The sequence below is a fragment of the Urocampus carinirostris genome, chromosome 19, assembly GCF_059441175.1.
Source record: "Urocampus carinirostris isolate Australia breed hairy pipefish chromosome 19, RoL_Ucar_1.0, whole genome shotgun sequence".
Lineage (NCBI taxonomy): Eukaryota > Metazoa > Chordata > Actinopteri > Syngnathiformes > Syngnathidae > Urocampus > Urocampus carinirostris.
Window position 1 is genome coordinate 19,277,901 of NC_142367.1, and position 264,215 is coordinate 19,542,115.

General features: G+C 40.6%; 9 protein-coding genes and 1 long non-coding RNA gene across 17 annotated transcripts; 3 read left to right on the forward strand and 7 right to left on the reverse strand.

Annotated features, from left to right (window-relative positions):
* Positions 1–24,852: 24,852 nt before the first annotated feature.
* LOC148347617 (uncharacterized) lies at positions 24,853–28,060 on the reverse strand. Its single transcript, XR_015848177.1, has 3 exons — positions 27,977–28,060; positions 27,772–27,856; positions 24,853–26,035 (listed from the first exon to the last, which is right to left on the reverse strand). It is a non-coding gene; the product is annotated as an uncharacterized LOC148347617 (long non-coding RNA).
* A 160-nt stretch (positions 28,061–28,220) lies between these two features.
* On the reverse strand, positions 28,221–67,956 carry mpripa (myosin phosphatase Rho interacting protein a). Of its 5 annotated transcripts, XM_088324312.1 has the most exons (24): positions 67,312–67,956; positions 60,263–60,340; positions 57,458–57,523; positions 48,053–48,204; positions 47,667–47,751; positions 47,045–47,089; positions 46,283–46,517; positions 44,621–45,134; positions 43,332–43,473; positions 43,140–43,259; positions 41,087–41,143; positions 40,910–40,978; positions 40,747–40,836; positions 37,352–37,461; positions 37,154–37,192; positions 35,586–36,306; positions 35,343–35,459; positions 31,029–34,652; positions 30,349–30,496; positions 30,127–30,232; positions 29,892–30,051; positions 29,712–29,819; positions 29,544–29,630; positions 28,221–28,407 (listed from the first exon to the last, which is right to left on the reverse strand). In XM_088324312.1, exons 1-24 carry the CDS (start codon positions 67,429–67,431, stop codon positions 28,237–28,239), a joined length of 7,164 nt encoding a protein of 2,387 aa, XP_088180438.1. In that variant the 5' UTR covers positions 67,432–67,956; the 3' UTR covers positions 28,221–28,236. The 5 variants fall into 5 exon arrangements, with proteins under 5 accessions (XP_088180438.1, XP_088180440.1, XP_088180441.1 ...); XM_088324314.1 differs by lacking the exon at positions 47,045–47,089; XM_088324315.1 differs by lacking the exon at positions 47,045–47,089 and having other exon boundaries at positions 44,972–45,134; positions 46,283–46,592.
* A 3,770-nt stretch (positions 67,957–71,726) lies between these two features.
* On the reverse strand, positions 71,727–106,442 carry LOC148347619 (actin-binding LIM protein 1-like). 4 transcript variants are annotated; one of them, XM_088323223.1, is made up of 20 exons: positions 105,763–106,439; positions 93,612–93,737; positions 86,600–86,783; positions 86,406–86,515; positions 82,543–82,669; positions 82,378–82,471; positions 82,209–82,296; positions 82,081–82,139; positions 80,211–80,288; positions 79,218–79,379; positions 77,498–77,527; positions 77,317–77,437; positions 77,106–77,177; positions 75,558–75,605; positions 75,373–75,431; positions 74,124–74,169; positions 74,036–74,043; positions 73,797–73,871; positions 73,574–73,654; positions 71,727–72,740 (listed from the first exon to the last, which is right to left on the reverse strand). In XM_088323223.1, the coding sequence occupies exons 1-20, from the start codon at positions 106,049–106,051 to the stop codon at positions 72,627–72,629; spliced, it is 1,971 nt and encodes a 656-aa protein (XP_088179349.1). In that variant the 5' UTR covers positions 106,052–106,439; the 3' UTR covers positions 71,727–72,626. The 4 variants fall into 4 exon arrangements, 1 of the variants encoding a protein (XP_088179349.1); XR_015847907.1 differs by lacking the exons at positions 71,727–72,740; positions 105,763–106,439 and adding an exon at positions 100,433–100,592 and having other exon boundaries at positions 73,797–74,043; XR_015847908.1 differs by lacking the exons at positions 71,727–72,740; positions 79,218–79,379 and having other exon boundaries at positions 73,797–74,043; positions 105,763–106,442.
* Positions 106,443–109,515: 3,073 nt separating this feature from the next.
* Positions 109,516–126,648, reverse strand: mfsd1l (major facilitator superfamily domain containing 1-like). Its single transcript, XM_088323224.1, has 13 exons — positions 126,505–126,648; positions 123,670–123,770; positions 123,485–123,594; positions 123,336–123,391; positions 119,358–119,501; positions 116,928–117,086; positions 116,746–116,861; positions 113,599–113,699; positions 113,428–113,539; positions 113,231–113,368; positions 111,353–111,492; positions 111,170–111,281; positions 109,516–111,108 (listed from the first exon to the last, which is right to left on the reverse strand). The coding sequence occupies exons 1-13, from the start codon at positions 126,524–126,526 to the stop codon at positions 110,992–110,994; spliced, it is 1,428 nt and encodes a 475-aa protein (XP_088179350.1). The 5' UTR covers positions 126,527–126,648; the 3' UTR covers positions 109,516–110,991.
* An 839-nt stretch (positions 126,649–127,487) lies between these two features.
* eme2 (essential meiotic structure-specific endonuclease subunit 2) lies at positions 127,488–133,052 on the forward strand. Its single transcript, XM_088323998.1, has 8 exons — positions 127,488–127,922; positions 128,665–128,786; positions 128,861–128,956; positions 129,034–129,152; positions 130,411–130,474; positions 130,553–130,668; positions 132,454–132,643; positions 132,716–133,052. The coding sequence occupies exons 1-8, from the start codon at positions 127,556–127,558 to the stop codon at positions 132,869–132,871; spliced, it is 1,230 nt and encodes a 409-aa protein (XP_088180124.1). The 5' UTR covers positions 127,488–127,555; the 3' UTR covers positions 132,872–133,052.
* A 36-nt stretch (positions 133,053–133,088) lies between these two features.
* On the reverse strand, positions 133,089–143,520 carry LOC148347622 (SPRY domain-containing SOCS box protein 3-like). The gene is made up of 7 exons (XM_088323999.1): positions 143,376–143,520; positions 139,475–139,703; positions 139,235–139,415; positions 136,622–136,809; positions 136,442–136,544; positions 134,895–135,020; positions 133,089–134,275 (listed from the first exon to the last, which is right to left on the reverse strand). The coding sequence occupies exons 2-7, from the start codon at positions 139,586–139,588 to the stop codon at positions 133,854–133,856; spliced, it is 1,134 nt and encodes a 377-aa protein (XP_088180125.1). The 5' UTR covers positions 139,589–139,703; positions 143,376–143,520; the 3' UTR covers positions 133,089–133,853.
* A 418-nt stretch (positions 143,521–143,938) lies between these two features.
* Positions 143,939–147,754, forward strand: nubp2 (nucleotide binding protein 2 (MinD homolog, E. coli)). The gene is made up of 7 exons (XM_088323287.1): positions 143,939–144,014; positions 145,243–145,361; positions 146,690–146,888; positions 146,967–147,124; positions 147,199–147,309; positions 147,381–147,450; positions 147,517–147,754. Exons 1-7 carry the CDS (start codon positions 143,999–144,001, stop codon positions 147,654–147,656), a joined length of 813 nt encoding a protein of 270 aa, XP_088179413.1. The 5' UTR covers positions 143,939–143,998; the 3' UTR covers positions 147,657–147,754.
* Positions 147,755–148,348: 594 nt separating this feature from the next.
* atp6v0cb (ATPase H+ transporting V0 subunit cb) lies at positions 148,349–154,710 on the reverse strand. The gene is made up of 3 exons (XM_088323288.1): positions 154,451–154,710; positions 149,413–149,596; positions 148,349–149,289 (listed from the first exon to the last, which is right to left on the reverse strand). Exons 1-3 carry the CDS (start codon positions 154,521–154,523, stop codon positions 149,085–149,087), a joined length of 462 nt encoding a protein of 153 aa, XP_088179414.1. The 5' UTR covers positions 154,524–154,710; the 3' UTR covers positions 148,349–149,084.
* A 6,736-nt stretch (positions 154,711–161,446) lies between these two features.
* tbc1d24 (TBC1 domain family, member 24) lies at positions 161,447–174,981 on the reverse strand. Its single transcript, XM_088324055.1, has 7 exons — positions 174,815–174,981; positions 172,303–173,369; positions 168,856–169,014; positions 168,732–168,795; positions 168,555–168,650; positions 167,014–167,260; positions 161,447–162,559 (listed from the first exon to the last, which is right to left on the reverse strand). The coding sequence occupies exons 2-7, from the start codon at positions 173,289–173,291 to the stop codon at positions 162,405–162,407; spliced, it is 1,710 nt and encodes a 569-aa protein (XP_088180181.1). The 5' UTR covers positions 173,292–173,369; positions 174,815–174,981; the 3' UTR covers positions 161,447–162,404.
* Positions 174,982–179,781: 4,800 nt separating this feature from the next.
* On the forward strand, positions 179,782–207,748 carry LOC148347626 (alpha-1,6-mannosylglycoprotein 6-beta-N-acetylglucosaminyltransferase B-like; the record flags this gene model as incomplete). Its single annotated transcript, XM_088324276.1, has 17 exons — positions 179,782–179,917; positions 180,052–180,088; positions 181,363–181,481; positions 181,552–181,678; positions 181,739–181,863; positions 187,321–187,559; positions 188,808–188,975; positions 189,038–189,207; positions 189,286–189,417; positions 190,529–190,662; positions 199,933–200,057; positions 200,134–200,289; positions 203,420–203,566; positions 203,628–203,744; positions 203,826–203,900; positions 205,483–205,640; positions 207,559–207,748. Coding segments are annotated over 17 exons (2,355 nt in total), but the record flags the coding sequence as incomplete, so codon positions are not given.
* Between the last annotated feature and the right edge of the window lie 56,467 nt (positions 207,749–264,215).

Sequence of the window (264,215 nt, forward strand, 5' to 3'; positions counted from 1 at the left end):
TCTTTCTCTTATTTCTTTATCTCTCTTTTTCTTTCTCTTTAATCTACTAGTCCGGCCCCCGACAGAATGTTTGTTCTATCGTGTGGCCCCCGAGTTAAAATGAGTTTGACACCCCTGCTCTAAGGAATATTTTATGATTGTTGTTTTTGTAATAAGTGGTATTTTTTTATTCTATTTACAATTTTCTGTCCCCGAAAATTGATACCCAAGCTAAATATCAGTAACTGCTGCCTCAATTTCTAATTTAAAACATTTTCCAAATTTAGTAAAAAAAAAAAATTATATGAGTATATATGTTATTAAAATTATAAATATAAAAACTATTATAATCAAAGATTTAATAACTCGTTTTCTTTACATTTAAATTATTTATAATCTGTGACAATTTTTTTAACCAAAGTTCTTGAAATATAAACAATTCCAAAAATAATCACAGTTTTAATGAGTTTTTAATTGTATTTAAATTATGGTTTATTTGATTAGACAATTGTTTTAGAAAAAGATATCAAATTAAAACAATAAGAAAAGATTCACAATTTTAATATTTTCTATTTTGTCAAAATTATTTATAATTTAACTACAAAATTATTTTAAATGAGGTTTTTGAAATTAATATTTAAAAAAAAAAGAAAAAAAAAATCACAATAGTAATTTAATGTCGAGTGTCTTATTTTGTAACAACTATAATTAGTTAATCATAAAATTATTCCAAAATGTTTATTCATCAAAATTATAAAAATAAAATACAGTCACAAAATTGTAATAAAGAACTCTTTTTAATTTTGAATTGTTTTTTTAATTAGAAAATTGTTTTAAATTATGTTTTAATTTAAATTGTAAAAATGAAAAATAAAAAATGATTATAATCACCATTTTAATGGAATATTTTTTTAAACTGTTTATTGTTTTAATAAGAAAATTTTTAAAAATCAAGCCCCTTCAAAATGAGTCACTAATGTGAACGCAATGCTGATTAATTAATCAGTACAGTAAAGAGTTAAAATATTATAAAATTAAGTTTAATATTTAATGTCCTGCGACCCTAGTGAGGATAAGCGATTCAGAAAGGATGGATAGATAATACACAATAAATATATCTTGGCTTTATTTGAAACTCTAAACATTCAGTTTCAGATCTTAAGCTCGAACCCACCGCTCCTCCTCCCGAGTCCTCACAAATAAAATATAAACATTTGGGTTTGTTTATGACTCGGTCAAGTTAATTAGTCGAGGTCGGCCGGATCAGGCTTTAATACCTTCGTGGTCGTATCAGATCTGGGAGAAAAAGTTAAGGCCTGGAGATAAAGGATGGTTTGAAAATGACTGGAACCGAAGGCGCCGACGATCCTGGCAGACTAAGCGAGCCGATCGGGGTGAAACAAAGTTCGAGCCCCAATTGGGTCCACCGCAAAACCATCAAACTCGACGTTCCGCTCCTAGTTGGATTTAGAGTACTGTTATGTTTCTCTTCTGCTGTCTTTGAGGTTGTGACTCCTCAGCGAGGTCGGGCTTCCTTTTCTTTCTTTTTTTCTCAACTTTTCACTACTTTTTCATTTTGGTATTTTTGTCTTTTTTGTTCTATTCCCCCCTTCTTTTAAGTCATGTTGTGCATAGTTTTACATAATATTTGGCCATGTTGGGATTAAAGAAGCAAAAACAACCTGAAGAGCCGTTTAGGACCCGGTTCCTTTTAGTGAGCCGAGCCTAAGAAGCCGGTTGTCGACCAACTCTACTAACTTTACTCAACTTCGTTCTACTCTGACTCGACTTCAAAATACCGCATTTAGGACACAACGTCAGGGGAACCCGTGTATTTTGACCTTCATGCACTGTAACTTTGACTTAATTCGCTTCCTAATTAGTAATTTTGAGCCCTCATTCTTGTGCGCCGGCTTGATTTTCTTGTGCGCTGAGAATGTGCGAGCAGTGCGCAATTGCTTAGAGGGAACACTGCTCACAGTTCCTCAGAATTTTCGCCACAGTCCCAAACCAGCTTTGACTTTTTTGTTTTAGCTAGCCGTTTACGTCCCCATGACGACCGTCCAGCATCGCCAGGAAGTAAATTGCGGCCGACATCTTTATGCGCCGCCGTCCTTCAACGACATGAGTGAACTTTTCTGAACTTTTGCCTCGAATTTCCAATACGGAGCTCTTGGTCGTGCCGCCATTGTTCTCCATCGCTCGGTGAAGACCGAAATCGTTTCTGTTCAAATTTACAACAAGGCACGAAGGACCACCAAGCGTCGCTGGCTTTCAAAATAAAGGTCGTGAGGAAATGCTTGGCCGGGGCTCGCTTGGTTGTCATCGGGACGGTTGCAGAAGCCGATCTAATGATAATTCGCTGTGTATCATTTATTTTACATTCGTTCATATATTTTTAAAGGGACGGTGAGCAATGTTCCCTGTAATTTTCCACGGGTCTGAGCGTTCACACAAAGTCGGTGAGCAACGCTTGAAACAACAGTGAGCAACCATAATCCCAAGCGTGGCAAGATAATTAATTATCAAACATCTCCAAAACTTGACATCACATTACATTTTGCTGAGTTTCCGGTAATGCTAAATTATTTTTCTCTTTTGAATGAATTGACTCATGTACTATTGCAAACTTGTACGGCCTACAAACGTCGTTTGTTCTTACAATTCTTTCACAAGATATCCATTTCTTTTTCTTTTTCCTGAAATATTTTGTCGCATAATATTAACATTTTTGGGGGCTTATTTAGTCAATTGTAAGATACGTAAGATACAGAACTGTACTTAATCACATTTTTTAGTGGAAGTACAATGTTGGAAACATGATTCACTTGATATAATTGGAAATTATTTGACTGCAACACAAACTTTTTCTTCTTTTTTTCCCGTTTTTTTCCTACTTTTTTAAAATTCCTTTAAAAAAAATCTCATTGTGGTTATTTTTTCCGAGCTGTTTATTTTTTCTTTTTGTTATCTATTTACTTTTTTTTCCTAGATTTCCTTCTTTTCTTTTTTTCTGGCTATTTTCTAAATTTTTCCTTCTTTTTTTCTTTTCCTTTTGTTTCTTTTTTTCTCAGCTTTTCACTACTTTTTCATTTTGGTATTTTTTTCTTTTTTGTTCTATTTTCCCCTTCTTTTAAGTCATTTTGTGCATAATTTTACATAATATTTGGTCATGTCGGGAGTAAAGAAGCAAAAACAACCTAAAGAGCCGTTTAGGACCCGAAAGAGCCGGTTCCTTTTAGTGAGCCGAGCCAAAAAAGCCGGTTCTCTACTAGCTATACTAACTTTACTCAACTTCGTTCTACTTCGACTCGACTTCAAAATACCGCATTTAGGACACAACGTCAGGGGAACCCTTGTATTTTTACCTTCAGGCACTGTAACTTTGACTTAAGTCGCTTCTTAATTAGTCATTTTGAGCCCTGATTTTTGTGCGCTGGCTCGATTTTCTTGTGCGCTGAGAATATGCAAGCAGTGCGCAATTGCGCACAGCTTAGAGGGAACACTGCTTCCTGGTGAATGATACAATGATATGTCAAGATTATCTTGATAAAACCTTGACTTTGATATACGAGCTCTGGGTAAATTTTATAATATGTAAAAAACATTATAATAATAATCCAAGATTGACAGTACCAAAAGTGACCAAACAACAACATTTTCATTCAAATATTTTTCCCAGGCTTTTCCGAGTTTTTTGTTTTTATGCGTACCAGGTAGCAACAAGATGCCTGACAATAATGCCAGCGACTATATTATAAGTATTTTGTTTTAAACGGATGTTTTTATCATAGCGCGTGTGTTTTTGCTTATGATACCACGGTAACAACGGCGATCAGCAAGTTCATTGAAAGTCAATGCATCGGTAACGGGCCGGGCGGGCGGGCGTCATTGTGATTTACTCGGATAGTCGATGACCGAAAGCGCATTAACGAGGTGTTTGCGGCTCCCCGCCGTGTGCCGGATAAGACATGCTAATAACCTCGTTAGCATGCTTGTTAGGGGCCATTCTTGCAAAAAAGCAAGAGCTGAGAGTTGTTTGTTTGTTGACAAGTGGGCCGGGTCGGCTGAAAGTCAGCCCCCCGGGGTTTGGGACCGGAGGGGTTCCCATCGCCACGTCTTTGTCATGCTATGTGTCCTACAAATCTTCGAAAGTGAGCGAGATGGCCGAGTGGTTAGGAGAGCTTGGAACCGATTTCACCGCATGTTTCTTTTAAAATTTCACATGAATGTTGATTCTTTTTTAAAATGGGGGCGGCAGTAGCTCAGGAGGTAGAGCGCTCGTCTTGGGATCAAGAGATCCCAGTTCGAATCCCGGCTCGTCCGTGTTACATGTTGAAGTGTCCTTGGGTAAGACACTGAACCCCTAATACCCCCAATAAGCAGGTTAGCGCCTTAAATGGCTGCAAGGCTGCTATTGGGAAATGTGAAGTCTTGACTTAAAAAGCGCTATATAAATGCAGATCATTTCATTTAATTTCAAAATACAGCGATACTTCAGTACTCAACCATAATCCCATCGGTGTTCCACTATCGAATTGTTCAAGTGCCGAAACATTTCTTTGCCATTGGAAGTAAACATGGACCTAAACAACCATATACAGTGGAACCTCGGTTCGCGACCATAATCCGTTCCAGAACCCTGTTCGAAAACCGATTTGTTCGATCACCGAAATCATTTTTCCCATTAAAAATAATGTAAATCGTTTTAATCTGTTCCAACACCTTGAATGTTTAACGTAAACATGAAGCTAACCCAGGCTAATCGTACGTTCCCGTTATCGTAATCTTCAGTACGAAAGATCACGCTAACATGAACGTGTAAAAATAAAAAAATCAGGTCGTTTACAAGTCATTTAGCAACCGGGTCTCCACAACGAGTGGTGAGCGGTTCATTGGAAAGGGGGCTGCGTCCCAACACCCTGAATGCTTAACGTAAACATGAAGTTACCCCAGCTAATCGTACGTTCGCGTTATCGTAATCTTCAGTACGAAAGATTACGCTAACATGAACGTGTAAAAATAGTAAAAAAGGATAAAGAAAATAATTATGAATAGGATTTCTTACCTTTGTGGTAGTCAGCAGAAGGCGCTCCTTCATATTTGGCTACTCTTTCTTTCTTAAATGCAATAGTTGTACGCACTACTTTTCTTTTTTCACCTGTAGTAACTTTCCTGCTTGCACTGACTTTCTTCGGAGGCATAATAAAGGGCTAAAACACCAGTACGCCGCTCAGCATCGCACCCTAGCGTACGCACTCACGCATTACCGGCGTTCGAACTCCGATTTTTTGACCGAGCGGCGAAGCAAGAATTTCTCAAAATTTTTGGTCGGACTCCGATTTGTTCGAACTGAGAGGCGTTCGAAAACCGAGGTTCCACTGTATAACCAAACTATTCTCAAGATAGTGTACCTAAACAACGACAAATATTTCAAGACATGAACTGACAATCTCTCTCGAAATCATGCTAACCCACCGGGCAAGAGTAGCCAAGATGGCCGCTCATATCACTTAGCCTCACTATCATCTTGTGTTCGGGTGTGTTCAAGTTCCAATTTTGGCTGTCAAAATTTTTCAAGTTAAAGTGATACCTAGATCACGGTGCACCTTCACGGATCCTTTAACCACCTGGGTCGTAGAGGCAGTACTTCCTGTGGTGTGTCTTGGGCAAGTCGTGCCTCACGACGCCCATCCTTTTCCAGGCCAGTTTGATGAAGGTGCTTCTCCTGCTACTGGTAACCATGGAAACCAGTACTTTCTGTTACATGTAGGGGAAAAACCTCGGCTTTGATCTATCTATCTATCTACCCTGGTCATATCGCTTGAGAGGGGTGACCGACATTAACACATACAAAAATAAAGAAAAAAAAAAAACACACCCAAATTTTTTGGGACCATGGCCAACCAAAATGCCCCAAACACCCAAACAAGTTAAGCACCTCGGCACCCAAGTTGGTCATGCTTTCGTCCCGCCAGATGAAACGGGACACGGCCATGTCACTCGGGTCAGGGTGACACAAAACACTCTTCTGTTCAACAGCAGGGCCCGACAGCTTTCACTGGTTTACCCCTACCGCATCATACGGGTGCCCTGATGCTTTGATACATCAGTTGGGTTCAAATGGACCCATGAAAATCTCATTGTAAGAATTTGGTACCATTAAACTAAAACTGAAACTGAATGTATATATCTTAAAGCTGTCATGTCAGAAGAGGGTCCAGAACCAGTAATCATGGCCAGGATAGCTCAAACCACAGAGGCACTTGCCAGACTTCAACCCATCTGCAGGAACAAGAACATAGCAGTGAAATCAAAAATCTGACTCATGGAAGCTGGTTACTTCCATTTCCTCTATGTTTGCAAGACATGGACTCTCACAGCAAAACTGGATAAGCGATGCTACAGGAACCTGGTGCACACTGCCATTAGAGGGTACATTGGACCCTACCAAGAACTATAGTCAACTGTGCGCAGATGGAAGCTTCAGTGGTATAGTCACGTCACAAGATCATCAGACCTGACCAAGATAATTCTCCAGGGCTCATCTCAAGGGGGCTGAAGGAGAAGAATACCGAAAAAGAACTGACATTATTAAGGACTGGTGCCAACTTTGCCACAACCCAAAACAGGCCAGGACCCGTCAGCAGTGGAGAAAGCTGTCCAGAGTTGCGTCCTCATTGGTGCGGTTGGAACCGCGATAACTAAATCTCAATCAGCCATGATTTGTTTGAAGAAAGTGTCTTTCTACTACCAAGGTACCGTCGTACAGTACGTGTTTCCAGGTAAACTTATGCTCCGTATGTAACGGGTGTAATAATAACTTTTGTTTTATTGAAATTCCTGCTGAAATATGTTGTATAGTTTCTGTAGAAGTGTCTTGCAATGATGAGTCCAACAGTGCCACCTGCTGGTACGTGGTAAGGTTTGGTTTGGCTTTAGACTTTGCGACAGGAAGGTGGGGGGTTTTGGCAGTCTACAACGAGCTGCCAACTGTAAGACACGATCTTTTGGTGCTCCGCAAAAAAAGTTAATTTTAAACATTAAAACCACAGCTGACAAATCTCTCAACATGCACAGTCATGCGATTGATGTTGTCAAGCTGTTTGCATTTATTTTCGTTTTGTTTCTGTCGCCTTTTATGTTAGTTTTGCCGGACGTTGCATGTTGTGCTAAAATGCTAATCCCCCTTATAGAGATCCAAGCCAGCCGAGAAGCTTACCACGTGTTGTGTTGAGACTCATTCATTTGCAGGTAAATTGTACCCGTTTTTATACTCATTGTTGTTATTTTTTCTATTATCTCATATATATATATATAATAAAGGATGATGTCGGTTAAAATTCAGACTAAAGAAAAATATGTTGCATTCGTTGTAAACGATCTCTTGTTAAAAGTATCTTGTCAAAATGGATGTAAAAATGTATTGTGGTGGTTGATATTCTAAAATATATTTTATTAAAACTGAAAAGAAAGCTCTTTGATATGTTTTTGGAGAGTCTACAACGAGCTGCCAACGAGATCAAAGCCAGCAGAGGAGCTTACCACGTGTTGTGACTCATTCATTTGCAGCAACTGTAATAAAAACATCATCATAATAATAATAATAATTTCCTTTGTATTGTCATTCTTTGTAACAATGTACACAGAACGAAATGTCGATACACCTGACCCGTTGTAGCGAGCCGATGCAGCCGCAGCCAACAGAGGGCGCCGCCATTTTACCAATGTTATAAGTCTTAGGTATGACTCGGCCGAGGCGCGAACCAGCGACCTCCCATCCAGTCCAGCGTGAATGTGGATCTTTGGTGGGACAGGTACACCGCGGTTACACGTAGACTGCAATTCACATGCCGAACCAGCAGTGGGCAGTGTCAAAGTGGGCATTCTCATCCACCGAGTCTTTCAAAACCCGTGTTAGCCTCTCGCCAGCGTCGACAACTCTGCGCCTTTTCAAACGTCATTTCGGAGGTGGCGGCGGTCGCAAAGTTCTCGTCAAACATCTAAAAGACGATCAAAGGAAGAAGACACGGGCAACAATTGCCGCCATTAACTCCCCGTCAACGCCATTTACATCCCAATGTCGTTCCTTCCTCAGAAACGGTGTCGAGTTTCGTTAATTTCGACCGGAAGCTTCTCTTATGACCCCTTGATTTCTCATTCCCCCTTTTTTGGGTCAATTCCATTTATTTTGGCCGCTAGTTACCTGCCCCTGTGTTGCGAGGCCGCGGAGAGGGCAAAGGATCTAACAAGTCGGCGTCGCATTTGGCCTCTTTGATGGCCACAAAAGAGAAAAGAAAAAAGCTCTTTGTCTTCCAGTTTAACAGTCTGACGGCCTCAGACAAGCAAGGACTAAATCAATCAACAAAGAGGAAACGAGCACAAGATATACTGAAAAGCGGTAACGATCGTTGGGCCCTCGGGGGCGTTGTAAACGGCATAATGAGACAAAGAGGCGCCGCCATGTGGCGTGGTGCCGCACTACATGTCACTATAAGGCGCACCAGGTTATAGGGCGCACCCCCAAAAAATAGTTTTTGGTCCTATATTTTCCATACATAAGGCGCACCGGATTATAAGGCGCTACAATGAGAACGTCGACAAAACAGTCAGATGGTTCAGTCCAACTTATTACCCCCTTAACATTCCCAAAGCTTGAAAAGAAGCAAATACGTGTCTCAGACATGTACGGAAACAGTGTCTGTAGGATGTCACCAATCACTCAAAGGCATCGTTCCAAATATCATTCGGAAGGTTAAAGTCTTGGGATTCAAGAAATGCCAAACATTCCTTAGTTTCTATTTTATTTTTTGCTGTCAACTGCGTGGACAGCAAAGTAAGAATTTGATTGTGCAGGGAAACGGGGTTCTTTACTGTGCAGATGACAATAAACACTTTGAATTGAATTGAGTTTAAAAATAGACTCATCACAGAGAAACATCAAGATCGTTCTAAAACAAGATATAAAGCCGCATAGCTCACCTAAGTTCTCTTGCAGCCATCACGTTCAATAATGATACGTAACCATGGTCTTCTTACAACCGTGAGTGTAGTAAACCCAGGAGAGTCAAATATTTACAAATACAGAATAGTAAAAAATGTTTTCTCTATGCCGTAGTGCAACCCAACGTGTGATTCACATTCATCTTTTTCGGCCAATTGCAGGCTTTGTTTCGCCCCTTTAGCCTATGCCAGCCTGTAAATGATAAAAAGGATCCGCCCCCTTTACCTCCGAATAACTTTAGCCAATAGTGACTGATTCGAATGACGATTGACACATTGGTTAGGAAATGAAACGCCGGTATACAAATCCCAGCATACACCGCGGACGACTTCGCCTTCGGGGGAAAATCTAGTCGGCGGCTGCTTGCCTTAGTTGCAAGACTTTGCGACTTTATATTGATCCATATATAAGGCGCACTGTATTATAAGGCGTATGGTACGCTTTTGAAAAAAATAAAAGCTTTTAGGTGCGCCTTATAGTGCGGAAAATACGGTAGTTATTTTTATTCTTTATTGCCTTAATGGAACATTTACATTGAAACCATAGTTGGGTAGGGTTACTTTAACTGGATTACTTTCAATGAGTTTTGGATTACTCCAATACCAAATATGCTGTTGAAAGACAAAAGAAACTAAATATGAATAAAATGATGACTCACAACACGTGGTAAGCTTTCTCTCCTGGCTTTGATCTCTTTGATTCATAGTTAGTTTCTTTTGTCTGTTATTAGCATATTTGGTATTGGAGTAATCCAAAAGTAATCGAAAGTAATCCAGTTAAAGTAACCCTACCCAACCTTGATTGAAACTATACTTGTTTTTGAAACCCAGGACGCAAATTCTTCTCTTCAGGTACTTTTTGCGTACAGTTTATCACTTTTAATAGTTTAATTCGTGAAAAACCAATTTAGTGGGAATTCTTCCTCTACGGATGCTGTCGACACCATACGCTACAGGCCAGGCATGAAATTTGTAAGTCTGCTAAGAAATCTCCATTAGTTTTAATACTTTTCAGTTTACTTTAGTACGTTATTAGTATTTTTTCGTACTTTTTATACTTAACAGTATTATAATGTGCTTTTCAGTAATTGGTTGTGCCTTTGAGTACATTTGAGGGGGGTTTTTTCTCAGTACTTTGAGTACACTTGAGTAGTTTTATGAACTTTTGTGTATTTTGGATTAATATTTTTAGTTTCAACAACTTTAGAGGTTTTCAGAACCTTAATAGTTTTTAGAACATACTTTGAGTACTTTTGTTTGGTGTTTTGTAGCTTTTACTACTTTTCTTTATTTTGGAGTATTATCTATATGTTTTACTATTATTAGTTATTTGCAGTACGTTTTATACCTTGAAGTACTCTTTTGTCTTTTTTGGTACAATGAATACTTTTGAGTAGTTTTCTAGACTCTTAAACACGTATCTGTTTTTTTGGAGTATTATAACACATTTTTTTTATTTTAAGTGCTTTTCATTACTTTTTGCACTGTGTAGTATTTTACTGTGTTTTTTTTAGTACTTTAAGTACCTTTGATTCGTTTTCTGTACTTTTCGGTACTTTCTTTATTTTGTAGTATTGTTTGTACGTTTTAGTACTTTAAGAACTTTCTGGTCATTTTTGAGTACCTTACAGTACTTCTTAGTTATTTTTTTCAGTACTTTGGGTACATTTGAGTAGTTTTTTTTGTACTTTTTTAGTATTTTATTATTATTTGGGGGAATTATTTATTCAATGTATTCATTTTTAGTGGTTTTCAGATCTTTTTTATAGTATTTGTTTTTTTAGTACTTTATGCAGCTTTCTGTACTATTCAAGTACTTTTCAGTATTTTAGAAAAATATTCATTGTGTTTGTTTTTTAGTACTTTTATGCTTGTTTTTGGTACCTTTTAGCACTTTGAGTACTTTTCAGTCATATGAAAAATACAAATCATTATTGTTGTCATATATTCTTTACATTTTTAACCTTTATGGAATGTTTAAATTCTAAACATTATTGAACATGAATTAAGTAATTAATTCCTACCTATGAGTTTGTCACTGTTGCCATGGCGCCCAATTCCTTTTATTTTAAGCTCAGTCCCCTCAGTCTCCCTTTGTCAGTCCGTCAACAAACCCCTGCCCCGCAAGACGTGGGTTCTGACTCGGTCCTGTTTCCTGTTGGTATTTCCTGTCCGTTATTGTTCTCGTTTATTTTGTCCTGTTTGATATCGGTTTCCAGTTTTGTTCCCGTCTATTTTTGTCCTGTTTATTATTCTCTCCTGTTTTCGTTCCTGTCTAGTTTGATTTAGATGCAATGGAAGTAGAAAATGACTGAAAAAAAAAACGCGTACATGGCCTAGCTTTAAGATCAATTCAAAAGATGATGAGGTTGGCTTTTACCTTCCATTCCCCGCAGAAGTTCCTCCATGGGCTTAGTGGGTCAGCCTGCAAGGAGAGCATGCAGGAAAAAAAACAAGCGTGGGTGTGAGAAAATGCCCAGGCAGGCCTGGAATGCATTTGCTGTGTACCTTCCACTCGGGCTTTAGTGGGCAACCACCGATTGGATGGATGGAAAACAAATCTGCTACACTTAAAAAAAAGCTAAAGGAAAATAAAAAGAGTCTCAAAATATTCACAGTAAAATGTTTACAGTATACATGAAGTCTGCTTGAAAATCAATATACTCTCACAACCAAAATGAGTTCACTCCTTATAGGAAGGGTAGGCCTATCCAATTTTTCCTCATTTGCATTTGTTAACAAATAAATATATGTAAATATAGATAGAGATATATAGAGAGAGAGATATAGAGGGAGATATATAGGAGAGAGAGATAGAGCTATAGAGAAAGAGAGAGAAAGAGAGAGAAAGAGAGAGAGAAAGAGAGAGAAAGAGAGAGAAAGAGAGAGAAAGAGAAAGAGAGAGAAAGGGAAAGAGATAAAGAGAAAGAGAGAGAGATAGAGAGATAAAGAGAAATAAAGAGAAAGAGAAATAAAGAGAAAGAGAAAGAGATAAAGAAAGAGAGAGAGAAAGAGAAAGAGATCAAGAAAGAGAGAGAAAGAGAGAGAAAGAGAAAAAGAGATAAAGAATAAGAAAGAAAGAGGAAGAAAGAGAGATAAAGAACGAGAAAGAAAGAGAAAGAGAGATAAAGAAAGAGAAAGAGGTAAAGAGAAAGAGAGATAGAGAGAGATAAAGAGAAAGAGAGAGAGAGAGAGAGAGAAAGAAAGAAAGAGAAAGAGAAAGAAAGATAAAGAGAAAGAGAGAGAATGAGAAAGAAATAAAGATAAAGAAAGAGAGAGAGAAAGAGAAAGAGAGAGAAAGAGAAAGAAAGAGAGATAAAGAAAGAGAAAGAAAGAGAGATAAAGAACGAGAAAGAAAGAGAAAGAGAGATAAAGAAAGAGAAAGAGGTAAAGAGAAAGAGAGATAAAGAGAAAGAGAGATAGATTAAGAGAAAGAGAAAGAGAGAAAGAGAGAGAGAAAGAAAGAGAAAGAGAGAGAAAGAGAAAGAAAGAGAAAGAGGTAAACAGAAGAGATAAAGAGAAAGAGAGATAGATAAAGAGAAAGAGAAAGAGAAAGTGAGAAAGAGAGAGAGAAAGAAAGAGAAAGAGAGAGAAAGAGAAAGAGAAAAAAAGAGAGAGAGAAAGAGAGAGAGAAAGTGAGACATGTACATGCTATATTTCTTTTCATATTTGTGTATAAATAGAAACATATCATCACATTTGTTTTGAAACATTCACATTTAAAGCAAAACAATGTATTAGGTCCTTCCAAGCAATAGTATTGTAGTATTTTGAGGTATTTTTTGTAGTATTACTATTTTTTTTAGTATTTCTTATTTTTAACTTTATATTTCTCACACACAATTCAACAGAGTTGGGTCACCCACCATTGCTTTTGTAGTATTTCTGTAGAACATTTGTAGCATTACCATTGTAGTATTTTTGTAGTATCTCTAGACTAGTATTGTTGTAGTATTTCAGTAGTGCTATTTTTTGTAATATTTTGGTAGTATAACTGTAGTTTTATTTGGGAGTATTTCTGTTTTTTAGTATTTCTGTAGTATTTGTTAATATTATTGTGGTAATAATTTTGTAGTGTTTCCTTAATAGTATTTTCTAATATTTCTGCAAAAGCATTTTTGTAGTATAACGGTAATTGTATTTTTGCAGTCAAATTATTTTGTATTTCTGTAGTACTATTTTTGTTGTATTTATTTTGTGGTATTTTCGTCAAATATTTGAATCATTATTGTAGTATTTCCGTGGTAGGTTTGTAGTATTTCTATACTAGTATTTTAAAGTATTTATATCATGCTTTTTTGTGGTATTTCGGTAGTATAAGTTTAGATGCATTTTGTATTATTTCTTTTTAGTATTTTTGAAGAACTGTTTTATATTTCTCTGGGCGTATTTCTGTAATAGTATTTTGTAATTTTGTTGCGTTTCTTCATAGTATTTTTGTATAGTTGTAATATTTCTGGAGCATTATTTTAGTTTATTGCATTATTGTAGCAGTATATTAGTAGCATTTTTTTAAGTACTTATGTTGTCGTATATTTGTAGTAGACACAAAGGGACAATGGGGACATGGACGACAACAAAAAAACACCAAATTTTTTCTTTGAAGTACTACTTTAATAATTATTATATATATTTTGTCATATTTTTATCGTTTTTATTTGGTAGGCCAATTTTAAAAAGCTTACCGGGTTGCAAGCGGCCCTTGTGCCCTTGGGAAAAAGCAGGTTTGATTCAAGACACAGCCAAATATGTTTTTTCCTTTTACGGAAGCAGTACACTAGCATAAAACGTCAGTTGGAAATGTAGAAAACAACAACAAAAACCTTTTTTGTGGTATTTCGGTAGTATAAGTTTAGATGCATTTGGTATTATTTCTTTAGTATGTCTTAGTATTTCTGTAGAACTGTTTAATATTTCTCTGGGCGTATTTCTGTAACAGTATTTTGTAATTTTGTTGCGTTTCTTCGTCGTATTTTTGTATGGTTGTAGTAGTATTATTTTGTTTTATTGCATTATTGTAGCAGCATATTAGTAGCCTTTTTTAAGTACTTCTGTTGTCGTATATTTCTAGAAGAGACACAAAGGGACAATGGGGACATGGACGACAACAAGAAAACAACTTTTTTTTTCTTTTAAGTAGTACTTTAATAATTATTATATATATTTTGTCATTTTTTCTTTTAAGTACCGTAGTACTTTTTTTTTTTTTTTTTTTTTTTTTAAATAACTTTTTATTTCTCACACAAATTTTGACAGAGGTTTGATTCCACCATCATACAACACGAACACAAAAGTAGTACTTTAATAATTATTATATATATTTTGTCATATTTTTATCGTTTTCATTTGGTAGGCCGATTTTAAAAAGCTTACCGGGCTGCAAGCGGCCCTTGTGCCCTAGGGAAAAAGCAGGTTTGATTCAAGACACAGCCAAATATGTTTTTTCCTTTTACGGAAGCAGTACACGAGCATAAAACGTCAGTTGGAAATGTAGAAAACAACAACAAAAACCTGCGGTCCAGACATCGGGGGCGTCCGGTGCTGGCCCGAAAAACTGTTTTCTTCTTCTGCAGTAAGCAGAATGCTGCATCTTTTGGCCACGCCCCCTCAAACATCATGCAACAGTGGAAAAAGGGAAACCCAAGCACCAGAAAGAATTCCGTGCAGACAAATAACGCTTCCAGGTGCCACCAGGCCGAGTCAGCCTCTCACATACACGTGCAAAACCACCCGCCCACTTCCCCAAAATTGCCATTTGCGCAAACATATTTCTCACCTCTACGGTTAGCGCCGTAAAATTGAATTTACGAGCGGGACCGTGTCCACGTAGAACAGGGGTTCTCAACCGGTCCGACTTTGAGGACCCACCGTCTCACCCTAATTACAAGTCACGAAGCAAATCAAGTTAAAATGTCCATTTCCGAAATGTATTCAATGAGGTGGTACGATATATTCTGAATGGAATGGTCTTTGTGGTCATTTATATCAACGTTGTGAAATGTTGTTTGCAATGAGCAGGGTTGGGTAGAGTTACTTTAACTTGATTACTTTCAATTATTTTTGGATTACTCCAATACCAAATATGCTCATAAAAGACAAAAGAAAGTAAATATGAATAAAATGATGACTCACAACACGTGGTAAGCTTTCTCTCCTGGCTTTGATCTTTTTGATCTCCGGCAGAAACAAAATGAAAATGAATCCAAACAGCTTGCCAACATCATTTTTGCCATTCCAAGTATTCCGTTACTCCCCAAGCCTGCACAAAATTTAGTCATTTTATTCATATTTAGTTTCTTTTATTAGCATATTTGGTATTGGAGTAATCCAAAAGTAATTGAAAGTAATCCAGTTAAAGTAACCCTACCCAACCCTGCTCACAAGTTTATTGGAATATAGAGGAAAGTCAGCGCCAGCAATCCGGTGCTCGAAGCAAGTTGGTAAGTGGATCTTCCTGAACGGGAGATCGCAGCGGAAAAACAGGTTGCTTGTTAGCCGGGACGGGAGATCAGTACGTGGTCGGATTCAAAAACGGGTCGTTAGCCGGGACGGTAGATCAAAACGTGGTCGGGGTCAAAAAACAGGTCGTAACAGGAGACAAACGGGGAAATCAGGAACGGACAAGTGGAAAACGGGTGACAAAACAGCACCGAGGGGAGTCAGAGTCAAAAATGCTTGCCTTGTGAAAACAGAGGTTTGCTGACGGACTGACAACAGGCAAGTGAAAGGACTGAGCTTAAATAGGACGGAGAACCAATCAGGTAAACAGCAGCAGGTGACGCCAAACAAGCGGGCACAGGTGAATGTAAAAAAATTATGACTCACAACACGTGGTAAGCTTTCTCTCCTGGATTTGATCTCCGGCAAAACTAACATCAAATGCGACAGAAACAAAATGAAAATAAATCCAAACAGCTTGCCAACATCATTTTTGACGTTCCATGTGTTCCGTTACTCCCCAAGCCCGCACAAAATTTTGTCATTTTATTCATATTTAGTTTCTTTTGTCTTTTATTAGCATATTTGGTATTGGAGTAATCCAAAAGTAATTGAAAGTAATCCAGTTAAAGTAACCCTACCCAACCCTGGCAATGAGATAGGACATGTCACTCAAGGGTAAAGATGGAATAAAGATTTAAATAAGAAAAAAAAGATAAGGAGACAATCAAGACAGATAGGGATACTTGTCATGGTTTTTATTATTATCGCCATCTACTGTTAAGAAGTTGAATTGACCCTCATTTCTGTTTTCCTTTGCTTAGCATTATTTCACCACTCAAAAGCGACCCACGTTTGGGTCCGACCCACCAGTTGAAAAATACAGACATAAGAGACATGGTGTGATTGACAGCACAGCGGAAAAAGGTTTGTCCGCAACTACAGTGACCAGATCCACCTTTTTGAAGCTGAGATTTTTTGGGGGGTAACTGATTAGCGCGAAAGACTTCTAGTTTAATTTGCATTTCTAAGAAAAACGCAACATGTTATTACTATGTCGTTACTATGTCGTTAATATGTTATTACCATGTCAACTCTCTCTAGGCGGGGCTAGTCTCAAATCAAATCACATTGTATTTGTGTAGCACCTTTCAGGCAACTCCAAGTTCTGTATAAAAACATTCATTGTAAAATAAGAAAACTAAAAGCCCTTATGTATTTAAGTATGAATATTCTTACCCACTAGCAACGTTATTATATTGCTAGTGTTCCCATGGGCGCGCCAATGAAGCCCAACGTGAGCTTCACAATCTCAGAGACGAGCGTCCCGATGTCTGTGGTTCCTCAAAACAACGGAGAGCGTTTCTCAAAACAATGCCTGCCGTCCTCCGTCAGAGTCCTGTTATCAACAGAACTAGACAAAATATTCTGCATTCGGAACAGCGTGACCTGTCGTTGAACTTAAGTCTACTCGGTGAAAATCTTCTTTGCACTCAATAATTGTAACTTGTATTCAATCGTGTAAAATCCTTCACTAGTTATAGATAATGGTATCAATCCGATCCAAATCCTCGCTCTGTATCGATCCACCCACCCTCATTGAGTAAGGTTTGATTTTTCCTTAACTTTTGTCTTTGTATCTGAAACATATTTTAGTCATACACATATTTTACACTTGCCATGTTAAATAAATTCAAATTTCTTGACCAACGAATATTTAGAAAAATCCACGCTGATATGATAGTTTATGTATTTTTTCTTATTTACTTTATTGGAGATGTTACAACAGTACTGTCTCCGATTTACATCTATTTCCTGTCATTCAGTTTGTATAAACTGACATGAATTCTGTCAGGAACAGAACGGAGACAGGACCCACTTGCGTTACGTTTCTCACAAGTTTTATTGGAAGAAAGGGAAAGGGTTGCGCCCACGATCCGGTGATTGCTGGCCGCGGAAAGCAGGTCGCTCTGAACTCGGAAGTGGAATCAGTAGCAGGCGATGGCGGTGTCAGGGATGGAAAAACAGGTCGATAGCCGGGACAGGAGAGCAAATACGTGGTCGGGATCGGAAACAAGTCGTAAGTCAGACGTAGTCGGGATCAAAAACGGGTCGTAACCCGTGACGGGAGAGCAGGCGTGGTCAGGATCAAAACAGGTCATGGCCGGAGACTAACGGGAGCAAAAACAGGACAGGTAGGAGTCAGGGTCCAAAAAGGCTAGCCTTGTATAAACAGAGGTCCGCAGACGGACTGAAAACAGGGGACAGAACGGACTGGGTTCAAATAGTGACAGGGAGCCAATCAGAACCCGCGGCAGTTGGCGCTAAATGAGCGGGCACAGCTGATTCCAATCGGTAATCATGACAAATTCTGCCTTTCTGCCTTAACAATACGCGCGCAGCTTGGTTACATCACTCTTGTTCACAAACACGGAAAGAGGTGAATAAAAATAATGTTTCAGAATTTGAACAATTCGCTGGTTGAAGCATGGGCGTAACCAGATGGTTTTTGTGGGTGCTCAAGCACCCCCAAAATTGTAGGATTTTCAAAACTCTCTTTCCCCCAATAAAGGACAGTATGGACTTAAATATGCTGGGAAAAGGGTGAAAAATTAAAACAAAATGGTTGAATAGAATACATACTAATAAAACCTGGGTTGAAGACCAATTATGAACGGATCACTGTACAGTGTATTAAGCTTTACTTTCCCCGCCAATTAACAAGCTAGAATACAGTCACATTTCTACTTCCGGTTAGTCTCGTCAAAGTAAAGCGTGCGAGTGCGGGTTAACGCTACGAAAATAAAACACAATTAAACGAAAAAAGAAGAGGTTGGATTCGTACCGGAAAATGAAAGCCTTTCGAGATTGGATCAGAACTGAAACTACAAAAATCTCTATGGGTTCGTTCAGGACCAGCCTAAGCCTTTATGGGGCCCTAGGCAAAATTTGATTTGGGCCCCCTATTACTTGATCATTTCTATACTTACTTGAACTTTCCATGTTCTACTCCGAGGGTGGGCAATTATTTGGAGTCGGGGGCCGCATGTGACACGTTATATTTATTTTAAAATGGATCAGTTTCATCAAATTGGTTTTGAAACGACCAAAATTAGAATAAAATAGTATATTCTGTCCCGGTTTTAAGCGCTTCATTTGTTATTTAGTTTTGAAGTATTACTGTAGGGTGTTATTCTTTTGTTTTTGTTTTCAGTATTTCTGAAGTCAGATTTTTATTGAAGTTCTGTAGTTTTTTTGTAGTGTTATTGTAGTTTTATTTTTGCACTATTTCTGAAATACTACTATTGGAAATACCACATAAAAAGTATTTTTTGTTATTTCTCTAGTATTTTTGTTGTATTTCAAAAGTAGATTTTTTGTATATCTGTAGTATTTTCGTATTATTACAGTAGTTTTATAATTATAGTATTTTTGTAGTATTATTTTTTTTAGTATATTCTTACCGTCTCAGGTGTATGTTGTAGTATTGCTATAGTAGAATGTTTGTTGAATATCTGTATTATTTCTGTAGTATGGTGTATTTTTTGTGATATTTCCATAGGAGTTTTTTGTAGTATCACTATAGGTGTAATTTGCAGTATTTCTGTTGTAAACCTCTTGTAGTATTTTGTAGTCATGTTTCGCTAATAGTTTTTTTTATTATTGTACAGTATTATGGATGGGTACTTTTTATATTTCAATAAAAGTATAACTGATGCATTTACAAAGCAGTATTTGAGTAGTATTTTTGTAGAATTATTGTAGTATTTTCATCGTAGTATTTTGTCATAAATTTACTGTAGTCGTCTTTTTGTAGTATTTTTGGAGTGAATGATTCTGTAGTAGTATTTTGTAATATAGTATTAATGTAGTAGTATTTTTGTAGTAATTCTATACCATTTTTTTGTTTCCAGAATGAAAGCAAAATACTATATAAGGTCCCTGTTTTTAAGCATTATATTTTACATTTACTTTTGTAGTCATTGTGTAGTATTTTTGTAGTATTTTGGAGTGGACACACAAAGTGATAGTAGGGACTCGAAAATTTAACCACTCTCGGGGGCCCCCTAGTGGTTGCGGGGACCTAAGCAGCCGCTTATGGTTTCGCTGATGAATATCAAGGCTCCTTCCAGTGACGTCACGGATAGGAAAAAAAAAAGAATCGGACTCGATGCGTTTTTCCTTCGCTCTCTCGCACGCTCCCACATATCACATGCCCCGCAAACGAGTGCGTTGCATTCATGTGTGGAAGTGGGGGGTCACGCAAAGGACAGAAACACGCAGGCCGGCCTTAACTTAAGGCAGCTCCCCCACCCAAACATACACATCTCCTCTCCTCTTGTTCCCCTCTGCCCTCAACTTAAACCCTCACCCCGATCTTACCCCAGCTATCGTGACATCACATGATAGATGCCATACGGATGCCAGTTTTAGCCACGGGATGCTGCGTCCTGTCCTTTTTGTTAGCCTTTAGCTAAGATTTGGAGATAGAAACGTGCAGAAAGTTGTTTTTTTAATGAAAAGGCTAAAAAATATATATGTATAGGAAGGGAAAGGGCCGCAGTTGGCCCCTGGAACATAAGCAACCTCTTGTAATGGCTCGATTGGGAAGAAATTCAGGTACAGTGGAACCTCGGTTCTCGACCATAATCCGTTCTAGAACCCTGTTCGAAAACAGATTTGTTCCATCACCGAAATCATTTTTCCCATTGAAAATAATGTAAATCGTTTTAATCCGTTCCAACACCCTGAATGTTTACCATGAACGTAAACATGAAGCTAACCCAGGCTTATCGTACGTTCGCGTTATCGTAATCTTCCGTACGAAAGATTACGCTAACATGAACGTGTAAAAATTAAAAAAAAATCAGGTCGTTTACAAGTCATTTAGCACCCGGGTCTCCACAATAAGTGGTGAGCGGTTCATTGGAAAGGGGGCTCTGTTTCAACACCCTCAATGTTGGGCTCCGTTCCAACACCCTGAATGTTCAACATAAACATAATGCTAACCCAGGCTAATCGTACGTTCGCGTTATCGTAATCTTCTGCACGAAAGATTACGCTAACATGAACGTGTAAAATAAAAAAAAGGATAAAGAAAATAATTATGGATAGGATTTCTTACCTTTGTGGTGGTCAACAGAAGGCGCAGGTGGACGGCCGTTGCTTGCTCATAGCACTCACTCCCTTAGCCACATCACTAGATTTCACAGCCTCCTTATTCTTTAGTATCGTACTGATCGTAGATTTAGCCATGCTGTATTCCCTAGCAAGATCCGAAACTCGCACACCTCCTTCATATTTTGCTATAATTTCTTTCTTAAATGCAATAGTTGTACGCACTACTTTTCTTTTTTCACCTGTAACAACTTTGCCGCTTGCACTGACTTTCTTTGGAGGCATAATTAGGGGCTAAAACACCCGTATGCCGCTCAGCATCGCACCCTAGCGTACGCACTCACGCATTACCGGCGTTCGAACTTCGAATTTTTGACCGAATGGCGAAGCAAGAATTTCTCGAATTTTTTGGTCGGACTCCGATTTGTTCGACCTGAGAGGCATTCGAAAACCGAGGTTCCACTGTATATGATGATAAGTGAACAGTAAACACCTTACTATTTCAATTTAAAGACAAGTTATATAAAGATATAAATGAAAACATATTTACCTCTGTATAGCATCGGTCATTTGAAATCAAAATTGAAATTGCCTTCCTAAGAGATAGTTGGCCTTCAAACTAACCTCTTAAGAAGTAGCTTCACGTCTCATTGTCATGATTACTGATTGGAATCACCTGTCTCTTTTGGCGCCAACTGCCTCGGACTCTGATTGGCTCCCTGTCCTTATTTAAACCCACTCCTATCCATCCCATTGTCAGTCCGTCTGCAAACCTCAGTGTATACTAGGCAAGCCTTTTTCGACCCTGACTCCCACCTGTCCTGTTTTTGCTCTTGTCTGTCTCCGACTACGACCCGTTCCTGATCCCGCCCACGTCTGCTCTCCCGTCCCAGCTTACAACCCGTTTCTTACCCCGACCACGTTTTTGCTCTCCTGTCCCAGCTATCGACCTGTTTTTCCGTCCTTGACACCGCCATCGCTCGCTACAGAAGATCCATTTCCGTATTCGGATCACAATCAGAGTACGAGGGCGACTTGCTTCCCGCGCCTAGCAAACGCCGGAACGTGGGCGCAGCCCTTCCTCTTTACTTTAATAAAACTTTTGAGAAACGTAACGCAATTGGGTCCTGTTTCCGTTCTAGTCCTGACACTCACATCTTAAGTAGACTACTTTGTTGATGAAGTCATTATCTATAGACATAAAAATTTCCCTTTCAGTGTACGTCAGCATGAAGAAAGTCAGCTTCTTAGCCCAGTTTTCACACATTTTAAAGTAGAGAAGCTCCGCTCACATGCAACATGAGTACAGGAAAGGCTCAACAGGAATTTGTATGACAGCCCAATGACATGGTAGGCGTCTGTGAGGAAGTTATCAAATTATATTTATTTGTAAAGCATTTAGCATGCAACAAGACAGTAAACCAACCCAATTACAATAATCTAGTTATATTGTGAGAGGACCTGCTTTTTCTTTTTTAAAGCATTTTTCCTGGTTTAGTTATTTTTTTGTTTTTGTTTTTTTTGTTTTCCTTGTCTTCTGAGTCTTCTAGCCTTTAACATCTTTACTCTTCCTTTATTAATGTTTCTTTTTTTCTTCTGTTGTTTCTTTTTGATGGTTGTATTTTTGTCTTTTTTAGCTTCATTTGTCCCCCAAAAGTATTTTTTTTTTTTTTTTGCATAATGTTATATAATAATTTGTAATATATGGATAGAAGCAACAACAACAATGTGAAGAGGCTTTTGGCCACCCATCCACCCAAATAATGGTGCAGACCCTACTTAAACTTGAAAGAGAAATATTGCTGAAACCCCGGGCCAGTGGAGTGGATTTTTGTCAGGCTTGGCAACCAAAATCCAGTATCTCCTATAACATATTGCTGTGAGTGGGGTCCAGGAGAACGCACTTTTGTCGGGCAAGGAAATTATTTTTTGTCATTCAATTCAGCGTTAAATTAACTGCAATCTTATGGCTGCGATCCATTATCCCCAATCAAATATTACAGTTTTGGCCAATCTAAAATGAAAGGCAGGGTTATGGCTGCGATCAATTATCTTATGTAAATTATTTATACACAGTAATACCTCTACTTACAAATGTCTCAACATACGAAAGTTTCAGGTTATAAATTACCTTAACGGGAAAATATTGTCTCTTGTTACAAAGGCGTTTCAGGACACAAAGTCAAAAATACAGTATGCGCTGCCACTCGCCGCTGCGTGAATTAAATGCATTTTGGAAAAATTCCATAAAGTCTCAGAATTTGTGAAAAGTAATCACCCATAAAAAGTGTGGAAAAGTCGGGCTATCGCTCATTATGATTTCTGCCTCGCATATTTCCGACAGATTGTCGAAAGCTGGCCAAAGCAGACATCATTGGATCAGTCTTTCAAGAAACGGGAGTCAAAAAATACTGCAGAGGACCAGTAAACAAAGAGGCCAGTTAAAATGCAAATGAAAATTTGTATTATTTCCTTTATTCTTTGTCTTTATACATCATGTGTCTATCTTTTGATGTTTATTGTGCAGGAATCTCATTTTGATATGTATTTATTTCATGTTCTGATGTTCTTTCATGATTTATTAGAAAAAATACTTTTGCGGCGTTTGAAACGGAATAACCCATTTACATTAAAAAGGCGTCTCTACTTACAAATGTTTCAGGTTACAAAGCTACTCCCAAAATGAATACAAGTAAGTACAAGTACCACTGTATATATGTATATATATATTATATTACAGTATATATTGTATCAGTTGACAATTGTCAAGAGCGAGTCTTCTTCCGGAGTCTCACAATAAGACACATCACACTTTCTTCAAAATAATTCCCTTTTCTCTTCTTCACTCCCTTAAATTGTACTGTTTTTAGAAAGGAGAAAAATAGTTAAATAAAAAATAACACAGAAACTGTAAAATCCACATTGTGATGAATAACAATTTGATCATTTCTAAATCGACTAACAAATGATTGTTTTAATGATGTAAGACATGATCATTTGTTTAAATCGTTGAAAGGGCGGCATGGTGGATGAGTGGTTAGCGCACAGTTCTGAGGTCATGGGATCAAATCCAGCTAGCAGCCTTCCTGGGCAGAGTTTGCATATTCTCCCCATACTTGCGTGGGATTCCTCTGGGCACTCCAGTTTCCTCCCACATTCCAAAAAACATGCATGTCAGGTTAAGTGGCCAGTCTGTCTCTGTGTGCCCTGCGACTGGCTGGCAACCAGTTCAGGATGTCCCCTGCCCACTGCCCGAAAATAGCTGGGATGGGCTCCGGCACCCCCGCGACCCTACTGTAGATAAGCGGTGCAGATAATGGAAGGATGGTTGATAGAGAAAATGGCCCAAGTTATTTTGGGGACAGGTCTCTTACAGGCTTTGGCTTTAACCTGTCATCAATTTTTATTTTTGGGGTGTTTTGTTCATTTTTTATGTGATATTTGTTGCAACATGAATGAAAAGAATAACAAAGAAATGCAAACATAGTAAAGGCCAATAAAGCACATTTTTTCCGAGTTCGGGCCGCTTAAGCGTGCAATTGTGGCACGCCTAAAATAGTCCATTATCCCCAGTCAACCTAAGGTGAGAACAGGGACAAGAGCAGCAAAATTTCTCATCCTCGGTGGCAAGATGAACAGTACCAGTGCGGCTGCGATCCATTATCCTTGGTAGACTATTGCTGTGAGGGTGGCTGGCAGAGTGCATGTTAAAAATGGGGGCGTTTACTCTATTCTTGCTAATTGCGGCGTGTTTTTGTGACCATCAACAACGATAAAGCATAACAGTATAATAGGTTAGGTTGAACAAATGACATGAATATTAATCACGCAAAACAGTATAAATACAGAATTATGAAGTTGATTTCCTCATCCACTCAACAGAAGATTTTCACTGGGTGCTGGAAGCAAACCACCAAGCGGACCAATGATTGTCAAATGGCAATTAGAAAGTAACAGATACTGGTATCCATCAAGAGGTCCGATACAGGTGTTGGTAGTCGGCCATCCCAAAATGTTTAAATAGGTCACCATCAAGAGATTGAAATATAAATATGGACACAAAAAAAATCAGGGGATTGCTCAGTTCTCAACCCTTTTCATCAGTTTTAATCATTTATCCCTGTTAAAGTAAGTGAAAATACGTCTTTCCCCATTTTGTGTATGTCAAGGTATTTCACATTCAGTATGTAAATGGAGAGAAAGGGTGGGATGGGGTTCTTCCTGCACAATTAATGTGTTATAAAAACCTTAAAGTTGCATTTCCCTGTCTGAAGTGTATATACACATCGACTTTGAAGCTGGAAAGTAGCGCCGTCTTGTGGACTATCTGTTTATTGTCACACACAGTGCAACCATCAATACTCAAAACAAGTGACATGATTCAGACATTACGTTCTGAACATTTATTTTGTAGGATACATTCAAAATAAAAAATATTCATAGATATTTCATATGGAGCAAATGAGCAAAGTTTAAAACGAGCACGAGTTCCATGTGGCACATATATACATTTTCAATACTATACAGTGTTTCAATAGCTGCACAGGTATTTTTTTTCTCTTTTTAAATATATATACTTTCGATTTCATTATAAGTGGTTTGTGTTCTTCACTGGGTTGAGGCACAGGATGGGAAGCGACGGGACAAGTGCTTTTAGGGAAATCGGAGCTTAAAGTAGGACTCACAAAACCGTAGTTCCACACTAAAGTGGCCGAACGGGAAGTTTTAATCCATATACACGCGACAGAGCAGAGTCCTATTGCGAATATATCACGAAATTGAAATGATAAAAGTCGGCTTGCACTCAAACGACTGAAAAAGATACCGACCGAAAAAAAAAATCTTGCTCAAGTAGTCAAGTTTTAAGTGCGCACCGAACCTTTCCCTTACCGACAACAGAGCATTAAAAAAATCCGACATAAGCATTTCAAATTCCAAACCGGAGTTTCGAATACAGCAGACTCCTCAACGCCCGACAATAAACCCTATTGGATGCCCAGTAGTTATGTACATAAAACACATTAAAATAATTCCCATACAGAAATTGAAACAATAAAATACAGCAGATAAATCATTCAGATAAGGAAATATATATTATCTTAAACTTGAGTGTGTTTGCTATTTTGGCATATGGGAAGATGATTTAAGAAGGTTGATACGTCACCCCTCGCGTACGAACATATTAAATATGTTTAGATTTCTAAAGAAAAAAACTTTATTCGGTCTAGGAAGAGTAAATAGAACATGCAAAAAAAAAATGGATGCTCTATGGAAGCTGTACTACGGTAGGTTGAACAATCACTTCACCTTGTTCCGCATTGATTAGGTTTCATGGCATTAAAAAAACAAAATAAATGGATTTTATTTATGCTCACCATAAAACTTTAAAATACTGTTCGTAAAGAAGCTTTGGGGTTGCTGGCCTTTAGATCCTTTAGGATTCTTTTGTTTCAAAAAGCTTCAAGCGCTCTTGGACGGTAAGTCCCTCTTTCAGGCTCTGTAGAGGACAAAAGAACAGAATAAGGTGAGGACTGGAAGAAGAAGAGGACAAAACTAGGGTATGGTTTGGCAGGGGCGTGCAGGGCCAATTGGGTGATAGCCCCCCGCGTCCACCCTGGGTTGAGGGTTACAAAACAAGAAAAAGTCATGTGAGGCAAAGGCAAAACGATGGAATCTGAGTTTTTAGTATTTTTAGAAGAGTTAAAAGTAGAAACGATGTCATAACCTTACATTTTTTTCTCCAAGTGGATCGTTTATAAAGGAGAAAAATAAGGGTACATGTGTGAACGTTGGTCTCCGAGGGACAGTACAGAAATTACTTGACATAAAAAGCTTTACACACATAAGCAGGGGACCCCTGGGATACGGCGACATCACCTGGCGACTTTTTCACTTTATTGTGTGAAATATTATGTATTTTCATCACTTCTTTGCAGCAAATTATTTCCCGGAAACAAAAACTTCGTATGCAATTACGTCTCTAAGATGCCTGTCTGCTATTGGTCGACGTCATATAAAATGCTGGTCTGCTATTGGTTTGTGTCATAGCATCACAAAAACACTGATACGCAGTTTGCTGAACTACATCCCACAATGCCTCTCTTTTTTCATTCTGTTCAGAATCTCGTGGGCTTCACATAGACTTTGCATGTCAGCAATACTATACTGTATTTCAGTGATGCTAAAGGGGATACAAAAACGTGATAAGCATGGAAACGAAACTATTATTAAGAAATACAAAGAAGGCAAATGTTTGACTACCCTCACTAGGGTTGCATGGCTGTAACCAATTGTAGATTGGGACCATCATTGAAAATAAGGAGGTAATTAAAGCAAGTAAATATTCTAAGGGAATTTTTAAAATGTATTTTTAATGTGTTTCAGGAGAAATTTTAAGGTGCTTTTGATATTTTTAAAAATGTCTTAATAGTCTCGGGCCATCCTATTTGTCTGATTTGCTTTTATTACATCAGCCCTCCCGGTCCTATGGCAGTGGCTTGTTGACTAGTCCCAGAGTAAGGACCATAACCTACGGTGAACCAGCATTCAGCCACTTAGGTCCTCACCTATGGAACAGTCTGCTGGAGGACATCAGGTCTGCAGGAACCCATAATATTTTTAAGACGAAGCTCAAGACCCACTTTTTTAATGTGGTCTTTAACGGACTCTAGTTTTGATTTGTTTAACTCCTAATCTTTTCCTTTAACACGTTTCACTTTTTATTTCCATTTTTATCTTTCTGTGTTTCCTCATTTGGGGGGCCCACACTGGAAGGATGTGGTTAAATGGCTGAAAATCCTGAAGTCTTCTGTTGCCTTCCCCATCAGTGTGGATAAGCCCCCTTTGGGTCCCTTTCCTCACATGGTTAGTCTGTGCCGTGCCATAATCATATTTTATTTCTATTACTCATTATTTTGTTTATATTGTATTTTAACAATTGTGTGTGTCTGTGTATTAGGTGATTTAGGGTTTTAGGGTGGAAATAAAAGAGGCGATTTCATTGTCTTATTGGATGCTGAATATTTTTTGACTGAAATCTATTGGCTGAAGGGTGCTCGACACATAAATTAGATTTGATAAAACACCGCAGTACCCCGGCTTGGTTCTCATGTTTGGTGCAAGTCAATTCTTTTCATACTTTTGTATTTAAAATTAAAAAAAAAGGTAGAAAGGAGGTGAGGACATGCAAAAGATTATCTGCACTACGTCATGCTCAGACTGGAACGTACGTACGACGGATCTCGGGCGGGTTTGGGGAGAGGGCTTAAAACCCGCGTGGGGAGTGTCAGCTGTCCCATGAGACCTGTTCAGTGACAGACTGGTGCACAAAAAACAACACATGACAAACACGCCGACCGGATTTTGACGCTTGTGGAGGTTCGGTATAAAAATAAACACAACGTGTGGTGAGGTGAAAGAAACGGAGGTTAACACTTGCCTTTGACCTGACGCCTCGTGCTGGCTTGGAGGTGGGTTTTTCTTTTTTCGTGAAGTCAGGGTTGCTTTTGGATTTCATGATGTCTATGGAAAGCAAAGGATTCAAATATTCGTTACCATCATCTATTTTTCATCATCTATTTTAACCATCTGTGACGTCTATAGATGTCAGACCTCAGATTTTCCATTGAGAATTTCTCACGAAAATGTATATACGAATTTCCACCCTAATAAGGTGAGTTGAAGCAAACATAATTCATATTAATCACCGTATCCTGTTGTGACAGTCCCGTCGACGGCCCTCTCGCCTAACGCTTCGGTGGCCACGAGCAGCTTCTCCTTCAGTTTTCCGATGTCACAGTCGGCCTTTGCTTTTACAATGCTCAACTCGGTGTAGATGTCTTTGTATTTGTCCGTGGCGTATTTCTTGTCCTGTTTGCACAGAGTAGGAAGGATACGGTTAACATAGACTGGAGGAAAAACAGATGAAATATCGCCAAACGTATTTATTGTTGCTAGGTAGCAGTAGTATTGTAACTACAACAAATGAAAGGAATAGAAATTGATATTTTTTTAAAGAGTGGTGGGCAGCACGGCGGCGCAGTGGTTAGCGCGTGTGCGGCACAGTTCTGAGGCCATGAGATCAAACTTTCCTGTGTGGAGTTTGCATGTTCTCCCCGTGCTTGCGTGGGTTTCCTCCGTGCACTCCGGTTTCCTCCCATGTTCCAAAAACATGCATGTCAGGTTAATTGGCCGGTCCAAAATGTCCCTAGGTATGAATGAACGAGCAAATTGCCTGTCCCTGTGCGCCCTTGCAACCAGTTCAGGGTGTCCCCTGCCCACTGCCCGAAGATAGTTGGGATGGGCTCCAGCACCCCCGCGACCCTACTGAGGATAAGCGGTGCAGATAATGGATGGATGGATTGATTAAAGAGTGGTTGGATGTTATTGAGGCCACAGTTTGCCCCTTAAAGTCACTCAAACAAAAATAAAAAAGTGATAATCATTTTTCAGCACAGCAAAATGTTTTTGGTCACAATAACAGATGATTTCAGTTTTTTTGAGCATTATTTGGTCAAATATACACCTTGCAACTTATTTAGTTTTCTTTTGTAGCCGCTAAATGTTATTGCACTTCCTTTTCATCGCACTATTGTTACGATGTAATATTCTTTCTCATTCACAAATATTGCATTTTATTACACCCTAAGCCAGTCTCCAAGCACTACGTTCTAAATATTTTTTCCAGCTTTTATCCTTATTCAACCATTTTTTTCCCTTCGAAATCATTAGATAGATAGATACTTTATTCATCCCCGCAGGGAAATTCACATTTCCAGTTATGTGATTACCCTGGGGTTAAGCCCAATCTCGTTGCATACAATGATTCACAATGATGATATTAATGACAATAAAGACAAATCAATTATTTACGTTATTTGACTAAAAATACTGAAAATAAAGATGAAAATGTAACCCGTCTTTTAAACCATTCAATAATTTTACCCACTTGAAGAATTGCTTTCACATTCCTTACAAAATAAGTCATACCAATTGTGGGAACTCACCCTCAAAGCCGACTGCAGCTCATCCTTCAAGGAGTGAATTTCCTGTTTCAGATACTGAATCTCCGACTCTTTGACTCGAAGTAGCACCTTTACCATGGAAAGCGAAGAAAACAAATATTTATGACGAGGTAACAAAGTTGTGTCGCCCCGTGCGAGGCTCCTACATACCTCCAGCTCGTAGACATCTTTCCCTTGCGTGACGGGCGAGAGCGGCAACTCGCCGCTGAAACAGGAGCGCATCCGAGTGATTTCCGCACTCAGGCGGTTGTTTAAATCCTATTGGACAGCAGCACGTTAACGCCAAGCCACCGCTTTGGCACATCGATGTGCAGGCGAGAGGGTTCCAACCTGGTTGTGAGTGTTGAGGTCCTGGTTCTCTCGCTGACACTGTTTAAGGGCCTGCCTCTCAGCCTCAAGTGCTTGGGCTAAGTGGGCGTTCTCCAGGCATTTTTGAGAGTACTGCTCTGACAAGACCTCCAGCTCCCTCTGGATGGACACCAGCTCCTCCCTGGACAGTCAAAGAAGTCCTACTCAAACTTTGAGACCGAACATGTATTGCCTTTGTGCGTGAAAGGGAACATACTCGTATTGTACGCGAAGTTCGTCGATATCGGAGTTCAGTCCGCTGAACTGGGAGCGCTGGCTCTTCTCCAGTTCCTCCTTGTGTGCATTCTTCATAGCTTCAATAGCTGTAGTCCACAAGTCAGATAGCTTAATGCCATGAATGAAAGTCTGTTGTCGTGCTGATGAAACTAGCATAGTATCAAGTCTCATTTTGAGGTAAAAAAAACAAAAACAAACGTACCAGCAATCGTGGCAGCAGTCTCCTCAGCCAGAAGCCTTTCGCGCTCCTCCATAAGTTTGGAAATCTCCCTCTGGTGCTGCCTTTGGAGGTCTTCCACCACCTTGTGGTGGGTTTCTTCCATCGCCGCAAAGCCACGCTCGCATGTGGCCTGGACAGTGAGAGAGGAAACTTAGATTTTTGGGACAAGATTTTACCAAATTGTGTTTCAGTTTACTACAAGTACATGATTAGGCTAAATGCAGTCATGCAAGAGCAGAGCTAGCGAAACACACCTCATGCTAGTTTTAAGAGTTAAAATTAGGTTAGGGCAAGTCAGTGAAATGGGAGGAATGAATAGTCTGCTACTGATTGTGGGAAATGGTGAAACAACTTTATTTTAAAAGCTATGTTATTAACATTTTAGATAGTAGGCCATAAAAATCTCTAAATCTAAAGTCGCCTACTTACGTATTTGTGTCCGATGTTACCAATAAAGGAATGTATAAAAAGTCTGTTTAAAAACTAAGTAGCACTATTATCATGTCACTGATTGCAGTGTTCAATACAAAAGAAACCTGCTGTGTTTTGTTAAATGTTTACCTCAAGTCACACCATTTCCCAATAATGATAACACGCCATCTATTGTCTCCAAGTATTTCTAAGCACATGAGCCAGGTAGGGTAAAAGTCAAAAAGAAAAACCTTAAGACTTTCAAAGTCTCTCTGGTATTTCTCCCTCAGGCCGGCCACGTCGCCTTCGAGTTGCTTGTTTTCCAGCTCATCCTTCATGCTGGTCATCTGAGTCTCCAGCTCCTGGACGCGGTCCTTCAGGAGCACCATGGTGTCCTCTGACGCGATCCGCTGGCCTTGGTCCTCCTCTTCCATCGGCGCGGGAGCAGCCTCTGAGGTGCTCTCGCTCGCCCGGATGTTTTCCTCGTGCCGCGAACGCAACCTGGCGATCTCAACTTCGTAGATGCCTTGGAGCCTCACAATCCTCTGCGCAAACTGCTCCTCGAGTTTCTCCACGTGACTCTGGTGCTGCACCTTCATGGCGTCTGCATCAGCCCGCAGTTCCTTAATCTTTTGATTGCTGTCCCTGGCGGTCTCGAGTAAAACCCGTTCCGCAGAGGCGCGGTCTTTCTCAGCGCGGCACAACTCTTCCTGATGTTTTCGCTTCAGCTCTTCCGTTTGTGTCTGAAAGCGTTCCTCCAGGAGGGCCAGCTGCTCTTTGAGTGTGGAGACTCGGCCGTAATGTTGGCCCGCCTCGCTTTTGAGGACCACGTTCTCTTTCTGGAGCTGAGTCAGAGTCTGCTCAAATTGCCGCCGCTCCTCCTGTAGGGACGTTTCATACTTTTCCTGAATGGCTGTGATGCTGCCGGCATGCTGCTGCATGAGCACATCCATGTTCTTTTGAGCCTGATTGCACCAGCCCAAGTTGCGTTCGTGCGTGGCACGTAATCTACACGCCACGTAAGCCACCTGAGCCTGAATTAGGGCTTCCCGCATACAAAGGGACGTGCTGGTGAAAATGTGGGCAGTCCTGGGCCCTAAAAGAGCTTTGATCACTTTGGCCAGTTCAGGTTGGTTCCCGGAGCTTTGTATTTCTTGAGCATACTGGTGGAGCTTTGCCGCCTGCTGCTGAAGCTCAGCGGCCAGCCCGTCATGTGCATTACGAAGGGACTCGAGAGAGTTGATGCCACAGCAAAACAATTTCTCCGACAATTGCCGTTCCAGGATTTTTTCAGCGAGGTCTCGGGCTTCTTCCATTTCGATCTGCTCCGCGTACGGCGCCAGCTCTGGTGGGTAGATGTCAGCGAGCTTTTGATTGGTGAGGCCAAAGTTGGCTTTTACTTCTTTTATCACACTTTTCAAATCAGACCTCTTGGACGCTTCAATAATCGCTTTCAGGGCCACCTCCCTTTGATAGAGTTTGTGTTGGGCTTCAGCCAACTCTACTTTAAGATGTCTGAATTTATCTTCATAGCCAAGCTTAATGCTTTGAATTGAGTAGAGGAGTTCTGCTTTCAGTAGGGAATTAGAAATCGCTGACGAATTTATGTCAGCTGTAACAGTGCCCTCTTGGGATTTACCGTTTGAATCATCACTGGGCATCACTTGCGATTCCAGTTCTTTCCAGAAGGCGGTCTCAAGCATCAACTTTCTGGTTAAAAGGTCTGCGTAAACGATCCCTAAACAATCTTCGTCTCTGCCTTTAATGTGCTCAATATCTTCCCAAATCACAGAAAGCGTCTGGAAGAGGTCTGACTCTGACGTCTGCACGAGCAAAGCCATTTTGTTCAAAACGAGCGCCTCAAACGAGAGGATTTTGGCAAAGAGGAGGATGGCCTCTTGATCTAAAACTTCTGATGTTTGAATTTGAGATTGATCAGGCGATTGTTCCTCCAAGGTCCTTTGTCCAAGGCGGATGTGCACTGACGCGCTGAACAACTCACTTTCGACCTCTCCCAATGTGCGAAGCTGTGAATCGGCATTATCATGATTAGCAGACAAGAAAGCCTTGACTTTCTCATGACTTGTTTCCACACAAAAGAGGGCCCTGGCAAACGGATTGCTTGCATCGGTCATCTGAGGTCTGTGGTCACATTCTAAAGGTCGGTTTTCATTTGTCCTAACATCCTCCTGTGTGGTGTTTTGTTCATGTGTGGCATGTTGTTCCTGGAGATTTCGGGTGAGGTTTTTTAGTTTTTCCTCAGTAGCGAGGAGCTTGGTTTCTAAGGCATGTACAATAGAGATAAACTTCTCAGAGTCACTCGCATGTGGGAATGCAGTATCAGGGGAGGAAAGTGCTTCGGATAAATCAAAGTCTTTCTGTTTGACATCATGTACTTCACCACTCAGCTCATCAAGGTTATTATATTTTTGGCACTGAATATTGGAAAAACGGATTCTTGGTTTCTTAGATAGAGACTCCTTCTCATCTGTGGGGTTTTCTGCTTTTGATGTGGTGTTGAATGACAACTGGGGTTCTAAAGTGGTCTTTTGTTTGTTCTTTTCTTGTGCCTGCTTCCTCTGTAAGTGCAGATCGGCATATCCCAGCTGGAGTGCGTTGAGGTGCTGCTCAAGTTCGACAATACGGTTCTCCGCGGCCGCAAGCTTTGCTTTCAGATGTTGTTCTGGGCTGCCAGGCTCAACCTGATATAACAGATTCTGACTCATTTGACACAGAAGTTCCTCCTTAGCTTGTAGCTTCTGTTCAGTTTCCTCCAAGCTGTTGCCAAGTACTGTCATTTTAACAAGAGCCTCTTTCAAGTCCTCCTCTTTGCGTGCCATCAGCCGTTCATACATTTCCTTAGTCTGATGAATCTCTTCCTCTTTTTCTTTGAGGAATTGGCTCATTCTCTGAAACTCCTGGGTGGCCCTCTTATACGAGTTTTCCAGAGAGCAGAAGTCTGCCTCTTCTGTCTCAAGGCGGCTGCACAGCTTATTGACTTCACGGTCAGCCTCTGCTATCTGGTTGAGGAGCTCCTGACAACGGCATGTGAGCAGACCCCTCTCTTCTTCTAGTCGCCGAACACTCTCCCTCAACGACTCTAGTATATTGGTCTTTTGGGTGAGTTCGTCTTGCAAATTTAGCAATTCCTCACTGTGTTCTATTCCGGTCGAGTTCTGTCGCCCTCTTAACAGGGCTTCTACCTGCTGCTCTGCTTCCTGGAGTCTGACCTCCATTTCCTTTTGTGTGTTCTCAGCTTCAGCTATCCTCCTACAAAGATTTTGTCTCTCCCTCTCGTGACTTTCTTGAATGCTATGCTGCTCTTTTCTCAGGCGCTCTTCCTTCAGCACCTGGGCTTCTTCTGTCGCAACCAGTCGCGCTGTCACCTCTTGAAGCCTCTCCTGCAACCTCTGGATCTCTCTCATGTGGTCCCGTTGAAGGGCCTGCTGGTGCTCAAGATGCCGAAGCACCTGGTTCCTCTCTAAAAGGCGGGCCTCAACCTCACGAAGTCTACTTTCCATGTCTTTAAGCTGGGCTCGTAAAGTAGCTTCACTGCGTCCATATTCCTCCTCTTGCTCCCTTGATCGATCTTGCTCCAGCTTGAGTTCATTGCGCATACGGGCTACAGCTTGTTCACTCGCAAAGATTTCAGCCAATGCAGACGCCAGCTTGGACTGTAAAGCCTGAATATCGGCTTCATGGTGGTCCACGGCACTCTGGGCTTGGGTGTAGCTTCTTTTTAGGGTTTTAATTTGCTGCTGTGCGAGGTCTTGCTTGCGCTTTTGGGACTCCAATTCACCCTGCAAATCTTGGTTCAGCTTGTGCAAGTGTTGCCACGGCACTCTATGTGGTGAGGAGGAAGGGGGTGTTGCGTTCTTTAAAAAGATTGATCAAATAAGGTTGATTAGTTGCATTGCCTCACGCTCCCGGTTTGATACGGAGAACCACATCTCCTATTTCTTGATGAAAGTTTTGTCTGTTTTGTGTGTTCTGAACTTCTACTGTGCTTTTTCAGATGTGAAATGGAAAAAAAACAAAGAACACACTACACCTGCCGAAAATATGATAAGAAGAACGTAATGAAATTAACTGTGAAAACAAAGGCGAAACTTGTGTCATGTAGCTAAAAAGGGGAAACATGTGCTTGCCATGCATAGGCAAAAAACATTTAATTCAAAAAGTGCCATCGGGTCAGGAATTCAAATGGCTAGACCAAGAAAATACGTGCAAAAAAATCCTTCACCTTCCCCCAAAAATGGTTGAGACACACAGGACACAAAATGCATGAAGAAAAAGCACAGTGCAAGAACTCTAATTTAGAGCATTACATTTAGAATTAGTTATGTTTTCCAGGGCAGTTGTGAACCTCCGTACCAAAACAAAACATACATGCTAAACACCACAAACATGCATATCAGTTCTGGATACAAACCCCCACCAGTTAGTAAAATTCCAGAAATTTAACAATAAAACAACTTCATTAGTAAGTTGACTGGAACACCAAACCCCAACATTTGTTTCCCAAAATTTAACTGTGACAATTTGGAGCCAGGAATTTGACTTACCTGCAGGACATACCCATCTCTGGCACTTTGTTCTCTTCCTAGGGCATCTTCCAGCTGCTCCTTCAACATACTATTCTGTCTCTGGAGTTGGTCCAGCTCTTTCTGCTTCTGTCCCAACTACAACAATAATTTATCTTTTCTACTGACTCATCAAAATTGAGTATACGAGAATAGTGAAGGACATTTTGCACCAAGGTAAAAATGCTGTGTAATGTGAAAAGCTATAAAAGTATCAATGTCTACCTCTTTGTCAAGCAGTGCAGCGAGCTCATGTGGAGGCAGTCGATCAACGTTGGGGTTTTCTGCAGCTGTGCTGATGGGCACTTGCTTCTCTTCCCTTAGTGGTGTCGTTTCTACCTGGTGCCAGCGCTGCTCAATCTCCTCTTTCACGCCTGACGTCAAGCGGAACGTATCGTTCTCTGTGTTATGTGAAGCGGTCGGGTGGTCTATCTCCATTCTTCCTTGCTCTTGAGGAAAAGATCGCTGCACAGGTGATATCGTGTTTAACGTTGAAGTTACCATAATGGTATTTGGCACGTGGCTGGGGTCGCCTCTTCTAATGTTATCTTCTGGCGAAGCGGGGCAGGCATCTGACACACGAGGGGTTTGCAGGCCCGAGGTTGTAACAGATGACAATGAGGCAGGTGAGGAGGATATCGGGCAACAGGATGTGGCTGTGGGAATCGACGAGCCATAATCAACTGTGTCCGCTCGCTCTTTCGCCGGCTTGTCTTTCTTTTCGATTTTGAACTCAGACCAGTCCAAAGTCTTTGATCGACCCTCTCGTCTGCGCTCACGGACTCTGCTTTTGCGGGGTTCAGAAGGAGGGGTGGGGGCAGAATTGCCTGTGGGCTGCTGGTGGCCATCGGCATCGGAGGAATCAGGACAGGGGCTTGGCTCAGGAAAGACCTGTTGACATGGCTCGAGTAGAACTTGTGATTTTATCTTTTCATCAGTGATAGATCTGAAAGAAAACAAACAACACACACATAAAAAGGCATATTAATTGTTTTCCCATGTAATATTTGAACATTATTTGTCTTTAAAAGGAACACTCAAGCCTGTGAGCATCATTCATTCTTTGAAAACAAACACATGGTTGGACACATGAAAATCCAAACCCTAGTGAAGCAGAGTTTGTTTTGCTGAAACCAGATTTAGTCTTTACACACACTGGCTAAAATAAGCTCAACGGCAGACGCCCTCGCTCAGCCGCTATGTTAATGCTGGTTATATGGCGGCTCAGCGTGAAGAATCTCTTTGCAGTAAAGTGGACGGATGGCCGCACTTAGTTGATAGGCGAGACAGTATTTAAAAAGTGACACAATCGACAATTATAATCCTGACCGGTCGGATTGAGGTGTTCGGGTAAGTCAGGCAGGGCCAGGGCTCAAAAATAATGAGAGTATCGAGGGTGAGCATGTGCCGATTCAGAAATGCCCAAAATATCACACCTTGGAGAGCTCAACCGAGGCACATGAGTAGCCTGTGACTCAGTTTATGCCCGTCAGAGAATTTATATTATCATGTTATCTGACGCAATACGAGCATTCTTAACATTACATGCATGTGAGGTTTATGTCGTTTTTTTCCCCACAAGTTGCTGTTGTTTAAGGTGATCAAGTAAGGTTTTGGGATTTGAAGACTTGACTGCAGCTAAGTTAGACTGACATGGAGACATGACTCAAAGTCACATGACATAGAGCAGGGCGGCAAACACGCCAGGGCAGACATTGTGGGCTGATGACATCACATTTTGAAGAAGAAGGCAAGTAGAGGGGAGGCGATATTCAACACACAAGTTTCCCAACCTTGGCTTCAGAACGGATAGTTTCAGTGAGATGTTTTTCCTGGAAGCAGGTTGTAAACACCGGTTGTGGGAGGACAAGGAAAAGGAAGAGGAGGAGACAGAAGGGTAAGGTGGAAAGAGGGATTAGGTTCAAGTAGGTGAGAAAAGCCTCATTTGTATCTGCCAGCGGTCAGGTGTGGGTCCTTTTCTCTGTATTTACCGGGTGACATCAGGGGCGATAGCGGGTCGAACATTCTTCATGATGGCCTGGATCCAGTTGCGGCGAATTCCAGAGGTCATGGCCGACAAGGTGCACGCGCCCTCTTTGCACTGGTAACAGAATTGACGTAGTTTGCAAATCAGCAACCCGGAAGAAGCAACAAGTATACGACTGCAATTACAACCACATTTTAACGTCAGCGAGCCCACTAAATCATTCATTTATACTTTGTGCAAATTCCCTTCAGTGTATTTCAGTATGTAATGCAAACTGACACCACAAGAAAACTAAAGCAGGGCTTCGCAACCGTTTTGGTTTTGGGGACCCCCGACAGTGGAGAACTTTGCCAAGGACCACTTCATAGTCCCATTATTAATAAACATACTATATATACACACCATGTGTGCTTCTAAAAGGAGTATTGTGCTTTTGTATCAAGTCTTTTTTAGCAATATAAAAAAATATTTCAGCCCGTTAATAAGAAAATGATTGTGATGCATCACATTAATTTGATTCATGTGTACCAGTTCCTACATACGAGTACATCATGCACTAGAGAGAAAATAAATAGCAGTCCAGACATGCTAGTGAGAACCTACACCACGCCTATTCCATTTATCTGACACTTATTCAAATGAAATGCATTAGACCATGCAGGGCATTAAAGACAATCACCAGTATTTTGATTACTGTTCACAATGTGTGTCAAACAGCTGCTATGGGAGTAACAGTGCAGAGCCATTATCACCTAGGGTGTGCATGGGACAAATCTCTTATGTCCCCCACAGGACATCACACTATGTTGAGCAACTGGAGACTATCATGTCACCAGGGAAACCTCCAACAAATTTAAAGGTGGACAAGGAGACAATAAACAATCGTGACATCATCACACACCAACGCCGCACAGTCCCATGATTACTTATGATTTTAAGGACTATGATCAAACCCATCATCACAACCTCAACTGTACCAGACAAGCTTTAGTCGACCTCAAGTATTGGTAGCTGGCTATTTTTAACAGTGCTAAATACCTTAATGGCAAGATTTTGAATTGATTGACTGCTTTAAATGTATGTACAGTACGTCTGCTTCATATAAATCATATACAGAGGTGTTCAAGCCTGCTTATGCATTAAAAATAATTTAAATGAATCATACAACTATTTTCCAAGGAGGACCAACTGGTCATGTGGTGGCTCAAGATAAAGATAGGCAGCAATGAGCAGATTGTCGTAATAAACATTGGGCATGATCAAATAATCTAACAAAGAGGCATACTTTTTTATTGTTAATAATGACAACAATAAAATGATGTATCGACTACATTTAGGGCAAAACAATAATAAAGGGAAATCTGATTTTAACCAATTAGTGTTCTGAGGTTTCAGCAAATTAAAATCCTTGAGTCCCATTTGACTAATCGTTATTTAAACTGAGTTAACTACAGTCCTTGTAATTGTCTCTGACCACCATTGATTAATGAAATAACAATTGTATGTTCAAGCATTCAATGTATTTGTTCATTTTAAGGTAATGCCACAGATATGCAAAACTATTTACTCTCTTAACTTCTAATCCTCAGTCACTCCAAGTGGTCGATGAACAAGGTTAAAGAAGACACGCTGCTATGCATGTTATTCCCCAAAACGGGTCCCGAAAGTTCAAAAAGGTGGTGCAATCTTTGGAGCTTAAAAACTATTTTTGTTGTTGTGCTCTGCACAGCCCTTTGAGACTTTTTGTGATAAAGGGCTACACAAATAAATATGACTTCACTCCTCAATGATAAACAAAACATTAGGCTGCACTCTACAGTAGAGCCTCTTCCATCTTCACTGTGGTGATAGGGAATTGTGGATAAAAATACCGGAGTTATTAATTTGTTGACATGAAACCCCTGTTCTTGTATGCCAAAGAAATAATGATCCCCTTGACTACTCTATTTCTGACATCCACTAGAATATAGCCATGAGAGATCATTAAAGCTAATTTAAACAAAAGATAAATATGATATTAACGGCATGACAACAGTAGCAGTTATGAGGGGCAGCATTAGCTCAGGAGGTAGACCGCCCGTTTTGGGATCAAGAGATCGTAAGTTCGATTCCCGGTAAGTGTGAAGCACATTGTAAAGCGCTTTGGGGGGTCTTCATTGACTTGAAAAGCGCTATAGAAATGCAGACCATTTACCATTTACATGAGTTAAAATACACTGATAAAAAACAAAAATTCCAAAACTGGAATATTATTTAGTAGGGGTGCTATATTAATTACTAATGAAGGAGCGTAGAGAAATGTGGCTGGTTAACAAAATATCTGAACAAAATAACTGATTAACCAATTCAACTGAAAAATGAGTTGACTCTTTTTAAACTCGCCTTGCCTTGTTGGAGCACAACATTTGTTTCAGATAATTATATCAGGGAAACAGAATGAAAACCCTGTCCAGTCTAATAATTAAATGAATTGCTTCACACAACTTAAGGTGAATTCTTTTTACCGTTTTAAATGGTTCAATTTACTTTAATCCAGACACATACTCTCTTGGATTTATGGAGTTTTCTTTTACTAATTATCATATAACACAAAACAAAAATAAAAAAAACAAAGAAAGACAGATGTTGAGATCTCAAATTGGCACCATTAAGATAAAAAACAACGTTGGCTTATTTATTATGTTATTGTAACTTGATAGAATTCCCCCTTAACATCACACCAATACCTAGCACCATGAAATGGACGGTGGTTCTGGTGTTAAAATGGGATTAGGTTGCGTGCAGGCCAGGATTCGGTCCTGTGCTGCTTGCTTGACTGGACCTCTTGCCAGCTCGCTGGCTTCTTTCTAACTAGATTTCAGATTTTCGGGCATCCTGTCTCACGGCTCCAGTCTGGCCGGCCCCCTGGGGGGTGGGAGTTGTCACGGCGACCTTTGATAAGCATATGCAACATAACACCCCACCAACCCACATTCACCCAGTATCGGCCAGATAATTAAACCAATCTAATTGAATTAAAACACAGTATTGAATTCAAATGCTTTGAGATTTTTTAATCATTTTTTTAAATTGCAAAACGGAATCTTGACCAACGTTGAATGCACTACAGGAGAGTATGTGGGTTCACATTGGCAAGTGAGGCTAGTAACGACAGAGGTAGATTTAGACCGTGATGTCACAGTGAAATGACAAGTCAAGTGACAGCCTTCATGACAGACAAAGAATCACTTCAAAAAGAGAAACAGCAAAACCTGATACCTTAGGTTACCCCACATGCCGTCTAAAGTTGTTTATAGACTGGCAACAGACAGCCCAGCCAACAGAGTCAACAATGAGTTGGTTCGATCCTTGCTAACGATAAATGACGCAACACAATTGATGGCACAAATTGACACTTACCAGGATTTGGAAGCCATAATTCCTCTGAACGGGGAACTCTTTGACATCATAACATGTGGTGAGATCAATCTCCCCGTCCGCTTCTGAAGCCTGGAAAGAGTTAAAACTTAATTTGCAACATGTACAATTACAACAGTATGGGGCTCATTCAAAGACTTCTTACCTCTTCAGCTATTGAATCCTTATAGTAACGCAGACTCTGATCTGTGAGAACAAACCAATGTTTCTTCCACTATAAATGGGAGGAGAGGGGAAACAGTTATGTGACATCAGCAGCTAACTTTGCATAATAAATGATGTAGTGGAAAGGACACAGAGGTTATGACAAAATGATGATTACCATTCCATCTTCATACAGCTTGGTCATCCATCCTTTTTTGAAGTTAAGCAGATCAGGCTGGAGTAAAAACAAAACAATTGCTTGATAAATACCATCTGGATAAAATCCCAACTGGCTATTAATTCTGTTGAGGGTTTGGGTCAGTGCAACAAGATCCCTTGTGTGACACTGGCAAATGTAATCGACTTTTCACTGAACTGCTTAAGGGGTGTGGGAATTTCAGTTCTCACAGAGCTGCTGAAAGTGAAGGCAGTTAAATAAACCGACTGCTGCCTCAGATAATAACCAAACCACGGTGTAAAGAACCTACCCGAACCTGCCCCATGCGCACGCTACGGTACCTTGTTTTTGTTTAGCTTCGTCTGGTGCGGAGTCACCGTCTGGCAGAGAGTCATTGTGACGCCAATCTGCCTTTGCTTTGTGTGTTGACAATCCACTCCTCTCCACTACCCCGGGGGGCACACGGCGCTTGAGTGCAACTGCCACCGCGTTTGGCTATTTATAAATCGTCAGTAGCGGTGCTGTTAAGTGTGTGGGAGTGAGCGGGTGGCTAAGTGGGTGGAGTTGCTGGCAGCTGTGGCTCAATCTCAGGGACCAAACACTGCGATTACCAGGAGTCTCGGAGCAGGTCTTGAGTCAGTAGCTGACACGCAAGAGTCGGGCCTTTGGAGGACACCTTTGCAGCCTTAAACAGCTTGGTGTTAAACACGTTAATCCCGCTTGTAGGAGTAAAGAATACTTTTGAACTAGTTTTAATGAGTGAACCTCTACAGTAATGCACTACAGAAGGATTAAAAAATGTTTAAAATGTGCAGAAAACCCTTATTGGCTAAGTTTTAAAAATAACTTTTTATATCATTAAAAAAAGTTCTTGTATGAGACTTACGTATTTAATCATGGATTCAAACAATGCAACATCTGGCATTTTGAATGACATTTTAACAGAAAATTCATCAAAGAAAGTGAATTTAAAAAATGTGATTCAAAAGTTACACCTACTATCCTCGAATAGAAAAAATAATTTAATAATTTGATGAAAGTATTTCATTCTTTAAAATAAACCGATGTTCACACAGCATCATCATAAGTATGTAATACAGTTGTGAAACATAATGTCGCGGCTCTCTTGAGTTTCCAGTTAATTCTACAACTCTGTTTTTTCTTTGATAGTGATTGGAACAGATAGTTCTTTGTCACAAAAACATTTATTATGGGTTAACAGAAAAAGAGATCAAATCTGCTGGGTCAAAAATATACATACAGCAGCGCTACTATTTGGTAACATGTCCCTTGGCCATTTTCACTTCAATTTGGCGCTTTTGGTAGCCATCCACAAGCTTCTGGTTGAATCTTTGACCACTCCTCTTGACAGAATTGGCACAGTTCAGTTAAATTTGATGGCTTTCTGACACAGACTTGTTTCTTCAGCATTTTCCACTTGTTCTCAATGGGATTTAAGTCAGGACTTTAGGAAGGCCATTCTAAAACCTTAATTTCTAGCCTGATTTAGACATTCCATTACCATTTTTGATGCGTGTTTGGGGTCATTGTCCTCTATCAGAGAAAAACCAGAATTGTAGAAATAACTGGAAACTCATGAGAGCCATGACATAATGTTCTTCAGAAGTGTATGTAAACTTTTGACCACAACTCTATGTATTTTTTCCCCATTTGGACTTGTTATGGCCACCTTCAGAAAATTATGCTTTGTAATATTTTTACATAGAAAGGGCGCTGTTTGATGACATCATTGTTGATAATGATCTCATTAATGTCATCCCAATTACCCTGTTCTTTCACATTTGAGACTCCCCAGGCATAAACAAATAATGCCAACATGGCCATTTATCAGTTTTGCCAGCAATAAATACACACTACTAATGAATGTTTCCATTATCTTACTTGATTTAAACAAAGGTAAGACTGTAATCACAACCACATTCCACTGCAACGGTAGCTCTGGATATACAACTAACCTTTTCTTAATTCCCATTAATAAGCTGTATATAACTACTTCAAGCTTGTACAAGTTAAAATCGTTGTAAGAACTTACAGTCATTGAGGATTCTGTGACTCTGCGGTCAAGGGACTTGGCTCTTCTGAAGTTTGCAAGCGTGGAGCTGGAGACATCTGGGACAGACCATTCCTTTGCTGAATCCAATGACGACATGTCCTGCAACATCACATAAATCTTAGAATGAACCCTTACTGAGTTTAGTGATCGTAACTTCAGAGATATACATACATGTTTGTCCGTCAGATAGCGTCTTTCGCTGCGTCCCTGTCGCTGCACATTGCTGACCTTCGATGAATGCTCACCGGGGTGGCTTGTTTCCATTAGCTCTGCATTTGGACTCTCCTCAAATCTGTCAAATACTTGTGAACGTCTGAGACAAGAGAGAAGATTGTTTCGTTGGTCAGAAAAATGAAATTAAAAAAATCCCACCACAGCACACATGTGTTACAAATTGTTTCATATTTCTATCTAGATTTGAATACCATGCTTGCAGTAATAGTACTACAAAATGAACTCAATTTTGAAGCACACCAAGGAAGTTTGAGCCAAAACGCAAACCCACAATAGAAAAATCAGCGTTTTAGATAGAAAATCTGAAAATTATTTGACTCAAAGCCCCTTCGGTGAAAAAACAATGCTGAGCAGAATTATGTCAAAACATAAAAGGAACTTGAAGATACATCATATCTTAAATTCTAAAATGCAGCACAGTTCTCAAGAGAATGGAATGTCTTGGATGCTTGCTTTGCAGGAGTGGCAGCAATGACAACTTAAGTGCATTTACCTTAGCCCCTGGAAATCAGTTACATTCTGAATAGTGCGTCAGAAAAGACAGGAAACCAATGTACCACCCAATGTGTTGACGGTTACATTGAGCATGTATATTAAAATGACAGCATTTGTGTGTGCTTCCAGGCAGAGAAGAGATGAAATGAGAGAAAGTTGGAATCAACGATGACCAGCAGGGAACAGCAGAGGGACAGAGTTGGAAGGGTAGCTAGAGCATGAGCTCATCGGAGCGTTATTCAGAAGCCCCTGGAAAAGATAAAGAAAAAAAAAACTTCGAGCTAAGCCAGCAAGAGTGAGAGAAGAGCCCATTGCAACCTAACACATGCACTTAAAATTCAAAGTCATTAACAAAACAACAACCCCTTCGAAGTGTTGCTTAAATTTTGGCATTCTATTTCAAATCAGTGATTACAACCATTGAGCCCATGAGAGATGAAATCCCACAGTGCATTTAGGAGCAAATTAAGGTCAGACCATCTGAGCTTTTTTCAAATAAATATATAGCACTCAACCTCCTAATATACATGAAACCCAAAATTGTGATATACAGCGATAGTTAACATTATATTTCCCCACTACAATGTTTAAAGTTTTAACCAGTAATTGTCAAACAAGTATTCAAATACACTGAAATAAATTTATGCAAGGTTTTCAATTATTTACTGCCATCCCTGTGTCGTTTTTGAGATGTAAGATGCCATACGAGACAGGCACCTGTCTGCTCTCACCTGCGCTCCTCCCCAAACAGCCGGGCCACCTCTTCCCGTCCAGGACTCCGCGTGCGTGCTCTTATCTCTTGTCGCTTTTTCTCACAATGAAAGGCCTCACGGTAGGACATCCTTCGCGCTCGCGGGACGTCTGAAAGTGCTGCATACTGCCTGCCTGAACGACCTGTTCTAACTCCGCCGCTACTGGCGCCTACTCCACAGCTGCTTTGGCCCTCCCAGTTGGCTGTCACACAGCTGAGTTCAGAATCTAGTGAGCTCTGGGAGGAACTGATGGTGGAGTGGCAGGGGGATGCGAGGGCTCCTGGGGAGGGGGTAAGGGGGGAAATTTTAGGTTCGAGTTCAGAAGAGTACCTGGGACTGGGTGCTCCTGCAGAACAGGAGGATGTTGCCGAGGACAGGGGGAGATTCTGGGGTGGCTGTGCAGGTTTTGGAGAAGGCTCCGACTTGGTTTTCTCCAGGGAAAAGTAACCACTCTCCACCCGTACTTTGCGACCGGTACTCATGGGGCCGCCATCTGTAATTTAATATACATTGAGAGTTTTAAGGGTATTTTAATTTTTTTTGTCCCAATTAGGCATAGGACATGTTCCACCCCAAAATTATGCAAATACATTAGAAAATTCCACATGCAGAGAAATTTAGTCTAAAAGTTGACCCAAAATGGCGAATCCCATTACCTCAACATGTAAGACAGCTCTAAAAAAGACTGTACTGATTGTACTGAACAGCGATTGATGTACATGTATAAGGATGCAAAATGCTGACGATCTATGAAGAAGTCAGTAAAAACATAATTAAAATGAAAAACTTTGAAACAAATTTTATTTTTCTATTTTTTTTATTTTTCTCTCGACAGATACATTTGCAAGCATTTCTGCTTGAATAAATGGAACTTCGCTTACCCTGTCACTAGGGGCCATATGACCGTTTTGTCGGAGTTTGGTACTTCAACCACCCTATATTATTTATATATATATATATATATATATATATATATATATATATATTGGCTTTTACGTTGGCTTCACACCACCTGTTGTTTGGCCAGCTAGCTCAGTGTTAGCATCGGTTTTACCGTGTCCCTGTTTATTCCTGGCCGGCTTCGCGTTTTTTCAAAGTAGCTGTTGCCGCTTTACGTTGTTGGTTCCAGGTTAGCCTGGTTGATCACCGCACGTCTTTTTGTAGGCCAGCTTTGCATTTTTCCGCCCAGGCTTCAGCCGCTTTTTGTTGATCAGTCCCGGTTAGCCTCCCATTGGCGGCTCTCCATGTTTTATTTTTGCCAGTTTGCTCCTATTTCGATGCCCGCCCTTTGTTTTTCCCATAACAGCATCCACCTGCAACAGAACACCTCTGCCTTCTCTACAAAAACTACCAAAACTTTGTTTTGTACCCTCGTACCTCTTCAACTAATTTACACGTAAAATAATATAGCAACGTTTCTCTGTTGACGACACAGCTCAGGACAACAAAGACAAGACATGCATTCAAAATGCTTCATCTTGGAAAATAATTGGAATACACAGATAAAATATGTATAGATTTTATGCAAAAAAACGTGTACTATTAGCGAATACCTCAAACAACAGAAAATTAAGGCAACTGCAGATTTTCACTTTTACAGATATAATGTTTGAGACACTTTGAAACGGCAAAAGTCCTCACCATCTTGAGTAGTGATAGTAGAGTCTGGTTGGCTCTGGCCCAACTGGCTAAGACATGAAGCACTGCGGCTACAGGGGATGGTGGCCCGACTCCAGCGGTTTTCCTCCTGCCACAGAGTGGCACGACTCATGGGGACGCGCTCAGCACTGGCGATGCTGTTGAGGAGACATGGGATGCTGCTGCCACTGATGCTGCTACTGCTGCTAGTCACTGTCACCTTGGCTGGACCTGGTTCCTGGTCAAGTGTTTGGGACGGAAGGAGTGGGAGGGAGGAGGAGAGGAGAAAATGGGAGGAAAGGTCACAACGAGACTTGGAAAAAAAAAAACATAGAAAAATGTCAATAATACTTGTAGAAATGCATTTCATCCATATGAATTACACAAAAAATTAAAAAAATGTAACTTGGTTTGATTGATGAAAGAAATATACACAATGAAAAAGACAAAAATTACTGTGAGACGTTGCACTAAAATTGTCATGTTGGCCAGATATTTTTCAGAAGGGATCTGAAATCACAGGTAAATACTGGTGACGTTCCTGTTTATTTGAAGTACTGTATATCAAAGATTCAAAGTGACCAAACAACTTTGTAACCCAAACGTCGGAAATTACCACCAACATGGAACTCAAATTGTATGTTTCATTTGATGAGAAAAAAAAGCACACCCATTGGCTTTGATTAAATGAGTATCACACGTATTGAATGTGTTAGCATTATACCAGATTAAGCAACATAAAATTTTTATCTGAACTAAACTCACAGGATATCCATTCATGGCCATAGCGGAAACTGTTGTTACTCCACCCTGCCAATCACAGAAGGCTTTCATGTCATAATAGTCTGTAGTTTACAATAATCTGTGGTCTGTGCATCCCTTTGAGACTCTTTGTGATTAATGGCTATACAAATAAACATGACTTGATTTCAATTCAACAGTATCAAAGTGCAAATGATGTTTACCTTTGTATTCTCTCTGTAACAATTCTGCACCTATTTATTTACATTACAGATTCGGCTGTACTGTAAAAAAAAAAATTCAGCTGTGATTTTTCCTTATAAAGTCCTTACATCAAAAAAAGATTCTGACTTTTTGGGGCCAAAACAATCCACAAACTGTCCTGCGAAATCCTAGAAGACTGCTGTGTCACCACACTCCCTCTGCAAATGAGTTACGTAATGTCTGTCGACCCAGCCTAATGTATGGCATCATTAGGGGAGCCAGACAATGGACCCTAGAGGGAACTTTGTGGGGCACACACAACAGACAGAAGACGACTGTATAGACTGACAAACCAGCGTTAGACCATTTTTTTACTGCAATATATGCTACTTTTTTGGGGGCGATGAAGAATGATATATCGAAGACATTTAAAGGACACTACCTGCTGAGTGGGAGGTTCGACCTTGCGCTTCTTCTTTTGATTCTGCTTGTTTGTCCTGGGGTACACGGTCAGAGCTTCCTGCCATCTGGTAAATGTGAAGGGCATACATTTTTGAAAATTAAATTGAGACTCAACTCTGATGTCTAAAACTCATTTCTGTCGTGAAATGTTTGGCAAATATAATGTAATACACTAAAAACAGAATTACTAAATAGCAAATTGTGAGTCTTAACAGAAAATGACAAAAGAAGCCAGCAGAGGGCAGAGTAGTTTTTATAGCAAAGGGCTCATCTTTTACACACAGCCCATCACGCTAAACTGGACTGCTCACCTGACCCAAATCTTTCAAACATTCTATCAGGTCGACAAGCCACAAGCTTACTTACCCGTTAATAATTTCTTTACACTCAGCCCGAATGAAGTGCTCCCTTTCCGGAGTCAGGATGCACAAGGAGTTCTTTTGACCTGTCCTGGACTCTCCGTCTGTGACATCCGAGCAGTGGTTCATATTGATTGTACCCTGAGGAAGAGTACTGGGCTGGAAGACACAACAGAAGGACGTGTGGGAATGGCAAGAGCGGGCGGAAAAAGAAATGAACAGACGCGCTTGCATATCCCGGCGTATGATTCTCTCACATAATCCGCCCAAAAGTCAACATGGTGCCAGAATTTGCACAGGCATCAACAGTCTGCAAAACAACATTCGCCGGGGACAAGATTTGCAAGCCTGTCACCTGAAGATCTGTAAATATGATTTTTGATGAAGAATAACCCAACATCACATTCAACTTAACAGTACATGATAGAGGAAAATGAAAATTATTTTGTATACTTAATTTTAAGTATTTTTCAGTATTTTTTTTTCAAGAGTAAAATGAGTAATGTAGAGTCGAACAACTGTTCTTTGAAAAACCTTAGGGTCCTGCAATGATTGTAGACCACGTACGGGAAAAATTACAACACACAACCGCTGTGGTGTTCGTGCCTATAAGTGCCAGGCGCAAACAATAAATTATAGCCCTCTGAACATCGGCGTATAGGAGCAAGACAAGATTAAAAGGCATCACACTTAACTTGCCGGTGACCCGATAAATCAGATTCAGGAAAACCTATTTGTACAGCAATGCCATGGTATGAAACTACCAGAGCAATTAAATCCTGTGGATAGCCTCTGATGTGGATGCAGAAGTCAATACTGGATGGTAATCCACCCTGAGGGCGGTTGACTCGAAGCGGGGACTGTATGCCTGTGAAATGTCACTTTAAATGCTGACCTCTTTAACATTATGGACTGGCTCAAAACGCTGATGTTGTTGCAGTAGAGTATATCATTAGCAAATCAAACAAATTTTCCTAGGTCGTAAGCCTTGTTCTTATTGGGACCATTATAAAGTCCACTTACATATTATTTGTTACTTGATGACTCACTTATAAATGGCTTTCTTACGTTTTTTTTTTGTACTTTTGCAATAACATGGTGTGCTTGTGATTTGGTTTACGAAACAAACTTAGATTATGAGCAAAAAAAAGCAATTTTATTAGGAGTCAACTATTTGTATTTTTTGGCTATTCGTGACAGGTGTCAAATCAAACATTCCTAGAACATTGTCTAGCGTGAATGCCCAATCCAGGAGTGCCACGGTGGTAGCCGATTGTTGAGTGAGTTTGGGCAACCGCTTGTGGCCCCGAAATATAAATCAATGAAGGACCCTCGACCGGGTGAGAGGTCGGCATGGCAGCTGTGCTTGACAGGTATACTGACAAAAAGACCCTGGGACAGCTGGGCGAGGGCCTAGTGGGCCTGCTTCAGATCGCAAAAGGGACACTGGCGTCAGCTTGACCTGAGAGCCCTGTCATTCTCAGACTAGGCAAGAGGAGGGAGCTTTGGCGGCTGAGAGAAGGAAAAGTGGCGAGGTGATTAAGGGATCTAGTGGTCAATGGGATTGCTGTGAAAGAAATGGTTGAGCGAACGGACTTGTTGACTGAATGGTACGTCTCTGAGTGTAAAATAATATAAGAGTTTGCTGCTCACCTGAGTCTTGTTGATGAATTGAAATCAAAAGAGGACTTAAAAAAACTGGGGTTGTGGGGAGAAAAAGTTTTAATTCACATCTAAATTAAAATCTGATTATCGTACATTCAAATCTATTTGCCAGTAATCCTCTTGCATTAATAAGATGGCCGTGCAGCAGCACAGTTAATATTTGTAAGCAGGGTTTGTGATGAAAGGAGCATGGGGCTCAACTCACACATGTTGACCTTTCCCAATGGTGGTCCCGTGTCAGCTGACTTCCACACATACACAGACTATTTCAGTCCAGCCAGGACTACAGTAGCCCCCAGACCAGGCCCCCTTGAACTCGCACCCCTGTCACCTATCCCAGACCCTGTCCCTTCTCTCTGCGCCATGTCTGACTACAATGAGGCCCTTTGTGGAGCAGTACCAGTTAGAACAAAGTGGGATTGTCAGCTATAGATGCATTCCCCCCGCCACCCTCTCCGGAGAAAATAATACAGGGAGACAGCAGATTTAGGGATGAGTGTATGGTAATTAGGAAGACATCACACACATTTCTGTAAAATAATACTGTAAAATACTGACTGATGAATCACTACACAAATGTGAATAAACATTCTCCTTTACCCTTGTGACACGACAGGAGAATTAAACTATCAACTTGCAAAGGTGGCCGGCTCAACATTTCGTTCAGTTTATCGGCTGGAAAGAACATTTTCATCTTGTGCATCAACATTTTAGGTTGACAGATCCATTTAGAGTACGGGAAACCATATGCGGCTAATCCCATTTAATTAAACGGAACAGCGCAGTACAACTAAATGGAATGTGACCTGCAATTGAGTCACAGTCAGCACATCTTTTCACAACATTCCTTCAAAAACAGACCCATGCATCTGTGAAAAATATTTATGATCACATTAGTTTTTTAGCTACAAACACCTGTAAAATGATTATATTTGTCTGGTATCAGAAGTCAAATAGTCTCAAGAGTGAGCTTGACTAATTAAAATGCTATGCCTTAACTGCAGATTACTTTTTTTCCAGACCTGTAACGACAGGAACCCTCAAACGGGTTCCAAGGTCAGCTACCCTGCACCCAGAGTTATTCGTTTTATTGTTCTTCAAGGAGCCAAGTGTGAAGGAACGATGATGAGCTGGCACGACATCATCCTGACTCACAATTATGGCAGGCAGTTGCAGCTCCGACATCCTGCTCATTACCGATAACAGAAAATGTGTAGTAAAACTTTCCTTAGCAACCTGGGACAATAGATGCAAACATTTTTGGATACAAGTGATTCTATGAGCAATTGTGGGGGGTTATGTCCTCGGGTGCCAAATGAATGGAGTCCCTGTTGTATGGCCAAGTCCAAACAGACGCATAAAAAACGTAACTAAGGAAATTGAGTTAACCTGCGGTGAAGGGGGTTATTTATTTTGACGGCATCATTATGACAAATTTTAACGGGTTTCCGCTGTAATATTCGGGGTGACAACTTGCGGTTTACCAAACATTCGCTGTCAAAATTACTCAATGCAAGTTGAAATAATCTTTTCTTATTGGAATAAATGAGTATTCCATTACATTACATCTAAACTTGTGCAAACAAGCAGGTATTTCAGAGAACGTGGGCAGCAAGGGAGATTGTCTTCATATGGACACCTGTGAAGAGGAGCGTAGGCGTTTTCATGCGGCCTGTTTGCAGGCTGGCATCATCTGAAGTGGGGATGCAGAGGAGGAAGAGGAGGAAAGTGTTGGAGTATGAAGAAGAATTTTGTGCATCATTATTTCCAAACTGTAGTATGTATGAACAAATGGAAGATGAACACTAGTTGAACATATGTATAGCTAATTGTGTGTGGGTCGATCACACCCTTTTAAAGGTACAAGCTTCAGCCATATTGTTTGTGTAATGTCTATGAATGGCACATTTGTCATCAATTGTGAGAAGATGGTTACTGAGCAGCTGGGAAAAGGATCAAAACAGGTGCTACACTGAACTTGTGTCATGTGGCCTCAACAGAATTAGTCTGAGGTGGTGTTTGCTTTCCCAGACTGATAACATTTCTCTGGTGTTATTAATCTTTTTCTTCATAAAACCATCTTTTTTGCAGACTTGTTTATCAGGTCACCCCTTCTTATAAGCATTGACTGCAAATCCAAAATTAAGCCCAGTCAAACGCAGGAGATCACTCAATTTGGCATTTGTGAACCAGATGAGCACATTACTTGATATGGGAAAGAGCAGCAACAAACAGACAACTTTTCATGTGTTTATCTTTAAAAAAGTCCTGCCTTTATCTTTCGCTTTGAATAAACAGACCAACACCTAAATGCTCTCTGTCCAGAGAAGGGCTGAGAGGTTCTCATGAAGCCATTTCCAGTATTTAGTCATTATGCTGTGACTCACACACAAAGCAGTAAATATTCAAACCATAACCCTGAAACCACCATCAGAATGAAAGCAAAACCACCACACACCACATTGCTCTTTCACACACTACAAGAAAGCCAACGTTTTAAACAACCAATTTAACAATGAGGCTTCCCATTTGTCAATCTCTAATATTTAATACTCTTTCTACATTGCTTCATGTCAAAGTTGGGGATCAAAACCAACATTGATCTTTCTGATATGTCTGTAACCCTGTGGGCTGAACAGATGTTTGGATGGACTGAGGTGAAGGGTTGAAGGTCACTTGACGCACCTGTTGCAACTTGAAAAGATATTTCACCACAGCTGCTATGCCTCCAACCAGTCATTTGGTAGCTCAATCAGGCTGGGTTACAAATGGACTTCATTCAACTAATACATCTTAGGGATGACACGAGTAACCAAAAGGTAGCAGCAGTACAGTCTGGTGCTGGAGTGTCGAGATTTTTTTTCATCATGAGACACGTTGCGGTAACAGCTCCCCCTGAGGGGGCCTCATGATGAAAGCATAGAAATGTATAATAATTAGCAGTGAAACAGTAATCCATGTTTCGGGTTCATACTTGAAGCTGAAGGCTTCTTTCTAGGAAATGGGAAGAGTATGGTTAAAAAAAAAAAAAGTGAATTATAATGGTACTTTTTTTAGACCGTTTGGCGGGTGCTATTACAGCACACCTCTCATTCACATATACACACACCTACCAATTTACCCCACTATTTTATGACTTCCTTTCTCAACGCTGACTCGCCCTTCACCGTGACACTTTCAATAAAACCTTTTGTCAGCGCCTTGGTCCACTTTTCAACCAAATTGAGCAAAGCGGGCAAAGCAGAGGCTCTGGAGAATGAGAGAGGGAGAAGTTGCACAACATTGCTGGCTGCTTTCTTTAACACCAATGATTTATTGGCCAGAGCAAAATGGAATGAAAGACGGATGTACAAGAATTTGGCAGGGTGAAAGAGAGAGAGAGAGAGAGAGAGAGAGGGGGACTGAGCAGACAACGATGGGAAAGCAAAGGTAAAGGCTATGTCTGGAAGAGTAGACCGCTGTCTTTGGCCAATGCCTTGTGGGGCTTGCACTCCTTTGCATGATGGATGGCTCAAGAAAGAGAAAAACAAATCTGGGAAATCTGCGTAAAGATTCAAAAACAAGTAAACTAAACATAATTAAGGATTCACATCCACAAAATGATTTGATATATTGTCTGCATCTATCCACTCTCATTGTCAAGTACACCTTTGCCACATTGCATTTGTGACTGACTGGCCAGTTGGGAGCATTTGTAACTTGGGCCTATCATTAGTTTGACAGGCAGCCGCATTGAGCTGAGGATTACGAGCTATTTGAGAGACCATTCCCATGGTTTTGCTGCCTTGTGCAACATGAAGTGTTATTACACTGCAGCCCGTGGTTGTTTACATTCCAACTGATTGGTTACTACTGGATTCACTGGGAAGGAAGGGCACGTGTTAAAGAAGAAACACAACATTCTCTTTAGAAGCCAGCAAATACTTTACCCAAAGGATCCACACACAAACGTTGACAGTAGTAGGAGTCTTGAATGCAATCCAGTATTATCAATGCAACATAATAAACAAAATTCTACTCAAAAACTTCCACATATGACATACTCTTTACGGTTTGATACTGGAGTCTTAATTGCTAGCTCAGAAAGCCTAGAGAACACTGTATGAATTAAAATTCTTCTCTCAAAATTCAATCGTCAGTCACTATCCATAAAACAAAAGCCCATCAACAGGGGTATGAATAATCATATAATAATATGCAAATCTGAATACTAACACAGGTTAGGGCAATCGAAGCTTGTATCCACAAGATTTGTTGAAGAGAAAGCAGGATGGTGTGTCTCAGATTAACAAAGAATGCACAAAATGGGAATAGGAAGTGTCTCAAAACTCCAGTTTTGGACAGTGCAAGAGGGCAGAGATCCACACTTTCGAATTCCAGTAAACACAGGAAATTAATTGAGCGTACATAAGATTCTAATGACTTCAAGGGCTAAAAACGTGATGAGAACATCATGTTCTTGTAGAGAATAATGAGGGATGTGGTCAATACACAAACTTTTTTGATTTAGGACTCTTTGAATACATGTTTACAAAGTTACTTCTAAGAATGCGGGTATGAATTTTGATTAGAGGGAGAACAATTTAAGATTTTTTTTAAAATGATACCCATGAATGGCCAATTTCATATGAAGTCAATTACTGACATCATTGACTTATTAAAATGAAAACATAATTCAAATAACACAAAGTGATGTCCATAAGTGCGTGCGTCAACTGGATGAAAGTGTGGTAGGTTGCAACTAAGCGTTGCATAAGCAATGCAGCACAGTTGTTAAGAGTGTGGGAGTTGATTTTTGACGCTCATCCTGGTGTGATTGAAGGAGCACTGGAGGGTTCTTTACACCCACCTAAAAAGTCCCAAGTATCGAATAATGGAATTGTGCATCTATTTTACATGCATCTCACTGGCTTTAAATAATTTTTATGTGCAGGAAAATCATTTGAAATATGGTAGAAATTACAGATTTAATGAAAAGCCAAAGTAACATTCACTACAAAAAAACTATCAATTGCTGTGGCATCTTAGTAATTAGTGGTGGAAAGCAGCGGTTAACATGCTGCCAATTAGCTGCTATTTTTGATGCTCGGCAAACAGACACCAGTTTACTATTCTATTGTTCAGATGTACTGGTTTAATTTTCATTTCTGTTAACATCAAATTGACTTAGAGAAGCATTGCATAATGTTAGTCAAAAAGTGAAGTTTCTGATCCCTGTTTAGAACACCTGCTCCTGACACAACTTTGGCTTTTAAGCGCTTTTGATTGCAGGTGCACCACACACAAGGAAACCTGCAGGAGAGCATACAACCACCCCTTTTCAAAGTATCATTCTTAGCATAAAAGACAAATTACAACTTTCTGAGAATTTCCTTTCAACAAAAGGACAATTTACATGAACAAAAAGGTTGTGAGCAAACCTAAGTAACAGACACAGATCCAGAACCTGCTACATGTACCATTGGTTGAAGATACAAACCGCTGCTAAACTTCAATCCCAGTGTGTCAAGTGTGAATAAATTGTGTAAAATCGCCATTAAAAGTTAGGAAACAACACAGAAAACTGCAATGCAGCTGCAGTGCACATGAAGTGCTGTTTCTTGTCAGCTGCCTAAGAACAGACAGCAAGTTCTAGTGATGCTTCAGCAGTATTTTGTTCTGTTTTCCTTCAGTCACGACCTGAAGAGGAAAGGAGCTTCCAATAAAAAAGATAACTCAGCCCATTGTTTGACAGTAAATGGGGTAGACATTTGTTGCTGAAGTAAACGACAAAACATGTCGCCCTTGGTAACTTAGTCCCTCTGAAATAACTGCGCCAGTTGCCCAGGGAAACCAGCCTTTACAGCTTACTACAGAAGACTTGAATTGCTCTCCATTATTCGCTGTAAGTGAACTTATTCCAATGCTATAAGCGTATCAAAATAAAAAATTACATTGCAAGCACAACATTTTCAAAGCAAAACAAAAAGTCATGGCAGCCAAATAGTCCTACATAAGAGTATGTCTTCTCCCCTCCATCCAGTAACCAAATGCATTTTCTAGCTGAGGTTCAAGTATTTTTTTCTAGCTGCTTCACAGTAGCTGTCCACCCCAGGTGGGCAACTCCAAGTCAGTGGCGCAGAGAATTGTGGTAGTAAAGGGCCTTTACTAAAACTGTTCTCTTCCCCCTTACAGCTGGGCCACATCCTGCAGGTTGGGACCACAGCCCATCTGGCTTTGGTTAAATGTCAAGATACAAAGCAGTAAATACGGGCTGAGAAGAAAATAGGGTGCACCAACCTCATCTCCAAGCCCAACATTCCCTTGGAAGAGACATGTGATTTGGTCTGGATCAACATGATACCGGCAAAAGATAGAGGTTCTTTTAATTGGACATAATGCTACACACAAAACAGCATTTAAAATACCCAACTCCTGACAGGATTCAAGGTAACAATTAACCAACTTTAGTAAAAGATTTACTACTATTTTGGCCAACTATTTTATTAAACATAAACAGTAATCAATAAAAAGCACCTGGTGATGTGGCAGATATTGTTTTTCACATTTATTTCTCAAAGCAAAGCTTAGGAGGCGGTTCATAAGCCACCAAATGAAACAAATGATTACTGTGAGGCTCGATATTGAGTGTCACTTGATATTTCCAACCCTGGACCCTCGCTAACCTCCCTCCTTTTCAACCCTTTATCGGTAAGGAGATTAAAAGCGGATGATTGACATCCTACCAACAATGAACAAAGGACAAGGGTGAGCTTTTTCTTTACATCATTAATCTTCCTTCCGGTGTTACCATCTTGTCAGCAAAGCCTTTCCGTTCAGCAACATTCAGTGTGGACAAGACATTGTGCAGTATTTCTCACATTGTTTCTTATAATGTGGCACCACGCTGAAAAAAAAGGGCTTCCCCTGCATTTGGGACTCAAAATGAATACACAAACCACTCAGCATAAGACGCAATCTGTGGGGAAAATGCAATTTCCCCCCAAGGTTTAAACTCAAATCCGTTCCATCCCTATTATATAAACACTCAGCATCTCTTTTGCCAGAACATGCCGCCCGTAGAAAGAACAGGTCAAATAAAGGATGTGCTGATGCTTTACCATAACACAGTGCGCAATTCCGTGCTTTGAAAAGCGCTGCTTCTGGGTCAGTCACGGCTCAACCACATGACATAGAGCGACTGGAACCAAACATGAACAGGTGACTTGCAAAAAAAACAGCAGCTATTTGATACTGGACGTCTGGCGCTTGCTAAAACGACATCGATCTTCCTGGCACCAGGGCGGTTATTCCAGTTTCCTTTCGGAACCCAAAGGAATCATGAGGATCTTGCACAATATTTGAACAGGCCACAAACCAAACAGTCAGACCCCGGCACATGACTCTCTGCATCAACACCGTGTGTGGTTTGACTTCATTCTTACTGACATCGTAACACTAGTTTGGACGTTTACTGTATTCAAGTTTGCTACGATTGTTAAACCTTGTTTTCATTGCAGTATTATAGCAAAAGTGGCACACAAATTTAAAATGACTACAAATCCAAGTTAACAATAACCGGATCTTAATGGTATTTTGTGGATTGCTCGCTTTAAGGATCTTGGTGCCTCAGTTTCAAAGCTACCCTTTTGAGAAGTCTCAGGGGCTGTGGTTACTTGCCTTATATTGTTTGATAAAGTGCAGGTACATATTTACAGTGCATGCGACAAAAGTATGTGAGTGGAAAAAAAAGGCTGCTTGGACTCACCATTTCATCCAGAGCGTAGCGTAGCAAGCCGTGTTCGTAAAGGATGAAGAACCTCCTTTGCCATTTCTGCAGGAAAAAAAAAAACTGTGCATTAAAATAGACAAATAGAAACATCAGGATGAGAAATATTCAAATTAATATTCATTGGTAATATTCCAAAGCCACTAACCCAAAATAATACACTTCCTTTGTAACGTTTCACACAAATGTTCTCATGACAAAGTCGATGAGTTTTAATAAGGTCTGAGTTACAGAAAAACACCATCAACATTCATTTTGGCATGCACCTGGCAAACAACAGTGCAAACTGTAAAAGTCTTCTGGCTGGACAAGTGTGTTCATCACTCCCCGCCCTCAAAGACACATTTGGTTCACTACGACTTGGTATTCTTTTCATGACTTAAAAGTCAAGGTTGCTTACAGACACAATGGAGGAATTGGAGCAGCAGAGCAGAATGAAACTTTTACCCGTGGAAGATTTTTTTTGCATGTCAGGAATTCTGGGAGTCATCATTCCAAGTCATTGCACACACTTGAGCCACGGAAAATCAATCAGGCCTTGCACTAGAAAACCCTTCATCCCGTTTTCTCTCACTTAACCTGACTTCGATCACGGGTGAGCTGATGCCTATCCCAGTAGACTTAAAAGGTGGACCAAATAGTAACACTCACATTTATTCCCGAGGCTCAAGCCACAAGCATGTAAAGGACATATAAACCCCACGCACACAAGTCTGAATTCAAATCCCACATTTACGCACTGTAAGACGGTTGTGCTAACCGTTCGTATTGTGCACCCGTGCAATAACATTCTAAGTTTAGAGATAAAACAAAAATGGATCGATGCACTCCAGTGCATACACCAATGTAAAGACTATACTAGTTACTCTTTGGTAAACAATGACACAGTGGGACTATCATAGACTATAACACATTCCTTTAGCAAGTGGAGCATCACATAAGGCCTAACATTACTGTTTCCTATTTGTACCTTTTGTCCAGATATCTATATCACTGTGCTTGGTGAAAGTTTTCATTGGCCATTTTTTTGTTTTTGTTATAATAAATGAGCAACCCCACCCCCTCCCGACAAACATTGTCTCTAACAGTGTTCCGTTTCTTCTGGTGGGCTCAAGTTCCGCCATAATCTATAAAATATTGATCAGCTGTTTCTAAGGTACGTTTGGGAAGTCCCAACAGGTTTGCCTGCCATTTGTAACAATCTTGTCCATTACACATACAATGAAGACATTGAATGAAAAACAACAAATTGTAAAAAGATTGGCACCGACAATCGCACTACGCTGGACATACTGGTGCTTCCATGTTTGACAGCAAGGTACAGTATTGACAAAAACAAGGGTGAATGATCCAGAGGTGCTTCGCCACCCCAAACACCGTTTGACCTCCCAAAAATTCCCAACACCCCCACAAAAAACATAAGGAAGCCATCAGAGCGGCTGTGAGAACTGGGACTTTTCAATCACCTCCCCCACATTTTCCCAACTCTACTTTTAGGATGCTCCGCCACCATTTTTATCTGGAAGTTGATAAAGAGGGCGGCGTAACGGAGAGGCGCTCACATTACAAGATGCCATGGGAGCAGGGTTCAAGGAATCTAGTCAATATCAGGCTCACTTGTTTGTGAACTACCGGGGGATTCATACAGGAAGTTGAAGTCAGTTCCCAAAGAGTGTAAAAATAGATACCGAAATGATCCCAGTAAATAAAAACAAAGATTCACTTTCAATTGTTACACTACAAATAACACAATTCTTTAAAAACAGTTTTGAAAAACAACTGAAAATAAAACTAAGCAATTAGAATTAGGGATGTTAAATACCACAACTCTTTAGTAGTCACCTGTACCAAGTTCCGGCATAAACAGTAGTTTTACGATATAAAATTGTCTTTACATTTTAAAAACAGTTTATTAAATACCTATACATTCGTTTATAATACTATAAACCATAAGTTACAGTTACAATCCTTGATTACATTTTTACTAGCCCACCGACTCAGTCATAAAATTAATATTATCACAGTATAAAATAAATTGGTACCCCCAAAAAATGTCACCATTTCACCAGATGATAGCAGTATCCCTTTGGCCCCCTTTGGCCTTGGCTTTCTGGAAGAATTTTAGCCCACCCAATTTCCGACATGGCGACTGTAAATAAAAAAAGGAAAGTTGACTGTGAGGGCTACTGCTTCCAGGACAAGTGGAAAATTTAGTATTTTTTCACTGAAATCCCAAAAAACTGCATCCATCTAATTTGCAGAATACAAAAAGCTAACTTGAAACGAACGCTGTGAAAAGCAACTGGAAGCTGTTTTAATGGCAAAGCAGAGCTTTTTTACAAGACCATGCGAGTCAAATGAAAATGCTCTAAAAGCGAGCTGCGAGATCGCGACGCTGATCACCTAACACTGCAAACCTTTCACAGGGACTGTTCAAAGAATGCATGATGAATAGTCGACCCGCACACATTTTCAGCTTACCAAATCTGTCCCACTTTCTGAAAAGTTTGGACATTTCTGATTCAAACATTCTAATAACTTAGTTTGAAAACCCCCCAAAAAAATCACATATTTAGCGTGCCGTGGGCCTTGATGTTTCCATGCTTTAAGCAAATTTCAAGAATAACAGTAGTTTGTCAGGTCTATAAAAATGATATCTATACACTTTTTAAACAATTTAGGGAAGAAGAAAACCAAATTACATGCAATTATTTAACATCTTGAAATAGACGACAGTGTCAAAAAGGTTTCAAAATTTCATCCAAAGTTAAAGCCAACACTTACCCTAGATCGATGTAAAGGATTGTCAAAATTGGTTCCCTCTGGCGCAAGCAGCAACCACCCACCATAAATCGGTTTTGCCTGTTGATGAGAAAACGTGATTATGAATCACAAACATGAACGGTAAAATTAAGCGCTTAATAAAAAGGCGGCAGATTAGATAAGTAGAACTGCTCATATTCCATGACCACATCATTCAACCAAACAAACACAGAAACAATAGAGTTCACAGTGCTGTCAGGGTAGTCAAATTCACTAGCTTGTGTTGAGTTGACTGCAGGCCATTTTTCCCCACTGGCTTGATTCCAGTGCACCATGCTGCTCTTAGATAGGGGGGTGGAAAAGGCCAACATACTGGACTGTCTCAGAAAATTAGAATATTGTGATAAAGTTCTTTATTTTCTGTAATGCAATTAAAAAAACAAAAATGTCATACATTCTGGATTCATTACACATCAACTGAACTATTTCAAGCCTTTTATTATTTGAATATTGCTGATTTTGACTTACAGCTGAAAAAAACTCAAAAATCCTATCTCAAAATATTAGAATACTTCCTCAGACCAAGTAAAAAAATAATTTTATAACAGCAAAACTAAATCAAACATTTGAAAATGTCCATTGATGCACTCAGTACTTGGTTGGGAATCCTTTTGCACGGATTACTGCATCAATCCGGCGTGGCATGGAGGCAATCAGCCTGTGGCATTGCTGAGGTGTTATTGATGCCCAGGATGCTTCGATATTGGCCTTCAGCTCATTTGCATTTGTATGTCTGGTGTCTTTCATCTTCTTCTTAACTATACCCCACAAATTCTCGATGGGGTTCAGGTCAGGGGAATTAGCAGGCCAATCAAGGACAGTGATGCCATGGTCAGTGCACCAGTTACTGGTGGTTTTGGCACTGTGGGCAGGTGCCAGATCATGCTGAAAATGAAATCCTCATCTCCATAGAGTTTTTCAGCAGATGGTAGCATGTAGTGCTCTAAAATCTCTTGGTACACAGTTGCATTTACTCTGGACTTGATGAAACACAGTGGACCAACACCAGCAGCTGACATGGCTCCCCAAACCATTGCTGACTGTGGGAACATCACACTGGATTTCAAGCAACTTGGATTTTGCTCCTCTCCAGCCTTTCTCCAGACTCTGGCGCCTTGACTTCCAAATGAAATGCAAAACTTGCTTTCGTCTGAAAAGAGGACTTTGGACCACTCTGCAACTGTCCAGTGCTTCTTCTCCATAGCCCAAGTCAGACGCTTCTTCCGTTGTCTTGAGTTCAGAAGTGGCTTGACCATGGGAATACGGCTATTGTAGCCCATTTCCCGGACACGTCTGTGAACTGTGGCTTTTGATACCTGGACTCCAGCTTCAGCCCACTGTCTTTGAAGCTCCCCCAAATTCTGGAAGCGGCTCTTCTTCACAATTTTGTTAAGGCTGCGGTCATCTCTCTTGGTTGTGCAGCGTTTCCGGCCACATTTTTCCCTTCCAACAGACTTTTTGTGGATATGCTTTGAAACTGCACTCTGTGAACAGCCTGCTTTTTGAGAAATTTCTTTTTGTGTCTTACCCTCCTGATGGAGGGTATCAATGATAGTCCTCTGGACAGCAGTCAGATCAGCAGTCTTCCCCATACTTGTGATTTAGTTTACTGAACCAAGCTGAGTGTTTTTAAGGCTCAGGAAACCCTTGCAAGGTGTTTCGAGTTAATTAGATGATTCAGGTGATTAGTTGAATAGCCTACTTGTATACTTTTTCATGATATTCTAATATTTTGAGATAGGATTTTTGAGTTTTCTTAAGCTGTAAGCCAAATTCACCAATATTAAAACAATAAAAGGCTTGAAATAGTTCAGTTGATGTGTAATGAATCCAGAATGTATGACATTTTTGTTTTTTTAATTGCATTACAGAAAATAAAGATTTTTATCACAATATTCTAATTTTCTGAGACAGTCCAGTAGATTTCTCTCTGATCCACTAAGAAAAGTGTGCTAACATACAGAGGTTAGGGCCTGGGTGGTGAGGTAAAACAAATCGACCCCATAAAGAAAGTCGCAGATTTTGACTTCAAAAACACAAGTGGGCCTGGCATGCTTTCTTACATAGTTCTGCCACATACTTGAACCCTCGCCACTTGAGTAGTCAGCGGTTATTTCGAGTAAAACAAGCCATGCCTGACCACAGCCGGCTTCTCTTGTAAATATCAAAAAAAAGTCGCACGAAATGTCGCACTGTGGGTTTGCGCTTAAACAATAGGACTTGTACTCTACAAATGCTAACGTGCGCTCACAAACCCGTGAAACGGGGGCTAGATTAGTCAGAACTTTCATCCTTTCATCCAGGCAAATATAATTTTAAAAATATAGATTTTTAAATTAGCTTTTGTTTTAATTGAAAAAGGTTCAGCGCATCACCCTGCATGAGATAGAAAATGAAATAGCAGCAACTTTAAATCTTCAATTCCCATGAAACCACAGTCTCGGTCTGTTGGCAGTTTGTAGCAAAACTATCTGATAATGGGCCCGCCAGCAGGAAGGAATCACACTGATGCAGGCTGCGTCCAAGCCTGTGAAAATATGCCTGAAACCCACAGAGACTTGCATGGGGTTAAAAAAAAAGATCTTGTCTTTCCTCACTTGACCTGACAGCTGCCCCATTTAAAAAATACACTCTGATAATTCCAGTTCAAGTTTTCCCCTTGAATGGTTTGGTGGTTAAAGTGTGCGGGTTGCAACATCTCCTGACCTCATTGTTCCGCCGATCAGAATAAAACCACTTCTCTGGGTCTTGGATGAACTAAAAAAAATGAAGGGATTGGGATTTGATTGTTCACTTTGCACTTCAGTCGTGTCTGGCTAAAATAGTAGGCCTACGTCAGGCAGCCCTCAGTGTGAGAACAGCAGCTGGAAAATCTAATCTTTAAGGACTAAAATGTCACGATAATGTGGCACACCCATCAGTAAGTGTGAGTACGAGTCCGGTCAATTTGAATTTGTACTCGTCAAACATGATCCCAATACTTGAAAAAGTGAATCTGCATTGCAATGGTAAAATGCTCTATTGTAATCAAATCATGTTCCTGCTGTTCTTCAAAATGACAAGTCTCTCTTATATAACACTATTTTTGCTGCAATAACTGACATTTTAATAATATCCAGCTCCGTTTTTGGTCTTACCACACAATTCACCAAATTGTGGCCTGTAACACAAGGCAATTCCAATATGTTGTGTCTCAGTATGAACACAGGGAAATTAAAAGGAAAAACAGATTGTACAGACCAGTGAAAGTACAATCACAGATGTTATGTCACGTTTGTTTCCTACAAAATAAATTCAAAGCAAGTGCAGGACCTTTTAGAGAAAACACAGAAAGTTATCAATCAAAATCCGGCATGGCCACTGTAGTTATATTTGATGACACTATCAGTATGAGTGCCATAGTAGAGGAGCAATATACGGAGGGTTCCCAGATCTGATAATGGTATCAGTCTCGTATCCAGACTATAGTTTAAAACAAATGGGTGAGATTTTCTTGCTGAATATTATTCTATGTAATATTACTCGATTTAGTCTCTTAATGTATTATTTTACACCAAACATGAAATTGTTCCTGAATCTACTGATGTCATAATATATCCTTATGAATATTGGACAGCTCTCCCTTTAACACAGGTATCATATTAAAATCGAAAATCCTGTATTAATAAAATGCTAATTTATTAACAATAAGGTGGTGTTGCATATTTTTACCATAGTTTTCAAAGAGATTAACACAAGAAGAGTAGGACGGATCTAAGTAACAAAAAGTGCTCATCACAGACCAACTAACTGATTTTATGGCAATGTACGATTAGCCTAGCGGCAGAATGTGAGACACAATTTGCTGTTTTACAATCTATTTTAAGTTTACTTGTGTTACAGTTTGTAAAGACTTCACAATGATTACTGAGTTAATGTCAGTCTCAATTGTATATGGGAAGCAAAATATTTCAATGGAGCTTCCAAAAACAGATTGTGCGCCAATTTCAGACAGACATGAACCGAATGAAGCACTCTGTTGTCGGAAAAATTTGCAACTAAGACATGACTGGCTAGGATGGAGGTTGACAGCCGGTGTTCCTCAACCAAAGACAAACTATTTTCCATTATATTCTAGGGAAAATGTGCTGCTACCTTTCCAGAGCTTTCACTTTCTGACCAGCTGGAGTAGGACCATTTGTGATTAATCAACAAATGGAACATGCTGTTATCTGAACCTATATAACAGTTTGAACACTGACAAATAGAGAATCGTTTCTGCATGGTTTTTCTTTCTTTTTGGACCAAATTAATCAGAAAAAGCTGTAGGTCGTGACCAGTGGGGTGGAAAGCTTTGGCAGAGGCCTAGTTCAGCGTGAAATTAAGGTCAATAAGCGCCCCTAGGTTGAATAATTGAGTTCAAACAAACCTTTGCACTTTTAGGCTCTTTTGACGCATGAAACCAAGACACACCTTAGCTAGCGCGGGGCCACTCATTCCGATGTTGAGTTAAATGTTAATGTTACACCACACAATACGACAGGGATTCCCAAACACTGTCATGGCACGTTCACGTGCCGCAAGGGATCCCCAGGTGCGCTTCTGGAAACTATCCAGTTTAACTATACTGGAAGGAAAATTGTCCTTATGCAGCAGAAAAATATATTTGGTAATATTTTGATGGCAACAACATGTTGTGACAGGCATGATACTTGCATGCCCAGGCACTACAACCACACATCAACAGTTTTTTAACATATACAAGAGGTAAGAAAAGTGTTGTGTACTTTTATTAAAATACAAAATACCCAGTTGTGGGCAGTGGAAAGGCAGCGGTGATTTAATCTGCTATATGGCGATAAAGCACAATGTTGGCAAAGATTGTTTTGGAGTAAGGAAACATATGTTAGCACAGCTGATAAACGGGAGTAAATCCACCTGTTCAAGTTAAAACAGTGGACCCCTTGCCGTTTGGGGTTTAGAATAGAATAGAATAGAATAGAATATACCTTTATTGTCATTGTTACAATATGGGTTAACATATTGTGACAACGAAATTGGCCATGACACTCCAGTTTCACACATTCACAGTGAGGTAAAAAGCCGAGAAGATAAAGGAACAGAGAAGATAAGGTTATAAAACAAGGAGGATAAGGCTATAGTTATAATTTACATGATATTTACACAAGAAATGTCGGCATGTAGGATGTTACATACAGTTGGTATTGTAATACAGTTGGTATCGTAAGGGTTGTGCAATTTTGCATTTGCTGCAAAAGTCATCATAGTGCAAAAAATAGTCAACATATGCATTGGTGCAAACATAGTCATCATAGTGCAGAAAAAAAAACCATTTTTTTTTTTAGATATATTAAGTCTGCCCGTTTTGGTTAGGGGCTTCTTTTACAAAAAATGATCTTTCTTTTCCACTCTGAGTCTTTTCTTGAAGACATGTTTTAGTTGTTTTGATTCAAACAGGGGTTCGGGAGTCAACCTTTTTAGTTATGGATTAACGCAAAAGGCAACTAGTTCGGTATGAATTTCCAAAATAATGTTAGGTGATTACTGCAATGTTACAGTACAATGTTTATTATTACAATGTTTAACATACATTTCAACCTATTAACAATAAAAAGTGGTATATTTCATCGCAGTCTCTATTATTATGTGCAAAACACATCAACAAAAACAACATGTGCTTGTTTCAAAATGGAAGTGGCAATCTTAAAGTCAAGTCATGTTTATTTGTAACGCACTTAATCACAAGAAGTCTCAAAGGGCTGCACAGACCACAGACTGGATAGTATTTTGGGATATAAAATGGAATATCAAACGGAAATCAAATGCGATCGTTAGATTGGTTTATTCACGCTTCGGCTTGATTAAAAAAATAAACCGCCGGACTCTAAGGTACTAGTCTCAAGTAAAAGATTTTTAGTTTAAATTACAAAAAATTGTGTTTTTTTCTAAATCGTAAGCGTTTTTAAGGGTGGGAGCACCCGAAGAGAGTTAATGATTGTGAGTATGTTCCAATTATTAGAAGTGGAAACAAAATAGACTTAGAAAATCACCAACACATCTGAGTGATGTACACATATCAATTATGGATAGGCTTATTTAATAATTAATTTGAAATAATTTACGGTGCATCTGAAGGCATTGATCGGGTCTAACTTCCTATAAAAAAAAAAAAATCACACTGGCCCATCACTGGTGAACCCTATGTTCCGGTCCGGAGCCTTTGCTCTGAAAATGCTGGTCTACTCGGGATCCCAAGAGCCAAGAAGAGATCCGCAGGTATGAGAGCGTTCTCCATTCGGGCCCCGATTTTGTGGAATGCTCTGCTGCCTGAGAGTCAATCTGCAACCTCAGTGGAAACGTTTAAATCTAAGCTTAAAACACACTTCTATTCTATAGCATATAAATAACTTGTATTTTATGTTGACGATATCTGTTTATGATTTGTTATTGCAACATTAATTTCAGCCTGGTCATCCTGGAAGGAGGATCACCTCATGCGCGGTCCCTTCTCAAGGTTTTCATTTTCCTCATGTTGAGGTTTTTTGTTTTTTCCTTGCCCTCACCTAGGTTTTAGATCAGGGGATGGTGTAATAATAGTCTGTGGTTTGCAATAATCTGTGATCTGTGCAGCCCCTTGAGACTCTTTGTGATTAAGGGCTATACAAATAAACATGACTTGACTTAACTATATACAGAGCTAGTCCCTAGGCTGCTCAGGTGCTCCTAGGGAGCTACTTCGTGCTCACGGGCACATACATGGTGACCCCGAGTTTAAGTAATTTTTCTTCTGTATATTTTTATACCCACCCCAACATAGATTTGACAGTGTTGTTGTTTTTTTTTACCTGAGTTTATTCAGACCATGTACTACTGTACTTTATCATGTAAGTTGACTCAGTGCGTCATACTTACTTACCATTTGGTACTTCTCACCTCAGCATGTTGGTCATTATTTGACTTTAAAAACATATTTATCCCATTTAAGACATATAGTAAAATGAAGTTCTCACCTGATTGAGGTCTTCATCGTTGAGCAGGTGAGATTCTCGAGGTTTAAAACAATTCTGACATTTGTTCTTATTAAAAATGTTAGCTTGGAATTTTCGACAGGGGTTCTCTTTCACCGACATGGTTGTCTGAATTTGGGAGACGGTGAGCAATATTCGATGTTTAAATTATTTCACAAAAATGTAGAGAAAAAGTCCAGGTTAGGGGTGACACGAATGTGCGCTTTAGGTCACATCCACGCTGGTCATCGTGTTTCAGGAGAGTGGGTTTGAGGAGTAACTAACGTTAACGCGTTAACTTCTCGCACCCTCTCGTTTCGCCAAGAAGTGGAGACTAGTACAGGTGTATTCAATCCCTCCAGGTTTTCACTCAGCGAGGAGTCGACGATCAGCGTCCGACACACTGCGGTGGTCCAGGCGGGTCCAGTCGGAAACCTCCATCGCCAGGGGGGACGACGACGCCAACTTAGCGAAAGGGAGTCTGAAACGTCTCCGCCTCCTTTCTCCTCCTATCTAAAAAGTGACAGTACGTTCATACGCGTTTAACTTCCGTTCTGGCATGTTCGGCATTTCAAAACACGCAGCGGGAAGGGGGACTCCGAAATCGCCGCCGAGTTGGGTGTTTTCGTCCTAAAATCCCCGTCTTTGGCTGGACATCGAGTCGGTGCAAAGAAGGGCGGGGTTAACTCTGTGGGAGGTGATGAGTGACGTGGATATTAGCCAATGGGACGCATGAGAGCTAGGACTCTCGGGGAGAAGACCAATCGGTCGCCTCCAACGTCCCACCTTCCTCAATGCTATGTGGGCTTTAAAGGTGATCCTTAAACATGGGTCGCGGGCCTGTACCGAACCATGGGACGTTTGGTACTGGACAGAGGTGGCAAAATGTACTTTTACTGAGATTACATAGGTTTAAAATATAAAGACTGGCCAAACTACATGTTGTGGTTTAAATCATTTTTTAAAGAGAAAAAACAACAACAACTCTCATATAAATAATAAGTGGCAATCTTATGGAAGTGGCAATCTTAAAGTCAAGTAATGTTTATTTGTTAAGCCCATCATCACAAGAAGTCTCCGCCTCCTTTCTCCTCTTATCTAAAAAGTGACAGTATGTTCAAACCTCATATTGTTAGAATATAATGAAATTGTGAATGTATTTAATTGCTGTTAAAAGTGTTGATAAAACTCATATTGTTGGGATATGATATCATGAAATTGTGTGTTTAATTCCTGTTAAAACGTTGGAAAAAAATGTTAAAACATCATATTGTCAAATAGAACGAAATTGTGAATATGCTTAATTGCTGTTAAGATTGTCGAGAAAAATTGTTCAAACCTCACATTGTTTGTTTGCCATTAATAGTGTCAATAAAATTGTTCAAACCAAAAAAATAAATAATAAGAAGTGCATCGGCTATTGGCTAATGACTCCCCAGCTAACAGGCTCAGAGACAGTTTCTTACCCAAGGCCGTGACCACCTTAAACAAGCACAGTAAACTGTGAAAAATATATAAATATGCCCTATGTATGGAAAAATCTATATTCATATTCTATTTTTCTACTCTTATTTGGGAAATATATTTCTGCGAATGTTATTGCACTATTGCTCTGATGCACTTAAGCCAGTCTACGAAAACTACCTTATAAATATAAATATTTGTCTATATGTCATGTTTTTATCCGATTTAGTTTTCTTTTACATATTTTATTACTACCTTGTTGTCAATGATAATTTCTACAATGTTCATCCATCAAAATCAGGGGGATGATAAAAATGCATGTTTGTAAACGTTCATTTAGAATTTTTAGTGTGATTGGTTGTAATTTGAAATGCATTCACATCCCAATTGATTATGTGCAATTATTACCCTAGTTTATTTCTATTTAGGATTTTTATTTTTTTATCAAGTCATGTTCATTTGTATAGCCCTTTATCACAAGGATGAAGATCAGCACCTCCAAGTCCGAAATCATGGTTCTCAGCCAGAAGAGGCGCTCCTTCCGGGTTAGGGATGAGATCCTGCCCTAAGTGGAGGAGTTCAAGTACTTTGGGATCTGTTTCACGAGTGTCGGTAGGATAAAACGGTAGATCAACAGACGAATCGTTGCAGCATCTCCCGCCATGCGGACCCTGTACCGATTTACTGATCTATGCACGTTCCTACCCTCATCTAATGTCATGACCTGTGGGTCATGACCGAAAGGACAAGGTCCTGGATACAAGCGGCTGAAATGAGTTTCCTCCGCAGGATGGCTGGGCTCTCCCTTAGAGATAAGGTGAGAAGCAGGGTCATCTTGTAGGGACTCAGTAGAAACCGCTTCTCCTCCGCATTGAGAAGACCCAGTTGAAGCGGCTTGGGAATCTGATAAGGAGGCCTCCGGGACGCTTCACTTGGAACGTGTTCCTTGCATGGACGACCCAGGACACGCTGGACAGACTATGTCTCTAGGCTGGCCTGGAAACGCCCCGGGATCCCGTCGGTTGAGCTAGATGAAGTGGCTGGGGATAGGGAGGTCTGGGCTTCCCCGCTGAGGCTGCTGATCCCTGCGACTCGACCCCGGATACGCAGAAGAAAATGGATGGATTGATCAAGTAAAAGGTTAACAGTCTGTGTAACTGGGTCACAGAGGGCAGAAGGAAAATATAAAGTGTTTAAAAAGGGCCAAAAGACCACTGAGCCCCCTTGATGAAGATGGTCTCTGGCAGGACACAATGTAGGAAAAAGGAAGTGTAAAAGTTAAAAAAACTTTTAAAAAATTGAAGTGAAGTGTCTTCTGAAAGACGATTAGACCAAATTTCGAGGGAAAAATAGCGAGTAGCTTCCCCCGAAGATAAAGCTGCATTTCAAAAACAAAAACTGAAGTATTTGTTTTTAATTTCTCTCTATAACAGTCTGCCAAAATATGAGATTACAAACCGGGGCACAGGAAAGGACCAGCAACACTCCTGCCTCTAAAAAAGCACTTGTGATTTCAAACTGCTGACGAATAAAAAAAATCCATCAAAACCTGAGACAACATTTCTGATTTCTTGTCTTCACATTTGTTGAGCTTACTCACGTAATAATTTCCGTTATTTTTTCCTTTAGCTGATAATTTCTTGAATTATCTGTTCTGTAAATCCGTGAAAAGTCCACAAAAACAGGACGAGGAGACACAGGAAAGGTGACAAGGGTGTCAAAACATTCGCTAAATGTTGGCCGCACTGCAGGGACGCAGTCAAAACATGTGATTTCATGCTAGTGGATGAGACAACCAACCGAGGGATAGAATTTAAGGTCCAGACATTGTGAGGGGGAAAGGTAGGTACAAGGTTGAGTGCATGAAGTGAGAAAATCAAGGCAAACGAGTGGGTTGATGTTAAGGGTGGTTGGAAAATTCAAATTAATGATTCAAAGAAGGGAGGTTAGGAAGGAAAAGTACAACAAGGAGAGTGTAAAATCAGTTAGTCATTGAGATACAAAGGTGTGAAAATTGACCAAAAGGAAAATTCCAAGAACAGCTAAAAAGTAGAATTGTCTGAGATCATAACACATGGTGTCATGATTACAGATGCAAAGCACCTGTGCCCGCTCATTTGGTGCCAACCGCCGCGGGTTCTGATTGGCTCCTTGTCAGTATTTGAACCCAGTCCTGTCTGTGCCTGTTGTCAGTCCGTCTACGAACCTCAGTGTATACTAGGCAAGCCTTTTTCTACCCTGAGTCCCACCTGTGTCATTTTTGCTCCCCTCTGTCTCCGGCTACGACCCGATTTGATCCTGACCAGGTCTGCACTCCAGTCCCGACTTACGACACGTTTTTGATTCCGACCACGTCTGCTCTCCCGTCCCGGCTTACGACCTTTTTTTCCATCCTTGACACCGCCATCGCTCGCTACGGAAGATCCACTTCCGTGTTCGGATCACAATCCGAGTAAAAGAGCAACCTGCTTCCCGTGCCAAGCGAACACCGGAATCGTAGGCGCAGTCTTCCGCTTTCCTTTCATAAAACTTGTGAGAAAAGTAACGCAATTGGGTCCTGTTTCCGTTCTTGTCCTGACACATGGATGCTTTGAATACCCTTGTGATCGACCAACTCTGACCAAGCGATAGCAAAGGGCACCCATTCAAATTCCAGCCTTTTAAAAGTCAACATAACTTCCCTGCTGCTTTCTTTCTCATATCATTGAAATTTGCAAAAAAATGGTCTCCGGGCAGAATAGAATAAGCCACAAAGGGTTGTCTTTCTCTCTCCATGTGCAGCAGAAAAAGTCATCATCCGTCATCATAAACAAGCTCTTTGAGGTCTCACATAAAAGCCCAAAAATGAAAAAAAAATGAAATACTTTTTGTTGCGGACGTCTGAGCGCGGTTCCTTGGGGACGAGAGCCAAAAATATCCACAAAGTGGGCGAACAAACACAGGCATCAAAAAGGCCACTTTAGCTTGTTTTATTTTTGCGGCGCATGAGCAGAGTTTTGTGAAAAAGATGTATTTTCCTTTGCCTTGGAAGCCATTTTTCATGAATATACTAATATGACATCATCACACAGTATAACAGTCCTTTGTTATGACAGCTAGTACAGTTTTTCTCACCCATTTTCCAGGTAAAATCTACAAATCACATATTAAAGATATCTAATCGTACCCCCCAAATATCTAGATCTAAATATCCATCCATCCATCCATTATCTGCACCGCTTATCCTCAGTAGGGTCGCGGGGTTGCTGGAGCCCTTTCCAGCTATCTTCGGGCAGTGGGCAGGGGACACCCTGAACTGGTTGCCAGCCAATCGCAGGGCACATCAAGACAGACAACTCTCTCGCTCATTCACACCTAGGGACAATTTGGACCGGCCAATTAACCTAACATGCATGTTTTTGGAATGTGGGAGGAAACCGGAGTGCCCGGAGGAAACCCACGCAAGCCCAGGGAGAACATGCAAACTCCACACAGGAGGTTCGATCTCATGACCTAAGAACTGTGCCGCACATGCGCTAACCTCTGCGCCACCGTGCTACCTGATCTAAATATCCTCAGATGATTTTTGTTACTATGATTTTCCAAAGGCAAGTACAATACGAGGCATCAGTGAGCATGTTGCTATGCTCTAATGGTGATTTTAACATTAGAAGGTCCAGTTTGAGACCTTCCACATTGGTTTGATAACACCCCATGCAGAGAAATTTTCATTATTCCGATTTAAACTCAATTAAGTCCACAGAATCCTTCAACAATGAATCAAAAAGAGGATAAAACGTAGGTTTTGTTACTCTGCCGCGTTGAAAATCATAGGCATTAAATAAGAGGTTTTTTTTTCAGAGGGAGGCAATATTTTAAAACAGATTGGCCTTTTTCTTCATGTCGTTCCGTTTCCAAAGCGGAAGCATGTCAAATTCTTTCATCGCCATGCCGAAGATTTCAAAGAAGGAATTTTGGGACAGGTGACGCTGAAATTAAAGAAGTAATACAGTTTCAGTTCAACTTCTATTAATCAATACAATTTCTTTTCAATCCCAACAGTCACATTTTTGCAAGATATTGGATTCAATCATGTTTGCATTGAAATCTTACTTTCTTACAGTTGAATTTTTCTTTTTTTTTAATAACTTTTTATTTCTCACACACATTTTGACAGAGGTTTGATTCCTCCATCATACAGCAACACAAACACAAAATATATACAATTGACATGCCCATAAATAATAAAAGAAACAACAACAAAAAATGTTAATACAATAAATAAAATAAAAAGTGAGGTGTTTAGACATCAAGTAAAAATTGTGTGATAAGCTTCCATCTTTTCTCGAATTAATCTAGTTTCAGTTGAAGTATGCAGTGATTTGTTTTCCATAATGTACATTTGTCATTGTTTTATGTCAGGAAGTTGTGGTTTCAGCCAGGACACTGTGATCATTTTCTTTGCTACCAGAAGCATAACCTTTAGTATATATTTATGTTGACCAGTCAATAACTCTTCTGGCAAAATTCCTAATACGTAGGTCACTGGGTCCAACCGCAACTCCCAACCAGTAATCAATTTTATTTCTGTCTGAATACTTCTCCAGAAATTTAATATTACAGGGCAATTCCAGAAAATATGCGTAAAATCTCCGACCCTTCCATTTTAAAGTTACATTTTGGCTTTTTTGCTCCAATCAGAATACTAATCTGCTCAGGTCCTTTCAAATAAGTATACTTCACATTCCTTAAACAAATCAAATTCAAAATTCAACGTGAGTGTTCGTTTACCTAATATAAATATTGACTATATTCTCCTTACCTCTAATCTTGTTCTGTCAACTTCTCTTGGAAGTTTCACGCGCCCCCTGTTGGCAACTGTGAGCATTTCATATGGGTAGACCTTCACACAAACAAGACTTGAGTTAATACAATCTGTATGACACTCAAAGTAAGAAAACTAAGAGTAATTACTGCAATCCATGAAATGGTTAGTAGCATTTGCAAAGAACACAAACAAGTCTCCAAGCGAGCGCAATACTTGCTTTTGGCTCCAGCAAATTAGGCATTGACACTCCTCGGTCCATTCGTGCAAATGGGTGCGGGCTGTCATAGAGGAACTATAGACACAAGCAAACACTTGCAATTGTTAGAGAAAGAGAATACGACGAAAAGCAGCAATAAAAGCAGTACAAGATTGTGCAGTTAATAGAAATGAAAATCTGGTCCACAACAAAAGTACTTTTGAGTCAGTTGCATTGCAAAGAGGAATTCTGTCACGTACCTTGAAATCTGGAAAAAAGGATAAATATGGTAAATTGAGAATAAAAACAACCAGAAGGGATTCTAGAGGTGATGGTTAACCAACAGACCTTTTAAGGTGTCACCGCTGCTCTGGAGGAATTCGGTAGATTGTGGCTGGGTAGAGAACCAATTATAAAGAAAAGATTAAAACTGCACACCGTTGGTCTACCAGGTGTAATAAAAATATACAAATAAGAGAACCATATGGAAAGCTTTGCAGAAAGAATAAAGTGTACATTTTATTATACTGTAAATATATTTTACCCATACCATTTCTTGAAAATAACAGCAAATGGTAAAATTTCATATTAAAGTGTCATGATTACCGATGTGAATCACCTATGCCCACTCATTTGGCACCAACCGCTGCGGGCTCTGATTGGCTCCCAGTCCCTGTCACAGCTTTTTTTTACCCTGACTCCCGCCTGTCCCGTTTTTGCTCCCGTTTGTGTCCGGCTACGACCTGTTTTGATTCCGACCACGTCTGCTCGCCCGTCCCGGCTTACGACCAATTTTTGATCCTGACTACGTCTACTCTCACGTCCTGGCTTACGACTCGTTTCCGACCCCGACCACGTTTTTTCTCTACCTTGTTCAGCTACCGACCTGTTTTACCGTCCCTGACACCGCCATCGCTCGCTATGGAAGATCCACTTACGTATTCGAATCACAATCTGAGTGCGAGAGCGACTTGCTTCCCGCGTCCAGCGAACCGGATCGTGGACGCAGCACTTCCTCTTTCTTTCCATAAAACTTGTGGTAAACGTTACGCAATTGGGTCCAGATTCCGTTCTGGTCGTGACATAAAGTTGAATTTGGGGAATTCTCTTGTTAAAACGAGATTGTATTCCGTTGTAATTTCTATAGCATGAGTTAAATATTTTGTAGTATCATTACTTTTTTTCTTATTTCTTATTTCTTATTGCCGTATAGATCATTTATAACATTCCCAAACAAAGAAAATACGCTTCTCATGAAATAACTTTAGTTCTATTAAATGCAGTGGATGTTTAAAACATTTTCTCAGAATGACACAAATTTTGATACTCAATTTCAAGTAGTCAGCCAAAAAAAAAGTCTTATTTCACTTGAACTGATTTTGTAAAGTGACTACAGATTCCTTACATAAAGGAAATACATATAGCCACATCTGGTATCTGTGATTCTAGTCATTGCAAAAAATAGAAATGTGTAAACAAAAAAACATTCTTTTTTTCTTCAATGGACTAGATCCAAAGCATTTTAGAGGCTACAGTACTTCTTGTAATTGCAGCCTGGATATATAAACAAGAATATTGTGCTTTAAAATTGACTTACTGGATTGAGGCCATTGCAACCATACCCGGGCAATGAGGAAGTTTGTGTGGAGTTTGGATCTATGGCAAAGTGAAACAGAAAATGGATGATAAAGGTATATCATTAGAAGTTGGAGACATCAGCCAAAGAGGCAAAAAGTCATTCTGGAAAAAAATGTTTGAGAGAAAACACACTACCGTACTTACCTTGTTGTTTGAAAATTGGAGGTTTTCGGTACATGTTGAAACCTTGATCTGTAATAGGACAAAACAATGTATAAAAAAAAACAAAAACAACTCCTTATCTGGTTAAAAATGCTATACAAGGAGCGAGATATCGATTCATTTTCATAAGTCTTTTGACAGCTAACCACTAGATGGCTGTGTTGCTATGGAGATGCGGTGAATAATTCCCATTCCTATCCCTACTTATTTATTACCTTAATAAACATTGTTATACATGTAAAAAAATTTAAAACGAAAGACAAAACACAAGTAAATGATAAAAGTAACAAAAGTCGATAGTTTCCGGAGATTTTCATGTTATAATTATTCACCTGAAAATAGTACAATTACAGAAAATTCCTTTTAGTATCCAGCAATGTGCAGTAGGCCTTTTTATCAACTTATTAAAGATTGTTATACATGTAAGGATAACATGTGACCTGACATGTAACATATTTTTTTGCGTACAACTTTGGGAAAAGCCCACTAAAAGATTTGAAATTATTAATATCCTATTATTATTGTATTCACAAATATTTCGATATTCTTAAATATGCAGGTTATGGCACAGTCATTTATTTGATGTAAAAAAGGCTCACACTTCAGCAAGGGTGTGTAGACTTTTTCTCAGTTAAAACGAGAGTGTATTATTACTACCTTGTAATGGTAAAAAATATTTAGAAAATGTTGATTTTATAAATGGAAAAATACGGGAACCATAATGGAAAAGGGTATTTTTTTAAAAATAAAAACACACCTAAGTAGAGAAATTTGCATTTATTTTACATAAGGCGCTAAAGGGAGCTGACATAATTATCCGCTATCTTGCTGCCAAGGCTAAACAAGAACCTTATGAAAATGTGGGCAAAAGAAAATGAGAGTAAAAATGATGCAGTTTGGTCATTTTGAGCCCCCCCAGTTTATGTTCTCTGATTGGCTCCCTGTCCCTATTTAAACCCACTCCTATCTGTCCCCGTTTGTCAGTCCGTCTGCGAATCTGTTTTTACACGGCAAGCCCTTTTTCGACCCTGACTCACGCCTGTCCCGTTTTTTGCTCCTGTTTGTCTCTCGCTACGACCTGTTTTGATCGCGACCACATCTGCTCTCCCGTCCCGGCTTACGACTCGTTTCCGACCCCGACGTCTTTCTCTCCCAGTCCCGGCTACCGACCAGTTTTCCGCCCCTGACACCGCCATCGCTCGCTACGGAAGATCCACTTCCGTGTTCGGATCACAAGCCGAGTACGAGAGCGAACACCGGATCGTGGGCGCACCCCTTCCTTGTTCCTTCAATAAAACTTGTGGTAAACGTTATGCGAGTGGGTCCTGTTTCCGTTCTGGTCTTGACACAATACAGAGAATACACACCGTCCCTTCAGGTTTGAGGTGTTTTTTCAGTGTTTTATTTTTTGGAATGGGGGGGAATTTTTGAATTAGGGTTTTCATATTGGAAAAAAAGCCATTTTTGCTAAAAAGTGACCCTACAAAAAAGGAGTTAGTGTGGAAAGCTTGGTCATAAAAGGGATCCTACCTGGCGAATCGGGTTCTAAGTGACGACAGGCAGAGGGAGCGGGCAAGGTGTCGTTGGTAGAAAATAAAGAGCCTATTTGTTATCCCGGAAGAAGGAAGGGAGTGGAGGAGGAAGAAAACAAGTGTAAAGGCAGCCAGGTATTGAGAATAGGTGATGGGAAGGCGGGGGTCAATTCCCGACTGATGCGATAAAAAAAAATGGCTAGCTTTACCTGGCCGGTGGAAATGTTGCGGCGATCGCGTTGGCGTGTAGCTGTGGCGGCTGTACGACTGGACGCCAAAAGATCCGTGGCTGGCCGACTTGGGGATGCATTTTCTCAACTCGTAACTTTCCTTGATGGAGACGCAGGTTGATTATGGCATCACGTTTATTGATCGGGGTGGAAAATTTACCTCTGTGGTCTCTGAAACATTTGCCAGGGACTAAAACAAATGAATAAATACATGTACAGAGTTAGTCGGCATACATCAACTTTAAATCGTCATTTAAAGGTATTCCCAAATTCTTAAACATGCAAAATGTGGGGAAATAGTACATATTTTTGCATTAAATTTATTAATATTTCATTGGTATATTCCAATTATTTTCCAAGCTAATGCATGTCTTGTTTGTTATCATCCTGAGCTGTGATGTCATTGGAAGAACACCATTACTCTAGCAGGCGAGTCGCCGTATTGTTTTACGAGTTAATTAGTTGAAGACGTTACGAGTGTACTAAGAAAAATTTGGGCAGTTTTTGTGGAGAATGCCAAGGCGTTGTGTTGCAGGTGGATGCAGTATTGGTACAACCAATGGCGAGCAACCAAAAATGGGAGAACAGGGAAAAATAACACAGGGAAAGCCGCCAACGGGGAGGCTAACTGGGACCAATCAATGAAAGGCATCCGTATACTGGCGGACTAAAAAACATCCAGTGAGCAGCCAGGCTAACCGGGAGCCAACATTAAAAAGTGGCAGTGGCATCAATGTGGGAAAATAGTACATGTTTTTTTTGCATTAAATCTATATATATTTCATTGGTATATTCCAATTATTTTCCAAGCGAATGCATTTTAAAGACGGGATGTCTTATTTGTTATCATCCTGAGCTTTGATGTCATTGGGAAAACACCATTACTCTAGCAGGTGAGTCGCCGTATTGTTTTACGAGTTAATTAGTTTAAGAGGTTACGAGTGTACTCAACACGTTTTGGCAGTTTTTGTGGAGAATGCCTAGGCGTTGTGTTGCAGGTGGATGCAGTAATGGTACAACAAAGGGCAAGCAACTAAAAATGGGAGAACTGGGAAAAATAACACAGGGAAAGCCGCCAACGGGGAGGCTAACTGGGACTAATCAATGAAAGGCGTCCGCAGACTAGCTGACTAAAAAACATCCAGTGAGCAGCCAGGCTAACCGGGAGCCAACATTAAAAAGTGGTAGTGGCAACAAAAGCAGAGCCGGCCAGGAATAAACCAAGGGACACGGCACTAATACCAGGATAGCCGGCTAATCATCACACAGTGGGCAGCAGACGAGTGCCAACCGATAGCAGACAAAACAGAAAAGCCCTCGTTAGCCTCGACGGTAACCGGGAGCTGGCCAAACAAAATTCTGTCAACGGCGACACACGCGGTGAAAAACACAATCAAAAAGCAACAATCGCCTACCTGAAAGGAGGCGAAAGCAAACAAAGAAAGCACACTGCAACGGCAGCAGGTAAACTTACGCTACGGAGGTTTTGTAGGTCACGCAACTTTGACAACAATGATTTCAGCAACAGAGTAAGCAAAGTTCCAATTTCTCCAAGCAGAAATGACCATTATGCAGTTACCAACAATCGCTGTCCGTTTCAAAGCTGCCTCACATGTTGTGTTAATGGGTTTCGCCATTTTGAAAGTGTTGTGTTACTTCAATGACGTCATAGCTCTAGAAAAAATATGACAGATGCGTCAACTTAGATACTAAATTTCTCGAGTCCCCCAGCACGTGGAATATTTTGAAACATATTTGCAAAATTCCAGGGAGGAACATTCCATTTTCTGTACCTATTTATAAAAAAAAGTTTTTGGAATACCTTTAAAAATAAAGAGAGAGTTTTTTTCTACATTTAGCTGACGATTAATCAATGTTACCTCGGCAGAGCTTTTTCCGTGGCCTCTGCCGTCCAAAGTAGCCGGGGCGACGATGTCGCTCTTATAGGACATCATATCCGGATGCTCAATGTCATAAATAGCCTTGACTCTGGGAATGGCTGCTAAATCTCGGTAATCAATGATCTCATCGTCTACTTTAGCCTGGGTCGGGGAGGCACAGTAAAGAGTGGGGATGTGGAATGGGGGTGGGAGGATAGGAGAAGGACACAGAAGGTTGAAATATAATGGGAGGATTGACATAGCGGGAAGTTCAAAATTGTAACTTTAATCCCAGCAGTCTTGTATTGTTGAATCCAGTCGGATTGGCGGGATTAAAGTTCATTTCAGGACACAAAAATACAACAGGTAAGGTCACGCATGCTCTATAAACAGAGGGTTGACCCAATAGCCTTTGCTGTAACAACTGTTGGGTCAAAAATAACCCAAAAATGGTTATAATGTGCATTTAATGTTCAATAGGAGTAGGCTGGGGTCTAAAACACCTAAAAATAATAGTATTCTTGAAAGAGTTAGGTAAAGATAAATGATTTTTTTTTTGTAATATTTCTTCATTTTCATTTTTTCCCCAAACAAATCAACCTTTTGTGTTTCCCTCAAAGTAAAGTGGAAATAATTTAATAAATAAAAAAAACGTTTTTACCAAAAACCTTCTTTTGTTGGATTACTGTCCCCTATTGAAATGAACAGACCTGTGTTCTAAAATCAGTCAAGATTTAAAAAAAAAAAAGGGTCAAAAAAATGATCTGTGTGTTTTTTCATGGTTACATCATCCAGTTGGGTCCAAAACCCTTTAACAAAATTTATTTGGGTCTGTCCTCTGGTTGTTTTTCCCTCCCTGATAAAACACTATTCAAATAAAAGAAAAAAGTCCGATCGAAAATAACGAAACATTTCTAAAAAAAAATGGATAGATCCTGGAATTAGTCTCTTCCACTTAACTGGCCCTCTAAACGTGACTATCATTTGACTTACACAGATGGAGCGACCAGGACTTCCCGGCGTGCATGAACCAGATCTGGAGCAGGAGCTTTCGGACGAAGTTAGAGTGGACTGTGGGAGGAAAAGCTGAGTCAGGTCAATCCAGCATCCATCCATCCATTATCTCTGCAACGCTTCTCTTCAGTAGGGTCGTGGGGGTGCTGGAGCCCATCCCAGCTATCTTCAGGCAGTGGGCAGGGGACACCCTGAGACAGGTTGCCGGGCAGTTGCAGGGCACACAGGGACAGACAACTCACTCGCTCATTCACATCTAGGGACAATTTGGACCAGCCAATTAACCTGACATGCATGTTTTTTTTAATGTGAGAGGACACCGACACAAGCACAGGGAGAACATGCAAACTCCGCACAGGAAGGCTGGTAGCTGGATTTGAACCCATGACCTCAGAACTGTGCTGCAGACACGCTAACTCCGCTGCTGTCGTGTTGCCCTCAATTCAGCATATACTTGCATTTTCTTGTGTGCACATGCCAATAAGTCCATTAAGTCCATTAAGGCAATTGGAAAATGGAAACCGTGTTACAATGAATGGGTTTGAAAAAGGAAGAACACACTCATGCACTTAACATTTTCTAGTTGTGCTTTTATTATAAAACATGAAGTGAGCATTATTTCATTTAGTGCCATGGACAACTATGCTTTTCTTATTGTGGAGATTATCTATAACCAGGGTTGGGTAGGGTTACTTAAACTTGATTACTTTCAATTACTTTTGGATTACTCCAATACCAAATATGCTAATAAAAGACAAAATAAACTAAATATGAATAAAATTACTTAATTTTGTTCAGGCTTGGGGACAATGTTCCCTGTATTAATTCCTTTAAAAAAAATCTCATTGTCTTTATTTTTTTCGAGCTGTTCCTTTTTTTTTTGTTCTCTATTTACTTTTTCCCTACATTTCTTTCTTTCTTTTTTTTCAAAATTTTTCCTTCTTTTTTTCTCTTCCTTTTGTTTCTTTTTTCTCAGCTTTTAACTACTTTTTCATGTTGGTATTTTTTTTCTTTTTTGTTCTATTCCCCCCTTCCTTTAAGTCATTTTGTGCATAATTTTACATAATATTTGGTCATGTTGGGATTAAAGAAGCAAAACCAACCTGAAGAGCCGTTTAGGACCCGAAAGAGCCGGTTCCTTTTTAGTGAGCCGAGCCGAAGAAGCCGGTTCTCGACATACTCTACTAACTTTTCTCAACTTCGTTCTACTTCGACTCGACTTCAAAATACCGCATTTAGGACACAATGTCAGGGGAACCTGTGGATTTTTACCTTCATGCACTGTAACTTTGACTTAAGTCGCTTCTTAATGAGTAATTTTGAGCCCTCATTTTTGTGCGCTGGCTAGATTTTCTTGTGCGCTGAGAATTGGCGAGCAGTGCGCAATTGCGCACGCGCGCGCTTAGAGGGAACACTGCTTGGGGAGTAACGGAATACATGGAACGGCAAAAATGATGTTGGCAAGCTGTTTGGATTTATTTTCATTTTGTTTTAGTTTTGCCGGAGATCAAAGAGATCAAAGCCAGGAGAGAAAGCTTACCACGTGTTGTGAGTCATCATTTTATTCATATTTAGTTTCTTTTGTCTTTTATTAGCCTATTTGGTATTGGAGTCATCCAAAAGTAATTGAAAGTAATCAAGTAAAAGTAACCCTACCCAACCCTGTCTATAACTATGGCAAGACAGAAGAAAAACTGCAAATGCCGCTTACGGGCTTAACCTTCAGTTCACCCGAGGGGTAAAAGAAATCAAGACAAGGTGTTTTGGCTCTTTCGACCTGAGGAGAAATCAAACTAGCGTTTCACTGATAATTTCATAGGAAGCAGAGCTTCCGGTGGTAAATCCTTACCCTGTTGCTATGGTTGTTTCCGCTGCTCGCTCTGCAGTCCGGGTGCCACACTGTGGATCCTGATCCAAATAGAAATCTTAGAAGACCGATTGGCGCTAGTGTATTCGAGGATCTGACTATATCCAAACCTTGCAAATACATTTCTTCCCCTTCTGTGAATGTTTTGTCACATCGGCTGCACCGTGCACATTCCGGGTGATAGTTTTTTTCCCCTGCCTTTCAGAAACAGAAAAAAAAAACTTGTCAAATCATAAGAAAAATACAAATTGGAGAATTTGTTCACATGCTGGTCTTCACCTCTAGGACTTTTCCCGTTATGAACTTCTGACATGCGTCACACTGCACCCCGAATTGAAGTTGGTAGTCCTTCTCACAATACGGAAGGCCGTCTCTAAAGAAGAGCAAAATAAATTGCTATTTTTGGTCGAAAGGTGCCAGAATAATCGAAACATTGTTATTTACTTGCTGATGTACTCCCCGCTCAACATTTTCTTGCAGATGTTGCACTTGAAGCAGCCGAGGTGCCATTGGCTGCCCAAAGCTAGCAAAGCCTGCCCGTTCTTGATGTCGCGACCGCAGCCTTTGCAATCTACGAGAGCAAACGCACACTACGTTGTCGACAGGTTGGTGTTTTTCCTCACCTGGTTTCTCTGTGCCTCACTCTGTCTTTTTTTTTACATCATTCTCTATTTGAGCGTCTGTTTTTCATTTTGTTCTCATAGCGTATCTTGTTTACATTTTCATTTATGAAAGGAGCTAAATAAATAAAAGTTATATTTCATGATTTGACTGGCTGATGTTTTGCTACGACATATTGGCATGATTTAAAACTTAAATAAGTGTAAATCCATTTACCCTTTCTTTGCTAAATAACAAACAACTAGAATTGTCTTGACTGTCGTTTTCATTAAGCGAATATTGTTTACAAAAGGTTTAGACGTGCCACACCAAGATAAACGTGTAGGAAAGAATTAAATGAGAAAAATAAGATAAAAATGTCAAGAACCAGAACAGGATCAGGACCCAAACGCGTGACGTTCTCACACAAGCCTTTTATTTTACGGGATATGGGGAGTCATGCACGTTAGGCAGCGGTCTGGCGTGGAAAAAACGGGAAGCCAGAGACCGACGAGATCGATTCGAATTGCCCGAGTTGATATCGGACAGATGGGGTCGATACCGGACAGGACGGGACAGACAGGATAGATAATGAATCAGGATATCGAAAATCAACAAGAGAAACTAGACAGGAACAAAAACGGGAGAAAAACGGGACAAAAATAGACGAAATCAAAACTGGAAACCGAAATTAAACTGGACAAAATAAACGGAAACAATACCAGAAAGGAAATACCAACAGGAACAGGACCGACTCGAAACCCACGTCTTGCGGGCCTGACAAGGGAATCGTGACACCGCCGAGCTTAAAATAGACAGAAAGCCAATCTGTTAACAACCCGCAGCTGGCGCCACACGGGCGGGGCCAATTGGCCGTCACAGCAACCATGACAAAAGAATGTTTGGATAAATAGGCAAAAAATATTTAGAAGGTACTGCTTGGAGACTGACCTAAGTTGTAAGTGCAATAAGAGTATTTAACCTGCTATTTTTTTATATATAATGATTCATTAGATATATTTCAAAATGAATATTAGTTCAGTTTAACATTCTAGAGAAAAATAAAAAACAATTGTTGGTTTCGTCCGTACAATTTCAGAAAAGGTGCTTTTAGTATTTACCAAAATAAAGCAAATCACTGGTTTCAGGGTGAAACAATTTATCTCCAAAATAATCAAAGAGACCTGACAAAAACTATAGTTACTGAATACATAGTAAAACAGTACACACATGTGTAGACGCATCAATATTATTTTAAATATAAAATATAAAATTGAACAAAATGTAGGCTTGTGAAGGTCTGAGATCAGCACGATATTGGATTTTTATTTAACATACAAATAATCTAACAGAAAAGACAATAAAACATGGCAAATATTTACTGTTGGGAGGGTGAAGATTACAAAAATAATCTAATATGAAAATAATTCCCGATTAATTTGATTATTGATTTTTTTTATGCAACAGTTGTTGCATATCTATATCACTGACATTATTTTCACAACAATGACATTTAAAAACGTAATTTAACTTATGTTGTTAGCTAACTAGTTGGATTCTGACGCAACTCATTAGCTCAGGAGGTGGAGCGCTTGAGATCAAGAGGTCTAAGGTTCGATTCCCGGCTCCTTGGGCAAGACACTGAATCCCTAATGCCCCCAATAGCAGGGAGTTGCCTTGCATGGCTGACGGTGCTATTGGTTACCGGTAGTTAGTGTGTGTAAAAGGGAAAGTGTGAAGCACATTGTAAAGCGCTTTGTGAGGTCTTCATTTATGAATGCAGACCATTTACATTTACTCAATGATTCGATGGGCAAAAAGTTAAGCCCAGTCGGTCTCATTGCATTGTGTTGAGCGCAATTGTTCGCTTAATCCTGATGTCATGATTACTGATGAAGGCACCTGAGTCTGCTACTTTGGCGCCAACTGCCTCGGACGCTGATTGGCTGCTTTTCTCTTTCTAAACCCCCGTCTTCCTGTCAACCATTGTCAGTCCATCTGCGAACCTCAGCTCACGCAAGGCAATCCCTTTCGACCCTGATTCTCTCCTGTCCTGATTTCTGTTTGATTCCCGGCTCCGACCCCTTTTCTGAACTTGACTACGTTTTTGCTCCTCCGTCCCGGTCATCAATCTGTTTTTCCCCGCTCCCGACACTGCCTTCACTCGCCACGGAAAAACCACTTCCGCGTCTAGGTAATCTGCTCCCCACAATCAACAATCTACGGATCGTGTATACCGTAAATTCCGGACTATAAGCCGCTACTTTTTCCCCAAACTTTCAACCCTGCGGCTTATTCAGTGATGCGGCCAATTTATGTCATTTTTCTAACGGCCGCCAGCGGCGCTCGAGTACAAAAGGTAAGATTTAGACCGGTGGAATATATGCGCCGAGGAAGACTGCAACTTCTTGGCTTGACTAGCGGCGAGAAATCTTTCACTAAAACCGGCCGCATGCGAAAGGCAACTTTTTCGCAAGTCTGCCAGTGGATCCTGACAGCGTGGGGCAGCATCAAAAAATCCACCATCGCCAACAGGTTCCGAAAAGCCGTGACAGAGAGGAGGGCACACCAGCGACAGCGAGTGAGGCTGCGGGACCGTGGGACGACGTCTATATGACACTATTTCTTTCTGACACTGAGGAAGACGACTTTGATGGCTTCAGTTTAAAGGAGGAAGATAAGGACGGTTTACCGTGATTTTTACAAGTACGGTATGTTTTTTTAACAGACCCTTTTACTGTGTTGTGAGTGTGTTGCTAGCGTGTTGCTACCTGTCACAGGCACCGTTTGGGATGAAAGATATATTATTATTGTTAAAGCTTTGAAAACTCTCTCGGTGTACCGTCTTTTTTTGTAAATATGTGTAACCATGTATAATATGTATTTGCAACTGTATATTTTTGTAATGTATTTATTTATATTTATTTTGGACACTTATTCTGATACGTTTTGGACGGGCGTATTAAAAAGAAGGGGGCGGACCGGTAAAGGTGAGTGTTTGTGGACACGGCGGACAATAGTGGATATATATTTTTCCCACCCCTACGTTTGGAAATATACAATTTTTTCTTTGGATTACTTTCACCGGGAACCGGACTCTGCCGGTCTGCATCAAACCTTAAGAACCGGTATCATTTCACGTTCATTTAGCCGGCTGTGATTTTTGGACTGTGTACTTTAATGAAGGATATTCAGTTACAATCGCGAGACCGGTCTGGATGTGGGCGCATGCGGCTTATATACAGGTGCGGTTTGTGTAAGTACAAAATCGGTTTTCCTCTTGAAATGTGGTGGGTGCGGCTTATAATCAGGTGCGCTCTATAGTCCGGAATTCACGGTACTACCCTTTCGCTTCTTCCTAATATAACTAAGAGAAACGCACGCAAGTGGGTCCTGTCTTTGTTCTGGTCCTGACACCTGAGACTTGGCTATGTGGCTACTGTACTCACCGTTCCAAGTGAGGCAAAGTCAAGCTCAGGGCATCCTGTGCTGAGTCAATGTTTAGACACACTCTCAATTTAGGGGACATCTGTGCTGCACTGGGACCTGATAGTATCTGTGCTGGTAAAGGGATTTTATCTATGAATGGTTGTAGGTCTGATTTTAAACACCCTTATATGTAAATAATGTGGCACATTTATGCATATAAATATCTGTTTCTAAAGAATTTGTTTTAGAGTATTCCTCTGACACAAAGATGAACCTACTGTTGGGGTATCTGATGCCAGTCGGTGGAGGAGTTAAGGGGTCAACACACCGCTGACAGATGCACTCTTTCCCACTAAACGTGACGCAGTCCCCGGCAGGAAACGGTTGCCTGGAGAATAACAGAGAAGACACCTTTACCATTCATAATCCAATCATTTAGTTTGAAAACTGTATATTCTTCAGTTAATATTACTTGCAGATGGTGCACACAAAGCAGGTAGGGTGATAAGTCTTGCCCAAGACTGCGACCACGTCTCCCTCCACAAATCCTCCGCAGCTGTTGCAGACAGTGCCATGAAGCCTCTGGTAGTCCAGCGGACAGAGGCACTCTCCGTTCTTCACGAAGAAACCAGACCGGGCCAGGTCGCAGCCGCAAACTACGCATACGAGAAGAAAAACAGTCCGTTTCTCTTTCTTGGCAGAAACAGTACTTCAGTAACAAGAACGGATGCTTGTATAAAAACGATTGTGGCACGGATTTCAAAGAAATAAGCGGTTACTTACTGTCAGGGATAGACATTATTAAAACTATTTAGTGGCTATATTTGCACAGATAAAATACATGTATATAGTTTCATTCTACATAATGGTGGAAGCAAAGAACTCACTCCTTCTTGGCTGAGGTCCAGAACAGAGAGAGGGATTGTTTATTAACGTCAGAGGAATCAGTACAGACAAGAACACGATTTCAAAATAAAAGAATACAAGAGTGATAAAAGTACAAGAGATATAATTACACTCATTGTTGAAACGTTACTTTATGTGTGTGTTTGTATGAGAAACATTGTTTTTATATTTAGTAATATAAAAACAAGCTAATTACCTTGAGACAGAAAATCAAGAGATTTACATTGAAAACCTGACATTTACGAGCTTGTCAACTGAGCAAACAAGGAAGATATTCAAGCAGGTTTCCCAGTTTTATGAATTTACACAATGAGCATGTCAGGACCAAAACGGAAACAGGACCCAACTGCGTTACGTTTCTCACAAGTTTTATTAAAGGAAAGAGGAAGGACTGCGTCCATGATGATCCGACGTTCGCTAGGCGCGGGAAGCAAGTCGGTCTCGTCCTCGGATTGTGGTCCAAACACGGAAGTGGAGCGGTGTCAAGGACAGAAAAACAGGTTGATAGCAAAAAGGAGAGCAAAAAACATGGTCGGGGTCAGAAGAGGGTCGTAAGCTGGGACGGGAGAGCAGACGTGGTCGAGATCAAAAACGGATCGTAACCGGGGACAGACGGGAGCAAAAAACGGGACAGGTGGGAGTCAGGGTCGAAAAAAAGCTTGCCTAGAGTAAACTGAGGTTCGCAGACGGACTGACAATTGGTGACAGATAGACTTGGGTTTAAATAGTGACAGGGAGCCAATCAGAGTCCGAGGCAGTTGGCGCCAAAGGACCGGGCACAGGTGCTTTGCATCAGTAATCATGACATAATGAGCATGCTCATACTTACATGATGTTTGGATTGTTGGCTAGCTTAGCTTGGCTTTAATGCTAATTATTTTTCTTATCAACTTGACTAATACTGTACGAAGAAAAAAAAATCCCGGCACACATAATATAATAATTTACTTAAAGTGATTGGAAGGGGCAAAAAAAGCCACAGAGTGTTGGATAGCTTTGCCAACTTTTTTCCCATAACACCTAACAACTAAAAGAATCCTAGCACACCAACTAAATTTTCAGTTTAAATAATTTATAGATTGTTTAAACTGCGCGTGTGCGGCACAGTTCTAAGGTCATGAGATCGAACCTTCCAGTGTGGATTTTGCATGTTCTCCCAGTGCTTGCGTGGGTTTTCTCCCACATTCCAAAAACATGCATGTCAGGTTAATTGGCTGGTCCAAATTGTCCCTAGGTGCGAATGAGCGAGTGAGTTGTCTGTCACTATGTGCCCTGTGACTGGCTGGCAACCAGTTCAGGGTGTCCCCTGCCTACTGCCTGAAGATAGCTGGGATGGGCTCTAGCACCCCCGCGACCCTACTGAGGACAAGCGGTGCGGATAATGGATGGATAGATAGATAGATAGACAAACGGACGGACAGATAGATATAGACGGATAGATAGATAGATAGATAGATAGATAGATAGATAGATAGATAGACGGACGGACGGACGGACGGACGGACGGACAAACAAACAAACGGACAGATAGAGATATATAGACAGACGGACGGACAGATAGATATAGACGGACGGACGGACAGATAGAGGGATAGACAGACAGACAGACAGATAGATAGATAGAGAGATTAAACCTGGTGATAAAATATCGAAACATATCGTTAAAATAAAAATTACAAATAATGAATAAAAACAAAACAACACTACAAATAAAAATAAAAACATAACTACAGTCCCTAAAAACTCAATAAAACTAATAATAATAATAAATACATGAGCGTTTATGTTCCTCCGATCTTGTTACAGTAACACCATCAGAGAATGCATTCAAATGCCACGGCGTGTCTATTTCCGTCTTGGGGTCAGTCAGCACTTGAGCATTGTTTGCTACAATAAGAATATGTGACGGCACAATTTCTCATAAAATATTGATATAAAATGCTTCTCTATGTGAGTATTGGCAATCATCTGCTTTTCTACAGATCCCCCAAAACAATAACAAGAAAGTGAAAACAGTTTTATCTTCCAATACAAGATTCTTATCCTTCAGGTGTTACACGATCAATAACGTGAAATCCGATTGGCTGATAAATTGTACGTACCGTAAATTCCGGACGATAGAGTGCACCTGATTATAAGCCGCACCCACCACTTTTTAGGTGATTGGCCACTTTTGTACTAACACAAGTCGCACCCATGTATGAGCCGCATGCGCCCGCATTAAATCATACGACTCAGTCTCAAGTTTAACCCATACCAGGCTGTAAGTTCCACAATTATAAATTTTTTTTGGGTTTGAACAAATTTATTGACACTAATAACAGCAAACAAACAATAATAGGTATTAACAACCCTTCTCGACAATCCAAGAACCACAGTTGGCGTCCTAAATGGAAAATGATACCCGTAATTAACGTATGATGCAGACTTGTAAAGTCCGGGTCCCGATGTAAGTCATCCAAGGAAACAAAATGTATATTTCCAAAGTTAAGGGTGGGAAAAATATATATCCACTATTGTCCGCTGCGACAACAGACAGATCTACCGGTAACTCAGCTTTACCACACTTCCCATCAGCCCGCGTTTGCTCCGCCCCTTCTTTTTGATTCGTCCGTAGAACACATAAGAGAATAAATCTCTAAAATAAATACATTACAAAAATATACAGTTATTATACATGCTTACACATATTTACGAAGAAAGACGGTACACCGAGAGAGTTTTCAAAGCTTTAATAATAATAATATAACTTTTATCCCAAACCGTGATTTTGAAAGGTACCAACACGCTCGTAGCATCACGCTCGCTATGTATCAAACGTGCCTGATAAGAAAAAGCATCCCGTGATTGTGAAATTCACAGTAGATCGTCTTCAACTTCCTCCTCATAACTATCGCCATCAAGGGCGTCTTCCTCATTATCGGAACGTACCTTAACTTTACAGTCAATGTATGCTTAAACTTAAAGGTTGCAGTCCTTCTTGGCGCACATTTTCTACTGGTCTTAATCTTGCCTTTTATACTCCAACGCCGCTGGTGGCCGTTAGAAAAATTCCATAAATTGGCCGCTTCGCTGAATAAGCCGCAGGGCTTAACATTTGGGAAAAAAGTAGCGGCTTATAGTCCGGAATTTACGGTAAACAAGAATGCTTTCAGTATATTTCCTTGGTTACATGAATGTTTATCTAATGTCAGAAATACAAATGCAGACCCTACAATCCTTTCAAGTCCAGTCCCGTTCAACTAATTAAATAATCCCGGCTATAGATTAAAATTCAGTGAGCTACCCCTGGCAAGGTAAACACGGAACAAGAACACGACAAGGGCACCAACACGAGAAGCCTGTCAGGGTCAATTAGGAGAAGACAATGGCCTTCTGGCTAAACACGAATCCCATGAAGCTGTTTCCCCCATGCGTGGTTGTCTGGCAACCACAAGGGCCCATTCAAAAATGGAATATTTTTGTTATAAACTTCATTTGAATAGTGCAGGGGCATCAATGAGTTCTCATTAAAACAGGTTCATGTGAGCATAATAACACAAGCTGGGGGCCACAAATGCTATAAAAAAATCTCACGGGGGCCGGACTCGTAAGTTTAAGAGAAAGAGAGAGGGAGAAAAAGACAGAGAAAGAGAGGGAGGGAAAGAGAGAGCGATAAACAGATAGGGAGAACAAGGGAGACAGAGTAACACTGAGAGAAAAAGAGAGCAGAATAGAGATATGAATGGAGAAGAAGGGGGAAATGAATAGAGAGAGAAAAAGAAAGTGATAAAAGAGAAAAATAGAATAAGAGAAGTGAAACGACAGAAAGAAAAAGAGTCAGCAGGAGAAAAAGAGACAAAGTGAGGTGAGAGAGAGAGAGAGAGAGAGAGAGAGAGAGAGAGAGAGGGGTCAAAAAAGGGAAAGAAAGAGGGTGAGAAAGAAAGAAAAATGGAAAGAAAGAGAATTAAAGTGAAGGGCAGCACGGTGGCGCAGTGGTTAGCGCTTGTGCGGCACAGTTCATGTCATGGGAACCTGTCGTGGGTTCAAATCCAGCTCCAGACTTCCTGTGCGGAGTTTGTATGTTCTCCCCGTGCTTGCGTGGGTTTCCTCCAGGCACTCCGGTTTCCTCCCACGTTCCAAAAACATGCATTTCAGGTGAATTGGCCGGTCCAAATTGTCCCTAGGTGTGAATGAGCGAATGCATTGTCTGTCCCTGTGTGCCCTGCGATTGGCTGGCAACCAGTTCAGGGTGTCTCCTGCCCACTGCCCGGAGATGGCTGGGATGGGCTCCAGCCCCCCCGCGACCCTAATGAGGATAAGCGGTACGGCTGATGAGATGAGATGAGAATTAAAGTGTTAATTAGAGAGAGAAAATAGAAAGAGAGCAAGAGAGAGAAAAAGAAAGAGTTAGAGAGTGAGAGAGAAATAGGGGTAAGGGAAAAAAGAGAGAGTGAACAGGAGAAAGAAAAAGAGGGAGAAATAAATAAAAAGAAGTGAGTGGGAGAGAAATTAAGAAATACTACCACAATTCTTTTGCAAGCGTTAACTGGCTTTGGTGGCATCTGGTAGAAATATTTAAAACTACAGCTCATTTTCCTCTTGCGCTTCTCTCACTGTTGTCTTGCGGGCCGGATTTAAACCATCGGTGGGCCTGATCTATCAATCACAGTTTGGTTTGGTCGCGTCAATCAGAAATAATCGTCAAAGATGGAATCAGTAGTGAGGACGGCAGAGGAAATAATAGGTACTGGCCTCCCGTCAATGCAAAGTATCGACATCGATCGAACTAGAAAACGGACACTAAAAATTATAGACGATCCCAGTCACCCTGCTCGCAGGTACTTTGATTACCTGCCGTCAGGTCGCCGTCTTCGCTCCATTGCGAGCAAGACGTCACGTCTTAAAGAGAGTTTTTACCCTTCCGCTATCTGTATGTTCAACGGGAATTGATTTAGGTTATCATGTATCGTGTTATTATGCCAACGGCGTTCCTCCAACCTATTCTACTCTAGTCTTGTTATTTACATATTCTTCTTTTAAACTATTCTATATAATTACCTTGTATTATACACTACAATATCTTTTTTACTCTATTCTTTTAAATCTATTATTTTATCATTATTGAGTGTTCGCGTGTCAAATGATTTCTTGTATATATCATGTTTAAGGTTTATACTGAATAAATAAATACACAGGGTTGGGTAGGGTTACTTTAACTCACGGGTGTCAAACAGGCGGCCCGCGGGCCAGATCAGGCCCACTAAAGGATTAAATCCGGCCCGCGAGACCACACTCAGAGAAGCACAAGAGAAAAACAAGCGGCAGGTTGAAATATGTCAACTTGATGTTGTCTCTTTCTCTCTCTCTTTTCCACCCCTTTTCTCCCACTCTCTGTCTCTGTGTCTTTCACTCTCTATGTCTCTCTTTTTCTCTTCCTTTGTTGCTCTTTGTCTCTTTTCTCTCTCTGTGTCTTTTCAACTTCTTTTGCTCTAACTTCCTTTTCTCCTTTTCTCTTTCTCTCTTCCTACCCTTTGCGCTTTATTTTCTCTTAAGATTTCTTTCTTCCTCTCCCTTTCTTTCCCCCCTCTCTCACGACTTCTCTTTTCTCTCTTTCTTTGTCCCGCCCTCCTTTTCCCTCCCTCTTTCTCTTATTTCTTTATCTCTGTCACGAGGACCGGACCAGAACCGAGGCAGGAGGCAGGAAGGAAGAACTCATCTGCGTTGACGATCAAAACTTTCATTTAGCAAAATAAAAGTCGTCCAAAACTCCGGGACAAAACAGAACAAAAACAGGCTTTTACTCAAAACGTGAAAACACAGGTTTCCTCCGACTCAAACAAAACAGGACAGAGCAAAACAGAACGGGAAATGCAGACAAAAAATGCAATGAGCCAGCACCCGTAAAACCCAAAACCCACCCTTAAGTAGCAGACGCGCAAATTAGCTGATTTACTACAGCCGGTGCCCAAGGGGCGGGGCCAGCCGGTCGCCACGGCGACCATACTGGACACGACAATCTCTCTTTTTCTTTCTCTTGAATCTACTAGTCCGGCCCCCGACAGAATGTTTGTTCTATCGTGTGGCCCCCGAGTTAAAATGAGTTTGACACCCCTGCTTTAAATTGATTACTTTCAATTACTTTTGGATTACTCCTATACCAAATATGCTAATAAAAGACAAAAGAAACTAAATAGGAATCAAATGATGACTCACAACACGTGGTAAGCTTTCTTCCTGGCTTTGATCTCTTCGATCTCCGGCAAAACGAACATCAAATGCGACAGAAACAAAATGAAAATAAATCCAAACAGCTTGCCAACATCATTTTTGCCGTTCCATGTATTCCGTTACTCCCCAAGCCTGCTTAAAATTTAGTCATTCTATTCATATTTAGTTTCTTTTGTCTTTTATTAGCATATTTGGTATTGGAGTAATCCAAAGGTAATTGAAAGTAATCCAGTTAAAGTAACCCTACCCAACCCTGTAAATACGATACAAAAAAATTTGTGTGAACGCTCAGACCCGTGGAACATTAGAGGGAACATTGATTAGGAGCATTCATTCGTTAGTAGGCGACATTGCACGGGCGTACCGACCTTTGCAGGTAAAGCATTTGATGTGGAAGTGATTGGACTGGACCCGGAGCACTTCCCCTTTGCAGAGCTCGCCGCATTTGACGCATCGGATGACCCTCTTGGGCGCGGGGGAGTGAGTATGAAGCACTACCAAGGGGAGGGAGAACACAAGGTGAGCTTTAAGATCAGAGTATCGCGATTTACGATTTCAGGGCCATCACCACCCTAAACAAGTGCGCAAAACTGTTCAAAATATATATCTGGCCGGCTGCATTGAAAAATGCGTACTCATATCTTATTTACTGGCATATTTCTCTAACCCACAGGTGTCACACAGGCGGCCCGCGGGTCGGATCGGGCCCGCTAAGGGATTGAATCCGGCCCGCGAGACAACATTTAGAGAAGCGCAAGAGAAAAACAAGCTGCAGGTTGAAATGTCAACTTGATGTTGCCAAAGCCAGGTGTCTCTCACAAAGACACTGTATTTGTGTTTCTGTATTTCTCTCTCTCTCTCTCTTTGTCTCTCTCTCTGTCTCACTCTCTCTCTCGCTCTTCATACCCTTTGCCCTCTCTCTCTCTCTTCATACCCTTTGCTCTCTCTCTCTCTCTTCATACCCTTTGCTCGCTCTCTCTCTCATCATACCCTTTGCTCTATCTCTCTCTCTCTCTCTTCATACCCTTTGCTCTATCTCTCTCTCTCTCTTCATACCCTTTGCTCTCTCTCTCTATTCATACCCTTTGCTCTCTCTCTCTCTCTCTCTCTTTCTCTTCATACCCTTTGCTCTCTCTCTCTCTCTCTCTGTCTCTCTCTCTCTCTCCCTCTTTGTCCCATCCTCTCTCCTTTTCCCTCCCTCATTCTCTCTCTCTCTCCCTCTTTGTCCCATCCTCTCTCCTTTTCCCTCCCTCTCTCTCTCTCTCCCTCTCTTTGTCCTGTCCTCTCTCCTTTTCCCTCCCTCTTTCTCTTATTTCTTCATCTCTTTTTCTTTCTCTTTAATCTACTAGTCCGGCCCCCCACAGAATGTTTGTTCTATCGTGTGGCACCCCTGCTCTAACCCTATCTTTTTGTCACTTTTTTCATTATCTACCTGCTCATCGGGGGCATTAGGGATTCAGTGTCTTGCCCAAGGACACTTCGACATCCACGGAGGAGCCGGGAATCGAAACTGCGACCTCTTGATCCCAAGACGAGCACTTTACCTTCTGAACGAGAGAGAGAGGCCCGACCCAAACCCGAACGTAAAGATTGACAATTTAGGCCTTGGGTCTGGATCTACTGAATATGTTCTAAACACCGTTTAGGCTGTTTTCCTTGAAAACATTGGAAAACAATTACAAATCTAATGGTCAGTGCGGGGAGGCTTATAAATACATACTGAAATGTGCTTTCCCTTTTGAGACTTAGCAGTTATGTCACCTTGCTGCATGTGCATGGGGCCCCATTTCTCTTTTTCTATCATGCCTGTCGCACTCCAAAGAGAGGATGCCTGCACAATCTAATCACAAGCCACTACAAAGGTCCTGCCTGTGAGTTGCAGGGGAAAGAATGTGAAACATTGACAGCTTCTCCCTCTCTGTTTCATTTTCAAACATTCCCTCTGTCCAAAAAGGCTGCCGGGAGATAATTATTTCTCGTTTAGATATCTCACAGGAACACAAAAGCCAATGCGACCGCGCGGCCTGGAGAAAGCTAATAAAATTGAGACGTCGGTATGCGGCCGGAGATCTAAACGAGAGGGGTTTGTTGCCACGGCGACAGGCACGTGCACGGTAACAAACAAGATTACGAGGACTTTCCAAAGGTTGAGGCTAACCGATTAGCCTATCCTGAGAGAGGGGCTTGGGCTGGACATTGTCAGCTTTGTGATGATTACCTCATGTCTTTTGTGTCTCTTGCACAACTTGTACTTTTTCATTTTCACGAAAGAACATTCCTCAATTCACATAAATGAATATTTTAAAATAATTATTTGTGTTATAAATCCTATCGTTCAAAAGTCAAGCGAGCGCTAACTCGAAAATAAGTGCTTTAAAGAAGTTAGCATACGTAGCGTCAACCAAACACGAGAACTAGCAAGAGGCGAGCTAGCATTAGAGCAGGGGTGTCAAACAACGCTCCGAGAAGCGCAAGAGAAAGACGAGCTGCAGGTTGAAATATGTCGACTTGATGTTGTCCAAGCCAGGTGCCTCTCACAAATATACTGTACTTGTATTTATTTTTCTCTCTCTCTTTTCCTTCTTATTTCTCTCATTCTCTGTCTCTCTCTCTTCTCCGATGCCTCATTCTCTGTGTCTCTCTTTTTCTCTTTCTTTGTTCCTCTTTGTCTCTTTCTCTCTCTGTGTCTTTTTACCTTCTTCTGCTCTCTCTTGCTTTTTTTCCTTTTATCCCGTTTCTATCTTCCTCTCACTTGCTTTCCCCTTCTCTCGTTCTCCCCTTAACTCTTTCTCTCTTTTCTCCCCTTCTCTTTTTATTTCTTTGTATTTCTTTCTTTCTCTATTTCTTTATTTTGTTTCTCACGTTCTCACTCTTTCTCTCTCCTTTGTTTTCTCTTTCTTTGTTCCTCTTTGTCTCTTCCTGTCTCTGTGTCTTTTTACCTTCTTTTGCTCTCTTGCTTTTTTCTTTTTCTCTATTTTTTCTCTACCTCTCACTTGCTTCCCGCTTTTCTCCTTCTCTTCTTCTGTTTTCACTCCTTCTCTCTTTCTATTTCTCTTTGGATTTCTTTCTTTCTCTGTCTTTCTTTCCCCCTCTCTCACTAGTTCTCTATTTATTTATTTATTTTTCTCTTTCTTTTTTTCCTCTTTGTCTCTTTCTCTGTGTGTCTTTTTACCTTATTTTGCTCTCTCTTGATTTTTTTTTCTTTTCTCCCATTTCTATCTTCCTCTCACTTGCTTTCCCCTTCTCTCTTTCTCTTTTTCTGTTTTCACTCCTTCTCTCTTTCTATTTCTCTTTGTATTTCTTTCTTTCTCTGTCTTTATTTCCCCCTCTCTCACTAGTTCTCTATTTATCTCTTTTGTTTCTCATGTTCTCTCCCTCTCTCTCCCTTGTTTTCTCTTTCTTTTTTCATTTGTCTATTTGTCTGTTCACAACTGTCCAATAGATGTCAAGTCATGTTTATTAGTATAGCCTTTAATCAAGGAGTATCAAAGAGCTGCATAGACCATTACAGACAACCGACTAACATTACACCATTCCCTGATCTAAAACCTACATGAGGGCAAGGAAAAACCCAAAACCTCAACATGATGGAAGACCAGCATTCTCAGAGCGAAGGCTCCAGACCGGAACATAGGGGGAAATTAAATCTTTCCTTTGAGTCTCTTGGATTTGAGATCTTAGATTTGAGATCAGCTAAATTTTTGAGTGGAAGAGAAAGACAGTAAAGCTTGTCATGTTAATTATGATACACGGTCACATTTGAGTTCACAAACGTATAATAAATACAGGGCATTGTGTATTATTTGACCACAAGATGTCTCTGTATTGTGTCATGCAACCGAAAATGAGTGCTATAAAGCACAACGATACAAACTAAGCGGGCTCAAAGTGAACTAAACGGCACACTTTTTCTTCTAGCTTTTTAGCAGTTTTTTTTGCATATATTAGCAACAAAACAGCAGCAGTTATGGCAATTATGTAAAACAAACGCACAATTATATAATATTTTTTTTGTTTATCATCTAAATAGGGGGTCTCAAATGTGGTGCTCCCTTAAGACAGTGGACAGTTCTGAAAATAGCTGACCAGGGCCCAGTTTTTAATAATTAACATCCTAATGACAGAGTAACAACATAGTAATAACATGATAAGTTGTTATTTTAGAAATTGAAATCACAAAATTTAAGTTGATGGGCTTCATGGACATAAATCTATCCAAGTAGTGATAATTATTTTTAAGCAATTAAGAGAATAGAATGATAATCTATACATCTAGTTGACACATTTATTTTTTTATCTTTATATTGATTTGTTTTACAGGAAATACAAAAAACTAAACTCCAATTTATGGGTTTGATAAAGCAACTGAGCGAAAAATTTGCATTTTCTTATTAGCTAGCTTTTTATCTAAGTAGCTAGCTATTTTGCAAGCTATCTAGATAGCTTTTTACATTTTTTTTTACATGCTACCTAAATTTTTACGTTTTTTCGAGTTATTAAGCTAAATTTAGGCCTCCTTTAGAGCTAGCTGTATAGCTTCGTTTTTAGTTTTCTATCCAGCTATTTAGATTGTGTTTTACTTTATTAGCTAGCTATCTAGCTCCTTTTTGGGTTTTCTTTTACCTGGTTATCTTTCTAGTAACTATCAAGCTACGTTTTTAGCTATTTACCCAACCATCTAGCTAAGTTGCTATTTTAGAAACCCATAAAACCGGGTGCCCTTAGCACAAATTAGTAACAAAAAGTAACTCTCGGCTTGGAAAAGGTGGGAAAGCCCTGCTCTTATCATGATTACCGATGTGATGCACCTGCGCCCGCTCCTTTGGCGCCAACGGCCTCGGACTTTGATTGGCTCCCTGTCACTATTTAAACCCACGTCTATCTGTCACCTGTTGTCAGTCCGTCTGCGAACCTCTTTTTACTCTTGGCAAGCTCTTCGACCCTGACTCCCAGCTGTTTTTTCGCCCGCCTGTTCCCTGGCTTTTTTTGATCCTGACCACGTTTTTGCTCTCCTGTCCCGGCAACAGACCCGTTTTTTTACGTTCCCGACACCACCATCGCTCGCCACGGAAGTCCCACTTCCGCGTTCGGCTCGACCTGCTTTCCGCGTCCAGCGATCACCGGATCGTGGTTGCAACCTTTCCTTACTTCTAATAAAACTGAGAGAAACGTAACGCAAGTGGGTCCTGTCTCCGTTCTGGTCCTGACAGCTCTAAATGATAAATGAATGATTTTTATCACTAGAAGGCACTACCGTAAATTCCGGACTATAAGCCGCTACTTTTTTTCCAAACTTTCACGCTCGAGTACAAAAGGTAAGATTTAGACTTAGCTTGTGCACATATTAAATTAGCGTAGACATACCCTCATCATGCAAATTTCAAAGAGAAAGGCACATGACGCAACTTTCAAGCTAAACGCAATCGAGCAGTCCGATATAGAAGGACACAGAGCTACCGCACGTAAAATCTACTTTGCGAGCGTGATGCTAGCGTGTTTTTGAAAAAGGGAGCGTGGCACGCCATCTATATGACAAAGTATCTATCCCATAATGAAGGGAAGACGATTTTGATGCACCAGTTATAAGGAGGGAGATGAGGACGGTTTACCGTGCTTACTACAAGTACGGTATGTTTTTTATATGTACTGTGTTGCGAGCGTAATGTTAGTAGCATTTTGCTACCCATCACAGGCACGGTTTGGGATGAAAGTTATAATATTATTATTAAAGCTTTGAAAACTCTCTCGGTGTACCGTCTTTCTTTGTATAATATGTATTTGCAACTGTATATTTTTGTAATGCATTTATTTTAGAAACTTATTCTGATATGTTTTGTAAGAGCAAATGAGAAAGAAGGGGCGGGGCAAACGCGGGCTGACGGGAAGTGGAGTAAAGGTGAGACGTGTTTGTGGACGCGGCCGACAATAGTGGATACATATTTTTCCCACCCTTACCTTTGGAAATATACACTTTTTTCCTTGGATTACTTTCAACGGGCACCCGGACTCTGGAGGTCTGCATTGAATATTAAGTACCGGTATCATTTTCCGCTCATTTTGCCAGCTGTGATTTTTGGACTGTATCGGGTATGGGTGACACTAACAAAGATGTTATATAATGAAATTGTGAATATGCTTGATTGCTATTAAGATTTTCGAGAAGGGTTGTTCAAACCTCACATTGTGTTTGCTGTTAAAAACGTCATATTGAAATATAACATTGTGAATGTGCTTAATTGCTGTTGAGATTGTCATGATTGTTTTCTGTTATTAGTGTCAATAAATTTGTTCAAACCAAAAATATCGTGTTTGTATTGCGTTATTTCAATGTGGGCGCATGCGGCTAATATACAGGTGCGGCTTGTGTATGTACAAAATCGGTTTTCCTCCCGGAATGTGGTGGGTGCGGCTTATAATCAGGTGCGCTCTATAGTCCGGAATTTACGGTCAATATTCCACACTGTCCCTTTAAACTCATGATTTATTTCTAGCAGTAACTGCTCCCTCTAGTGGTAAACCTTCAACTACAAGACAATGTGAAACAAAAACTCCCTGAATCGGATCCGCTGTCAAGTATTAGCAAACAGCCGATTTAGAAAGACGGCGAATGGAGAGAAACCCGAGCCGTTCACTCTATCGCGCGGGGAACCTATTTAAAGTATCACAATTCCTTTTTTTGTTGTCATGCTGCTGACTTAAGAAAATTCTTTCACAACGGAGTCGTCCATGAGGCATTGTTTTTTGTGGAACGGGGGAGTCAGCTCATGAGATTCTCCTGGAATGCCTCAGGTACGCATTCAGCAGTTTTTCAGTTCTGCCTCAAAAATAAGAAGCCCATGAAACGGGAGTATTTTCCTTTAGCCTCACAAGCTTTTTTTTTTCCTCCACTTTTGGCAACAGCTGTAAAATTTCCAGAACTTTTTCTCCTCCTGTAGTTGAAAATAACTCACTGTGGTTGAGGTTGATATTTAAAACAGCTGAAAAGGATAAACTGCTTCCCTCCCTTGTCTTCTTCAGTAAACATTGCAAGTTTTGTTGCCTTGTAACTCTTTAAGGTCGTTTTTTTCTGCTCTAAGGAGTCATTAGTAGTAATTACCTCATGAATAAACAGCAGAGAATATACCGAAAGATCCGAAACGTATTTAAAATAAGGAAGATTTCCCGACAAAATAAGTAAAGGGGACGCTACCTTCCTCTTTCATGGCGGCGATGGCGCGTCTTTCGGTATGGAGATTTCGGGCTGCAGTGAGTAAATCGAAGCGGGAAGGGGAACGTGCTGGACTATCAGAATGACACAAGGAAAAAGGGGAGGAGGGCTCGCCGACCGGGCGGGCCCGGGTTCGGAGCATGTGTGCGTGGGAATGTTCGTGCGCGTGCATCATCTGCTTACTTAGAAAAATCAACTTTTCGTGTGCTCGGCTTGCACGGTGCAGTGGTTCCTTGACTTAACTCATTCATAACCACATTTTGTTAAGAAGAATTTTTAGCTAGGAATTTTGGACAACCCTATGTTTACAGACTGATAGCAATAGTAGTCACGAACACCAATACAGAGATCCCAGTTTTCGAGGTTAATTGGGACCGGAACCACCAGCAAAAAGTGAAAATCCGGAAAGTAGTGTTGCACCTTTTTTGGGGGGCGCTCTTGATAAGAGCGAACTGACAGACAGAGAAAGAGACAGAGACAGGGACAGGGACAGAGGCAGAGGCAGGGACAGGGACAGAGAAAGGGACAGGGACAGAGACAGTGGCAGAGGCAAAGGCTGAGACAGAGAGAGACACAGAGACTGAGAGACAATGAGACATACATATTAACAGAGAAAGAGACAAAGAGAGATAGAGAGAGACAGAAAGAAACAGAGAGACAGTGAGAGAGAGAGAGAGAAAGAGAGAGAGAAGAACAAAGAAATCCCAGTACATATTTTAAATTACTTGATGTTTTTGGGCCCACCTGAGGGAAAGAGAGAAGGAGCTAGTAAAAAAAGAAACAAAGAGAGAGAGCGAGAGCGAGGGAGAGACAGACAGAGTAACACAGAGAGACATTGAGACATACATAGTAACAGAGAGAGAAAGACAGCGAGAGATGGAGAGAGAGAGACAGAAAGACAGCGAGAGAAAAAGAGACAGTGAGAGACAGTGAGAGAGAGAGAGAGAGAGACAGAGAGAGACACAGAGACTGAGAGACAATGAGACATACATATTAACAGAGAAAGAGACAAAGAGAGATAGAGAGAGACAGAAGGAAACAGAGAGACAGTGAGAGAGAGAGAGAGAAAGAGAGAGAGAAGAACAAAGAAATCCCAGTACATATTTTAAATTACTTGATGTTTTTGGGCCCACCTGAGGGAAAGAGAGAAGGAGCTAGTAAAAAAAGAAACAAAGAGAGAGAGCGAGAGCGAGGGAGAGACAGACAGAGTAACACAGAGAGACATTGAGACATACATAGTAACAGAGAGAGAAAGACAGCGAGAGATGGAGAGAGAGAGACAGAAAGACAGCGAGAGAAAAAGAGACAGTGAGAGACAGTGAGAGAGAGAGAGAGAGAGAGAGAGAGAGAGACAGAGAGAGACACAGAGACTGAGAGACAATGAGACATACATATTAACAGAGAAAGAGACAAAGAGAGATAGAGAGAGACAGAAGGAAACAGAGAGACAGTGAGAGAGAGAGAGAGAAAGAGAGAGAGAAGAACAAAGAAATCCCAGTACACATTTTAAATTACTTGATGTTTTTGGGCCCACCTGAGGGAAAGAGAGAAGGAGCTAGTAAAAAAAGAAACAAAGAGAGAGAGCGAGAGCGAGGGAGAGACAGACAGAGTAACACAGAGAGACATTGAGACATACATAGTAACAGAGAGAGAAAGACAGCGAGAGATGGAGAGAGAGAGACAGAAAGACAGCAAGAGAAAAAGAGACAGTGAGAGACAGTGAGAGAGAGAGAGAGAGAGAGAGAGACAGAGAGAGACACAGAGACTGAGAGACAATGAGACATACATATTAACAGAGAAAGAGACAAAGAGAGATAGAGAGAGACAGAAGGAAACAGAGAGACAGTGAGAGAGAGAGAGAGAAAGAGAGAGAGAAGAACAAAGAAATCCCAATACATATTTTAAATTACTTGATGTTTTTGGGCCCACCTGAGGGAAAGAGAGAAGGAGCTAGTAAAAAAAGAAACAAAGAGAGAGAGCGAGAGCGAGGGAGAGACAGACAGAGTAACACAGAGAGACATTGAGACATACATAGTAACAGAGAGAGAAAGACAGCGAGAGATGGAGAGAGAGAGACAGAAAGACAGCGAGAGAAAAAGAGACAGTGAGAGACAGTGAGAGAGAGAGAGAGAGAGAGAGAGAGAGAGAGAGAGAGACAGAGAGAGACACAGAGACTGAGAGACAATGAGACATACATATTAACAGAGAAAGAGACAAAGAGAGATAGAGAGAGACAGAAGGAAACAGAGAGACAGTGAGAGAGAGAGAGAGAAAGAGAGAGAGAAGAACAAAGAAATCCCAGTACATATTTTAAATTACTTGATGTTTTTGGGCCCACCTGAGGGAAAGAGAGAAGGAGCTAGTAAAAAAAGAAACAAAGAGAGAGAGCGAGAGCGAGGGAGAGACAGACAGAGTAACACAGAGAGACATTGAGACATACATAGTAACAGAGAGAGAAAGACAGCGAGAGATGGAGAGAGAGAGACAGAAAGACAGCGAGAGAAAAAGAGACAGTGAGAGACAGTGAGAGAGAGAGAGAGAGAGAGAGAGAGAGAGAGAGACAGAGACAGAGAGAGACAGAGAGAGACACAGAGACTGAGAGACAATGAGACATACATATTAACAGAGAAAGAGACAAAGAGAGATAGAGAGAGACAGAAGGAAACAGAGAGACAGTGAGAGAGAGAGAGAGAAAGAGAGAGAGAAGAACAAAGAAATCCCAGTACACATTTTAAATTACTTGATGTTTTTGGGCCCACCTGAGGGAAAGAGAGAAGGAGCTAGTAAAAAAAGAAACAAAGAGAGAGAGCGAGAGCGAGGGAGAGACAGACAGAGTAACACAGAGAGACATTGAGACATACATAGTAACAGAGAGAGAAAGACAAAGAGAGATGGAGAGAGAGAGACAGAAAGACAGCGAGAGAAAAAGAGACAGTGAGAGACAGTGAGAGAGAGAGAGAGAGAGAGAGAGAGAGAGACAGAGAGAGACACAGAGACTGAGAGACAATGAGACATACATATTAACAGAGAAAGAGACAAAGAGAGATAGAGAGAGACAGAAAGAAACAGAGAGACAGTGAGAGAGAGAGAGAAAGAGAGAAAGAGAGAGAAGAACAAAGAAATCCCAGTACACATTTTAAATTACTTGATGTTTTTGGGCCCACCTGAGGGAAAGAGAGAAGGAGCTAGTAAAAAAAGAAACAAAGAGAGAGAGCGAAAGAGAGGGAGAGAGAGAGAGCGAGGGAGAGAGAGAGACAGACAGAGTAACACAGAGAGACATTGAGACATACATAGTAACAGAGAGAGAAAGACAAAGAGAGATGGAGAGACAGTGAGAGAGAGAGAGAGAGAGAGAGAGAGAGACAGAGAGAGAGAGAGACAGAGAGAACTAATAAAACCCAGTACACATTTTAAATTAGTTGATGTTTTTGTGCCCACCTGAGGGAAAGAGAGAAAGAGTTAGTAGGAAAGAAAGAAAGAAAGAGAGAGAGAGGAAGAGAGAGAGAAAATAGAAAACAGTTTGATTTTAAAGGTATACCGAATTTTAAATTAGTCAATGTTATTTTGGGGGGCGGACTTCACAACTTACTGACTGAGACAGAGAGAGCAAGAGAGAGCAAGAGAGAGAGAGAGAGGGAGAAAGAGAGAGGGAAAGAGAAAGAGGAACAAATAAAACCCAGTACATATTTCAAAGTAGTTGATATTTTGGGGTGCACCAGAGGGAACGAGAGAAAGAGAGAGAGACAGAGAGAGAGAGAGAGTGGGAGAGGGAAAGAATAGAAAACAGTTTGATTTTAAAGGTATACCGAATTTTAAATAAGTCTATTTTTCTTTTGAGGGGGGCCCACCTTCATTAAAGCAACTTGACAATTTACCGACTGAGACAGAGAGAGTAAGAGAGAAAGAGAGAGAAAAAAATTGAAACCCAGTACATATTTTAGATTAATCAAATTATTTTTTTGTCGCATCTTGATCATGGGAGAGGAGAGAGAGAGAGAGAGAGAGAGAGAGAGCAAAGGGCTCGGCAGATGCATCGTTTAGGCGTCATGACTAAATGAGGACACAAACTCTTCTCAGCGAGATACAGAAAAACGCAGAACGGGTGTCCAGTCACAATAAAGTATGAAATACGCAATGATATAATTTGGCCAAACGTCATTGCAGATCTCAAGTCAAAAGGTGCTGGTCAAAAGCCGTGAATCTTGGTTGTCCAAAACGTTCCTCCATGGAGCAGAGAGCATTCTTTTTTTTTTAAATTACATTTTTTGTTTATGACATTATTATGAATGCATCTTTTTACAAAGTCTCATGTTTTTTTTTTTTTAATTATTTTTGTTTTTTTTTAAATATATTGATTTTAAAAAAAGGAAAATATTGAAAAACATACATTTGATAAAAAATAAATGCAATAAATTATCAGTTGTGGATTTTTTGTGTGTACTAGAGTTGTACAAAGAACATCAGAGAAGAAGACCAACCCACCACCCCACTCTTGTATTTGTAAGCTATAAGCATCTGCATCACTCGGGGAAAAAATGACCTACCAGGCGACTTCTTGATTATGTTTGAAAGGGACCACATCTCATCTTATTGTAATATAGTACGTTCTATTGCCTTTTTTTGCCAACAATGATGGATCCCAAGAATGTTAGTGATCGATAAAAGTAGAAAACAGTTATAACGATGACTGCAAAATACAAGTATCTGCCGTGGAAGTGCTGCTTAAAGGTACAGTAAAGAGTTTGAAATGATTTGATTTTTATCTTTCATACCTGGATATTCATCTTCATTATGTACACATTTAATTGAATAGTGTTTTTTAGAAACACGTCTAATTCATAATCAGGGTTGGGTAGGGTTACTTTAACTGGATTACTTTCGATTACTTTTGGATTACTCCAATACCAAATATGTTAATAAAAGACAAAGGAAACTAAATATGAATAAAATGATGACTCACAACACGTGGTAAGCTTTCTCTCCTGGCTTTGATCTCTTTGATCTTCGGGAAAACTAACATATAATGCGACAGAAACAAAATGAAAATAAATCCAAACATCATTTTTGCCGTTCCATGTATTCCGTTACTGCCCAAGCCTGTACAAAATGTAGTGATTTCATTCATATTTAGTATCGTTTGTCTTTTATTAGCATGTTTGGTATTGGAGTAATCCAAAAGTAATTGAAAGTAATCAAGTAAAAGTAACCCTACCCAACCCTGTGTACAAAAAACCTCAGAGAAGGACACCCCAAGCCCCAACCAACTCAAGAGTTTCTAGAAGAGAGTACATGCGTTTGTGTTGCTGGCATACCGGACACATCGGCAGGTATGGCCGCCAACTTCTCGCACAGAACGTAGTCTTCAGGATTGAGGAACGGAAGCTGCTCCATCATGCACTGCTTGGGGATGAGGTAGAGCACCTCGGCGATCTGCCCGTCCTCGATGATGGACATGCGTCTGACCGAGTTCTTCCTCTTGACCCGGTCCAGGACCAGCGTGTCGCTGGGGCCGGTTCCACAGATGCGACCCAGGCTGTTGAGGCTGAGGCGGCTCGAGGCGCTCATCTTGTCGGCGCACAGCCCCGCCAGGCGAGAAACCATAAGAGCGGGACCCTGGATGGAGATGAGGTCCAGAATTAGGTTGCTCTGAGGATCAATCTGTGTATGCGGGTGCGTGTGTACGGTCAGTCGGACAGCACAAGTCCTGTAAGAAGATTAAGGCGGGTATATTTTTAGTGTTTCGTCAACAGGTGACATTCATCCAAGTGTGTCGCCGTGGGGATCACATGAATTAAATCGGGATCGAACTGTGTCTTTTACGTATTTATCGCAAACAAAGGTTTGAGATTACAAACCAATTTTAACATCACACAGACCCAAGGGAAATGCAAAATGCAGTTTTGAAATGTTGATTCCATTTAAAAAGGCACAAACCAAATTAAAACCTATCAAACCCTTGTCATGATTACCGATGTGAATCACCTGTGCCCGCCCCTTTGGCGCAAACTGCCTCGGACTCTGATTGGCTCCCTGTTCCTATTTAAACCCGCTCCTATCTGTCTCCTGTTGTCAGTCCGTCTGCGAACCTCAGTGTATACTAGGCAAGCCTTTTTTGACCCAGACTCCCACCTGTCCTGTTTTTGCTCCCGTCTGTCTCCGGCTACGACCCGTTAAGATCGTGACCACGTCTGCTTTCCTGTCCCGGCTTACGACCCGTTTCTGACCCCAACCACGTTTTTGCTCTCCCGTCCCGACTTACGATCCGTTTTGATCCCGACCACGTCTGCTCTCCTGTCCCGGCCTACGACCCGTTTCTGACCCCAACCACGTTTTTGCTCTCCCGTCCCGACTTACGATCCGTTTTGATCCCGACCACGCCTGCGCTCCTGTCCCGGCTTACGACCCGTTTCTGACCCCAACCACGTTTTTGCTCTCCCGTCTCGACTTACGATCCGTTTTGATCCCGACCACGTCTGCTCTCCTGTCCCGGCTTACGACCCGTTTCTGACCCCAACCACGTTTTTGCTCTCCCGTCCCGACTTACGATCCGTTTTGATCCCGACCACGTCTGCTCCCCTGTCCCGGCTTACGACCCGTTTCTGACCCCAACCACGTTTTTGCTCTCCCGTCCTGACTTACGATCCGTTTTGATCCCGACCACGTCTGCTCTCCCGTCCCGGCTTACGACCCGTTTCTGACCTCGACCACGTTTTTGCTCTCCTGTCCCGGCTATCGACCTGTTTTTCCATCTTTGACACTTCCATCGCTCGCTACGCAAGATCCACTTCCGTGTTGGGATCACAATCCGAGTACGAGAGCGACTTGCCTCCAACGCCTTGCGAACACCGGATCGTGGGCGCAGCCCTTCCTCTTCCCTTTAATAAAACTGGTGAGAAATGTAACGCAATTGGGTCCTGTTTCCGTTCTGGTCCTGACAACCCTACGTGAAAAAGTAATTGCCCCCTGGACCTAATAGCGAGTTGGGCCACCTTTAGCAGCGATAACAGAAATCAAACTTTTAGGATAATTTATAATGCGTTTTTCTCAACTCTGTGGAGGAATTTTGGCCCATTCTTCTTCGCAAAATTGTATTAAAGCTGCCATATTGGAGGGTTTCCTCGTAGTAGATAAAAAAAACTAATTCACTCGAGAATCTATCTACAACTGATCAATTGGTATAACTGGCAATTCGTGTACTAACTAATTGTAGAAGCATTCCATGAGAGCAAGAACCAAGAGAAGAAAGGAAAAGCTTCTACCCGAAAGTCATTTCCACCCCGAACTTCCGTCTGCAGCAAAATATTCCGTATCACTGCCGCAATGATATATCACAGTATTTATCATTAGTAAATTGTTCTTTTTACATTTTCACCCCTTTGCACATTTTTAGTTTGTTTTAGTTGCACCGAAAGGAACCCTCCATTTCCTCCATTTTACAATAATAACCATTTATTCAGTCATAGATTAATCTCTTGGTTGTACTTCTGAAAAATAAATATTTTATTTAGTTTCGTAAAAGATCAAAATAATCAAAAATGATTTTAATCCTAATCTTGAGCCGGATTAACATAAACTAAATGTAATCATGTTTTTGATTGCCAGATTTAAAAAAAAAAACATGTATTATTTTTTGGGACTAATCCACGCTCCCATTGGGTGTGTGTGTGTGTGTGTGTGTGTGTGTGTGTGTGTGTGATTGGGTGAGTGTGTAGCATAGGGGTGTCAAACTCATTTTAACTCGGGGGCCACACGATGGAACAAACATTATCTCGGGGGACGGATGAGTAAATGAGAGAGAGAAAAAAGAGAGAAATAAATAAGAAAAGGAGAGGGAGAGAAAAAGAGTGTGGGACAAAGAAAGAGAAAAAGAGAGAGAAAAGAGAGAGAGAGAATGTGAGAAACAAAAGAGATAAAAAGAGAATCAGTGAGATAGGGAGAAAGAGAGAAAAATTCCAAAGAAATAGAAAGAGAAAATGACAGAAAAGAGAACGAGAGGAGAAAGAGAGAAGGGGAAAGCAAGAGAGAAAGGAAAAAAAGGGAGATGGAGCAAGAGAAGGTAGAAAGACAGAGAGAGAAAGAGGAACAAAGAAAGAGAAAAAGAGAAACAGAGAGAGTAAGAGTGAGAGATAGAGAGTGAGAGAAAAAAGGGAGAAAGAGTGAGAGAGAAAGAAATACAAGTACAGCGTTTGTGAGAGGCACCTGGCTTTGGCAACAAGGGGACATATTTCAACCTGCAGCTGGTTTTTCTCTTGTGCTTCCCTCAGCGTTGTCTCGCGAGCCGGATTCAACCCCTTAGCGGACCATTTACCATATACGAACTCTTCTGGTCAGTGAAAATATTTGAGCAGACAGCGTTTCCCAACATTTTATTGAGGCGTAAAATCGTAAAAGTACATCACCCAAAAATGTTCCAAATTTGGGTCACACTCATGATGTCGTGGTTAGGAATCACTAAAGTATTAAAACAAATTTAAAAGAACATAAAAAAAAGCCATAGTACATAATTACGACTTTAAATACTGACAAAAAGCAGCTCCTTTTTAATACCATAGGAGAAAAAAATTAAGAAAAATAAAACATTCAAACCAAAAATCATAAGTGACAAAAAAAAAAAGACATCAGATTAATAAAAACATTCACATTCATAGATTAATGTCACAGTCCCACCTACAGGCCATAATGTGCAGGACGGGTGCTTCAAGAAATTGTCGAACATACAAAACACTTCAATAATAAAAACGATTTTTTTCATTTATATATTTTAAAGATATATACGTGAGTTAAGTCTGCACGGATTATAAAATCTCCTGTTCACTTTCACAGTGTTCATTTTACCTCTTTTCATTTTCTCCTTTTATACTTCCTTTTTTTCTTAACTTAATCATAATCAACATAATCATTCGTAATATAATGCATCAAAGCAAGTGAGCCGTTTGAGAGCCGGCTCTCTTGAATGAGTTGAGCCGAAAAAGCCGGTTCTCTAAAAAGAGACGGACTTTTCACCACACAACTCGAGATCGGCGTGCAGACGAAAACTCGAACCGCGAGACCAAAACAACATCTGCCGGATGAAAAGTTTGGAGTGCGGTAAATCTTTGTTTAAAAAAATGTACCGTATTTTCCGCACTATAAGGCGCACCGGGTTATAGGGCGCACCCCCAAAAAATAGTTTTTGGTCCTATATTTTCCATACATAAGGCGCACTGGATTACAAGGCGCTACAATGGGAACGTCGACAAAACAGTCAGATAGTTCAGTTAAACTTATTACCCCCTTAACATTCCCAAAGCTTGAAAAGAAGCAAATACGTGTCTCAGACATGTACGGAAACAGTGTCTGCACGATGTTACTCAAATGCATCATTCCAAAAATCATTCGGAAGATTAATGTCTTAGGATTCAAGAAACGCCAACCATTCCTTAGTTTCGATTTTCTTTTTCGCTCGCAACTTTGCTGTGCATATGACAATAAACACTTGGAATTGAGTCTAATTTAAAAATAGATATCACAGAAACATCGAGATCAGTCTGAAACAAGATACTGAGAAAATATATAGCCGGACTAGCTCACCGAAGTCGTTGTGTTCAATACTAATGTGCAACCATGGTCCTCTAATATCCGTGAGTGTAGTAAATCCAGGAGAGTAAAATATTTACAAATACAGTACAGAATAGTAAAATACTGTTTTCTCTATGCTGTAGTTCTACCTAACATGCTATTCACATTCATCTTTTTCGGCCAATTGCAGGCCTTGTTTTGTCCCTTTAGCCTATGCAAGCCTGTAAATGATAAAAAGGATCCGCCTCCTTTACCTCCGAATAACTTTAGCCAATAGTGATCGATTTAACTGATGATTGACACATCTTTTTCGGCCAATTGCAGGCTTTGTTTTGCCCCTTTGGCCTATGCGAGCCTGTCGATGATAAAAAGGATCTGCCCCCTTTACCTCCGAATAACTTTAGCCAATAGTGATCGATTCAAATGATGATTGACACATTGGTTAGCCAATGAAACGCCGGTATATAAATCCCAGCATACACCGCGGACGACTTCGCCTTCGGGGGAAAATCGAGTCGAGTTGCAAGACTTTGCGACTTAATATTGATCCATATATAAGGCGCACTGTATTATAAGGTGCATGGTCAGCTTTTGAAAAAAATAAAGGCTTTTAGGTGCGCCTTATAGTGCGGAAAATACGGTTGATTTGAGACTATGCATCCCCAGGGAAAATGATGCGGGCAAACGAGAACACTTCTTTCACTGTTTTTTAAAAAAATGACACAATTCCTTTTTCCAAAATCACTGGCTACAAAAGTCATAAAAGTGTAAAACAGTAACAAGGCGTTTTTGATACAATGTGCCTGGACAGTATTATTATATAAAATATAACTTTGACGTATATATCCGTCAATGGCAGCGAAAGAGAGTGAATCATGCACTTCATTCTAAGTAAGAAAAAGAAAATCCTCAATCTCCATTCGTCTTCAAAATCGTTTCCGAAAAAAGCGAGGAGAGAAAATGAATCAAACTTGTTGTTGAGCTCAGGAACGAGATTGCGTCCGGTCGTCTTCTTCGTCCTCTTCTTGGGTCAGCGGCTCCGTGTCGGGCTCCCTCTCGGCCGGGGCCGTCCGTTTGGTCAACTTGTTCAAAATCCCTCCCTGAGAACAAAAGTGACGAGTTTAGTCGCGCCTGGCATATTTTTCCAAACGAGGCCCTGACCTGTTTGTGGTCCACCACGTTGAGCATGGCCGCCGTGCCGATGCAGGCCACGGTGTTGGCCAGCATGAAGATCATCACCCTTTGCCAGCGCCAAAGCGGAATCTTCGTGTCGCTGGGAGAAAAAAACAAAACGTGAATTTAAACGAAATTGCGCGTTGTATCGAGGGGCGGGTTTTTCTGAACCTGGACTTGGTGCCCAAAATCTGCCCGACGACCAGGTTGGAGATGCCGATGCCGACCATTTGGACGGAGGTGGCCAGACCCATGGCCGTGCCGATGGTCGCTTGGGGCACCACCAAAGGGATGGATGGCCACATGCTTGCCTGCAACGCAGCAGGCAGTGTTCATTTTACCTGTGAAAAGTGATGGGTCCCGGGGACTCATTTTCTTGGGATAAGTAATTCATATCAGAACTCAAGCAACTCAAGTAATCACAATTTAATTTTTATCAGTTTAGGAAATTCTAGCATCCTTTAGAGTAATAGGTGGAGCACAAGCAACACCTAGAGGCAAATTCGTTTACTGATACTGATTGAAGTAAAGAATAATTTCTTTCAATCCTAACTATTTTCAAAATTAAAGCTAGGAAAATCCCTACATAAATATAATACATGTTTTGGTTATTTTCAGATTACCGTACACAAAATGTCATTAGTTCTCTGTGTTAATAAATTGTGTGTGTGCTATTTAAATCGGCCTGGTTCATTGAATCGATTTTCCCGGGATAAGTAATTCATATCAGAGCTCAAACAACTCAAGTAATCACAATTTAATTTTTATCAGTGTAGGAAATTCTAGCATCCTTCAGAGTAAAAGGTGGAGCACAAGCAACACCTAGAGGCAAACTCGTTTAATGATACTGATTGAAGTAAAGAATAATTTGCTTCAATCCTAACTAATTTCAAAATTAAAGCTAGGAAAATCCCTACATAAATATAATACATGTTTTGGTTATTTTCAGATTACCGTACACAAAATGTCATTAGTTCTCTGTGTTAATAAATTGTGTGTGTGCTATTTAAATCGGCCTAGTTCATTGAATCCATTTTCTTGGGATAAGTAATTCATATCAGAACTCAAACAACTCAAGTAATCACAATTTAATTTTTATCAGTGTAGGAAATTCTAGCATCCTTCAGAGTAAAAGGTGGAGCACAAGCAACACCTAGAGGCAAATTCGTTTACTGATACTGATTGAAGTAAAGAATATTTCCTTTCCATACCAACTATTTTCAAAATTAAAGCTAGGAAAATCCCTACATAAATATAATACATGTTTTGGTTATTTTTAGATTACCGTACACAAAATGTCATTAGTTCTCTGTGTTAATAAACTGTGTGTGTGCTATTTAAATCGGCCGGGTTCATTGAATCCATTTTCTCGGGATAAGTAATTCATATCAGAACTCAAACAACTCAAGTAATCACAATTTAATTTTTATCAGTGTAGGAAATTCTAGCATCCTTCAGAGTAAAAGGTGGAGCACAAGCAACCCCTAGAGGCAAATTCGTTTACTGATACTGATTGAAGTAAAGAATAATACCTTTTAATCCTAACTATTTTTTAAAATTAAAGCTAGGAAAATCCCTACATAAATATAATACATGTTTTGGTTATTTTCAGATTACTGTACACAAAATGTCATTAGTTCTCTGTGTTAATAAATTGTGTGTGTGCTATTTAAATCGGCCTAGTTCATTGAATCCATTTTCTTGGGATAAGTAATTCATATCAGAACTCAAACAACTCAAGTAATCACAATTTAATTTTTATCAGTGTAGGAAATTCTAGCATCCTTCAGAGTAAAAGGTGGAGCTCAAGCAACACCTAGAGGCATTTGTTTACAATCCTAACGATTTTCAAAATTAAAGCTAGGAAAATCCTTACATAAATACAATACACGTTTTGGTTATTTTCAGATTACTGTACACAAAATGTAATCACGTGTCACTTTTAAACAGTATTTTAAAATATTTTTAACAATCAATCATCCAAACGACTAATCTATCCATGCTTTTTTTGTGCGTAAAAATAAACAGATCGGGTACATCCCAACTCACCGCGGCAAAAGAGTACGTGACTCCGAGCCAGACGGTGGAGACGAGAGGAGCCACGAAGGTGAAGGCCAGCAATCCGAAGACCGGCAACGTGAAAATGGCGCAGGACAGCGCGAAGATCCCCCGCAGACCCACATAATCCTAGAACAAACTTCTCCTTTTCATTTTGCACTTAGATGAAAAACTCTGAGACCACTCACGATGAGAATGCCCACGCTGGCGGAGAGGACCAGCGAGCTGTCGTATACGGCGCCGGCGACGTAGGCCGCATCCTCTTGCGTGTAGTCGTCGTACTTATCCTGGATGAACTTGCTACGGGGAAAATGCAGTATGAGGATTTGACAGATTGTGGAGTTTTACTTCTCCAGTACCTGGCGTCGGCGATGAAGGGGAAGATCCCATTGTAGAAGAACATAATGGTGAGGACCAGCAACCAGTATCTCAGGGACAGCTTCTTCACATCCTGAATTTTCTACGTAACAAAATAAACAAACATTTGTGTATATTTAAAAAAAAAAAACATGTAAATTGTGCTGTATTTTCAGTCTCTTTAATTGAACATATGTGCAGAGGAAGATGCAACGAAAAATATTCGAGTCGAGGAAGACGCTAGTTTGGACTATCACTCGTGGAAAATCCTACAAGAAACCAGATCTGCTAAACATTGAGAATCATATTTCAAAATTGATCAGAGAATTTTTACACGACTTTTCCTAGTAGTATTTAAAAGTGTCGTTTAAAATGAATCGCACATTAAACCTGCTGTTACTGCAAGTGATCAGAAGATGGCACGAATGAACCATAAATAACTATTGAGCAGACAAAGATGTCAATAGAAAAATAACCAAATGACGAGTGATGAGCTCCTCGATTCGAATCACTGAAGCGTGTGCCGAGTCAGATGTGTGGTTCATGAACCGCAAGTCGAGGTGTGTGTTGAAGCGGCAACGTTTGAAGCCCCGCCGAGGGTGTACCACATGACTGATTCTGAAAATGTAGATCGAAATAAAAGCGGCTACAATATAATACTGTGGATCCCCCTTAACTGCCGGAATCCGGAACGTTGGTAAGAAAATGTCTGACATTAAACAAGGCAAAAAAAAAAGCACATTATTTTAGCTCATTTCACAAATTAACTGCTAAATCACAAACATAGACAATGTAACAAAAGGTTTTATGTTAAAACATTTTTGTATTCAGATAATGATTAGAATGATTCTCACCCTATTATTTAATTGCATGCACCAAGCATGATTTATATTATTCTGTCCACATGGTTTCATAATCGAGTAATGATTCATCTTGAAGCCCCATACGTGTGCGAAGCATTTCACTGCGGTGCTTCACTGCTTTAATGGGCTTCATTTTGCCATTACTACAAATGACCCAACTATGGAAGATTCATAGTATTAGGTGACACCGATTATTGCATATGGTTACAAGGACTTGAAAGAAAAGTTCCATCCATCCATTCATTATCTGCACCACTTATCCTCAGTAGGGTCACGGGGGTGCTGGAGCCCAACCCTGCTGTCTTCAGGCAGTGGGCAGGGGACACCCTGAACTGGTTGCCGGCCAGTCGCAGGGCACACAATTTGGAACGGCCAACTAACCTGACACGCATGTTTTTTTTAATGTGAGAGGACACTGATACAAGCACAGGGAGAACATGGAAACTCCGCACAGGAGGAATTGATCCCATGACCTCAAAACTGTGCCACGGACACGGTAACCACTCATCCGCCGTGCCGCAAAAAGAAGTTGTGGTATGTAATTAAAGCCTTGAAAACTCTTTCATTGTACCGTTATTCTTTTTGAGTATCTCATTTTCAATTCATTGGTTTTATTAAGGGCAGCACGGCGGCGCAGCGGTTAACGCGTGTGCTGCACAGTTCTGAGATGGTGAGATCAAACCTCCTGTGTGGAGTTTGCATGTTCTCCCCGTGCTTGTGTGGGTTTCTATTAGCACTCCGGTTTCTTCCCACATTCCAAAGACATGCATTTCAGATTAATTTGCCGGTTCAAATTGTCCCTAGGTGCGAATGAGCGAGTGAGTTGTCTGTCCCTGTGTGCCCTGCAACTGGCTGGCAACCAGTTCTGGGTGTCCCCTGCCCACTGCCCGAAGATAGCTGGGATGTGCTCCAGCAACCCCGCGATACTACTGAGGATAAGCGGTGCAGATAATGGATGGATGGATGGTTTTATTAATTGGTGCCTTATAGCAGTTTTTGCAATCTAGGTTTCCAATTTTGACATCCGTGCAGAAGTTAGACCAGTCATTTAAACACCAAGTAAGGATTTTTTTTATCTCAACTGAGCATTTTTAAAATATCAATTTAGATTTTTGTGCATGTTTTAATTCATTCATTTCAAATACATGTGTTTAAAATGATTACCGGTAATTCTTTACACAAGTTTGCATTTTTCATTGTGACGGGTGCGTAGCTATAACTGGCATCAGTTAGCATATTAACTCTAAATATGATTACCGTATTTTCCGCACTATAAGGCACACCTAAAAGCCTTTATTTTTTCAAAAGCTGACCATGCGCCTTATAATACAGTGCGCCTTATATATGGATCAATATTAAGTCGCAAAGTCTTGCAACTAAGGCAAGCAGCCGCCGACTCGATTTTCCCCCGAAGGCGAAGTATTCCGCGGTGTATGCTGGGATTTATATACCGGCGTTTCATTTCCTAACCAATGTGTCAATCATCATTTGAATCGATCACTATTGGCTAAAGTTATTCGGGGGTAAAGGGGCGGATCCTTTTTATCATTTACAGGCTCGCATAGGCTAAAGGGGCGAAACAAAGCCTGCAATTGGACGAAAAAGATGATTATGAATCGCACGTTGGGTTGCACTACGGCATAGAGAAAACATTTTTTTACTATTCTGTGTTTGTAAATATTTTACTCACCTGGATTTACTACTCATGGTTGTAAGAAGACCATGGTTACGTATCATTATTGAACGAGATGGCTGCAAGAGAACTTAGGTGAGCTATGCGGCTTTATATCTTGTTTTAGAACGATCTTGATGTTTCTGTGATGAGTCTATTTTGAAACTCAATTCAATTCAAAGTGTTTATTGTCATATGCACTGTAAAGAACCCCGTTTCCCTGCACAATAAAATTCTTACTTTGCTGTCCACACAGTTGCCAGCAAAAAATAAAATGGAAACTAAGAAATGTTTGGCATTTCTTGAATCCCAAGACTTTAACCTTCCGAATGATATTTGGAACGATGCATTTGAGTGATTGGTGACATCGTACAGACACTGTTTCCGTACATGTCTGAGACAAGCTTTGGGAATGTTAAGGGGGTAATAAGTTGGACTGAACTACCTGACTGTTTTGTCGACGTTCCCATTGTAGCGCCTTATAATCCGGTGCGCCTTATGTATGGAAAATATAGGACCAAAAACTATTTTTTGGGGGTGCGCCGACAACCCGGTGCGCCTTATAGTGCGGAAAATACGGTACATTACGAAACGCTAAAGGAATCAAGTCATACCACTTTGCGAGACTCCTCTTGGATGACCCCATCAAGGCCGAGCTGCTTCATCCCCACCTTGTCTAAAAAGCTCACCATGATGGCAGACGTAAAGCCCAAAACGCACAAGAAAGCACCTAGAAATAAAAGTAAAGCCCGCTAGCATGTCAAATCTTCGTTTATCACACTCGTTTTCCACCTACCACCCCAGAGGGTCCACTGCATGCCGAACTTTTCTTCAAAGCGCTGCGTGAAGAAGAAGTTGAGGACTGAGCCCAGGCGGGAGAACGCCAAGGTCAACCCGAAAGCCAGGGCCAGTTCCTTCCCCTTGAACCAGAAGGCGGTGATGCGGTTCTGAACAACTAGACACAGAAAGCAATCATTATAATAATAATAATAATAATTTCCTTGTATTGTCATTCTGTGTAACAATGTACACAGAACGAAATGTCGATTGCATCTGACCCGATGCAGCCGCAGCCAAGAGAGGGCGCCGCCGACCACTTTTTAAGTCTTAGGAATGACTCGGCCGGGGCGCGAACCCGAACCTCCCAGTCTCAAAGCGGGCGCCTTACCATCTAGGCTACTGAGCTGGTTTACGAGATGTACTTGAACTCACCTTAATCACACTTACAACCCAGGCTAAAATCACAAACACATCTTACCCTCAATCAATGTTCCCTGTAATTTTCCAGGGGTCTTAGCGTTCACACAAAGTCGGTGAGCAACGCTTGAAACAACAGTGAGCAACGGCAATCCCAAGTGTGGCAACTAAATCATGATCAAACATGTCCAAAACTTGACATCACGTTACATTTTGCTGAGTTTCCGGCAATGCAAAAAAATAATAATTCACTTTTAAATGAATTGACTAATATATTATTGCAAAGGTTTTACGGCCTACAAACGTCATTTGTTTTTACAACAATTCTTTCTCAAGATTTTCATTTCCGTTTTTTTCCTGGTATCTTTTGTCGCATAATACAGTAATCCCTCGGTTATCGCGGTTAATGGGGACCAAAACCACCCGCGAAAAGTGAAAATCCGCGAAGTAGCAACGCCCCTTCAAAAATACTTAAAAAAAAAATTATATATATATATATATATATATATATATATATATATATATTAATGGTTGATTGAGTCTTTAACCCTATATATATATATATATATAGGGTTAAAGACTCAATCAACCATTAATATATATATATATATATATATATATATATATATTTATTTATTTATTTTTTTCAATTATATTATTTTATGATTATTGTTTTTTAGACCCGGTTAATGGGGACAAAAACCACCCGCAAAAAGTGAAAATTAGCGAAGTAGCAACGCCCCTTCAAAAATACTTAAAAAAAAAAAAAAAAAATATATATATATATATATATATATATATATATATATATATATAGGGTTAAAGACTCAATCAACCATTAATATATATATATATATATATATATATATATATATATATTTATTTATTTTTTTTCAATTATATTATTTTATGATTTTTGTTTTTTAGACCCGGTTAATGGGGACAAAAACCACCCGCAAAAAGTGAAAATCAGCGAAGTATGCTAAAAAACAAACAAAAAAACAAACAAAAAAAAACCTATTTTTATTATTATTTTATTTTTATTACAATTTTTAGACCCGCGAAGCTCTGAACCCGCGAACGTGGAACCGCGAAGTAGCGAGGTCCCACTGTACTAACATTTTTGGGGGCTTATTTAGTCGGTTGCAAGATACAGAACTGTATTTAATCACATTTTTTTAGTGGAAGTACAATGTTGGCAACAAGATTGACTTGGTATAATTGGAAATTATTTGAATGCAACACAAACTTTTTCTTCTTTTTCCCAGTTATTTTTTCAATTTATTTTTATTCCTTTAAAAAAAATCTCATTGTGTTTATTTTTTCCGAGTTGTTACTTATTTTCTTTTTGTTCTCTATTTACTTTTTTTTCCTTTGTTTCTTTCTTTTCTTTTTTTCTGGCTTTTTTCTGAATTTTTCCTTCTTTTTTCTCTTCCTTTTGTTTCTTTTTTCTCAGCTTTTTACTACTTTTTCATTTTGGTATTTTTGGCTTTTTTGTTCTATTCCCCCCTTCCTTTAAGTCATTTTGTGCACAATTTTACATAATATTTGGTTGTGTAGGGATTAAAGAAGCAAAAACAATCTGAAGAGCCGTTTGGGCCCCGAAAGAGCCGGTTCTGTTTAGTGAGCCGAGCCGAAGAAGCCGGTTCTCGAAAAACTCTACTGACTTTACTCAACTTCGTTCGACTTCGACATTGACTTCAAAATACCGCATTTAGAAAATAGCGTCAGGGGAACCCGTGTATTTTTACCTTCATGCACTGTAACTTTGACTTAATTCGCTTCTTGATTAGCAATTTCGAGCCCTGATTTTTGTGAGCTGGCTAGATTTTCTTGTGCGCGGAAAAGCTCTGGGTAGTGCGCAATTGCGCACGCGCGCAGCTTAGAGGGAACATTGCCCTCAATTCCTATGTAAACCTAATTCAGACCCATCTATTAGAAACACACACAGTTCCAGGGCAAAAACAAACAAAAAGAGCAAATGGGTGATATTTGTTTTTGTTTTGATTTGATGCACGGCTCCTCTCACTCGTCAGTGCTCCGTTGCCAGATCCGAACAGTAGCCGTCCCGTCAGCATGAGGGGCAGCAGGCAGGGACTTCCTTTAAAGTGGGAACCCAGAGCGAACATAGAGGACCCCAAAACACAGAGAAAGGAGAAAAGGAACACTCCAACTGGAGAGACAACAAAAAAAGGGTTTTAACTTTGACAGCGAACCAAAAACTTCAATGGCTGATTAAGGGTGCATCAATATGGTTTCGTATCCTCTATAAAGAGCAGGGGTCTACAATCATTTTCAAGATGAGAGCTTTTTTCGTTACCAATTAGCGCAAGGGGGGCCACTTTGCATTTCTAAAATAACACATCACGTTATTACTATGTTGTTACTATGTTATTACCAGGTTACTTTTTAGGGTTAAAGACTCAATCAACCACTAAAAACTACCAGAAAATCCCAATGCCCCAGCACCGATTAGCTATTCTTAGAACAGGTCTGCAGGCACCTCGGCTGTCCTTAGAGGCCACCCTGGAAAAACGTTGGAGACCCCTGCTATAGAGTATATTAAACTGTTATCAGGGGAGGAGGGGAATTCCCAAAATGTAAATTTTGCGTTGCGTCGTCTGCTACAAGCCACGTGAACTCCGCTTTCTGTGATGCTTTTAATGTACGTTAACGTTTTGTAGCGTCATCAATTTCGTTAGCTTCTTTTGAATATTTCTTCTGGGGCTGAGGTTTTGGATTGATTCCTAACCACTTCTCCATTTTTCTTGTGTTCTCAGTGCGTCTACTTCGGAAAATGATATGCAAATGCATATGACCTTATAACGTTCGGGAGAGTCCGGAAGCACGAAGTTATTCGATGCAGGCCTGTGATTGGCTGCCGAGTATGCATATAGCCAAACGAACCGAAATTTCCAAACGGAACAAAGATTTCGAAATCGGAATAAAGCAAACGTTTGATTTGGAAAAAAATAGATTTTTTTTTTCCTTGAAAAAGTTGTCGGCCACCCGGGCGGAGATGTTTTGGAAGTTGTACGCCCGACGTAAAAGATGCATGCCCCGGGCGTCCGGGCAGACGTTGTTTCAGACACTGTCTATCTATCTATCTATCTATCTATCTACCTTGGTCATATCCCTCAAGAGGGGTGACCGACAGCAAGACAAACACATACAATTACAAAGAAAATAAAAAAAGGGAAAAAAATAGCAAAAAACACACACAAACTTTTTAGGACCATGGCCAACCCAATTGCCCAAACAAGTTAGGCACCTCGGCACCTAAGTTGGTCATGCTTTTGTCCCAATATGCAAATATGCATCCTTGCTATGACAACATTGAGGTGATCACATCAGAGAAAAGGAGTAAGTGTTCATTGATTTGATCATCTGGGGATCTAATCTTGATTATAATCTCTGTAGAATGAGACTACAACATAAAGCAATCACCCCCACTTCCCCCCACAAAAGAAAGTCGGATATATGTCATGGGTGTTCGCCATGTAAGGGTCTTAACAAGTACACTACCAGGCTTCCTATTCTGTCTCCTCCTTTATTATTGAATATTATTCTCTAATGAGACGTAACTGCAAAGACAAAACCCTTGTGTATGCTTTTCAGGGTTGGGTAGGGTTACTTTAACTTGATTACTTTCAATTGCTTTTGGATTACTCCAATACCAAATATGCTAATAAAAGACAAAAGTAACTAAATATGAATAAAATGACTACATTTTGTGCAGGCTTGGGGAGTAACGGAATACATGGAACGGCAAAAAAGATGTTGGCAAGCTGTTTGGATTTATTTTCATTTTGTTTCTGTCGCATTTTATGTTCGTTTTGCCGGAGATCAAAGCCAGGAGAGAAAGCTTACCACGTGTTGTGAGTCATAATTGTATTCATATTTAGTTTCTTTTGTCTTTTATTAGCATATTTGGTATTGGAGTCATCCAAAAGTAATTGAAAGTAATCAAGTTAAAGTAACCCTACCCAACCCTGATGCTTTTATAAAGTGGTACCTCAGACGGAACATGAATTGCTACCTTCGCTAAGTTCCACGGCCATAACGGACTCAAGATTGCAGTGTTCCCGTTTGCCCGCGTCCCAGACTCATCATTTTTGCTGGGGACGCATAGTGTCAAATCAACGAGCGTCCACGGAACGCTACTTTTTTGACACCAAATTTGTAACTATTACCCGATTCCTTTTTTTTTTTTCAAAGATTTACTGCACTCCAAACTTTTCGTCAGGCAGATCCGCCATTGTTGTTTTGGTCTCGCGCCGATCTCGGCAAACGAGATCCCGTTGCTTCGAGATGACGTCATTGTTTTGGTGGTTGTCGAGTGAAAGAGATGTATGCCTCCGTAAAAACAGTTGGTATTAGGTGCAAATCAACAAAAAATTGGTAATTTCTTCAGTGTCGGTAATAAGTCGAAACATAATACAGAAAGTGGTAACAACAGCAATAATTCCGGCACGAAAAAACGGCGGAGAAATTCTTCAGAAGACAGCGAAGGCAAGGAAAACACGTGTTTTGAAGCGAACGATTCGACAAAAGACAATAAACAAAAGAATACCCCTAGCAAGAAAAGGACTTTTCTGCCAAAATGGGCTCAATTATATTCCTGGTTACGCTATGAGGAGGATGATAATGGAGGCTACATGTTCTGTGATGCGTGTACCCAGCGTGACAAAAAAACTGGATCGCATAAATCGTTTCACAATACGAACTTTCAGAAAAGCACATTGGATCGGCACAACAACAATGAAAACCACAAATTAGCTATGGAAATTACGTTGCTGCAATTGGACCTTGAGAAGGCATTACAACTGTGGCGGGATGGCAAACCATGAAGAATATATGAACTGAAAAATCTGAAGTGATTAAAACTGCATGAATATATAGACTAATATTTGAGCAATATTATTTAGTATAATGTACAATATTTTTGTGAAATGAAAAATCTGAGGCGATAACTGCTTTGTATTACCAATTAAGTGTGATGATTAAAACTGAATGAATATATAGATTTATATATTTACTTATATATTTGTCGCCGATTTACAATTTCAACCTCGATAACACTACATTTTGGGGACCCATAGATCTCTGTTGGGACCCATAGATTTTTGAGCATGCAAGTTCCTGGGACCTATCACTTTTCAGAGGTAAAATGAACACTGTGATTGGTACTATTGTTAAAATAAGGAGGTGACTAAAGCGAAAAAATCTTCTAAAGGCATGACTAACATTGCAATGGAAGGTTTTCAAATCGGTTTCGTTTTTTATCTGCTGCTTCCGTGTCCTCTACCCTTCATCCACCCGCTAACTCCACTTTACCAGGTCAAGTCATGTCAAACCATAGGCATATGATTTTTCCTTCTTCCCTTACATGTATACTTGTTTGTCATGGTATTTCATCATATGCATGCATTAGTAGCACTTATGGTATACTATTTTGGTTTTATCTGGGGTATTGGGGGTAATCAAATGATTATAAGTTGAAACAAATCAGTGCTCGAACCAAAAATTCAAGTAAATTTCGTTGCTGCGTTCAAAAAATGAAGTCCAAGAAATCTAATCGCAGCTGAAAATGCAGCCAAGTGAGATGGGCGGCCATCTTCCCCGGTCAGGTAGCATAAGTCTGTGAGAGATCGTCAGTTCGACATCTCGTGTTGGGAATTTATTGGGATTTAATCAAGTCAAGTCATTTTTATTTGTATAGCCCTTAATCACAAAGAGTCTCAAAGGGCTGCACGGGTTATTAGACAGACTATTTTTCAGACTATTATTACACCATCCCCTGATCTGAAACCAACATGAGGGCAAGGAAACACTCAAAAACCTCAACATGAGGAAAATAAAGAAACCTTGAGAGTGTGTTTTAATGCCTCTTTGCGAATGATAATAGGCAGGAAAACAGTGACAATGGGGGGAAAATAGATCCAATCCCAAACAGATTCAATCACCGAAGTATCACTACTTGCTATAAACACTGAAAATGTCTTACATCGGTTTCCCAGTTTGTCAATCAGGAAGCCGGCGAGGATCACCACGATTGCATTCCTGGGAATGAAAAAAAAGAACATCAACCACGTTTGAGTTTAGTATGAGAAATCTCGATCCAAAAGGGATTTTTTTTTCATTTTGTATACATACGTCCACGCATAAATAGCGTAAAGGAGATTGTACTCCTGAGGAGTCATCCCCAAGCCCTCTACACAGTCCACCGTCCCATTGATCGCTGTCCCATTGGAGCAGGTCAGATTCTGGTGATAAGTGAACCGTTTCGGGATTAATCGAACACATCATACTATATCTAGCTTTATCTAAATGTTACATACCCCTTGGAACTGATTTTGCAAAACACTGGGCATGTCAAAGCAGAAGTAGGAGCCGAACGTCAAGAGGCAGTTGAAGAATAGCACCACGAAACGATAATACGCTGGAGGGAAACAAAAATAATGAATGAATTTTAAAACAATGTTCCATTGATTGATTTTCTTAAAGTCAATAAGTAAATCCCGGAAGAAATAAATGAAGCTGAACTAGTACTGTCTTTTTCTTTGCATTGGAAATGTTTAGATTGATACTGATGTCCAATACCGATATCACAAGTAAATGATATTTTTGTCTTCTGATGGTTTTACTTTGTTTGGAAATTTAAATCCAAACATAAAATTTTACCGATAAATTGTAATTAAATTATATCAAATCATCATTACTCTAATTTCAGTTTTGTGGGTGTTAAAATGCTTTTAGAAACAGGGTTTCAACATTGTCACGGTTGCCATGGCACCCAATTGGCCCCGGCCATGTGGCGCCAGCTGCGGCTCATTGACAGATTGGCTTCCCTTTCTATATAAGCTCAGTGGTCTCACTCACCCTTTGTCAGTCTGTCAACGAACCTCTGCACCCGCAAGAAGTGGGTTTTGACTCTGTACGGTTTCCTGCTTGTGTTTCCTGTCCGGTATTGTTCCTGATTATTTTATCCTGTTTAATATCGATCTCCAGTTTCGTTCCCGTCTAGTTTGTCCTGTTTAATTTCGATCTTCAGTGTTTGATATCGATTCTGCATGTCCCGTCCGGTCCGGTATCGACCTCATCTGTCTGACATCTGCTCGTGCAATTAATATCAATCTCGTCGGCCTCTGGCTTCCTGTCATTCCACGCCAGACTGCTGCCTTACGTCTTCCGCCCAACTATCGCCGAATCACTGCCGTTTGCAGGGATCAGAATTTTCCGCGGATCCGCGGATTTCCGCTGTTTTTGAACCCCAAAGGCATTCCGACTTTTTCACTTTTTCTCTTGCGTAGCAAACAAATTCAAAATCCGACTGTCTCACTCTTTCCTTTATTGCTCTGGCGCACCCTGGCGGCCGTTAGAAAAATTGGCCGCATTGTCGCACAAGCTGCAGGGACTGAACTGCATTTGAACTTATCTTGCAGTATTTACAAAAAAATCAGTTATGTGGGCAAATTATTTTAATCTTCTAAAAATGTTACTTAAATGATAAATATAAGCATGGTTTTGGACAAGTAAATTGCCTAAAACCCAGTTTTTTTTGGGGGGGGGCTCCGCCCTGGTTTATTCCTGGACGCTGGCTATTTCAGCTGAAAATGAAAATCTCCATTCTGATCCCTGCGTTTGGGTTAACCTGCATAACTGCCCCATTTCCCATAAAATAAAAGCTTGTAGGCAAAACGTCACGCATCTGGGTTCTCCTCCTGTTCCGATTCTCAACATATATCTTATGACAAATTAAATTCAAGACTTTTAAGACTTGTGTCATGCTTTTTTAAAATTTAATTCAAGACCAAGTTGACATTAAACTAAAAAAAAACTATTAAAATGATGTTTACAGTACCTTATGTATCCTCAGCCAAAACTGACATATCACTATTATTCCAAAGAGCTCTTCAAGTCAAGTCAAGTCATTTTTATTTGTATAGCCCTAAATCACGAAGAGTCTCAAAGGGCTTCACAGATTATTACACAATATTACACAGACTATTTTTCAGCCGACGAGAAGAGTAGGTTATTCATATGCTATGGAGTAGAAGTGAGTTTTAAGCTTAGATTTAAACATTTCCACTGAGGTTGCAGATCGGATCTCAGGGGGAAGAGCATTCCACAGCACCGGACCAGCAGAACACATGAGCTTCAGCTAACAACCATGAGGCATTTTTATCATGATGCATGAAAAACGGCAAACGACTTTTTGCTCCAGTGTAAAACTTCTTTGAAAAACAACACTGCTATATTCATGACCAATTTTGAGTGTAGCATTATAAAAACACATGCTTGGAAAAATAAACTGCATGTGGAAAACAGATTGAATATTACTAATTCTTCGTGTTGACATTTTTAAGACTTTGAAAATTGGATTTAAGACAATTAAATGCCAATTAAGGTTTTATTATAAGGATAAATAATTAAAATAATGGGGCAGCACGGCGGCGCAGTGGTTAGCGCGTGTGAGGCACAGTTATAAGGTCTTGGGAACCTCCTGTGTGGGTTCAAATCCAGCTACCGGACTTACTGTGCGGAGTTTGTATGTTCTCCCCGTGCTTGCGTGGGTTTCCTCCAGGCACTCCGGTTTCCTCCCACATTCCAAAAACATGCATTTCAGGTAGATTGGCCGGTCCAAATTGTCCCTAGGTGTGAATGAGCGAGCGAGTTGTCTGTCCCTGTGTGCCCCGCGATTGGCTGGCAACCAGTTCAGGGTGTCCCCTGCCCACTGATTGCTGGGATGGGCTCCAGCACCCCCCGTGACCCTACTGAGGATAAGCGGTGCAGCTAATGAGATGAGAATTGAAATAATTTTACGACTTTTCAAAGTTTCGAGGGAACCCTGTAGAAATGTACCATTGCCATTATGTAAAGAAAATGTATCGGCACAGGTATCGACACCTTGTATCGGTACTTAGATTTTACTTTTTTTTCTCGTTTGATGAGAGAGAAAATACAATATTTGTGAGATAAATTAAATACATAATTTAAAGGTAGTTCGTTCATTTTAGACGCGTTAAGGGGGGGGGGATCACAATTTTTCATTATGATGGCACGATAGCTGAAACATGCTGAGTTAGCTATTTTAGTGGCTCCCTCCCACGCGGTCTGGGAAAATCAGGTCACGCAACTAAATGAGCAGAATTGTATATTTTTATCAAACTTACCCTCTTCTGCCGGTTGTGCCATGTTGAGAAGAGAAAAGGACGACTGTCAAAATGAGGGGGAACAGATCGACGTCTGGGAGCTACCCAGTTTTTGTTTACATAGGCGTTAGCAAGCGGCCTAAAACATTCGATCTCACAATAACCTGGATGCCTCTTGCGCACTGTCAAGGCGGGGAGCGTCGTTTACAAGTCTGTGCTGATGATGCGCACGCGCAGCTTCCACGTGCTCACCCGAATATAACTTTACTAGGATATATTGATGTATAAAGGTTCGTTTTCAATTTCATTGTCATTTTAATGTTTACATTTTAGTGTCAAAAGGGTATTTTTATTCTGTTTTGAATTGGTTGTATTTAATTCAGCAGTTGACAAATTAATAAATGAATGTATTGAAATTCTTTTATTTTTTTAAACCACAAAACACTTTATTCGTGCCTTTTCGTTTTTGTTGACGTTTTATTTTTTTCTTTGTTCATCCAAAAGCAAATTTGCGTTAAATTCAAAATCCACAATTTCACAATGCAAATAAAATAAAAACAGAAAGAAAAAAATGGTTCACAGGAAAACGCCAGACCTTATGTTGGTCCCGTCCCCTGAACAGTCTTGACAGTAACTAACTATTTCAGAAACAAAGGATCACATTAGAGCACCATTTTTATAAAAAAAAAGGGAAACTCATAGTGCAAGCACCTTAATTCAGTCACAAAGCATATAGGATAAAAACATATAAAATGAAAATCCAAATCAAGCTTTAAGTACAATAAGATATAAAATCAAAAAAGTCTCATTTCTCATCCCACTATCTGATTAAATAGTCTGATATGAATTTCTTAGAAACATATTACGTAGTTTGATCCTTTTATTGTTGAAATTGTGTAAATTTTACTCATTGTTTTTATAATGATATCAAGATACGACCACGGGTTGAACGCTTTTTTGGATTTATCCCTCATCGGACACTGTAGTATCCTTCTAAAATTGACCCTCAGCAGACACCGTCACAAAAACGATGTAAATAAACAAAACGGAGACTAGCCTCCCTAAAAGTAACATGAGCACGTCTACAATATGGGAAATATCCGATTCAGACACCGAAGTCGACACAGAATCAAAAAGCGATTTGGAATGCGTCGAAACTGTGAAAGATCGTGAAGAAGAAAAACTCATCGCTCATCCGTCGTTGTTTGAAGACGATCGGCCTAGTCCGGTTAAAAAACGCCGTTCCAAAGAAAAGATGGAGGCGGATAAAGAGAAAGCGAGGCAACGGAGGGAGGCTCGAGAGAACATCCGTGCAGCGAAGGAGCGAGAGAAACAGGAGAAGAGACAAGAACTGCAGAAAAGGAAAGAAGCTGCACAACGACTGAATAGTCTCAAACCAGAGAACTACCTCAAATGCTTGATTGTTTGCATAGATCCAGGTAAGTTTGATGCACCTGAGTTCTTCAAATCGCTATCAAACCCATTGGATCATTCACATACCTGTCAACCTGTACGTGTTTGCCGTACATAGTACGTTTTACTATGCATTTTAAGACGTACAAGAAAATCTGTAACGAAAAACGCAAATCTGTCAATTATGGGTACCATCCGGTATACATCGACTATCACGATACGGGAAATCAATCAAAAATCAAACGAGTTCGCCGCGGTAGCCTCTATCTCGGTATCGTTTTTTTTCGTTGCAAACGAAGCGAGCGATTTGATGCTACTGTGCATCTGCCTCCCCGGATTTCATGTGGTAGTTTGTGTAGTGAAAGGAAGTCCGTCTCTTTTAGGAGAACCGGCTTTTTCGGCTCAACTCATTAAAGAGAGCCGGCTCTCAAACGGCTCACTTGCTTTGATGCATTATATTAGGAATTATTATGTTGTATATCCACTACACAGCATTATATCCAGACAGATGAGCAGCTTCAGCGACAGACTGCTGTCACTGTCTTGTACCACGGACAGACTGAAGAGATCTTTTCTTCCTCATGCCACGAGGCTCTTTAACTCCACCCGGCGGAGTAAAGGCCCACATTAAACCACACCCCCTACATTGCATATTACCGTACTTTTATTGCAGTGTGTATTTTATGTAGCACTATTTAATGGAGCCCTGGAGCTTGACAGGTATGCGTTCAGTTGATCTTATTTCCTGACACATATTTTTGTTTCCAGCTCTCCTGGAACAGAAAGGCTCTGACATCCTCCTGAATACTTTGACGTCCCTTGAATGGAGATACAGCCTCCAAAAGCAGCCACTTCCTAAAAGTATCACATGGAGCATCGATTTACAGCAGGTGGGCTTTTGTTTTCCTAAAACTTTTTCTTTGAATGTGTATCCTATGTGGAAAAAACGGTTTTGTGTCTGCAGCTGTCCACAGATGGCACTCCAACAGTTGGAGAGGACCAACTGGTGCAGGTGCTAACTCCATCAGAATTCTCCGATATGGTCATCTCTGTGAAAAAGGTAAGAATATTTGTGTTTAATTTCAAAGTTTAGCGGAAAAATGCATCAAAAATGTTTGGAATGTTGATGTTCTACAGATGATTGACAGTGACAAGCTAGAGCCAATGGTGGATATCGGTCCAATCCCTGAGGCCCTCAATCAGGGTACTGGAAAGGTGGCCACACTCTTGGTTACAAAATCCCAGAAAGAACACAGGTGATTACAAATATTTGTATTAACGTAAATTCCGGACTATAGGGCGCACCTGATTATAAGCCGCACCCACCATATTTTAAGAGGAAAAACGATTTTGTACTTACACAAGCCGCACCTGTATATAAGCCGCATGCGCCCACATAAACACAAAATTAACCCAAACCCGACTTTAAGTCCCGCGATTGAAACTATATGTCCTTCATTAAAGTACACAGTCCAAAAATCACAGCCGGCAAAATGAACGGAAAATGATACCGGTACTTAAGGTTTGATGCAGACCTGCAGAGTCCGGTTCCCGTTGAAAGTAATCCAAGCAAAAAAGTGTATATTTCCAAAGGTAAGGGTGGGAAAAATATATATCCACTATTGTCCGCCTCGTCCACAAACAGGTCTTTACCGGTCCCCAGTTCCCGTCACCCCGCGTTTGTTTCGCCCCTCCTTTTTCATTCGCCCGTGCAAAACATATCAGAATAAGTGTCTAAAATAAATACAAATAAATACATTACAAAAATATACAGTTGCAAATACATATTATACATGGGTTACACATATTTACAAAGAAAGACGGTACACCGAGAGAGTTTTCAAAGCTTTAATAATAATAATATATCTTTCATCCCAAACGGTGCCTGTGACAGGGCAGTTAATGGTAGCAACACGCTCGCAACACAGTAAACGGATCAGGTAAAAAAAAACATACTGTACTTGTAAAAATCACGGTAAACCATCCTCATCTTCCTCCTTAGAACTGAAGCCATCAAAGTCCTCAGTGTCGGAAAGAAACTTTGTCATATAGACGTCGTCCCATGCTCCCTCAGCCTCACTCGCGCTGTCACTGTCGCTGGAACTCTCATCCACTCCTGATTCCTTGCTCTGTTTCCTTCTTTATCGGACTCCTCGATTGCTTTTAGCTTAAAAGCTGCGTCATGTGCCTTTCTTTTTGCATTTTGCATGATGAGGGTATGTTTACGCTAATTTGATTTATGCACAAGCCAAGAAGTTGCAGTCTTCCTCGGCGCATATACTCCACCGGTCTAAATCTTACCTTTTGTATTTGAGCGCCGCTGGCGGCCGTTAGAAAAATTACATAAATTGGCCGCATCACTGAATAAGCCGCAGGGTTGAAAGTTTGGGAAAAAAGTAGCGGCTTATAGTCCGGAATTTACGGTACTCATATAATAGCTTGCATTATTGTCATATAAATTGAGAATCACAATATAACCACGACACATTTAATACGTGGGCCTCTTTCCAACAGGAAACAAGCTTTGGGTGAAATAATTAAATCTAAATATGGTGGTGGGCATGTGGACCTTGAAGAGGTGAGTAGGATTACATCTCCCGATGTTTGGCATTAACAATATATTTAATTAATATTTTTCACCTTGCCTGCACACCAGGTCCTTGTGTATCTGCAACTACATAAGAACATATCAGTGTTCTTTGTGGATGGATGGCAGGACATCACTGATCACGTGTGTGCCATCACCAAGTCCTTGTCCAAACGACCATATAAGTACGTTTCTCCAGCCTTGGCAACAAAAGCTGTGGCTTTGATTTGAGTCGGACCTGAACTGTGACCCTGACTGGGATCAGATCTAGGTTCTATGACACTGGCCAGACTTTGACAACAACCTTATTGCCTGTCTTTAACTCGAGATTGACAAGACCCACCTACTTGGCTATGACTGGACTTGTTTGTCTCTACCTCGAAAAAGACAAGCGCTGTCAGTCTGGTTTTTGACTCAAATTGGACCATAACCACCTGCCTGTCTTTAACTGGACTATTATTAGAAAGACCTGCCTGGATTTTGACTCAACTCAGAACCTCACTGCCTGTCTGGCTTTGACTCACTTGAATTGTACAAGAGCTATCTGCCTGGCTTAGACTTGACCCGGACCAGAATCACCTTCCTTGTGACGACTGGACTCGGACCACAACCATCTTCCTGGCTTTGACTCCATTCTGACCAGAAACGCTTGCTTTCATTTGACATGACATAAATCAGAGCTGCCTGGTCAGCTTTGACTCTGCCCGGACCAGACCTACCTGGCTGGCTTTGGCTCGAAACTGACTAGAACTGCCTCCGTGGTTTTTGACTCAACTTGGACCATAACCACATGCCTTTGACTTGACTCTGAACAACATCACTCGTATGGCTTTGACTCGGCTCAAACCAGAGCCACCTGTCTGGCTTTGACTCACTCGAATCAGACCAGAGCCACCTGCCTTATTTTTGACCCGGTCCGAACCCGCCTGGCTTTGACTCCTCTTGAACCAGTGCCTCATGGATTTGACTCAACCCGGACCATGGCCATCGGACTTTAACCTAACTCAGACCAGGGAGGCTTGGCTTTGACTTAACTAGGACAACAGCAGTCGCAGGACAAAAACTAGGAACCTTCCCGTGGTGTCCTGCGAAGGGCACTCTCCAGGGGGGAGCCTCACGAATCCAACTCAATCCACTCAGACTCGCTCTCTCTTTCTTTCTTGGTCCTCTCTCCTTCTTTGTCTCTCCTTTTCTCTCTTCCCCCTTTACACTCTTGTCTCTCATTTTCTCTATCCCTCTCTTTCCTACTCTCTCCCCACCTCTCACTCTCTTTTCCCCCTTTTTGCGTTTTACTCTGTCTCTCTCGCTTTCTATCCGTCCCTTTCGATCTCTCTCTTCTACTCTCCTGTCTCTGTTCTTCTTAGGGCGGGCGACTTCGAGAGCAACCCTGGCCCCCAGTCCAAATGCCAGTGGTGCTTTCGAACCATTCGCTGCAACCACACCCCAATCACCTGTACTACCTGCCCACGGGGCTTCCATAAATCATGCACCGGCCTGTCCGAACGTACCAAGGACTTCAGAGGCTTCGTATGCTTGGTTTGCTTGGGTCACACCCCGTCAGGCCTGGCGGCACAGGACAGTCGCAGCCCCCTCTCCTTTGGAGAACTACGGAGCCTCCCACGAGCGAATCTAGCGCTACTGAGGATTACCTTAGGCGCCTTGAGTGACTCAACAACAACAACAACAGCAGTCCAGCTTTGACTCAAGATGGACTGAACCCACTGGACTTGTACCAGACCACAACCGCCTGCCTGTTTTTTTTTACTCCGACCACAACCACCTTTTCTGGTTTTTGACTCGACTTGGACCACCTTTGCCTTGACTCAGTACAGGCCTGCCTGGCTTTGACTCAATCAGGCTACAGCTACCCTACTTTTATTGGATTGGGACAAGAACTGTAAAGCCTGACTTGAGTCAGAGTCCTGTATTTCTTATATCCGTTTCTCTGTTGCCTTCGGATCTTCTGGCAGGCAGTTGATGGAGCAGTCAGAACTGCCGTTCTGCGTGGATGGCTCGTGGGCCAGTGGGGTTCGGGTGGAGAAGGACGGCTCCGGGCTCAAGCAAGTGTGGAGCAAGCAGATACAGCAGCTTAACAGAGTCAGCCAAACCACCGCATCCAGCGTGACCACAGCATACCCGTCACCTCAACTACTGCTGCAGGTAAGACTTTGACTCTGTGTCTTTTGTACATCAAGTTATACAATTGTTCGTGTTTCTTACTTTAAACCACAGGCATACAAGGCGGCGAATTCCGAGGAGGAGAGAAAAAAGCTTCTGGCTGATCTGCCGGTCAAAGGCGAAGGCAAAGACAGACGAGTAGGACCTGAGATTTCCACCAGAATTTACCGTTGCCTCACCTCTAACAACCCGGAATTGGTTCTGGATTGAATTATAACTGCTAACAATATTGTGCTGCTACTATCTGCCATTGCTCGGTGGTGTCAATGTGTTAAAAACAATAAAACTCGGGCATTCTGTGGCAAATAAAGCATCATGGTGAGATATTTTTTCCAAAAGCATGGAGATCTATTTTTTTATTCTAAAACAATTCAATAAAAACAAATCTGTATCCGTGTTTTCTGTTTTTTTATTTCATTCACTAAGTAAAGTACTGTAAATTACAAAAAGTCTTTGCATAGTATGAAAAAGTCATTTGTTTCATGGTTTCTACCCCCGCCCCCATACATTCCTATATGAGCCTAATTTGTTAAATATAACCTTTCATTTGTAATTAAACAGAAAAGTATTTAAATCAAAAGTTGAGTCAAAAAATGATTTAAAAAAAAGTCAAGTTTTCAAATATTTCTCATTTGTTAAGGTTAATTTCCATTTTATTCAAGTTATTCAATGCAGCCTTAACCTTAAGACAGGATTGTATAAAAATATGAATGCTGAATACCATTAAAGGGACAGTGTACTATTATTTACCATCTCCAAATGGTAACAAAAAATATATATATAAAAAAAAAGATTTTAAAATAACAAAAATACATAAACATGCATTGTTGAAACTGCTGCCATGTCAATAAATCCACATGAGTCTCACCTAGAGGGAGCTGACAACTATGTCTGCCATCTTGCTGCTAAGGGTATCCAAATACTCCAAAGGGCTAGTCAAAAAATGAGTTAAATGGTGCATTTTGGTCACCGAGTCTATGTATTCTTTCTCCCTTGTGCTTTTTAGCACTCGTTTTCCGTTGCATTACACCATCCAGGAACATCTAGTGTTGAAAAAATACACACTGTCCCTTTAAAAAAAGTTATCCAAGTACAAGTGCATTGGTCTTGATCTTAATCCATGCATTATTGTAGCGTTTTCACTGGAGTTTCCCAACTTTGCCGTCGATTTGCTGCTTGGAGTTTGCACCAATCAAGTCCAGCGGCATCTTTTACTCCGATAAACTTCTGGCTCGGAATCTTCGTCATCGCTGTCGGGATATGTCGGGGGCGAGGAGCAAGGGATGGGTGACTCACAAGAATTCCCCGGTATCGGGCTAGGTGAGTCGCTGAGGACGACAGAGTCCGATGGGGGTCCCGCATCCTCCTCGGATGGCGTGACGGAGAACACCCAGCCTAGCCGCCGACGCAGGAGAACCAGAAGACCCGGAGGAAGCTCCAGAGCGGCGAGGACGTCCGGGCAGGTGGGCAGGATTTGTCGGAGGCGTGTGCAGCACATGTACTGCAGGGAGGTGGGCGTGTAACAAGCCCGGATCACTTTCATGCTGCTCTTGGCTGCCGTGGAGCACAGCATGGGGTAAAGCTTCTTGTTCTGCAGCCTGGTGGCAGCCACACCTGTTGGTGAAGAGAAAAATGGGAATTATCTTGTTGTCGTATTTGTTCTGTTCCATGGGTACTTCAAATCTTCTGCACAACATTGTGACCAAAATAGAAAATGGGAAGATAAAAACCCAGAAATAGTCTAATTAGTATGATCAGTGTTTTTCATTCTGGCCAGTATTCCCTCTAAGCACTGCTCGCACATTCTCGGCGCACAAGAAAATCTAGCCAGCGCACAAAAATCAGGGCTCAAAATTACTAATTAAGAAGCGAATTAAGTCAAAGTTACAGTCTATGAAGGTAAAAATACACGGGTTCCCCTGACGTTGTGTACTAAATGCGGTATTTTGAAGTTGAGTAAAGTTAGTAGAGTTTGTCGAGAACCGGCTTCTTCGGCTCGGCTCACTAAAAGGAACCGGCTTTTTCGGGTCCTAAACGGCTCTTCAGGTTGTTTTTGCTTCTTTAATCCCAACATGACTAAATATTATGTAAAATTATGCACAAAAAGACTCAAAGGAAGGGGGGAATAGAACAAAAAAGAAAAAAATTACCAAAATGAAAAAGTAGTGAAAAGCTGAGAAAAAAAGGAAACAAAAGAAAGAGAAAAAAAGAATTTCCTTCTCACAGAACGCACCTATGCATCGTCGATTCTTGTAGATAGTTAAGGTGCCATGCCAGGTGTCCAAGTGCAGTCCTATGATGGAACCTTGACCGAACCGGGACGAGAAGTTGACTTTCTCACCTTTATGCTGGAGGAGACCTTAAAAACCAAACAAGATTTGTTTTTATTAATTAAGAAATACTCTGATCCCTCATTCATTACAGTTATTGGGGACCAGAACTCCCCATGATATGCAAAAATCCGTGAAGTAATGCTCCCATTTTTTATCTACATGCAGTCTGACGGTCCCCAGCTATGAGCAATAGTGAACTGGGGATAATGGATCACAGGTGTTGTTAATCTTAAGCGGAAATAAGACCCAAATTTGCTCTCTCTGGCTCTGCTTTAAGTCATAGACGACTGGGGATAATGGGCCGCTGCCAAAACAGCGCAGTTCATTATAGGAGGGCCACAATGACACGCTATCACGGCCTGAACTGAAAAAGAAAATACAATTATATATATATATATATATATATATATATATATATATATATATATACATATATATATAAAATAGCTTTGCTGGCCCCTGCACTCAACAATAGTCCCCGGGGGATGGTCAAGAAACCCACTCCAATCGCCAAACTTTAGAGGGGGCTGGAAAAAGGATGGGCCAAAATCACACCAGATCAGTGTGAAAGACTAGTAGAGGTGTTGTTGTCATTCACAGCAGACGCCTGTACACTTCTTACCAATTGCTGATTGTTGTAACCTTCAAAAAAATTTATTTCATGCCAAAGTTGGTGTTGTTCTCTAATTTTATATTTGATGAGTGCATTTTCCGAAAAACATATTTTTGTGAAATGCTTGAAGGCATTTTGTAAAAACAAAATCAAGTATTGTCGTACCATGCCGTAGACACAAGAAAATATCATTCAATTCTGGAACAGTAGAGATAGTATGGGCAGCACGGCCGCACAGTTCTGAGGTCATGAGATCGAACCTCCTGTGTGGAGTTTGCATGTTCTCCCCGTGCTTGCGTGGGTTTCCTTCGGGCACTCCGGTTTCCTCCCACATTCCAAAAACATGCATGTCAAGTTAATTGGCCGGTCCAAATTGTCCCTAGGTGTGAATGAGCGATTGAGTTGACCGTCTCTATGTGCCCTGTGATTGGCTGGCAACCAGTTCAGGGTGTCCCCTGCCCTCTGCCCGAAGATAGCTGGGATGGGCTCCAGCACCCCCGCGACCCTACTGAGGATAAGCGGTGCAGATAATTGATGGATAAAGATAGTATCATTTCTAAAGTATTCATTTTTTTATAAGTTGTTTCTTATACTTTGATCTCCAGTGTGTATATCCACAGTATATGTTGCCTTCCTTTTAAGGCTTACACTGTACTTTACTTTAATTTTTTTTCAGCTCCAGACATAAAACGTGTTTTTTGTGGTCCGATATGGCACTGATTCCTAGTTGCATGAACTAAAGGCTTGTAATAGCCCAAATAAGACACAAGATGTCGGCAAAGCGCGTTTTTCTAAACGCTAGTCTAGGCCCACATTGCAACACCAAGTCCAAACCTGTGTAGGAAAGCCCCCAGCTGTCCTCGTCGTGACCCAACAGGCTGCCAAAGTTATATTTGAATTTGTCCAGGTTGACCTCGGCGGTTCCGATTCCCACCATCTGCAAGTGTCAAACATAAATACATCAATAATCATCATGAACTTCATGATCAAAACGAGTTTTTGCAACGGTCCTACCATGTCGGTTCCGTAGACGGGCGAGGTCATCTTGACTTCCCAGAAGTGTTGACCCTCGGCGAGCTCGGTCGTACCGCGGATGGCGGCCGTGCCGCAGCTGTAGTCCGAGTGGAAGCTCACTTTGCGGTTGTCGCAACTGAGGAAGGCGCCGGAGGACTTCAGGCGCTCGTCCCAGACCCAGTCGAAGTCTGCTTGGATTTAGGTTTAAAGCTGTCAACTGGACATTGTTATTACCACTCATATTGATTATGACTGTGTTTTGTCCGTTAATCCCCTTGCAATATCCATTGCATACTGGTCATCCTGTAAAGAGAATATGTGGCCCCTTCTCGAGGTTTCTTTATTATCCTCATGTTGAGGTTGAGTTTTTCCTTGCCCTCATGTAGGTTTTAGATCAGGGGATGGTGTAATAATAGTCTGTAGTTTGCAATAGTCTGTTCAGCCCTTTGAGACTCCTTGTGATTAAGTGTGTCACATAAACATGACTTGACTTGACTCATCCTGACTTTTTTGAGTTTTTCCTTGCCCTCATGTAGGTTTTAGATCAAGGGACGCTGTAATAATAGTCTGTAGTTTGCAATAGCCTTTGGTCTGTGCAGCCCTTTGAGACCCCTTGTGATTAAGGGTAATACAATTATCGTAAACATAACTTGATGTGATTTAAGTCCAGTTTTGGGCAATATAGTGAGAAAATGAAAAAAAAAAACTCTGGAAAACTACTATTATAAAACAATTCAAACAGTAAAGCGCACAAAATGCAAATTTATTTGCAAGTAATACTGTTAAAAAAAACTACAACACAAGCAACGAATAACAGATTCAAAATCTGTATTAATGGAAAGTTAACATTCATTTATCATGCAAGAATTTATTTTCTCAACAAATAATTTTGTTTTGCAAAATTAACTAGTTTTATTATATTTTTTTAACAAAAACGGAATAAAAAAATATTACAAAATGAAAATAATATATATTTTTTTAAAATAAATAAATAATTCGATGAAACTAAATAAAAATAATATTTTTTAACGATTGTTTGATAATAAGCACCAGCTTATCTTCACTTTAGTACATTTTCTAAGCGTTCATTTTTCGAATGACCAATTCTTTAGGCTACCTCAGACATTAAAAATGCCCCCAATAGCTGACTCGGCACTTTTGGTTTTGTCGCTTCAGCATTTTACCCCAGAAAGACATTTTACTCTTCTAGACCAGAATGACATTGAATACCAACACCATATTTTACAGGCAGTTAAGTTGGTTAACCCTAGATGTGAAAAAAGCAAAAAAAGCTGACTCAGCATTTATTCTGGTCTGTGCGGCCTTGTGATAAAGGGCTATAGAAATAAATTTGACCTGACTAAAAGAAATATTGACTTATTTGCTTAAATGCAAAAAGAAACTAGTTCGTAACTTTAATAATTAGCACCATTTTTTTTAAATTGACGATAAATCAATAAATCAAAGGTGGGGTGCGTTGTTCGAGGTGTCTTTAAAAAGTTCAAAGTTACATATTTTCTTCATTAAGTATGTGTTCAGCACGCTCAACTGATTTCAGGGAGCCCTTATAATATTTTCCACTGCGCATATCTGCTTTTATCTTACTTTTAGTAAAGCTCTTCAAGGCGCAATGAGGTGAGAGGAATCAGGAACTTGGGGGTGGGTCCTGGAGAGTGACATCGTCCCTGCTGTCTTTTGTGTGTGTAACATGAAAATAGTAAATTTAAGAAGTGACATTCTACAAGTAGAGTCCAAATGTCAACCCAAACCACAAGAAAGACTAAAAAAAAGGCAGTATTTTAGCGCATCTAAGAAATGCTCGTACTTGCACATGCATCATGAACGAGCTGACAGAGGCTGGAATGATGACAGGAGAAAAGTTTCAAATTCTGTACAGCTCCTTCAAAATAATTGCGTCTAATGATCTTGAATAACAGGCTGCACGGCGGCTGAGTGGTTAGCGCGTTCGCGGCAGGACTAAGGTCATGAGATCGAACCTCCCTGTGTGGAGTTTGCATATTCTCCCCGTGCTTGCGTGGGTCTCCTCCGGGCACTCAGGTTTCCTCCCACATTCCAAAAACATGCATGTCAGGTTAATTGGCCGGTCCAAATTGTCCCTAGGTGTGAATGAGCGAGCGAGTTGTCTGTCCCTGTGTGCCCTGTGATTGGCTGGCAAGTAGTTCAGGGTGTCCCCTGCCCTGTGCCCGAGAACAGCTGGGATGGGCTCCAGCACCCCCGCGACCCTACTGAGGATAAGTGGTCCATCCATCCATTATCTGCACCACTTTTCCTCAGTAGGGTCACGGGGGGTGCTGGAGCCCATATCAGCTATCTTCGGGCAGTGGGCAGGGACAACCTGAACTGGTTGCCAGGGCGCACAGGGACAGACTATTTACTCGTCCATTCACACCTAGGGACAATTTGGACCGGCCAATTAACCTGACATGCAATGGAGTGCCCGGAGAAAACCCACGCAAGCACGGGGAGAACATGCAAACTCCGCACAGGAGAATTCGATCCCATGACATCAGATCTATGCCGTGGGTGCGCTAACCACTCATCCGCCGTGCCGCCCATCTTGATCAACATAACTGAACAAATTATCGAACTCACCGTCTCGGTCATCTTCCCCGCAGAGGCATTCGCCACTGATTAGCTCATCTCCCAGAGTACACTGACAGAAAGACTCCCCCTGCACGGGCGTCAGGCTGGACGGGACCACTGCCTCATCCGTCACCTCAGAGGCCGCCTGGGAGTTGGTCAGATGATCCGCCTCGGACTCCGGGTCACCGATCTGTGAGAGGCAAACGCTACGGTACTGTGCAGCTTCAGGAAACCGAACCTCGATCCTACCTGTGTCGTCATCTGGCTTTCCCATTGCTGCTCCTCTGCGATAGCATCCGTGCCGGGCCGCGTTTCCACCCGGGCCATATTAACAGCCCGGCCGCTTCTTCCTTTCCTCGGCATGGACGGTGAATCGAAGATAGCTCTTAAAGTTTGAGTTTCCCCGCCTTCCAGCTACCCGTTTCCAAAAACGAGTTGCTTCTGAAGTGACTTCTATGGTGATACTCAGCCCTGGACTCTGAAAATCAAATACCCTGCTTTAAATACAGACACATTTGCATTACCAAGCATTTTATTTCGAGGTCCTCACGCTCCGCTCAATGAGAGGGACAGCTTGCGTTCTAGCGTGCCTATTTCTACCTCTCCCATATGCCACGACCGGCATGCGGGTATGTGTGTAAAGTTTCAATCCCGCCTTCTGCTCTTGGCACCGAACCCAGATCCTCGCACTACTGCGCAAATTAGGTCACATGCCGAGCGACCAGTATTTGAAGTTCACCTTGCTGCAAGTATTGTAATATGTGACGATAAAGTTATGCCGTAGAAGCAATACTCTGTAAATATTGCTAATATGTCGTAATATTCTTTTTTATGTTGTGTTTTTTTTCTTCAACGTCTTTATAGAAATATGGATATGGGTTTTCTCAACATAGGCAAGATGTTTTTTCAGGTAGTGCTTCTATATTCCTTTGGGGTTTAAAAACTGCACTGTACAATTGTAAAAAATAAAACTATATTTATAGATAAAGAAAGCTGGTTTATGGCTTATTTTCTTTTAATAATTGAATAGTTAAGTAGTTTGCAATGGCATTTCTAATAGTTTCATTCTGATCTCAATACAAGTCCCAAACAAAGTATTGGTGTCACGACCAGAACGGAATCAGGACCCAAATGCGTTAACCATAAGTTTATTGATAGAAAGAGGACAGTCAGCGATCCGGTGCTCGCTGGACGCGGGAAGCAAGCCGCTCATGCAATCGGATAGTGATCCGAATACGGAAGTGGATCTTCCGGAGCGGGAGACGGCAGTGTCAAGGACGGAAAAACGGGTCAATAGCTGGGACAGGGGGGCAAAAACGTGGTCGGATTCAAAAAATAGGTCGTAGCCGTAGACAAACGGGGAGATCAGGAACGGACGGGTGGAAAAAACGGGTGCAAAAACGGGACAGGCGGGAGTCAGGGTAAAAAATGCTTGCCTTGTAACAACAGAGGTTAGCTGACGGACTGACAAACGGAGAGTGAAAGGACTGGGCTTAAAAAGAGACAGGGAACCAATCAGGTAGCCCGCTGTGGCTGGCACCAAATGAGTGGGCGCAGGTGATGCTAATCAGTAATCATGAGAATTGGATGTTTTTAGAATACAATGGTCTGTATTTGTATTAATTACAGCATAGTGTACAATGTTTATAAGAAGATAAACGTGTAATAAAGACTTCAAAGATAGAATAAGATATAACTAATATTTATGATATGTAAAAGTTAGTGGTGGTAGACTGGCCTCTTGGTATATTAGAAAGAATTGTGAAAAAATAAAGAAATGGAACATAAATGTAAATTTTCTTCTTCACAGTCAACATATATATGCTTTTTTTTTCTTTCTACAGTCTTTTTGCTTGTGTATGGCAATGATGGCTCCAGGCAAGAAAATGTCTCCAAACCTGTGAATCCAATACAATCTGAATCCAAACCGTATTATCGAACTTCCAAAAGTAATATAATCCAATTCAGATTTTAGTAAAACACAACACAAACTGATGCGTGTGTAATTCTTGCTGATCACAACGTCCAGTATCAATATTGTACAACACTGGGTGCAATATCAGCAGACACTTTTATTTTTTACAATCAATATACAATAGTCATGTCATGTTTATTTGTGACACCCTTAATCACAAAGAGTCTCAAAGGGCTGCACAGACCACAGATTTTTGCAAACCACAGACTATTATGACAACATCCCCTGATCTAAAACCTACATGAGGGCAAGGAAAAACTCAAAAAAAATATTATATATACAATATACAATATTATACGATACTCAAGTATTTGTTTTACAAATAAAACGATTGTATAAAAGGTTTTTTTTTTTTTTTTTTACAAATAACTACTGTACCGGCAAATAATAAGCGGGGAGACTGTAAATAAATAAACTGCATCATAGTGAGGGATTACTGTAAAGCCAACGATAAGAAGGTAGGCCCCTTGCATGGCTGACTCCCCTGTGTGTGTGAATGGATAAGTGTGAAGTACATTGTAAAGCGCTTTGGGAGGTCTTCAGTGACTTGAAAAGTGCTATAAAAAACGCAGTCAATTTACGATTTATTACGTGTAAATCCAGCAGTGCCCAGTCCAATCTCGTTGTAAACAATCAACACCAAGTTGGTTAACCAGTGCAAATTAAGACATTTGTATTCCATTTATTTCTAATAAACATGCTGCATCAAGTTCAATCAGCATCAAAAGTTACTTAAAACTGGGCAAGGCGGCCAGAAAATAATCTAAATATTATCAGTCGGTCAGGACGATTATGATTTAATTCAACTTTAAAACGATAACCCTCACCCGATGGTACACATTGATATAAAGTTTCATTGTTTAAATAAATATATATCCATGCAAAATGCTCAAACAAGAACTGGTTAATAGTAATAGCTTTCTGTAACTAACGTGATCAAAAAAACAGACTTTGTTAACCATTGTTTGATTATTTAACCCACCTTTGAGGAAACAAACCGAATTTAAAGGGACAGTGTGTAATATTTGACCAATAGATGCCACTGTATTGTTTAGTGCAACAGGAAATGAGTGGTACAAAGCACAAGGAAAAATATAAACTACTCAAAGTGACCAAACCGCACGATATTTCTTGCCAAACCTTTCACAAGGTTCGCGGTTTTGAGTTACCCGTAGCAGCAAGATGTCGGGCAGTTATGTCAGTTCCCGTGAGGTGAGCCTCATGTCATGTAAAAAATTTTGGGATCAAGAGATCGCAGGTTCGAGTCCCGGCTCCTCTGTGTTATATGTCGAAGTGTCCTTGGGCAAGACACTGAATCCCTAATGCCCCCAATAAGCAGGTTGGCGCCTTGCATGGCTGCACGGCCGCTTTTGGTGTGTGAGTGTGTGTGTGTGAATGGGTAAGTGTGAAGCACATTGTAAAGTGCTTTGGGAAGTCTTCATAGACTTGAAAAGCGCTATAGAAATGCAGACCATTTACCATTTTCTTGACCTATGAATATTTTTTTAAAACGCTCAAGCAGCCGCTAAAAATACTACAAACTGTCCTTTTAAGAAGTACCTACCCTCCATTTCACAATTTAGCGCTCAAAATGACGATTTGCACCAAGTTACATGAATAATTGCAGTAGCGCTGTACAGTAGTTTGGATCAAGCGTGCCGAACATGTGATCCCAGCAGCTGGTCGCTGCTTTTCCAAGCAGGTGCACCAGATAATTGCCAACTATTTAGATTAGTGAGTCTCGGTTCACTTTAAGTGGGCTTTGGCCTACATACTGCATCATCTGGACCCCTTGAGCCAACCAGTACCAAAGTGTGATCAGTTGCAATGGGGATATTTAGGGTTTATTAAGAATATTGGGTGTCACAAATGCAACTGCTATGATACTAGTTGGTTGGTTGGTTGGATCCCTTAACCATTGGGATCGTAGGGGCGCTATTTCCTGTGGTGTGTCTTGGACAAGTACAGCCTGATGGCGCCCATCACCTCTCCAAGCCAACATATGTTTCCACCCGGTCTTGAACCGGGGACCTTTCGCGTGCTAGGCGATTGAGCTCAACCACTGTTCCTAAAGCTGATCACCAATCATTTACATGACATCACATAGCACAAGTGCATCTCTGTTGTACATAGAAATCATGTATATTTTGAATTAAAATAAAATGATGGTCTTACCTTAATAGATCCACCTCAAATACCCTTCCTGGGAGTAGCAGCTCATTTGACCGTTAACGTGCCACTATATGAGAGCGTGTGACAGGTGCGCTTTACACCGTGGCCCATTTCTTCTCTTGGACGCCGGACGTAAACATGACTTGGCCACGCCTTTTGCCTTCCGCTCATTGGATCAAGCATGTGAGAGGGCGGGGTTTGGAGTGTGAGTTCCGTGTCCAAAGGGTAATTCAATTAGAAAAAAATGTGTGTGTAATATAGCAAATCATATACTATTCGGAATATAGTGTTGTATTTAAAATACAATTCAACTACGTTATAATAAATAGAGCTTAATGAAAATGATTCAGGATCAAACTATTTGATTTTATTTACGTGTTACAACTTTAAAGTGCAAAACAAGACCTAAATCAAGGACAGTACAGTACAGTACATATGTTCCCATATAACCGTTTTAGTTATAAATCCAAGCATTTATAAAGCATTTGAACGCCACATGCCTTTCCATTGGCTACTTTAGTTGCAGGCGGCGTCTGGTTGGCTGTGATTAGTCAGGTGGGTTTTTTTTGGAGGAAGTGTATTCTGCGACCAATGCGTACTGGAACGCAGTTTACTTAATCGCAATTATGGAGCAGAATAATGGTGAGATTTTTTGGGGTGTTTAATTGATCTGCTTTCGTGTATAGCTGTAGAATAATGAGTATTTCACCCACATTAATCTTATATACATTTGGATAGTATTTGATAACAAATAATATAGTTTTGGTAAAGATGGCTGGGTCCCCTAACTACTGTACTAAGGTTGAAGGGGCGCTATTTCCTGTGGTGTGTCTTGGGCAAGTACAGCCTGGTGTTGCCCATTCCTAATAGATGTTTCCACCCGGTCGCCCTACCCTTCTGGATACTTTTTGTTTATTTCTTGTTGGGAATTTGAGTCGGTAGCAAAATAAATATGACCAGAACCGCCAATTGACACCCCCCATTTCTTGAGGGTTAAAAAGTAACAAAATTATTGAAAAACTCAACCCTGCCAACCTCAGACAATCGCTCCCCTTCTTGATTGCAATTCCCCTCATTAATCGAGGACTGCTATGTAGAATTAGACACAAAATAAACAACACAAACAATTATTTCAGCATATTTCTTAGTTATTTTGCCAGTAAATCTAGTGTTGCTTATCTCAGAATAACATCTGCTAGTGTAAACTACTCGCCCCACCTTTAAACTTCCTAAGTAAGACGTGTGTCAATGAAATTTGAACTGAAAATACATATACACAAACAAAACAAATATAATAACCGGCAAATCAAATTAAATATACTTGAAGTTAATGATGTGCCTTTACAGGGGCAGTGTGCATTATTTAGTGTTTTTCATTGGTTAATAAAAATAATATTGATTTAAAAATAGTCATACATATTATCATGCAGAATTTTTCCATATTGCAGTGGTTAGCACATTCGCCTATCACCCAAAAGGACCGCTTGGAAATATATGCTGGCCTGGAGAGGAATGGGCACCATTTAGGCTGTACTTGCCCAATACATACCACAGGAAATGGTACCCCTATGACTTTAGTGGTTAAGGGATCCAACCAACCAACGGCAAGATTATTAGCGATCTACGATGATCTTCTGCTGCCAGTGACCGAGAAGATCCGGATAGGAGCTGAAATGGGCGGGACGATTAGTCTAACAAAAAACAAGTAGAAAAATATTGCCACACGGCGTGCACAATTTGAAACAATCAAAAAAATATGGGTAAAATGTATAAATTGACTGGTATGCAGACAAAGTAGTCCTGTTGAGTTTTTAAAATTGTGTATCGTTATTTCCCCGCCCTGGTTGAAACGGGTGCCCTTTCTTTGCAGATAGCAGCAGCCTGGCCCAAGTGCGCCATGTGATCTTGGTTCTGTCCGGAAAAGGAGGCGTGGGCAAAAGCACCATCACCACTGAGCTTGCTCTAGCTTTGAGGCACTCTGGAAAAAAAGTTTGTGATACTCAATGGACAAAGAAATACGCATCTTTTGTGCTCTTATTGCTTCATAAATTGTGGATAAAGCGATTGCTTGGAATGCCAAAGGGTTCGGTGTCCATACCTTTATGACATTTTCACTTTAGAGTGTGGATTTTATTTTTTACAGCATTTTTTCTCACTAGACAATCTCATCTCATCAGCTACACCGCTTATCCTCAGTAGGGTCGCGGGGGTGCTGGAGCCCATCCCAGCAATCATCGGGCAGTGGGCAGGGGACACCCTGAACTGGTTGCCAGCCAATCGCAGGGCACACAGGGACAGACAACTGACTCGCTCGCTCATTCACACCTAGGGACAATTTGGACCGGCCAATTCACCTGAAATGTATGTTTTGGGAATGTGGGAGGAAACCGGAGTGCCCGGAGGAAACCCACGCAAGCACGGGGAGAACATACAAACTCCACACAGGAAGTCTGGAGCTGGATTTGAACCCACGGTTCCCAAGACATGGACTGTGCCGCACATGCGCTAACCACTGCGCCGCCGTGCTGCCTCACTAGACAATATCCACAACAAATTATTCCGACATGGCTAAAAACACATAATGTTTAAAGTTTGCTACGATTGTGCGTATGTTGAGTTACCTCTCTGGAATCTTTGTCTGGTACTAGTTGATATTGTTATATAATAGTGGTCTGCTATTGGCTTGTGTCACGGCATCATAAAAATGCAAATTTGCTATTGGCTAAACTACCTCCCACAACGCCTTTCTTTTCATTCAGTTCAGAATATTGTGTAATTGATAAACACTATACAAGTCATAAAATACTGTTTTAATTTATTGCTCCCATGGCTTGCAAAAGAGAGAAGCAAAGACATCATAACCATGGAAACAAAGTTTCGTGTTTGTGATCAAATACGAAAAAGGCACAAGTATCATTATTACCCCCGCTAAGGAATATGACCTAACCAATAGACCACCTGAAGTATTATTTACAATGAGGCAACTAAAGCAAACCGTCTTTTAAAGTTTTAGGATTAGTTTTATTTTTTATCTGCTGTCTTTCAATTCATATGCACATCTATTTGCACAGGTAGTAATTACTGTATACTATTTTGGTATTTCAATTTATCTGGATTATCAGAGGTCCGGAACACATTAACTGATTACTGCAAATTCACTTAGCAATCCCCACCTCTGAACTGTCGTATGTCGGGGTCTACTGTAAAGGAATGATGCTTGGATGAAAGTTCTGTGATAATATATTGTAACTTTCCATTTCTAAGAACCTTCTTTTATGTCTAATCTTTTACTGTGCATTTACGTCACCTTCTTTTAGGTTGGCATCCTGGACGTGGACCTGTGCGGTCCGAGCATCCCGCGCATGCTGAACGTGGGCCATCAAGACGTTCATCAGTGCGACTCGGGCTGGGTGCCGGTCTACGCGGACTCGGAAAAAACCTTGGCCCTCATGTCCATCGGCTTCCTCTTGGACGATCCGGATGAAGCCGTGGTGTGGAGGGGCCCCAAGAAAACAGGTGCCGCACATCGAGCAGGGTTCATGAAGGCTACTCCCAAGTAGTTTTGTACTTGAACTCATTTTTCTGTGTTCTTAGCGATGATTGGTCAGTTCGTGTCGGACGTAGCGTGGGGAGAATTGGACGTCCTTCTGGTGGACACGCCGCCGGGGACGTCTGATGAGCATTTGGCCATATTAGAGAACCTCAAGAAGCAAAAAGCAGTTGATGGGGCTGTTTTGGTCACGACCCCCCAGGTATGAACGTGACTTTTCATTATATTTTTCAATGTTTTAGAGGGCTCCACTTAAAAAATGATGTGACCTTGTAGGCAGTGTCGACAGGCGATGTGAGGAGGGAGGCAACATTCTGCAAGAAAACCGGAGTGCGCATACTCGGGATCGTTGAAAACATGAGCGGCTTTGTTTGCCCGCACTGCTCAGTGAGTGTAATCTAACATGATTTTTAATTTTTGGTTTACTTTGACTTGATCTTGTGGTTGTAATATTCTAGGAATGCAGCAATATATTTTCTAAAGGAGGTGGCGAAGAATTGGCCAAGCTCACAGGATCACCCTTCCTCGGTAAGTTTGATTTAAACCAATTTTTAAGTTTAGTGTTATAACACGGGATGGATGTCTCCAAATCAGGTTCTGTGCCCTTGGATCCTCAGTTGTCTGCAAGCCTGGAGCAAGGCAAAGATTTTCTCAAGTCATTCCCCAACAGCGCCACCTTCAGTGCCATTAGCGCCATTACTAAGACTCTCATTGAGGTCGTGCAGAATTCTTGACAAGAGAAATGTCAAAAGATTAATTTGAAAGATATATTGTATGTATCTCTGTACCCTTCGGAGTTCAAACAAGAATATAATATGTGACTGAAATCTTTTTTTTAACTGCAGTTGTAACTGAATACGACACATGATAGCCTTTATATTTCAAGAGAGTACAACTAGATCTTTTATGGGCGATTAAATGATTGCTACTGCTAAATTGTAGTACTTTAATTTGCTCATGGAAAAATTTAAATCAACACATTAGGCTAATGGTGGCAATACAGGATATGGTTGACTCCTCTGTAAATAGGAAATGTATTTTAGGCAAAAAAAATAGAAGAAATGGTGTGGGATAACTTGTTGATTTTCATACTTATTTCTAGCTAAGTGCATTATTGGAGAACATTTCTTATTAAAAATCAATTGAATTAGAGAACACTTGGGCTGACTGAGGCCACTCGCGAAAAGCATCCCTGAAAAGAAGAAACTTAAGTTACTACAATACAAAAATAACAAAAAACAGCTACTGTATAGTCCCCTCTGGTTCTAAGTGGCTTCATTCTAACAACAAAATGTGTCCATGTCTCCGAAAATATATCCTGAATCTATTTTTGTTATCAAATGGTAACGACACAAAAAAATCCAGACAAAGATTCAAACAGCTTGAACTGTGAGGAACATTTGGGTGGAACAAAAGTAGACGGGAGTGTTTTTGGAGACGGGGCGCACACACACACGTTTAATGCAAACAGCAGTACTACAGGAGGAACACTGAGAATATTTTGCAGTCATGATTCGAGTACAACTACACACCAAGACTCGCAGCCCCAACAGTAACCACTGCGGGCCTATCGTAAACAAAACCGACAATTACAACCAGAGGAATCCCAACCATTTAGCACAATTAACCCACAGTGCATCAAACCAATCTAGAGAAGTCTAGGTTTGTAAATATATATCCATGGAAGTTGGACTTGATGCATATCAACAGTTTAATTGATACATTTCCATAAATAAAATCAGTGGAAAGGAAAAATATGTCAATTTTAGTAATCAATCGAAGATGAATGCAATCCCACAGGGAAAAAAAGAAAGCTGTGTGGCCCTTTGGTCAACTCCAGGCCCCAAATGAGGGGAACAGGAGGAATCTTCATACTATATTTCAAACACACCCACACACAAGACAGACAAATTACTACGTTGCGCATTTACAAGTTGACTATCAAATTTGTACACATTGTTGAGACAAGACTGTATCATGGAGTCGTTTCCATTTTTTTCATTTTTGGGATATATCTTCTCTTCCACTTTGTGTTGGGAGATTTAACAAACACACCCTCCCTCCTCTCAACACGCAATCACACTCACATACGATTTACACTGCTCCAGCAGCGACATGTCGGACAGCTTTTGTAGTGGGGATGCGCTGCGCGGAAACGTCGTTCATTTCGTGGAGAGGATAAGAGCGACAATGAGCCCGTAGAGCCCCAAGACCTCTGCAAAAATCAAGATGAGGATCATGCCAACGAAAAGCCGCGGCTGCTGAGCTGTGCCCCTCACGCCGGCGTCGCCCACTATTCCGATGGCGAATCCGGCCGCCAGACCGCTCAGGCCCACGCTGAGGCCCGCCCCCAGGTGGAGGAAGCTCCTTAGACACAAAAGTTGACCTGTTAGCTCATGAGGAAATGGCAGTGTAGAATGAAGGTCCAGACTCTGTCTTTATAGCAAATAGCCTACACAAATTATACACAATATAACAAATGAAACTCACTTGAAGAGGGTGAGCCGTTCTGTGATGCTGTTGGCGATCAGCACCGCTACAACCAGGCCGTAGATGGCAATGATACCCGCCATAACCACAGGGATGATGGACTTCATGATGAGCTCAGGCCTCATGACAGACATGGCAGCGATGCCAGTGCCGCTCTTGGCTGTGCCATAGGCCGCTCCCAAGGCTGCCGTGCAAAAGGACAAAAAAGGAAAACGGTTGAGATTTTGCAGACTAGACATCACACGTCATTGAAGACGGATGTGAAAAGTTTGTTTTGGTTCCTCACAAAATCCATCCATCTCAGGGAAATTTTGCCTTCATTCAAATAGCGTAAAATTATTTCATCTCTACGCTCATCGCTTTAGGTTGTGTTCTCTTAATAGTGTCATTTGTGCAGTCTATAAAATGGATTAGATGAGCATTAAAATACAACTCTTGACTTGTATTTGCTTTTTTTAAAGATGAAAAACAAACACATTTGACATTCTTGCTTATTAAGCCACTGTGGCTGAAAATAAACACAGGCATGCATGAAGAGGTCAACTGGTTGCTTTCAAAAGATGTAACACGTAAATATTATGGTTGGCAGGTGAGGCTTCATTCTGCACGGCAGCTTAACATTAGAATAGGATGGCATTTATTGTCATACAATAGTACAACATTGGATAACTTGTCCTTTCAGTGAAAAAGTAAGGTTACTATATTTTCACGACCATAGGGTGCACCGTGTTATAATGCGCAGTCACTTTCCATGCCCTCCCCAGGAATGATGCCGCTTTTATGAAAGCTCGAACAACACTCCTGAGAGACATGTTAGCCCAAGCGTCGACAATACATTCTTTTCATCATAATCCGCTTGGATTTTCTGGTCCTAAAGGAAAGATGCTACCAATTCATTAAAGAAAAGCACCAAAACGATGACAATAACTTTCAAACTGCAAGATATGCTATGGCGTTAGCATCCATGAGTACTTCTGCAATTTGCACGTGACATCACCTGTACTCTTCTACACAAGCGGGACACAGGACATGTCTACAAGTCAGTCAGATTGCATAAGTCACATTTAGTTGGAAATGTAGACAATTTTACAAAAACATTGGATTTCCCCCTAAAAAATTGTTGCAAGTCTGTGTCATGGCCAAAGCTCGAACCTATGACCTACAACTCTCAAGGCGGGCACCCAACCCTTAAGCCACTGAGCTGGTCTACGTCGGCCACTATACATCACAGACAGGGCGCACCCTGCGCCTTATGGTCTTGAAAGTATGATACGTAAAAAGATAAAAACGTGTCAAAAGATTAAAATATTTGTATATATATATTATATATACAAACCCCTTAACGTTCCTGTAAAATTAGGCTAAAATCCAAATCAAAGACGTACGCAGAGTAAAATGAATGCTGGTCTTGAACATTTGAGAATATGGACAGTTTTGGTCTCTTTTGAAAGGTAAGACTCTGAACTTTTATCCCAAACTGAAATAATCACTGCAATTGCTACTAACATGGAGTAATCCGAGTAAGAAAACGTAGAAATAGGCTTTTATTCTCGACTGATATATATATATATATATATATATATATATTGCAATTAAAAGTCTGCAGATGAGTGTAGCATGGGCATCTTAGCTGGAAAATCGTCGAGACAATAGTTCCAAGCCTTACCTTGTACCATGTCAAATTTGATCACAATCTAAAAAACTAAACATTGTATTTTAAACATTTTTCCAAGGGTAGGTCTAGGCCTTTCCAAAAGTGGCCATTTGGACACGACCAATTTTCAACACTCAAATCTTTTCAATTTTTTATTTTATTTCCGCCAATTTCTTAAACATTATGTAAGTTGTAAACCTTTCCACAAGTCAATCAATGATTGTGCGTAAAAATTAATCACTAGTGGCATTTTGCACACTTATTTTTGGGTTTAATTTGAATAGGGATATCTTCATATCGATTTATTCCCAAAATTAATTGGCTAACTAATGTGTCAATCCTCATTTGTATCGGTTAACCATTGGCTAAAGTTATTCGGAGGCGGGTTCTCTTTAGCATTTACAGACTCTTATAGGGTATTGTAGGTTGTAGACCGTAGAACCAAGCCTGCAATTGGCTGAAAAATATGTCGAATCACAAGTTAGTTTGTGCAAGGGCTGTAGAAAATAATTTTACTTGCCTGTCTATTTGTAAACGGGGAACTATAGGGCTAAATAGACGGCTAGCAACAGGTAACGTCCATCGATACAGTGATGCTTTTTGGCTGATTTTTTTTTTACATACCAGCATTATCATGTGTTTAGGAGTAAATATTTCACACTGTTAGATTCACTAAACTCTCATGGATGTCAGGAGGCTATGGTTGCTTACAATCATCGAATGTGATGGTTGCAAGTCAAAGTCTTTGGTGAGCTACACCGGCTTTATGGTTTTTGGGTATCTTGTTTCACACTGATTGTGATGTTTCTGTGATGGGTACATTTTCAAATGGTCATATCTTGAATCCCAAGAGTTTAAGCTTACCGATGATGTATTTCAGTGACTGATGACATCGTACAAACACGCATTTGCTTCTAATCAGTCCCAAGGCGGACAAGCGGAACATTAAGGGGTTAATATTCTTTAAAAATGTGCGGACTTACAGTGGCAGTTGTAAGAACGCAACCTACATTTACATCTATGTCAGTTAAGCACATGTCTCCATTAATAAGTACAGCAGTACTGCTTGTTTGACTTCTTAAGGAGACAAGATGTAAACCTTGTATTGGCATCTGAAACGCCCCGAGAGACATCTTGGAGATGCTCTCCATTAAATTGTTTCTTGGGGCTAGGTGTTTTGAGCTAATGTGGATGGCACGTGTCAAACTCAGCCTGAGGCTTTCTGAGAAAAGGGTTTTGAGGTGAGGCAATCACTCAACTCTACCCGCAGTGGTCGACCACTTACGGAAAATGTGGTGTGGTTAAAACCTTCAAAGTAACGCCAAATGCTTCTCTGTAGATCTCGTTAAATAACGAGAAACCTAATTAAACAATAGATAATCATCAGAAAAGGCCCCGCACTGCAGAGCTACCAATTATTACCTAACAAGGTAATAAATTACTTTCAGTAACATTACCCAGTGTCAGCTGCATTATTTCTCAGTCTGATCTCCTCAGTGAATTGACGTGCTAGCGTGAGAGTCCTCAAAAACATGCATTGAATTCAGACTATGAAACACATCACATGTGGTATTTCCCACAGCTGGTGCAGTGTGTACCTACAACACTGAGATGTAATCCTAATCTCTTGAAATCAGGCAAAGAGCTTTTACATTTTTCCTCCTTGCAAATGATTTTTTTTCCTTCTTTTAACAGGAAGCCTCTATCTGACGTCACAAGACATAAGAGATGCCCCGAGCTTACAAAACTGCTCAGGCATATCAGAGTAAACGATTCAGCAGGCGAGATGGAAAAGCGAACACCGGTGCAGTATTAGGGCCAGTAGTAAAAAATAAATCATCTAATTTTTATGTAACGGCGGGCATGCTCTGTAAAGATGAGGGTGCAACATTTACAGTATGAGTCACGCTTGAGCCTCACACCACAAGAAAAGAGCTATGGGCCTAATGCTACATGCAGAAACACTGCATTTAAAAACCTGTCCTGTATGAAGAACTAACTGCATATTTCACATCAGTGAAGTGCTTACGCTTATACTAGTATAGTAACTTGTAGTACTAGTATTGGCTGGACGTGAACCTGGTTGTTTGTGCAGGATAATATTTATTCATGATTTCATAAACACTAAATAGATTGCGTTGAGCCTTTATGACACTTCTATTTCTGCATCAATCAGGAAGAGCTGGATTGGCATTTAACCAACTATAAATGTCTATGAGTGCCAGCGAAAGTCCATGAGTGACCTCCGAAAACTGATGAGTAAAGTACTCCCATTACCTACTGTGGGAAAATGACTTATTACAGCAAAACCAAATATTTAATTCAGAGAACACACATTTTTTGTCGATGCCACTGGAGCTAAGATGAAATAATATCTTGTATAATGTAGGCATAATCTTGTATGAAAATGAAGACTTCAATTTCCAGAGAATCCAGCCATAACCAGACTAAAATTCCTGTAAATATACAATTATCCTAACATGTACGCATGCCATTACTAAATCACATTTCTTTAATCTGAGCAACAGTTTCTAGGTATGCCAAGATTTCACAAGACCAAGTCAGCTGGCGGGAGCTGGTCAGAAGAACCATCATGTGATTGTCATGTGACCTGGTGTCATTTCTTTGAGCAATGAGGAAGTAACCCATCTAAGTAAGCCTTAGAATTTGGACAAGAAAAGGGAACACCATAAACTGATCTACGTTACATACTTGGCAGTTCACGTTTTATCTTTGAAAATGTCTTAGTTGCAGATCAGCTGCAGAAACGAGAATCATTTACATGCAGGGGGCAATATGGTTAAGTCACAGATGAGTGATGACTACTTCAAACTGTATACAGTACACTTTATTGATGACCAACCTTTAAATATGTTCAGCCATTGCAGCTTCCTTAACAGATTACTATGTGTGATAATAAAAATACAGCCTTATCTTATGTTATAGACTGCATCTGTTTAGAAAGACGTTCCATGTGGAATTTGTAATCAGTGTGGGAAATGCGTGAGCCCGTTTAAGAGATCAAAACGTGTTGATTAGAGTGTATTTCTAACAACTTTGAGCAAGGGTATGTAATCTAGAAAAGAAAATGTCAATCTCTTGAACGTGATGTCAACTTAGGTGGACGTCATCTGTTAGCTTTAGCAACCGTTAGCTTAAACGCCCGTCGTACAATTCAGTGATAACATCATTTCGAAATGACAGAAAGAGAATGAAAATAGAGCTATAAGATCAATGAAGCGACCAAAAATGTATTTCGTGGTTGCCATTCAAACGACCGCGCTCGAAATGACATTAAAAACACGGAGGGTCGCCATTTTGTTTACAAAAAACATTATTACAAATATTATAATGAAATAAAATGGAAGCCTGAGTGATAGTTACCACTAAAGACCATTGCAGCGGAGGCGCCCATCACTGCAAAGAACGGGGAGTATTCTGGGCTTTCGGCAGACATTGTTCCACACCAGGTATCAAAAAAATACGAATAGAAGCAGAAAACGGGGAGGGTAACGAGCGAAAAAAGGGAAGCCCCGGTGAAGGCCTGCGAATTTGATCTGGAGGAGGGAAGAAGCGTCTAGCTAAACTAGCGATCCAGTCACGACTCTTGAGATAAATACCCGGCGCAGAAGCACAAAATGGCGAAGCGGAAACTATCACCTGACCAAGATGAATCCATAAACGCCACTGTTTCATCAAAACAAACATTTTTTCACAACGCACATCCTTATGAAAAGATTTAAAATCGTAAATAAAAATTACATCTACTGGCACTGTTTTTGTTTCTCTGATTTAAATCACAATTTACGTTAGTGGTTCTTTGAAGGTCACCCCTAAGTCAGAGTCAATTTGGTACAGTCCGCTGCGGGCTTCCTTGATATGTGCGATGACGGTTCAGGGGCAGGTTTCAATGATTTTTATATTTTAATTGGGGATCCCATGAACATATTTTTTTCGAACTAATTTGCATTTGTAGACTTTAAAAATAATGTAAACAAATATTCACCGAGTGGAGTAGGCTGAACAAGCAGCTCTGTAATGCAGGCTTGATGGCATCAGTCATTTATAAAATAGAATAGAATATACCTTTATTGTCATTGTTACAAAATGGGTTAACATATTCTCATCTCATTATCTGCACCTCTTATCCTCAGTAGGGTCGCGGGGGTGCTGGAGCCCATCCTTGCAATCATCGGGCAGTGGGCAGGGGACACCCAGAACTGGTTGCCAGCCAATCGCAGGGCACATGGGGACAGACAACCCACTCGCTCATTCACACCTAGGGACAATTTGGACCGGCCAATTCACCTGAAATGCATGTTTTTGGAATGTGGGAGGAAACCCACGCAAGCATAGGGAGAACATACAAACATACAAACTTCGCACAGGAAGTCTGGAGCTGGATTTGAACCCAAACAGGAGGTTCCTATGACATGAACTGTGCCGCACTTGCGCTAACCACTGCGTCACCGTGCTGCCGGGTTAACATATTGTGACAACGAAATTGGGCATGGTACTCCAGTTTCACATATTCACAGTGAGGAAAAAAGAAAACAAGAAGATAAAGGAACAGAGAAGATACGGTTATAAAAACAAGGAGGATAAGGTTATTGTTATAATTTACACAATATTTACACAAAGAAATGTCGGCATGTAGGATGTTGCATACAGTTGGTATTGTAATACAGTTTGGTATCGTAAGGGTTGTGCAATATACATTTGGTGCAAAAATAGTCAATATAATGCAAAAAATAGACAACATTGTGCAAGGTGAGCCGTAAACACTGTGCAAGAAACATAGGCATGAGTACCATTTTACGTTCGTATGAGGTAGTGGGAGTTTTCAGTTTTTTGTGCGGTGTGTGTTTAGGGTGGTAATGGCTCTGGTGAAGAAACTGTCTCTGAGTCTGTTTGTTTTGGTTTTGTGTGACCTGTAGAAAAGTCCTTGATGATGTTTTCTGCTCTGCTGAGGTAGCAAGAGCAGGCAATGTCCTCCAGACTGGGCAGAGAGCAACCGACGATTTTCTGGGCTGTTTTGATGACCCTCTGGAGCGTTTTCCTGTCTGCTGCTGTGCACCCAGCATACCACACCGTAATGCAGTATGTTAGAATGCTCTCAACTGTGGTTTTGTAAAAGGACACCTGCAGCTGCTGTTTTAGATTATATATTGCAGGGGTCACCAAAATGGTGCCCGCGGGCACCAGGCAGCCCTCCTAGGAAGTCAGAACACCAGAGTACACTTTCAACCTCAGACAATTGCTCCCATTTTAATGACGAAATTCCCCTTATTAAGCAGAGTTGGGAATAAAGCCATTATAGACAACGCCGTTACATTATATTTTTTCAGTAACGGGGTAATATAACTCATTATTTTTTTTTATATTACAAGGCCATCATCGTTACTGACGGTCAAAAGCGGTGCGTCACTTTGAATAATATTTTTCATGTCTTTTTGGATCATTTCGCCATTCAAACTAGCGACTACAATATAGCTAGATAGCGATTACGAATACAGTATTTACTATTTTGCCAAAAGAGAAGGCAAATAAAGGCTGTTTAATGTGTTTGTATAAAAATATAGAGTTTATTTCAACCAGTTCAGGGTGTCCCCTACCCACTGCCCGAAGATGGCTGGTATGGGCTCCAGCAACCCCGCGTCCCTACTGAGGATAAGCGGTGCAGATAATGAATGGATGGATGAAGTTTATTCTTTATTCTTCTTTTATCTCTCTTGTTCATTTTGTTATTGTATTATTTATTTTGTTTCTTTTTTCTATTTTGGTCTTTCTTTATCCCCCCCCCTTTAAGTCATTCTGTGCTTAATATTGCATATTAATTGATAAAAGCAACAAAAACAACCTGAGGAGCCGATACGGACCCGAAAAAGCCGGCTCTCTTTAGTGAGCCAGGCGGAAAAAAAAACGGTTTTCTAAATTAGTTGGGATTCCATCCATCCATTATCTGCAACGCTTATCCTCAGTAGGGTCGCGGGGATGCTGGAGCCCATCCCAGCTGGTTGCCAGCCAGTTGCAGGGTACACAGAGACAGACAAATTACTTGCTCGATCACACCTAGGAACAATTTGAACCGGCCAATTAACCTGACATGCATGTTTTTGAAATGTGGGAGGAAACAGGAGTGCCCAGAGGAAAACCACGCAAGCATGGGGAGTACATGCAAACTCCGCACAGGAAGGTTGGTAACTAAATTTGATCCCATGAACTCATTACTGTGCCGTGGACACGCTAACCACTCAGCAAGACGGGTGGCCTTGTCAGGATTTTTAAACCGGCCTGAGTCAGGCCTGTCAGGGTTTTAAACTGGCCTGCGATGCAACCCTGAGAAAAGCACAAGAGAAAAAAGAGATGCAGTTTTAAGTATGTCCACTTGATGTTGCCATAGACAGGCATCACTAAAAAAGCAACTGTAGCTGTATTTCTCTCGCTTTCTCTCTCTCTCTAACTCTCTCTCTCTCTTCTTCTCTCTAAATATCCATCCATTATCTGCACCGCTTATCCTCAGTAGGGTCGTGGGGGTGCTGGAGCCCATCCAGCCATCATCGGGCAGTGGGCAGGGGTCACCCTGAACTGGTTGCCAGCCAGTCGGAGGGCACACAGGGACAGACAACTCGCTCGCTCATTCACACCTAGGGACAATTTGGACCAACCAATCAACCTGACATGCATGTTTTTGGAATGTGGGAGGAAACCGGAGTGCCCGGAGGAAACCCATGCAAGCACGGGGAGAACATGCATACTCCGCACTGGAAAGTTGGTTGCTGAACTGTGCCGCACACGCGCTAACCACCGCGCTGCCGTACTGCCCCTCTTTAAATTATATGTGTATATATATATATATATATATATATATATATATATATATATATATATATATATATATTATAAAAAAAATTGCTTGAATGGCAACCACGAAATAATAAAAAAATAATAAATCATAAAATAGGAAAATATATAAGTATATTTCTATAGCTACAAATCTGAAATATATACATAAATACCTATTCTAGCCTAATGATGACACATAGTGGAAAACGCCATAGACAAACTATTGTTTTACGTCAGTTTTAAAAGTACGAATAAACAACCGAACACAATAAGGGAATCAACCATGTATACAGACAATGTTTCAATACTAGGTGTATAGTCTTTATCCACATGTAGAATATTGGTGATTCTTCTTGGCATATCTATAAACTGATGATTTACATTTTTCCCCAACAAAACATGAACTGAAATTCCTGACATTTTCACCAGTCCCCGCCAGCGCAGCAGGCTTACGCTTTGCATTGAGATGTTACATGCTGCAACGTGGAGGCACCAGAGGTAGGGAATGTGACGCGACAAGGGTGAGGGTGGGCTGCTAAGAAATCCTCTCTTCTTCCTGATCTGGAATGGGGAGGTCCATAGCTTGCGTGTGCATCAGAAAGGGATTGCACACGCCTCTTTTTTCCTCCCCTGCAGCCCAGTCAGCACTAGACAAACACCCCCTCCCCCTTAATGCCATGATAAAGCGTCATCTCACGTGATGCCATTTTACGAGCACCACGGGCTTTCTATATATCCAAATCAATGACAATTTTGTTAATAAAATATGTACAGAAGATCTAACATTTGTAGTTATACTGGCCTTGGGAGAATCCGTAAAGGAGAAACGTGACAAATCCTCACAAGGGCACTACGAGGTCACAGTGCTTCTCTAAATGCAACATTGGTTTTTCCCTCCCTTCCGCATTCACATGACAGAAAGGAAAAAAAATCTGAAGTCTGCTTCCTAAATCCCTTGGTAAAGAAGGGGTTGGGGGGCTCAACATAGGGTTAAGACATAAGCATCTTATAGGAGGGGTCTGGAAAGCATGGTGTCCGAGTGATGCACCAGACCAGCAACACTCAAGGCTAAATATAGAAGCGCATGTGTGATTAGCGGGATCCGGAGTCGACAGCACTTAGCGTAAGAGGGAATCACGATGCCACTTTGTTATCGAAGATATTGGCCATGAGATGTTTTACGCTGCAATATCTGCAGCCGATAACGTGGATGTTTGAATACATTACAGCAAGTAGAAAGGCCAATATAAGAATTGTGAAGCAGTGGTCAATAGTCAAGTCATGTTTATTTGTATAGCCCTTAATCACTAGGACTCTCAAAGGGCTGTACAGACTACTACTACACCATCCCCTGATCTAGAACCTACATGAGGGCAAGGAAAAACTCAAAAACCTCAACATGAGGAAAACAAAGAAACTTTGAGAAGGGACCACACATGAGGTAATCCAAATCTTCTGTTTTCCTATTAATTAGAGACTTAAAATCAATATTTATGCTCTTTCTAGTGGCAGATACAATTATTACTGAAATAAAGAAACAAACTGCATGTTAACAGTGGCTCAGTTAATGCATATTAATATTGACTGCAGGTCAGTTGTGCTTGAATTCTCAGTAAATATATATATAAACTTTATATTTAACATTTTTTTCCATCCATTCTTATTTTTCATTAGAGGTTTTAATAGAGCTCTATTTGTGTACAGTGCTATGATTACAAAACATTGTTTTATATCATTGGAAAAAAAATATATGAAAATATAATTATATTGGAAAATAATATTCAAAATGGCAATATTATTGGCCTAGTGAATTTCGTTTTTTAAATGTGGTAGTAAAATTAAAATAAGACTTAACGTTATACAACAAAATGTCCTGAAAAGAGGACTTAAAACAATTCTCATTTGTTTCTTTTATTTTACTATGGTTTAACTTATTTTTGCTGTTACGCCATTTTAATATTTTACTTTTATTTGTAGACATATTTTATTTTTTTTCTGAAATATTTCGACTTGCTTTTCCAGTTTAATGAGAACAATTTACATTAAAATAAGTTAAGTATTAAAAAAGCTAATTTGACAATATTTTAAATGGTTTCTGTAGTAAAAAAACAAATGAATACAGTTCCACTATATGATAGTTACAATACTGCTTTGGTTACTTTACACATCATAAATCTTACATTGTAAAGCAGCAGAATGAGAAAATTATACAAAGGTTTTGTTTTTTTAACTGTTTGAATTAGACTTTTCTTTCAAAAATGAAGACTGCCAAATAATCCAGCATCTTTTAACCACAAAATCCCAAATTCAAATATATGCAACTGCTTTTAAATGTTGGGTACATTTCTTTGGAGTGCTAAGCATTTTTGAATACAGTATTTTTTGATGAGAAATTGAGACGGATTATTTTAAAACAAAGTTGGCTAATTATTTCTTCACACATTGAATGGACTGTGTACTGCAACTAGTTGTAGAGGTTTGAGTAAACATTTCCATTGATGCAGTTCAGTCTGAAACTTCCCCAAACAAAAATAGAGATGAGTAAATTATTTCCCTGCCATCTACATTCTTATTTCAACTGAATCAAAACTGTAATAAACGTTGCTAAAATTCGCCCTATGCTGTTCCAGTCCAATGCGGGGATTATAACTCGTGCGTCTCCCTTCTCGATTACTGTAATGCACTACTCTCCGGTCTCCCCAAGTCAGAAAACAAGAGCCTGCAGCTGGTACAAAATGCTGCAGCAAGGCAAGAAAGTTTGATCACATGACCCCGATTTTAGCTAACCTGCATTGGCTCCCCGTTAGCTTAAGATGTGATTTTGAGGTTCTGTTGGTATTATACAAAATCATGGATGGACTTGCTCCCTCATATCTTTCAGATTTAATTTCCCCCTATGTTCCGGTCCGGAGCCTTCGCTCTGAAAATGTTGGTCTACTAGGAATCCCAAGAGCCAAGAAGAGAACCGCAGGTTCGAGAGCGTTCTCCAGTCGGGCCTCGATTTTGTGGAATGCTCAGCTCCCTGAGATTCGATCTGCAACCTCAGTGGAAGTGTTTAAATCTAGGCTTAAACACACTTCTATAGCTTATGAATGACCTATATTTCATGTTGAAAATATCTGAGTGCTATTTGTTATTGCATTATCCATTGCAGCCTGGTCATTCTGGAAGAGGGATGACCTAATGTGCAGTCCCCTCTCAGGGGTTATTCATTATCCTCATGTTGAGGTTTTTGAGTTTTCCCTTGCCCTCATGTAGGTTTTAGATCAGGAGATGGTGTAATAATAGTTTTGTGATTTAAAATCATTTGTGGTCTGTGCAGCCCTTTGAGACTCCTTGTGATTAAGGGAATCACAAATAAACATGACTTGACTTAAAACTGTGTGTAAGACGTTAAATACCAATGGACTAGAATGTGATGTTAGATTGGGGTAGTGACACAAGGATAAGGGATTACTTTCAAGGTCAGATGACATAAAATGGCATCTGGCATACTTGAAGAAAAAAAAAGCACGCATCAAGACAGTCGATCAGTCGTATTGCACCTGTGATTTTTTTTTTATAGACATGTACTCCAACCACACAAACATACACCAAAAGGGTTTTATAAGTGCAAGAGAATTTTGTTATCATTTTCACAAGGACGGTAAGCAGGACACTGTCACCATTGCTTTCACGTGAAAATATCACATTTCGGACATATACTGGGAAAAAAAAGGTTAGCTTAGCATCACTCAGCAACTTTGGCATAAACAGTGCAAAATAGCAACACACATTTATCACCGATACAAGCACAGATCACATCTATCAGTTCCACTTCTCACATACAAACAGAAAACTGTATTCGGCTGAACAACTCCACGTCGATTAAATTAATTTCTTTAAATTAGAAGACTTCATTTATGTTTTACTCTGAATTTGGTCGTTTTGAGCAACGCTAACAACCAAATTCACAAATTTGATTGCTTCCGTTCAACATGAATACGGACGCACAGCAGATGAGACGAAAATGTACAGGAAAGTTAAACAGTACTATAAACAAAAAGACAAATAAACGAAGGAAAAATAATACTATTTGTACATGAAATGAATACAGTCAAGGATTGATTTTGTAGGACGGTTATGTTTTCTACTTGAAACAAACATCTTTTTAGTGCCATTGACGGCTATAGACGTCAAACCATTTGACTAAGCTTGAGCTAAGGACGTAGACTTTTATTTTTCAGGGTGGATTCACCTCACTTTTGCAACCTGCTGTTATATAATAAATGGGAAAAAAAAAAGCAGGACATGAATTGGACATCCAGCTTTTGTAAACGTTGCAATTTAACGCCTTCGAGTGCAAAACGTCTTCCAACGAAATTTCAGACGCGCGTCCAAATGAAGTCCACCTCGAATTACAGTGCACTTGAATTTCCTCCTGAATTTTCACTCCGAAGACTGAATCCCCTAATTATTAGCATTTGGGAAAGCTTGTTAAGTGGGTTCGACCTCATGTTGCCATGGCGTCCTGGAAACCCCAAGACTCCAGCAGCGACACTTGGAAGTTTTCGGCACACAGCGGCGGGTTGTCGAAGGTTGTGCAGCTGCTGGTGCGTCCGTGGTTGAGCTCCGAGTCGATGTAGAGCGCGTTGCCTTCACCGCCGCCTGACACGGTAGTTAAGTTCAGTTCCACAATAGGCATTTACTGTATTTTCACGACTATAAGGCGCATCGGGTTTAAGGCGCACCAAAACGACCAACCTATCAATTTACTGTATTTTCACGACTATAAGGCGCACCGGGTTATAAAGCGCACCCCCCAAAAATAGTTTTTGTGTCCTATATTTTCCATACATAAGGCGTACCGGACTATAAGGCGCTACAGTGGGAACGTCAACAAAACAGATAGTTCAGTCAAACTTAACATTCCGACGGCTCGCAAAGATGCAAATACGTGTCTCAGACACACGTACGGACACGGTGTCTGCACGATGTCACCAAACACTCAAATGCGTCATTCCACATATCATTCGGAAGGTTTAAGTCTTGGGATTCAAGAAATGCCAACAATTTCTTAGTTTCTATTTTCTTTTTAGCTGGCAACTGTGTGGACAGCAAAGTAAGAATTTCATTGTGCAGGGAAACGGGGTTCTTTACCGTGCATATCACAGTTAACACTTTGAATTGAATCACAGAAACATCAAGATCAGTCTGAAACAAGATACAGTGGAACCTCGGTTTTCGAACGCCTCTCAGTTCGAACAAATCGGTTCTCGGTACGCTAGGGTGCGATGCTGAGCGGCGTACGGGTGTAGATTGCCCCCACCCCTCGTGAAGAACTGTTATGACGTGCGTGCACACTTCTTTTTGCTTTCGCTTTAGATATCGGTGAACGGAGTGTTTTAGCCCCTAATTATGCCTCCGAAGAAGGTCGGTGCAAGCAGCAAAGTTGCTACAGGTGAAAAAAGAAGGGTAGTGCGTACAACTATTGCATTTCAGAAAGAAATAATAGCAAAATATGAAGAAGGTGTGCGAGTTTCCGATCTTGCTATACATACAGCATGGCTTCTGCTGAGCACCACAAAGGTAAGAAATCCTATTCATAATTCTTTTCTTTATCCTTTAACCGCTCACCACTTTTTGTGGAGACCCGGGTGCTAAATGAGGTGCAAACAACCTGATTTTTTTAGTTGTACACGTTCATGTTAGCGTAATCTTTCGTACGATTAGCCTGGGTTAGCTTCATGTTTACGTTCATGGTAAACTTCAGGGTGTTGGAATGGATTAAAACGATTGCACATTACTTTTAATGGGAAAAACGATTTTCGGTGACCGAACAAATCGGTTTTCGAACAGGGTTCTGGAACGGATTATGGTCGAGAACCGAGGTTCCACTGTACTGGGAAAATATAAAGCCGGTGTAGCTCACCAAAGTCGTCTTGCAGCCATCACATTCAATAATAATACGCAACCACGGTCCGCTTACATCCGTGAGTGTAGTATATCCAACTGTGTAAAATATTTACACACTCCAAAACACGCAATAATGCCAACAAACAAAAGAAAAATCCGCCGAGAAGCATTTGCATAGATGGACGTTGCTTGTTGCTAGCTGTCTGTTTAGCCCCATAACTCCTGTTTAACAAACTAGTAAAAAGTGTTTTCTCCCTGCCGTAGAGCAACCTAACGTGATTTACATTCATTTTTTTCAGCCAATTGCAGGCTTAGTTTTGCCCGGCTTCAGCCTAAGCAAGCCTGAAATGCTAAAAAGGACCCGCCTCCTTTACCTCCAAATAACTTTAGCCAATCGTGACCGATTCAAATGATGAGTGACACATTGGTGAGGATATGAAATGCCGATATATGTATATATGCCAGCATACACCGCGGACAACTTCGCCTACGGTGGGAAATCTAGTCGGCGGCTGCTTGCCTTAGTTGCAAGACTTTGCGACTTAATATTGATCCATATATAAGGCGCACTGTATTATAAGGCGCATGGTCAGCTTTCGAAAAAAATAAAGGCTTTTAGGTGCGCCTTACAGTCGTGAAAATACGGTACTCAAAAACATTAAACTGGTTACTAAATTCGAATACAGACTTATGGCTCGATAAGTATCGCTGATAAGAATCGCAAATTATTGTTTGCAATGGATATCCAACTTTATCACTAAGCGTTATCAAACTATTTTTACTCACTGTGCCAGAAACACTGATTTGCATAGTGCGTTCTGTTAGGTTTAATATTTCCTTCAATTCTTTACCTGTGTGTCAATAACCTCTTGTTTTATTATGTACAAACGTACAAGAATAATGGCCCGGCGTTGCTGGACTAGGGAATGCTGGGCATTCTACTTTGGCGCGGTTGTTGGGGCAGTGGTTTGTTGAAAGAGCACCAAGGAGCCACTATGTAGTGTTAACGAGCGACATGCAGCTCCAGAGCCGTTTGTACACAAAAGCAGATGTTTATTGGTTTTGCTGGTATTTATTTTGGGTGCCTTGAAACCAAACCTAGTTAAAACCCTCCCAGAGGCTTAAAGTAAAACTGTAAAAATAGGGATTCATATATAAGTTTAGATACGTACGTAAAGGAGCTTATATAGTATTTTGTTGAAAGAATTTCTGTAGTTTGCAAAGTTATTGACCCACGGGCAAAGAAGTGGAGAGAAAGTTCAAAAAAAACTTTGGGGCGGCAGTAGCTCAGGAGGTAGAGCGATCGTTTTAGGATTAAGGGATCCCAGTTCGAATCCCGGCTTGTCCGTGTTACATGTCGAAGTGTCCCTGGGTAAGACACTGAACCCCCAATTACCCCCAATAAGCAGGTTAGCGCCTTACATGGCTGCACAGATCACGGCCGCTATTGGGAAATGTGAAGCACAATGTAAAGCGCTTTGGGAAGTCATTGACTTGAAAAGCGCTATATAAATGCAGATCATTTCATTTCAAAATATCAGAATGTACTTTTGGAAAGATTTTGTGGTAACGAGATATGGGCTAATACCTTTTCATACTGGGTCTAGTGGTAAAGTGTTGGCCCCCTCACCGCCACAACCTGGGTTAGAACTCTATTGCATACAATGTATTGCGATTTGGGCCCGCAATGATTATGGATTCATTAAATCATTGCTCAAAGACAAAAGTATACCGTAAAACCTCATGTAGTATCGTACACCCAAAATGACTGTATGCATTTCCAATCGTATCCACTGTATTCCGCGGTATATAAGGCACACTATGTTATAAAGCACAGCTTCAAATTTCTGGGAAATTTGGGGTTTTTAGGTGCACCTTCGAGTCGTAAATATAAAATAAATATGTACTTGTACTAGCTTTTGTCTGAAAGAACTGAAAGTTATAGTCTCGTTTTGGATATACTTCCCAATCAAGCATTTTTTGACTTTGACTTAATTTCACCCTAGTCTTATCTTGAGATTATTGTAACCAATGCAGATTTAATTTGACCAACTTTAACTGATATTCGATTTAATTCAGGTTGTAGATTTAGCCTTGGATTTAGACTAGACTTGTATTTATACATATCTTCAAACCTTAAACAGTGTCTGAAACTCATGAGAAAAAGTTACCGGACACCAGAAAAGTTGCCTCCCCAGCCATAAAGTTGCCTGCCACATTTTTCAAAACTTGGGTCGGGGGAAGTGTTTTTGTTTGTTTTTATTTCCTTGAAAAAGTTGTTGGCCACCCGGGCGGAGACGTTCTGAAAAGTTGTATACCCGACGTAAAAGATGCACACCCTGGGCGTCCGGGCAGACATTATTTCAGACCCTGCCTTTAACCAGTCTTAGTATTTTGAATTTCCTTTTTTTCTAACAAAGTGTCGAAATAATGGTAACATTTTCACTACTGCTGGACTTTACTACATAGCTCAACTGGGTCCTCTTGTCTCAGGCCTACCTGGTCTTGTATGTAGACAAGGCTTTAACAAGGCTTGATTTTAAATCAATCACCCGTTAAGGTGTTGGACCAAAACTTGCAGAGGAACTACTATGATTAGTGTTGTACTTAAGACAACAGTGGACTTTGACTATGTTTTAATATTTGGATTCCTTGTATTCTTATGAATCCTGAATTAAGGTATATTTCAAACTTGAAGTAATTATTCTTTGGTACCAACATAGTGTGAAACATACAAAGTGTTGTATTTATCAGATTCTTCTTGAATTTAACTAGATGCATAGTTGAGGTCTTGGAAGCAAAACAAGAGATACCTAGTTTAGTTTTTTAGTGTAAAGTAGACTGACTGGACTGTAATTTGGGCAAGCCTTAGTTGGATTATTCTATATCACTTTGTTTGATTTTGACCGGTCCCAGATCTGATAAGATTTTACTTTTAACTTTGCTTGATATTCTAACACAACCTGATGTACTTCAAACCTTCTTTTGTTATAGTTCAAACACGGATACTTTTGGATTTAGAAATTTTAGATTTAATATTGCAATTCAAAAACAATCCTTGATTTATATTTAAATTCAACAATACATATTCAAATGATTTTGCTATCTAAATCCGGTATGATGGCGTAGAAAACAGATCCATTTTTTGGCAGTAATAGTAAAATGAGTCTTTTTTTCTCCCAAAGTTACCAATTCGAACAACTCACCTATTATGATGGAGTCAAAGTTCCCAGCCATAAACATCGACGTATTCCTTGAGTTGAGGTTGAAGTGGCGGGCGGACAGGAAGGGGGACAACTCGCCGAGTGCCTTTTCTGGCTGCGGCAAACTACCGGCGTCAGAGTTTTGGCCTTCAGAGGGCTCAGCGTCCCCGTGACCCGGATTCTTAATGGCGGAGGCTAACTCGGGGTGACGGATCACCACCCACTCGTACCGCTCCATCTCAGGCTTAAGCTGGCAGATACAAATTGGGATTCACAGAACATATTATTGTGGACAGTCATGCTTTACAAACAAGTTCTGCTATATATTAAATAAAAGCAAAACTAAAACTGCAGAGACAAAATGGACACAATAACCAATTTATTGCAAAGAGGACTAAATATACAACCACAAAACCATTTAAACCAGTCCTGTGGAGACCTGATGAGATAAAACAGGAGCAGGTTACAGAAGATCCGGATATCCCCGAACTCAAACAAGCATTGAAAGATGAGCGCCTTTGATGGTTCGCTCAGCTCTGAATACTCAATGGTGTGTCGAGTAAATAATTCACGCTGAGGGCTCACCTGAGACACAATCTCATTTCTATTTATGATGAGAGAAACACACTAATGCAACACACAGACTGGTGTTTTATCCCCCTTTGACATGACAGCATGTTAAATGAATTGTCTTTGCGCGGATTGAATCATCTAGTCCAAATAATTAATGTTGAAAATGCTGCGCTTAGGAGCATTGCAAAGGAGTACAACGACGCTCTCTAGTGGCCAAAATGAGAACACACAAAATAGGTAATCAATTAGTATTCAATGCATGTAAACTGGAAAAAAATATCTACCATTTAAAAATAAAAAAAAAAATCCATCCATCCATCCATTATCTGCACCGCTTATCCTCAGTAGGGTCGCGGGGTTGCTGGAGCCCATCCCAGCTATGTTCGGGCAGTGGGCAGGGGACACCCTGAACTGCTTGCCAGCCAGTCGCGGGGCACATAGGGACAGACAATTCGCTCGCTCATTCACACCTAGGGACATTGTGGACCGGCCAATTAGCCTGACATGCATGTTTTTGGAATGTGGGAGGAAACCAACGCAAGCACGGGGAGAACATGCAAACTCCACACAGGAGGTTGAATCTCATGACTTCAGAACGGTGCCGTACACACGCTAACCACTGCGCCGCCCTATATTTAAATTTTTAAAAAAAATCTTGACTCAAGACTAGTACTTTAGTCTACTACTGCTTTATCTTGTCTAAGTCTATGAGGTTGGATTAACTGCTCCAACTATTTCTTTAGTTCCCTGTTTTGGTAAACGTTTGTTTCAAACAAAACAAACTTTATCTTTTTTTCTTTTTTAAAATTCTGGGGACGGATCGTGTTCTACTGGTAAAAAATGGAGTGTGCGATAACATCTACCGCGTTTTCATGCCAATAGGTTGGCATGTATAAACCACCCAAAGACACAGTTAGCAAATGAGGATTAAAAAAAATAAAAATAAATCAGAATAAGATAAATCAACTAACCCTGAAGACAAAGCACTCCCCGGTGCCGAAATAGCTCAGCTTATTTCCTCCCCTCTTGCGTTCTTCCCAGTCGGTAGAAAGGAAGGCGCCACAGACCTGAGCCCAAAAGAACAAGGTGTGATTCTCCAGTTTGCGGCCTTCATGATCTCAAACATGTTTTCACAATGGCTTCCTCACATCTCCGTCTGTTGTTCGTATAAGGAGGAGCGTCGGTTCGTAGCCTTCGCAATATTCGTAAAATCTGAGACGAGAAATCTGAAATTATTGACGTTCGTATTCACGTTTGAAAGAAAAAATATACCGGTTGAGGCTGCAGCCATGATTGGAGGTGGTGAATAGGAGCTGTGGCTGGCACAAAGCGAAGCGTTCGGGGATCCATGACCAGATGTCTCGCATCTCCTTGGCACTGACAATCTCTGAGGAGAAGGTGTCCGGGTTTAGTGCCAGCTGCACGTTCCTCCTGAGGAAAAATACAGCAGGGGATGTTTACATTGAAAAAGCTCTTATGCTAATAATTCTGAGAACGCTGGTTGAGTAAATATAAATAAATATTTCAAGTCACATACACAAATTATTATTTAAAACAGGCATGCTAAACAACAGTTCACTGGCCGGATCCAGCCCGTTGGATGATTTAGTATGTAAAAAAAAAAGAGAGCCTCTAGGCAGGGTCTGAAATAACGTCTGCCCGGACGCCCGGGGCGTGCATCTTTTACGTCGGGCGTACAACTTACAAAACGTCTCCGCCTGGCTGGCCGACAACTTTTTCAAGAAAAAGCCAATCAAAAGCCCGCATCGAATAACTTTGTGCTTCCGGACTTTCCCGAGCGTTATGAGGTCGTGCATTTGCATGTCATTTTACAAAGTAGACGCACAGAGAACAAGAAAAATGGGGAAGTGGTAAGGAATCAAGCCAAAACCTCAGCCCCAGAAGAAAGATTCAAAAGAAGCTAACAAAATTTATGACGCTACAAAGCGTAAACGTAAATTAAAAGCATCGTGGGAAGAGGAGTTTATGTGGCTTGTAGCAAACGACGCAACGCAAATATTGCATGAATGAAGATGAGTAAATACAGGTGCATACTGATGGCAGATGGAAAACAGCGATGTCATATACATGCAATGAATGTTATAAGTAGATTTATAATAAACTTAATTTTAAAGTGTTGTTCTGTTATATATTCTGATTATCCATCCTTAATACTTTGCAACAATGGTTTTTTTTTGCGATGAGTCATCTTATTGTGCTTCAAGTTGTGAAAAATGGGGCAGGCAACTTTATGGCCTGGTGTCCGGTAACTTTTTGTCATGAGTTTCAGACACTGCTCCAGGTCATTTCTATCAAAAGTTGTGCCTTTATTAAATAGATGCAAACCAAGTGCTCTATCCGGCCGCTAGAGGGCAGTGTTAAGTTTATAAAGCGTAGTGAGTTTCAGATCTAAAACCGCTTTCACTTAAAGGGACAGTGGGTAGTATTAAGTGCATCCAAATACAAGGAAACTTTAATTCAGTAAAAAAAAAAAAAAAAAAAAAAAAAAAAAAAAATCATTGATTTCAATATTAGGCAAAAAATACATGAACCATTATACCAATGTTTATTTTCATAAAAAAAAATTATAGGTCGAGAAATTTTGTCAAGCATCCTGCCGCCAATATGTGCCGAGTATCACTGGCCTTCGCTGATACCAGACAACACAGTGCCATCTAGTGGTCAAACATTACACATTAGGGCTAAATGTTAAACCAGTAAACAGTTTCAATGCCAAACGTGAAAATATTTTTTAGCCGTTTATGAATAAATGTGTTGAGTTTAGAAGAGATCCCTTCTTCTCCGTGATTGTCATATGTAGGGTAGGTTACCCATGTAGGCTGAATGATAAAGCATGATACTGAAAAACAATGCTAAAAATTTGGATTTGACATTCTTTTACGGATCCTGCCCACCTCAGAACAGAAAGTCTGCATCAGTCCCCAGAGCCAAACTGAAAGAGTCTCAAAGGGCTGCACAGACCACAGATTATTGCAAACCACAGACTATTATCACACCATCCCCTGATCTAAAACCTACATGAGTTCAAGGAAAAACTCAAAAACCTCAACATGAGGAAAATGAAGAAACCTTGAGAAGGGACCGCACATGAGGTAATCTCTGATTAAAAGGCTTTATTTCCATATAATGTAATTATATTTGTGACTGATATCAGACAATAAAGTCTTTGAGATAACAAAATAATAATACAGAGGGTGAAAGAAATGTCAGAAGTTAGAACTCACCTCAATCCGAACCACAAGTACAAGCGAGTGAAGCGGAGATGGAAAATGGATGGAAGAATGAGATGGCAGAAATCAAAACATGAGGACATAAGGATAGAAAGTGAAACAGGATAGCAGGATAAAAATGAAAACAATCATTACAGATACAATATACTAAATACCACTACAGTGGAACCTCGGTTTTCGAACGCCTCTCAGTTGGAACAAATCGGAGTCCGACCAAAAATTTCGAGAAATTCTTGCTTCGCTGTTCGGTCAAAAAAATCGGAGTTCGAACGCCGGTAATGCGTGAGTGCGTACGCTAGGGTGCGATGCCGAGCGGTGTACGGGTGTAGATGGCTCTTTTCGTGACCAACTGTTATCGCGTGCGGACGTGCTTCGTTTTGTTTTCGCTTTTAATATAGGTGTACGAAGTGTTTTAGCCCCTAATTATGCCTCCGAAGAAAGTCAGTGCAAAGTTGCTACAGGTGAAAAAAGAAAAGTAGTGCGTACAACTATTGCATCTAAGAAAGAAATAATAGCAAAATATGAAGGAGGTGTGCGAGTGTCTGATCTTGCTAGGGAATACCCCACTGTCCACCTGCGCCTTCTGCTGACCACCACAAAGGTAAGCAATCCTATTCATAATTATTTTCTTTATCCTATTTTTTTCATTTTTACACGTTCATGTTAGCGTAATCTTTCGTACGGAAGATTACGATAACGCGAACGTACGATTAGCCTGGGTTAGCTTTATGTTTACGTTGAACATTCAAGGTAAACATTCAGGGTGTTGCAACGCAGCCCAACTTTCAGGGTGTTGGAACGGAGCTCCCTTTCCAATGAACCGCTCACCACTTGTTGTGGAGACCCGGGTGCTAAATGACTTGTAAACGACCTGATTTTTTTATTTTTACACGTTCATGTTAGCGTAATCTTTCGTAGGGAAGATTACGATAACGCGAACGTACGATTAGCCTGGGTTAGCTTTATGTTTACGTTAAACATTCAAGGTAAACATTCAGGGTGTTGGAACGGATTAAAACGATTTACATTATTTTTAATGGGGAAAATGATTTCGGTGATCGAACAAATCGGTTTTCGAACAGGGTTCTGGAACGGATTATGGTCGAGAACCGAGGTTCCACTGTATTACATAAAATCCACCCCAATAATGACTACCATTTTAGAAACATGCCAATAAATCAGAAAATTGAATATTTGCTTAGGATTGCAAAAAATTAATGACAATAACATTTTAACTGGGATTCTGGACCTTTTACCCTCCTCAGACACAGCTGAGTCAAATTCTCAGCTCATCAGTTTTAAAACACTATAACAAAGATTTGATTTAAGTGTGTTGGTAAAAGAAAAGAATAAAATATAATAAATCAGACTGGATAGGGAATCTTGAGGTCCGAAATTGGAACCCCTTGTCTGCAATGTATCCCTGTTGTGTACAGAAAATGCTACCAATGACTTGTTTTGACCCTACCTCTTCTGTCTGACGGTGATGCCCTTTTGCTGCAACGACTTCTCATTGGTGAGCTGCAGCAAAGTGATCTCCTTGCGACTCAAGAGCCGGATGGAGAAAGCCTTCTCCAGCAGCTTCTCAGGTGCCACCACCGAGGCTATCCCTTTCACAAAAGCCTGAATGTCCGCCTTGACTTTGCCGGAGTCCTGCGGCTGGTCGGGCGGTACGGCCGCTGCCGTTCCTGCCTTGTGCTTCCGGTAGAACTTGAGCAATGCCAGAGCCACGCGGTATAGAATCTTGTAGCCCTCTACCAGGTAGACATCAAGGACTCTGACGATGTGGCTGAAGGGCAGGTCCCCGAGCACCCATCGCTGCCAGTCCGAGTAGACTTCCAGAACATCCTGAGCCGTGGCAACGATCAATTTATGGGCTGGGGCGCAGTACTTGTTAGCCAGGTCTCCGAAGGTCATGCAGCCTGATTCGTAAGCCAGGAAGGTCTGGTCCAGGAGACGTTTTCCAGGCTCGTTGCAAGCGAGCATACGGCTCACGTGCTCGAAACACTGAGCCTCGTCGGCGCTAAAGTGCAGCAGCAAAGAAGTGATGGCTGGAAGGGAAGGGCAGTGAGAAATGTCAGGGAACTGACTCGCCACGCAACCGATGATGCGGTGTGCAGAACCGACTGCCTCGGATTTCAGGCAGTAGCGCGGCACTGGGTTATCATCGACAAAGTCTGGCAGGGGTATGTTGGATGATGGTTTTTTAGTGGCTGCCTCTTCAATCAAGTCTCGGTAGACTTCAGCGTCCGGCGTCACCGTGCGGCAGGGGATGTTTTTAATCAGCTGCTGGTAGACTTGAGCCCGAAGTTTGTGATTTTTGGCCCAGTAACCCTGGCGGGCCATTTGCTTAAACTCTTTCAGGTCCTTGCAGTCCACCTTGGTGGGACCACTGCAATTGGCCAGATCCCCCATCTGGTTGAAGTCCACAAAGGTGCCATAGTCCTCTTCTGCCATGGTTGAAACTGTATTACGAAATTCCTCCTCCACACAGAAAATTACTGGACTATTCTAGTGATCGCCCCATGACTGTCACTGCAAGGTGAACCAGAAAGGGAACATTAGAAGAGAGATTGAGACGCAAATGTTGCAAAAAACACATGTTACAGAATTTGTCCTAATATTGTTTACATAAAAAGTGTATAGGATATATACATATAAACATCTCATCTTATCTCATTAGCTACACCGCTTATCCTCAGTAGGGTCGCGGGGGTGCTGGAGAACCATCCCAGCAATCATCGGGCAGTGGGCAGGGGACACCCTGAACTGGTTGCCAGCCAATCGCAGGGCACACAGGGACAGACAACTCACTCGCTCATTTACACCTAGGGACAATTTGGACCGACCAATTCACCTGAAATGCATGTTTTTGGAATGTGGGAGGAAACCGGAGTGCCCGGAGGAAACCCACGCAAGCACGGGGAGAACATACAAACTCCACACAGGAAGTCTGGAGCTGGATTTGAACCCACGCAGGAGGTTCCCAAGACATGGACTGTGCCGCACATGCGCTAACCACTGCGCTGCAAGCGTCTGAAGAAGCGTGAACACAGATTTCGTGCTTGTCACGAGGAGGTCAAGAGAGTAGGTGCAAAGATAACTTGCAAAATAGTGGCAAAGACCTATTTGATAATCGCGATTTTCCGTAAGAATCCAACTCACTGAGAGAATATTTTCTCATAGTTCATCTCAGACTTTAATCCTTGTTCATTGGAGATATCGACATGCAATTTATTAACTTCAAACCGCTGATTTCCTGGGTGACTTCAGTCAAAGGTGGACAAAATATGCAGTCATGAGAGTCATCTGGTCAGATTCCAGGAGAGTGCTGCTCATGTTTAGAGACATGAAAATAATTGTATTTACCTGGTACTACAAAGTATTGTGAATACATAATAATGAACAGGTAAAATATCATACATATATACAAAATATCCCAAGCATATAAAGATAAATATGCAAGATTATTTTTTTTCATACAGAAGCCAACTCAATCTACATATCTAAAATTTTAAAAATATATACTACTGCAAAAAATAAATAAATGCAAACTTCATCTTGTAAATTTGCAGGGTATATTTACATTAGGAAAATAAAAATCTGCTGTTTTCATTCATTCTTGCCCAGTTAGCATGTTAGCATAAGCCGCCCTGACACAACGACGAATGCAAAACAAATCCGACGGCACCAGCTACATGGTCAACCCTCCTCTGCAAATTAAAACCATGCACCATAACCAGCTGCACAAAAACTAAAACCACTTTGCAGAAAAACGACCCAGCTAGCAGTTTAGCATCGACTAGCATAAGCGTCGCGGACTTCCACATGAAATCTTAACAGTGCAGTTGTCTTTTTGCAGTGACTTGTTGAGAAATCGACGCATGTGCATCTTCAGCAAACAACAGCATAAATGCTTCCGATTAACAGGAACTCCAAATATATGTTCCGGTGCATAAAAACGCCGATGCTGATCCTACCTGGATGCAGGAGATGTCTTGAGACATCAAGCGGAATTCGCGCATGTGCAGTTGCACACAACCCTGCAAGCTCAATTTGCAGTGAGGGAACCAGCTCACGATCTCGACGTGGATTTATCTTCTAAATTGAACACTCAAATCCTCTCCGTGCACCGTATAGATACAAGTGCCGCATTTTGGCACACAATGCAACGAATATAAGGGTGTTGTTTACCTCCAGACGGTCGAAAACGGATGACAGGAAGAAGACTAATAAGGCAACAAAACCTTCCTTTGTGCAACGGTCAAAGTTCGACACATGACACTTGTTATCGATGATTAAATTGTGGGAAACCTCCGTGTGGCTTTATAACAACAATTTGTGCATATATCAGGCCTTGTATTTTGCAAGGGGGAAATGCGGTTAAAATTGCATTAAAGTACATCTCATAGTCAATAAGAAATTGTAAAGCAGATGCTGCAATGAGAGTCAAAATGGGCACTTCGGGTTTACTCTACTTGCTTGTTTTCTATCTATCTATCTATCTATCTATCTATCTATCTATCTATCTATCTATCTATCTATCTATCTATCTATCTATCTATCTATCTATCTATCTATCTATCTATCTATCTATCTATCTATCTATCTATCTATCTATCTATCGTTCTATCTATCTATCGTTCTATCGTTCTATCGATCTCTCCATCCACCTATCTATCTATCTATCTATCTATCTATCTATCTATCTATCTATCTATCTATCTATCTATCTATCTATCTATCTATCTATCTATCTATCTATCTATCTATCTATCTATCTATCTATCTATCTATCTATCTATCTATCCATCCATCCACCCCACCTACCTACCTACCTACCTACCTACCTACCTACCTACCTACCTATCTATCTATCTATCTATCTATCCACCCCCCCTCTCTCTCCATCCACATATCTCTCTCTCTCTCTCTCTCTCTCTCTCTCTCTCCATCCACCTACCTACCTACCTATCTATCTATCTATCTATCTATCTATCTATCTATCTATCTATCTATCTATCTATCTATCTATCTATCTATCTATCTATCTATCTATCTATCTATCTATCTATCTATCTATCTATCTTATCCACCTCTCTCTCTCTCTCTCTCTCTCTCTCTCTCTCCATCCACCTACCTACCTACCTACCTACCTACCTACCTACCTACCTATCTATCTATCTATCTATCTATCTATCTATCTATCTATCTATCTATCTATCTATCTATCTATCTATCTATCTATCTATCTATCTATCTATCTATCTATCTATCTATCTATCTATCTATCTATCTATCTATCTATCTATCTATCTATCTATCTATCTATCTATCTATCTATCTTATCCACCTCTCTCTCTCTCTCTCTCTCTCTCTCTCTCTCCATCCACCTACCTACCTACCTACCTACCTACCTACCTACCTACCTATCTATCTATCTATCTATCTATCTATCTATCTATCTATCTATCTATCTATCTATCTATCTATCTATCTATCTATCTATCTATCTATCTATCTATCTATCTATCTATCTATCTATCTATCTATCTATCTATCTATCTATCTATCTATCTTATCCACCTCTCTCTCTCTCTCTCTCTCTCTCTCTCTCTCTCTCTCTCTCCATCCACCTACCTACCTACCTACCTACCTACCTACCTACCTACCTACCTACCTACCTACCTACCTACCTACCTACCTACCTACCTACCTACCTATCTATCTATCTATCTATCTATCTATCTATCTATCTATCTATCTATCTATCTATCTATCTATCTATCTATCTATCTATCTATCTATCTATCTATCTATCTATCTATCTATCTATCTATCTATCTATCTATCTATCTATCTATCCATCTACCTACCTACCTACCTACCTTCCTACCTACCTACCTACCTACCTACGTACCTACCTACCTACCTACTGTAACTACCTAAATGCCTGCCTGCTTATCAATCTTTCCAGTCAGAAATTTATAAATCCATATATTCACAAATATTGAATTGAAAAATAGTGTTGTTGCTGTTGTGAGATACAAAGATAGAAATACATGTGATTTGAATTAATCATTTAATTGCTTCATTTAGGAAAAAAAACAAGCAATTCAAAGGCTATTAGAACTATAAACTTAAAAAACAAATGTTAATCAGTAGTATTAAAATACCAGGCTGGTCTCTCAACACCTGACATCCGAAAAAAGTGTGCGGAGACTGATTCTGCTCTTTCTTTTTTCTGCCGACATGAAACATTTGTGGAGCGATGGCATGACTGTTGGAGGCAAATGGCAAAGACAGATGGGTTTAAAGCCTGTAAGCCTTCCAGGCCTGGCTTATGGAGGTTTATGCTCATCAAATCTTTTCCGCTCTCAGACATCGCGTGACATCACAAACAACGAGGGAAAAAAAATCAGAATGGGCATGAACGATTGAGCAGATACAGAGCAATACATCTAGTTATCCCCCTGCATTTTGTCATCAACTCAATTGACTTCTGTGTTGGTCAGAGAGCAACGTAGGGGCCAAGAATTGATCTTCTGAATTTGAATACGTTCTATGGAATTTTTAACTTTTTCATTTGTGGCATTGCTAAAATTTAAAATCCTGTTAAGTACATATAAAAAGTGATACACCAATCTATTTCATTGCTCTGTTAATATAAATTGTTTGATACATTAATGATAAAAAAGTCAAAATTAATATTAAGCTGGTATGTTTTCCATATGGCAGAACTTTAAGAAAAGCGTTTAATTTAATTTTAAAACCCCAAACATTTGTATGACTGTCATGATTACTCATTACACACCCCTGTGGTTGTTTGGCGCCACCTGCTGCTGGTTACCAGATTGGTTCCCCGTCCTACTTAAGCTCAGTCCTTTCACTCGCCTGTTGTCAGTCTGTCAGTGAACCACTGTTTTCACAAGGCAAGCATTTTTTACTTTGACTCCCGTCGGCCCCGTTTTGTCACCCGTTTTCCACTCGTCAGTTCCTGATTTCTCTGTTTGTCTCCTGCTACGACCCGTTTTTTGACCCCGACCACGTTTTGATCTCCCGTCCCGGCTAACAACCCGTTTTTTGACCCTGACCACGTTATGATTTCCCGTCCTGGCTAACGACCTGATTTTCCGTCCAACTACGCTACGATCTTCCGCTCCAGAAGATCCACTTCCACATTCGGAACACGCTCCGATCCCGTGAGCGGCTTGCTTCCCGCGTCCAGCGAGCACCGGATCGTTGGCGCTGCCTTTCCTCTATACTTCAATAAACTTGAGAGTAACATTACGTATATGGGTCCTACTTCTGTTCTGGTCGTGACAATGACAAAGCAGATGTTCCATTAAAACTATTGAACATGTCATAAATATGCTCCACACCGAGCAGAAAAAAAAGTCTTTGCAGAGGATAAAGAATATCGTCAAATGTTTCAATATAAATGGGGTCAATGTGTTAAAAATGACCCCCAAAACGAGTTTAATTTATTTAAAACAACAGAAAAAGGAAGTTATTCTACTAGGAAGTCCCCGAATATATTTGTAGAATTTCTACAAAGAAAAAAAAAAGTATAAACATGATAAGAATGAAGAATTATTCAAAGGTATAAGATTAGAAAAGTGAAAAAGTATATTTCTGTTTCTACATGACAAAAATAATATATAAATGTAATGCAAATTCCATTCATTTTTCACACACCGAGCAAAATTAAAAATATACATAAATTAATTTAAAAACATTCATACATATAAACTACATATAGGGCAGCACGGCGGCGCAGTGGTTAGCGCATGTGCGGCACAGTTCATGTCATGGGAACCTCCTGCGTGGGTTCAAATCCAGCTCCAGACTTCCTGTGCGGAGTTTGTATGTTCTCCCCGTGCTTGCGTGGGTTTCCTTCCACAGTCCAAAAACATGCATTTCAGGTGAATTGTCTGCGATTGGCTGGCAAACAGTTCAGGGTGTCCCCTGCCCACTGCCCGATGAATGCTGGGATGGGCTCCAGCACCCCCGCGACCCTACTGAGGATAAGCGGTGCAGCTAATGAGATGAGATGAGATACTGCATATACAGCATATATGCTTTGCAGAGGATAAAAATATGCATTTCCTTAACATGGAGGCCAACTCCCAAATGGGTGATTTATCCATCCATCTATCCATTATCCGCACCGCTTATTCACAGTAGGGTCACGGGGGTACTGGAGCCCATCCCAGCTATCCTCGGGCAGTGGGCAGGGGACACCCTGAACTGGTTGCCAGCCAGTCGCAGGGCACACAGGGACAGACAATTCGCTCGCTCATTCACACCTAGGGACAATTCAGACCCGCCGATTAACCTGACATGCATGTTTTTCGGATGTGGGAGGAAACACACGCAAGCACGGGGAGAATATGCAAACTCCACACAGGAAGGTTCGATCTCATGACCTCAGAACTGTGCTGCACACGCGCTAACCACTGCGCTGCTGTGCTGGGATTATGCTGATTATATTTAAACACTATTTTAATCAAGTTGGCATGCTTGGATGAGTAAATCCATAATAATATCCAGTAGTCTGACTATAGTATTTATATTATTAGTTAGCATTGAGTTAATGAATTTACGGGCTATTTTTTGTTTATTATTAATACACATCATGTCTTTGTTTTGTTTGGTAAATTATTTGTTTAGCCATGCAACAAGTCACATTATTCTGATTATTTGGATGGTTATTTTTGCATTTTTAAGTTTATACACCGCAGCCCGAGCTTAAAGTGTGTTTAGCAGTCCTGAAAGAAATTCCCGTCACCCCATAGCGTGGGTTCCATTGTACCCCTGAATGCCTTCAGCGCTACAGTGGGTATTGTCTCCCACAAAAAGGGGAGTCAGGTTACCACGGCAACGGCAGGATGCCCTCCCATGGGTCGGGAGACGGAGAAAGGGCGCAACCCAGAGAAGGATGTAAAGAAAGCCGGCGCAGACAAACAAAAGGAGTTCCCAGCCTCGACTTCATTTATTTTCCTTGCATTTTTTTAAAAAGTCTGTTTGTTTTACAAACAAGCCTGATGGGAGTCTGGCAGCGGGCGTGAAGCTCTCAGGAGGTGAGAAGTGCATGTGCCTGTGGATATCTGGATAACCTGCATACCGGGATGGCCACAGCCAAATAGAATTGAAAATGATACGGTAGCAATGATAATGAAGGATCTTGTTCGATTAATCAATGTGTGTTTTGCAGTGAAGGAGGACATGCGAGTTGCACTGCGACCACGTAGGTAAGACTCCAGTAAAATCGAATTCATCTTTTTATTTAAAAAAAGTAACAATTGAATTGGAAAAGGAAAACAAAGAAAACGACACATTTACTCAACTTTAAATAAATCGGATCACCTTAAAAATAACGAAAATGTGGGCTAATGAAACCCATATCATAAGTAGTGTTGATAAACCTCCAAGTAGAAGGCAATACACAGAATAAAAGAGAGCCAAAGGGTACATTGATACATGAAATCAATACATTTAATTGGTTAATATAATGCATTTTTCCATCTAATTTTATCAGGGACCCACTTAACCTTTCAAAAATGATGAATAATTTTTCATCCAAAAATTATAAATCCAAACACATTATTTTCATTTTAAATCTAAACAACTTTATACACCCTGATTTGTGTGCGTGCGAGTACATGTGTGTGTTTGTACGTAATATATAGGCTCGGAAACGGCTGAACGGGTTTTTGTGAAAATTTACACAATTGTATTTTCAGCATCCTCGAATGTCTTTAGCTAGGTTTCGTGTCAAGGCACCCCCAATAAATACCAACACAATGGATAAACATGTTTGCTTTTGTGCAGTTTCTAACGCCTTCTGGCTGTCAAATTGGGTACTGGAGCTCCTGACCATTGACCACTCCAAGCAGCCAAAACCAATCTTCAATCAGCCTGACAAGGCTGGGCCATATTACTTGTTGCCTTCAATTAACATTATAATATTCATCTAATTTTTATTCCCTAGATTGACGGTATTTACTATTGGAAATATGATACCAGGTATCGACAAGAATACCGGCATCACTACCTGACACCCTAATGGAATGGGATAGAATGGAATATAATGAAATATATTTTAATATAATATGATATAATATAATACTATATAATATAATATAGTATAATATATTATATTATATTATAGTAGAATATAATAGAATAGAATAGAATAGAATTTATTGTTATTAAAACATGTCAAATTCCCATCTTAATCAGAAAGTGGCATCCTGGCAGAAATACGTTTTTGTATATAAATAAACATTTATGTATCAATAATAGTTTAATACAGTGCAATATCATCTGTGTCCATTTTTTACGTTTCTATTCGTCTAATCTGCAGCCATCTTTTCAATTAAAGGTTAAAAAAAATAACACTTTAAATAAATTAAATGAATACATAACATGATTGGCTTAAATGAGAGGAAAGTTGATTTAAAACGTTTTGAATTCCAAAAAAGGTGACTTGTCTTATTGTGACCACATCTCTTGCGTCCTCTAGCGGTTGCTTGGTGCTCTGCCTCGCCCTGTCCACACTCACTTTGCTGATGCAGACTCTTTGGGTGCCATCGGAAACCTCCTCAGAAGAACCTGTGGGGAGATCACCTTCTGAGGATCAGGGTAGTAAAAGTCAAGAGGATATCTTAGAGTAAAATATTTTTGCTGTACATATTTTTTGTTTGTTTCTTAGGTCAGCAAAATTTCGATTTTCGGAGGCTGTCCAATCGCCTGAAGGCTCTCAGCTCTCAGGTGCAGCAGATGAGCCAAGAGCGAGATGCTAAGATGACCTCAGAGGCTATTCGCATGCTTCTACAGAGGTATTTATACTAAATGAAAAAACTGTATATGTTTTCATTAACAATATATTGTTTTGCCAGCTTTCGACAGGACCAGCAAGGTTTGGCTGGTTTGGTGGAGAGGGTTTCCCAAAAACTGGACCAATTCAATTATTATCATCATCATCGCCTTCCTCATGCACCCCCAACCCTTGGAAAACACACAGGTAGTTGAAAGCTCCTCAGACAAAATTTGTATTTGTGTCGATAGATTAAAAAAAAGTAGTTGTAGTTTCCCTACTCACCAATACTGATACTGTCAAGACCAGAACGGAAACAGGACCCAATAGCGTTGCGTTTCTCACAAGTTTTATTGAAGGAGAGAGGAAGGGCTGCGCCCATTATCCGGTGTTTGCTGGACACGGGAAGCGAGTCGCTCTCGTACTCGGATTGTGTGATCCGAACACGGAAGTGGATCTTCCGTAGCGAGGGATGGCGGTGTCAGGGACGGAAGAACTGGTCGGTAGCTGGGACAGGAGAGCAAAAACGTGGTCGGAGTAGGAAACGGGTCGTAAGTCGGGACGGGAGAGCAGGCGTGGTCGGGATCAAAAAGTAGCGTTTTTCTGTACAAATTTACCTAAGTAAAAGTAAAAGAATAGGGATTTAAAAATACTCTTAGAAGAACAACATTAACCAAAACGTACTCAAATAAATGTAACGAAGTAAATGTACTCTGTTACTAGACACCTCTGGTCACCAGTAATTAGTCACTGGTAACAACAATGCGTAGTTAACAGATTCCATCGCTAGACAATTTCAAAATCCATAGCGGACACATTCTTATTTGATGGATTCTTTTTTCTGAATTTGGGATTCTTTTTTTGTTTGGTTTCACTAGAACAGTCCGACTGGATATATATACAATATATGAGAAAAATTATCCCTAAAATAAAACTGAGTAAAGATTTTTTTATTTAGTTTTTTATTTATTTATTTATTTTTCTAAAATGATTATCTAAAAACAAAATAATAACTCAATGATACTTTGACAACCATTCAACCACAAGCTGGATGCCGGAACACCTCTGGCTAGTCTCTTCAAATTGAAACTAAGAAGCAGTTTCCACGTTTGTATAGTGAACAAAATCTTGTCTATCAAGCAGATTGTTTTGCTGGTTGTTGGCATCATTTTTAAATTTTCCTAGATTTATTTGATTCGAAGAACACTCTACATATCTATTGGTGTGTAAGTGTGGGTGAATGGGCAAGTGTGAAGTCTTCAGTGACTTGAAAAACGCTATATAAATGCAGTCCATTTACCATATCTTTTAACTATCCATCCATCCATCCATTATCTGCGCCGCTTATTCTCAGTAGGGTCGCGGGGATGCTGGAGCCCATCCCAGCTATCTTCAGGCAGTAGGCAGGGGACACCCTGAAATGGTTGCCAGCCAGTCGCAGGGCACACAGAGACGGACAACCATTCACTCTTTCATTCACACCTAGGGACAGTTTAACCTGACATATGGGAGGAAACTGGAGTGCCCGAAGGAAACCCACGCAAGCACGGGGGGAACATGCAAACTCCACACCGGAAGGTTGCGGTAGCTGGACTTGAACCCTGAACCTCTGCACTGTGGGGTTGCTCGCTAACCACCCACCCGCCGTGCCACCCTATCGTTTAACGAAAGAACAAAAAATAATCTCTAAAATGAGCAAAAATAAAAATAAGTATGTTTTGATAACACAATAATAATAACTGAATCATGTATCTATAAAATAAAAGAGGGACATTCAGCAGTTTTAGGTATCATTTGACTATTTTTCCATGAAAATGTGTAATAAATACAATTCCATATGGACTGGTGTCAGGCCGGTGCCGATAACTTGTAATAAGTATTTTTACTCACCCATCCCTACTTTTTTTTTTCAGAAAATACATTGAAAAAATACAGAAAAGGCCTTTTTTTATGCTGAAAAAAAGCTAATGCTTATTTTTGCGGTAATTCTTACCATGCAACTTTTAAAAACAACTCAGATTTGTGGTTCATTCGACTAATTGGCTGAGCCGAACGCCTAATTCAAAAGACTCAGTCGCTCCCGGTTTTAACCGCGGGAATAAATTAACAGACTGTGGGAATTTGATGCTAGTTAAAAGGCAAAGAGTGCACGTGCTTAAAGGGGAATAACAATTCTTGTGAAGACCAGGCCTGCCACCTGAGAGGTGTCAGGTGAGAATTGGGTTACACACGTTATAGTTGGCATGTAATATGTATGTGTTGGCCTCTCACCTCCATGTTTGAATATTCTGTGACAAACGGGGCCACACACGCCTTTTTTGCTTTTTGGCTCTTTAACCAGAGCACCCGGGTCAGGTAAAGGGAAATACAATTGACAGTATCAGCACTTTCAGTTGAAATGACCGATTTAAACAATAATCACACAATTTTACTTTGAGCTCCTAGCTTGATGGGAAATGCCATAGACGGGCTAGATGAATAGCATCTATGGGGCGGTTTTGAAACATTTTGAGCAATTTAAATGCCAAAAAAATTTGATACCAGTTGTGTCCAGACATTTCCTATTTGGACAACACTCGAAAAACCAAAAAGGGTGCACTTTAATTTTTAAATACCGTATTTTTACGATTACAAGCTGCACCTAGAAGCCTTTATTTTTTCAAAAGCTGACCTTGCGCCTTATAATCAGGGTTGGGTAGGGTTACTTGAACTTGATTACTTTCAATTACTTTTGGATTACGTCAATACCAAATATGCTAATAAAAGACAAAATAAACTAAATATGAATAAAATTACTCAATTTTGTGCAGGCTTGGGGAGTAACTGAATACATGGAACGGCAAAAATGATGTTGGCAAGCTGTTTGGATTTATTTTAATTTTGTTTCCGTCGCATTTTATGTTCGTTTTGCCGGAGATCAAAGAGATTAAAGCCAGGAGAGAAAGCTTACCACGTGTCGTGAGTCATCATTTTATTCATATTTAGTTTATTCTGTCTTTTATCAGCATATTTGGTATTGGAGTAATCCAAAAGTAATTGAAAGTAATCCAGTTAAAGTAACCCTACCCACCGCTACTTATAATACCTTATATATGGATCAATATTGAGTCGCAAGGTCCTGCAACTAAGGCATGCAGCCGCCGACTAGATTTTCCCCCGTAGGCGAAGTCGTCCGCGGTGTATGCTGGGATATATATGCCGGCGTTTTATTTTCTAACTAATGTGTCAATCATCATTTGAATCGGTCACTATTGGCTAAAGTTATTTGGTAAAGGGGGCGGGTCCTTTTAAGCATTTACAGGCAAAACAAAGCCGGCAATTGGCCGAAAAAGATGAATGTGAATCACAGGTTTGGTTGCTTTACGGCAGTGGTTCCCAAAGAAGTTTGAACGTTTATTTAACCGAAATCGAATCGACATCGCGATGTGACGTCGTGCGGTTGTGAAACCGCAAAGCACTATTGTTTTTTCAAAGTTTTGTAGTGAGTGATGGAGTTTTGGCCAACCACAATTGTTACTGTTCAAGTTTTAAAAGCGCTGACCAATCAGAGGCAAGCTTTAATAAAAAACACAAGCCAATAAACGCGATTCAAAGTTTGCAAGCGCCACACTATGCCACACCCACCGTGTCATGGCTGACTCCGTAAACATAGTCCCTGAGTCAACAAACGAGAAGGAAACAAAGCTTGCACCGAAAAGAGGGCGGTTGATCACTTTTTTGGACCTATTTTGGTTTTGACGAAGCGGACGTGGAACAGAAGAAAACGCCCGTTACAGAATTTGCTTTCGCGTAGTCGCTAGGTCCAGAGGAAACACAAGTCATTTGTACTAGCATGGAGAAAACATTTTCTTACTAGTCTATTTGTAAACAGGAACTATGGGGCTAAACAGATAGCTAGCCACAAGCAGCATCTATTTATTCAGATGCTTCTCAGCGGATTTTCTCTTTTATTTGTCGGCATTATTGCGGTCACTATTCGTCACTATTGGCTAAAGTTATTTGGAGGTAAAGAAGGCGGGTCAGTTTTAGCATTTACGGGCTTGCATAGGCTAAAGCAGGGCAAAACAAAGCCTGCAATTTACCAAAAAAGATGAGTGTGCATCACAGTTATGTTGCTCCAGAGCGGATTTTTTCTTTTATTTGTCGGCATTATTGCATTTTTTGAGTGTGTATATACTGTATATTACACGGTTGGATTAACTACACTCACGGATGTAAGAGGACCATGGTTGCGTATTATTATTATTGAACGTGATGAAATAAAATGCTAACTTCCTTAAAATAAATGTTATATACCAGCATTTATTGACCTATTTATTTTGTCCTGACAATTTAAAGTTAAAAATCAATTCATGCCCTACAATTAAAATATATATTCAGTACATAAAAATTGGCTAATTTTAGGAAGGAATGGTTTTAATGTTTTATGTTATTTATGTATTTTTCTAGGAGGCAGATAAGCTTTTGGGCCCCCAAGCGTAGATGGGGTCCAGGCTAGTAAAGGTTACTTTTTGTAAAACTTGCCCACTCATCTTTTTGGATTTGCAAAAAAAGCGGTTCTCGGGTATGCCTGTTGTTTTTCTTATCCCCGCTTATGCCTTGTACGGGGGTTGTTTCACACAGCAAAAGAGGGTTTATTTTGGCGAGCATTGTAAAAAAGGGACTGTTTTCTGGGACGGGGGTGGGTGAGGGAGGGTGTCGGTTACTCCTGATTGACATCAAGCTGTGGGGGGGCTTACGGGAAGCTCACCTCAATTCCTCAAATCTGACAGACCCTCACACGCATAGTACAGTTGCTTCATTATGCTATGGTGCATTTCAGATGCGTTTAAAATACAAATGATTAATAACAAATGTGACTATTGTATGAAAGTGAGTGCTTCAATTTCTGCATAACCAAATTATTTGATTTTTGGAATACTGTAATCCCCCACTTTGTGCTTCGTACTTTGCGGCCTCAGTACAATGTGTGGGAAATACTCCATTATCCCAGATCGCATATTGCTGCAAGTATGGACCGTCAGAGCATACTTTTGTTAGGCCAGGCAGCCCTTTTTTAGCAGTTACTGTATTTACCCACAGAATGAACTGCACCCCTTGCGGCTGAAATACAATATCCCCAATGCCATATTGCTGAGAGTGGGCACCGGCAGAGGGCATTTTTGTTGGGGGTGTGTGCTTTTTTTGGACCGCTTTGAATAAAATGAAGGGTTGTGATCATGATCCATTATCCCTGGTCGGCTTTTGCTGATAGGAGAGGCCGACAGAGCTTACTTTTTTTGGTTTGGGCTGCCAAAGCGTGCCATTTTGGACTGCCTAAAATGAACTGTACTGTTTTGGTCAAGATCCATTATCCCCAGTTGACTATTGCTGGCTGAGAGCGAGGGCCAAAAGAGCAAATTTTTGTCATGTGTGGCGGCTCTTTTTTCTGTTCTTTCCACCTAAAATGAACAGCACTCATGCGGCCGCGATACATTACCCCCGAGTTACTATTGCCGCAGGCGAGGGCCTTTAGAGTGCATGTTAAAAATGAGGAGGCGAGGGGTTACTTCATGGATTTTTGCATACCGCGGGGGTTCTGGTCTCCATTAACCATGAGAAATGAGGGATTAGAGTAATCAGGAGTTCATTACTCAGGTCTTGTTATATGATCTTCTTGGATAGGACCCAAGGGTAAATGCACAGTGCCCGTAGATCTTGCATATCCACTGTGTGCGGAAAAAGTGGAATTCCTGCAGGCCAAATGGCAGTCGGACCCGTGCTACGCCTTTTATGGCGTAGATGGAACCACCTGTTCCATACTGACTTACCTCAGCCAAACGGAGAACTTCTGCCCACCTGTACCTGGCAGGAATCAATCGTCACCTCTATGGCATCAACAAGCTCGGCCCTACACTAAAAAGGTATTTAGTCAAGTGATATTGGTTTTTGAACAATAAATAAGAAAAAAACAAAGTAAAAAACACAACAACAAAAAACCAACAACATCTACATATCCGTTAATGCAGGGGTGTCAAACTCGTTTTAGCTGGGGGCCACAAATGCTATGAAAAAATCTCACGGGGGCCGGACTAGTTAGTTTAAGAGAAAGAGAGGGAGAAAAAGAGAGAGAAAGAGAGGGAGGGAAAGAGAGAGCAATAAAGAGATAGGGAGAACAAGGGAACAGAGTAACAGTAAAAGAAAATGGGAGAGCAGAGTAGAGATATAAATGGAGAAGAAGGGGGAAATGAATATAGAGAGAAAAAGAAAGTGAAGAAAGAGAAAGATAAAAAGAATAAGAGAAGTGAAAGGACAGAAAGAAAAAGAGTCAGCAAGAGAAAAAGACAAAGTGAGGTGAGAGAGAGAGAAAGAGAGAGAGAGAAAGGTCAAAAGAGGGAAAGAAAGAGGGTGAGAAAGAAAGAGAAAAATAGAAAGAAGGAGAATTAAAGAGAGAAAATAAAAAGAGAGCAAGACACAGAAAAAGAAAGAGTTAGAAAGTGAGAGAGAAATAGAGAAAAGAGAAAAAGAGAGAGAAAGAGAGAGTGAACAGGAGAAAGAAAAAGAGGGAGGAATACATTTTAAAAAAGTGCGTCACAGAGAAATGGAGAAATACTACCACAATTGTTTTACAAGTGTTACCTGGCTTTGGTGACATCCGGTGGAAATATTTAAAACTACAGCTCATTTTTCTCTTGCGCTTCTCTCATTGTTGTCTTGGGTAGGGTTACTTTAACTGGATTACTTTCAATTACTTTTAAATTACTCCAATGCCAAATATGCTAATAAAAGACAAAAGAAACTAAATATGAATAAAATGACTCAATTTTGTGCAGGCTTGGGGAGTAACAGAATACATGGAACGGCAAAAATCATGTTGGAAAGCTGTTTGGGTTTATTTTCATTTTGTTTCTGTCGCATTTGATGTTAGTTTTGCCGGAGATCAAAGAGATCAAAGCCAGGAGAGAAAGCTTACCACGTGTTGTGAGTCATCATTTTATTCATATTTAGTTTATTTTGACTTTTATTAGCATATTTTGTATTGGAGTAATCCAAAAGAAATTGAAAGTAATCCAGTTAAAGTAACCCTACGCAACCCTGTACATTTACTACTCTATTTGCGCATGACCGCATATCATTTAATTAACTCCACTATTTTGTTGCATTTCACACAGGCAGTGATACGGACGACCCTGAGTTCACTCTACGAAGTCATCAGCAACAGCAGCGGCCCGGCAATGAGATTCATGCGCTCCCGAGTGGAAACGATGTCAGAATACTGGAGTCGAGCCGCTCTCTCCATGAAACAACACAATAACAACAAGCACGTGTCTTTGATGAAGGTTCAAAACGCAGCATTTTATCACAACCTCTGGGTTTTAGATCCATTTTTCTTGACTTGTAGATGCTGCTTTACCCCGGTGCCATCGCCAGTGGCACAGGGCGACGTTTGGAAGGCATGGTGGAAAGAGGGGGTCCTCTCGGAGAACTGGTCCAGTGGGCGGACCTCAGCGCCTGTTTGACCGTACTGGGCCACGACGTGACGCTCGCCACCTCGCAGAATCACCTGCACAGGTAGGACGTCAACACTTGGTGAAGAGCATTGGATGATAGCATGCACAGTTGGATTAAATTGACTCTGTGTTGGTTAAGATTGATCGACGCTGCCCCGGGCCGAGGAAGTTGTCCCATCAAGGGGCCCTTGACCTTTGACCTCATCTTTACGGACTATCACGGCCTGGCTCATTTACAAGGAGCCATGGGACTGGCTTTTCAGTATTATCAGTAAGTAGACACTGATATTCCTTTTTTTCAGTCTATTTCTATCATTGCAATAAAATCTACATTTATATAGCGCTTTTCAAGTCAATGACTTCCCAAAGCGCTTTACAATGTGCTCCACATTTCCCAATAGTATTGCAGCCATGTAAGACGCTAACCTGCTTATTGAGGTATTAGGGGTTCAGTGTCTTACCCAAGGACACTTCGACATGTAACACGGACAAGCCGGGATTCGAACTGGGATCCCTTGATCCCAAGACGAGCGCTCTACCTCCTGAGCTACTGCCGCCCCAAATAACAGGGGTGTCAAACTCATTTTAATACAGGGGCCACACGATAGAACAAATATTCTGTCGGGGGCCGGACTAGTAGATTAAAGAGAAAGAAAAAGAGATAAAGCAATAAGAGAAAGAGGAAGGGAAAAGGAGAGAGGGCGGGACAAAGAGAAATAGAGAGAGAGGGAGAGAGCGTGAGAAACAAAAGATAAAAAGTCGTGAGAAAGGGGGAAAAAAGGGAGAGGAAGAAAGAAATCCAAAGAGAAATAGAAAGATAGAAGGAGAGAAAAGAGAAAAGAAAGCACGAAGGGTATGAAGAGAGAAAGAGAAAAGAGAGAAAAGGAAAGAAGGAAGTTAGAGCAAAAGAGGTTAAAAGACACAGAGAGAGAAAGGGACAAAGAGCAACAAAGGAGGAGAAAAAGAGAGACTCAGAGGGTGAAAGAGACAGAGCGGGAGATAAGGGGTGGAAAAGAAAGAGAGAGAGAGAGAGAGAGAAATAAATACAAGTACAGTGTCTTTGTGAGAGGCACCTGGCTTTGGCAACATCAAGTTGACATATTTCAACCTGCAGCTTGTTTTTCTCTTGCGCTTCTCTGAGCGTTGTCTCGCGGGCCGGATTCAATCCCATAGAGGGCCTGATCTGGCCCGCGGGCCGCCTGTTTGACACATGTACACTAAAATAACATGTACTATGTATGATTTAGACCGGTAAATGACCAACCTTACCACTTGGTAGTGTCAACCACACTTGCGTTTTGAAAAAAATCCAACTACTGTCTTTGGTGAGTTCAAGGAAGAACATTATTTTTAACTTTGAAATGTTCAAATTCATACTACAGATGCCGTTTCCGGATCTTGGACTCGTTTGGTACGGAACCAGCCTTTAACCTGGCAAGTTATGCCAGCGCCCATGGCTTTCAAACACTGTGGGGTAGCTGGGGCCTTCAACCTCTGCAGTATATGACCATGTTCCGTAAGTGTATACTGAATAATTGTCAATGCACAATATAATTATAGTGATAATGTGAAAAAGATTGCTGGTTATGTTGGGCACAGGGAACCCAAACCCAGACACACGCATCAAGTTGGCAGTTTTTAATAGGGTTAAGGAAAATAATAAAAGGTTGGGAAAGGAGATAAGAGGCAAAGGAAACGCAGTCTTTAAGACGGTAAAAAACACGAGTCGTAAAGGGCACTAAGCAGGCGTCAAGGGTTTGAAGAGACGGCACGGAATGGGCAAAAGAATCAATGATCAAACACTGAGGATCTGTCTGTGTTGTCCTTATATGCTGGAGTTTAATGAGTGCCAAATTTGCCTAATCGGGTGACCTCAATTAATAAACCTAAATTAATGACATATTGGCAGGTCATGTTTCTCATTCTAAGTATTGTTTTTGGAATATTTAGAATTATTTTTTGCAATGTAATTATAAAAACATTACTTATAAACATTACTTAGACTGAAGATGGGCAAATGCTGATAAAAAATAATACTGTGGATCAGTGTTCCTTCTAAGCTGCGCGCGTGCGCAATTGCGCACTGCTCGCACATTCTCAGCGCACAAGAAAATCTAGCCAACGCACAAAAATGAGGGCTCAAAATTACTAATTAAGAAGCGACTTAAGTCAAAGTTACAGTGCATCAAGGTAAAAATACACGGGTTCCCCTGATGTTGTGTCCTAAATGCGGTATTTTGAAGTCGAGTCGAATTAGAACGAAGTTGAGTAAAGTTAGTAGAGTTTGTCGAGAACCGGCTTCTTCGGCTCGGCTCATTTAAAGGAACCGGCTCTTTCGGGTCCTAAACGGCTCTTCAGGTTGTTTTTGCTTCTTTAATCCCAACATGACCAAATATTATGTAAAATTATGCACAAAATGACTTATAGGAAGGGGGAATAGAACAAAAAAGAAAAAAATACCAAAATGAAAAAGTAGTGAAAAGCTGAGAAAAAAAGAAACAAAAGGAAGAGAAAAAAAGAAGGAAAAATTTAGAAAAAAGCCAGGAAAAAAAAGAAAAGAAAGAAATGTAGGAAAAAAGTAAATAGAGAACAAAAAGAAAAAAGTAACAGCTCGGAAAAAATAAACACAATGAGATTTTTTTTAAAGGAATTTAAAAAAAAGTAGAAAAAAAATAAGAAAAAGTGTGTGTTGCATTCAAATAATTTCCAATTATATCAAGGGAATCGTGATGCCAACATTGTACTTCCACTAAAAATGTGATTAAATATAGTTCTGTATCTTACAACCGACTAAATAAGCCCCCCAAAATGTTAATATTATGCGACAAAATATATCAAGAAAAAAAAAGAAATGGATATCTTGTGAAAGAATTGTAAGAACAAACGCCGTTTGTAGGCCGTACAACCTTTGCAATAGTACATGAGTCAATTCATTCAAAAGAGAAAAATCATTTTGCATTGCCGGAAAGTCAGCAAAATGTAACGTGATGTCAAGTTTTGGAGATGTTTGATAATGAATTATCTTGTCACACTTGGGATTATGGTGGCTCACTGTTGTTTCAAGCGTTGCTAACCAACTTTGTGTGAACGCTCAGACCCGTGGAAAATTACAGGGAACATTGCTGTGGATACAATTTTCTGTTATGATTATGAATAATTTTGCTCATTGGAAATAATTTTTTGATCATTTTAGTAAAAAATGTTTTTATCTGCCAAAATTGTCCGTCTGCCACATAGGATCTTTATTTTCATTTTAAAGTGACGGTGTGAATTATTTAACCATGTTCGACCTGTTCTTTATGGTATAGTGCAACTAAAAACGAGTGCTAAAAAGTACAAGGAAGAATACAGAGACTTAGTTACCAAAATGTAACTTTTTACTTCTTAGTTTTTTGCCCATTCCTTTGTGAGGTTTTTGGATACCATAGCAGCAAGATGGACAACAATTTTATCAGCTCCCTTAGGTAATTTATTGACCTACAAGTATTAAAGAAAAAATCACATTTGTTTAATAGTTCGTGTATTTTCAGTATTGCATTTTTTTGATGAATTACATTTTTTAACCTCTAGGATGCGCTAAATAATACACACTGTTCCTTTAAGGATTATTTTCTACTTCTACCGCACAAAAACAAAATCAGTAATATAGGAAAAGTCATATTTTGAAAGAGCATCGTTTTCTTCCAGGGTGGCAAGAACTTTCTTCCTGTATGTTTATTTATGGCGGTGCTTTTTGATTATTTTCTGTCACACCCTCCATCCCCCCGTCAGAAGAAGAAATCCTCCTGGTATTGATCTTTTTTATTTTAGTGATCACTCAATATTGGTGGGATGAAAACATTAATTGCTTGATACTGGTGGTAACACGTCACCTCTGTCCATGTAGCATCTTATCAGCATAATTGGGTTTTAATGTCTTAAAGTGACAGCTTATTTATTTGGCTCCATGCTGTCCGCTGCCAACATTTTTTACATAGCAAGCACACCGGTCTTCGCTTGTCTCCCTCCGTGGTCGCACTGAAGTGCTACGGACGCTACGTCAAACTTCCTCGTCTTAGCTTTTGGGAGGAGACTTTAGTTTTTTCTTTACCCCGTCTTTCTTTGCCTGTCCTTGCATCTGTGTTGAAAAAAGAATTGTGAGGTCCCTTGAGGGTCTGCGCCACTTTTTATCTACACTTCATACTCAATGCTTATAGTCTGTGTTATATGAATAGTCTGGAGGCTAAATGTAGACAAAACACTGCCAAAAATAACGCCAGGGTTGGGTAGGGTTACTTTAACTTGATTACTTTCAATTACTTTTGGATTATTCCAATACCAAATATGCTAATAAAAGACAAAAGAAACTAAATATGAATAAAATTATGACTCACAACACGTGGTAAGCTTTCTCTCCTGGCTTTGATCTCTTTAATCTCCGGCAAAACTAACATAAAATGCGACAGAAACAAAATGAAAATAAATCCAAACAGCTTGCCAACATCATTTTTGCCGTTCCATGTATTCCGTTACTCCCCAAGCCTGCACAGATTTATTCATATTTAGTTTATTTTGTCTTTTATTAGCATATTTGTTATTGGAGTAATCCAAAAGTAATTGAAAGTAATCAAGTGTCATGCACGGTCGTCATGGCACCCAGCTGGTCCCGCCCCTTGACACCGGCTGAGACACATTGACTTGATTGCGTGTGGGATATTTAAGCGCTGCTTTTGGGACTGCCTGTTGCCAGACCATTGCTTAACTTGAGGAAAAACCTGTTCATGCCCGTTTGTTCTGAGTAAATGCCTAGTTTGTGATTTTGATTGCCTTTAAGCCTGTTTTGTTTTGTCTTTGGTCCCTGCGTGTTGGACAACTTTTATTTTCTAAATTCAAGTGACAGATCGTACACGCAAAATGAGTTCACACTTCCTGCCTCCTGGTCCGTTCCTTGACATCAAGTTAAAGTAACCCTACCCAACCCTGGATAACGCCACTGACCCCTAATGTAGTGGAGGCGCAATTGCACTTTATTCTGGGAAAGTTATATAAAGAAAAAGTTCCCCGACGTTAAACTCTCCCACTGATTTACAGTGACACGTCACACACTTTGAGTTATTTTCATCATGAAAACAAATTGCCAAGGTCAAATTGAATGGCAGCCCAGACCAAACTTTCAGCCTAACACTTCTCGCTGTCACCTTTCACGGCCTGCCGGTGGATGAAGACGAGCTGGATGCGCCGATGTGGGAGTCTCTCATCATCCCTCAGCGCGGCACGTGTTTATTTGTCTTGCCAACGGAGGAGAGAGTGAGGAATCGTTGCCTCATAAAAGATAAAAGAGTCAAATAACTCATCATCACGATCACAAAACATGGCGGCGCCCTGCTCGGCGGCGGCCGGATTTGCTCCCGACAGTTTCTCACATTTTGGTCAAAAACCCCAATCTTCGACTCAGTCTATGAGGGCGAACAAAGACAACTCTAACTGCAGATTAATATACGATCGCAGTTTTTTGCTGGATATGCGAACATCCAGAAATCCAGCGCAAATTTCGACGACCACTCTGGAGTGTTTACTTAGCCTCGGAGTGCTACGTCAACAGAAGCCAGAGGCCTACAAAGCAGCGAGTAAAAGTGGCAAGCGGAAGCGCTGTGACCGGGGAAGGAAACGAGGTTGTCGGGCCGGGCTAACGGCTCGGATGAAGGCTAAACCCTTCAAAACGCCTCTACCATCCATTTTCCTATCCAACGTCCGCTCCCTGGACAACAAACTGGACCATCTACAAGTGGAATTCTCATCGAACCGCGAGTTGACGAACTGTTGTGCTTTGATTCTGACGGAGACATGGCTAAACTCATCTATCCCGAATGACGCGGTTAGCATTGTGGGGCTAACTGCTTTCCGCGCTGATAGAAGCGGCGAGCTCACCGGCAAAAGCAAGGGCGGCGGTCTATGCATTTACACAAACAATAAATGGTGCAGAAATGCGAAGATAATCTCGAATCACTGCTCACGAGACATTGAACTTTTGACGGTGATCTGCAGACCGTTTTACTTACCGAGGGAGTTCAGCGCGACCATCATTACGGCCGTGTACGTGCCCCCCAGCGCTAATACGAAGGAGGCAATGGACATTCTCTACCGAACTGTGAGTGAACTGCAGCATGCTTATACTGAGTGCATTTTTATTGCGGCGGGGGACTTTAACCAGGCCAATATGAAAACAGTTCTCCCGCATTTCCATCAGCATGTAAACTTTGCTACAAGAGGTAGGAACACATTAGACCTGGCCTACACAAACATCAAAGGTGCATATAAAGCAGCCCCCCGCCCCCACCTAGGCTCATCAGATCACCTTTCTGTTATGCTAATTCCTGCATACAAGCCCCTGCTAACAAGAGAAAGACCAACAGTGAAGCAGGTGAGGGTGTGGTCTGAGGGGGCTATGGAGGCACTACAGGACTGCTTTGAGTGCACTGATTGGGACATGTTTAAATCGGCTGCCACTTACAACAACAAAATAAATATAGATGAGTACGCCATTTCTGTGTCAGCCTACATCAGTAAATGCGCAGAAGACGTCAGCAATAACAAAACTATATGCACCCGTGCCAATCAGAAGCCCTGGATGACTGCTGAAATACGCAATCAACTAAAAGTACGTAACCTTGCCTTTAGATCTGGTGACAAGGAGGCGCTGTTATCAGCGAGGGCTAACCTGAACCGTGCCATCAGACTAGCAAAGCGAACGTACAGTCAAAAGATTCAGGAACGTTTCCTCAGCACAACCAACACCAGGGATATGTGGAAAGGCATCCAGGCCATCACCAGTTACAAGCCAAACACCACCCCAGTGCAGAACACTAGCATGGACTTTCTGAATGACCTCAACAATTTCTTTGGTAGGTTCGAGGCACAAAACAGCACCCCTGCAGTGAAAGCGGCTCCAAATCAGGACGAAAGAGCACTCCACCTGGACTCATCTGACGTGAGGAAGACCCTGAGAAGGGTCAACACAAGGAAGGCTCCAGGCCCGGACAACATTCCGGGGCGGGTACTTAGGGAGTGCGCCGATCAGCTGGCTTGTGTACTAACAGACATTTTCAACACCTCGCTAGACCAAGCCAAAGTACCATCATGCTTCAAATTTGCCAACATCATCCCAGTGCCAAAGAAAACCCAGATCTTATCACTCAACGATTACCGGCCCGTTGCACTGACTCCTATCATAATGAAGTGCTTCGAGAGACTGGTTAAAGAGCACATCACCTCCAGTCTCCCCTCTTCATTCGACCCCTTTCAGTTTGCCTACAGGACAAACCGCTCCACCAGGGATGCCATCTCCTCTGCGCTTCACCTGAGCCTGACACACCTAGAGGAGAAGAACACCCATGTGCGGATGCTGTTCCTGGACTTCAGTTCAGCATTCAACACCATCATCCCACAACATCTGGTAGACAAAATGGGGCTTCTGGGTTTCAACACCCCCCTGCGGAACTGGCTGCTGGACTTCCTCTGTGACAGACCCCAATCTGTGCGGATAGGTCAGAACAGTTCAGATGTCATCTACCTCAGCACGGGCTCCCCCCAAGGCTGCGTCCTAAGCCCCTTGCTGTTCACCTTGATGACACACGACTGCGCCCCTAGGTCCGCCACAAACCACATCGTGAAGTATGCTGACGACACAACGGTGGTGGGCCTCATCAGGGACGACAACGACCTGGCCTACAGAGAGGAAGTGGAGCAGATGGTGGGCTGGTGCAAGGACAACAGCCTGGTCCTGAATGTTGACAAGACTAAAGAGATCATTGTCGACTTTAGGAAAAACCAGCCCAACCATGCCCCACTTTGCATCAACAACAAGGCTGTGGAGGTTGTCAGCAGTATCAAGTTCCTAGGGGTGCACATCACAAACAAACTCACCTGGTCCGTGAACACTGCATCTCTGGTTAAGAGGGCTCAGCAGCGCCTGTACTTCCTGCGGAGGATGAGGAGAGCCCACCTGCCCCCACCATCCCTCATCACATTCTACAGGGGCACCATAGAGAGTATCCTGACCAGCTGTATCTCTGTGTGGTGTGGAGGCTGCAGCGCTACCGACTGGGGTAGTGTGAGGAGGGTAACGAGGACAGCGGAGAAAATAATCGGGACTACACTTCCCTCCATTCAGGACATTGGCCAGAAGCGCTGCTTATCCCATGCTAAGAACATTACCGGGGACCCCTCTCACCCCCATCATGGACTATTCACTCTGCTAGCCTCTGGGAAGAGGTACTGCAGTGTGCGGTGCAGGACCACCAGGCTCCGCAATAGTCTAGTCCCCCTGGCCATTAGACTGTTAAATGGTCAATCTAACATATAGTTAACTTAAATCTAAACGGCTGCTAATTTGACTTTTGCACTAGTGGCAGTTTTTTTATAGCTTGCCACTCCTTGCACATTTGATCTCTGCACTATTGTTACTTACAGTGTTATTACTTACAGTGTTATTGTTTACAATATAATGGTACTGTGTACCTGACTTGTTAACCTGACTGCCCATCCTGCACATCTGGTTAGCGTCTCTTCTTGCACTATCGGCACTATGGTAAATAACACAATACAGCTTTATTTATATCTGTACACTGAAGGACACTGAGGGAAACTGTGGGAGTCAGATCCATCGACATTTCGTTCTGTATACACGTGTACTAGAATGACAATAAAGTAGATCTGAATCTGAATCTGAATCAAAAGTCCCTGTTTGAATTTGTCTCTTCCAACCTGATACACAGCGCCAATGTTTTGGAGCTAAGATGGCTCTTACACCTATGCTAGCAAATTCCTGCACGGCTCGGGTAAATACTTGTCCTTCACACCTCGCTCGGTGTCTCGGAGGGAGGCGGGCAAGGCGGCTTGCTATCCAAACAGTTTCAGGTAGACTTCTTATTTGCCGAGAGTTCTTATTTTTCGTCTTTGATTATGTAAAAATGACTTGCTGGGTATATTAAATGGCGATCAGTGCTTTCCATCCCTCATCATTTCTCCCTAATGCCATGAGGCTCTTTAATTCAACCTGGGAGGGTGGACCCCCACATTAAACCCTAAACCTCACATTTGCATATTTTGCTTTATTTTTACTACAGTGTCTATGTATCCTATATCTCTTATTTTATTTTATTTTTTAACATGAGGATACTATTGGAAATGTGAATTTCCCTTTGGAGATAGATAGATAGATAGATAGATAGATAGATAGATAGATAGATAGATAGATAGATAGATAGATAGATAGATAGATAGGTGGATGGAGAGAGAGAGGGGTGGATAGATAGATAGATAGATAGATAGATAGATAGATAGATAGATAGATAAAGTATCTATCTATCTCCAAAGGGAAATTCACATTTTCCAATATTATCCTCAGATAATACTTTAGATAGATACAGTATCTATCTATCTATCCCTCTCTCTCTCCATCCACCTATCTATCTATCTATCTATCTATCTATCTATCTATCTATCTATCTATCTATCTATCTATCTATCTATCTATCTATCTATCTATCTATCTATCTATCTATCTATCTATCTATCTATCTATCTATCTATCTATCTATCTATCTATCTATCTATCTATCGATTTCTTCGGGGGAGGCCAAGAACTAAGCCCAAAAGCCAAACTCCCATTCAAACATTATGTACTATGTATATATAGTTTTGTATGTCTACATTTTCAACTTATTTTCTCGTGAAATAAAAAGCTACTTAGAAGCATTATTATTTTCATGTTTTAGTCTATTTTTAACTTGTATTTCTGATAGAAATAAAAGAAAATTTTAATTGACAAGAAACTAATCAAAAGTAATCAGTGCAGACGCTGCCCTACTTACGAACAGGATAGGTTCCAGACGATCATTCGTAAGTTGAATTTGTTGCTTCAGTGCTATATTTTGTATGGAATGTATGTTTAAGGTTTATATAAGCATGTTCAAGGTTTGTATAAGTAACCTGTATAGTTTTGTACTAAAAAAACATTTCATAAAATAATATGCTCTATAACGATAAATAAAGTTAAGTTTAACTTACTTTTGGAAGATGAGCTTCAAGAGCTAGGCGATTTCCTCCTCTGTGGTAGAAAGTGGCTGAAAAAAAGCGATCCAACCATTTTTTTCAACCGCATCAAGCTTTCTTATTCCACTTTCATTTCAAAAGAAACGCCTCGCCTCTTCTTTTCACTTTACCCCAACCATGTTGAATCGATGCACGAGATATTAAACAATGAAAATGTCAAAGTTCTTAGCGGGCTGGAGATACAGTATAGTATGTTTACACAAAAACTAGGAAGAGGAAGCCAGATTTCTTCTTCGGGGTGGATGCTGGATGAGCTCTCACAGCACCACACGCCAGTAGTGGCGGAAAGAAGCACTACAGTACTGTCCTGTACCCGGAAAAAGGTGCACACAATACAAAATCTAACTTACAGCAATGTTTTAGTATTTCTCGAGATCCCGAAAAAAAATGTTTATGTCTACTGTTTCTCGTAACTCAAATGTTCGTGAGTAGGGGAGCGTTTGTATATTGAAATAAGATCAATAATTCTAGATTAAATTCATCTGGTTGTTACATATTTTAGGGATTGTTTTCCTGTAAATAATAAAAAATGTCCATTACTTAATATCATTTATTTATTTTCCTGCAGTATAGGTAGAGGAAATACTAAATGTCATGAGTTTCCTCTACTGATACCTTTTAGAAACACTGCACAACAAAGAACAACAACAAAAAGTTATGAATGAATAAGAATTCTATTTTTTTTTATATGAAGCGCATACACCAGATAACTCCTTCCTGGGGTTCGTAGCTGAGGATGCTGGGAGAACTCAGGAGTCGGAGCTTAGCGGGAAGAAGGATATTGCCGTCATCTATGGCAAACAAGAATACATGTGGAAGGTAAGGTAAACAGGAAGTCACATTCGATAGTATATTGTGTGTTGTTTTGTTAATTTATTTTCCGAATTTTTTTTAGGGTCTTTCTGAATATGTCAAAGTGATCAGTGAAGAGTTAGAAACCCATGCGACTGTTTACCAGCCTCCGGGACACATTTCCACCTTACCTCGCTTTGTGAAGAACCACGGCTTACTCTCTCAGGAAGACTTCTTGAGTCTTCTCCGCAGAGCCAAGGTCAGACACTAGCACACTATACGTTTATTTTTCCTATCCCCCGTTTTACAATCTTCCCATCTTACGAATGTATCGGTATCTGAAGTTCGCGTCCGACTAAAATCTTTCTTGTTATACGATCAGTTTTTCAGTAACGGAAGTCAGTGACGCCACTACTAACGGTTTGCGTAGGTACCGACGATAGCCTCCTGCGTGGTTTATCAGCTAGGGGAGACCCTTGCAACCCCGCTGCATTAAATTGCCAAATGGTTTAGTCTGTTAATTCATTGGTTGCGGCCACCGGGGCTCATTGCGGATTGTTTACAGCTATCGTTACAGTTAATGATTCGCAGTTCACGGATCCCTTTACCGGATGAGTCGCCAGGGCACCAATGAGGATGCAACTTTGGACAGCCTTCTCGACTGCTGATGGTCCCTGGCACAAGTCCAATCCCTAATGTTGTGGGCCCAGTTCTTTTTCTGTCCTCCTACCCCCCTGGACTGTGCCCTGAAGAATCATCTTGGTCAGTCCTGATGATATTGTGACCATGCCACTGAAGTTTCTGTCCGCACATAGTTGATAACAGTTCTTCGTAGGGTCCAATGTGCCCTCTGATGGTGTTGCGCACAATTTCATTTGACACATGGGCAAAGTAGCTAATGCTTAGAAGTTTCCTGTATCATCTTATCTCCAAGGGCTGGATTTTATTTTCCAGTTTTGCTGTGAGTGTCCAAGGCTCCCAAGCGTAGAGGAGGATGGAAGTAACTAGTGCTTGCATGAGTCTGATCTTTGATTTCACTGCTGTGTTCTGGTCCCTCCAGATGCGTTTGATTTTGCCATTGGTACAGTACAGTATTTGATTTCCAGCCATGATTTGGTGAGGGAATGCAAAGCATTTCCACGATGTTCACAGTTTTAAGATGAAAAGAGACCCTGAAGTTTGCGAAAGTGGCGACGGGTATCACGGCAATCACTGAAGATATGGAATAGCTTTCAATGATTTGGAAATAAGAAAAAGAGCTCCCTGGGGACATGATCACGTTATCGACGGCAAAAATGAAAGAAGCGTTTATCTGCTGGGAAAAACTGCAGAATTTCATCACAAAAAGAAAGCACGATGAAGCCAAAAGCAGACAGTCATGTCCGATGAAAACTGAAACATTTTAATAAACATTCTGAGATCTTGACTGACAACAATCGCTGGATCGCTATTTTATGTTTCTGGGTGGAAACGCGTGAATGACAAGTGAACGATATTTAACTGACATTTCACATTTTGTCATTTTCATCCATTTGATGTTGTTTTGCGAACTGTTCCTGGCTAATAAAGCTTTGTACTGTACAGTAACTTTATCCTTGGCATTTTCTAGCCTTACTTCCTGTTTTATTTATACTATGTGTTATAATTATGAAAATTGACCAAACATTAGTGTTCTTACAGGGCAGTTTCAGTTGATTTAATCCAGTTTTCAATTCATTTCAATGGCAAACCTGTTTCCAATTAAATTCGTAAATTGTAGTACCACTGTATCTTCCTTAACCCCAAAGATGTGTCGAGTTTAATTTTGGGCTCTTTGATGTTTTAAATAAAATACCGGTAGATCCCTTAAAACAATATTGGAGGGGGCTGAAATTTCACTCAGACTTTTGTGTAATATTTGACCATTGTATGAAGCTTTACTGTGTCGTGCTACAACACACAAGGAAGAATACAAACTACGGGCACTCAAAGTCACACAACTTTTCCACTAATTTTTTTTGCCCAGCCTTGCAGGTTTTTGGTCTTTGGGGGTACAGAAAGATGTTGGACAATTATGTCAGCTCCCTCTAGTTAAGCCTCAAGTTATATAAAATAATAAATGATAAAATATTTTGGCCTACGATAATCAAAAAAAATCATGTTCTTATAGAAGGACATTTTTTTGCTTACAATTCAAATCAATATGGTTATTTTTTTTAATGAACTTTAAAAAATATATATTATTTACTACCACGGTGCGCCAAATAATACACAATGTCCCTTTTAGCCCCAAGACGTATCGTATTTAATTTTTGGCTTTTTGAGGTTCTAGATCAAAGCAAAACAATTAAAACAATATAATAGTGGGCTGAAATTTCACTTGAACTGCTAAATTATCATGGTTCAAAATAGTAACAAACGGTTATTTATAAGTTGTTGCAAATAGGAGGAATACATTTATACACTACTGAAAAATGATCATTTGGGGTACCATTTCGTTCTGTGTACATTGTTACACAGAATGACAATACAAGGAAATTATTATTATTATTATTATTATTTAATTCACATTTTGTACATGCACTCTAAGCCTGTTGAGAATTACCGTTAGATGGCGCCAGAAACCGTTTTCAAGTGTTGTGTCTACAGCAATAGCCAATGTTGGTCACACACACACTATATATATATATATATATATATATATATATATATATATATATATATATATAAAATTATATTCTGAGTTGGGTTAGTTTTCACACTTCAAGCTCAAAGCCCATTCTGAGCACAAATGCCAACAAACACATTAAATGGATTATTTAAGCTTACGTAACGAGACATTGTGAAACATTCAGCGCCTCCAAGTGGTTGAAAGCCTTATCTGAACAATATTAATTAGAATAATAAGCAAAAGATAATTTAGATTTAAATAATTTTTTTTATTTCTAATACACAAAATTCTAGACATTTGTATTTATTCTACCTAAAGTGAGGCTCACCACAGGGAACTGACATGATTGTGGGGTATCTTGCTGCTACGGGTACCCCCCAAACACAAAAAAACGTTGTAAATCACTAGGCCAACTAATTTGAAGAAAAAGGGTGTGGTTTGCTCACTTTGAGTCGCCGTAGTTTCTTTGTTTTCTTCCGTGTGCTCTGTAGCAATCGTTTTCAGTTACCCCAGACAATACAGTGACATCTATTGGTAAAAAATTACACACTGTCCCTTTAAGGCTTTTGGATTGGATTTGATAAGCGGTATTAAAGAGGCCAAAGTCAATATGTCGTATAGGTTCTGTGTTTTCTTTTCTTTGGTAGATCAGGATGACATTTTCCCTATAAACTGTATGATTTTGTTTTGCAAAAAATGATTATATTTCCACGCTGACTTAACATACATCCCCCTTCAGATTTTTGTGGGTCTCGGTTTCCCCTATGAGGGTCCAGCCCCCATCGAAGCCCTGGCTCTGGGCTGCGTCTTCCTGCAGCCGCGTTTTAATCCACCTCACTCGTCGGAAAATAGTGATTTCTACAAAGGCAAACCCACAACTAGAAAGGTATTATTTGATAAAGTAGTCCATTTTGATGTCGTTATCTGTAATTTCCTTTCAATCCTAGATTTCCTCCCAGCATCCGTATGCGGAAGAATTCATCGGCAGGCCTAATGTTTGGATCGTGGATGCGACCAACAAGACGGAAGTACGGGAAGCGGTCAAAGAAATTCTCCGTACGGAGGTAACACTAAATGCAATGACATGTAATTTTTCGTCAATATGACGTTTATGAAGGTAGGTAAAGCTGACCTTATTTTTGCAGGTGAAGCCCCTAACCCTACGGGAGTTCTCTTGTGATGGGATGCTGGAACGGGTTCATCATTATATCACACAGCAGGTCTTTTTTAATTTTGTATTCATGTATTGGTTATAGAAACAAGTGGAGAGGTGTTGTAAAAGGATAGTGGGATGTTTAAACGCGTTCTAAGGGAAGGGCAGGGCACCTGTATGATGCGGCAGGGGTAAATCAGTGAAAGCTGTCGGGCCCTGCTATTGAACAAAAGAGTGTGTTGCGTCACCCTGACCCGAGTGACATGGCCGTTTTCTTGTGTCCCTTTTCATCTGGAGGGACGAAAGCATGACCTTGTCAGTATTTGAACCCAGTCCTGTCTGTCCCCTGTTGTCAGTCCGTCTGCGAACCTCAGTTAATACTATGCAAGCCTTTTTTCGACCCTGACTCCCACCTGTCGCGTTTTTGCTCCCGTCTGTCTCTGGCTTCGACCCGTTTTGATTCTGACCACGTCTGCTCTCCCGTCCCGGCTTACGACCTCTTTTTGCCCCCGACTACGTCTACTCTCACTGTCTGGCTTACGACTCGCTTCCGCTCCTAGGCGTAAAACATTGGCCTAAACAAGATCACGTTGTTAAATGAAACAAGTCTGATTGGCTTAAACAAAATCACATGATTACTTGGAGCGATACACTGTTGGGCGCTAGATGGCGTACGAGCACAATAAATGAACAGTACGAAAAGTGAATCTTTTGTAACATAAAAGAACAATGATTTACTGTAGAATCAAGAAAGTATTATGAGGCGTGGCAAGCTTGTGACCAGACTTCCCGGCACCAAGATGATACAATTGTTTGAAGAATACAACAATTGAAAACATTTGTAGTATAAAATCAAAACACTTTAAGTTCCCTTACATGAATAGTATCACAATTTTTGTCCCAACATAAGGGGAAAATTTGGCCAAAAAAAGCGGACAGTTGTCAAGGTGGCCGTTTTGGATGTTAATCTCTCAGAATTTTCTATTATGTAAATAACTTGTTTTTATATTCCTAAATACAAAAACAATCTTTCTCACACACACACACACACACACACACACATAAAACAATGTTTCAATAATCAGTCTAATTATATCTCTTGTACGTTTATCAATCTTATATTCTTTTATTTTGAAGTCGTGCTCATGTGTGTGCTGTTACATTGACGAATAATAAACCACGCCCTCTCTGGAGGCGGTCTCTTCTTTCTCTTTCAACGAACATGGAGGCTGTGAGTACTTTTGCTCCTGGTATCACGATTAGTTTTTAACAATATATATGTATTTTATCTGTGTAAATACAGCCACCAAATAGTCTTAATAATGTCTATCTTTGACAACAGTTTATCTTTTTTCCTTCAATTTCTTAACTTGACCTTTCTCAGTGATAAAGCCATCCTCACCTTTATCACGATTGTCGTAGCCTTTAACAGAAAAAAAAAACGTTTTTAAAATACTTCTGTACTTAATTTGAAAAATAGCCTATAACCAGTCTGAAAAGTAATTCGTTTTCCCATATTAGTCAATATTTTGACTTTGAACTTTCCCTATTGAACCATTCCTTGTAATTTCATTACCCACATTCATCCCAGAATTTTTTTTAGCAAAAAGTGAAAATTTAATGATAAACCTCTCCTATTTTCTCAACAGAATTTCTGCACTCCTTCTGTGAGCCGGTTGCCAGAAAGTGCACTGAGGGTGCACATGGGTCCGCTCGGTCGATCGTGCATTAGTGTGTGTGCACAGGCTTCGTTGGTGTGCGAGCCGTCACAATTTCCTCGCCTCAACAACCCGGAAGCTTTTACAAGGTGATTTTTTTAAAATCTCTGCTTCTGAATTCTTGGTTCAGTTTTTGCTTTGTTCCTTCCGACTACCGTGAATTCCGGCCCACAAGCGATTACCTTGTTGCTACATATTAAACACGGCGGCTTTAAATACAGTGCGGCTTTTTACTATATTTTCACGCCTATCAGGTGCACATAAAAGTCTAGGAGTTTCTTTAAATTGTAGGGCGAGCCCTATTGGGCAGTGTGCCTTGTCCTTCATGCAGAGCGGCAGATGGAGATCAGCATGGTGGCCTTAGGGTTGGGAGCCCACTCCCAAGAATGGGAGGTCACAGGTTCGAGCCTTGCATAAGTCAAGCCTTAAAACATTGTGTGTAATAGAATAGAATAGAATAAAATATACCTTTATTGTCATTGTTACAACATGGGATATATTGTGACAACGAAATTGCACGTGGCACTCCAGGTCTACATTTTACAGTGAGGATATAAGGAAAACAAAGAGATAAAGGAACAAAGAAGATGTTTGTACTGTCCTTGTTGTATAGGCTTTGTTTTGCTCCGGAGGGGGGGTGTATGAGGGGGTGAGGGACAGACAGAGATGGGCGGATCCAACTAGATGTTTGATCTTACTGTACACACGGTCTAGTGGTTTTTTCCCTAATTGCTCAGTCCATGTATTGAATGGATTTGGGAAGTACAGTCCATAAACATGCCCGATTAAAGTCGCCGGCGACGATAAAAGCTCCGTTGGGGTGTGCAAGCTGCGGTTTATTGATAGCAGAGGGCAGGAGATTTAGTGTGGTCGCCTTCTTAGCCCAGGCCCGACTGATGTACGACATTCTTGTGAAATCGTTCACATTCCCCCCCCCCAAAATAGACTTCTATGCATTTCTTGTGACTTTTAAGTGTCTTTTGTTTAATTGCCATCATATCACGCTTGTGCGGAAGAAGACGAGTGATGTCACACGCAATACTTTGTTAAAGGAAGTGCCATAGCTGTTGGTCTGGCCTACTGCTATGGCTAGACTACGTAGCAACTCTGCCGAGCTTGGATCTCACCAACGCCAGATCCATTCTATTACCTGTGAAACGGATGACCTGGAGCTACAACTCGTGGGAAACCGCTACATTCATGACTTTTGTTTTTAAATAATCACGGAAACCCGGTTCAACTCGAGGAGCCGGCCGCTTTCTACATCGCTTTCTTACACTGAGAGGAGCGGCCCTTCAATTTTGTTGCCATTGACCATTCGTTCAACTGTAATTCTGAGTTCAGTTTTTTTTTCTTAGATCTTGAGTTTTTATTTTGTTACAGTTTTATCATATAAAATGTTACTAATATTTAATGAATGAATCAATGAAAAAAATCAATGAATAAATGTCTTTTCTTGGCGGGTTTTTACTATAACGGGATTTTTTTGGGTACACAACCCTCGTGAAAACAAGGGATTTAATACATAACAGGAGCAAAATGTAGGGTTTGACAGTACTTTATTCAATATTTACTTTTGTCCTCACAATATTTCAACTTATCTATCAAAAATGCTTAGTTTCTCATTCCGTGTCATCGGCGTCAGTGTCAGGTCAATGAAGTTTCCTTTAATGCAAGTGGAACGTTAACAAGCAAGTGCAATCTGGTCCATTACCACGGCAACCACCGATGACAACAACACAAAAAGACACATTAGTGGTGCAATCTGACACTACTCTCCAAAGTATGATTGCCCTGGACCTGTTGTCTGAATACACGTGGCTTCCATTTTACGCGATGCATTCACATTTTCCTTTGAGGCAGTAGTAGTAGTAGTAGTTGTGATCGCCATCTTGAATGGTCAAATGATCTATTTGGCACCAAGTGTGACTTAAAATGTAATAATGCAGCTTTTAATCAGGTACACTCTGTAGTTCGAAATTTACAGTACTTTACTCTATTTTGCAGGCTTGCCATTGGTTGTGCCAGCGTGGCACAGGAAGTGAACCACATCTTCCCAGCTTACACACCGTGGGGTCGACACTGTCGCCTCCAGCAAGAGCCGATGCTTTTCAGCTGTGCCGGGTCAGACCCTTCTCACCGTCGACTGTGTCCGTGCAGAACTTACCGACCTGGACAGATCGCACTTAGTCCTTAGTTTTTTCTTGATGCGTTTTGTTACATCAATAAACCAATGCACTCTTTTTTCACAAGATTTACGTCTTTATATTTTAAAAAAAACTGACTCGTATTACTAGCATATTGAGCCACTTCCTGTAGTTGACATTCTTCTCTTTTTGTTTGATCGCATCTGTATTTTACTGCCCCTGGTGGTCAATGACTGCAGATTTACATTCCTAAAGACTAAAACTTCTTCATTTCTGTAGGTCTGTTGAATGTACGCCTTAATTTATTCATACAGTTTAGAAATATTTGCATATTAGCAGATCATTCTAATAATTAATATTGTTTCCCCCATTTAATAGAATGAAAAGGTAAACATTTAGGCTAGACACGTTGGCTTAATTTCTCTAGGTTGGTAGAATTCCAACATTAATTTGTCTATAAACTTAAAAAGGTTTTTATTAGCAGACCACAATACTAATTTATGTAGTGTTCCTCCAATTTTATTAGAATATAAAGCTCAAAATATAGGTTTTCCTATTTCAATAAAATTAAAAGGTAAATATATAAGTTAGCAACTTTGGCTTGATTTATGTCTGTTCGTCAAATTTATTTATTTAAATGCTGCTCCAAATATTCTGCAACTAGTTACCTATGCATATTTTAAGAAAGTTTTACATGAATTTTATTAGATAAACAAGTTTAAATATATGATGTAAAATGATTTATGTTTTATATACAGTAAATGTGTCAGAACCAGAGCAGGAGGAGGACCCAGATGGGTAACGTTTTTACCCAAGCTTTATTTTACGGGAATGGGGCAGTCATGCCAGTGATTCGGCGATCGCTGGGCGGATGAAGTAAGACAGAAGTCCGGCGTAGAAAAACAAGAAGCCAGAGGCCGACGAGATCGATACCAGATACACGAGCAGATAGCGGACAGACTGGGTCAATGCTGGACAGGACAGGATAGACAGGATCGATACCGGATACTGGAGACTCTAGCAAGATATCAGACAGGACGAGACAACCGGGATTGATACCAGACACTGGGGACTGGAGTCAAATACCAAACAGGACGAGATAGACGGAATCGATACCTGATACTGGAGACTGGAGTCAGATATAAAACAGGACAAGATCGATACCGGACAGAATTCACATGCAGGATACCGGACAGAGTCAAAACACACGTCTTGCGGATGCAGAGGTTCGTTGACGGACTGACCAGGGGCGAGTGAGAGCACTGAGCTTAAATAAGAGGGAGGCCAATCAGGCAACGAGCCGTAGCTGGTGCCAAATGGGCGGGGCCAAGTGAGGGCAATGGGCAACCGTGACAAAATGAATGAATGAATAAAAGTCTTACAGACCTATACCTCTACAAGTTGTGTTTATTTAATATTTTCTTTACTACATTTTAAAATAGAAATTAATATACCTATCAGCATAATTTTAAGGATTAAAATGCCAATTTATTATATTTATACAAATATTTTTTCCTAATAAATTAAGTTGATATATCTTATGCGGTTCTGTGACATGGCAATGTGCAAACAAAATGTTATTTTAAGAATTTCTTTTACAAAAGTGATATTACAGAGAGCCGGCTCGGTGGCCTTGGGGGTATGGCGCCCGCCCCGAGACTGGGAGGTTGTAGTTCAAGCCTCGGCCGAGTCATACTTAAGACTTAAACATTGGTACCCGTTGCCTCAAGGTTTCTTCATTTTCCTCATGTTGAGGTTTTTGAGTTTTTCCTTGCCCTCATGCTGGTTCCAGATCAGGGGATGAGGTAATAATAGTCTGAAATAATAGTCTGTGCAATAACCTGAGCAGCCCTTTGAGACTCTTTGTGATTAAGGGCTATACAAATAAAATTGACTTGACTTGACTATTCATCAGTTGAAATGGTTTCTTATCGAACTTCTGCATTAAGTTGCTTTGGCTTTATATGGACCAAAATCGAGATGAAATCACAGAGAGATGTGCAATAGTTACATTTTATTTCAGAGCCATATGTACTCATGAAAAGAGCCATATATGGCTCCCGAGCCATAGGTTCCCTACCCCTGATCTGAGAAATGCACGTACTTGCACGCGCATCATGGATGAGTTGAGTGAGGCTGCAATCATGACCTAAAGCCAGGGGATGGGAGCAGAGAGTAACAAAGTTCAAAATTCCATTCAGCTCCTGTAAAAAATTATCGTACTTGCGATTACAATAGCAGTAATCAAGGCTGGAGTCAATTTTCGGTACAGTGAAGATAATTAAGCATGCTTTTCTCCAACTCGCGAAATCATCAGACGATGAAAGAATGACCGATATATTTCCTTCGTCTCCGTGACTCCGTCTTTTAATCACGCCTCTTTTCGGAGTTCTGGATGGCGGACAAGTGGAAACGGATCACAGGGGTCACATTTGCACGGTTCCTTTATTCCTGGTGGGCTGTAAATGATGGGCCGGGGCCTCGCAGGAGATAGTGTGACAGTCTAAATGATGAGGCTCATTATCGCAGCGGATCACAAATAACCCCTGGGCGCCTTTGGGTGGTCACCACCATATGAGCGTGATTATATTGTCATATAAACCGCCGCTTCCCCGACTGCCTGGGCTTTGTTTAACTTCCGAGCCCCCACCGGCTCGGGCCGGGCTCACGCTGTTTGTCTTTCCAACTCATATTATGTCAATAAAAGCAAAATGGATGTTTTCTTGAATAGCATGAGGCTCTGTTATACTGTAGCTCTACACCACAGGTGGGCATAGTATGGCTCGGGGAGCCACGTACGGCCGATTGTTTTATAATCGGGTCGAAGGTTACATTATTAAAAAAAACCATGTGTAAATTATATTGTTTATTTTTTGGATTATCGGTTATCTTTGTAAAGGTTAGGGTGCCTCGTTTGAGGTGTCCTGAAAGTAGAATATTTGATCTATTAATGTTAACTGTGAGTTCAAAAAACCTTTATCATTTTTTTTCACTGCACATATCTGCTTTTACCTTACTTTTAGCAACACATTAAGAAGCAGGAATGCAGGGAGTGGAAGAGGGTGGTGAAGAGTGACTTCATGCTGGACCCCACGGTGTTATATGTCTGTGTAGCATAAAAATGGTAAAAGTTGTCGGAATCCGAACAGACGGTGGACCCGGACGCGTAACGTTTTCACACAAGCTTTATTTTACGGGAATGGGGGCAGTCATGTGCGTGATTCGGCCAGGGATTTGGCGATCGCTGGGCGGAAGAAGTGAGACAGAGAAGTCAGGCTCGGGAAAACAGGAAGCCATAGGCAGACGAGATCGAAACCGGACAGGACAGAATTGATACCAAACACATGAGCAAGATACCGGACAGGACGGAACGGACAGGATCGATACCGGATACTGGATACACGAGTGGGATACCGGACAGGACGGGACAGACAGGATCGATACTGGATACAGGATACTGGAGCAAGATACCGGACAGGATGGGACAGACAGGATCGATACCGGAAACTGGAGACTTGAGCAAGATACCGGACAGGATGAGACAAGCGGGGGTCAATACCGGATACTGGAGATTGGCGCAAGATACTGGACAGGACGAGACAGACGGGATCAATACCGGATACTGGACACTGGAGCAAGATACCGGACAGGACGGGACAGACGGGATCAATACCGGAAACTGGAGACTGGAGCAAGATACCGGACAGAACGAGACAGGCAGGATCGATACCGGATACTGGATACACAAGCAGGATGCTGCACAAGTAGAGTCAAAATACACGTTTTGCAAGTGCGGAGGTTCGTTGACGGACTGACAAGGAGTGAATGAGAACACTGAGTTTAAACAGGAGGGGAGCCTATCAGGCAACGAGCAGCAGCTGGCGCCAAACAAGCGAGCCCAAGTGAGGGCAATGGGCAACCGTGACAGGATTGCTTTTTTCCAGCTTTCTACCACAGAGGAGGAAGTCTTGAAGCTCATCTTCTAAAAGTAAGTTAAACTTAACTTCATTTATCTTTATCGAGCATATTATTTTATTAAATGTTTATTTGTCAGTACAAAACAATACAGGTTACTTATATAAGCCTTAAACATACTCAAAAATGACCAGCTGTGGAAGGAGAGTGACACTGAAGGACTAAAGAGGGGCAGCTAACAATTACGGCATAGCCTACAGCCAAGTGGCTAAGAATGGCTAGGAAAGAAAACAGTGGAAAAAAACGCAAGATGAACAAATCACAGGACTGGGCAACAATCACATTAGAGTTCAGCTGTGCGCTGTACGTGGCTGTTAAATACTGAATGCAGGACAAGCTAGCTTTGCAAAATGGCCATTTGGGCTTCCTTAGTAGTAAGACGGCGTAAGTAAGACGAGTTAGCATCTTCGAATTGTGTAATATGACAAATTTCCAAACCTAGAATCATGTTTATTCGATATTAATTGGTTTCCTTGCTTATTATCTGAATCAATAGTGTTTTGTTTCAATGATTGAAGTATTTTTACACAAATAATAATAATAATAATACACACTGGGGTTTCCTGCTTATTTATTTATTCATGTACTCATTTAGCCATTCACGTATTGTGTTTTTCTTTAATCATTTAAACCGCAGGTTAAAAATAACCCAATATAAGTTTGAATTGGTGTATTGAAATCTAGTTTATTTTTTAGGTTGCGGTAATACAACTTAAAAACTTTTGTGGTTAAACAATAAGTGAATGTGCTAATTTGAAATGTACATTTAAGTTTATTTGAACTAGTGGGCTATACAATAGCCCAATTTGGTCAAAAGAAAGAGAAAAGGGAAAAAAACAACTGAACTCATAAGTATCCTTTGCAAAACAAAAGAAAATGAAATAAAACAAAATGAAACAAACGGAAAACAAAAACGGACAGAAAAAAACACCCAAGACAGGGCAGGACAGAACGTAACAAAAACAAATATCACTGGGGTTTTAACTATCCCCCCAAAAACAATACCTTAAAGCTGTGTAAAAATAACCCAGTAATGTCTAAATGTAATTGTATTTTTAACATAGATCTCGTAAAGAGTTTCCATTTTAAAACTCAAAACTGCCATTGTAGCATAAAAGTTTTCCCACCCCTGGTTTAAAATGACAAGGCCAGAAACTGCAACATGTGTTGCTGCAAAATTCGCAATTCCCAATTCAAAATGTACGACAAGAATCTCTGTCATCACCCCCAAAAAACCCCTGACTAAAATAAGGCCCAAGAACCAGACCACAATAAAACCTCGTAAGTGTTTCACTGTCCCAACATGTGCATTAGCTAAAGCAGCATCAACAAACGCTTAAAACTGGAAAGCATGGAAGACTTTTCTCGGAATTGACGCTCTGACTGACGTTTATTGGCAAACGGGGAGCAATTTTCTCACTCCAGTGCGACCGGAATATATTGTCGCAGCGGGACAGGGGCTTCACCGCAAAACGATGATGTAATCGCTGGACAGGATAGTGTAAACAACCGGCGGGATTGTGGTCCTTGTATTTGACTCTTCGCAGGGTTCAACAATGATTAAAGAAGACTTGTGTACTTATGAAAAGAAATTAAATAACTGGACAAACGATAGAGTATTACATCATCAGAACAAAAAGAAAAATCACATTTTATGAAATACAATAAGTCGAAGTTGAAACAACCCGTTAGAACAGTGGTTCTCAACAGGTCTGATTTGAGGACCCATCATTCTAGAGTTTTAAGAGTTTGAAACCATTTACTGTACAGACGCTCCCCTGTTTACGACCATTCGACTTACGAAAATCGGTAGATACGAACATTTTTTTCGGGATGTCGAAAAATATCTGGACATTGCTGTAAGTTAGATTGTGTGCACCTTTTTCAGAGTACAGGACAGTACTGTAGTGCTTCTTTCCGCCACCACTGGCATGTGGCGCTGTGAGAGTTCACCCAGCATCCACCCCGAAGAAGAAATCCGCTTCCTCTTCCTAGTTCATGTGTAAACATTTCATTACTGAATCTCCAGCGTGCCAAGAACTTTTACACATTTTTTGTTTAATACCTCATGCATCCATTCAATATGGTTGGTGTAAAGTGTAAACAAGAGCTGTTTCATTTGAAATGAAAGTGGAATAAGAAGGCTTGTTGTGGTTGAGAAAATGTTTGGATCGCTTTTTTTCCAGCCATTTACTACCACGGAGGAGGAAGCCACCTAACTCTTGAAGCTCATCTTCCAAAAGTAAGTTAAACTTTATCTTTATAGAGCATATTCTTTTGTGAAATCGTTTTTTTTTTAGTATAAAACAATACAGGTTACGTATACAAGCCTTAAACATACTTATATAAACCTTAAACATACATGTCTGTCACAGGCCAATAATGGAGACAGGACCCAGTAGCGTTCGTTTACTCAGTTTTATTGATAAAGAGGGAGAGCAGTGCCTGCTTCCACGATCCGATGATCGAGGAACACGGGTAGCAGGTGGCTGGAACGCGGAAGTGGAACTTCCGTGTCGAGCAAGGATAATCGTAGGCAGCAGGGATACTGGTCACTAGCCGAGACGGGAGAGCAAGGGCGGTATCGAGTTCAGAAAAGAGGTCGGTAACATGTATCAGGCAGGAAACAGGGCAAAACAGGTCGGTGTTCGGGATGGCAGATCAGGGCAGAAACGGGTCCAGAAACAGTTCGGCAACAGGTATTAGGCAGGAGAAAACAGGGCAGGAAAATGTCGGAAGGTATGAGCTTGCCTAGCTGGGAGCATAGGTTCGCAAACGGTCTGACGGCTTCCTCTTGGAAGCCGGGGGTTTAAAAAGATTCTCTGAACCAATCAGCGCTCAGGGCTGTAGGCACCAATTGGGCAGTCACAGGTGCCCTGAATCAGCAATCATGACACATGCCATACAAGATATGAAGCAACTTACGAACAAATTCAACTTACGAACGATCGTCCGGAACCTCAATCTTAAGCAGTACTTCTATGGTTGTCACGTCAATTGACGGAACATCACCCAATCTTCATTCATAACTCATGTTTTCATCCGGACCTGCAGGGGTCAGTACAACAGTGAACAAAAGTTCCTGATAGACAGTCTTATAGGTTTCAAACCCAACATGTGCTCAAGAGACAATGCAAGCAAAAGTTTGACAAGCGAAGCTTGGAAGAATCTAACAGCAAAATACTCAGATTGATGGACTGGTTTTCAACCTGATAACAGCTAACTACCGTATTTTCCGCACTATAGGGCGCACCGGGTTATAGGGCGCACCCCCAAAAAATAGTTTTTGGTCCTATATCTTCCATACATAAGGCGCACCGGATTATAAGGCGCTGCAATGGGAACGTCGACAAAACAGTCAGATAGTTCAGTCCAACTTATTACCCCCTTAACATTCCCAAAGCTTGCAAAGAAGCAAATACGTGTCGTAGACACGTGCGGATGCGGTGTCCGTACGATGTCACTCAAATGCATCGTTCCAAATATCATTCGGAAGGTTAAAGTCTTGGGATTCAAGAAATGTCAACCATTCCTTAGTTTCTATTTTCTTTTTCGCTCGCAACTTTACTGTGCATATGACAATAAACACTTGGAATTGAGTTTAATTTAAAAAAAGACCCATCACAGAAACATCAATATCACTCTGAAACAAGATACTGGGAAAATATATAGCCGGAGTAGCTCACCGAAGTGTTGTGTTCAATAATAATGTGCAACCATGGTCCTCTTATATCCGTGAGTGTAGTAAATCCAGGACAGTAAAATATTTACAAATACAGTACAGAAAAGTAAAATACTGTTTTCTCTATGCCGTCAACCCAACATGCTATTGACGTTCATCTTTTTCGGCCAATTGCAGGCTTTGTTTTGCCCCTTTAGCCTATGCGAGCCTGTTAATGATAAAAAGGATCCGCCCTCTTTACTTCCGAATAACTTTAGCCAGTAGTGATCGATTCAACTGATGATTGACACATCTTTTTAGGCCAATTGCAGGCTTTGTTTTGCCCCTTTAGCCAATGCAAGCCTGTAAATGACAAAAAAGATCCGCCCCCTTTACCTCCAAATAACTTTAGCCAATAGTGATCGATTCAAATGATGATTGACACATTGGTTAGGAAATGAAACGCCTGTATATAAATCCCAGCATACACCGCAGACTACTTTGCGTTCGAGGAAAAATCTAGTCGGCGGCTGCTTTCATTAGTTGCAAAACTTTGCGACTTAATATTGATCCATATATAAGGCGCACTGTATTATAAGGCGCATGGTCAGCTTTTGAAAAAAATTAAGACTTTTAGGTGCGCCTTATAGTGCGGAAAATACGGTACTTACTAACTCCCTGGAACCCACTAATGAATCCCTGTCAATTACTGTCAACTCGAAACAATTTCATCACCACCTTGAATTTCAATAAAAACAAAGAAGGGAAAAGCGTTGTTCCTTGTGTGACTAAACCTCTTGCAAGTTGGAGTACAAACTGAGGACGAAATCAAACCAAACCAAACAACTTGTTGATGGCAGACAATCATACATTTTTTCCCGATCTCGCAATCATTTCCTCCTTCATTGTGATCGTTTTCTACTTTTCCTTCCCCTTTTCTTTCACATTCTTGAGACCTATTATTATAGGCAGATAAAGGAAATAAAACAAACAAAATCACAATAAAATTAGGTGTGGTCCCTCTCAACCACGATTGGGATAGCACAAATTGACTGAACAGGAAGAAGGGATCGGGCCGGGCATTATTGCCATCTGTTTTGTAATCAACCCTCCATATTTTCCTCTTCATTTTTTTCCCGTGACTCACTGAAAAGGGGTCTGCAAAACCATTTTTGGGCCCTGACCCGCCAGTTGAGAAACAAGGTGTGAAAATAGGAGATGATTGATGGGGTGACCCGCAAAGGAAACACGAAGCGGGGGTCGCATGCTGACAGGCATCGCGGAATGCGGGCGGCACGCTCCACTAAAACTTTGCTTTCGGATCATTTCAATACTCGACTGGACGGACTGAAGGGTCTTAACCTTGCAGGGCTGGAGTGTGAGGGCCAAGGCATACCTCTCAGCCAAGAAACATGGAATTCTACCGAGGATATGCTTAACAACCAGAAAATAAACATAGAAAGGAATATAAAAGAATAACCAAAAGACAAAAACAGAATATGCGAGTGGTAAGCAGCTTCTTTTGACATATTTGATTTATTTTTTTGTGTTTGCTTAGGGCCTCACAACCACTAGGTGGGCCCCAAGAGGGGTTAACTCTTTTGGGGCCCACATTGTCACTTTGTGTGTCCACTCAAAAAACTTCTAGGATAGAATAGAATATACCTTTATTGTCATTGTTACAAAATGGGTTAACATGTTGTGACAACGAAATTGGGCATGACACTCCAGTTTCACACATTCACAGTGAGGTAAAAAAGCCAAGAAGATAAAGGAACAGAGAAGATAAGGTTATAAAACAAGGAGGATAAGGTTATAGTTAGTGAAAAATAGAGAAATACAACAAAAATACTACTCAATAACCACTAAACTAAATACAGTATACTGTTTAAAAACATGGACCTATATATTATTTTGCTTTCATTTTAAAAACAAAAAATAGTATAGAATTACTACAAAAATACTACTACCGGTACATTAATTCTATATTACAAAACATTAATACAGAACTATTTACTCCAAAAATATTACAGAAAGACAACTACAGTAACATTATAAAAATAATAAAGAAATATGACAAAAATACTGCTTTGGAAATACATCAATTATACTTTTACTGAAATACTAAAAAAATATAAATACAAAATTCTATAATATAAAAAACTAATAAAGAAACATTACTTCAAAAATACTACTACAAGAGGTTTACTAGAAAAATTACACCTATAGCGATACTACATAAATTCTGCTTCGGAAATATCACAAAAATAGATATAAAACAAACATTCATATATGGAAACACTACAAAATGCAACAGAGATAGTTCAAAAATACTAAAAAAATAATATCAAAGTAATACTACAAAAAAACTATAATGATAAAACTACTGTAATACAAAAATACTACAGATATACAACAAAAAATTACTTTCGAAATACAACAAATGTACTACAGAAATAATAAAAAATACTAGTATAGAAATACTACAAAAATAGTGCAAAAATAAAACTACTGTAACACTGCAAAAAAACGACAGAACTTCAATAAAAATCTGACTTCAGAAATACTAAAATAATTCAAAACTAAATAACAAATTAAGTGTTTAAAACATGGACATAATATACAATTTTTCTCTAATTGTGGTCGTTTCAAACCAATTTGATGAAACTAATCCACACTTTTTCAAAAGAAGTACTGTATAACATGTCACATGCGACCCCCGACTCCAAATAGTTGCCCACCCTTGGAGTAGAACATGGAAAGTTCTCGTAAGTATAGAATAGAATAGAATAGAATATGCCTTTATTGTCATTGTTACAACATGGGATATGCTGTGACAACGAAATTGGACGACTCCAGTTCCACATTTACAGTGAGGATAAGGAAACAAAGAGACAAAGGAACAAAGTATTACAACAAAGTATAGTGTAGAAATGATCAAGTCATATGGGGTCTCAAATCTAATTTTGCTTAGGGCCACACTGTTAAAATATGTTTGATTCCCCTTTAAAATTCAAAAAATATATTATTAAGTGGGAACTTTCAACTTTGCATTTCCCCCCTGTTAAAGCCCCCTTGCGTAACATTTGACCAGCAGGTGGCACTGTGTTATCTGGTAAGAGCGAGGGCCATCGATTTCATACCATAATTATTATTACTTTTTATTTTTTCAGTTGTTTTTACAGTTTTTAATGTATATATGTATTTCATGCATATTATTGAGTTAGAGAATGTGCAAATATATGCTGGTAATCAGGGTTGGGTAGGGTTACTTTAACTGGATTACTTTCAATTACTTTTGGATTACTCCAATACCAAAGACGCTAATAAAAGACAAAATAAACTAAATATGAATAAAATGATGACTCACAACACGTGCTAAGCTTTCTCTCCTGGCTTTGATCTCTGGCAAAACTAACATAAAATGCGACAGAAACAAAATGAAAAGAAATCCAAACAGCTTGCCAACATCATTTTTTGCCGTTCCATGTATTCCGTTACTCCCCAAGCCTGCACAAAATTTAGTCATTTTATTCATATTTAGTTTCTTTTGTCTTTCATTAGCATATTTGGTATTGGAGTAATCAAAAGTATTTGAAAGTAATCCAGTTAAAGTAACTTTGCCCAACCCTGCTGGTAATTGACTGGAGCAAAACTCAAAAAGTCGAAATGCTGACTCAGACCAGAAAAAAACACATCATTCTCTGATTTTCCGAAACAAAATCGATAGCAAGCGTGTGTTTTAATCCCATGCAGCTGCTTTTATTAAAATGCGTTATGAGTGTGCCAAAACTGGAATGAAAAACTGAAAAAGCTCCTCAATGGAAGCGAACAAAACGCTGACGGCAAAAGTTTGGAAGAAGCCTCAAAGGCCTGCCTATTGAAATTTCATATAAAAGCCGAAAGAACATCAAGACTAAAAGAAAACAATTAATAAATGTTCAGCTTCCATTTTTTGGGTGCTATTATTGGTGCCCACAGGTAACTTTTTTACCACTAGAAGGCAGTATTGCTACTCTAAGTATAGTCGTAACCTTTGTCAATCTATGTCAAAATTTATATGAATAAATGTAAAACGAAAACGTTACTTGAAAAGGAAAAATATTATTTTTTGTTTCCTTTTGTTTGATAACGTCAAAACTATCATATTTTACTCCATTTTATAGTATCTTAATGTTGATAGATAACAAACATGTAATGCCATTTTAAAAAAAAAAATCTACATTTGATTATTTGGTTGACACACTTCCCATTTTTTATGCTCAACCTGTCTTGATCTATTCCGGTGCACCTCATTATTTCGTCAGGTTTCAGGGTGATGGACCCATGTGGGGGAAGCAGGACGTGAAGACAAAGGTCCACAATAAGCGGAGTTGCATTTAAAAAAAAAATGTATATACACAAGAAATAGTACTTGTTGAAGGGACATGGTCCATTATTTAGCGCACAGGTGTCAAACAGGCGGCCCGCGGGCCAGATCAGGCCCGCTAAGGGATCGAATCCGGCCCGCGAGACAACACTCAGAGAAGCGCAAGAGAAAAACAAATTGCAGGTTGAAATATGTCAACTTGATGTTGCCAAAGAAAGGTTCCTCGAACAAAGACACTGTACTTGTATTTCTCTCTCTCTTTCTCTTGTTCTTTCTCTTTCTCTCTCTTTTCCACCCCTTTTCTCCCACTCTCTGTCTCTGTCTCTTTCACTCTCTGTGTCTCTATTTTTCTCTTCCTTTGATGCTCGTTGTCTCTTTCTCGCTCTCTGTCTTTTTAACTTCATTTTCTCTAACTTGCTTTTTTCCTTTTCTTTCTCCCTTCCTACCCTTCGCGCTTTCTTTTCTCTTTTCTCTCCTTCTGTCTTTCCATTTTTCTTTGGATTTCTTTCTTCCTCTCCCTTTCTTTCCCCCCTCTCTCACGTATTTTCATCTTTTGTCTGTCTCCCTCTCTCTCTTTTTCTTTATTTGTCCCGCCCACTCTCATTTTCCCTCCCTCTCTCTCTTATTTCTTTATCCCTCTTTTTCTTTCTCTTTAATCTACTAGTCCGGCCCCCGACAGAATTTTTGTTCTATCGCGTGGCCCCCGAGTTAAAATGAGTTGGACACCCCTGATTTAGCGCCTCATAGTAGTAAAATAATATTCATTTTTGAAAAGCAATTTTGATTTAAATAATAGTCCAAAATACATGAATTATCATACAAACGTGCATATTAAAAAAGTTAACAAAATTGCATTTATTTTTCATAACATGAGCCTCACCTAGTGGGAGGTGGCATGATAGTCACCTATCTTACTGCTATGGGTTCCCCGAATAAGCAAACATTAAGGCTGGCCACAAAAATGAGAAGAAAAATTGGTACAGTTTGGTCTGAGTAGTTTGTATCTTCTTTGTGCTTTTTAGCACTCCTTTTCTCCTTTGCCCTACTCAATACGACATCTAGTGGTCAACACCTCCAGTACGGTCGCAGGCGTGCTGCAGCCCATCCCAGTTATCTTTCGGGCAGCGGGCACCTGACATTCACACCTAGGGACAATTCAGACCGACTCATTAACAATGTTTTTGTGAGAGGAAACCAGAGTGCCCGGAAGAAACCCACGCAGGCACGGGGAGAGCATGCAAACTCCACACGGGGAGGCTGGGTAGCTGGACTTGAACCCTGAACCTCTGCATAGTGGGGCTAACCACCCAGCCGCTGTGCCACCCTAGTGGTCAACACATACGCAGTATTTCTATAATACAGGGGTAGGGAACCTATGGCTCGGGTGCCATATATGGCTCTTTTCATGAGTACATATGGCTCCGAAATAAAATGTAACTATTGCACGTCAAGTAATTTCATCCCGATTTTGGTCCATATAAAGCCGAAGCAACTTAATGCAGAAGTTCGATAAGAAACCATTTAAACTGATAAATAAAAACGCTGGCAAACGACTTTGATTGGGTGAGCAGGATCCCTGCACACAGCGCAAGGCACTTCCTTCTCTCTCTCTCGCTCAGTGCAGTCTACACCGAAAGTTAATATGACAATATGCTTATCGTTTGCAGTAATTTGCGACATTTTTACAAAAGAACTTTGCATGCACATTGTTTTGAAACCGTTAGTAAGGACAAATTTCATGGAAAAAAATTTCCTCAACACTCTTAACTGAAGGTGGAAGACAAATTGTAAATGGCATATTTACATTGATTTGGGACACAGGATTTGGCATCATTATAATTTCATACATTTGATTAAATCATCAAATGACACACAGTAAAATAAATTATGCTGAAGAATTAGCTTTTGTCTAGAGAGAGTGTCTGGCAGTTTATGATGTGGCTCTCTCAATTTCTATTTAAAACATTTTTTTGCTTTTATGGCTCTTTGGGTCAAAAAGGTTCCTGACCCCTACTATAATAGGTGTGCGGCTCCTTACTCTGCCCACTGCCGTTCTCTGCATGGAGGCCGCATTTCAGCTTGTCTCCCACCAGAAACGTTGCCATCCTTCATCCCACACCTCAAAACAGCCTTCGTTTTCTGGAGGCCCATAAATCCGCTCTTATTGTCCCATAAATGGCTCCTCTTGGGGTGGGATTTATAGTGAGGAGTGGCAATGGGCTGTGCGGCAGGGGTGGTGTGTGTGTGTGTCTATGTAGGGGGAAATCTGGCCTACCTTTTTGATGTCCTCCTCACTTAAAAGGCTCTCGCACATATGCCGCCTCGCCCGATCCTAACCTTTTAAAAAACAAAAGAACGAGGCCCCTTTCGCGGTATTAAAACGGAATAACCCAGCCCGATGTTTTCCTCTGGGTGGTCACGCGCCTTTTTCGTCTTCATGTGGATTTTATTATCCACGCACGACGACCGAGAGTATTTCATTAGCGGCGTGATTAACGGCGATGTCGCTTCTGACATGCTGTAAAATCTCCTCAGAGTCGGATGACAAACTAGTAGGGGAAACGTTGTTACGAGGAAGGTGGTCCACCGCAGGGAAGGCAGTGCGTGTTTGATTTTGACTTTTATGCCTTTTGGACAGTTTTTTTGAGTCACTACGGGAAGATTTAAATTGGAGATGAAGATGAGGAGCAAACACTGGGAAAATAAAGTTTTTAGGAGTAAAAAAATACTTTATTGGGTCACTGAAATGGTTCTAGTACTCTTAGTGGTCTGTGATGTATTGGCATGGAATCAATGATTACGATTTATCAATTGAAAACAACCCACTGACATTTATGCAGATTGAACATAAAATATGTGACGGAGACCATTAGCAAAACAGGATTATAGTAGGTATAAATCTCATCAAATATAACTTAATTGGTGGTGACTATTGATATGATCTGCGGATCAGAATACCACTTTTGCCTGCTAGCAAAAACTATACAAAATAAAATGTACCTGTCACGGTTGCCATGGCGCCCAATTGGCCTCGCCCATGTGGCACCAGCTGCGGCTCATTAACAGATTCCGTCTATTTAAGCTCAGTGCTCTCATTCTTTCTTCGTCAGTCCGTCAACAAAACTCTGCCCCGCAAGACGTGGGTTTTGACTCGGTCCTGTTTCCTGTTGGTATTCCTTGTCTGGTATTGCTCCCGTTTATTTTTGTCCCGTTTAATATCAGTTTCCAGTTTTGTTCCCGTCTATTTTTCTCCTGTTTATTATTCTCTCCATTTTTATTCCCATCTAGTTTGTCCTGTTTTCGATATCCTGTTTCATTATCAATCCTGTCTGTCCCGTCCTGTCGACCCCATCTGTCCGATATCTACTCGGGCAATTGGTATAGATCTTGTCAACTACTGGCTTCCTATCATTTCACGCCAGACTGCTGCCAAATGTGCATGACTCCCCATTTCCCGTAAACTAAAAGGCTTGTGTGAGAAACGTTATGCGTTTGGGTCCTGATCCTGTTCTGGTTCATGACAGTACCGTATTTTCTGGACAATAAGTGACAGTTTTTTTGTATAGTTTGGCCTGGTGTGCAATTATTTCTCTGGTGATATTTATATGTTTAATTATTACCACATTATTATAAAGTTTTATTAATGTTTTATTCCCAATACTGTATATCACTCCACATGTTATTTTCCCACTAAACCACAAGAGGGAGCTCTAGGCCTGTGTTGATCATTTCAACCTTGACCACGACGTAAAGGCAGAAAAAAGGGGGCGCATCATCTAATTCTGGGACCTACCGTGAGTTGTTTAACGGTAATAGTCGCACAGATTTGATTGGATTTAGTGATTTGGAATGAAAATTATAGTTTGGTAAGCATGTTCTTTATACTTGAGTTATCTGAATATTTTACGTCGTTACTGACATGCACGTACTTGTAAGGTTAGTATTTTGTGTATTCTAGTTTATTTTTATTTCAAATTGCCTTTCAAGATGTCATTTATGGTCTTGGTGTTGTATTTTATCAATTAAATTTCCCCCCAAAATTTGACTTAAACATGTTTTATTCGTCTTATTTATGCATTTTTTTGGCTGGTGCGACTTATACTCCAGAGAGACTTTGAGCCTGTAAAATATGCTCGTCAGCCTTGTTTGTTCAATATTGGTAGGAACTGCAATTATTTCTCTGTCAAAGTATATTGCACAATATATTCTTTTTATACTCTCTTTGAAAAGAAACATGTCGACAGACTAGCTTCTCTGCTAGCTGCTATCATATTGCTACAGGCTATTAGCTGCGAACCAGGGTAGCTAGTACCCTATTAAACAAGGCGACAGCAGTCGATGGCATTTTTCCTTCTTTTATAACATCCTTGATTGATGATGCGATGAACATAATGTAAAGATGATATGGTAATGTCTTTAACTTACAATGTCTAACTTATAAGTTAGCATTTGAAAGTAAGTTAATGTTACAAAGATAGGGTATGTATAAATGAAGAAGAAGGGAAAAGAAGAAAAAGAAAAAACCCCATCTATGACGACATGGAGAGGTGGCTTTAAAGGAAACTAATGTCTTTTGTACAAAGCAGATGGTAAACCTAGAAAAAAATAAACTAGCTCATCGTTATCCAAATGTTTTTCTCTGAAGACAATGTAGAAAAAAATGACGGCCATTTTTTATTTTATGATTTTATAATGAATGATTATACCACTCAAGAAGCAATGGACAGAACAGAGGCTCACTTAAAATATAATTTTAGCTATGTGCTTATGGCTGCTGAAAAGTGACCAATGGATAAAAAATGGTCCCTGTGTCGAAGTTGGGACCCAGGTTTAAATGTTTAAACTTAACTCTGAATGAATGAAAAAATAGGAATATACTTAAATCAGTTATCATTGTACTTATCAATAATAGAGATGCCTAAACAGAAACATATACATTCTACGGAAAATTGATTTAATGAGTTACCGGTACTAATGTTTATGTCCTCATGGGTATAATGAGTGGTCAAGTCGGATTAACATTTTTTTTAATGTTATATCTCTTGCTTGCAAACATATATCAAGAAAACAAACAAACAAATAAACAAAAAAAAAAGAACCAGTTGTTTCCACCAGCGCTCACTACTGCCCTGGAGTGTTGTGGCATAAAGTTGTACTACAACTTGAGACTTAGAATTTGGACATGTAAGTACAAAATCCCACTAAAACAATATCCTAGCACACAATTTTAATCTCAATAGATTTATGAATATCTAGACTAGACTGGCTTGGAGTCAGCACCAATTTTCTATGACTCTTTCCCGCTTTATTGCTGGAGAAGAAGATGAGGCGGATGATAGCAACACAGGCAGCTGTGGGCCGGTTACTGCGGCGATGACAGCCGCTAGCCCAGGTGCATAGGCAGCTGGAAAGTCGAGGAATGTGTAAGTATTTACGAGAGATATTCGCCATGCTGGTATCGTTGCAGACAGACGTGAGGGATCTGCAGGTGCTTCAAGGAGAGGAAGGGAGTGGGAGAAAAAGCGGAAGAGAAGATAGAAGGTGATAACGAATAGGATGCTAAGAGTGAAAAAGTGTCGAAACACCCACAACTGAAACATTACCGTTTTTTTTTCCGCACTATAAGGTGAACCGGATTGTAAGGCACCCCCCCAAAAAATAGTTGTTTGTATATATTTTTCATACAAAAGGCGCACAGGTCTATAAGGCAAATGGAACTAAAACTACTGTAAGAGCTACTGTGTATAACTGTTGCACATCTTATATGTATTGGTGTAATGTTTTTATATATATTAGGTCAATTGAAAAATGTCATTGACCAAAATCGTAAAACGTATGCAATGGGAATCGAACCTGGGTCACGGCAGTGAGAGGACATAAACCAAGCCACTGGAGCACCAATAATACAGATAGAATTCGAAATGGCATTCGGTTTGATCTCATTACTACACAATTTACAGCGCAGGAAATGAATGTTAGAAAATGGAGGAAACAGAAAGTCGTCCTGAAAAAACCCAGACGAGGGAAACAACTATTTAGTGATTATGAATCGGACTTTGCGTTTATTTACATCTTACTGTTTTCTCCATTCTGTGATGATTACTCATCGCCCTCACCTGTGCCCGCTCGTTTGGCGCCAGCTGCTGCTAGTTGCCTGATTAATTCCCCTTCCATTTAAACTCAGTACTCTAGTCACTCCTTGTCATTCCGTCAGCAAACCCCCGCATACGCAAGGCAAGCACTTTGACTCTGGCTCCCGTCTGTCCCGTCTTCATCCGTATCCTACTCAACTGCTCCTGATTTCCCAATCGCCTCCGGCTATTGACCCGTTTTTGCCCATCGACCACGCTCTGGTCTCCCGCTCCGGCTGTTGACCCGTTTTTGCCCACCGACCACGCTCTGATCTCCCGCTCCGGCTGTTGACCCGTTTTTGCCCACCGACCATGCCCTTCCTGCTCCGGCTATCGACCCGTTGTGCCCACCGACCACGCTCTGATCTCCCATACCGGTTATTGACCTGTTTTGCCCATTGACCACACTCTGATCTCCCGCCCCGGCAAATCCACTCACTTCCGCATTCATTTTGCGACCGTGAGGAAAATAGAGTGATAATGAGACAATAATCGAATGCCTTTTATTGTTTTATCTGTACCACTGGTGGTCAATCGGGGAATTGTTTGCGCTCTTTGATTCCTGTAGCATTTACTGTTATTCCATTTTGATGAAACATGCTTTTCGAGTGATGAATCAACTCACAAACATGGTACTTTACCGTAAAACCTCAGGTAGTAACGCACACATAAAACATTTCCAATCTTATCCATGTGTTTTAAGGTGTATATAAGATGCAACGGGTAACATGGAGCGCTTTCAAATTTCTGGCCAATTTGGGTTTTTTTAGGTGCGCCTTATACTACACAGTACTTCGAAGTGCATTCTTTCAACCTTGCACCTGCGACACCGCAAGCTATGCCGCCACACCACCTTCTTTCTTTCCTTTTTCCTTCTTACGCATTCTCACCTGTTAACATTCCATCCCACAGTCCAATACTTAAAGCTGTCCCCTCTCTGGGGAGAACAAGACTGAGGAACCATCACTCAGCACTCGGTGATAACCGGCACAAAGGAGGCCTTGGTGGCCCCGGCTGAAGCCACGAGACATGTGCCGCCGCCGGGGGGCCGAGAAGACGAGGGTCCCCTCCTTTCCTCTTCTCGTCAATCCCGCCTCCCCCGATGATGAAAACCCTGTCAGTGCGGATTAGGGGAGAGTGGCGGACATCACCTGGGGAAATGGCAACAATAGAAGTCGCGTTATGAGCATCTTGAGTCACTTGAGGGCAATTTGGGGATTTCAAATCAAATGAGAAGAATGAATGAGCTTGAATTCATCACCATGAAACTATATCACCCTTTTTGATGACATTCTGTCATCAATTAATAATGAAAAAAACACGTTTTATTAATTCTTGACCAGGGTTTGCCTTTCCTTTAATGAGTTAAGACCCGAGGTGGGTAGAGTAGCCAAACTTTTTACTCGAGTAAAAGTACTGTTACTTCATTTTACAATGACTCAAGTAGAAGTAAAAAGTAGTCATGCGAATAATTACTTGAGTAAAAGTAAAAAAGTACTTGAAAAAACTACTCAAGTACGTGCAAGCGGCACACAAGCAGCTTGACAGAGGCTGCAATGATTATTTCACCTAAAAGATGAGATCAGCATGTAGAATATTTGGAACTATCGGACACCACTTTTAAAGTGTGACTCCTAATCTAAAGCTTTAAAGATTCTTTAACCTCTTTAACTTTAAAAAAAAAAAATCAAATCAGTCATTCAAATCGGTTATGACTCAAAAGTTAAAACAGTTTCCACTTTAACTTAAGGACTAAATCAAATTTAATGCAGTTGAATCAACATTAACTGAGTTGTGAAAACAGTAATAAGGATGTGACTCGTGACCCGTGTGGAAAAATTAATGTTGTTACTGTTTAAGTTAAGCTCAAAAGTTAAATGATTTAACGCAACAGTCAAAGCCTCTGTAAACATGAAATCAAATCAGTTTTAACTCAAGAGTTAAAACAGCTTCAACTCAAACAACTTTAACGCAAGCATCCAAGCAGTTTTAGGATGCGATTCAAGTAGAATCATAGAATAGAATAGATTAGAATATACCTTTATTGTCATTGTTACAAAATGGGTTAACATATTGTGACAACGAAATTGGGCATGACACTCCAGTTTCACACACTCACAGTGAGGTAAAGAAACCAAGAAGACAAGGAACAGAGAAGAAATGGTTATAAAAGAAGGAGGATAAGGTTATAGTTATAATTTACACAATATTTACACCAAGAAATGACGGCATGTAGGATGTTACTTACAGTTGGTATCGTAAGGGTTTGTGCAATATGCATTTGGTGCAAAAATAGTCAACATAGTGCAAAAAAAAATAGTCAACATTGTGCAAGGTGAGCAGTAAACATAGTGCAGTCAACATTGTGCAAGAAACAGAGACATGAGTACCATTTTACGTTCGTATGAGGTAGTGTCTTTGCAAGAGTTTTCAGTTTTTTGTGCGGTGTGTGTTTAGGGTGGTAATGGCTCTGGGGAAGAAACTGTCTCTGAGTCTGTTTGTTTTTGTTTTGTGTGACCTGTAGCGCTTGCCGGAGGGCATCAGGTCAAAGAGGTGGTGGCCGGGGTGAGAAAAGTCCTTGATGATGTTTTCTGCTCTGCTGAGGTAGCGAGAGCAGGCAATGTTTTCCAGACTGGGCAGAGAGCAACCGACAATTTTCTGGGCTGTTTTGATGACCCTCTGTAGCGTTTTCCTCTCTGCTGCTGTGCACGCAGCATACCACACCGTAATGCAGTATGTTAGAATGCTCTCCATTGTGGCTTTGTAAAAGGACACCTGCAGCTGCTGTTTTAGATTATTTTTCCTGAGCACTCTCAGGAAATGTAGTCGCTGCTGGGCCTTTCCTACCACTGCACTGCTGTTTGCAGACCAGGAGAGGTCGTCGGAGATGTGCACACCCAGAAATTGGATATCATCCATCCAACCTTCCGTTATCTGCACCGCTTATCATCAGTAGGGTCGCGGGGGTGCTAGAGCCCATCCAAGCTATCTTCGGGCAGTGGGCAGGGGACACCCTGAACTGGTTACCAGCCAATCGCAGGGCACACAGGGACATACAACTCACTCTCTTATTCACACCTAGGGACAATTCAGACCGGCCAATTAACCTAAAATGCATGATTTTGGAATGTGGGAGGAAACCGGAGTGCCCGGAGGAAACCCACGCAAGCACGGGGGAGAACATGCAAACTGCACACAGGAAGGTTTGATCCCATGACCTCAGAACTGTGTCGCATACATGCTAACCACTGCTCTGCCGTGCTACCCTCAATTACAATCAATGAGCTTTCGAATCAATTCAAATTTTAATACAATAAGCACATTTCCCATCCAAGACTGTAACCTTCAAAGCTGCTTTAACCTTCTATGAATAAATTATTTTTAATTCACCAGTTTCAATCTAATTTAGAACAGCTTTAACTCTAGGGTTAAAGTTTATCTCGGGACTTAAATCAGTTTTAACTTTAACTCACAAGTTAATGCATTTTTAAAGATGTGATTCAGTTGTATTCAATACACTTAAAAACAAATTTTAATTCAAATTGTTTTTGTTACACTTTTATTTGATAAAATAAACACATTGACTAAAACAACCAAGGATTTGTTAACCGTATTTGCAATAATTGAAGTCAATATGGCATAATTTCCAACTCCCATCCATCATATGGAAAAGATCAACGCTAATTTGTTTCTGATTTTTATTCACAACGACGTTTCTCGTGCTCTTTCGACGACTCGTCGAATCTGGAAAATTCCTCTTCGTCCGTGAAGAATCTGGAAACTGTCATCTAGACTTTTACGACATCCCACTTTAACGACTCGCCATATTCCTGTCCGCCTCGATAGAACTTCTCCGAGGAATCGAACGAGTTAATCAGTGCCAACCAGCGGCGATGGAAGCCCGGGCGTATAGCTCAAATTTGAACGGCTCCTGATTGCATCGATGACTCAGCGAGCGGAACGAGGCTCCAGTGCAGGCTGGGATGTTTGGGCTGAGGTCTGGTTGTAATTGTCAGGTCAAGGCTAAAAGCTTGAGACTCACGGGCCTTTGGAGTCGGGGGCCCACTTTTCTGCAGCCACCCAATGGGGGAGATCACAAACTTTCACTTATTTTTCCAGCACCCACTTTCGCTTAAGTCACATATTGGTATTTTATTCATAAGCTAATCTATTTTATTTGGCTATTTTTAAGTTTAAACTTGATTTCAATATTTGAGATGGTTCAAAGTTTCAACTGTCAGGACAGAAACAGGACCCAATTGCGTAACGTTTACCACAAGTTTTATTGAAAGGAAGAGGAAGGGCTGCGCCCACAATCCGGTGTTCGCTGGACGCGGGAAGCAAGTTGCTCTCGAACTCGGACTGCGATCCGAACACGGAAGTGGATCTTCCGTAGCGAGCGATGGCGGTGTTAGGGATGGGAAAAACTTGTCGGTAGCCGGGACTGGGAGAGCAAAGCGTGGTCGGGGTCGGAAACGAATCGTGAGCCAGGACGGGAGAGTAGATGTCGTCGGGGTCAAAACAGGTCGTAGCCGGACAGGCGGGAGTCAGGGTCGAAAAAGGCTTGCCTTGTATAAACAGAGGTTCGTAGACAGACTGACCACAGGGGATTGACAGGACTGGGTTAAAATAAGGACAGGGATCCAATCAGAGCCTGCAGCGATTGGCGCCAAATGAGCGGGCACAGGTGATTCACATTGGTAATCATGGCATCAACCCCTTAACGTTCGAAGGCGAAAGGACATTTCCGATGTCTCGGCGCGTGTTCTCTTCCGGGAACTGATCGAGCATTCGGACTTTGAAAAAATAGAGTTGGAGAGAAGCAATGCGGTTGAGGACATTTAATACAAAGTTTCAAAATAAAGACAAAACAGAGTGCACTCTGGTGGGGAAGCGCGTCTCCCACCCAGAAAGGCAGATACATTTGTTTTGGCCCCTCTCTTATAGGAGAAAGGTGTGGATTCTGGAAAACGTACAATGAAGCTCTACTGGGAACTAATATTACGAGATAAAGGAGATGATCTCAATGAACAAGAGACTTATGTTAAAACTGCACTCAGTTGGATTTTGAATGTAGTTTGATAAGATAAGGCTGGAAGACCATTGTTGGGAAAGTACTAATACGAAAACAGTGTTATTCAAAGTTTTCTGGAGATTGACCGAGAATACCGATGTATGTGAGAATTAATGCACGCTAAAAGAAGACAGAATGCAAATGCAAAACATAACATAACACCGGCACTGAGAAAGTGGAACCAACCAGCAAAAGCAAAATGCAGATTGTCAGTGATGATGCTCATAAATAGCTACAAATTGTCATGGTCGCCTTGGCGACCGGTCTGCCCCGCCCCCTGGGCACCAGCTGAAGCAGTTCAACTAATCGCGTGTCTGCTATTTAAGGCTGGATTGTGGGCTTTGCGGGTGCTGGCTCATTATATATACACATTGTCCGTTCTGTTATGCCTTGTCCTGTTTTGTTGAGTTGGAAGAAGCCTGTGTTTGCACGTTTTGTTAAAACCTGTTTGATCTGTCTTGTCCCTGAGTTATGGACAACTTTTATTTTGGTTAATAAAAGTTTTGGGATCGTCACGCAATTGAGTTCTCCCTTCCTGCCTCCTGCCTCCGTTCTGGTCCGGTCACCTCACCCCTTCCACTCCACTCCGTGACAGAATGAGCCAGCACCCGCAAAGCCCACAATCCAGCCTTAAATAGCAGACACGCGATTAGTTGAACTGCTTCAGCTGGTGCCCAGGGGGCGGGGCAGACCGGTCGCCAAGGCGACCATGACACAAATGAGCATGAAGCTTGAGATGGGAAGGCATAGATTTGTATTTCATTGTCAAAAAACACAATATTCTGCATGATGTGCATACTCGTTATTCTCAAATAAAATTAAATCCGACACATCCCCCTTTAACCTGTTCTTTTCTTAAACAATCAACACCCACACTTCCCCCAGGGTGTCCTCTACTACATTTGCCTTACATCAGAAACACACATAGTGCGTACCCAACTATAGGGTGCACCACACATTTTGAGATGAAATCAAATAGTCAAGTCAAGTCACATTTATTTGCATAGCCCCTATTCACAAGATGTCTCAAAGGACTGCTGGTTACAATTACACCAAGTCCTGATTTTAAACCAACATGCAGGCAAGGAAAAACTCAAAACTGCTTTATAGTCGTGGAAGTACGGTAGCATGAAATTGACAAACTTTTTTGTCCCACTCAAACAAAGTGGTGAAACCAGATCATGCACCAGGGCCTCAAGTTTAACAATGTGTCCAAAGGGCGGTTTTTGAGCTATTTTCTCAATTCAAACCCACAATATATGTCATAATGATTTTAAAAAGGGGTGATATTTTATTCACATAAAATAAAATAAGGAGTAATACTCAGTGGAAACTGGGAGTCCCGTGCCGATTTAAACGATTTAACACCACACAAGACAGAAGATGCAAATAGAACGCCAAAGGATGAGAAACAGGGGGCGGATAAGTGTCATCCTGAGGCTGGCATTGAAGAGTGTCTTGGGAGAAAAAGAAAGCCTGAAATCGATTTCACGGAAGAGAGGGAAACAGACGCAAGAGAAAGTGGTTGTGTTTGTTTGTTTGCGTGGGGATAAGACCACGTCCATTGTGGCAACAATGGCTGAAAAAAATGAATGAGGCGAATGTGGAAAACACTATTTATGGTATTTAAAAAAACAAAGTAGCCATAGACTAAAACGCTAGACTTGAGTCAACATTTTGTTGTTGTTTGAATTAGAAAAAGCGATTTTTTTTAAAGCAGTAGGTGTTTGTAAGGTGCTAAAAGTGGTGGTTTAATACATGAAATGGTAGTGTTGGAAAGTATGTAACCATGGAAACTAAGCTTGCGATGATCAAGAAATACGAAGAAGGCACACGAATCACTACTCTAGCTAAGTTACATGGCCTTAGCCAATCGACGATCGGGACTATTATTACAAAAAGGCAGTGATTAAAGCAAGGACACCTTCTTAGGGCATACCAATCCTCGCATCCACCTGCTACTGCTACTCCACTGTTCCAGGTCAAGTCATGTCGCACCCGAAATAAATCAATTACATTTTTCCTCTAAATGTGTATCTATAATACTATTTCATATGCACGTATATTATATTACTTACAATATAATATTTTGTTATGATAAGTTTTTTTTTATCTAAGGTACCAGCAGGTTTTGAACACATTAGTTAATTGGCACAGGTCTCCATTCCCCGCTATGTGTCGATTTCACCTTAAAATTCCCACCTCAGAACACCGTATCCCGGGGGTCTAATGTATTCCCTGCCTTTGCCCTCTTTTATGTATAGCGTGGACTCAGTATTGCACTGTTGAGTTGTATTTCACTAGTATTTGATTCCATCCTAAAGTTTATTTTTGTGTATATTGTCAATTTCTCAAGTCAAACAGATTGTACTATATCCCTCACGTTTTCCTTATGTCTGCATTGAAGAACCGTGCTAATAAAGCTAGAGACAGGTGTTGGTTTACAGTAATACTTCGTAAAAGACGAGGCGAGCCAGTAAAGCCGCCATGTTTAATCAATTAATCATGAGACATGCCAATGAAAAACAAAAAGAAAGGACACGCACTCCCATGTACTCTCAACTTAAACACCACATCAAAGTTTCACTATATACACATGTATAATTATCATACCAGACCACCATTACCTTTTACTTACTTTGGATCATACGGACTCCCTGGAGAGTACATAAGCACCACAAAGATTATGCCACTTTTTAGAAAACTCTAGCTACATTTAATCCTGTAATACTTTGTGATACCTTCAGAGGGAGTCTGTTTTCCATGAGTAGCACTTAAACCGCACTCTAGTAAAAGTCAATTACTCCTTGTATGCGCACAGAATTTTAAATCATAGATCTGTATTCGTTGACTGGCTTTTTCGACATCCAAGGACTTTCCCTGCAGTTGGGTCCCCCTGATGCTCGTCTTAACTTTTCTCTCTTTTCCTTCTGTTGCTCTCTCTTCTTCCTCGGTTGTTTGCCCCTCTTGGCATGAGCAGCAGCATCTCTTTTAAGGCGTGCGTCAAGGGAGCTGTCTGCCTTTTTCAAAGGCCTTTGTGTCCGGCCTTTCTTCCCCTTAATTTGGTTTCTCCAAAACACTTTCCCATAGCACGGCTGTCTCACCCGTCGTCCCCCCAGGCCTTGAAAATATAACGGTTCACTGTAAAGCTGACAAACACCTGTTAAATTGATAAATGTCAGCATTATATATTGTACACAAGAGTAAGAAATAGAAAATAACTTGACACCCACATAAATAGACGCATATCATCCAAATTTACCATCCTTAACGTCCTTGGCATCTCAATCGCTCCCTCTCCATTATTTTCGGCTAATCCGGATCCGGTTTATCGGGATCTTTGTGAAATCCGGATAAAAAGTTTGGTCTGGAGGATTTCTAATGTATTTCTCACAAAAAAATCGATGCATATTCCAGATTTTGTAATCCGGATCTTCATCTATCAAAATCCTTATCATTTCGATCCATTCCTATGCATTTTGCCAGTCGTATTCCGAGTCGAGACGCCGTCTTTGACGTCTTCTTCCCGGACGAGGCTGGATGACGCAACTTCTCCGGACAGTGTATGCAATCATTTTGTCCATAGACGTCTTCCCAGTTATCACTGACTGACTCTCTTACATTGTGCTTCGATTCAAGTTGGGATCTATTCGTGCAAAACGACACGGAATGAGACTACGCTGAGTGTCATAACATGGCGTCAGAGACGAGAGAACCGGACATTAGAATAAAAATCAAAGATCATACAATACTGTAACGATCACACTGGCATAAAAAAGAAAGATATCGCGACTTATTTTCTCATGAAACCTCAAAAATGGTCAGATCTTCTGAAAAATGCGGTATGTACTGTATGTTTTATTAATATTCGCATTTTATCTGTGTGAATATAAACGTGTGAATTAATGTTCAACCGAAACCAGATGAGTTATTCATTTGTTGTCACAATCACCGGGATCTGGAACACCTGGACAGCTGATTGGCGCACCCTGTCCATTTAAATCCTCAGCTTCCGGAAACAATCCGTCTGATTGTACTATGCTACCTGTTGCCATCTGCTCAGAAAGCCCGTACCTCCGACTTTTTGCCTGCCTCCTGTTTTCTTCTACTTGATCTCCGTTGCCGACCCGTTTCCGAAATTGCCTACGACCTGCCCTGCCCGTCTGACTCCTGATCACTCTTCCGAACACGACGACGCCCTTCTTCTCCAGCCCCGACCAACAACACGACGATTACGCCTGTCCACGACCATTCCCGCCAAGCCTTCATCCGCCTGACAAGCTTCGTCAATCCGTCAAACAACGGATCGAAGAATCACGCCTTGTCATTCCTTCCTTCCAATAAAAACCAAGAAACGAGTGCAAGTGATCTCAGTTTTCCTGACTTTTTTTTTCTACTAAACATCATTTTTAGGTCAGGGTCATCGGCTAATCCTGATACTCGGATAATTTTCCCGGTTCATTTGAATCCAGAATAATCGAGTTTTACTGTATACTCTGAGAGCGTCTTTTCAAGTTACTGAAAGTAAAATGCATCCATCCATTATCTGCACCGCTTATCCTCAGTAGGGTCGCGGGGTTGCTGGAGCCCATCCCAGCTGTCTTCAGGCAGTGGGCAGGGGGACACCTTGAACTGGTTGCCAGCCAGTCGCAGGGCACACAGAGATAAATTTATCACTCGCTCATTCACACCTAGGGACAATTTGGACCGGCTAGTTAACCTGAAATGCATGTTTTTGGAATGTGGGAGGAAACCGGAGTGCCCGGAGGAAACCCACACAGGCACGGGCAGAACATGCAAACTCCACATGGGGAGGCTAGCTGGACTTGAACTTCTACACCGTGGGACTGCGCGCTAACCAACCAGCCGCCGTGCCGTCAAGTCCTTGATTATACTTATTTTAAATAGATGCAAGGAAAGAATAAAAGCCGTCGTGGGCAAACAATGCGTGGAAACGAGGGTACGGCGTGTGGTCCCCAGTGGGGGCCAAATGACGCCATTTGTTCCTCGCATGTTTTGCCGTGGTGTCCTCACCTCCGGCAAACACATGTGCTTTTAATCCACCGTGCATGGATGCACTCCTTCTCCCATCTGCATCCTTTACCCCCACAATTTTTTCTGCCTCTTTACTAATCCTAAATCCCTGTTTCTAGTTGTAACTTGGAACATTTGTATCGATGAATTGAAACTTCATTAATCCATTTCACCGTGATCCTTTTTATCCTTAATTTGTAGCTTATGCATAATAGGATATGGCAGTAATTTGGACATGGGAATTAATAACACAAAGAATGTTTGCAATTTTGTCATCTCTGATGCCAACGTTGAGGCTAGCTTGTCTTGTTTTTTCCGTTGCCCCTTTTTTCAACCCTTTAAAATTCCTCAGGGCGCCGACTTAACATCCCTGTAAATGTTTTGAAGGATTGTCCCAAAGGGTTTCACATCAGACCAGATCACATTTTGGGGTTTTTCACATCCCTTGCATCTTAGAAAAAGCAAACAACAAAAACATAGCAGTCACCTCTCCAAGGATCTGCCAACATTTGAAGACGTTTCTTTAAATCATTATGAATTTTAGCGAGACATTTTAAAAATAAAATCTGTAGAAGATCATCTGGTTAGAAACTCATTTTATGGATTTTAGATACCGTAAATTTTGGACTATAAAGCGCACCTGATTATAAGCCGCACCTGGCTACATTGAAACATGAAATATTTGCAAAGAAATACGGTACACAGAAAGAGTTTCAATAATAAACGGTACTTTAAACCCTTCACACTCCGATGGCCAGCCATGGGCCGGCAGACTTGATAAACAAATACGTGTTTTTACAATGTCACTGGAATACGTTATGCCACATTTCAAGGTTCATGCTAGTTTTAATCATGCACAAAGCGCAAAGTTACATTAAACTTCCTCGACACATATATTCAACCGGTCTCATTCTTACCTTTACTGCTTCGGCGCCCCCCTGGTGGCCGTTAGAAATGCATAAATTAGCCAAATCATTGCATAAACTGCAGGGTTGAAAGCTCAGAGGAAAAAGTAGCTGCTTAAAGTCCGAATTTATAAGTACATAAAACAGCTAGTCTAGAAGTAAGCGTGTTAGCTTGTTGGACCAGGAAATAGCTGATCACAGCTTAGCTCGCTAGCTAACAACACAACTGCCTAATCTCACAGAATCCGCACATGTTTTAAATTGTTTTTTTAAATCGTTACGAATCATAGCCACACATTTTCAAAACTCATATCTTTTGGGGATATCTTTGTTTGGACAGCTTTTGACAATTTTTGATACATAAACTGTCTAGCTTGTTAGACACAGAAGTAGCAAGCTAACAACAAAAACATTCCCCCTACATTCCAGCAGTCTGAAAACATTTAAAGTTGTTTCTTTAAATCTTAGCAAAACCTTATTTATATGAAATATGTAGAGAATCGTCTCTCTTTAGACACACATTTTTATTACTTTTACATGTATAAGATAGCTAGCTTGTAAGTAGGCCAACTTGATTGTATAATTCAGTTAGCTTGCTAGCAAGTTCTGAGACACTGTTGCTGTGTACATCCTGTACAGTTTTTCTCATTAACCTCTGTTATTTAGTGAATATTTAATCTTCACTTTTATTATTTTTGTAAGGTTACAAATTGAAATCCCGTGATTAGCTTCTAGCGTGTAAAACTGACCATCATTATAGTGTGCTATCCATTTAGCAATCAAAACATTAAAGGTAAGTGTTCTTTCAATTCAGGTTTTCATTCCTCCAAAGGGAAAACACTTTCTTAAGTTTCTCCATTCAGGAAAGTGGTTTTCATTAAGACTTCATGACCACTTCTGGGGCGTATTTGAAGGCCAAGCACGGGTCACAACAGAGAGGGCCGGACACTGTCAACAATGGGATAACATTACAAGGACAATAGTGAGATGAGATCCTCCTTTCAAGGCTTGAATTACTGTACTTCTCCATTTAGATGATGGTTATTGAGCTTGATAGGTTCTGGGTCACGTCAAGCGCTCTGCTAAGGTGATGGGACGCCATTTGCTTCTCGTTGACCTTCACACTCCTCATTCTCAGCCCTCGAAAAACCACACAGCATCTCCAGATCTCCGGGTGGCAATTTGGATCACTCTCAGCCTTCCACCTTCCTCTCACATATGCAGCCTTGCACCTTTGGCCCGCAATCCCTTTTATTTTTTTCTAATGTAAGAACTTAACCGACCATCAAAGCTCTCACAGCTGGGATCCAGAACCATGACCGGGGACCGCAACTCTAAGGAGACTTCCTCTCAGGGGCCACATTAGAACTCTTGTCCAAAGCTGTGGGCTATAAATCTGACAGGTACAACCTTCGATCCATGGAATATTACTCTGGTAAATTGGGCAGAATTCATTTCAAATTGAAATTCAAGCGGTACAAACATCATCCATCCGTAAGCATCAAAAGGTATAGAACATTCACTTTTATGAGACGTTTACAGTATTTCATACTCAGTGCTTCCTAAGTTATGTTCTTTAATTCGTGGCAAGTTTTGGGTTGTAAAATCGTTGTATGTATGACAACGGACAATTTACCATCTTCTGCCATCTCAAAGAAGAGCTGTTTGTTTTGTTGTCACAATACAAACAAAAACACAAATGAAAAAAACTACAACTACTTTTATTGAATTGGATCATTTGTCAGCCACAGTATTGTTCACCTATTTGGCTAGCTTGCTTATGAGACGTCTGTCTAGCCCAGGGGTCTCAAACGTTTTTCAAACTGAGAGCTACTTTTCAAAAAAAAAAAAAAAAATTTTTACTAATAAGCACAGTGGGCGCCCAGTATAATATGCATTTAATATTAAAAACTCATCATGTAATTACTATGTTGTTACTATGTAATTACCAGGTTTTTTTAAATAAAAAAAATACACCCAGTCAAGCACTAAAAAAATCATTTTAGTAAAAAAAATAATCACAATAACCCAGCCCTGATGAGCTATTTTCAGAACAGGTCCGCAGGCACCCCAGCCATCCTTGGCGGGCCCCCTGGTGCCCGCTTGTACTACGTTGGAGACTCCCGGTCCAGCCTAAGGATTAGATATTTACCTATGCATCTAGATAGCAATGCAATTAGCTAAATAACTGGAAAGGATGAGGAATAGATATTGATAATCTATTTACCCATCCAGCGTGTTAGCTAGCAAGCAATTTAAGAAGAAATGTAAATATATTTTGTAGTCCGTCTGCCCAATACAAATGAAAACGTAAATGGGCAAACCTACAACTGTGTTCAATAAATGAGATCATTTGTACTGTTTATCTTTATATCTAGCTTGCTAGTGAGCAGTCTGTCAAGGCTGTCAGCCGGGTATCTATTGTTTCATTTAGCTGAAATCTAGCTAGCTGTCGAATTAGCTAAATAAATGGTAAAGAATAGGAATAGACTAAGATAGGTAGTCCATGTACTTATAAAGCTTGCTAACCAGAACTCAATTTAATAGTAACGTAAATAGCAATATAACTTTTAGTTTGTTGGTCCATTTTCCCCTTAAAAATACTTATTCTTTTTTCCATCTCTTTAGATTAAATTCTGTTGATCTTGCTTCTGATATTTTAAATTGTAGTACGAATGGCAAAGGGCAGTTTTCTGTCTTCTGACACCTTAAGGAAGAGCATTCATTGTTTTTTTTTTCCTGTTAAAATATAACCGAAAACGTAAATGAAAAAAGCTACTGCAAATTGTATCATTTGATTGCCATTTACTGTTTATTTTGCTAGCTAGCTTGCTAATGAGAAAATCTGTGAGCTCTCTCTCTCCCCCCTTTTCTCTCCCCTTCTATCTATCTATCTATCTATCTATCTATCTATCTATCTATCTATCTATCTATCTATCTATCTATCTATCTATCTATCTATCTATCTATCTATCTATCTATCTATCTATCTATCTATCTATCTATCTATCTATCTATCTATCTATCTATCTATCTATCTATCTATCTATCTATCTATCTATCTATCTATCTATCTATCTATCTATCTATCTATCTATCTATCTATCTATCTATCTATCTATCTATCTATCTATCACTAGCTAATAATCTAGCTGGCATCATAATTAGTTAAAGAACTGATTAAGAATATGAATAGACATAGATAGTCTACTCACCCAGCTCGCTAGCTACCTAGCAATTCACATAACTGGTAATTTGTTAGTACATGATCCCCTCTAAAAAGCTAACTCAGTTTTCTTTTATCAATCTCAACCATTTAGTTCAGTTATATCTTGTTTGTGTGACATTCTTCTCGGAAAATTCCATATACTTGTTTTGAAGGACAACGACAGCACAAAAAGAGACACTCGGAAAAAAGCCGAAATCACACTTCATTTTCCACAATCAGTTAATCTTGATGTCAAACAACTCAGTGAAATTGTCCATTTATTTGGTTTCCAAACGAGACCAGCCACGACTTCAAAGAGATTGATTACCTCAGCCAAGCATGCATGAAATCACGAGACATAGTTTCAGTCGCGGTGGAATTATGGCGAGCATGGCCTTTTTTTCGAGGGGCGACCCATCACGGCGGTTCAAGAACAAGGCCGGGACTGCATAGTTAAGGCAGCCCAACCCCCCAACCTAGTCCCAACCTACTTTTTCTAGTCTGTTTGTGTATGTGAAAACTAAAAGCGGAGGAACGGGGATGGAATTGTGTGTGATTGGAGACTCCAAGAAAGACAGAAACAGTTGACAGAATTGTGATGTTCCATGGGCTGGAAACAATTTGAAGGAGGTTGGAGAGAGGTGGAGATTAATTTAATACAAATTCCAGCACAGGCATGTGTGTTGACTTGAGGTTCACTAAAATACCTCCATAAATTCACACCCTGGTCAGCAAGGGTCTTCTTGTGACGTACAAGGTGTGTCAGGAATTTCCAAATACCAGTTTGCTAAGGGAAAGATGTCATACCCTAACTACAGTTTTCTTCGTTATTGGTGACAATCGTCTGATCTGGTTCTGTGAATGGAATCTATTTTGAAGGGTTGGGTTTTAAACCACAATTGAGTAAATTTCATTTTAGGCAGTTTAATAGACCCCAGGATACGGTGTCCCTGCCTTACAATGTGTAATAATCTGGACTTTTTGGACTAGTTTACAGGCTTGGGGCCTCGTTGCTATCATGCACTTTCCGGACAAATTTCAACATGTTACCTAGTGTTCTCTTTTATTGATGTTTGTGTACTGTAACTCAATGCTAAATCTATTCCACCCTGGTCATCCCGGAAGGGGAATTACCACTTGTGAGGCCCCCTCTCAAGGTTTCTTTTTTCCTCATGCTGAGGTTTTGAGTTTTTCCTTTCCCGCATGTTGGTTTAAGATCAGGCGGTGGTGTAATTGTAATCCTGTGCAGTCCTTTGAGACATTTTTGTGATTAAGGGCTATATAAATAAATGTGACTTGACTTGACTTGACTCGATAAGATGTTTATTGGCCCTCATATATACTCCATTATACGACATCAACAACAACAAATTTTGTATGCCTGAAACAAAAGTTTGCGGTGTTAATTGTGTGTGATGAGTCTCTGAGATGCCTGTGTCCTATTGGTCGACATTAGGGGGTCTAAAGAATCCAGCCCGACCCGACCCAACCCGCGGGTATAAAAGCCTGAACCAGCCCAAACCCTTACCGATTAACTTTATTTGAGGAATCGGGCCCCAAGTAAACCCAAAGCTGCATTCCGGCGCCCTGCATACTTCGGCGCCGAACTGTGCGCTTCGGCACCCAAGTACCGACAGCGTCAAAATGTAGAGTCCGCCGTCGCTTTCACCCCCCCCTCTGCATCCACCTGCTACTCCACTCGCCCAGCTCAAGTCAGTTCAATTCCCCCACTTAAGAATAATTTAACGTTGAATACTTGGTGTTAACTCTATTATAAATCAGTATTCACACACGACAAGAAGTCAAGTTCTTCACACAGATGATAGCAGTGTCTGAAATAATGTCTGCACGGACGCCCGGGCGTGCATCTTTTACGTCGGGCATACAACTTATAAAACGTCTCCGCCCGGGTGGTCGACAACTTTTTCAAGAAAAAAAAAAAAAAAAAAAAAAAAAAAAAAGATTTTGCTTTATTATGATTTCGAAATGTTCGTTCAGTTTGGAAATTTCTGAATTTCAGTTCGTTTGGCAATTTGCATACCCGGCAGCCAATCAAAAGCCTGCATCGAATAACTTCGTGCATCCGGATTTTCCCAAGCGTTATAAGGTGCCTTTGCATATTATTTTTCAAAGTAGACGCACAGACGACACAAGAAAAATGGATAAGTGGTCAGGAATCAAGCCAAAACCTCAGCCCCAGAAGAAAGATTCGAAAGAAGCTAACAAAATTGATGATGCTACAAAACGTAAATGTACATTAAAAGCATCGTGGAAAGAGGAGTTCATGTGGCTTGCAGCCGACAACGCAACCCAAACATTGCATGAATGAAGATGAGTACATACTGATGGCAGATGAAAAAGAGCGATGTCATATACATGCAATGAGTGTTATGCGTAGATTCATAATAAACTTAATTTTAAAATGTTGTTCTGTTAAACATTCTGATTATCAATCCTTAATACTGCGATTAGTCGTCTTATTGTGTTTCAAGTTGTGAAAAACGGGGCAGGCAACCTTATGGCTTGGCGGGCAACTTTTCTGAGTTGTCTGCCCGGGTGTCCAATAACTTTTTGTCATGAGTTTCAGACACTGATGATAGGCTCGTTTTCCTAACAAACACCAGAAAGAGTGTTCAAAGAGTCAATCATCTAAGCCTCCAGAGTGACAGTTGATGAGGAATCTGGTTTCACACTTCCTTCCACTGTTTGTGGAGTTTCAAGGAGGCCATACGGCAGTGGACGTCTCTCATAATTAACTGAAATTGATCTAATGATGAACTCCCTTCTGAAGGTGGAATTTGTGTATATGGGAAAAAAATTTAGCTAACGGAAAGGTAGAGAGGGTCGGAGTTCCCACTTTCCAATCCGAAATATATACAGTATGGTAACATCATTTGAAACCATCATAATGTTTTACTTAAATAATTGATTGTAATATTTGGAAAGGATCACGATTTAAAACTGTTTGATCTTTTGCAAATGGATTCCCCCCTCTCCTTAATGCGGTTGCAAATCGCGGTTCACCACAATTAGGTCAATTACAGCTAATTTTAACGACTGGGACAAATTAATGACAGGGTTTTATGGAAATAGCTTTCACGGTTTTTACCGTGATTCTCTCCTAATGGAATTATCCAAAGGGAGGAAGGCAGATTAGAATACCATTTGAGTCGAGACACAAGACGTGAGACTTAGCTATAACTGGCACATACATGACCTACCCTGCCACACACGTGTGAATGGCTGGGCGAGGTATAGCCAGCGTTCTTCTGTACAAACGCAAGTTTCTATACTGGTGTTGAGTGTTGTCCAAGAGACATCTGTAGTCGCTGCCGTCCCAGAGCTGCAGGTGTCCCTGCAGCCTGTTCATAGCAAGACTGCTCACTTTTTCCCAAGGAAAATGCTTTCAAGAAGGCTTAGATTTCCACAAAGCTGCACCGACATCTAAGAGATGCCAGGAATGCCTTCTGCATCAAAGAAGCAGCATTTGGATTTTTTTTATAACTGCAATTAAATAATAGGATGGGAGTGGGTGTGAGAGTATAAAGTAATGGGGAGGACGGAGACAGAATGTCTGCACCTGTTTTTGGTATATTCAGGAGCACTTGTTATTTCCATCTTTCTCATATTACCGAGGCCTGCCCTGCTTATAGATATTTACAATTAATGTTGAGTACTTTTGCTTTATTTGCTTTTTTGCTAGCCTGCCTCATAGTTTCTGAGTTTCATGGATGTGTAGCTTACAAGATAGGTAAATAGATGTTAGACTGAAAAATTGCAAGAAATTGTATTGTTACAGGTAGCTAGTGTCATGATTACTGTTGCAAGGCACCTGACTCGGCTACTTTGGCGCCAACTGCCTCGGACTCTGATTGGCTGCTCATCTCTTTTTAAACCCCGTCTTCCTGTCACCCGTGGTTAGTCTGTCTGCAAACCTCAGCCCACGCTAGGCAAGCCCTTTCAACCCTGACTCTATGCTGTCCTGATTCTTGTTCGATTCCCGGCTCCGACCCCTTTTCTGTACTCGATTACGTTTTTGCGCCACCGTCCCAGTTATCGACCTGTTCTTCCCCCGCTCTCGACACTGCCTACGCTCGCCACGGAAGTGCCACTTCCGCGTTTCCGAGCGATCCGCTACCCGTGACCGACGATCACCGAATCGTGGGTGCAAGCCTTTTCCTCCTTCTAAATAAAGCTGAGAAATCGAATGCAAGTGGGTCCTGTCTCTGGTCCTGGTCTGTGACAATAATAGTGCAATAAAGAATAGTGCATCGTAATTGTAGTGCAGTGAAAAATAGTGCATAACTTTTACCAAATTTTGTCAAAAGAAATGGTTTCTGGTCTCTGACAGCTAGATTGTGTTGTAATATTGAAATGTGTCACTAGATATATAACCAAGATTGCATGATTATCTTCCTGTATAACCTCTTCTTTATTTCAGTCCTTTATAACTTTAGCCATGAATAATTAACTTCTTCATTCATTCAGTTGCAATTGTCCATTGTTTCAGTAGTCTTTTATTGTGCAGGTAGCTTGAGCTCGTCGAATCACCTTGAAAAATACTCGAGTTTACTCTTAATATCGTATTTACTCAGCTTAAGGACTGCCCCTACCAGTATAAAAGTAATTGACAGCCATTTTGACCGCTCACTCGTCAATCCTACGGCCATTGTCTCGTAGCTCATCTATTCCCCAAATATTCTGTCGTAAAACATTAAAGAAACTACTCACCTCAGCTTTCATTTCGACAGATATAAAACGAACACCTAAAAGAAGATCCCTTTCTTCTTCAATTGTTTGCTTGCTAGCTGGATAAATGAATGGATGTTAGACTAAAACCATTTTATAGATTTCATTAGCTTGCTAGGTAGGATACTAGCTAAAATTTTGGATAGGTAAATATTTAGCTTGAAGGCTAGGTAGATGCTAGCAAGTAAGCTAGATATCAAACAAGGCCAAACCTTTTTTCCATTTGAAGCAAAGTTACCATAATATGAGTTTCACCTAACAACAAATGACCTTATAAACCAAATTTAGTTTTCTCTTAGCTATTTCTCTGTAGCTATTCCTACTTTAGACTCATATTGTATTTGATTTTTAATGTTCCGTCCCGTGTCAGACTAAAACTGCCATGATTTGTCAATTGCCCTCACCTGCGCTGACTCTTTCAGCCCCAGCTGCCACTCGTTCCCTAATTAGTCATCCTCCTATTGAAGCACGCCATTCTCGTTTACTCCTGGTCAGTCCATCAGCGATCCTTAGCACATGCAAGGCAAGCACTTTTGACTAGGGCACCCGTTTTGATCCCGATCTGTTTCCTGTATCCATCTCCGATTCAAGCTCCGTTCTCCTGTCCCGACTACCCGTATCCCTCCCGATTCTGTATGGATCCTCGATCCCTGGGGCTTCCCGCTCGTCCCGGCTGCCTGACTTGTTCCGATCTCCGACCACCCTTCGTTCGCGAGGTCTTCCCGCTCCTCCTGCCCAGCGAGCACCAGATCACTGTCTTTTTCCTTTCGCCCTGACTTCCCCTTAATAAAGCATTGTGTGAAACGTTACGCATTTGGGTTCTCTGCCGGTCGTTACAAAAACAGGGGCAAAAATAAATAGTTCATTACCGTACACACATGTAATTCACCATTTTCTTGTCAGCGTTTCACTTTTTCTCCTCATTTAATCAAACTACCGCTTGTTCAAGCGCTGTGTTTTACAGGGGAATGTTATTAACACCGAGTTGTCATGGGGTGAAAATAAACAGTGACCGCAACATTTAGAGAGAGCCTTAATAGTGCATACCTGTCAACCTCCACGGCTCCATGCCCGTACAAACTGTCGTATTTTCCGGTACAAAATACAAAATAATAGAACACCATTTTTTTTTCTGAATGATGCATGATGGGAAATCCCCAGGCGGCAGACGCATGCGATTGACAAATTTGTGTTTTTCCGTACAGATTTCCTTGTATATCGTACTCATTTTAAAGTGCATAAAAAATGTACAGCAAAACCGTACAGGTTGACGGGTATGATAGTGACATATTTGGAAAAGCAAGTTTTTTCTTGCCCCAAATGTTTGACAATGATTTGTGCCAATTGTATTGTGTCTTAAACCAGACCAAATATTCCAGGAATTCAAATATAATCAAATGCAAAATAAATATTCTATTTACAGTGGGACCTCGCTACTTCGCGGTTCGAGTTCGCGGCTTCAGAGCTTCGCGGTCTGTAGTGGTTAAAAAAAAAATAAATAAATATATATATATATATATATATATATATATATATATATATATATATTATTGTTATTATTATTTTTTTTATTTTTTTTAGGAGGTGTCGCTACTTTGCAGATTTTAATTTTTGCGGGTGGTTTTGGTCTCCATTAACTGTGTCTAAAAAATAATAATTACAAAAAAAAGTGTTTTTTTGTTTTTTTTTCTTTTTGAAGGGGCGTCGCTACTTCGCAGATTTTCACTTTTGTGGGTGGTTTTAGTCCCCATTAACCGGGTCTAAAACATAATAATAAAAAATAATGATAATAATAATAAAATTATTATTTATTTTTTTTGGAAGGTGCGCCGCTACTTCGCGGATTTTCACTTATAGCGGGTGGTTTTGGTCCCCATTAACGATAACCGAGGTCTTACTGTAGTCCTCTTTTCTAGCTAGTATATTTTGGGGGGACCGGTTGCATAACAAATACATAGTAAGCCATTGCTATTATAAATGGGATTCAAGTTAAGTGGAAATCACCACATACTGTATTCATCGTCATTGATCTCAAAGTTGTAAAACATAGTGTGCAACAAGATCAAACATTGTACTCCAGGGTAAATATGTAACCTCATCTCATCTCATCTCATTAGCTGTACCGCTTATCCTTATTAGGGTCGCGGGGGGGCTGGAGCCAATCCCAGCCATCTCCGGGCAGTGGGCAGGGGACACCCTGAACTGGGTGCCAGCCAATCGCAGTAAATATGTAATAAAGACTTTGAATACAAAAGCAAGATATGACTGTCAGGATAAATAGGAAAAAAATTATTTAAAAGTAGTGCTTACAAGCTGGTCTAAGGTGTGATAATTGTCATGATTACTAATGCAGGGCACCTGAGTCGGCCCCATTGGCGCCAACAGCCGCGGACCCTGATTGGCTGTTCTACTCTTTTTAATCCCCACCTTCCTGTCAACATTCATCAGATTGTCTGCAAACCTTAGCTACATGCAAGGCAAGCTCTTTTGACTCCTGACTCTATCCTGCCCCGTTTTCTGTCTAATTCCCGTTGCCGACCTGTTTTCTGAACCTCTTTACGTTTTTTCTCCTCTGTCCCGGCCCTCAACCTGATCTTTCCTCGCTCTCGACATTGACTTTGCCCGACACGGAAGTGCCACTTACGCGTTTCCAGCGATCTGCTACCCGTGACCGACGATCACCGGATCGTGGGTGCAAGCCCTTTCCTCCTTTTAAATAAAGCTGAGTAAAACGAACGCAATTGGGTCCCGTCTCTGTTCCTGGTCCGTGACAATAATAGTGCAATAAGGAATAGTGCATCGTAATAGTAGTGCAGTGAAAAATAGTGCATAACTTTTACCAATTTTTGTCAAAAGAAACGGAAAAAACAGACAGTTTTAGAGCAAAAATGAACAAAGAAAAAAGACAAATTTTGACTGGGGTTTGTACACTTTTCTACCCACTAAACAGGCGAAATACCTTGGTTGCACAGATAAGAGCATCAAAATATTGAACTTCAAACTCTAGCAGGCTCCTGGTGTCAAGTGGAGAACGGGCAACAATTTAGGCAAACTAGTAGAACGCTTGTAACATTGCGAGACATTCCACAAGCCATTTTTCTGCAAGTAGAGGTTCGTTTTCTTTCAGGGGGCCCTAAGAATCTGAAGTTTGCACATTTCTCTGCAAACATGTCTGCTTTTAATAGGTCGGATGAAAAACAAGAGTCGCAACGAGGCACGCGATGCAAACATTTGGCCTTAGCTCGCTTGTAAAAAAATACTTGTCCCTGTGGTTTCTCATGCTTTGCCACCTTTGCTCATTCATAGGCTTATATTACCCACAGGAGAAAAAAAACATTTATATGAGGGTTTACATTTTTGATGCATGAAATCTTTATTTTGCTGCAATTGGCAGTGGATGCAGTGTGAGAATGTACAATTGGCCTGACTGTACCTAATGGATTTTCCCTTTTTTGGGGAGCTTTCCATCGGCACATCGCGTGCAACTTGGGCTGGGTTGGAAATATCACAGGAAACAACGTTGTTCACTGTAAAATGTACAGCGAGTGCACCTGTTGTTGTCCGGGCTTAACCCCTCCATGTACTTGTGTGGCTGGAATTGTTAACTCATATGGACAATTGTCACTCAACGCTTTTATCTACGATGTGTTGTAATATCAATTTCCAAATAGGATGTGTTGTATACGACACCAGTACTGATTTCTGTCATGATTACTGATGGGAATTACCTGTGCCCACTCGTTTGGCGCCAACCACCGCGGGTTCTAATTGGCTCCCGGTCACTATTTTAACCCAGTCCTGTCAATCCCCTGTTGTCAGTCCGTCTGTGAACCTCAGTGTATACTAGGCGAGCCTTTTTTGACACTGACTCCCACCTGTCTCGTTTTTTTGCTCCCGTCTGTCTCTGGCTACTGCCTGTTTGATCCTAACCACGTCTGCTCTACCGTCCCGGCTTACGCTCCTTTTTGTCCCCGACTACGTGTACTCTCCCGTTCTGGCTTACGACTCGTTTCCGACCCCAACCACACCTTGCTCTTCCAGTCCTGGCTACCGACCTGTTTTTCCGTCCCTGACACCGCCATCGCTCGCTACGGAAGATCCACTTCCGTGTTCCGATTACAATCCGAGCGCGAGAGCGACTTGCTTGCCGCGCTCAGCGAACACCGGATCGTGGGCGCAGCCCTTCCTCTTTTCTTCAATAAAACTTGTGAGAAACGTAACGCAATTGGATCTTGTTTCCGTTCTAGTCCTGACATCTCTCTCTCTCTGTCTCCCTCTCTCTATATACACATTTTTTTAATTCAGACTTTAATATTTTTAAATAATATTGCATTTATTCTATGGCAATTTACAAGTTCCTGATTGTATATAAAACAACCACTACGAGGTAACCGTTCCACCACCATTCTAAGTATTTTACCTTAAAAAATACTTAGAATGGTATCAGTACCGCCCGATCCAAACTTAAAGTAATAGAATCTGTGTCTACTAAACTATGGTATTATTCAAAAATACACATTATAACATTAATACTCAGTAAAAAAAGACATTTTGATACTGATACTGTATTGGAATCTGGAATCTGACTCAGAGAGAACACAAGACATTTTCGTTCCAGTTAACTTCTAAGGTCAGTGAACCATAACCGAAACACAATATTTAAGAAAACAAATTGAATCAATAAACCCCGAACGTGGGGCAACAATATCTGATATCGGCCGGAGATACGGTGCACTGCGTAAAGAAATCAGGGGGGTCAGTATTCCCTGAAAAACACTGGAGGCCACGTGAAATTGAGCCTAATTCCCAGGAATGCCGCTTCCGTCTGGACACGTCGATAAAAATAAAGCTTATTGTGATAGTAGGGGTCCAGGCTGCAGGTTGAGTAATGAAAAGAAAACTGGCAGAACTCCCATTGGGGAGAACATAGAACCTTTCACCCTGCTTACAATAAACCATATAGATTGGTAGCTACGAGAAAATATGCAACACACCAAACAGAAACAACTTGATGGAGCACTTGCCTCAGTGGTGGACAAACTATGACCCACAGGCAATGTTCCCTCTAATTTTCCACGGGTCTGAGCGTTCACACAAAGTCGGTGAGCAACGCTCGAAACAACAGTGAGCAACCATAATCCCAAGTGTGGCAAGATAATTCATTATCAAACATGTCCAAAACTTGACATCACGTTACATTTTGCTGAGTTTCCGGCAATGCAAAATGATTTTTCTCTTTTGAATGAATTGACTCATGTACTATTGCAAAGGTTGTACGGCCTACAAACGTCGTTTGTTCTTACAAAATTTACAAGGTAGTGTAGTATATCTTTCATGAAGCTAATATGCTCTGCGTTCAAGGCCAACATTTAATTTCTTCTCAACTTATGTCATACTTAATACTCAACTTAGCAAATTCCAATAAAAAAGACTTCTTGAGCTAACCTGATTTCTTTTTGTTTTTCAATGCATGTTATTAAATGTATTGCTTGTGTTACGACCAGATCAAAGGGTAGACCCAATCGCGTAACGTTTCTCACAAGTTTATTGAGATATAGAAGAAAGGCAGCGCCAGCAATCTGGCGCTCACTGGACACGGGGAGCTCTGTTGTGGGCAAAGAGCTGGACAGCCTAACAACAGTAGCTGAGAGACGAGCACTGAAAAAGCTGAGGTCAATCATGGACAATCCATCGCATCCACTACACAGCATTATCTCCAGACAGAAGAGCAGTTTCAGCGACAGACTGCTGTCACTGTCTTGTACTACGGACAGACTGAAGAGATCTTTTCTTCCTCATGCCATGAGGCTCTTTAACTCCACACGGCAGAGTAAAGGCCCACATTAAACCACACCACCTACATTGGATATTACCGAATCTTACTGCAATATGTATTCTGTGTAGCACTATTTAGTTACTCTATATAACACGCTACAGTGGGCATTTGCACGTCACACTGGGTATTTGTATATTGTATTCTTTTGGCTTTATTATTGTACTGTTCTCAGCTCAGGGATGCTGCTGGAAATGTGAATTTCACTTCGGGGATGAATAAAGTATCTATCTATCTATCTATCTATCTATCTATCTATCTATCTATCTATCTATCTATCTATCTATCTATCTATCTATCTATCTATCTATCTATCTATCTATCTATCAAAAAGCAGGACCGACGGGAGTCAGAGTCAAAGTGCTAGCCTTGTAGAAACAGAGGTTCACTGACGGACTGACAACAGGCAAGTGAAAGGACTGAGCTTAAGAAGGACAGGGAACCAATCAGGAAGCCAGCAGCGGCTGGCGCCAAACAAGCCGGAACAGGTGAAATGAATGAGTAATCATGACAGCTTGAAAGAAAAGGCATCACAAATTACATTGCTTTATTTGTGTTTAAAAATGTTGTGCTTTATAAACAAATATAAACCCATGTTATCTTTTTTACTCTTGTGAGACTCTTTGTGATTAAGGGCTATCCAAAAAAACATGACTTGACTTGACTTGATGTATTGGACACGAGACTCTGCATCTGCAGATACAAAGAAAAATAATCTAATCAATTAAAAAAAAAAATAATAATCTATTTTCTCCCCCAAAGGTTTTAACTCAATAAGTTTGCACACCCATGGCTAACCTTAACATGTGAAATGCTAAATTCCATTCCACTATTCTGGAACATAATAAACACAATTCAGACACCAAGGTACAGTCATCTTTCGCTATGGTTATAGACAAAACAATCAACTAACCAAACATTGGAATTTCAAACAAATATCGACGATGCGTGTTTTTTATTATTATTTTTCAACCGAGTGAGAAACAGTTATGCGAAACGGTGTTAAGGTGTTAGCTGAGTAAGGGAGAGGGATCCTCGGGCCCCGAGCAGCCCGGGAGACGGATGTCAGAAAGCTTCTGCCAAGGATGTTTGATGGTTTGGCAGGCGAGTGGCAAAAAACAGCCGTGGACCACTCTCGCGGCTGACAGGAAGACGCCACTTGCTGACTCAGGGGAATTCGCCACATCTGTTGTGGGCACAGCTGTAATTTATAGCTTTTTATTTCATTTTTTTACACTGATCCCTGAGCACAGTGGAAAATACACTCTATTACAGAGATAAGATCTTAGACCCAAGTGCGAGCCTGGGCAAAAACACTCCTTTTCCTTCGGAGTCCTCGCAAATAAAATCTGAAAATTAGGTTTGTTTTGGGCTCGGTGCCTCCAATCTAGTTAATCAGCCGGGTTCAGGCTGGTTCGGGCTTTAATAGCCGTAGGCCTGGGTTGAGTCAAGCAAAAAAAAATATTGCATTTATTAAAATGAAATCCACGAACAGCTGCAGAGAACTTGGCATTTTATTTCTGTGTGTACAAAAAGCATTTTACACTTGGTTGATGCTTAATTTCAAATAAAATACCCGGTGTCTATTTGAGTATTTAAGAAACAAAAATCCAAACTCAAAAAATTGCAAACAGCTTGCAGTCACCTGTCTTCTTATGTATGAGATAAAAAACACAAATATTATCCACCAGCACTCAACGAAAAATGCTAACAAAAAAAAATGGGCAGTGTCCTTCTGTCCCATCCCATGTGCTGGAGTGTGCAGGCAGTTGTCCTCCTGAATTTTAACAAAATGACTACTTCACAAAGGCAGAGTGTTTGTTCTTGAAATATCTCGCAACATTTGACTTTTTGTTGTTTCCCAATTTTTTTACCGCATATTAAGCAGACTGGTAAACCATTTTCTTTAGCAGTGAAAGCAAAAGTGTCAGGACCAAAACGGAAACAGGACCCAATTGCGTAAAGTTTACCACAAGTTTTATTGAAAGAAAGAAGAAGGGCTGCGCCCACGATCCGGTGTTCGCTGGATGCGGGAAGCAAGTCGCTCTCGTACTTGGATTGTGATCCAAACATGGAATTGGATCTTCAGTAGCGAGCGATGACGGTGTCAGGGATGGAAAAACTGGTCGGTAGCCGGGACTGGGAGAGCAAGGCGTGGTCGGGGTCGGAAACGAGCCGTAAGCCAGAACGGGAGAGTAGACGTAGTCGGGGACGAAAAGAGGTTGTAAGCCGGGACGGGAGAGCAGACGTGGTCAGGATGAAAACAGATCGTAGCCCGAGACAGACGGCAGCAAAAACGGGACAGGTGGGAGTCAGGGTCGAAAAAGGCTTGCCTAGTATAAACTGAGGTTCGCAGACGGACTGACAACAGGGGATTGACAGGACTGGGTTCAAGTAGTAATAGGGAGCCAATCAGAACCCGCAGCGGTTGGCGCCAAATGAGCGGGCACAGGTGGTTCACATCGGTAATCATGACAAAAAGAATCTCCCCTTGTGGCATTAAACGTTCTGTTACCTTCAGAAATTTTCCTTTTCTGGGTAAAAATATAAAAAACGTTTAATTTTAATGTTACAAGTTGACTATGATCTTCAATTTCAGAATTATATTTTAAAATAAACAAACTGAAATGAAATTAGATTTTTATAAAATACTCATTATTTTCCAAAGTCACAGGGAACCAGAACAGAAGGATGAAAGCCTCCTGTGGCACTGGAGCCATTTGTTGCCAAACTATGCTCTAGTCTATAAAATCTTGGTTTTAAAAAAAAATAAAAATAAATAAAAACTCTGCTAAAAATTGAAAAATATTGCAACCTTTACTAATTTTGGGTTGTCCTCACTTCAGTTATTGGTTGTTTTGGTTTCATGCAGTTTCCTACACAATTTCTTTGAGGTTGAGGTCGATTGTTTAATTTATCGAAAACGATTCAAGTGTTCTGTGCGACTCAGTTGTTTATTAAAACAAACAAACAAACAAACAAACAAACAAACAAAAACAAAACAGTTTTTGGGGGTTGACCAAAAATACTTTTTTTTCATTTGCACTTAAAATCAATGTACGATCTTTTGCAGGTAACACTATATGTTCTATTTTGGGAGTTACAAGGAAGACAATGCACTTTATGTTAAAGACAATTTAAAACTAACTGAGAACCGCAGTGATTGGAAGAATGGCGTTAGTTGTGTTAAAAGATGCCATTCTGCGCTTTCGATGAACAAATAAACCAGAAGAAGCGAGTGGGGACTGGGTTTTAATTGTCACTGATACCAGAGGTGGGTAGCATCAGAGTACATTACTCCGTTACATTTTCTTGAGTAGTTTTTGGGAAATTTTGTACTTCTAGGTGTATTTGCAAATCCCTAAACTTTTACTTTTACTTGAGTAAATTTGTGAAGAAAAAAACAGTACTTTGACTCAGCTCTAATAGGCAACGTTGAAGTCGTTACTTCGTTACTTAATAAATCCCCTTCACGTAAGTATACGTCCGTCTTTATTATGGCAGAGACCTGCTGCAGAATCTACCATGTTTAACCAATCAAACGTAGCAACCTCGTCACGTGACTATATTTAACTTTAGCCGGGGAAATGTTTACGGAGCTAACATATCGAAAATGTCGCTTAATAATACCGATTATAAGGACAGAAGAGAAGGAGCAACCCTGGCCTCACATCAAACGCATGTTCCCCTTAAAAAGGGTGCCAAACACCAGCTACAATATGCAATATCCTTTGTTTTCCTAAACAAACGGAGATTTCTGCCTTCAAGAATTCAACCTCGAACTTGAGGAAACATGTAGCAGTAAGTTTCCTCAATTCAGATTTCAACTTTAGTTTTATTTGCTATTTATTACTTGCTTGATTTATTGTTGTTTGATATTTGGTTTACAGCGAACTAGGGTGTTCTGAAAGCTGCTTTAAGGTAAAATGTATTATTATTATTGTTATTATTATTTGCCTTCATTGATTTAACCTTCCTGTTCTAAAAATATTTTTCATTAAATACATATGAAGGAAAGCTTTTTTTTACTGTGCTTTATGTCCAGTATATATACATTCAGCTTGTATATACAGTGTAATATATTTATGTATGTATGTATATATATATATGCATGTATATATATATCTCATCTCATCTCATCAGCCGTACCGCTTCTCCTCATTAGGGTCGCGGGGGGGGGGGGCTGGAGCCCATCCCAGCCATCTCCGGGCAGTGGGCAGGGGACACCCTGAACTGGTTGCCAGCCAATCGCAGGGCACACAGGGACAGACAATGCATTCGCTCATTCACACCTAGGGACAATTTGGACCGGCCAATTCACCTGAAATGCATGTCTTTGGAATGTGGGAGGAAACCGGAGTGCCCGGAGGAAACCCACGCAAACACGGGGAGAACATACAAACTCCGCACAGGAAGTCTGGAGCTGGATTTGAACCCACGACAGGTTCCCATGACATGAACTGTGCCGCACAAGCGCTAACCACTGCGCCGCCGTGCTGCCTTATATATATATATATATATATATTATTACACGCACACTGTCGTTGTTCTTAATTTATTAATTTGATTTATACTATTTTTATTTCATCGTTTACAAAATCACTTGAATTGATGTTAATTTTTTAAATCTACTTTTAAATTAAATGTATTTATTGTTGATTAAAGCGCTTTGGGAAGTCTTGACTTGAAGAGCGCTATGTTAATGCAGATCATTTCATTTCATTGGATGGACTTTGATAATTTGATGATCTGGCTCTCGAAAAAAAAATCAATAAATACGACGTTGCTATGGTTACTCAGTACTTGAGTAATGTTTTCACCAAGTGCTCAAGTAAGTATTTGGATGACTACTTTTTTGGGGGGGCGGCAGTGGCTCAGGAGGTAGAGGGCTTGTCTTGGGATCAAGAGATCGCAGTTCGAATGTCGGCTCCTCCGTGTTACATGTCGAAGTGTCCTTGGGTAAGACACTGAACCCCTAATACCCCCAATAAGCAGGTTAGCGCCTTACATGGCTGCACGGCCGCTATTGGGAAATGTGAAGCACACTGTAAAGCGCTTTGGAAAGTCTTGAACTGAAAAGCGCTATATAAATGTAGATAATTTAATTTACTTTTACTTCTACTTGAGTAATATTATTCTGAAGTAACAACACTTTTATTTGAGTAAAACTTTTGGATACTCTACTCACCTATGACCGATCAATAAAATCTCCCGATTAAACAATGACTGATCACTTAATATTGCATCTTGTCTTAAAAGGACATGTAATTGATGACAATTGTGTATCGTAATTGGTTAACCTTTCAGAGACAAAAATAATGGAGCTCCAGTTTTAAGTTTTTCATGGATTTAAAATCTGGTTCAAACTATAACTTTATCTGTCACTGTAAAAATTCCCCAAAACAGATTGAGTCCATTAGCTTCTAAGTATAGCTAAGTAAGATCATGTCAGGGACATTGATATGACATCTTTATAGCTTCGCCATCTTCCCCTTTATAAAATCTGCCTTATTTTTCTTCCCGATCTCTGTCGGTGCATGTTTATAGAGACCACCGAGCTGTTAACAATTGCCGTTTAGAAACCACTTGTGCGCGCTCTCACTTTACGAGGACGCTGGGATTCATCAACGCCAGGCAGAGAATATCTAAGTGAAGCAAACACCATTAATCAGACAAAAGAGTCCTTTGAGCCCCCTATGACCTCCGCGGGGGATAAAATGAAAGAATGGCGGCGATCGAGCGCCTTGTCGCGCTTGCGTTGTGGTTTTGGCGGCGGGTTCCTAGCACAATCATTGGAGAGTGACAAAAATAAAATACAGTAATGTTGTTATAATATTTCTCACGTTGCGACTGTACCTCCCAGTTGAACACACTTATACTTGTACTGCCCCCTGGTGGTCACATCCATCAAGGAGCAGCACAAACTGCTGAAATGAAGTAAAAAGAAAAAGTGGTGAATGCTAATGAATCTCTATATTTGATTTCATTGTCTATGCATTAGCCTGCTTAACTGCCCGCCTGAACCACCTATCGCTCTATCTCTATTTTTTTATGCATTGTGGGTAGAGGGGATGCAACTATCAGTGTTCTCGTTTGCCCGCGTCCCTGCGTCCTAGACGCATCATTTTTGCTGGGGACGCATAGTCTCAAATCAACGTGCATCCCCGGGACGCAACTTTTTTGACACAAAATTGTCATTATTACCTGATTACATTTTTTTTTAAAAACAAAGATTTACCGCACTCCTAACTTTTCTTCAGGCAGATCCGGCAGATGTTGTTTTGGTCTCGCGATTCGAGTTTTCGTCTGCACGCCGATCTCGAGTTGTGTGGTGAAAAGTCCGTCTCTTTTTAGAGAACCGGCTTTTTCGGCTCAACTCATTCAAGAGAGCCGGCTCTCAAACGGCTCACTTGCTTTGATGCATTATATTACGAATTATGTTGTATAAAGAAGTTAAGAAAAAAAGGAAGTATAAAAGGAAAAAATGAAAAAAAGACAGGTTTGTGGTTATCCCTTTAATCGGTATATTACCAAAAATAATTTGATGCAGAAAATTAATTAATAATTTGATGATTAAAACTGAAGGAATATTTAGATTTATATTATATATTTGTCGCCGATTTCCGATTTTAACCTCTATAACACTAAATTTTGGGGACCCATAGATCTCTGTTGGGACCCATAGATTTTTGAGCATGCGAGTCCCCGGGACTCATCACTTTTCAGAGGTAAAATGAAAACTGAACTATTGTCGTTTCCCTCACACCGTTAGTCTGTGCCTTGCCATAAGTGTAATCATTTTATAATTTCCTTTGTTTTATTTTGCTTTGATTTTATTTTATTCATTGTGTGTGTTGGTGTATTTGGGGTTATATATGTTGGGTGGGAAAAAAGGATGGTATTTTGATTCGTTTATTTTTATTATTGTACAATGAACGTTTTTATACAGCACTCTGAGCGGCAATTCATTGGCTGCAAGGTGTTTTACAAATACATTTGATTTCATTTAAAATAATCATCCATCCATCATTTTTTATTTGCCATTTGGATCCATAGGCTAAACAGGAAGCAATTCACACATTTACTATGCATACAAAACCATAAGAAAAAAAATCCGACCTATTTGAAGGCAGAAAATTTCACACGGCGCTCGTACTCGTGAACCTCAAGAAGCGTCCGCTGGGTGTCTTTTAACCGCGGAAAAGATTAACCATATGCACGTGTAAAAACCTCTTCAAATGGCGTCATCTGAACATTATGATGTATATAAAATATTCAAGGCCGTGTAGTCGAACTTCCCAGATGTACTGTAAATGAGGGACATAAGGTTTAAGTTCCTTTTCCCGATGGTTTTTACATTTCTTGTCTCATTATTAACTCTTACAACACATTTTTGAAAATTATTATCTACTGACAGGCTGCGTCATTCCACACCATGCAGTCACGGTATTAGAATTAGAGATGGGTATTCCCATTTTTTTTCAGACCAATATGATTTTCTCATTAGTCATTGATACCAATACCAGGTATCACAAGTACATAACATTCCTTTCCAAAATAAGTTATCATTCACAAAAATATAAAAAAAGGCCTTAAAATAAGACCGGCATTAATACAGATACCAGATATTTAGATAACGATACAAAAATGGGGATGCTTGATATCACATTTTTCAGACCAAAGCTGATGCCGATAGTAGTAATGGATACTGATACCACATACCAATGCAATTAGAATATAAAATTCCCTTCTTGGTATATTATTAAAGGACTATCTTAACATTTCATCATATCTTTTTTTATTTAATGTCAATCTCCCATTTGTTTAACTTTCATGAATATTAAACAGCAGTTCAAAGTAAGACATCCGGGGTAAATATAGCTTAAAAAAGGCTAGAATGGGCATTGATACCTTGTATCTCATCAATACTCCCCAATCCCAGAGAAGAATTAAACAGTCTTCTACCTGGAGTGTGTATATTGCAGGCAACACAGACTATTACAGTTTCAGACCTGAATTTGTGACATCTGCACAAGATAAAAGAATATACATATACAACTGTAAGCATCGTCAAATTGTAACTAGGTTTAAATTGAATTGCCTTTATTGTCATGAATACCAACGTTGTGAAACATTGTATGCAACGAGATTTTACAATGCACTCCTGGGTAAACATGTTATAAAGATCCTAATTAGAAAAAGAGGTAAAAGACTGTCGAGGTAAATAGGCAGAAATATTCACAAAGTAATGCTTAGAGACTTGCCTAAGTTATATAAATAATGCAATGCAATGCAAGAATAGTGCATCCTAACAGTGTTGCAAAAAAGCACTGCAATAACAATTATCAGCAAAAAATAAATACAAAATTACAAAAAAACAAATAAGTCGTAAGATATATTTTTTCACAGTTTTGCGCACTTGTTTAGGGTGGTGATGGCTCTGAGTAAGAAACTGTCTCTGAGCCTGTTAGTTCTTGTTTTAATAAACCTGTAGCGTCTACCAGAGGGCAACAGGTCAAAGAGGTAGTGGTAGAGTTTTCCAAAACCCTTTTTTGAATTAAGTACTTTTGGGGGATTGCATTAGACATTTAAAGGGACGGTATTTAATATTTAGTGCCTCTCAGAGGTAAAGAAAAAGCATTATCGATTATACCAATGTTAATCTTCATGAAAATGGGTCCAGAAATTTAGATTTCTTTAACTTTGTGGAATCTCTGTCGCTGCCATCTTTGTCAAGAGTCTCGCTGCTACGAGCACCTAAACACGACCAAAACTCTCATTCCGTTTTAATTATTGAATAAAAATAAATGCGCGAGGCTCTCGAATAATTTTTTTTCATGTCACTTAAAAGCAATATCAAGAGCAAACACACTTGGAGGAATTCCTTTATGGCCAGTGTAAATTACCAATTAGCTCGAATAGTTTAGTGTCAGAAATAAAGTAGTCTAATCTTCTCTTCCAAAACGCAAACAAATTACCAGGGACAAGTTTAATCTCGTTACATACAGTGTTTCTCAACATTGATATTAAAGACAATTCTAATTCTGTAAACAAGACTGGTTGTGAGTCCTATTTATCGAGAAAGACGAAGCTAATAACGTGGCTGGCAGTAGCAGCCGGTAAACAATGCTAAAGACATTAATTGAATAAAACAGTGAAAAAGTGGCATATTCTTTTCTTTAACAGACAAACACACAATACATTTCTTCGCGGTAGTATCCCAAAGTTGCAGGCGCATTTATTTTTCAACATTGAAAAACACATAGCGAGTTACGGTCGCTTTGGGTGCCCATGGCGGCGAGACCCCAGACAAAACCTGGGGCGACTTCTAGACAGGGATTTCAGGTAAAAGAAACACATATTTCTTGATCTATGATTTTTTTTTTTTTAAATTAACATTGGTCTGATAGTTAATGTATTTTTGCTCAGTATTCAAATACATTTTTTTACTGAATGATGATTTTTTGTACCACTAGCAGGCACTAATTATTACATACTGTTCCTTAAGCATTAAGCTAACCCGACAGTAATAATGCAAATTCATGTGGTTGTTTGGAATACATTCGTGATTTGGGGTCTTTCTAGAAACTCAAAGACTTATGATTTCCACATGTGACTAACTCCCAGTTCACATTGCCAGTAATTAAAATTCGGCGGTTTGCATGCCGCTAGCGCTCGTGCCGCCCCGGTTGAAGCTTGGCATGAAGCCTCGGCGAACAGGAAACAGAAGCAGAGGACAGGAAGTTAGATTTCCGGAATTATTATTATTTTTTTACCACTTGGCACCCCGTGACGTACACTGTTCGGAACGCGTTATTAAAAATGGCCTGTGCCCAACATTTATTGCTCAGTAGTTTTGCCATGTGGAGGGGAAATGTGCCAAGCGGTTGGCACGCCGCATATAAAGCGCCTCTATACGTTGGAAAAGGTGAAGCGTTTCGTCGCCGAGTGGCACCTGTCAACAGGACTTGCCCTCGCTCCAGGCCAAAAAGCAGTTTATTTGGTTTGATACGTGGCGACGTTGGCCGTATTTTTACAGGTGCGGCTGTTGTTGTAACGGGAAGCCCGGGTCGGGTTGACACAAGGCTTCGCTTGTCTAAAGGTCCCCTCGTGCACCCCTCCTCGGACCTCGACTCCCTTAGGAAGTGTTCAGCTCTCTTGACATGGCGCCACACCTCTTATTAGAACATGCATTTGTGGGATTTCAGATTGAATTCAGAATTGCAAATAAATGCTGATTGAGGCCGAGTTTCCGGTTTGGGAGTGCAGAGCGCTACCAGTGAGTTACATTTTTTTAGAGCACACACCAGAGTTACCATTTTCTTCAAGGGACAGAGTGTGTTATTCGACCGCTAGATGTCACTGTATAGTCTTAACCAAAAATGATTGCTAAAAAGCACAGGGGAAATTACCAACTACAGGAGACTCAAAGTGAACAAACCAGACTATTTTTCTTCTCATTTTTTTACTCGGCAAGATTTTTCTCTCAGTTGCAGTAAAATGGACAGTGATTATTCCAGCTCCCTCTAGGTGAGCCTCGTGTTATATTCAAATAAATATAAGGTTTTTAAGAATGGTTATTCATACGATGGTCTTTTTGTTTATCATTTAAAACAGTACTGCTTTTTTCATGAATTAAGTTTTTTACTACTAGGAGGTGTTAAATAATACACACAGTCTCTTTAAAAACAACCCCAAATGATATACAGTAGAGCTTGAAATGAAAATAAGAACAAAAATAGTTAGGAGGGGGAATTTTAATTTGGTCACATAAAATAATGGTACATTAGAAAAACAATACTTTTAGATGTTTACAGTTTACAGATATTATTCTAAACAAAAACGTTTTCTGACAGACAGCACCTGCACTTGACCTAGTAATGTAAAATACTTAAAGTGAAGAAATGGTTTTGTACTAATTTTCTGTCATTATTTTATTTTATAAGAAAACAACAAACTAAGGGGAACGTCACTGGCTTGATTATTCTGATTAATTTTGTAATTAGTTGCTGTCATGTTGAAAAAAAAAATATCTTTTGAATTTCAGACATTTGTCTTAATCTAAAACAATGATACATTTAATAAAAAACAATTTAAAACAGGATTCCACTTAAAGAGAACCTTTTGAATAATGATTCAAATAATGAACAAACAAAAACGATTTTTCGAGATCAGTAGCTTGAATAAAAATACATAAATCTCACTGGAGTTTTAATCCAACTTTTTACGACTTATGTAACAAAAGGCTAGATTATTGATTAAGTTGGGGTTTATTTTCCACGTAGAAGACAAATACCGCAGCTAGTTTTGGACAAAGAGGTAGATGCTTTCGACAAAGTTTCGACAAAGACGAACACAATGCTAGCTTTAACACGAAAAGAGAATGCTAGTTTCAGTTGCTAGTGGTCAATAGAAGATGATTTGTTTTTAGTGATCACCATCTCAATTTGTTTTGTTGTGCCAGTGGGATATTTGTTCTTTAAGATCATGACATTTTCATTAATGTGTGGTGGTGCCTAATTGATTTGATTCATTGTCAATTATTTTTCTCAATTCTCAAGCAAGTGAACCATCATTGTCAATTAGCAATATCTTTAATTTATCTCCAAAGAGAACTTGATTCCCCCACTATTAGCCACACCTGATTATAAGCCACACCCAATACATTTTTAATGGGAAAAATATTTTTCGGATACATAAGCTTGACTATAAGCTGCAAATATCCACATTGAAACATAAGATATTTGCAAAGAAAGACTACAAAGAAACAAGTTTTAAAAGTTTTATTAACAAACACAGGGGGAAAATGCACTGGGACACAGCCCAAAACTAATACTTTACAGCAAAAACGCAGCAACAACACAAGTAACACAGCGCTAACAGGGCTTGTTTAAAAAACAAACAAAAAAAACCTGGTAAGTCACTGAGACGCAGCAACGTAAGTGCCGTAACACAGCAAAAAAACAGCTGCAACTCAAGTAACAAAGTGCTAACAGGGGTGGTTCCAAATTCTTCTTCTATGTTTTATTAGCGGTTGTGACATGTGTCTTCCTTGACAACACCTGTCTCACTCTTACCTTTTCTGCTCATTTGCCCCTGGTGGCTGATAGAGATTTGCATATACATTAGCCCCATCTCTGCATAAGCCCCAATGCTGAAATTCAGATAGATAGATAGATAGATAGATAGATACTTTATTCATCCCCGCAGGGAAATTCACATTTCCAGCAGCATCCCTGAGCTGAGAACAATACAATAATAAACAACAAGTGACAAGTCTCAGCCTGTAGTCCAGAAACTACGATAATTGATCATTTCTATAAAATGCCTAAAAATGACAATGTATATCTATTTATGACAGAATTTGAATCTGTACCCTAGCCGGGATACGTGTCTCTTCGGAACCTCATCTGCTGGCGTTTAGTTTCCCCACCTGATCCCCAGTCGGCATTAACCGGTCCTAATTTGTCTTCCGAAGCCGGCGTAGATTGCTACCATGTGAAGCGGTGTGAAAGGTGAGGCCGAGGCGAGCAAACAAAAAAAGTCATGAGAAAGTGAACAAGTGAGAAATGGAGACCACATGACAGGATGAGGAGGTTAAACTGACCTTAGCGCCTTTGATGGTTTTTGATGGGATGTCATCTGGCTCCACTTGTCCACCAAGACCTTCTCAAACATGCTTCAATGTCTTCAGGCTCCTTCCACTTTTTTTTTCCAGCGAAGGGCTAGAAAGCTTTGCTAACGCCAACAGGGTATTGCCATGTTTTAGTTAGCGATGCTGAGTGACCTCAGTCGTGCTTTTTTTATGCTCTTCATAGAGTCCTGCTGTGCTTCGCAAGGTGCTAACAGACTAAACAGCATATTAGCGACCAAATTTCCAACTTAACACCATGAATTTACCTACAACTTCATCGCGGTTTTGTGGTGAAGTCCCTTTACTGGCTTTCCACAGAGGTTGTATTGTTCCTAACTCTGGGGAAAAAGATAAACTCCTCTAACGGGAGAACTTTTTCAAGGATTTGACGTAAAGATTGTAATTGATAAATGGACTCATTCAGTCCCATTGATGGCTATACACGTCAAAGTTCTGTGTTACTTTGAATTGGCTAACTGTGTATTACCGGTAGTTTGTGTCCCAATTAAATGCCAATTAATTGAAGGTGTTAGGATGTGGTTCCACCAGATGGCACCAACCAGGTTTTGAATTAGGCATAGGTGTGTCCAATTACCAAACACTTGTCCCTAATTATTTTCACCGTCTAGTAGGACATTTTGGACAGCACATGTTGTCAGGTCATCTGGATTTCCACTGCCATACCAAAGTTTTTTTGTGCTCACTTGTTGCTTTTTTCTTTTCTTGCATTTTCCATTTCTGGTTTCGGACTTTGTTTATGGTTCGGACTTTGTCAGATTTGATTTTGTTTGGACGTGCCGTTTATTTTGTGCCCCTTGGTCAAATTTCACTTTGTTCCTGGTTTGGTTGACAAATACCATCCTTAGTTTGAGCACCTCTGCCTTAGTTCCTGCCTACAAAAGGCATAATAGTTACTGTTTCATGAAATCAAACTCACAGTAAAT

What these genes read in the sequence shown, in the direction of transcription:
- atp6v0cb (XM_088323288.1), bottom strand. Translation starts at nt 154,523, where the DNA reads ATGTCTGCCGAAAGCCCAGAATACTCCCCGTTCTTTGCAGTGATGGGC. An exon ending in CGCTGCAATGGTCTTTAGTG is followed by an intron (nt 149,597 to 154,450) that starts GTAACTATCACT and finishes TTTGCACGGCAG; the next exon opens with CCTTGGGAGCGGCCTATGGC. An exon ending in GAACGGCTCACCCTCTTCAA is followed by an intron (nt 149,290 to 149,412) that starts GTGAGTTTCATT and finishes TTTGTGTCTAAG; the next exon opens with GAGCTTCCTCCACCTGGGGG.
- mfsd1l (XM_088323224.1), bottom strand. Translation starts at nt 126,526, where the DNA reads ATGGCACAACCGGCAGAAGAGG. An exon ending in TGCAAAATCAGTTCCAAGGG is followed by an intron (nt 123,595 to 123,669) that starts GTATGTAACATT and finishes ACTTATCACCAG; the next exon opens with AATCTGACCTGCTCCAATGG. An exon ending in GCAGTGGACCCTCTGGGGTG is followed by an intron (nt 116,862 to 116,927) that starts GTAGGTGGAAAA and finishes TTTTATTTCTAG; the next exon opens with GTGCTTTCTTGTGCGTTTTG.
- tbc1d24 (XM_088324055.1), bottom strand. Translation starts at nt 173,291, where the DNA reads ATGGCAGAAGAGGACTATGGCACCTTTGTGGACTTCAACCAGATGGGG. An exon ending in TACGAACAACAGACGGAGAT is followed by an intron (nt 168,651 to 168,731) that starts GTGAGGAAGCCA and finishes TTTTGGGCTCAG; the next exon opens with GTCTGTGGCGCCTTCCTTTC. An exon ending in GGGAGTGCTTTGTCTTCAGG is followed by an intron (nt 167,261 to 168,554) that starts GTTAGTTGATTT and finishes TGTATCTGCCAG; the next exon opens with CTTAAGCCTGAGATGGAGCG.
- nubp2 (XM_088323287.1), top strand. An exon ending in TGAGGCACTCTGGAAAAAAA is followed by an intron (nt 145,362 to 146,689) that starts GTTTGTGATACT and finishes ACCTTCTTTTAG; the next exon opens with GTTGGCATCCTGGACGTGGA. An exon ending in GAGGGGCCCCAAGAAAACAG is followed by an intron (nt 146,889 to 146,966) that starts GTGCCGCACATC and finishes CTGTGTTCTTAG; the next exon opens with CGATGATTGGTCAGTTCGTG.
- LOC148347619 (XM_088323223.1), bottom strand. Translation starts at nt 106,051, where the DNA reads ATGGTTTCTCGCCTGGCGGGGCTGTGCGCCGACAAGATGAGCGCCTCG. An exon ending in GTTGCAATGGCCTCAATCCA is followed by an intron (nt 74,170 to 75,372) that starts GTAAGTCAATTT and finishes TTCTCTACCCAG; the next exon opens with CCACAATCTACCGAATTCCT. An exon ending in TTGACAGAACAAGATTAGAG is followed by an intron (nt 72,741 to 73,573) that starts GTAAGGAGAATA and finishes CTTTAATTTCAG; the next exon opens with CGTCACCTGTCCCAAAATTC.
- eme2 (XM_088323998.1), top strand. Translation starts at nt 127,556, where the DNA reads ATGAGCACGTCTACAATATGGGAAATATCCGATTCAGACACCGAAGTC. An exon ending in GATTGTTTGCATAGATCCAG is followed by an intron (nt 127,923 to 128,664) that starts GTAAGTTTGATG and finishes TTTTGTTTCCAG; the next exon opens with CTCTCCTGGAACAGAAAGGC. An exon ending in AAATCCCAGAAAGAACACAG is followed by an intron (nt 129,153 to 130,410) that starts GTGATTACAAAT and finishes TCTTTCCAACAG; the next exon opens with GAAACAAGCTTTGGGTGAAA.
- mpripa (XM_088324311.1), bottom strand. Translation starts at nt 67,431, where the DNA reads ATGTCGGTGAAAGAGAACCCCTGTCGAAAATTCCAAGCTAACATTTTT. An exon ending in GCTATCTGACGGACAAACAT is followed by an intron (nt 43,260 to 43,331) that starts GTATGTATATCT and finishes GTGATGTTGCAG; the next exon opens with GACATGTCGTCATTGGATTC. An exon ending in ACCTCAACACTCACAACCAG is followed by an intron (nt 29,820 to 29,891) that starts GTTGGAACCCTC and finishes GCTGTCCAATAG; the next exon opens with GATTTAAACAACCGCCTGAG.
- LOC148347622 (XM_088323999.1), bottom strand. Translation starts at nt 139,588, where the DNA reads ATGCCGAGGAAAGGAAGAAGCGGCCGGGCTGTTAATATGGCCCGGGTG. An exon ending in CCGTCTACGGAACCGACATG is followed by an intron (nt 136,545 to 136,621) that starts GTAGGACCGTTG and finishes TGACACTTGCAG; the next exon opens with ATGGTGGGAATCGGAACCGC. An exon ending in CTGGGGGCTTTCCTACACAG is followed by an intron (nt 135,021 to 136,441) that starts GTTTGGACTTGG and finishes TTGGTTTTTAAG; the next exon opens with GTCTCCTCCAGCATAAAGGT.